This window comes from Mobula hypostoma, chromosome 6 (assembly GCF_963921235.1).
Source record: "Mobula hypostoma chromosome 6, sMobHyp1.1, whole genome shotgun sequence".
NCBI lineage: Eukaryota > Metazoa > Chordata > Chondrichthyes > Myliobatiformes > Myliobatidae > Mobula > Mobula hypostoma.
The window spans coordinates 179,519,827-179,808,184 of record NC_086102.1 but is presented as its reverse complement, the minus strand read 5'-3'; the positions used below and the strand labels follow the sequence as shown (position 1 = coordinate 179,808,184).

Below are 288,358 nucleotides of genomic sequence, written 5' to 3'. Positions count from 1 at the left end.
GGAGCAGACTCAATGGGCCAAATAGCCTAATTCTGCTTCTATATCTTATAGCTGGAGAGGAGGGAATCTAGTAGGAAAGGCGAGTGGAGCACAGGAGACAAGGAAGGAGGAGGGGACCCAACAGGAATAGATAGACAGGTGAGAAAATGCATGAGGCCTGAGTGAAGAATAGAAGAAGAGGGGAGGCGGAGGGAATTTTTGTTCTTACCAGAAGGAGAAATTGATATTTATGCCATCAGGTTGGAGGCTACCCAGATGGAATATAAGGTGTTACTCCTCCACCCTGAGGATGGCCTCGTCGTGGCACAAGAGGAACCCATGGACCAACATGTCGGCATGGGTTTGGGAATCAGAATTAAAATGATTGGCCACTGGGAAGTTCCGCTTTTGGTGGATGAAGCAGAAGTGTCTGATGAAGCGGTCCTCCAATTTATGATGAGTTTCCTTAATGTAGAGGGAAAAAGGGAAGTACGTGCCTGGATATTTGTTTTCAATATAATGTCGCATGTACTGGGAGAGAAGATTGGAATAACATGATGCTCCAATATTAGGTCTGTAATTCAACTGTTGTTATTTGAGTCTCTGTCAAAAGCTAAAATGAAGTTGATGGCCTAATCTTGTTGGTAAATGGAAGAAATTTTGGATCTTACACAAATTCATGGGCAAGTGAAAAGGTCTTAAATTTAGTGAGCATTGCATTTGTCACTTTGCTCTGCTGCCGGACATCAAAAGGTGTTCATCGGTGAAACTCCAGCTAGCTGATATTTACTGACATATGTATTCAAAGATTCAAAGTACATTTAATATCCAAGTACATAAGCAGTATACAACCCTGAGATTTGTCGTTCCACAGATAGCCACAAAACAAAGACACACCACGGAACACATTTAAGAAATGTTCGATTTATGTAAGCTCGCTCTTAAAAAATAAAAAAAAAAGTGCAAATGACTTCAGTTCAGCAATACACAAAAAACACTGGAGGAACTCGGCAGGTCAGGTAGCATCCATGGAGGGAAATGAATAGTTGATGTCTTGGACTGGAAATAAAAAGGGCAGAGGCCAAAATAAGGGTGGGTAGGGGGAGGAGCATGATCTGGTGGGTGATGGATGAATCTAGGTGAAAGAGGATGATTTCTGGAACTGTGAGGTGATAGGTGGAAGAGGCAAAGGGCTGAAAGAAGATAGAATCTGATAGGAACGAACAATAGACTATTGGATAAAGGGTAGAAGGTGTGGGTGATGGGCCGGTTGTGAGGGTGGGGAAGGGAAGGAGAAGAGTAAGAAAAAACAAAGGAGGGGTAAGGAATGACAGAAGGGAATGGTTACCAGAAATTAGAGAAGTCAATGTTGATGCCAACTAGTTGGAGACTACCAAGATGGAACATGTGGTCTTGCTCCTGCAATCTGCATCTATCCTAAACATGGCAGTAAAGAAAGCCATGGACATGATTTCACTTTAGTGTTTAATTATTTATTAGCATTCTAAGTGTTTACAATCATTTTCTTTATTAAAGTCTGCAACTTAAAATAAATATAGTGACTTTATTTTAGTAGCCTTTGTTTATAATATCACATATTAACCATATTATTATTAAGACTTTTTTCTTTTAAGGAACATTACAGGAGTTTAATTACTTATAACACTTCAAGATGCAGAAAAATTAATAGATGCTTTTGTTTTAGTCGATTAGACTACTGTAATGCACTCTTTTGAGGTCTGCCTAAGAAAGATATAAATCAGATGCAGCTTGTTCAAAATGCAGCAGCGAGAATCTTAACCTAAAAAAGAAAATCTGAGCACACTTCACCGGTTTTGGCATCATTACACAGGCTGCCTGTGTCCTTTAGGATCAATCTTAAAACACCTTTAATTGTACGTAAGGATCGGAATAATCTATCTCCTCTACATACTTTGGAGTGGTAACCCCCGAAAGTCCCTAATTGATATCCAAATACTGGTTTTCTTAGCGTTCTCAGAGCCAAGCAAAGAACTGGCCTTTTGCTCTCATGCACCAAAAATCTGGAATACTGTACCGACTGAAATACAGCAGGTTAGTTCTGTGAAACATTTCAAAACACTTCTAAAAACATACTTTTGAAATTTGGCTTATTTATTGGATTACTTAATGCCTGTTGATGTTGATTAAATTATCACTTGGTATATTTGATTACATTTTATTCTATATAATGTTTGGCCTTACCTCTGATTTTTAATTTTGTCTCATATTTTTATGACTATGTTGATTTATCTTTATGATCTCTGCAAAGCACTTTGAACCAGCATCTTAATATATGAAAGGTGCTATATAAATAAAATTATTATTATTAAAGAGACTTAAAAACCATCTAAGATTCTTCACAGATCCGCTGTCTATGATGAATTGGTCCAGCAAGCTAGGCCCTCTTTGGCTGAGGGCACAGGGAAACTGCTTTTGATGTTACTGGGTTTTGTTCTATTATTTTTTTTATAATTATATATTGTTTACAACTAAATTGGGATCAGGTAACGACATTTTGTATCAAAGTGTTTTTTTAAATGACACAAACAAACCGTTTATTATTGTACCAAAGCTTCTAATGATGATTTTTAATTACTGTAATTTAGACCATAAGACCATAAAACTGTAAAACAGTAAGACAAAGGAGCAGAATTAGGCCATTCGGCCTGCCAAGTCTGCTCCGCCATTTCAGAATCAGAATCAGAATCAGGTTTATTATCACTGGCATGTGACGTGAAATTTGTTAACTTAGCGGCAGCAGTACGATGCAATACATAATCTAGCAAGAGAGAGAGAAAAAAAAGTAATAAATAAAATAAAACATAATAAATAAACAAGTAAATCAATTACATATATTGAATAGATTTTTTAAAAAGTACAAAAACAGAATTACTGTATATTAAAAAAGTGAGGTAGTGTCCAAAGCTTCAATGTCCATTTAGGAATTGGATGGCAGATGGGAAGAAGCTGTTCCTGAATCGCTGAGTGTGTGCCTTCAGGCTTCTGTATCTCCTACCTGATGGTAACAGTGAGAAAAGGGCATGCTCTGGGTGCTGGAGGTCCTTAATAATGGACACTGCCTTTCTGAGACACCGCTCCCTAAAGATGTCCTGGGTACTTTGTAAGCTAGTACCCAAGATGGAGCTGACCAGATTTACAATTTCTTTCAGTCCTGTGCAGTAGCCCCTCCATACCAGACAGTGATGCAGCCTGTCAGAATGCTCTCCATGGTACAGCTATAGAAGTTTTTGAGTGTATTTGTTGACATGCCAAATCTCTTCAAACTCCTAATGAAGTATAGTTACTATCTTGCCTTCTTTATAACTACATCGATATGTTGGGACCAGGTTAGATCCTCAGAGACCTTGACACCCAGGGACTTGAAGCTGCTCACTCTCTCCACTTCTGATCCCTCTATGAGGATTGGTATGTGTTCCTTTGTCTTACCCTTCCTGAAGTCCACAATCAGCTCTTTCGTCTTACTAATGTTGAGTGTCAGGTTGTTGCTGTGGCACCATTCCACTAGTTGTCGTATCTCACTCCTGTATGCCCTTTCATCACCACCTGAGATTCTACCAACAATGGTTGTATTGTCAGCAAATTTATAGATGGTATTTGAGCTATGCCTAGCCACACAGTTATGTGTATACAGAGAGTAGAGCAGTGGGCTAAGCACACACCCCTGAGGTGCGCCATTTGATAGCTCATCCATTTTCCCTCTCAGTCCCAATCTCCTGCCTTCTCCTCGCATCCCTTAATTTCCTGACTAATCAAGAATCTATCAACCTCCACCTTAAATATACCCAATGACTTAGCCTCCACAGACGTTTGTGGCAATGAATTCCACAGATTCACCACTCTCTGATGAAAGAAATTCTTCCTCATCTCCATTCTAAATGGACATCCCTCTATCCTGAGATTGTATCCTCTGGTCCAAGACTCCCTCACTACTGGAAACATCCTCTCTACATCCATTCTATCTAAAATTGAATAAGTTTCAATGAGATCCCCCCTCATTCTTCTAAATTCCAGTGAACACAGGCCCAGAGCCATCAAATGCTCATCATAAGATAAGCTTTCTTTCCTGGCATCATTCTCCTGAATCTCCTTTGAACCTTCTCCAATTTCAGCACATCCTTTCTTAGACAAGGGGCCCAAACCTGCTCACAATACTCCAAATGAGGCCTCAACAGTGCCTTATAAAGCATCTCCATTACATTCTTGTTTTAATTTAGGTATCAGGCACCTAAATTAAAATAATTAATTTAACGCAGGAAAGGTATAGAACAATATAGGCCAAAGAGATTAGATGGAGAACCTTGGTTACCATGGACAGCTGAGCCTTATGACCTTATGACTTATGGAATCAGTAATGGCTTCAGGCAGATGGAGCTCATCAGTCATGGTTGGCAGCTCATCTAGAAGGAAAATTCTGATCTCAAACCTCAGCTGCCTTGCAGCTCTACCCAATCATGGGGGAAGGCTTCAGGATTAAACCCTGAGAGAAAATTCCAAATTGGGAGTCCCTAAGACAGTCCTACATTGAGTTCAATGCTGACTGGCAACTCCTGCGATGTTGCGGTTGCCAAACTGTATTGGTCTCTGCCGTTCATTTCAGTTCATCAGATACGTGGAGAAGGGGAGCTTGCTACATTGGCAACGGCTTGTTCTCCATATCGTACTGTCCTGCCTTTGCATATCGAGTCAGCCAGGAAGCAACATCCATGTCGACCCTGACCAACAGAGGCCTCAGAACGGTCTCGAGGCAACTAAAACATTTGTTCCTTATTTGGTCTGAATCAATACCACACTTTTGCCAATAGTTTTTATCAAGTTTCAGTTCCTGACTGCTGGAATGATGTGAATTGTGCGGGTATCTTGACAGTAGAGCAGGTGAGTTTGCAGCAGAAAGGACTTCATTAAAATCATCCTGTAAACAACTTGCACTAATGAAATCAGAAATTTGAGATTTGGGCCAACCAAATGACAAAAGTCATGCAATGCCAAAGCAGCATCAAATGTACATGCCAAAGGAAAGAAAAATGGGTGATGCTTCCTGGAACAAAATTACTTAACACTGTCTTTTTTGCTGTTGACTGGTGGACATCTTGGGCCTTCTTCACGAAGATTCTATACAAGTTAACATTAGCGATTCAGTAGTCAAGTATAGGAATCCAACCCGATTTATAGGCCTATATGTGTGATTGCATGTGATATAAAATAATTTTCTAACTGACTTTAACAACTACTGATTCGGCATGTTAGTACTTGATACAAATTCATTTGAGCTGAGCATTGGGTAGTAGTTATCATATTTAAATGGAAGTATAGCCAATACAAAATATGTAAATTATAGTAATTATACATCACAATGAATTTGTGCTACATAGTCTGAAAATGGCAGGAATTCAAAGTAGTTAATGGTTGGAGTGCACTAACAATTTTAGTGTGACTGAGCGAAGCTGATAGCAAGCGCACTCTTGTGAGGTTAAGTACTGCTATGTGATTATTCAGAATTTTGTTCATACCCCTGACTATCCAGTTATGGAAATAAGTATGTCCTCATCTAAGAACTTAAGTACCATATGCAGCATTTAAAAAAAAAGAAAAGATGATAATTTTTTTACATTAACCATTTTACTGAAAAAAAGAAAATGAAAATAATAATTGCTTTGTGTAATTTAGATTATTCATTCCCTAAACAGGCTTCCCATAAGTAATCCATTTACAGCTTGAGACATATTCTATTGCTCTGCAACAATATTATGTTCTGAAAATGTAAATAACCAATAAAATGAGAAGGGACAAAACCTGCCAGATAAACAGGTACTGCGGTGCTGTGCTCAGAATACCCCACGCAGTCCTCACCAAAATATGTTCAAAGTTCAAAGTACATTTATTATCAAAGTATGTATACTTTATACAACCTTGTGGTTCGTCTCCTTACAGGCAGTCACAAAACAAAGAAACCCAGTTGAACCCATTAAAACAAAAGAAGTCCACCGAACACCAATGAACAGAGAGTTTAAAAAAAAAACAACTAATCGTGCAAACAGTAAAAGTCAGCAAATAGCATTCAGAACTGAAGTTCACAAAAGTGAGTCCATAGCTTGGCATCACGGCAGGCAATTCAGAAACCCACTAGTTGCAGGCCACAGCCTCAGTTCAGTTGAGAGACGAATCTCTTTGATTTCTCAGCCATTTCTTTCTCTCGGTTTTCTCTACTGTCAGTCATGCAAGTCAAATCAAATCAAATGAAGTTACATTATTATTCAAACCATACATAGATACAGCTGAACGAGACATCATTCCTCTGGGGCCAAGATGTGAAACATTCAAAATAGCAAGCTAACATTCAAAAATCGCGGGTAACATAATTCAAAATAGTGAGCCAAGAAGCATATTCACTCAAAAAAGCATATATATGGTCCAAGACCCTGAGAGAAAACATCACAGTTTCCCAGCACTGTACAGTCATATGCAATCCAGCCTGTCATTCCAGTGCTTGAACACAGGAGGGAAACACCGACAGGAGAGGCCAGGCCCCAGCTGAGCTTAGACACCATGCTGTAAATGCTTCCACGTCTCTCATCCAGTCTGAATCAGCAGACAGGCCCAAGGCTTGAGGCCTAGTTCTCGCTATAGCGAAGGCTACACAGTTCTCACGTCATCTGTACCTCCGCCAGATAAGGTTAACACAGGCCTGCTGCAACTTGCGTTATCACTGTCGAACAGAGTCTTACGATCGCAAATGAAATGTCCAAGAAATATCCTGCGGTTATACTTCGATGCTTCCAAGCAGCTGGCAGCCACATGGTCTGCAGCCAGGTCAGCCCCTCTGAAGCCAAGCTGACCCCTCTGACACATTGGCTGGCTCCCCTGATACCCTGATGGGCTCCACTGATATCCTGATGGGATCCTCCGATACCCTGACTGGCTCCTTTGACACCTCAGCCGACACCAGTCCAGCTACTCCAATCAACGACCAGCACATTGATGGGTAGCACTGCAGCACCCGGTGTTCTTGATTTGTCTTTGGATCCTAAAAAAACAAACTTTACATAGAACAAAGCACCTTTATTGGCTCCCGAGAGGCCACTGTTTTGCATGTGCCACCATCTTACTGAAAGTCCTGGGTGGAGACTCAGGAATACTGTCACACTCAGATGTAGAAGGATTCTTCATTGCTGTTTCTGTAGCAGTTTTGTTTTACCAGTCAGGGTTGTTAGCCCTGAGCTGATCCCCCGAACCTGAAGTACCGCTCTTATTCTGGCCTCTATCCTTTGACCTGTTTGGCATGGGTGACCCTACCAAGAGCCAAAGCATTATGCCCTGACATTGAGCCATGCAAATCTCCAAGCCACAACGAGGCTGTGGCCCTCTTGGAGATCTTATTGTGAATGGGAACAGGAAATGCCAGTTGGGATAGGTGAGTGGCTAGTCTATGACCACATATAAAACTGTGAGAAAGAGAGGTTAACCTCTCAGGCCTAAAACAAGATCATGACTGGTTTAGTTTTGACTTCACCATCCCATTTCTGGAATCTTTGTGCCATCCTGAATGCTCCATCTTGTATGGCATTAGCCAAAATTTCCCAAGAATCATTAAGGAAGTTTCTTCTTCTTTTTCCCTAAAGAGTCTTCAGGAACATCCTTGATATATTGCCCTCTGTACACCTGACAATCTTCTCTAATGGCAAAGTTTAGAACAGACTGTCTATTTTAGGGATTGACATGGTCTGCCCAGTGGAGCCAGCTAAGTATAATTAGAGTGCCTCAATGCTGAGAGTGTTGGCTTGGAAAAGGAAGCTGAAGTTGGTCTGTTTACCCTACCAATGGCATGGGAGGATTTTGCTGGGATACTATTGTTGATATCTGTCCAGTATGTTAAAGTACTTGCAGTATGTTGTTCAAGTCTCAGCACACATATGCATCCATACGATGCACACTGCTCAGTTACATACATATTTTATTCATTTACAGGATGTGGGCATCGCCAGCTATGCCAACATTTATTGCCCATCCCTAGCTGCCCTTGAGAAAGTGGTAATGAACTGCCTTCTTCAACCGCTGCAGTCCCTGAAGTGTAGGTACACCCACAGTGCTGTTAGGGAGGGAATTCCATGACTTTGACCCAGTGACAATGAAGGAATGGGGTATGTTCCCAAGTCAGGATGGTGAGCGACTTGGAGGTGGATTTCTAAGCGGTGGTGTTCCCAGCTATCTGCTGTTCTCGTCCTTCTAGATGGTAGTGATCATGGGTCTGGAAGGCGCTGCCTTAGGAACTTTGATGTGTTGTTGCAGTGCATCTTATAGATAGTCTACACTGCTGCAACTGTTCATCGATGGTGGAGGGATTGGATGCTTGTGAAAGGGGACAATCAAGTGGGCTGCCTTGTACTGGATGGTGTCGAGCTTCTTGAGTGTTGATGGAGCTGTGTTCATCCAGGCGAGTGGCGAGTATTCCATTACACTCCTGACCTGAGCCTTGTAGATGGTGGACAGGCTGTGGAGAGTCAGGAGGTGAGTTACATGCTACAGGATTCCTAGCCTTTGACCTGCTCTAGTAGCCATGGTGTTTATATGGCTAGACCAGTTCAGTTTCCTGTCGATGGTATCTCCCAGGATGCTGATAGTAGGGGATTCAGTGATGGTGATACCACTGAATATCAAGGGACAATATACACAAATGCCTTTTATGGTATGAGCTTTTACTGATCTCATGTTGTAACTTCCACAAACAATGCAAAGAAATCCAAGAAACTATTATTTTTCTGAGCTCCTAGTGAGTCTTCTCACAGAGGGTGGTGAACTTATAGCATTCTGTATCCCGGAGGACTGTAGATCACTAGAGGTGTTCAAAGAGGAGGTAGATAAATTTGTTTGGGAAATTGAATTCTATGACAAAATAGTACAGATGTCCAGTTATCCCTACATCAATCTACATCTCAACCCAGGTGGACATGAATCCTGCACTCAACAAACTAAACTCCTTGGTCAACAGTCTGGAAATGGGATACTCTGAGATCCAGAGAACCTCTGGTGACTTAAACCACGCAAACTTCAAGAGTGTGCAACCAAAATACAACCAGCATGTCACTTGTCCAGACACCCTTGATCATTGCTACACATCCATCAAAGTCACCTGCCCAGCAAATTGAAACCCCCAAAGCAACACACACAAAATGCTACAGGAACTTAGCAGGTCAGGCAGTATCTATGACAGAGGTTCCCAACCATTTTTATGTCACGGATTCATACCATTACCTGAGGAGTCTGTAGACTCCATGTTGGGAACCCCTGATCTATGGAAATGAGTAAACAGTCAATGTTTCAGGCTGAGACCTTTCTTCAGGACTCAAACCCCGCCCCCCCATACCCACCCACACTTTGGTAAGACAGGCCACTAGGTTGAGCTTCTTCTCTCTGCATAAAAACAAAAACTTAATTGTGAGGATTTGCCACAGGAAGTTGTATAGTGCTGGTCTGAGGAAATAGATGAGCTATCATGTGACTTCCCTGAGTCAGTAGACAGGTCCATACTCAAAGGCTCAGCAGCCAAATTAGATGAGTATATCACCACTGTCACGGACTTTACTAGAAAAGATGAATAAGGATGTACAGCAATCCTATCAGATTCCTCCTTCTTCAGCCCTTCACCCCTTCCACCTATCACGTCACAGCTTCTTGCATCACCCAGCCAACCTCCCTCTCAGCTGGTCTCACCTATCTCCTACCAGCTTGTACTCCTTCCTCTCTCTCTACCTTCTTGTTCTGGCCTCTGCCCCCTTCTGTTACATTCCTCATGAATGGCTTTGACACAACCAGGAGATCCGCTCCTTGCCGAAGTCTAGTTCTGAAGTATTCAAATCGGGCAACCCTGACCTATGCAAGAAATCGAGATATGACCTTTGTTAGATAATAGTCATGATAATAATCAATGCCAAGAGACAATACCATTCCAGAATTGAGTGCTAGACTAGCCACAGAGCTTACATGTTACAATGGGCTACAGAAATCAAGAAGCATCACTAAAAATAGCCCATCCTTTTCTGATGAGCTTTACACATTCAATGCATGTTCTGAACAGAAGAGGAATGGACAGCCACCACTCACACTGATCATTTTCAATGTACTATACCTGATCACACTGTCACTATTGCAGACATACACTGAGTGGCCACTTTCCTAGGTGCAGGAGTGGAACCCGGTGTGGTCTTCTGCTGCTCCAGCCCATCCACTGCAAGGCTCAACGTGTTGTGCATTCAGAGATGCTCTATTGCACACCACCATTGTAACACATAGTTACTTGTGTTACCGCCGCCTTCCTGTCAGCTTGAACCAGCCTAGCCATTCTCTCTGACCTTTCTCATTAACAAGGTGATTTCGCTCACAGAACTGGATGTTTTTTTTTTGCTCCTCACACCATTCTCTGTGAACTCTAGAGACTGTTGTGCATGAAAATCCCAGGAGATTAGCAGTTTCTGAGAAACTCAAACCAGCTCACCCAGCACCAGCAATCATTCCACAGTCAGTCACTTAAAACACATTTCTTCCTCATTCTGCTGTCTGGTCTGAACAACAACAGAACCTCTTGACTATATCTGCATTATTTAATGCATTAAATTGCTGCCACATGATTGGCCGATTAGACATTTGCATTAACAAGCAGGTGTACCTAATATAGTCGCTACTGAGTGTATACCAACTGCCCCATCCTGTGAGCTTGCTGCTGGTATGTCATAGGGTCATAGAAAAGTACAGCACACTAACAGGCCCTTCAGCCTATCTAATCCATGCTGAACCTTTTAAACAGTCTGTGTTTGACCTCATGGAGTCCAGTTGTCAGAGATTATTGGTCCCAGACCGAGGTCAACTGTGCAGGGTTTCCACAGAGCAATGTCTCACACACACAATCATTTGAACTATTTCATTAATGGCCCTTCCATCACAAGGCAGAAGTGAGGATATTTACTGAAGACCACATTATACTTAATTTGCTCAGGAAATGTAGCGGCCGATACTTGAATACAACAATACAGGCGTTGACATGAAGCAATAAGTAACCGCAAGATGGTGCCAGCAACCAACACGACTATCAGCAATGTCCTGCAGACAGTTCACAAAACTGTTTCTTTTTCTCTTTAGAGTTGTAGAGCCATTGAAAAGTAGAGCACAGGAACAGGCCCTTTGGCTCGAACTGAACTGAACTATTTGAACTGTCTACACCCATGTACCTATCCAAGCTTCTCTTAAACGTTGAAATCGAGCTCGCATGCACCGCTTGCGCTAGCAGCTCATCCCACACTCTCACCACCCTCTGAGTGACTGGCGAACTCCGGAAGTAGTTGACAGCTCTGTGAAAAGAACAAAATAGGATTAGTGGAAATGTGTGCTTGTTGGTTAGTGCAGACTTGGTTAGGCAAAGGACCATTTTCCATGCTGTCTGTATGATTCTATTGATCTTCAAAGATAAATTTTGTTTGATGGTGCAAATTTTTCATTGCTTTTAGTTCATCTTTTTAAAATGTTTAATAGTTTGTAAATCAGCAGTTTTCATACGTTTCTAAATATATTTAAGTTCTGAAACTGAAATCCCAGACATCTTTCAGAGCTATCTACGCTGGGAGCTTCTCCATCATGCTGTAAGAGAACAATTTGAAATGCAGCCAATTACTCTTAATCAAATGCACAGAGAAGCAAATACAATGTCCGGTATTGTTGTAATATTGATGCAGATCTCATCACCTTCTGCTACATATATCAATTCCCGTCTCCAACCCAGCTTTCCCCATTGATGAAAGAATAAACCCATGGTTTACCTGTCTCACATACGGACTGATCTTAAAATCTGCAAATGGTGGATTATCACTCTGTGCAGCTTTGAGGAGCTTTGAGCAGCTGACTGACAGGATGGATCATACCAACAGACCTAGCTAACAGGCTGTAGTAATCACTCTGCCTGACCATGCTGACTTACAGTTCCAGACGCACCATACCGACAAACATTGGTAAAGCTCTTCCAACCATTGAGCACATCTATCTAGAACGCTGTTGTAGGGAAGCAGCATCCATCATCAGAGATCCCCACCACCCAGACCATGCTGCCATCAGGAAAAAGGTATAAGAGCTTCAAGACCAGTTATCACCCCTCGACCATCAGGCTCTTGAACAAAAGGGAATAAATACACACACTTGCCCATCCATTGAGATGCTCCACGAACAATGATCTCTCTTTAAAGGCTGTTTATCTCTTTATCTCATGTTCTCACTATTTACTGCTATTTATTTATATTTGCATTTGCATAGTTTGTTGTCTTCTGCACTCTGGTTGATCTTTCATTCATCCTGTTACAGTTACTATTCTATAGATTATGCCCACAGGAAAATGAATCTCAGGGATGTATATGGCAACATATATGTACTTTGAACTTTGAACCTCACCATTGTGTCAAACCGAATGATGGAGCATGCAACAAACAGACCACACAACAGACCATAGTGAGCAACAGGCCAACCCTCAGTAGACAAAAGGAACAGAGCAAAATGAATGGCAACCACAGGAAGTTATCCAAATGACAGACAGGTACCATCAACTATGGCTCATGTCGCTCTGCACTAATCTTAACCTCACCGTCAATCCCGCAGATAAGGGGGGTGCTGACAGCTTATCTACTGATGTCTATTATAAGCCCACTGATTCCTCTCACAGCTACCTGCACTATACCTCTTCCCACCCTGTTTCCTGTAAAAATACCATCCCCTTCTCTCAATTCCTCATCTCCAATCCCACAAGCCTCCGTGTCCAGCATATAACTCTCTGTAACTACCACCATCTCCAACAGAATCCCACCACCAAGCACATCTTTCCCTCCCCTCCACTTTCTGCTTTCCACAGAGATCACTCCCTACGTGACTCCCTTGTCCATTCGTCCCTCCCCACTGATCTCCCTCCTGGCACTTATCCTTGCAGGCGGAGCAAGTGCTACACCTGTCCCTACACCTCCTCCCTCACTTAGCACCCCAAACAGTCTTTCCAGGTGAGGCGGCACTTCACCTGTGCGTCTGTTGGGGTCATCTATTGTATTCAGTAAACCTGTTGTGGCCTCCCGTATATTGGTGAGACCTGACGTAGATTGGGAGACCACTTTGCCAAGCACCTACACTCCTTCTGTTAGAAAAAGCGGCATCTTCCAGTGGCCACCCATTTTAATTCCACTTCCCATTCCCATTCTGATATGTCAGTCCCTGGCCTCCTCCACTGTCACAATACAGCCACGCTCAGGTTGGTGTGATATTCCGTTTGGGTAACCTCCCACCTGATGGCATGAGCATCAATATCTTGAACTTCCAGTAATGCCCCCAGCCCCTTCTCTATTCCCCATCCCTTTTCCCTTTCTCCTTTCTCAACTTATCGCATTGCCTGCCCATCACCTCCTTCTGATGCCCTCCTCCTCTTCATGGCTTTCTGTCCTCTCCAGTTAGATTCTCCCTTCTGCAGCCCTGTATTTCTTTCTCCAATCAACTTCCCAGCTCTTCACTTTACCTTCAGCCTCCCCTCCCGGTTTCACCTATCACCTTGTGTTTCTTTCTTCCCTTCCCCCTTCATCTAACTTTGACACCTCATCTTTTTTTTTCTCCAGTCCTGCTGAAGGGTCTCGGCCTGAAACGTTGACTGTTTACTCTTTTCCATAGATGCTGCCTGACCTGCTGTGTTCTTCCAGCATTTTGTGTGTGTTACTTAGGTTTCCAGCATCTGCAGATTTACTCTTGTTTCTGATTCTGATTCTAACCCTTTTCCCAAATACTTATTCTTGCTGGATGTCATCTTGTTGTACAGAATTCTACGGGAGTTTTCAAACCCTCCTTGCAAGTCCTGTACAAACTAGAACAAGTTGCCAGCATCAGAATCAGTTTATTATCACCGGCATGTGTCGTGAAATTTGTTAACTTAGCAGCAGCAGTTCAATACAATACATATTATTGTATTATGTGGCCTATGTTTAGAGATCTCTTGCAGGATGTTAGGGATAAATTTGTCCCAGTGAGGAAGATAAAGAATGGGAGGGTGAAGGAACCATGTGTCACAAGTGAGGTGGAAAATCTAATCAGGTGGAAGAAGGCAGCATACATGAGGTTTAGGAAGCAAGGATCAGATGGGTCTATTGAGGAATATAGGGAAGCAAGAAAGGAGCTTAAGAAGGGGCTGAGGAGAGTAAGAAGGGGGCATGAGAAGGCCTTGGTGAGTAGAGTAAAGGAAAACCCCAAGGTATTCTTCAATTATGTGAAGAACAAAAGGATGACAGGAGTGAAGGTAGGACCGATTAGAGATAAAGGTGGGAAGATGTGCCTGGAGGCTGTGGAAGTGAGCGAGGTCCTCAATGAATACTTCTCTTCAGTATTCACCAATGAGAGGGAACTTGATGGTGGTGAGGACAATATGAGTGAGCTTCATGTTCTGGAGCATGTTGATATTAAGGCAGAACAGGTGTTGGAGTTGTTAAAAACATTAGGACTGATAAGTCCCCGGGGCCTGATGGACTATTCCCTAGGCTGCTCCATGAGGTGAGGGAAGAGATTGCTGAGCCTCTGGCTAGGATCTTTATGTCCTCATTGTCCACGGGAATGGTACCGGAGGATTGGAGGGAGGCAAATGTTGTCCCCTTGTTCAAAAAAGGTAGTAGGGATAGTCCGGGTAATTATAGACCAGTGAGCCTTACGTCTGTGGTGGGAAAGCTGTTGCAAAAGATTCTTAGAGATAGGATCTCTGGGCATTTAGAGAATTATGGTCTGATCAGGGACAGTCAGCATGGCTTTGTGAAGGGCAGATCGTGTCTAACAAGCCTGATAGAGTTTTGAGGAGGTGACCAGGCATATAGATGAGGGTAGTGCAGTGGATGTGATCTATATGAATTTTAGTAAGGCATTTGACAAGGTTCCACACAGTAGGCTTATTCAGAACGTCAGAAGGCATGGGATCCAGGGAAGTTTGGCCAGGTGAATTCAGAATTGGCTTGCCTGCAGAAGGCAGAGGGTCGTGGTGGAGGGAGTACATTTGGATTGGAGGGTTGTGACTAGTGGTGTCCCACAAGGATCGGTTCTGTGACCTCTACTTTTCATGATTTTTATTAATGACCTGGATGTGGGGTAGAAGGGTGGGTTGGAAAGTTTGCAGACGACACAAAGGTTGGTGGTGTTGTAGATAGTGTAGATTGTCGAAGATTGCAGAGAGACATTTATAGGTTGCAGAAGTGGGCTGAGAAGTGGCAGATGGAGTTCAACCCAGAGAAGTGTGAGGTGGTACACTTTGGAAGGACAAACTCCAAGGCAGAGTACAAAGTAAATGGCAGGATACTTGTTAGTGTGGAGGAGCAGAGGGATCTGGGGGTACCGGTCCACAGATCTCTGAAATTTGCCTCATAGGTTGATAGGGTAGTTAAGGAAGCTTATGGGGCGTTAGCTTTCATAAGTCAAGGGATAGAGTTTAAGAGTCGCAAGGTAATGATGCAGCTCTATAAAACTCTGGTTAGGCCACACTTGGAATACTGTGTCCAGTTCTGGTCGCCTCACTATAGGAAGGATGTGGAAGCATTGGAAAGGGTACAGAGGAGGTTTACCAGGATGCTGTCTGGTTTAGAGAGTATGGATAATGATCAGAGATTAAGGGAGCTAGGGCTTTACTCTTTGGAGAGAAGGAGGATGAGAGGAGACATGATAGAGGTGTACAAGATATTAAGAGGAATAGATAGAGTGGATAGCCAGCGCCTCTTCCCCAGGGCACCACTGCTCAATACAAGAGGACATGGCTTTAAGGTAAGGGGTGGGAAGTTCAAGTGGGATATTAGAGGAAGGTTTTTTACTCAGAGAGTGGTTGGTGCGTGGGATACACTGCCTGAGTCAGTGGTGGAGGCAGATACACTAGTGAAATTTAGGAGACTACTAGACAGATATATGGAGGAATTTAAGGCGGGGGGTTATATGGGAGGCAGGGTTTGAGGGTCGGCACAACGTTGTGGGCTGAAGAGCCTGTACTGTGCTGTACTATTCTATGTTCTATGTTCTATAATATAGATGAAAGAGAAAAAAAATAACAAATAAATAAGTAAATGAATTACAGTATATGTATAATTGAATAGATTAAAAATCATGCAAAAAACAGAAATAATATATATTAAAAAAGTGAGGTGGTGTTCAATGGTTCAATGTCCATTTAGGAATCGGATGGCAGAGGGGAAGAAGCTGTTCCTGAATCGCTGAGTGTGTGCCTTCAGGCTTCTATATCTCCTACCTGATGTTAACAGTGAGAAAAGGGCATGCCCTGGGTGCTGGAGGTCCTTAATAATGGACACTGCTCCTTGATGATGTCCTGGGTACTTTGTAGGCTAGTACCCAAGATGGACCCAACTAAATTTACAACCCTCTGCAGCTTCTTTCGATCCTGTGTAGTAACGCCCCCACCCCCATACCAAATAGTGATGCAGCCTGTCAGAATGCTCTCCATGGCACATCTATAGAAGTTTTGAGTGTATTTTTTGACATACTAAATCTCTTCAAACTCCTAATAAGGTATAGTGGCTGTCTTGCCTTCTTTATAACCGCATCGATATGTTGGGACCAGGTTAGATCCTCAGAGATCTTGACACCCAGGAACTTGAAGCTGCTCACTCTCTCCACTTCTGATCCCTCTCTGAGGATTGGTATGTGTTCTTTCATCTAACCCTTCCTGAAGTCCATAATTAGCTCTTTCGTCTTACTGACGTTGTGTTTTGCACTTTAATGGTGTATCATACAGTTATTTAAGTATCACAAGAAAGAAAAGAAAGAATGCATTGTATTAATATAACACTGACAATGCATCAGGTCATTCTAAAATGATTTTTTTTGCCTATGAAGTACCTTTGTAATGTAGGAACTATGAAAGTCAGTAAATTCCTGTAAATGGCAATGAAATAATGACCAAGTAATCTCTCTTGATATTAATTACTGGGTGTTGGGGGAGGGGAGGTAAACATTGCTTAGGACTCTCAAGATAATTGAAAGTAAATAAAAAAAGTAACTGCAGATGTTGTAAATTTGAAATAAAACGGAATATGCCTGATAGGTTCTCTGATTCAAGCTTCATCTGTGGAAAGGGAAACAGAGTTGGTGTTTCAGAATTGCTTCAGAATTCCCTGCTTTTCAACTTTGTGCCATGCAGCAGAAAGTATCATCTGGAATTTGAATTGGAATTTGACACTTACTATGATGCAGAATTCTGTCAGTGGGGCTGTGAATCTGAAGTTCAAAGTTCAAAGTAAAAGTAAGTTTTATTATCAAAGTACATTTCTGTCACCACATACAACCCTTAGATTCATTTTCCTGTGGACATACTCAATAAATGCATAATAGAATAATGACCATAACTGAATCAATGAAAGACTGCACCAACTTGAGCATTCAGCCAGTGAGTAAAATACAACAAAGTATGCAGATACTAAAAGAAAGAAATAATAACAAATAAATCAATAAGCAATAAGTATCAAGAACATGAGATGAAGACTCCTCGAAAGGAGTTCATTGGTTGTGGGAACAGTTCAGTGATAGGGCAAGTGAAGTTGAGTGACGCCTAGTGGTGGAAGGGCTTCAGCTGTGATGAACTGGGTTGTATGCACCACTTTTTTAAAATCAGATTTTCCATTCAAGGGAATTGGTGTTTCCATACCAGGCTGTGATGTAGCCTGTCAGTATACTTACCACTACACGTCTATGGAAGTTTGTCAAAGTTTTAGATGTCATGCCAAATCTTCACAAACTCCTAAGGGAATAGAGGAACTACCATGGTTTCTTCACAATTGTACTTACGTGCTTGGCCCAGAACAGGTCAAGGAACTTAAAGTTGCTGACCCTCTCCTCCTCTGATCCTCCAATGAGGACTGGATCATAGACCTCTGGTTTCCTTCTCCTGATCTCAATAATCAGCTCCTCGGTCTTGCTGACATTGAGTGGGAGGCTGTTGTTGTGGCACCACTCAGCCAGATTTTCAATCTCCGTCCTATTTGTTTGGATTGGACCCAGAGTCCGCAATGCAATGTTGAATAATGAAGTTGTTTGACCAGGTTAATGATGAGGCAGTTCTTCAATGCTCTTCTGGCCAAAAGATATTCATTGTTTTCTAGGAGTTATGCATCTTTAATTCTAGTAGTTTCCATACATTTACCATAAGTCAAAGTAATCACTTGACCGTATCATTATGTTGTTACTTGTGCTCTGTAAGAGTTTCCCAAACTGGGGTCCACAGCCCCTCAGTTAATCATCTGGCTCCATGGCATAAAAAAGGTTGGGAATGCCTGCTTTAAATGGAAACTGTACTGTAGAAGTCATCCTATCTGGATGCATCATGGTTTAGTGTAGAACTGCTCTCCCTGTGACTGCAAGATACTGCAGAAAATTGTGGACCAAGCTCAGCACATCACGGAAACCAGCCTTCCCTCCTTAACTCTTGTCTATATTTCTCATTTGTTCAATAAAACAGCCAGCACAGTCAAAGACCTCATCCACCCCTGGGCAAGTCTCTTTGCCCCCCTCCCATCCAGCAGAAGATGCAAAAGCTTGAAGGCACATACCATTAGGATCCCATGATCCTCTCGTATCCCCTTTTGCCAATCACCTGTCCAGCTCTCGGCTCTATCCCTCCCCCTCCTGTCTTCTCCTATCATTTTGCATCTCCCCCTCCCCCTCCAGCTTTCAAATCCCTTACTCACTCTTCCTTCAGTTAGTCCTGACGAAGGGTCTCGGCCTGAAACGTCGACTGCGCCTCTTCCTATAGATGCTGCTTGGCCTGCTGCGTTCACCAGCAACTTTGATGTATGTTGCTTGAATTTCCAGCATCTGCAGAATTCCTGTTGTTTCCATTAGGCTCAGGGACAGCTTCTAGCCCACTTTTACACCACACTATTGTATGGACACAAGCATGAAAAGATGGGTTCCTGAGCTCGCAGTCTACCTCATTATGTTCTTGTACCTTATTGTTTACCTACACTGCGCTTTCTCTGTAGTTGTTACACTTTATTCTGCATTCTGTTATTGTTATACTTTGTACCACACTGTCTAATAATTTAATCTATATGAACTGCTGCCTGTAAGGAGTTTGTACGTTCTCCCCGTGACAGTGTGCGTTTCCTCTGGGTGCTCGGGTTTCCTCCCACAGTCCAAAGATGCACTGGTTGGAAGGTTAATTAATCATTGTAAGTTGTCCCATGATTAGGCTAGGAGTAAATTGGGGGATTGCCGGGCAGCATGGCTCAGAAGGGCAGAAGGGCCTGTTCTGTGCTGTATCTCAATAAATAAATAAACAACAGTATGTAAGACAAGCTTTTCACTGTAACTTGGTACATGTGGCAATAATGAACCAGGCTCTGATCATCTCACTTTTGCTCTGGAGTTCCCTGGCCCTGATCGGCTCATTTTCACTCTGGATGTCCAGTCTCTACACACCTCCATTCCCCATCAGGAAGGCCTTACAGCCCTCCGCTTCTTTCTTGACAACAGACCCATCCAGTTCCCCTCCACCACCACTCTCCTCCATCTGGTGGAATTGGTCCTCACCCTCAATAATTTCTCCTTTGGATCCTCCCACTTCCTTCAAACCGAAGGTGCACCCATGGGCACTCGCATGGGTCCCAGATGTGCATCCTTTTTGTTGGCTACATGTCGCATGCGTAGACTGGTATCGCTCCCCAAATCTTTCTACGCAATTGTTAATGCATCGATGATTGCATTGGTGCTGCTTTCTGTATCCATGCTGAACTCGTTGACTTCATCAACTTTGCCTCCAACATCTACCCTGTACTGAATTTACCTGCTCCATTTCTGACAGCTCCCTCCCCTTTCTCGATCTCTCTGTCTCTATCTCTGAAGAGATTCTGTCCATCAATATTTTTTATAAACATAGAAATTCCCACAGCTACCTAGACTATCCCTCTTCCCACCCTGTCACTTGTAAAAATGCCGTCTCCTTCTCTCAATTCCCCCATCTCCCCCACATCTTCTCTCAGGATGAGGCTTTTAATTCCAGAACTAATGAGATGTTCTCCTTCTTCAAAGAAAGGGACTTTCCTTCCTCCACAATAAACCCTGCCCTCACCCACATCTCTTCCATTTCACGCACGTCTTCCCTCACATCATCCTCCCGCCATGAAAACAGGGATAGGGATCCTTCTGTCCTCCCTACACCCCATGGGCCTCTGTGTCCAGCACACAGCTCTCCTTAGTTTCCATCATCTCCAACGGGATCCCACCACCAAGCACATTTTTCCCTCCTCTCCACTTCCTGCTTTCTGCAGGGATCGCTCCCTATGTGAATCTCTTGTCCATTCATCCCTCCTCACTGATTTCCCTCCTAGTACTTATCCTTGCAAGCAGAACAAGTGCCACACCTTCCCCTATACTTCCTCCCTCGCTACCATTCAGGGCCCCAAATAGTCCTTCCAGGTGAGGCGACACCACCTGTGAGTCTGTTGAGGTCATCTACAGTATCTGGTGCTCCTGGTATGACCTCCTGTACATCAGTGAGACCCGACATAGATTAATGCCCCTCCCCCTCTCCTTCTCCATTCCACATTCTTGTTTCCCTGTCTCATCTTATCTCCTTACCAGCCTATCATTTCCCACTTGTGATCCTCTCCTTTCCCTCTTTTTCAATGGTCTTTTGTCCTCTTCTATCAGATCCCTCCTTCTTCAGACCTTTATTTCTTTCACCATTCAACTACCCAGCTCTTCACTTCACTCCCTCCCCCTCTCCTGGTTTCACCTATCACCTACCACCTTGTACTTCTTCCTCCCCTCCCCCCACCTTCTTACTCTGTCCTCGTCTTTTATCCAGTTTTGATGAAGGGTTTAGGCCCAAAACATCGACTGTTTAGTCTTTTCCATAGATGCTGCCTGGTCTGCTGAGTTCCTCTGGCATTTTGTGTGTGAAACCAAAATAAATGTATTATTTAATGATATAGTGCTGTCGGAGGATGGTGCCAAAGTTTGGGTCTTGGACAAGGTTTAACCAACGTGGTTTGTGAATTGGACTCCTTAGTTCATGTTATTATGTGTTTCTGGGTTCTGCTCACACATTTTTTTTGCTACTTTGGATGATTTAGATTGAGGTGGTCTGTAGATAATGAACTGAGCTGATACTGAATATAATATGCTTGGACTCTTCGATTTTGTGTTTCTTGTTCATTTTTTGTTGCTGTTTGCATGACTTTTTTGTGTGTGGGAGTGGGTTGATGTTTTTCTTTGTTTCATGGCTGTTTGTGGGGAAGACAAATCTTTGGGTTGTGTACTGCATGCACATTTTGATAATAAATGTACTTTGAATCTTTGAATCAGGCTACTTACCCAATAAAGTTCTGAACCATGTTTATATAGCAGAATAATAAGCACAACTTTGTCCCAAACATAAATAATGTCAACATAATGCTATTCTAAGTTTTACTTCAAAGAAAAATGAATACAGCAAAAATTAATCTGCATTGCTGTCTACATAATTTCTGATGCAAAGTTAAATGCTTGTTCAATAAAGGAATTTCTATAAGTTAACAAAAAGACAGTTACACATCATGAAGCATACTCTGCCTCATTATTCAAGAAGCTGATGCTCTATTCTGGTATCAAATTCATAAGAAATTTTCATCTGCATATAAGTGACAGACCTCTTAAGAAAATCTGTATTTCTCAAACATGGTGCATTGATAGATGTGCTGACAATTAGATGAAATAATTCAGAATTTCCATTTGCACTACATTGTAACACATTGAGTGCATAGCCCCTCTGGTTTATTTTCATTTCCCGTTCAGTTTTTTTTCTAAAAATGTCTCATCAAGCCATTGAAGGAATTCAAGTGTACATTTCCATGCATTAATGAAAACCACATACATGACTATTACTTCATTTGAGAATGGATATGGTCCGCAATTCTACTTCAACAATTACTGTGCACTAAAATGCATCAATTATATATATTTTTTACTGAATTGCTCTTGCATGTGTTTAAAAAACACAGTATTTTGTAATAAACCTATTTTCTGCATATATAATAAAATGCACAATTAGATTATTTCTCACAGTGAGAAGTATACATTGACTATTGATGAACCAGTTTTAAAATTTTAAAAGATGTATAACATTTTTTGCTGAAAATGTAAGATTTAATTATATTTCATTCAGATCTTATAAAATTGTACAGATTTTAGATAATAGATCAGAAAGAATGGAAGGCATTTTAATTTGAAAGAAGTTCTGGTTGCAATGGACAAGGCAGATGACATAATAAAGATGATCTTTTAAGGGAGAGAATTGCCTCTTATAAAACTATTTATACCTTCTGATAAAATTTCTCCGATATTGGAATGTCAAAAATCGTAGTAATTGGATCTATTCTCTGATTTTGTGTAAGCTTAATTATTTAAGAAATACATGCAGACCAGTTGTTAGGTTCTCTGTTGCGTCAAGCAACATTATTAAATGCAGATCACACTGTATGTTTTGCTACAGGTTATTATTGAGAGATTGCCTACATGCAGATGGTGGTAGAAATTTTAAATTCTCTTTCATGACTGTTTGGCTAATAATCTTAGTGTCTTGTTTGATAGATTTTTGCTAGACAATGGATTTCTGAGTGATGGGGAAAATATGGATTATATCGGGAAGTCACAGATCAGTTATAATCTGAGTGGGAAAAAGAATTTCAAGAGGCCAGAAATCCCCAATTTGTTCCTATATTTCTAATGAATACAAAATAATGATATGGAACTACGGTGTCAAAGATGATAACTTCTAGCAGAGACAGGAAGTTGACCATCTGCTCTCCCAGGTGGAGCCTGGCACCATTGTAAAGAATCGGCAGTTATGTCTGCTGTCCAGGCAAATTGATTTATTTATTTTATGAGATTCAGCGTGGAATAGGCCTTTCCAGCCCCTAGATCTGAACCACCCAGCAATCCCTCAATTTAGCACTAGCCTCATCACGGGACCAATTAACCCACCAGCTGGAGTGTGGGAGGAAACCAGAGCACCCGGAGGAAACCCATGCGGTCATGGGGAGAACATACAAATACCTTACAGGCTGCAGCAGGAATAGAACCCGGGTTGCTGGTGTTGTAAAACGTTGTGCTAACCAGTTTGCTACTGTACCACCCCACGTGTAAAATAAATATTCCTCTCTCTACCTTAGTAGTCCCCAACCTTTGGGCCACGGACCGATACCGGGCCGTGAGGAATACAGTGGTGCAGCGGTAGTCAGAACACACCCAGCACATCTTTAAGAAAAAAGCCGAAATTAACAAGCTAATTAATTAGGTGCCACCTGGCACGTAAATGTCGGCCCAGATCAGAGGTGACGCAATCTTCGCGGCAATGTACCAGTCCGTGGCCCGGAGGTTGGGGACCACTGCTCTACTTGGCCTAAACCTGACGTTCTATTCAGTATCTTTTTGCGGATAGTGTAAATTTACGGTGCCATGTTTCCTACAGTATAATGTTACTTGTTTTCAGAATGGTTTCATTGGCTGCACTGGGTTTTGGGTGTCCAACATTGCTATTATAAAGCAATTACAGAATAGAGTTTAAGATAAGTGAAGAAGTTGTGCTTTGAGATCTACTTTGCAATTATTGGAATTGATGGCCTTCTCAGCGTTTTTTTTCTACAATGATGAGGACAAGTGGCTGCCAATCATTTGGTGTATGGAACACTGCAAGCATTGGCTCAGGGTTGAGCTGCAGTGGAAGTTCAGAGGTGGGCAACACTTACAGTACGCTGGAGGAACTCAGCAGGTCGGGCAGCATCAGTGGAAACGATAAGTCAATGTTTCGGGCCAGAACCCTTCGTCAGGACTGAAGAATGAAGGAGGGGGAAGGATCTGAAGAATGCTTGTAGGTTCAGTTGAAAGACCAGTAATTTGAAAGGCAAAGGGGTGGGGGAAGAGAAGCAGGGACGTCATAGGCAGGAAAACAATGGGTAGTAGAAGAAGGAGGCGGAACCATGAGGGAGGTGATAGGCAGCTGGGGGAGGGGCAGAGTGAAATAGGGATAGAGGAAGGGAGGGTGAGGGAATTACCGGAAGTTGGAGAATACTATGTTCATACCAAGGGGCTGGAGACTACCTAGACGGTATATGAGGTGTTGCTCCTCCAACCTGAGTTTAGCCTCATCATGGCAGTAGAGGAGGCCATGTATGGACATATCTGAATGGGAATGGGAAGCAGAGTTGAAGTGGGTGGCTACTGGGAGATCCTGTCTGTTGTGGCGGACGGAGTGGAGGTACTCGACAAAGCGGTCCCCCAGTCTGCGTCGGGTTTCACCGATGTAGAGGAGGCCACTCCGGGAGCACCGGATGCAATAGATGACCCCAACAGACTCACAAGTGAAGTGTTGCCTCACCTGGAGGGACTGTTTGGGGCCCTGAATGGTGGCAAGAGAGGAGGTGTAGGGACAAGTGTAGCACTTACGCTTACAGGGCTAAGCGCCGGGTGGGAGATCCGTGGGGATGGACTTGCGGATAAGGGAGTCACGGAGGGACCGATCCCTGCGGAAAGCGGAGGGGTTGGAGAGGACTGTGGCAGTCTAGTTTTATTGCTGAATGTGGAAAGGATTCATTCAATTTAGAGCTGTTGTCTGTGGCAAATAGTGAGCACTCTTCAGTGTCCTTTCCATGTTTTCGGGTTTGTGGAGCTTCTCTTGTCAATCTGACTTTTAGATGTTGGTACGGTATTGCAAGATAAAAAGTTAAATCCATTGCATGGGCAAATGCATCCTTGGACATGGCCTCAAAGCCTCAACAATTAATGACCTGGCCTACATCAGTTTCTGATCAATTGGGATTTCTGGGAAGTTTCCACAAGGGAAATGATCTACCTTCTCTCCAGTAGAAGTGCTCAATGCCAGCCACAATATAACAAAGTAGTAACCATTATCTTATGGTGATGTTTTTCTGCCATACTCTTTGAACTCTAAGCCTGTAGTGTGGTGGATTTCAGAGGGTTTTTTCTTCATGTTTACCTGTCACCTAGTCTTTCTTCTCCACTCCTTCCTCATTTACTTCCTGATGCTATTGTGGACAGTGCTCTGTTTATATTATATGGAGATTGAGTACAATGCAGCAGATGGTGCAAGAACATCTCCAGAGGGGACCACAGAAAACCAAAATCAATCCTGATTGTGCTCATAATCTCGAATTATGGCAGTAATTGCACTTCCTGTTATCTCCAGAGGCTCACAATGAAGTGAGGAGCTGTGGATAGAGAGTATCTGGGACTGTCTTTGTCTCTCAAGAGTCACCCATCTATGTACCACCTTAATACTGAGGGCACATCCAACTGCCTTTGGGCGAGTGGGTCCTGTATTTTGTGTTGACCATAAAGATCATTTGCTGGTGTTCCCTTTTCTAACTTTATGTTCATGGATTGAGTTGTCTTTCTGGCTAACCAGGAGCTTCTGGTTGAGGTGTAGAGCCCAATAGGCTGTATAGGCACATTATATCTGTCCATTGGACTTTGTAATTCCTGTGCTGTCTGGGGAAAAAGGAGATGGATTTCCCTCTCCCTGAGTTGGAAGTATCTGTTACATCCCAAATGTAGTAGTGAGCTAGATACTGCTACATGCATCCAATCTCATCTGCTCCTGCCTGGAATAAACCAAAAGCCGAAATGTTCAGGGCAACCGTGACTTTCAAATCTATGGGAAGGCTATTGTAGACACAGATTCATGGTTGAAACTCTACACACAGAAGGTAACATTTCTCTACTATCTGGGAAAACCTTAGCTTCTGTGTACAATATTTCATGGGCAGCTGCCAGCAGAAGTATGGCTACTGGAAATCTCTTGAGGGGATAGGTTTACCTGGCCACATCTCACATACATCTCAGGGAGGCTGTGTTTGCCTTTTGCACCCCTCTTTATGCTCCTGGTGTTACTGAGAGACCATGACTTAACCAGCCATGATGATGTAACAACTAGAGGATTTTCAAGTCAGAAATGGTTTGACTGTGTTGGTTTTCCTGTTGTTGTTTTGTTGCGTGTCGTGTTTTGATGTGATCTGCATTGTTCTGCCAAGCATTGTGGGCAAGTTATGTTGGCACTGGAATGTGTGGTCACATGCGTGGATTGCTCACAGCACACCTGAAAATATGTTGGTTGGTAATGAAAACCATAAATTTCACTGTATGCTTTGATGTACACATGATAAATAAGCTTGAATCTTGGTCATAATAATCCTAAAAGTTTGCACAGCTGATACCAATGAGCTAATGGGCTCTACAACAAACTTTTAAGTTATTAGTGATTTCTTTTGACTGTGCAGTTGGAAGGATAGTTTCTGCTCTTCAAGCCAGACTTCCTATGTAAGTTGAAACCGTATGGCAATTGCCCATACAATCAATTTTAGAGGAGATGCCAATCATACATTTTATGAGGAATTTTGTTACCCCCACATGGTTTCACTTCTTTGTGGGTGTGTGTACGACACACATAGAACCATGCAACTGAATATTACATGAGATGCAAAGTATTACAAGTTGCTAATTGTATTCTATTATTGATTTTATGCTGCAAAACATATTCCGTAGCACTTAAAAAGGACGTGCTATCTGATTAAATTTCTAGGTCCTTCTGATTCTACTAATTATGCAGAAGTGGCATAAACAGAACGGTTAATCTGTGGATTTGTGGATTACCAAATGAATTGTATTTATGATAAATCCATTAATAATTCACTCTTGAAACTGTCACAGATCAGCAATTACATATGCATGTTTCTAAGATACAGCATCTCAATTGTTGAAATTGTTGTTACATTTACTGTATAATCAAGCATATTATAATCACAGCAATGCATGCTTCTTAATTGCCAATAGCCTTTGGTTTATGTAAAAATATTTAACCAGGTTATATTCTAATTAATGCATAATTTCAATTAAAATGCACACTACACACTCTCTGTCTCTTTCACACACACACACAAACACACAAGCACAAAGATCTTACATATGTAGGAGTATAGAATTTAAAATTCTGCTAAACCAAAATGAAGCCACAACTTCATATGAATTAACTTAAAATTCATACTTCATTGGAAAATACCAACCGATCAAAATGCTGGAGGAGCTCAGCAGGTCAGGCAGCATCTCTGGAAATGAGTAGTCAATGTTTTGGGCGGAGGCTAGCTGGAAGGGTGGTGGGTAGGAAAGGTCAAGAGCTGGAGAAGAAGGAATCTGATAGGAGAGGAGAGTGGGCCATAGGAGAAAGGGAAGGAGGAGGGGGCCCAGGGGAAGAAATAGCTAGGTGAAAAGAGGTAACAAGTCAGAGTGGGGTATAGAGGAAGAGGGAGAGGTGGTGAATTGTTTACCAGAAGGAGAAAACAATATTCATACCATTAGGTTGGCGGGTACCCAGATGGAATATAAGGTGTTGTATGGAACCATAGGAACCAGAGGAAATAGCAGTATATCATTAAGTATAATGAAGTATATTCATTATACTTAATGAATACTTTACTTCAGTTTTCACTGTGGAAAGGGATCTTGATGATTGTAGTGATGACTTGCAGCAGACTGAAAAGCTTGAGCATGTGGATATTAAGAAAGAGGATGTGCTGGAGCTTTTGGAAAGCATCAAGTTGGACAAGTCGCCGGGACCGGATAAGATGTACCTCAGGCTACTGTGGGAGGCGAAGGAGGAGATTGCTGAGCCTCTGGCGATGATCTTTGCATCATCAATGGGGACAGGAGAGGTTCTGGAGGATTGGAGGGTTGCGGATGTTGTTCCTTTATTCAAGAAAGGGAGTAGAGATAGCCTAGGAAATTATCGACCAATAAGTCTTACCTCAGTGGTTGGTAAGCTGATGGAGAAGATCCTGATAGTCAGGATTTATGAACATTTGGAGAGGTATAATATGATTAGGAATAGTCAGCATGGCTTTGTCAAGGGCAGGTCATGCCTTACAAGCCTGATTGAATTTTTTGAGATGTGACTAAACACATTGATGAAGGAAGAACAGTGGATGTAGTGTATATGGATTTCAGCAAGGCATTTGATAAAGTACCCCATGCCAGGCTTATTGAGAAAGTAAGGAGGCATGGGATCCAAGGGGACACTGCTTTGTGGATCCAGAACTAGCTTGCCCACAGAAGACAAAGAGTGGTTGTAGACGGGTCATATTCTGCATGGAGGCTGGTCACCAGTGGAGTGTCTCAGGGATCTGTTCTGGGACCCTTACTCTTTGTGATTTTTATAAATGAGCCGGATGAGGAAATGGAGACATGGGTTAGTAAATTTGCTGATGACACAAAGGTTGGAGGTGTTTTGGATAGTGTGGAGGGCTGTCAGAGGTTACAGCGGGACATTGATAGGATGCAAGACTGGGCTGAGAGGTGGCAGATGGAGTTCAACCCAGGTAATTGTGAAGTGGTTCATTTTGGTAGGTCAAATATGATGGCAGAATATAGTATTAATGGTAAGACTCTTGGCAGTGTGGAGGATCAGAGAGATCTTGGGGTCCGAGTCCATAGGATGCTCAAAGCAGCTGCGCAGGTTGACTATGTGGTTAAGAAGGTGTACGGTGTATTGGCCTTCATCAATCATGAAATTGAATTTAGGAGCCGAGAGGTAATATTGCAGCTATATAGGACCCTGGTCAGACCCCACTTGGAGTACTGTGCTCAGTTCTGGTCGCCTCACTACAGGAAGGATGTGGAAGCCATAGAAAGGGTGCAGAGGAGATTTACAAGGATGTTGCCTGGATTGGGGAACATGCCTTATGAAAACATGTTGAGTGAACTTGGTCTTTTCTCCGTGGAGTGACGGAGGATGAGAGGTGACCTGATAGAGGTGTATAAGATGATGAGAGGCATTGATCGTGTGGATAGTCAGAGGTTTTTTCCCAGGGCTGAAATGGTTGCCACAAGAGGACACAGGTTTAAGATGCTTGGAAGTAGGTACAGAGGAGATGTCAGGGGTAAGTTTTTTACTCAGAGAGTGGTGAGTGCGTGGAATGGGCTGCTGGCCACAGTGGTGGAAGCAGATACGATAGGATCTTTTAAGAGACTTTTGGATAGGTACATGGAGCTTCGAAAAATAGAGGGCTCTGGGTCAGCCTAGTAATTTCCAACGTAGGGACATGTTCGGCACAACTTTGTGGGCCGAAGGGCCTGTATTGTGCTGTAGGTTTTCTACGTTTCTACGTTTCTGCACCCTGAATGTGGCCTCATCTTGGCACAAGAGGAGGCTGTGGATAAACATGTTGGAACGGGACTAGGAATCCGAATTAAAATGTTTGGCCACCAGGAATTCCCGCTTGCGGCAGATGGTGTGGAGGTGCTCGATGAAGCGGTTCCCCAATTTACAACAGGTCTCGCTAATGTAGAGCAGTCTGCAACGGAAGCACCGGACACAATAGACGACCCCAGCAGATTGGCAGGTGAAGTGTTGCCTCACCTGGAAGTACCGCCTAGGAACCTGAATAGGGTGAGGGAGGAGGAGTATGAGCAGGTGTAGGACTTAGGCCACTTGCAATGATAAGTTCCAGGAGGGATATTAGTGGGGAGGGGTGAATGGACAAGGAAATCATGGAGGAAGCAACCCCTGTGGAACGTGGGGGGAGGAGGTGAAGTGGTAAGATCCCGTTGTAGATGGTGGACGTTGCGGAGGATAATATGTTGGATTCAGAGGTTGATGGGGTGGTAGGTAAGGACATGAGGAACAGAATCACTAGTCAATGTACAGTCAACACAAAACACTAACCAGTAGCAATGGCATGGCAGCAACTATTGCATTCAGACTCTTTAGGATACATTTTCAACACAGTCTTCAGTTAAACAGATACACAGATTGCTCACCTGTCATACATACTGTCTTATATTAATATTCTTTGGTCTAAACTACAATACTAATTGTATGCCAGGACCATAGCCAAAACAGCCTGCACATATCATTGTTACAGAAAATCAAAAGAATGCACTGAAACAATTAAAATTCTGTCAATGACAGAAGGAGGATCAAGGATGTTGCTGCTTCAGGCAGAATTTAAAACAGAAACCCAAGAATCTGAAACTTCTAAACACTCTCTTGGTTATGTCAGAGATCATGGAGTCATAGAAAAGTATAGCCAGAAAGAGACCCTTTTCCCCATCTTGTCCATGTCGAACCATTTAAACTGCCTTCTCCTATTGACCTGCAGCAGGACCATAGCCCTCCATACCCCTACCATCCAGGTATCTCACAAACATCTCTTAAACATTGAAATTAAGCTCACGTGCACAACATGTGTTGGATGCTCATTCCACACTCTCACAATCCTCTGAGTGAAGAAGTTTCTCCTCCTGTTCCCCTTAAATGTTTCACCTTTCATCCTTAACCCATGACCTCTGGTTGTGGTCATACTCAACCTCAGTGGAAAAAGCCTACTTGCACTCACCCTCAAATCCTGATCTCTATCAAATCTCCTCTCAATCTCTTATGTTCCAAGGAATACAGTCCTAATCTATTCAATCTTTCCCAATAACCCAGCAACATCCTTTTCTCTGTACTCTTTCAACCTTATTTACATCCTTCCTGTAGGTAGGTGACCAAAACTGCACACAATACTCCAGATTGGGTCTCACCAAAAGATTCTTCCAAGGAATGTGTGTAAAAGCTAAAGTTCTACACCATACCTTTTCTAAGCTGAGGTTCAATTCCATGTAACGTATACTGAATAGAGACTCCATTTCAATGAAGCAGCTCAGGGTGCTGTAATATTGGGTTGCTTGTGCATTGTATCTGCCCTCAGTTAGGTCCTGAGAACAGGGGGAACAAAATGAACGGGGGGGGGGGGCTGTCATTCTCTATTAAACATATTTATTTACAGTAGGTTTGCCAGTCAGAACCCATCATTGGCCAACCCTAGTGAATGTCATCCAAATCATCTGGGCAACTCACAGAGGATGTGCTTAGCATTCATTTGAAGAAGTTTCCTAGTCAGCTTTACTCTCCTGGGAAAGGGAATAACTCATTTCAATAAGTATACCTTTCTTCAGAAAATGGAGAGAAGCAAAGGCTCATACGTTCACTGCTGATGAAGCTTCTCTGGCTGTGCATCATGCCCCAATCATTTTCCCTCCCATTTTTAACCTCTGATCCTTGCCTGCCCCTGTCATCTCTTGCTTCCCCACTGCCCTCCGTTTCCTGCCTCTCATTATTTTCTACATGATTCTAGGTATGACACCTAGATGTTGGTAGATGTTAATGAGGCCATTCAGCAGAAGAGCATGTTCAGTGCTGAACGATGGCTGCTTAAAGAAAGCCTGGGCCATTTGTGACTCTATCCATGCAGCTGGTGGAACACATGGACTGAATACCTACTCCAGCTCAAATTGCTGTTTACCTTATTTAGTAACACAGCCAGAAGAAAGCCTTTCTGGCCCTTTGAGCCACACCACCACCATGACCCCACAACCCCAGTTAAGCCTAACCTTATGATGGGACCATTTACGATGATTAATTAACCTACCTGGTCCGGCTTTGGACTTGAGGGAGGAAACTGGATAATCGGGAAAACTCACACATTCTACAGGGAGGATGTATAGAGTCTCCCTATAGAACGGTGCCAGAATTGAACCCTAAATTCTGGAATGCCGTGAGCTGTGATAGCACTGCTCTGGCCACTACTCTAACGAGTTAATTTGGATGGTCAGTGCATTGCATCTACTATTAGCATGGAGGATCAAGTGGAGAGAGCTAAGTCTGTTCTTACTGTGATCTGCTCTTCCACAAAACAAGGAAGATGGAAATCATTTTGAGTCTACTGTTTGAGCAGCCAACACAGGTTCTCCACCTATGTGTCCTAGAAAATTGCAATTTTTTTGTAAGATCCTCAAAGTCCAAAGTAATTTATTATCAAAGTACATATGTACTTTGTACATATGTACAAAGTACACAACCCTGAGATTCATTTACTTGAAGGCATACTCAATAAATCCATAACAACCATAATAGAATCAATGAAAGACCGACCAACTTGGGTATTTAACCACTGTGCAAAAGACAACAAATTGTGCAATACAAAAATAAGTAAATAAACATTGAATCAGAGGGGTGATCGAACTGCCCGGGGGTGGGGTTGGGGGGGGGGGACATCATCTAAAACTGGCAATGACTAGTTCACTAGAGATATTAGCATGATTAACCCACCAATCTCATGAAGAGTTCACTATATTATAATTGCAGGCATTGTGTTTCAGTTTTTAATTACTGCCCATTAGCATTTATTTCATTTTATTAAAATCAGACTCTTATGCCACAATGTTATTCATAAATAACATAGTTACACTTTCTACTGAAGGGCCTCAGACCTAAATTGGTAACTGTTTCACTTTCCACAAATGCTGCCTAATCCTATGAGAGTATGCATCCTTTTCTGTTTTCATTTTGGAATTTCAGCTTCTGCAGTTCTTTGATATCCTTGCTTGTTGCTTATCTGTTCTTTGGTCCCTTATTACTAGCTATTGTCTCTTTCCGCACACAGCCTAAAGTTAATTGATCTTTTAAACACTGCTAATTTTAAAAAGTCTCAACATGAAAAAGTCAGCAAATGCTAGAAATCCAAAGCAACCCACACAAAATGCTGGAGGAATACAGCAGGTCAGCCAGCATAGATGGAAATTAATTAACAGTTGACATTTCGGGCTGAGACCCTTCTTCAGGACTGGAAATGAAGGGGGAATGTGCCAGAAATGAAAGGTTGAGGGAGGGGAAGGAGGATAGCTAGAAGGTGAAGCCAGGTGGGAGGGAAAGATAAAAGGCTGGGAAGGAAGAGATCTGATAGGATAGGAGAGTAGACTGCAGGAGAAAGGGAAGGAGATCTCTTCTTCTCCAGCTCTCTATTTTTCCCACCCTTCCCTTCCCCCAACCTTTTTATTCTGGCATCTTCTCCCTTCCTTTTCAATTCCAAAGAAGGGTCTTGGCCTGAAAAGTCATCTCCATAGAAGCTGCCTGACCAGCACAGTTCCTCCAGCATTTTGTGTGTATGTTGCTTTTAAAAACTTCATTACCACGTTTTGGCAAGTCTTGCTTATCATGTTGCCTTAAGATTCCTTAAAAGTTTCCTTCATTGTTCAAGACAACTGGTAAAATAGCAGTTAATAAAGATTAGCTTGGATAATACTGTTTACATTTTTTTGTGTTTCAAATCGAATCAAATTCAAGGTTAAATAATTATTCAACAATACATGAATACATCCAAACAAAACAGCATTCCTCTGAGGCCAAGATACAAAACATACACAGCACATTCAAAATAGCAAGCAAAATAAAAACATAATCATGCAAAGAAAAACCCATGTAGTGCAAGACCCTGAGCAACATGTCCTGCAAATTGATTGTACAGATTACCAGTGCTGCACTGCCATTACAATCCAGCTTGTAATTCCACACTGGAGGGCAGCACTGGCTGGAGAGGCCAGTCCCCAACTGAGCACGGACACCAGGCTACACTGCCTCTGGCGTCTCTGTCCTGGACTGCAGTAGCAGGCAAGCCCACAGCTTGAGGCCTGGAACTCGCTACAACTGAGGACATGCAGCTCCCTCGCACCATCAAACAGGGGAAACAGACCTGAGGCATCATACATTTAAAGGTACTGTGCTTTTCAATGATCAAATAAACCTTAATGGATAATCCATTTTATCCATTAAGGTTTTTTTATCCATTAATGTTTATTTGATCATTGATTAGCATTGTACCTTTAAATGCTATAATAAAATGAACAAGAGCCCCCTTTTCCTTGTTCTTCAATGATGACATTCTGTTAACCTAGTCAAGCCTTTGCAATCTATTATGAGAGTGCTGCTCATGTGTAAAGCAAATGTAGGGATTTCTAAATGCTTTTATGTTTTAATATGAAACACACTCACATATAACCCACACTTAACCACAAATTAGCCCTTCTCTTTACAAGGCTCTGCAGTATTTAAAGAGAATTTCAGGATACAACACTTGGAATGAATGATGTCCTTTCACCATAATCTATCCATAACCTATGCACAACTGATCAATTAAAATCATCTTCTTTGCTGGCTAAAATGAAATGAGTTAGGACATTTTTGTTCATGACACAAACGTTGTTAAGCCTTTGTTCTCAGGATTTCTCCAGATCAGTCACTGAAGGACAACCGTCACAAAAAAGTACTTCTATTGTGTCTTTCTTCATCGATTCAGGTACATTAACAGTTAGACGTAGATAGATATTGAACTAGAATTTGTACAAAATCATAGGTTAACCTCAACATTACATATCTAGTTGGTATTCAAATTGCCAGCAGTTCCAGAGATTAAGAGTCATGCAAATGGTGTGAATCTCCACAATTCCCCAGCCTTGGCCTTCAGATTTAAAAATTTTTTAAAAATGTGTTGAATTTATGCATCAATTATCCATTAAACATGCCAGAGATATTAAGTCTAACTGTGAATGTGATTACTTTTTTAACATAGTTAATGACTGACACTCCCTTTTAAGCTCTGAAACTTCTTTCCTTTGGGTAATTTTGTTCTTGATAATTGCTGAAGATTCTAGAGATGTACTAATATTTTAAAATTTAGTTCTTTACTTTCTTCTCTTTATCCAATCAATAGTGAACTCCCGCCATCTCCAAAGGCATCCCACCACAAAACATATCTTTACCTCCCCCCCACCTTTGCTTTCCTCTGCGATTCCCTTATCCATTCCTCCCCCCCCCCCACTAATTTCCCACCCGGTATTTACCCCTGCAAGTGACCTGAATGCTACACTTGCTCCTATAGCTCCTCCCTTAATTCCATTCAGGGCACCAAACACTCCTTCAAGATGAGGCAACTCTTCACCTGCAAATCTACTGGAGTTATCTATTGTGTCCGGTTCTCCCGATATGGCCTCCTCTACATTGGTGAGACGTAGTGAACTGGTGGACCGCTTTGTTGAGCACCTCCGTACCATTCCCCCATAAGCAGGACTTCCCAGTGGCCGAACATTTTAATTCTGACTCCCATTCCCATTCTAACACGTCGGTCTATGGCTGCCTCTTGTGCCAAGATGAGGCCATGCTCAGGGTGGAGGAGCAACACCTTATATTCCATCTGGATGCATAGATACCAATTTCTCCTTCTGGTATTATGGAAAGTTTTAGGGAAACTTACGTACACTGGGAGAGTGTTGCAAAATCAGTCAGGAACTTGCAGCCAAGTATGTACAACCTTGAGATTCGTATCTTTACAGGCAGACACAAAACAAGAAACCCATTTTAAAAAGTCTAACAAACACCCATTTTGCAGAGAGAGAAACAAAACACAAATCGTGCAAACAATAAAAGCAAAAGCAACAGCATTTTGAGGTAAAGTGAATCCATAGATCCGAAGCCCAGAGCAGCCCCATAGCCTCAGCCTCAGTGTCTGAAAAGGTGGAAGAGGCTGTGATGGTCATTGTGTTATTATTTGTGTACACAGTAAAGAACTTCAGTTCCCAGTCAGTACATTGAAAAAGTTCCCTGAAGATCTGTGCCTTGTAGGGCAACGGTGGTGGTGCTGAAGACGGTATGGTCTCAGTGAGCAAAGATCCTTGCGCTGAATGGCCTCATCCTGAATTATAAATTTCCTTTGATTCTATGATCCTATCTTTCAAAATGTTCATTTACGCTGAGCAGCAACACTCTCTCTCTCTCCTATTTCCTTTTCCTGTAACATCTATACTTCTCTCTTGCAGACTCACCATTCTCCCATTACACCTCGAGGCAGATCAAGAGTCCTGTCGCTGTAGAAGGACCATACACCTGTGTGTAATATGTGCATGCATGTACAGCTGATGGAATGATGTCATTTTTCGTACTGTGTAAGCATACTTGGTGGAAGGAAGTGCAGAATAAACCATTCTATACTTTTATTTATTTATTGAGATGCAGTGCTGAATGGCCTTTCTGGCCCTTCGAGCCACGCCACCCTGCAACCCCTGACTTAACCCTAGCCTAATCATGGGACAATCTACAATGACTGATTAACCTCACAACCAGTACGTCTTTTAACTATGAAAGGAGACCAGGGCATCCAGAAGAAGCCCACGAGGTAACGGAGAGAACATGCAAAGTTCTTACAGATAGTGGCAGGAATTGAGCCCAGGTCACTGGGACTGTAAAGAGTTGTGCTAACCGCTATGCTACCATCCCTGGGAAATCCTGATGTTTCCTGGAGATTTTTATAGGCAGCAAAGCTTTACAATTGTTCACTGTCCATGGCGCTACATACTAGAGCTGATGATGAGAATGGTTAAAACCATCAACATGCATTTCACTCTGGGGAAAATACGCTTTAAGGAAATTCTTTGATGCACCTTCTGAGCATTGATGGCTATTGGCATTAGGATTTCAAAACTCGGGGAGTAGTGGGGGGAATTGAAGGTTTCATGGAGCAGATCTAGTCAGTAAACGGAATCTAATGCTCCAGCATTGGCAAATTAAAAGACAGTTGTAGCTAATCAAGCTGCAACAGAGAGATGTTGTTCAAAAGGAGAGTTAAAAACATGTGAGGGTTGAGTACGTGCGGGGAAGCCTTCAGTTCAACAGCATCTCTATTTAAGCAGCAAGCATACCTAAATAATGGTTCAAAATTGATAAGAATGTATAGGCAGCCATAGAGTACAATCAAAGTTTCTGTAAGTATGTGACAGTTAATACAAAAGGACAGTATGGATAGAACTGAGTCTCTTGACCATGTCTGCATGCTTTTATACATTGAATTCCTGCCATTTAATTGGTTGAATAGATGTTTGCATTAATGAGCAGGTGTACAGGTGTACCTAATACAGTGGCCACTGAGTTTGTGTAGTGATGTACATTTTCATAATAATCTACAGTTCATGGGCCATATTGAAAATTGCCGAAAGAATATGCACAAGGTTATTCTGTTGATGGAGACTGATGTGGAAATTTCTCATATGGTTACTAATCTGGTAGTCCCTGTGACTCGGTAAACGCACTCCTTACACATACATTTACAGCAGCAGGTGCATAAAGAAGGCCTGGAAAATCATTGGGGACACCAGTCACCCCAACCATAAACTGCTTCAGGGGCTTCTGTCTGGCAAACGGTGTCACGGCGTTAAAGCCAGGACTAACAGGTTAAGGCACAGCTTCTCACAACAAGTCATTAGACCTATAAATTCAAACATCTGTATTTTGTGATGGAGTCATAACACAAAGATTTTTACTCCCTCATGTTGTGGGATGGATGTAAGATTTAATTCAATTTAATCTATCTTCAATAACTGGGTCCTGGGGATAATGGCTCTCGTTAATTGCTAATATTTAAGAATCCTTGAAGTCCATACTGAAACAGAAGTCTTGGAACTGAAGCAGTGGGGATGAACAGTAAAGTAATTTTTGGATACTCCATCCACATGTCAAAAGTAAAGCACCAGGGCTGACTTTTCAGAGTTCGTTTCTGTGCTAGTTCTAAGTATATACATATGGTTCTTATTGGATATATTCCAAAGGAGAAGAAATTTTCAAAGGGAAGACGGACACTACCGTGGCTGACAAGTGAAGTCAGAGCCAAAGTAAAAGCAAAAGAGAGGGCATACAGGAAGCCAAAGCTAGTGGGAAGATAGAGGTTTGAGGAGCTTTTTAAAACTTGCAGAAGGAAATGAAGAAGGTCATTAGGAAGGATTTGGACTACGATATTAATGGATTTGTGGCTAAATTTGCCGATGATACAAAGATAAATGGAGGAACATGTAGAGTTGGGGAAACAGAGACTGCAGAGAAACTTAGATAGTTTCAGGGAATGGGCAAAGAAGTGGCAAATGAAATACCATGTTGGAAAGTGTATGGTCATGCACTTTGGTGGAAGAATTAAACGGGCAGACTTTTATTTAGATGGAGAGAGAATTCAAAATGCAGAGATGCAAAGGGACTTGGGAGTCCTTGTGCAAGTTACTCTAAAGGTTAACCTCCAGTTTGAGTTGGTTGTGAAGAAGGCAAATGCAATGTTGGCATTCATTTCTAGAGGTATAGAATATAAGAGCAGGAATGTGATGTTGAAGCTCTATAAGGCACTTGAAAGACCAAATACTTGAAAGACCAAATACTTGAAAGAGTATTGTGTGCAGTTTTGGGCTCCTAATTTTTGAAAGAATATACTGACATTGGAGAGGGTTCAGAGAAGATTCATGAGAATGATTCCAGAAATGAAAGGGTTACTGTATAAGAATTGTCTGGCAGCTCTTGGGCTGTATTCCCTGGGGTTCAGGAGAATGAGGGGGGATCTCATAGGAACATTCTGAATGTTAAAAGGTCTGAACAGATTAGATATGGCAAAGTTATTTCCCATGGTAGGGGATTCTAGGGCAAGAGGGCACAACTTCAGGATTGAAGGACGTCCTTTTAGAACTGACATGCGGAGAAATTACTTTAGTCAGAGGGTGGTAGATCTGTGGAATTTGTTGCCACGAGCTGCTGTGGAGGCCAAGTCATTGAGTGTATTTAAGGGAGAGATAGATAGGGTCTTGATTAGCCAGGGCATCAAAGGGTATGGGGTGAATGCTGGGGAGTGGGGATGACTGGAAGAATTGGATCAGCCCATGATTGAATGATGGAGCAGACTCGACGGGCCAAATGGCCTACTTCTGCTCCTATGTCTTGTGTTCTTGTGGTCTTACGGTCTTATGGATCAAGAGCTATTGTCAGTTCAAAAAACATTTAACATAGCATAACTGTGTTCAGAGATGGTTGACAGGCCTCATCAACATCCTGGAAGTACCAACACATTAACTTGGACTCGAGCACTTAAATTTGAGAAAAATATTACAGGGAGAAGCCATTACTCCTACTGAGAGAAAGCCCTGAAGAACAGGCAGTTTAGAAAAATACAATGCATGAATTATCCAATCAATTAACAAGTAGTTATTCCTTGGTGCAACATTCCAAAAGAATATATTTAAACGCTCTGAGTGAACACACTTCAATGTCTGGTATATTCTCAGAATGGGCCCTAAACCAAGCTGATACTCTCAGGTCAACTTTATGGTGCCTTTCCTGCCATACGAGGCACAATACTTCATTTCTTTAATAATGGGGATGTGTAAACGTGTATATACTGTTTGTACTTTGTAATATGATTGTCACTACATTGTGGTGCATCATATTCTAATTCATGTGTAGTCTTTTGTTGGTAATTAAAGATGGTACGTTCTAGTGCCTGGGGAAGAAAAGGAGCTTTTTGCTCTTAGTATGAGAGAGAGAGATCGGAAGTGCCTAAGTTCATACTGGGAAAAGTATGGAGATTTTACTGTATTTTCTGGTAGATATCTTTTTATAAATATTGGCTGTTATCACTTTTCTCGCTAATTTTTCTAAGTCTGATTTTTGACGCATCTAATAAACACCCTTGCATTAAAGTGCTAAGTGACTCCAGCCATTTTCCTTTGATCATAACCCACGAATCTAACAGTCCCACAGGAAACCCTTCACAGAAGTCATACTGAAATTGTACAGTTACTTCAATTTGAACCATTTTAAGTAGCAGATTGTTACAAATTTGCATAAGTAATCAAAGAGCAGGAGAAACAGCAGAATAGGATTTGTCCAGACATTGCAACTTTGGTGAATTCCTTAACCATGCTTTGCTCATTAGGTTTGTTTGTGGTTTAAATTCATTTTTGGGGTGCCATGGTAACATAGTAGTTAGTGTGATGCTTTTACAGCTAACGGTATTCCAGAGCTCAGAGTTCAATTCCGGTGCCGCTTTCTAAGGTACGTCCTCCCCATGGAATGCATAGGTTTCCCTCAAATGCTCCAGTTTCCTCCCACAGTCCAAAGATGTACCGGAGGTTATTTGGTCATTGTAAATTGTGCCATGTAAGGGTTAATTTGGATTGTTGAGTTGCTGCTGCAGCATGGCTTGAAGGATACTCTACACCGGGGCGGCCAACCCTTTACATTCCATGCGTCAATTTTTTCACGCACGAGTTCAGATGCGCCATACAACTCTTGTACCCCATACAATTCTTGTAAAAATATCTTAGTATAGACATATTTAGCATTTTTACATGATATATTGATTTAATATAAAAACAAGATAAACATTACTTACCTTTTAAAAGGCATCCGTTAGTCTTGTGAGACCATGGATCTGCACCTGGAAGGTCTTCACTCTCCAGGGTGCAGGCCTGGGCAAGGTTGTATGGAAGACGGGCAGTTGCCCATGCTGCAAGTCTCCCCTCTCCACGACACCGATGTTGTCCAAGGGAAGGGCAAGGGCCGATATAGCTTGGCACCAGTGTCGTTGCAGAGCACTGTGTGGTTAAGTGCCTTGCTCAAGGCCACAACACGCTGCCTCGGCTGGGGATCGAACTCACGACCTTCAGATCGCTAATTGAATGCCTTAACCACTTGGCCATGTGCCCATTTACCTTAATGAGACTTTTAACAAATATATTTTGTCGTCTCTTGATTTCTTCCTTTTTCTTAATCACATATTCTTTCCCTAACTCAGACCCAAGCACTAGCTTCAGTTTTCCTCCTATTTCAGTCTGATGTTGTGTTTTATAGTGTCTGTTAAGATCATGTCTTCTATTATGTGAGAAAGCACTTTCACAAACAATGCACAATGGTTTTCCTGACGGACCCGCTATAAATAAGAACTCATTTTCCCACTGTTCATTGAATTCATGCTTACTATCACCTCCTGCTTTTCTCTTGCTCATTTTCTTTTGCACTGTGATGGGTAACTGAATGTAAGAACAAGGCTTAATTCTTGAAAAAGTACAAAACTGCAAATGTTCACAAAGGACGAACAAAGCACAACTCCGTAGCGCACGAGTGTCAATTGTAAATTGACTGGCAAAAACCTGCGATGCACCGCTGGTGCAGACGCCTGGCGCCTCAGGATCAAACAAGTATCAAACCTATATTGAACAGTTATGGAACGACTGCAGAACAAAAGTCCTTCTTTCCTAGTTTGACTCATTGAACATTTCTAAAAATTGAAAACAGATTAATGTGAAAGAAGATAACAATTTGCCAAAAGATGTGCACGAAATAATAAAATCGCTAAAAAATAATTGCTAAGTTTTAGATTTATTCTCAGTAAAACCCATTTCTAGCTCTAAACTACTTGAATTCCTGTTATAGATTTTTTTTCTACAAACCGGTTTTTGGTTAATACTTTTTGCATGAGTAGGCTTACTTCTTTATTATTATCACTGGGGTGTAATACACCACTTCTAATCAACCAATGAGCCACTTTTGACGCATGTGCCATAGGTTGCCCATCCCTGCTCTACACTGTATCACTAAATAAATACATACAAAAATAGATTCAATACTAATCGTTAAGTATGCTTTCGCACATTGACCTGGCTTGCAAAGGTAGCATCCTCAATGAAGTAACAACAAAAATGCCAAGGATTTTCATTCATCACCAGTCTGTGTCCTTACTTCCTGCACAGGTCAGCTGGTGGGGTATTTCCAGCTGTATTTAGCTGTTCCTGCTTCAATCTAAGGTTTCCACCTGCTTTAAGAAGGCCACTTTCATCCTGGTATCCAAGAAAAATAAGGTAGTAGTCCTTAATGACTACCAGTCGGTGGCTCTGACATCCACCATTATGAAGTTCTTCAAGAAGCATTAACTTCAGCCTCCCAGACAAACATGACCCATTGCAATTCACCTACCATTGAAACAGGTCTATGGTAGATGACTCCATTTTATTGGCCTCTGGGTCTCTGGAGCATCTGGACAGTAAAGACACCTATGTTAGACTATTGTTTATTGACCACAGCTCCACGTTCAATTGACCAATTGAACTTGTTTGACCAAACTCCTGTCTAAACATCTAAATCTGGGACTCAACACCTTCCTTTGCAATTGGATTATTGACTTCTTGACTAACAGACCACAGTCAGTAAAGACAGGCAGCAACACCTCTGCCATGATTATTCTCAACACGGGCGCCCACAAGGTTGCATCACCCACCCCTATTCTACTCCCTATACAGTCATGACTGTGTACCCAGATTCTGACCTAACTCCATCTGCAAGTTTGCAGATGATGCCACTGTAGTGGGCTATATTTGGTAGAGTAGTGGTTGGTACAACACTTTACAGTACCAGTGAAATGGGTTCAGTTCCCACTGCTGTCTGTTAGGAGTTTGTACGCTCTCACCATGATCGTGTGAGTTTCTTCCAGGTGCTTCGGATTTCTTCCAGAGTACAGAGATGTACAAAGTACTTGTTGGTAGGTTATTTGGTCTTTGTAATTTGTTCTGTAATTAGGCTAGGGTTAAATCGGGGGTTGCTGGGTGGTGCGGGTTGAAAGGCCAGAAGGCCCTACTCTGCACTGTATCTCAATAAATAAATATTTCAAATAATGATTTGTCAGAGCACAGTAAGGAGAAATACATAGCCTAGTGACATGGTCATGATAGCAACCTTTCCCTCAATGTCGGCAGAACAAAAGAGTTGCTGATTGACTTCAGGAAGGGCCAGTGCATGTGCTCCTGTTTATGTCAAAGGTGCTGAGGTTGAGATGATTGAAAGTTTCAAGATCCTCACAGTGAACATCTCCAGTCCATGTTGATGGCATAACCAGGAAAGCTTACCTGCATCTTTACCAAAGAATTTCAGCATGTTCACTTTGACCAATGCACCTTAGAAATCATCCAGTTCGGATGCATCATACTTGGTATGGAACTGCCTGGCCTGTGACCACAGGAAACTGCAGAAAGTTGTGGACACAGCTCAGCATATGACGCAAACCAGCCTCCCCTCGATTAATCGCAAACAACAGGAATTCTGCAGATGCTGGAAACGCAAGCAACACACATCAAAGTTGCTGGTGAACGCAGCAGGCCAGGCAGCATCTGTAGGAAGAGGTGCAGTCGACGTTTCAGGCCGAGACCCTTCGTCAGGACTAACTGAAGGAAGAGTGAGTAAGGGATTTGAAAGTTGACGGGGAGGGGGAGATCCAAAATGATAGGAGAAGATAGGAGGGGGAAGGATAGAGCCAAGAGCTGGACAGGTGATAGGCAAAAGGGATACGAGAAGATCATGGGACAGGAGGTCCGGGAAGAAAGACAAGGGGGGGGGACCCAGAGGATGGGCAAGAGGTATATTCAGAGGGACAGAGGGAGAAAAAGGAGATTGAGAGAAAGAATGTGTGTATAAAAATAAGTAACAGATGGGGTACGAGGGGGAGGTGGGGCCTTAGCGGAAGTTAGAGAAGTCGATGTTCATGCCATCAGGTTGGAGGCTACCCAGACGGAATATAAGGTGTTGTTCCTCCAACCTGAGTGTGGCTTCATCTTTACAGTAGAGGAGGCTGTGGATAGACATGTCAGAATGGGAATGGGATGTGGAATTAAAATGTGTGGCCACTGGGAGATCCTGCTTTCTCTGGCGGACAGAGCGTAGATGTTCAGCAAAGCGGTCTCCCAGTCTGCGTTGGGTCTCGCCAATATATAAAAGGCCACATCGGGAGCACCGGACGCAGTATATCACCCCAGTCGACTCACAGGTGAAGTGTTGCCTCACCTGGAAGGACTGTTTGGGGCCCGGAATGGTGGTAAGGGAGGAAGTGTAAGGGCATGTGTAGCACTTGTTCCGCTTACAAGGATAAGTGCCAGGAGGGAGATCAGTGGGGAGGGATGGGGGGGACGAATGGACAAGGGAGTTGCGTAGGGAGCGATCACTGCGGAATGCAGGGGGGGGGGAGGGAAAGATGTGCTTAGTGGTGGGATCCCGTTGGAGGTGGCGGAAGTTACGGAGAATAATATGTTGGACCCGGAGGCTGGTGCACCAGGCCATTGTCTCCCACACCATCACCGACTTTATCCGCCCAGGGGATCTCCCATCCACTGCTACCAACCTTATAGTTCCCACACCCCGCACTTCCCGTTTCTACCTCCTACCCAAGATCCACAAACCTGCTTGTCCTGGCTGACCTATTTTCTCAGCTTGCTCCTGCCCCACCAAACTCGTTTCTGCATACCTCGACACGGTTTTATCACCCCGTGTTCTAATCCCTTCCGACCTATGTTCGTGACACTTCTCACGCTCTTAAACTTTTCGATGATTTTAAGTTCCCTGGCCCCCACTGCTTTAGTTGCACCTTGGATGTCCAGTCCTTATATACTTCCAACCCCCATCAATTGGTCTCAAAGCTCTACGCTTCTTTTTGGATTCCAGACCTAATCAGTTCCCCTCTACCACCACTCTGCTCCGTCTAGCGGAATTAGTCCTTACTCTTAATAATTTCTCCTTTGGCTCCTCCCACTTCCTCCAAACTAAAGGTGTAGCTATGGGCACCCGTATTGGTCCTAGCTATGCCTGCCTTTTTGTTGGGTTTGTGGAACAATCTATGTTCCGTGCCTATTCTGGTATCTGTCCCCCACTTTTCCTTCGCTACATCGACGACTGCATTGGTGCTGCTTCCTGCACGCATGCAGAACTCGTTGACTTTATTAACTTTGCCTCCAACTTTCATCCTGCCCTCAAGTTTACCTGGTCCATTTCCGACACCTCCCTCCCCTTTCTAGATCTTTCTGTCTCTGTCTCTGGAGACAGCTTATCCACTGATGTCTACTATAAGCCTACTGACTCTCACAGCTATCTGGACTATTCCTCTTCTCACCCTGTCTCTTGCAAAAACACCATCCCCTTCTCGCAATTCCTCCGTCTCCGCCACATCTGCTCTCAGGATGAGGCTTTTCATTCTAGGACGAGGGAGATGTCTTCCTTTTTTAAAGAAAGGGGCTTCCCTTCCTCCACTATCAACTCTGCTCTTAAACGCATCTCTCCCATTTCACGTACATCTGCTCTCACTCCATCCTCCCGCCACCCCACTAGGAATAGGGTTCCCCTGGTCCTCACCTACCACCCCACCAGCCTCCGGGTCCAACATATTATTCTCCGTAACTTCCGCCACCTCCAACAGGATCCCACCACTAAGCACATCTTTCCCTCCCCGCCTCTCTCTGCATTCCGCAGGGATCGCTCCCTACGCGACTCCCTTGTCCATACGTCCCCCCATCCCTCCCCACTGATCTCCTTCCTGGCACTTATCCATGTAAGCAGAACAAGTGCTACACATGCCCTTACACTTCCTCCCTTACCACCATTCAGGGCCCCAAACAGTCCTTCCAGGGGAGGCAACACTTCACCTGTGAGTCGACTGGGGTGATATACTGCGTCAGGTGCTCCCGATGTGGCCTTTTATATATTGGCGAGACCCGACGCAGACTGGGAGACCGCTTTGCTGAACATCTACGCTCTGTCCGCCAGAGAAAGCAGAATCTCCCAGTGACCACACATTTTAATTCCACATCCCATTCCCATTCTGACATGTCTATCCACGGCCTCCTCTACTGTAAAGATGAAGCCACACTCAGGTTGGAGGAACAACACCTTATATTCTGTCTGGGTAGCCTCCAACCTGATGGCATGAACATCGACTTCTCTAACTTTTGCTAATGCCCCACCTCCCCCTCGTACCCCATCTGGTACTTATTTTTATACACACATTCTTTCTCTCAATCTCCTTTTTCTCCCTCTGTCCCTCTGAATATACCTCTTGCCCATCCTCTGGGTCCCCCCCGCCTTGTCTTTCTTCCCGGACCTCCAGTCCCATGATCCTCTCGTATCCCTTTTGCCTATCACCTGTCCAGCATTTGGCTCCATCCCTCCCCTTCCTGTCTTCTCCTATCATTTTGGATCTCCCCCTCCCCCTCCAACTTTCAAATCCCTTACTCACTCTTCCTTCAGTTAGTCCTGACGAAGGGTCTCGGCCTGAAACGTCGACTGCACCTCTTCCTAGAGATGCTGCCTGGCCTGCTGCATTCACCAGCAACTTTGATGTGTGTCCCTTCGATTAATTCTGTCTATGCTTCCTCACTGACTCGGTAAAACTGCCAGCATAATCAAAGTTCCCACCCAGCCTGGGTATTCTCTCTTCTCCCCACTCCCATTGGACAGCAGTTACAAAATGCCTGAAAGTGTGTATGCAGAAGAGGTTTGCCAGGATGTTGCCTGGTTTTGAGGGCATGTGCTACCATGAGAGACTGGATAAACTTGGGTTGTTTTCTCTGGAATTTGGCAAAGGCTGAGGAGATCTGATGGAGGTTTACAAGATTGAGAGGCATAGATAGAATATCTGTTTCCCAGGGTTGAAATGTCTAATACCAGGGGGCATGCATTGAAAGGGAGAGAGGGTAGGTTCAAAGGGGATGTGAGGGTTAAGTTTTTTACTCAGAGTGTGGTGGATACCTGGACTGCACAGCCAGGTATAGTGGTAGAGGCAAGTACACTAGACGCTTTTGAGAAACGTTCAGATAGCACATGGATGTAAGGAAGATGGAGGGATATGGACATTGTGTAAGTAGGAGGGATTAAAGTTTGGGTGTTTTTAATTTGCTTTTAAGCTAGTTTGGTACAACATTGTGGGTCAGTGGGCCCATTCCTGTGCTGCAATCTTCTACAAACGATTCCTGGTATGATAAGATAGACATTTAACCCTCATAATCTATGTTGCTGGCATCTTGCACCTTACTGTTTATTTGCACTGCTCTCTCTGTGTTCTGTAACACTTTATTCTGCACTCTGCTATTGTTTTATCTCACATTACCTCAACGCAGTGTTGTAATGAATTAATCTGTATGGCTGGTATACAAGACAAGCTTTTCAGTGTACCTCAGTATATGTGATAATAAACCAATTTATCAATTTACCAAACACAATGGTAGCATATTGTCAGAAGACAGCAATGAAAGCTTCATTCGTGAAACAAGGTCAGTTTCAAATAATTGCGTAAGGTTGAATTCATGTTGCAAATGCATGAAGTCTTGTACTGTGAATTTTTTCTTTCAAGGTAACAACGAGCTAGATAAATTAGTGACATTAAACATAAAACTACTGTGTTCTTTTAAAAACCCTTGTTTCACTAACATCCTTCAGGGAAGGAACTCTGCCCTCTTTACCTGGACTAATCGATTTGTGACTCCATATCTACAAATGTGGTAATTGTAAACTGCATCCTCCGTTCAAGCAGAATTAGGAATGGACAAACTAAGCCAATAGAGACAGAGAAATCATGCTCAAAATAGGAGCTTCTGGATTAGTGCAGTAGGCCAGCCAACATCTTTGGAGGGACATGGACAATCAACGTTTCGGGCCAAGATCCTTCAGTTGGACTGAGAGTAGAGAGACGACAGCTAGTATAAAGAGGTAAGAGCGAGGGGTGGGGCATGTGATAGGCGGATCTGGGTGTGGAAGGGTTGAACTGGTAAGGAAGGGAAAACAGGGATAGCCATAGAGGCTGGGAGATGATAGGTGGAGGACCTCTACAGATGCTGCCTGACCTGCTGAGTTCCTTCAGCACAAACAAGAGAAAATTTGCAGCTGCTGGAAATCCAAGCAACACACACACAAACACACACACACACACACACACACACACACACACACACACACACACACACACACACAATGCTGGAGGAACTCAGCAGGCCAGGCAGCGTCTACGGGGAAAAAAGTACAGTCGACGCTTTGGGCGGAAACCTTTTGTTTCTTCAGCAGTTAGTTTCTTGCTTCAGGTTCCAGAATCTGCAGTCTCCTGTGTCTCTAGAGCAGCAGTTCTCAACCTGCGGTCCACAGACCCTTCGGATAATGGTAAGGGACCATGGCATATAAAAAGGCGGGAACCTCTGCTCCAGAGAAATCAAGATACCTGAATTAGTTGAATTCAATATGGAGTCCAGATGACTGAAGTATGCTCAGGCAGACTGCTTTGCAGAACGCCTGTGTTCAGTTCTCAAGGTGACTTTGAGTTCACCATTGCCTGCCTCTTTATCTTTCCATCCCACTCCCACTTTGACCAAATGATTTCCTGCATCGTTACGATTAGGCCCAATGGAAGCTTAAAGAACAATACCTCATCTGTCTGGGCATAAATCAACCTTTTAGATTCTTACTGAAATTGGTCAGGTACTAGGTATCAGTGGGTGCACAAGGGAATTGAATATGTGGCAGGAAGGATTCAGGATGTTGGGTAAGGGAAATCTAGCTGGTGTTGGATGCTGGGTGAGGGAAATCTAGCTGGTGTTGGATGCTGGGTGAGGGAAATCTAGCTGGTGAGGAGCAGAAAGAACTGGAATTGGTATATTATTGTCACATGGACCAAAATACAGTGAAAAACATCTTTTGTTTGCGGGTCAGATTGTTACCATCAGGAAGGCAGACACTCAGTGATTCAGGAACAGCTTCTTCCTCTCTGCCATCCGATTTCTAAATGGACATTGAGCCCATGAACACTACCCCACTACTTTTTTAAAATTTCTGTTATTTTAACTGTTTAATATCCATATGCTTACTGTAATTAATTTTTTTTACTATATTCATCATGTATTGCATTGCACTGCTGCCCCAAAGTTAACAAATTTCACAAAATATGCCAGTGATAGGCCTGATTCTGATTTAGATAAATTGCTCTGTACATATAGAATTCAAGGTGTTAAAAAGGAAAATCAGCATGCAGAATGTGACATTTCAGTTATAGAGAAAGTGCAGAGCAGGAGGACAAATAAAGGGCAAGATGTACGCTGAGGAAAACTGGGAGATCTTCATCTTTTAGCATTTAAGAGTTCTGCTCAGGAGTATCACAAGGGTCCTTGAGATTTGCGGCATGTGATGTCAAGCTTTTATAGTTCCCGCCAGTTGGGAGGTGGGGGAGAGGGAGAGAATGACTGGAGTGAGAGGGTCCTTGATTGTGTTAGCTGCTTTACAGATGTGCGCCTCTCAAAGTCCAAACCTACATCCCCATCATAATAAGTGGAAACGGGTAAGGCCGGCCAACAGGGCTCTGGTGAAGCTGTAGCGGTGAGTCCGCTGTACAGTGGATGTAATAGATTGCAGAAGCATCGATGAACTCCAACCATTCCATCGACTTCAGAGGACGATGGAGATGGGAGGTCATTGATGGCCTGTGGCCCGCTTAGGAGCTAAGGGGCCAAGTAGGAAAGTAAGTTTACAGAAGACCAAGCAAAATCAATGGAAGGGAGGCTGGATTGGTTTGTTGGGTGTGGGAGAAGGAAACGGAAAGGGTCAGGCAAGGACTAGGTATTGGAAAGAGAAGATTTGGCTGGTATTGCATAAGGGTTGTGGCTCAGAGTGGTAGTGGGATTTGGCCGGTGCAGATATAAAATTGTGATATGACACTAAGGGAAGTGAGGGGCCATGTGACTGGTGTGTGCAGCTTGTTTTTCCTGGTGAGGAGGGAAGGATTGGAGAGGGTATATGTTGGGTAAATGGGATATGATATGATGAATTTGCAAGGAGGGATAAGAAACCAAATGATTTGGGAAGTGGAATACCATACTGGATAAGATATAGGAATGGACTTAAGCCATTTGGCCCATCGAGTTGGCTCTGCCATTTCATCATGGCTAATCCATTTTCCCTCTCAGCCCCAATCTCCTGTTTTCTCCCCATATCCCTTCATGCCCCAGCTAATCAAAAACCTATCATCCTCTGCCTTAAGTATACCCAATGACTTGGCCTCCACAGCCACCTGTGGTAATGAATTCCACAGATTCACCACTCTTTGGCTAAAGAAATTCCTCCTATCTCCATTCTAAAAGGACACCCCTCTAATCCGAGGCTGTGTTCTCTGGTCTTCCCCACCATCAAACACCCTTCATATGACAAGCCTTTCAATCCCAGAATCATTTTCATGAACCTCCTTTGAATAAGATTTGGTTCATAGAATCATAGGAAAATATACTTTATACTTTATTATTGCCAAACAATTGATACTAGAGCATACAATCTTCACAGTGATATTTGATCCTGCGCTTCCCGCTCCCTGGATTACAAATCGATAGTGAATATTAAAAATTTAAATTATAAATCATAAATAGAAAATTAAAAAATGGAAAGTAAGATAGTGCAAAAAAACCGAGATGCAGGTCCGGATATTTGGAGGGTACGGCCCAGATCCGGGTCAGGATCCGTTCAGCAGTCTTATCACAGTTGGAAAGAAGCTGTTCCCAAATCTGGCCATATGAGTCATCAAGCTCCTGAGCCTTCTCCTGGAGGGAAGAGGGATGAAAAGTGTGTTGGCTGGGTGGGTTGTGTCCTTGATTATCCTGGCAGCACTGCTCCGACAGCGTGCAGTGTAAAGTGAATCCAAGGACAGAAGATTAGTTTGTGTGATGTGCTGCGCCGTGTTCACGATCTTCTGCAGCTTCTTCCAGTCTTGGACAGGACAACTTCTGTAACAAGTTGTGATGCACCCTAGAAGAATGCTTTCTATGGTGCATTTATAAAAGTTAGTGAGGGTTTTAGGGGACAGGCCAAATTTCTTTAGTATAGTACAGAAACAGCTCTTTTGGCCTGTTGAGTAGATACTGACTATCAACTACCTATTTTATACCAATCTTGCATCAATCCCATTTTATTCTCCCCGCATACTACGAGCAGGATGGGATTTTTGGGCTATGTACATTGAATGGGGAACAGATGTCAGGATTTAGAGAAACATTTCACTTCCCTAGTACTTCACAGAGCAGTAATGTGGTAGTAACATTTATGTGTCAGAACAGCCTAAAGATTTTGTTTAACAGGGACTGATGTCCTCCTATGTCACCCCAGTGTCACCCCATCCAGCCTGAAGGTTGTTTTGAACAAGAAACTCAGTGTCTGCTGGAGGATTTAGACAGATCAGAAGAATGGGCAAAGAAGTGGCAGATAGAATACAGTACAATGATGGGAAGTGTATGGTCATGCACTTTGGTAGAAGAAGTAAAAGTGTAGACTATTTTCTAAATGGAGAGAGAATTCAAAATCTGAGGGGCAAAGGGACTTGGGAGTCCCTGTGCCAGATTCCCTAAATATTAATTTGCAGGGCGAGTCAGTGGCGAGGAAGGAAAATGCGATGTTAGCACTCATTTCAAGAGGATCAGAATATACAAGCAAGGATGTAATGTTAAGGCTTTATAAAGCACTGGGGAGGCCTGAGCTGGAGTATTTTGAGTAGTTTTGGGTCACTTGTCTGAGGAAGGATGTGCTGATATTGGAGAGGGTTCAAAGGAAGTTCACGAAAATGATTCCAGGATTTTATCATATGAAGAATGTTTGATGGCTCTGGGCTTCTACTCACTGGAATTCAGAAGAATGAAGAGTGACCTAATTGAAGCCTGTCAAATATTAAAAGGCTTTGATAGAGTGGATATGGAGAGGTTGTTTCCTATGGCAGGGGCGTCTAAGACCAGAGGATACAGCCTTGGAATAGAGTAGTCTTTTAGAACAGTGATGAAGAGGAATTTCTTTCACTAGAGAGTGGTGAATCTGTGGAATTCGTTGCCACAGGTGGCTGTGGAAATCAAGTCATTGGGTGTATTTAAAGCAGAGGTTGGTGGATTCTTGAGTGGTTAGGACATGACGGAATATGGGGAGAAGGCAGGAGAATGAGGCTGAGAGAGAAAATGGATCAGCCATGATAAAATGGCGGAGCAGACTCAATTGGCCAAAGGGTCTAATTCTGCTCCTATATCTTATGGTCCTATGGTCTTACGATGTCAGCCATGCAGACCCAGGACAGCCTGAAGGTTGTGTTTGACAAGGACCCTATCATCCCATGCGGCTCCAATGAATTTTTCAAGTGACACAAAGCCCAGAAATGCTCATTACTGGGCTTACTCATAGATCTTCAAATGCATAATCCTGAATAAAACAGTAGCATGCAATTGAATTTCTAAGCAAACACCATTTAAAATAGCAGTATCACTAAGCAAAGTTTCCCAGCAGCTTAGAACTCTCAATACATCTAAGTTTTAAAGCCAGCACTGCTACTTGGCTTCCTATCTTCTGATAACTTCTTTTCATCACAGTGGCTCTTAGTAATTTATGACTGTCAGCATTCATGTCTGTGTAACGACAAGAGTTGAATGCCAGCAGGGAACTTCACTTGCCAGCTGTGCATGTGGGGAAACTCTCTGGCATAAAGCCCATAATTAGTGCATATGAACTGCCAATATGCAACTCCCACTGGTGCAGATACTTGAATAACACATCTCCATTAATTCTACATTCCGATATTTAAGAAAGGCTGAAACCTTCAAACAAGAGTAATGAAATAACACAAAACAAGTACAGCTTATCACCACATTCTTGGTGTTATGCAGAATGTTTGGTTTCTTTTGGTTAAGTTTCAGGTCTGATACATATTTATGAACTTGCATAATTACCGGTGTGTTGAGATGAACAGAAAGCACACTCTAGAAGTTTTCTTTAAAGTTGGAGTATCTCATTATAAAGCAAGAATGGAAAGCTACGCCCACAAAATGCTGGAGGAACTGAGCAGATCAGGCAGCAGCATGGAAATGAAAAGATAGTCGCAGTTTCTGGCCAAGACTCTTCTTCAGGACTGAGAAGTAAAGGGATAAAAAGATGTGGGGGAGGGGAAAGAGGCTAGCTGGAAGGTGATAGGTGAAGCCAGGTGGATGGGAAAGGTCAACGGCAGAAGAAAGAATCTGATACGCAAGGAGAGTGGACTGCAGGGGAAAAGAAGAGGAGAGGACTCAAGGGGAAGTTGCAGGCAGATGAGAAGTAAAAAGTCAGAGTGGGCAGTAAAAGGGGAAGGGGGAGTTCACCAGAAGGGGAAATCAATACTCATGCCATCAGGTTGGAGGGTACCCAGACAGAATATAAGGTGTTGGTCCTCCACCCTGAGGGTGGCCACCATCTTGGCACAAGATGTCAGAACAGGAAGAAGAATTTGAATTAAAATGTTTGGGCACCAGGACGTCCCACTTGAGGGTGGATGGTGCAGAGGTGCTCAGCAAAGCGGTCCCCCAATTGAAAGCTATTAATGATGGGGACAATTGGCTTCTGTACAGAAGCATCACTTTCAAAACACAAATGATAGTGGATTCCATTTTGGAAACGGGATGAGCATGCACACAATTGCAGACAGCAAATTGATAATTATAGCATTCAGCATACAACACTGACTTTATAGCAAGCGGCTAATGCTATTGCTTTTTGCACTGCTATTTTGAAGCTTAAAGCTCAAGACAATGCCCTCTCATAACCTTGCACAGCAAACACTAGGTAAGCAGCACGAGAGGATCATCTGTCTGCCCATACCAATAGGATCTTCTATTCTCAGGATTATTCCTGATCTATTTCTTTTGAAGTTTGTTTTCAAAAAAAAATCAGTACAATTTCAATGCTTTGCAAAGTGAGTCGTCTGGCATATTCAATTCATGGCTCCTGCATAAAATTTCCTCCTGGCAGACTAGAGTGCTACATTAGATATTCTTTTTGGAGTTCAATGTAACAGTGAGAATGAACAAAGGCATTGCAAATGAGGAGAACCTGCTAGAAGAAGGGTACCGTCCTTGCTCACTCTGTTAGTTTCCTCAGTAGAGATTCAGCTATCACCAAACTTTTGATATCAGCAATTCACTAAGTATCACTGAATCCTGCTAACTACTGCAGGCACAACTGCAACCTCAGAAGAGATTCAGACTGCATTCTGAAGGTGACTATGAGGGTGTGTGGGCTGTAAACTATTAAGTGTCTATCTATATTCTGGACGGTGTTGGAGATATTAGCAATATATCACAGTTTATGATGTTCTCTGACATAAGGAAGGTCACTCCTGCTCTCTGTTCATGGGAAGCTAACTGCATAACATTTCTGCTTCAAAGTTCAAAGTAAATTTTATTATCAAAGTACAGATATGTCACCATACACAACCCTGAGATTTATATATATAGAGATGTGTGTGTGTGTGTGTGTGTGTGTGTGTGTGTGTGTGTGTGTGTGTGTGTGTAGTTAGTAATGCAAAGTGAGGAAAAAAATAGTAGTGGGTTAGTGTTCATGGGTTCAATGTCCATGCAGAGAGGAAGAAGCTGTTCCTGAAACATTAAGCGTGTGCCTGCAGGCTGCTGTACCTCCTCCCTCATGGTAACACAATGAAGATGTTCTGGATGCTGGGGAGACTAGTGCCCATGATGGAGCTGACTAAGTTCACACTCTCTGCAGCTTATTTTGATCCTGTGCAGTGGCGCAACACCCCCCATATCAGACGGTGATGCAGTCTGTCTAAGGAATACAAATGGCATACTGTACTGACCAATACACAGCACATATCCAATTTATAAATGCAATCGTTCCATGCCCCATACAAGAATCAACTAATTGCTTTTCTGCAATTTCATACTGCCCACGTTTTACGTAACCTTGCTGCTAAACAGTGTCTCTCTGTGGAAGATAACAGGTCCATGCCTCATGAATCTATTCCCAATCCCTTGGGGTGATGTCTCAGCAGTCCAATGATCAGTTGGAGGAAGGACCGCTATGTTGTCCCAGGGACCCCTTAGCAAATTGATACACATAGCAGTGATGGAGGAACTCAGCAGGCCAGACAGCATCTGTGGAAAAAAGTACAGTTGATGTTTCTGGCCAAAACTCTTTGGCAGGACTGGAGAAAAAAAGCTGAGTAGATTTGAAAGGTGGAGGAGGAGAAAGAGAAATACGAGGTGATAGGTGAAACTTGGGGGGGGAGGGATGAAGCAAAGAGCTAGGAAGTTGATTGGTGAACGAGACAGAAGGCCATGGAAGAAAGAAGGTGGGTGGACACCAGAGGGAGGTGTTGAGTGGCAAGGAGACGACATAAGAGAGAGACAAGGGGATAGGAAATGTTGAAGGGTGGAGGGGTGGAGCATTACTGGAAGCTTGAGGAATCAATGTTCATGCCAGCAAAAGTGTGGCCTTATCCTGACAGTGGAGGAGGCCATGGATGGACATGGGAATGGGAAGTGAAATTAAAATGGGTACCCACTGGGAGATCCTGCTTGTTCTGGCAGATGGAGTACAGATGCTCAGCAAAGTGACCTCCCAATCTATGTCCAGTCTCACCGATATACAAGAGGCCACACCGGGAGTACCAAACATAGTAAATGACCACAACAGACTCACAGGTGATGTGTCCCCTCACCTGGAAGAACTGTTTGTGGCCCTGAATGGTAGTGAGGGAGGAAGTGTAGGGGCAGGTGAAGCACTTGTTCTGCTTGCCAGGATAAGTGCCAGGAGGGAGATCAGTGGGGAGGGATGAATGGACAAAGGAGTTGTGTAGGGAGCGATCCCTGTGGAAAGCAGAAAGTGGGGGTAGGGAAAGATGTGTTTGGTGATGGGATCCAGTTGGAGGTGCTGGACGTTTTGGAGAATTATGTGCTGGGCACTGAGGCTGGTGGTGTGGTAGATGAGGACAAGAGGAACCCTGTCCTTAGTAGGGTGGTGGGTGGATGGGGTGAAGGCAGACATTCGTGAAATGGAAGAGATGCGGTTGAGGGCGGCATTGATGGTGGAGGAAGGGAAGCCTCTTTCTTTGAAAAAGGAGGACATCTCCTTCGTTCTAGAATGAAAAGCCTCATCTTGAGAGCAGATGTGGCAGAGACGGAGGAATTGACAGAAGGGGATGGTGTTTTTACAAGTAGCAGGGTGGGATGAGGTAGCTGTGAGAGTCTGTCGGTTTATAATAGACATCGGTGGATAAGCTATCTCCAGAGATAGAGAGTAAGATCGAGGAAGGGAAGTGTCGGAAATGGACCAGGTGAATTTGAGGGCCAGGTGGAAGTTGGAGGCAAAGTAGATGAAATTGATGAGTTCAGCATGGGTGCAGGAAGCAGCACCAATGCAGTTGTCGATGTAGCGTAGGAAAAGTGCGGGATGGTCACCAGCATAGGCTTGGATCATAGCCAACGGACAGGCAGGCATAGCTGGGACCCATGCAAGTGCCCATGGCTACCATTTTCGTTTGAAGGAAGTGGGAGGGCCCAAAGTAGAAATTATTTAGAGTGAGGACAAGTTCTGATAGGTGGAGGAGAGTGGCAATGGAGGGGAACTGGTTGGGTTTGGTGTCCAGAAAGAAATGGAGAGCTCTGAGGCCTTCCTGGTGGGGATGGAGGTGTACAGGGACTGGACATCCATAGTAAAAATAAGATGATGGGGGCCAGGGAACCTGAAATCCTTGAAAAGATCCAGAGCGGGTAAGGTGTCATGGATGTAGGTGGGAAGGGCCTCTTCCAGTGATGGAAGAAGTCTGAGCTTCCATTGTAATGTGCTGATATTGAGGAGGCTTGGGGACAGCTGCTATGCTTCAGGAATATCTGAGACATCACACATCACGAGCTGCATCATGATAAAACCTCCACATACCTGCGGGTAGAGCCTCTGCCTCTCTATCCTAGAGACTTGGCTTTAATCCTGACTTTAAGAATTGTCTATATGAAGTTCACATATTCTCTCTTTGACTGTGTAGGTCTCCTCTGGATGTTCCAGTGTCCTCTGGATGTTCCTGTTTCCTCCCACTTCCCATACACCTGCAGATCGGTAAGCTAATTGGCCAATAAATTGCCCTGTACTTACATTGGATGTTAGAATCTGGAAGCAACTGACTGGTAGATGGATTTTCAGGATGCTGCACAGTTGCAGGCATCTTCTGCAACCCGGGAGCTTGATTCATGATTCATACCTTGGGGAGGAGCTGTAATTAACAGTAAACTTTATTTGGGAGGTGAAGGCTGAGCTCCTAGGAAGTGAGAAGGTCAATGAGTGTAGTTGTTGGATATTGATTCTGGTGAGAAGATGTGGACGGCTGCTGTGGGAATTGTAATCTTAGGTAGTATGAAGGTGGAGAAAGGATTACAGGGACAGGTGCATTTAGCACTACTGAAGTGCATGGCCTTACACTTGCTAACATTGTATTCTATCTGCCACTTTTTTGCCCATTCTCCTAATATGTCTAAGTCCTTCTGTAACCTCTCTACTTCCTCTAAGCTACCTGACCCTCCTCCTATCTTCATACCATCTCAAACATTGCAACAAAGCCATCAATTCCATCATCCAAATAATTGACATAGAACCAAAAAAGAATCTGTCCCAACACAGACCCCTGTGGAACAGCACTAGTCACTGGCAGCCAGGCCTTTATTCCCATTCTATGCATCCTGTCAAACAGCCACTGCTTTATCCATGTTAGAATCTTTCCTGTAATACTATGGGCTCATAGTTTGTTAAGCAGCCTCATGTGTGGTACCTTGTCAAAGGCCTTCTGAAAACCTAAATACACAACATCCACCAATTCCCCTTTGTCTATCCTGCTGTTATTTCTTCAAAGAATTCCAAATATTTTGTCAGGCAAGATTTTCCATTGAGGAAACCATGCTGACTATGGCCTATTTTATCAAAAGCCTGCAAGTACACCAAAACCACATCCTTAACAATTGACTCCAACATCTTCCGAATCACTGAGGTCAGACGAACTGGCCTATGATTTCCTCTCTTCTGCCTCCCTCCCGTCTTGAAGCGTGGGGTGACATTTGCAATTTTCCAGTCTCCTGGAATCACTTCAGCATCTAGTGATGCTTGAAGGATCATTACTAATACCTCCACAATCTCTTCAGCCATCTCTTTCAGAACCCTGGGTTGTAGACCATCTGGTCCAGATGATTTATCTACCTTCAGATCTTTGTTTCCCAAGCATCTTCTCCATAGTAATGGCAACTTTGCTCACTTTTGCCCCATGACACAATCATGGAGGGGTAGGTAGTGCTGAGGAGGCAATGTGATTGAAGCAGGACTTGGGACAATTTGGAAAAATGGGCAAAAAAGTGGCAGATGGAATACAGTGTTGGGAAATGTATGATAATGCATTTTGGTAAAAGGAACAATAGTGCAGACTATTATCTAAATGGGGAGAAAATTCAAACATCAGAAGTGCAAAGGACTTGGGAGTCTTTGTGCAAGACTCCCAGAGGGTTAATTTACAGGTTAAGTCTGTGGTAAAGAAGGCAAATGCAATGTTGGCATTTATGTAAAGTGGAATTGAATATAAAAACAAGGAGAGAATGCTGAAGTTTTATAAGACACTAGTCAGGCCGCAATTGGAGTATTGTCAACAGTTTTGGGCCCCATATCTCAGAAAGGATGTGTTGTCATTGGAGAGAGTCCACAGGAGGTTATGATTTGGGGAATGAAGGGGTTAAAATATGAGAAGAGCTTGGCAGCTTTGGGCCTGTACTGACTGGAATTTAGAAGAATGTTGGAGGGGGGGAGAATCTCATTGAAAGCTACCGAATGTTGAAAGGACTAGATAAGGTGGATGTGGAGACGATGTTTCCTCTGGGGGTATCCAGCACTAGAGGGCACAGCCTCAAAATTGAGTGAACCTGTGGAATGCTCTGCCACAGACTGTGGTGGAGACCAAGTCCATAAAGTATATTCAGAGCGGAAGTTGACAGATTCCTGATTGGTCTGCGCACCAAGAGATATGGCGAGAGGGTTGTACAGGGTTTAATGGGATCCAGAGTCAGCCATGATGAAATGGCAGAGCGGACTTGATGGGCTGAATGGCCTAATTCTGCTCCTATGTCTCATGGTTTCATGGGTCTTCTCCTGAAAATCACCCAGTTACCTGTCTCCTGCAATCCATTGGTAACCATCTCCCTGTAGCTCCTGTCTGTTACCACCTCATTCTCCCATATGAACCAAAGGTCATCAAGCTGCAGCTCCATTTCCTTAATACATTCTCTGAGGAGCGGCAGCTCAGTGCCCCTGTTGCAGATGTGTTTATTTGGGAGACTGGGCTTCCCAGTCTTCCCACATCCCACACACAGCACAAGCACTTCCCCTGGAGACATTCTCCCTAACTGATAAGGTTGAACAACTAAGAACAGAAAGGGAGAAACTACCAAATACTTAACCTCACCCAAGCCTGACGAGCCAAAGCCACCCTAAACACTGGCACACACAAAAGAATGGCCGTTCTGCCTGCACTTGTGCTACTTCTATTGGCTCTTTCTCATGAATTCCCCTCGCTGATAAAGTCATGATCTTAAGCAAAACAAATAGACCACAAATCTCCTGCAGTACGTCAACCTGCCACACTCACACTCAATATTATCAACAATTGAGCGGCAAAGATCTCCTAAATACATGAATATGTTCAATATCTTGGGAGCCATGTATCAAGCAAGAGAAATTTTGAAGATGAAACTTACCAGAACCCCTGTCCACCAATAGTCTTCAGATGACTAAAGAAAGGTATACTTCAAGACCAATTTCTCAAACTCTACTCCAAGGAAGTAAGTGAACTTCTTAGCCAGTTTCTGAAGATCACTCTGGATTCCTGTGTTGTGGGGTGAGTTAACCAATGTGGGAACTACAGACTCTTCCATAGATGGGGCAGGAGGTGGCTGATGGGCAGGCCAAGGGCTGGGATTAGAACAGTTTATGGGGTGGCACTGAATTCCAGGACTGTAGCATTCAATTTGGGTCCAAAATTGAGTCCCAGACCAACAATCTGTTGTGGAGGCCTTACATGCCATAACAAGCTATCCCTCTACCATCAGGCAGGCGTTACCATAGCATTAGGACAAGAACTGTTAAGATGGGAAACATCTTCTGCCTCTAGGCCATAAGATTAATAAACTCCCTGTCATCACCTAGGTCTCATCATGCATCAAGTTCCAGTAATGCTATACTGTTTACTTTTTAACTTCTGTCATAAGTGCACTTCATTATTTGTTAAATTACTTGTGGTAATATCAATTTGTGTTTTATGTGTGAGTGATACGTACTGTGTTGTGCACCTTGGTCCAGAGGAATGTTGTTTCGTTTGATGGTTAAATGACAATAAACTGAAGTTGAACATGAGACAGTTGGGCAACATTACCCACAACAGGGCATCCTTTCCTGATGAGCTCAATGCATTCTATTCATGCTTTGATCAGAAGGGGAATGGAATGGCACCACTTGCTCCAACAGCCTTCAATGCACTTGTATCCACAGCCAATGCTGCAGACATCAGAACTGTCTTCCAGAGAGTGAACCCACAGAAAGCATCTGGCCCAAATGTTTTGCCTTGTCTTTAAATCCTGTGCAGATCAGCCGGTGGGGGTGCTTGCAGATATTTTAACCTCTTTCCTTCAATCTGAGGCTCCCACTTGCTTTAAGAAGACTACTATCATTCTAGTACCTGAGAAAGAAAATGTGCTTTAGTAATTGTAGTTCAGAAGCTCTAACATCTATGATCATGAAGTGCTTCAGAAGGCTGGTCATGACAGGCATTAAGTCTAGCTTCTTTGATCACCTCGACCTACTGCAATTCACCTACAATTGATTAAGGACCACGGCAGATGCCATCCCCCTGGTCCTACGCTCATCTCCGGAGCATCTGGACAGTAAAGGCATCTTCGTATGTTAGTATATTGTTTATTGATTATATCTCTGCTTTCGATACTATAATTACAAGCAAGCTATTCTCCAAACTCCTGGAACCTGGGTCTCAACATCACTCTTTTTAACCTGATCCCTGACTTCCTGACCAACAGGTTGTCATCAGTAAAGATAGGCAGCAGCACCTCCAACGTAATTATCCTCACACTGGTGCCCGAGAAAGCTATGACCTCAGCCCATTACTCCCTATTCACTCTTAACTGCACCGCCTGATTCTGCTCTCATTCAGAATCAAAATCAGGTTCACTACCACTGACATATGTCACTGAACTTGTTATTTCTCAGCAGAATTACAAGACATAGAAATTAACATGTTACCCCCTCGCAATGGGCAGAAGATACAAAAGCCTAAAAGCACATACCGTCAGGCTTAAGGATACCTCTGTCTCACTGTGATGAGGGTATTCAATGGATCTCTTGTATGAGGAGATGGACCCTTCACCTCATGATGGCTTTGCACCTTATTATAGGCATGCATTGCACTTTCTCTGGAACTGTAACACTTTATTCTGCATTCTATTAATGTTTTCCCCTGTACTACCTTGAGGTACTGATGTGCTGAAATTATCTATATGGATGGCATGCAAAACCAAGATTTTCACTACATCTCAATAGATTTTACATTAATAGTCCAATTTACTAATTTACCAATTTCCCCTTCTGCTCAATACTATATGAAGTGTTCTTCACAGCAGTGATCAGCACTCTTCTGTATGTTTTGGAGCCTATCCTAGACATTTCAAAACATTGGAGAAACAGCAAGCAGCCCTCCTAGACCAGTATTCCCTCTTTTGAGACTCTGGTCATAGTTAATTAGCTCTAGATGGTAGGTTCACAATTTTTGCCTGCCAGATTCCAGATACAGACACATCTAAGGAAATGCATAAGCAGTCGATATTTCAGGCTTAAAGCTTCTCTGGAAAAAGTGTGATGTCTTTGCAGAATCATGGGAATCCCCTGACCTAAGTTGCTCAAAATAGAGGTGGAGCATCTGGGAAGGAACTTGGATAGCTTGGGTGTTTACAAAAGGAATAAATAGACACCATGGTCAAACTGCCCCAGAAGGAATTGCACATCATCCCAAACTGTCCACCTGTCAATCATTCCTGTCATGTTCACCTGATCCACTTTAGGCAGAGTCTAAATTCGACATCCGACCTTCCAGCCACCTCAAAGCCCACTGAATTCAATTGTTTGTTTTTGAACCCAGGGAACCGTTTGAAAAAAAGAATTACCATATACGATATGAAATACTCATTTAGAGTACCATATAGATATATCATATTAGCATGCAGATATTGACTGCAAAGAAAGAAATATAGTGCAAATTGGGTTTGTAGATAATGGAAAAGAATGAAAAGTACAGACTATTAACACAGGCAAACCTGGCACTTGAGAGAATGTGAATAATTGCAAGTGACGACGTAGACTTCAGTCCTTTTAGTTATACTGGAATCTGAAAATTAAAGGTGCAGTTTATCTAGCCCACACCCTGAACCTAGATATAGAGCTGGCACAGTTAAAATTAAATTGAACATATAAATTATCTGTCTTAATCTGAAACAATGTTGGGTTTCAATTCATAAAAACTCAAACTGGCTTGAAGTAAAATTGTAATCCACTTTGCTCAAAGCAAGTTCCCAACGATATATACAATTTATCGCATATAATGAAAACAATACAGCCAGCAATATGAACCTCGGACTGAAAAATAGCAGGGAATAATAAGGAAACAGCTTGAAATAAAAGAAATAAATGCTATTGGTGGAGCAGTCCAAGGACTATGATCTAAGCTTCACGACTTTTAAAAGATCTATGGTTTAGCAGCATAGATCACAGGGGTGAGACTGGTCTTCCACAGTAGCATAAAATGAACAATAATGAATTTTACATCCCACCAAATTTTCTTTTTGATTGAATTCAATGCGCCTTCTCCAGTTGGTGTCTCCTTACCAGTATCAAAATTATAAAGATTTTTCCCCTGGTAGAAGCGATCGTAGTCAGTGCTTTATAATAGAATGATTTGCAGAAAGCTTTATCTGTCCCCTGTGGTGCCCTGGAAGGATCATGCAGCATAGAAGCCTAATGGCACTATGACCTCCAGCCACATAAAGAGGCGCTTTGGTCCTTAAAGTTGTCTGTAGGTCAGCTTACAGCAGATGGCATCGCTCGATCCCTGCCTCTGTAGAGAAATAGAGCAGTGATGGCAGGTCTCGTCTGGCATGGTCTATAAATATGAGTCCTTGGGTATTGATGAGAAGAAAAACACTGCCCGAGGTCTCAGTAAAACTGAAGATTTTGACCCCTCATGTTCTCTAATTTATGAAGAAGATCTGAAGGGAATCCCATTCTCCCAAAAATTGTTGCTGAAATTTCAAATGCAAAAGGCAATCGAAACAACTGCAGCAAATTGGAAGTTAAAATAAAATGAGCAAAAGGCTATGTGAAAGATCTAAGAGTTGTTTTTTCATATTCTGGCTATATATTCCTTTTAAAGAGCAGATGCAGCAACTGTTAATCTTCAGACGACTGAAGCATTCTTCGATTGTTGTACATTTATATTATATTCAGTATCAGAGTATCAGCAAAGTACTCACAAAATTGGTGGCTAGTGATGCAGAATTTTCCCTGCTTTAAGCAGCAATTAAAGGGTTAAGTACAGCGAAGGCTGGAAAAGGGATGCAAAGCTGATAGTAACGCAGTACCAGAGCATGATGACAGCAAGTAACAGATCGTTCTTATGAATTGTTTTTCAGTGTTGTATATTATGTAAATAATTTGTTAGCTACACTTTAAAATATTGATCCTTTTGTATGTCTGATCTATATAAACAAATGTTTACATTCATAACATGCATCAATATTGTTAGCTGTCATATTTTGTTAGTGAATGCAGAACTATACTATTGAACTGTAAAGGTTAGTTAGATTATATCTTGTAACATTACAGATTTCACCAAAAGGTCATGTTACAGATGGTCCCTACGTCCTTGGAAGATGGAATTTAAATATTTATAGTTTAATAGATTACAGTGTTGAAGTGACTTCTTGTGCCCTCTCCTGGCAAAATTCTGAAAGATGACTGTTGTTCCAAACTTCCATTGTATCTGATAGCAGAGAGTACCTTGTATCGATGTGGATTGTTTTGTTCTGTGTATTCTACTTCAATTTCAAAAAATATAATTTCACTTTTTTATATATAGAACAGAAATTCTATCTACAATTTTCACTGCATTTATTAAGGAAAGTTTAATGCTGTGGCTCAGATCACAAGCAACTGCTAAAAGTAAGCTCTGTTTATCTGCGTATTTTTGCTTTATGCGTGTATCATTTCTAATGCCTTACTACATAGTGATATTTACAGTATATCTGATTGCAAATCTCAATTTAGTTCACATTTTGATAAGATAATTGTTTTATGACCTTCCACTGTCCTGCTCCAGATAACTGGATTATATCACATAGAGTGCAAGGCAGCTATCAATGTATTTATACACAGGGTTTTCTTTTTAACTGTACTTTGACCCTCATTTTTCTTGACTAGATACTGCTTAAAACAAGATAGTATTTTGGAAAGTACAGTTGCATGGGATGATGCTCATTAATTATATTGGACAGCAGGTAATTTATGCAGATTTTGAATTAGTAAGCTATAACTAATTTAAATACGCAAACAACAGGAACTCTGCAGATGCTGGAAATTCAAGCAACACACATCAAAGTTGCTGGTGAACGCAGCAGGCCAAGCAGCATCTATAGGAAGAGGTGCAGTCGACGTTTCAGGCCGAGACCCTTCGTCAGGACTAACTGAAGGAAGAGTGAGTAAGGGATTTGAAAGTTGGAGGGGGAGGGGGAGATCCAAAATGATAGGAGAAGACAGGAAGGGGAGGGATGGAGCCAAGAGCTGGACAGGTGATAGGCAAAAGGGATACGAGAGGATCATGGGACTGGAGGTCCGGGAAGAAAGACAAGGCGGGGGGGACCCAGAGGATGGGCAAGAGGTATATTCAGAGGGACAGAGGGAGAAAAAGGAGATTGAGAGAAAGAATGTGTGTATAAAAATAAGTACCAGATGGGGTACGAGGTTGAGGTGGGGCATTAGCAAAAGTTAGAGAAGTCGATGTTCATGCCATCAGGTTGGAGGCTACCCAGACAGAATATAAGGTGTTGTTCCTCCAACCTGAGTGTGGCTTCATCTTTACAGTAGAGGAGGCCGTGGATAGACATGTCAGAATGGGAATGGGATGTGGAATTAAAATGTGTGGCCTCTGGGAGATCCTGCTTTCACTGGCAGACAGAGCGTAGGTGTTCAGCAAAGCGGTCTCCCAGTCTGTATCGGGTCTCGCCAATATATAAATACCTGGTCCATTTCCGACACCTCCCTCCCCTTTCTAGATCTTTCTGTCTCTGTCTCTGGAGACAGCTTATCCACTGATGTCTACTATAAGCCTACTGACTCTCACAGCTATCTGGACTATTCCTCTTCTCACCCTGTCTCTTGCAAAAACACCATCCCCTTCTCGCAATTCCTCCGTCTCCGCCGCATCTGCTCTCAGGATGAGGCTTTTTATTCTAGGACGAGGGAGATGTCTTCCTTTTTTAAAGAAAGGGGCTTCCCTTCCTCCACTATCAACTCTGCTCTTAAACGCATCTCTCCCATTTCACGTACATCTGCTCTCACTCCATCCTCCCACCACCCCACTAGGAATAGGGTTCCCCTGGTCCTCACCTACCACCCCACCAGCCTCCGGGTCCAACATATTATTCTCCGTAACTTCCGCCACCTCCAACGGGATCCCACAACTAAGCACATCTTTCCCTCCCCCCCTCTCTCTGCATTCCGCAGGGATCGCTCCCTATGCCACTCCCTTGTCCATTCGTCCCCCCCATCCCTCCCCACTGATCTCCCTCCTGGCACTTATCCGTGTAAGCGGAACAAGTACTACACATGCCCTTACACTTCCTCCCTTACCACCATTCAGGGCCCCAAACAGTCCTTCCAGGTGAGGCAACACTTCACCTGTGAGTTGGCTGGAGTGATATACTGCGTCCGGTGCTCCCGATGTGGCCTTTTATATATTGGCGAGACCCAACGCAGACTGGGAGACCGCTTTGCTGAATCCCTACGCTCTGTCCGCCAGAGAAAGCAGGATCTCCCAGTGGCCACACATTTTAATTCCACATCCCATTCCCATTCTGACATGTCTATCCACGGCCTCCTCTACTGTAAAGCTGAAGCCACACTCAGGTTGGAGGAACAACACCTTATATTCCGTCTGGGTAGCCTCCAACCTGATGGCATGAATATCGACTTCTCTAACTTCCGCTAATGCCCCACCTCCCCCTCGTACCCCATCTGTTACTTATTTTTATACACACATTCTTTCTCTCACTCTCCTTTTTCTCCCTCTGTCCCTCTGAATATACCCCTTGCCCATCCTCTGGGTCCCCCCCCTTGTCTTTCTTCCCGGACCTCCTGTCCCATGATCCTCTCGTATCCCTTTTGCCTATCACCTGTCCAGCTCTTGACTCCATCCCTCCCCCTCCTGTCTTCTCCTATCATTTTGGATCTCCCCCTCCCCCTCTCAAATCTCTTACTAACTCTTCCTTCAGTTATTCCTGACGAAGGGTCTCGGCCTGAAACGTCAACTGCGCCTCTTCCTAGAGATGCTGCCTGGCCTGCTGCGTTCACCAGTAACTTTTAAGTGTGTTGCACTAATTTAAATACTGTACTTTGTGAACATTATGCATTTGTATAGATGTAAACTGGGAGCAAGGTTGGATCCATCCAAGCACCGGGCCAATTTGGAAAGGTCAAGTATGGGCCAGAACATGGGGCGCAGACCCCAGCAGCAGGGCCCGAGTCCAAGTGCGGGGGCGACCCATTGTTTGGACAGTTTATACGCAATGCCAGATGGACTAAAACTGCAGGGATTGGGACCAGAGGTGAGGGTTAGGGGTGGTTCTGCTCCACAACATTTACTCTGGGCTTCGTGTCTGCGAACTTTCTGGCGATTTGTCCAGCTACTTCGGCTGCTCTGGGCTTCCGGTTTGTGGACTCGATTTCGTTCTGAATACTGTTGCTTGCTTTATTGTTTGCATGATTTGTTTTTTCTCTCTCTCTCTCTGCACATGGGAGTTGGTCTTTGTTTTTAATTGGGTTCTTTCTGGTTTCTTGTTCTGTGGCTGTCTGTAAGCAGGCTAATTTCAAGGTTGTATAATGACCTGGCTGGTGGTGTAGTGTCATCAGTGTCGGACTTTGGGACGAAAGGTCCCGGGTTTGAATCCAGCCTGCCAGCTCCCCTGCACGCTTTCCATCCGTGCTGGGTTACAAGCTGGTGATCTCTTTGGAAACTCACCCGGCAGAAGGCAATGGCAAACCACTGCTGTCACTTGCCTCGTATGCGATTCCCCACTACGTCAGAGAGGCGTGGAGGGAAATCGTCCGCTGACCGGAGAAACTCTGGATGCGACGTACCTTTCTTTTTATAATGTATACATTAAGTATAAAATATTGTTTGATGACAATGAAGTATAAAGTACTTTGATAAAAAATGTAATTTTGAACTTCCGTATTATGCACATAGATTTATAATCTATACTAATTAGCATACAGTATTGATGAATTGAAATTGTTTAATTTTCTCAATAAAAGTATATGGAAGAGTTTGGATTTGATTATACAAATCAATTGATCATTTAATTTATTAGTAGATTTTTCATGGTATTGCTCATAGTGAGTAGGAGGTTAAACTGTTAGTCCTGGGAGGGGAGATGGGGAAAATTATATAAGACAATTGAACTATTTGGAGAGCAGTTTGTGAGAGATGTGTGCAAAGGCAGAATCTCATTAATACTTGTGTCAGATGAATAATCCTTAAGAAATTCAATCATCTGTGTGAATATGGAAAACTTTGTTCTCTGCATACATCATAGTGACATAAATAGATCTCTGTCCATGATGTGAATAAGATGGTGACTCAGGCAAGTAAAAGGACAGATGAGGAAAAAGAGAGAGGCAGATCAGGAACATATGGGTGTGTAATTCTTTTGTTCAGTAAAGTGACAGAAAGATTGAGAGAAAGTAATAGTGTTCAATTGCTAATCAGGTTTACAAAGAGTGCAAGAATCCCATAGGCTTCAGGCATCTCAACACTAAAACCAAAACAATGCTCTTCACAGAGGATTAGGAAAATAACTATGGAATTAGAAGTCTATCTCTGAAATTGTAAATAAACATTATTTTTGCAATCTATATTTACAGCAGACATTCAACTGCCAGGAAGGAGGTAGAGCAATGTTCTGTGGAGAGTGAAGGGCATGACAAGGGACAGAAGATGTCATGGTCATCCACTGCAACCAAGGAAGACCCCAGTTTGTGACACTAGATCGTAGCACTGGATCCAGGCTTTTCAGGTTGAGAGAGTGGAACTGCCCATGTGGAACATCTTTTCCACTTTAAAATCTCACCCAGACATGTTTCCTCTCTTCGTCAGACAAGACGGACAACCCTCATTTACAGCAGGACAAACAAACAACGTGCATCACACATCGAAGTTGCTGGTGAATGCAGCAGGCCAGGCAGCATCTCTAGGAAGAGGTGCAGTCGACGTTTCAGGCCGAGACCCTTCGTCAGGACTAACTGAAGGAAGAGTGAGTAAGGGATTTGAAAGTTGGAGGGGGAGGGGGAGATCCAAAATGATAGGAGAAGACAGGAGGGGGAGGGATGGAGCCAAGAGCTGGACAGGTGATAGGCAAAAGGAGATACGAGAGGATCATGGGACAGGAGGTCCGGGAAGAAAGACAGGCGGGAGGGACCCAGAGGATGGGCAAGAGGTATATTCAGAGGGACAGAGGGAGAAAAAGGAGAGTGAGAGAAAGAATGTGTGCATAAAAATAAGTAACAGATGGGGTACGAGGGGGAGGTGGGGCCTTAGCAGAAGTTAGAGAAGTCGATGTTCATGCCATCAGGTTGGAGGCTACCCAGACGGAATATAAGGTGTTCCTCCAACCTGAGTGTGGCTTCATCTTTACAGTAGAGGAGGCCGTGGATAGACATGTCAGAATGGGAATGGGATGTGGAATTAAAATGTGTGGCCACTGGGAGATCCTGCTTTCTCTGGCGGACAGAGCGTAGATGTTCAGCAAAGCGGTCTCCCAGTCTGCGTCCGGTCTCGCCAATATATAAAAGGCCACATCGGGAGCACCGGACGCAGTATATCACCCCAGTCGACTCACAGGTGAAGTGTTGCCTCACCTCACCTCAACAACGTGCATATAATGATTCATATACATGTTCATAAGAAATAACCTCAGGTAGAATTCAAATGCTTGTGACTTATATGGGATTGGTGTCTATATGACTGCACGAACAAAATTTTCCTTGGAATATTTCTGGCTTCCCCATTACAGCTTTCTCAGAAGCAAAACTGAAAATCCATTTACACATTATCAATCCTCTCCATTCGCAGCATTCCAAAAGGCTAGTTGCCTTGGTGACTTCCTGTTTCAATCATCCACCTTCGCTGATGATCTTTCTCCTTCTTACAGAAATTTTCCATACAATCTCAGGAGGTGCAACATCTGCCCATTCACCTCCACCTCTCATCATCCAGGAACTTTGTCATATAGGAAGCGTTTGATGGCTCTGGGCCTGAACTGACTGGAATTCAGAAGAATGATGGGTGACCACATTGAAGGATATTGGATGTTGAAAGGCCTCTACAGAGTGGGTGTAGAGAGGATGGTTCCTATGGTGTGGGGAGTCTAAGACCAGAGGACACAGCATGAGAATTGACGGGTGCCCTTTCAAAACGGAGATGAAGAGTAATATCTTCAGTCAGAGAGTGGTGAATCTGTGGAATTTGTTACCGCAGGCAATTATGGAAGTCAAATCATTGGGAATATTTATGAGTGAGATTGATTAGTCAGGCCATGAACGGATATGGGGAGAAGGCATATTAGAGAGGGTCCAGAGGATGTTTATGAGAGTGAAAGTGTTCAACATATGAAGAACATTTAAATGGTCTGGGCCTGTAATCACTGGAGTTTAGATGAATGGGAGGGGGCTCTCTTTGAAACCTATCAAATATTGTAAGGTCTAGATAGAGTAGGATGTGGAGAGAATGGTTCCTATAGTTGGGGAGTCTAGGACCAAATGGCACAGCCTCAGAATAGAGTTTCATCCATTTAGAACAGAGATGTGGAAAAATTTCTTTAAGCAGAGGTGGAGAATTTGTGGAATTCATTACCACAGTCATTGGGTATACTTAAGGTGGAGATTGATAGATTCTTGATTATTCTGGGCACAAAGGCTACAGGGAGAAGGTGGGAGAATGGGGTTGAGAGGAATAATAAATCAGCCATAATGGAATGGTGGAGTAGACTTGATGAGCCAAATAGCATTTTTTTTTTTGGCTCCTATGTCTTAAGGTCTTATGATCTTATGGTCTATCCATGTACCTGTTCAAATATCTATGAATGTCTTCTACATTGCAGATTAGGAGACCACTTTAAAGAACACCTCCACTCACTCCACAAGGGAACTCAGAGCATCTCTTACCTGTCACATTAATTCTCTTTCCCACTCCCAGTCCGACTTCCCTGCCTTGTTCAAAAGCAGTCCATGGTAAACTAAAGAAACAGAAACCTCATTTTCTGCTTTGGCATCTACTATGGCCTTTCATTACCAATTGTGATAAAAGTTCATAAAAAATAAATACATGAGAAGATCCAATAGATGCTTAGATTGATGCTTCTGATGGCTGCTGAATGATTGTCCTGAATTATAAACTCAATTTCTCTCTCCACAGGTGCAGTCTGACTAGCACTTCCACTATTCTCTTTTATTTCAGATTTCCAGCAACTGCTGGGTCCGGTCCCTCCCAATTTCATCATTATCTTTTCTTTCTCTCTGGCCCAAATCTTCCTTTGCATTTCCTCCAGACATATCATTTGTAGTTAACAAGGCTTCATCTCTCTCTCTACCCTAGCAGTACCACCATTTATCAGTGTCTTGGTCTACACCCTGTTACAATGTTCCCTTTGGTTTGTCTATACCCCACCCCCCACACCTTCTCTGCCACTTAAAAAAGGTATATTTTCTAACTTTGCCTCTTTCAAATAGAAAGTGATTGACCTGAAATATCTCCACACTTGCCTGACTTCCTGATATCTGCAACATTTTCTGATTTTAAACTTGAGTTCTTCAGTTTCTAATACTGCCTCAGTATTCTGCTGCTGCAGCCTATGTTTCAATAGCAAACAACGGACAGTCAACAAAACAGGAAGCTTCCAGAGTCCTTTAAAAATCACCATGAAACGGTAAATGAAAGAAAGCATAGATCATTTGTTCACTCAGCATGTGCCATGTCATATGACGTGGGGTTTTGTGGTCTTTCTGTTACCATGACGGTTCTTAGCAAATTTTTCTGCAGAAGTGGTTTGCCATTGCCGCCTTCTGGGCAGTGGCTTTACAATGGGTGATCCCAGCCATTATCAATACTCTTCAGAGCCTGGTGTCAGTAGTTGCATAACAAGGACTTGTAATATGCACCAGCTGGTCCTATGACCATCCACCACCTGCTCCACGGCTTCACATGACCCTGATCGAGGCGGGGGGCAAAGGGGGGCTAACTGGGTGTCCTGCAGGCTAGCGGAGTGAAGGAAAGCCTTACTCTCCATTGATAAAGATGCATCTCCACCTCACTACTCCAAAGTATAGACCAGTTCTCCTAAATGATTGCCATCTCTTTCCCCAAGTCTTCTGTAATTTAAGTTCTAAACATGTTCTGTAATTGAGATGAAAATTCATAGAGAATATTCTCATTTCATAATATTTGTCTTCAAAAGTTCAGGAAATCCATGTGTTAAACTGAAACTAAAGCTTTAGTTCTAGTTCTACAGGCCAATTATTAAAGAACATTGATGCTACATATGTGACAATGGCTAGAAATAAAATGAAAACTCTTCTAGTTCTGGATAGTTTACCATTATGATGGGAAAAGATTGATGTTCATTGTTGTCCCATTGATCAGCCACTTCAAACCCTGCGATATTGGGTTTTAATGTGCAGCTTTTGTCAAGGATGTGTCACCCATGTCAAAACCAACAGATGTAAAGACTGATCCAATCTTACATGCCTCAGTATTTCAAATGGTTCCAGCTTAACCTTACAACTTTGGTATAGTATTACTTAATGGTCCATTTTACCCATGATTTGAGAGAGGATAAGGGTTAATTCAGAAAATACCAGTTACTTGTCAGTTTGCCTTCTCTTTCCCTACATACCCCCTCTTAATTGCTTCCTTTATTGACCCCTTCTGATTCAGATTCAAAACAAGGAAAGTCCATAGTTCTTTTGTTAATTGCTAAACTATGCTTAGTTTTAAGCACCCGACCATACTGGCCTTGGAATGAGTAGAGAACAACTTGCCAAAAATGATAGCCAGGTTCAAATTGTTAAATTAATGGACTAATTTATATGAAGGTGTTGCAGCATCTAAAGTGCGATGGTCTTTATAGTGGCCTTCCACCCTGCCTGAATCGAGTCATAGAGATATAGTGGGAGACACCAGAGAAACAGGTAGTTTGCCTCACCAAGTTCTCACTGATAATAAGACACCCATCCTTTTATATGAACACATATTTTACCCCACATTACCATCAACTCTCTTAAGGGAATACCATTGTGCAAAAGTCTTAGGCACGTAAATATAGTAAGGGTGCCTTAGACTTCTGCACAGTACTGTAGTCATTTTATGCATTGCACTGTACTGCTGCCACAAAAAAAACAAATTTCATGACAAATGTGAGTTATGATAAACCTGATTCTGATATGGGTCTCTAATGTGGACTGAGAGCGGGAAGGGGACATGGAGAGGAGAATCACAGTTGGGGAGAAAGGGAAGAGAGTAGTAAGCACCAGAGACACGAGAAAATCTGTAGATGCTGGAATTTCAAGCAACACATGTCAAAGTTGCTGGTGAACGTTACGGGCTGCGACCCTTAGTCAGGACTAACTGAAAGAAGAGCTAGTAAGAGATTTGCACCAGAGACCCACTCTGTAATGATCTATAAACCAACTGTTTGGAATCAAATGACCTTGCCTGGTGTTGCAGGACTGGGTGTGGCTGTACCGATGCCATCACCCTCCCCACCTTTGGCACTCCTTCTCTGTGGTTGTCCCACACCCCTCCCGCGGCACGCCGCCCTTGGCATTTCCAGCATCCTTTGCTCCCGCCAGTTTATAAACTCGCTCTCTGCTCCACGTAGACAAATACAGTACTGTGGAAAAGGTTTAGACACCCTGAATAAGATTTTCACACAGTACTGTATAAATTGGGCTAATTTACTCATGAGGGGCAATTTTCATTGAACAACTAACCTACAGAGCTACATATTTTGTGGGATGTGGAAGGAAGCCAGAGCACCTAAAGAAAGCACGTACACAGGAGAGCATACTGACTCGACATGGCAGCACCACAGATCCACATTCACCTGTGCTGCTGAACGGTTGTGCTACTGGTTTGACAATCTGGTGGGATTCAGAGACCAATTTTGGGAGGGAGTAGAAGATGTGATTCAACTGAAATACTACCAATTCAATATGCTAAGTAATGCTAAGATACATCCTAGGATGCTCTGGGACACGTCATCATTGATCTAACCTGGGATCATTGGGTGCTTCGGGTGGGCCAGCCAGGGTTGGTCAGGCCCCGGCATGTGTCCCGACAGCATTGGTCCACAGGTCACATCTCTTGATCCGCAACCATCTGGAGGTCCAAGCATCAGCCTCTGTGACGGTCCTGATGGCTCTTTTCTTTGCAGTCCCTGTAATGCCAAGGAGAGAGTAGGTTCTGCACGGCAAGCAGCCAGCAAAACCTCTACACCACACCTATACAGGCTCACATTGTGCCCTCCACCCTGTCTTGGACACTGTTCTACCAGCTCCTGGTATTTGGCTTTCTTTTGCTCAAACATCTCCTCAATCAGGTCTGCCCAAGGAACTATCTGCTCTAACATGACCACTTGCTTTGAGATTTCTGACAGAATAACCATGGCAGGCCTCAGGGTTGATGATGCGATGAAGTCAGAGAACTTTAATTGCTTGCCAAGATTGACTTTCAGTTGCCAGTCAGGCATGTAACGAGCAAGCCTGCTAGTAATCTGGGCTGAGGCTGCGGTTGGTCTCCAGCTTTGACAAAGGCTATGGGCTTTCTGGATTGGCTGAGGAGATACTTTCTACCACTGCCCTCAGTACCTGGTCATGGTGTCAGCAGTATTGGCCTTCTCCCAGGGCTTCTGGGCAGCTGCTAAAGATACATTCAAGGGACCCTCTGCCAGAGCAGACAGGAGACGCAGATACCTCACTCTTGCCCCAAACAAAATGGTAAAATACGTAGCATTACAACGAAACTTCTAGTTCTTATTTCCTCTCTGTAAATTTCTGTTTTGACTGAATTTTTAAATTCTCATTTACGTTTCAAAGACAGTAATTGCATCTGGGAAAAAAAACATTATGCAAAATGGCGTAGCCAATGGAAATTGTACGTATGAGCACAAATCAGATCTTTGCATTTTAATCTCCATTAGCACTAAGATATACCATAATTGATGCAATTTTTCTAAGCTGGTAGAACTGATGAAATGGACACTAAAAATTAGTTCTCTGCCAGTTTTCTGGCATTAAAATGATGTTGGCATTCTCCCTAAGGATGAATTAAAAATCTCTTAAAAAATTATGAACTTCATATTTCCTACAATGTGCAAAACTATTTTAATGAGCTTCCTTGTACAGCTCTTCTTGTTTCAGGAATAGTGGGTGTTACGAGTCAAATTTCCTCTGAGCTCTGATCTCAGGAAATAGCTTTTAAAGTGTTTTGCCACATTGGCGTTAGCAATCTTCTGACTGGGGTTTATTGGCAAGGAATCTATGTATGCCACAAGGGAAGAAAGATTGCAGGATCTTCCTGTGAGCTAGAGGAACCTTCATGACATTCCAAACTATAATCGCAGGAGCCAGCCTCCTTGTGCATAAGACAGGAAATTTCCAGGGAGGTGCCTATAAGCATGTCAGTGCCCACTTTTGGTAGCCAAAGACTGAAGGAAATACTCTTCTAGGTGTGAATTTAAAAGTTATTTGTCTCAAAACACATTTGTATTAGTTTTGATTCTTCAATGCAGCACTAAGCAGCAAAACGATGAACATAGCATATAGAATCTTAGAGTCATAGAAAAAATCAGCACAGAAACAGGCCCTTCAGCCCAACTAATCCATGTGAAACCATTTAAACTGCCTACTCCCACCGACCTGCACGGGGACCATAGCCCTCCATACCCCTACCATCCATGTACCTATCCAAAATTCTCTTAAACATTGAAATTGAGCTAGCGTGCACCACTTGCACTGACAGCTCATTCCACACTCTCCCGACCTCCTGAGTGAAGATGCTTCCCTTCATTTTCCCCTTAAACCTTCACCTTTCACCCTTAACTCATGACCTCTAGTTATAGTCCCAGTGAAAAAAGCCTGCTTGCATTTACCCTGTCTATATCTCAGCAATGACGACCTGCAAAGTTTCGAAGGGTGTGGGTGACCCTAACTTCCATTGCAGGAGTAGTGATGGACCTGTATAATGAAGTATATATATCTCAAGTAAAAAGCAAACCTCAAGTTGACTGATCCAAATGGGATCCCAGTTAACATTCAGTGTTACCTGCCAGTTAAACTTATAATTAAGTGACAAAATGTCCAGAAGTCCAACAGAAATGGTTCCATCTTTATCAGATCAGAAACGGGTAAAACGTGATCTGACAAAATAAAGTTGGGGGTAAATGGCCTCCACCAGATTTCAAATAGAGCTACCCTCCAGAAATATTTACAACCGACTGGGTTGAGATTTGTTTTGTTAATTGAGGAACATGTGTGTCCTTATTCAGGTGGTGGGGTGGAGATGCATCTCTACCAAAGGAGATATAAAGCACTTCTTCCCTCCGCTAGCCTGCATGTCACCCTTGGGTAGGTGTAGCACCTCCTTCGACCCCCCTCCCCCTCCACAATCAGGGTCACTTGAAGTCACGGGAGCAGGTGGTGGATGGTCATATGAGCAGCTGATGCATATCACAAGTCCTGGTTATGCAACCACTGATGCCAGGCAGACAATCTCTGAAGGATTTTGCTAATGGCTAGGGTCACCCATCTAGTAAAGACACTGCCCAGAAGAAGGCAATGGCAAACTACTTCAGTAGAAAAAAAATGCCAAGAACATTCATGGAAATGGATACAATCATGATTGTCCAAGTCATATGACACAGCACACAATGATGATGATGTGTGTTCTCATACAGGTATTTGAACTACCCACCCCTTTGACGCTGGAAAGCACGTTCTGCATGTTCTCAAATTCCAAGTCACAGTACCTTGACCTCCCGGAAACCTTGCTTCAGTGTCTTTGCAGGCTGTGGTTGCTAATGATACTGCTGTAATAAGATGGTGCTGATGTCAAAATCAAAGTCTACTGGCAAAGCGGAGAACTTTCCATTTTTGATAAATGTTGTTTTCACATTCTTACCTAAAATAAGCATGTGATTGTCTCACAGGGCTCCCTAAAAGATACCCATTCACAGAGGATACATAGTTGTTCAGACATCCCCCTGGCACCTTGCTGCCATTAGTATCCTCTGCAAAGGGAGTGGTCTGCTGCTTGAAATGTTGTTCAGAATTCTGTGTGGTTTCCTCCATTCCCTTGGGAGAACACAGGCCACCCATCCATCATTCCAGCATGAACTCATCCCTTGGAAAATTTCCCCAACAGATGAAAGAGGATAGCCTCTGTAGTGGTGGAGGTCAGAGATGTGAGGCAAGATGTATAAAGCTTTTGAAGCCACCTCTTTTGTCAGATGTGTTTCTCTTCCCTCTCTCTCTCTCTCTCACTTAGACTGTATATGAGTGAGTGTTTATAACCATCTCTTTTATTATAGAATTTCTAGCAACCAAATTTTGAGGGGAGTATGCTGAAACCACTTGGGGAGGGGTTGGAGGGTGAGGGTAGAGAGTGGAATCTCGTTTTGTCATTTTACTTGAGGTGTGCTTTGCAAAGATTTGTACAGCAATCTCCCAGTGACTGCAGGAAAGGTGTTCCTGACATTCAATTTGAGTGATTCGTCAGTAAGAAAATAGCATCTGTCTCAATGTGATTGAAAATCTTGCCAGAAACGAATTTCGGCGTTGATGTCACTCTGGTGAACTAGGTGCTGGGAAAATTAACTGCACTGGATTCATGAAATTATCCACAAATAAGTACAGTACATCCTTATTAACAATGGAATTTGACTCACTCAAAATTCTCTTAAAAACTGGTAAAAACTGCTGACATAATTTATTTCTGTATAATGTCAGTTTTTGGGCTTTGCACAGACAAAATTGTAAGCTTAAGTCTATTTATGTGGGGATTACTGTTAATTGAACAGTCTATTCTCAGTCTTCAGCAAAGTGATGGGAGCTATTGTCAACAGTGATACCAAATGGCACTTACCAATAATGTACTCACCATTACCTACTTTGGACCGCTCTGCTCTTGACCTTATCACAACCTGGTCCAAAGATCTGAATTTCAGAGATGAGGAGAGAATGAGTGCCCTTGACACCAAGTAGCTTTTGACCAAATTTTGCATAAAGGTGCATGGTAAAAATGAAGTTCCTGGGCGTCAGAGGGAAAACACCATGATAGCTGACATCATATCTTTCACAAAGGTGGATGGTAATAATTATACTATGCAAATCATCCCACCTCCAGGATATCACTACTATAGTTTCTCAGAGTAGCATCCATGCCTTAACATCTGAACACAAAATACTCTGCAGATGCTGGGGTCAAAGCAACACTCACAACACTCTGGAGGAACTCAGCAGGTTGGGCAGCATCCGTGGAAACGATCAGTCAATGTTTCGGGCCGGAACCCTTCGTCAGGATGCTTTAACATCTTCAGTTGCTTCATTAATAACCTTCTTTCCATTATGAGCACCATCGAGCTGCATATGACCGATCACTCTCTTGCTCCCTCGCGCTCTCACTCTCACTTACTGCTGCTGGAGGATGGTGCTGAAGTCCTGGGACTTTAATCAAAATGGTTTGTGGATTGGACTCTGAAGTTCATACGATGTGTCTTTCTGGTTTCTGGGTACTCCGTTTATACTGCCATTTTGTGTGATTTTGATCAGGACAGACTGGCTCCATGGCCTGCGGTCAATGAAAAATTGAACTGAACTTGACTGAACTTTCCTAGACTGTTTCAAGGACCGTGGTTTGATCAGAAACAGCTTTACTGTCACCGGCATATGTTGTGAAATCTGTTAACTTAGTGGCAACAGTACAATGCAATACATGATAATATAGGAGAAAGATAAATAAATAAATCACATTATTTATATATATATGCATATTAAATAGTTAAATTAAAAATGGTGCAAAAACAGAAATAATAAAAGTGAGGTAGTGTTCATGGGTTCAATGTCCATTTAGGAATTGGATGGCAGAAGGGAAGAAGGTGTTTCTGAATCGCTTAGTGTGTGCCTTCGGCTTCTATAACTCCTTCCTGATGGTAACAATGAGAAGAGGGCATGTCGTGGGTAATGGGGTCCTTAATGATGGATGCCACCTTTCTGAGGCACCGTTCTTTAAAGATAGCTTGGACTCTACAGAGGTTAGTACCCAAGATGGAGCGTCTTTCTGTAGCTTCTTTCAATTACGTGTACTACTCCCCCCCACCCCATACCAGACATTGATGCACTCTGTTGGAATACTCTCCTCGGTACATCTTTTGAAGTTTTCAAGTGTCTTAGGTGACAAGCCAAATCTCCTTAAACTCCTGATGAAATATAGCTGCTGCAGAGTCAACAATCTATCTCTGAATGTGAATAAAACAAAAGAGATGGTTGTTGACTTCAGGAGGACACGGAGCGACCACTCTCTGCTGAACATCGACGACTCCTCCATAGAGATCGTTAAGAGCACCAAATTTCTTGGTGTTCACCTGGCAGGGAATCTCACCTGGTCCCTCAACACCAGCTCCATAACAAAGAAAGCCCAGCAGCATCTCTACTTTCTGCGAAGGCTGAGAACAGTCCATCTCCCACTCCCCCCATCCTCACCACATTCTACAGAGGTTGGACTGAGAGCATCCTGAGCAGCTGCATCACTACCTGGTTCGGAAATTGCACCATCTCAGATCACAAGACCCTGCAGTGGATAGTGAGGTCAGCTGAGAAGATCATTGGGGTCTCTCTTCCTGCCATTACAGACATTTACACCACACGCTGCATCCGCAAAGCAAACAGCATTATGAAGGATCCCATGCACCTCTCATACAAACTCTTCTCCCTCCTGCCATCTTGCAAAAGGCACTGAAGTATTCGGGGTCTCACGACCAGACTATGTAACAGTTTCTTCCCCCAAGCCATCAGACTCAATACCCAGAGCCTGGACTGACACCAACCTACTGCCCTCTACTGTGCCTATTGTCTTGTTTATTATTTATTGTAATGCCTGCACTGTTTTGTACATTTTATGCAGTCCTTGGTAGGTCTGTAGTCTAGTGTAGTTTTATGTTGTTTTACGTAGTTCAGTGTAGTTTTTGCATTGTTCATGTAGCACCATGGTCCTGAAAAAGTCTCATTTTTACTGTGTACTGTACCAGCAGTTATGGGAGAAATACAATAAAAAGTGACTTGACTTGACTTGACTTAATAGCTGCATCAATATGTTGGGACCAAGATAAATTCTTAGAGATCTTGACACCCAGGAACTTGAAATTGCTCACTCTCTCCACTTCTGATCCCTCTGAGGATTGGTTCATGATTCTCATACTACCCTTCCTGAAGTCCACAATCAGCTCTTCGGTCTTACTGATGTTGAGTGCAGGGTTGTTGCTGCGATATTATTCCAGAAGCTAGAATACCTCGCTCCTGTATGCTCTCTCGTCTCTAACTGAGATTCTGTCAACAACAGTTGTATCATCAGCAAGGCGTTTGAGCTATGCCTAGCCACAGTGGCAACAGACAAATTACAGTGTGTCTACGTTCTTGCTGAGGCAGGAGTTGATTCTGGCCATGACCAACCTCTCAAAGCATTTCGTCACTGTAGATATGGGGGCTACTGAATGATAGTCACTAAGGCAACTCACACCACTCTTCTTGGGCACTGGTATAATTGTTGCCCTTTTGACTTCTGACCGTAGCAATGAGAGGTTGAAAATGTGCTTGAATACATCCACCAGGTGGTTGGCTTACATTTTTAGAGCCTCACCAGGTACTCCATTGGGGCCTGCCACCTTGTGAGGGTTCACACTCCTGAAAGACAGCCTGATATCGGCCTCTGAGACAGAGGTCACGGGGTCACTGGGTGCAGCAGAGATTTTCACAGCTGTAGCTATCCCCACCTTTCAAAGTGGGTATAAAAAGCATTGAGCTTGTCTGGTAGTGAAGCATCGCTGTCATTCATGTCATTGGGTTTTGTTTTGTAGGAAGTAATGGCCTACAATCCTTGCCAGAGTTGACATGTATCCAATGTCACCTCGAACCATGCTTGGAAATGTTTCTTCGCTCTTGAAACAGCTCTCCACATGTCATACCTGGTCTTCTTGTGCAGGCCTGGGTTGCCAGGTGTAAATGCCACAGATCTAACCCTCAGCGGAGAACGAACCTCCCGGCTCATCCATGGATTTTGATTTGGGAATGTACAGCAAGTTTTCGTAGGCACACACTCATCCACATAGGTTTTAATTATTGGTAACAACTGCAGCATAATCATCCAGATTTGAAGTTTTACATTCTGTGTGTTTTTTGCTCACTTTTTGCCATTTGCATGATTTGTTCTTTTTTTTGCATGTTGGCTGTTTGATGTTTTCTCTGAATGGGTTCCATGGTGTTTCTTTGTTTCGTGGCTGTCTGATGGGAAAAAGAATCTCAGGGTTGTATAATACTTTGATAATAAATGCACTTTGAACTTTGAACTTTGAGATCAAAACTGGGGTTTGGTGATGATTGTTCAACATTTAATTCTATTACTCACAATTCTGCAGCTAATGATACAAACCTTGCTGGCATGCAATAAGTCCGAGTCTACTTTCAGGCATGGGCTGATAAATTGCAAGTAGCATCTATGCCAGGAAAGCAATATTTGCAATACTTGCACATATTGTTGTCTTCTGCACACTGGTTGAACAGCCAAGTTGGTGCAGTTTTCATTGATTCGGTTATGGTTATTATTCTATTATGAACTTATTAAGGATGCCCACATGTAAATGAATGTCAGGGTTGTATATGGTGAATTATATGTACTTTAATAATAAATTTACTGGAACTTTGAACCTGAAACAATGTCTTGGGACAGCAGTCTGCCTACCCTTTACATTCAATCCCATTGCTACCACTGAGTCTCCCATCAAGTCACCTTTGAACACAATGGACCATTCACCTGGTTACAGGGACAGGCAAGTGATTCACCTCCAGGCACACTCCAGAATCGTTAACCAGCTACAAGGCATGGATCATAAGCATGATGGGACATGCTTCATTTGCTTGAACGTATGTCACTCCAACAAACTTCAAGAAGCTTCACAGCTCCATGGCAAAGCAGGGTTAAGTTATAAGGAGAGATTGGATAGGCAGGTCTGCTTTCCCTGGAGAACAGGAAGTTGGAAGATAACATGATAGAGGTGCATATATAAAAGCATATGAGGCAGAGATAAACCATAAGACCCCTTTTCCCTCTCACCTTATCTCCTTACCTGCCCATCACCTCCCTCTGGTGCTCCTCCCCTTTCCTTTCTTCCACGGCCTTAGAAAGATTCAAAACCTACAGCACAACACAGGCCCTTCGGCCCACAAAACTGTGCTGAACATGTCCTTTCCTTAGAACTATCTAGGCTTACCCACAGCCCTCTATTTTTCTAAGCTCCATGTATCCATCCAGGAGTCTTTTAAAAGACACTGTCACTTCCGCCTCCACCACTGCCGCCAGCAGCCCATTCCACGCACTCACCATTCTCTGAGTAAACAAAACTTGCCCCTGACATCTCCTCTGTATCTACTTCCAAGCACCTTAAAACTATGCCCTCTCATGCTAGCCATTCAGCCCTGGGGAAAAAGTCTTTGACTGTCCACATGATCAATGCCTCTCATTATCTTGTACACCTCTATCAGGTCACGTCTTATCCTCTGTCGCTCCAAGGAGAAAAGGCCGAGTTCACTCAACCTATTCTCATAAGGCATGCTCCCCAATCCAGGCAAACATCCTTGTAAATCTCCTCTGCACCTTTTCTATGGTTTTCATGTCCTTCCTGTAGTGAGGTGACCAGGATTGAGCACAGTACTCCAAGTGGGGTCTGACCAGGGTCCTATATAGCTGGAACATTACCTCTTAGCTCTTAAGCTTAGTCACACGATTGATGAAGGCCAATGCACCATATGCTGCCTTCACAAACAGAGTCAACCTGCACAGCAGCTTTGAGTGTCCTATGGACTCAGACCCCAAGATCTCTCTGATCCTCCACACTGCCAAGAATCTTACCATTAATGCTATATTCTGCTATATTCAAATATAATGTTATATTCGAAGTTCTCTCCTCTCCTATTAAATTCGCCCTTCTCCAGCCCTTTATCTCTTTCACCAATCGACTTTCCAACTCTTTACTTCACACCTCCCCCCCCCCCCAGTTTCACCTATCACCTATCACTCTGACTCTTCATCTTTTTTTCTCTGGTCCTGATGAAGGGCCTCAGTCTGAAATATTGACTGAATTTTCCACAGATACTGCCTGGCTTGCTGAGTTTCTCCAGCATTTTGCGTGTATCGCTTGGATGTCTAGCACCTGCAGATTTTCTCTTGTTGTGGTAAGACCGTAAGACATAGCAGCAGAACTGGGCCATTTGGCCCATCAAGTCTGCTCCACCATTTCATCATGGCTGATCCATTTTCCTTTCAGCTCCAGGCTCCTGCCTTCTTCCTGTATCCATTCGTATCCCGACTAAGCAAGAATCCATCAATCTCTGTCTTAAATATACTAAATAACGTGGTCTCCAGAGTGGCCTGTGGCAATGTATTCCACAGGCAGGGCAGATAGCCAGAATCTGTTTCGCATGGAAGTAGGACTGTCAAAAATTAGGTTTAATGAGAGAGAAGGGAAGTTTAAAGGGATTTGAGAAAAAGATTTTCACACAATATGCAATTGGCATTTAGAATGAGCTGCCAGAGGAGGTATTGGAAACAGGAACAGTAACAACTTTTAACATTGAACAGGTACTTGAATGAATATTGGGTTATGGAATTAATAGAGACCGGTGGGAATAGTATAGATGGGCAAAATGGCCTACATTGATGTCAATGTGCGAAGAGCCTGTTTCAATGGCCACCTATGCCCACCAACCACACTAAACCTTCATTCTTTCCATTACCACTCTCCAGTAGCTGCAGTACTAACCACAGGTAATAATAATTTAGACAGCTAAGCTACTTTAATAGCATCTCCCAAAGCCACTGCCGCTATCAGTAAGTACAAGTGTGGGAGGTACATGGAGACTTTACCATCTGCAGTTCGTTTGCTCTCTAAGTCACACATTTTTACTTGGACATATATTGCTGATCTTTCACTATCACTGGGTTGGCAAACTGGAATTCCCTCTCCAATAGCGCAGGGGGAACATCTTCACCTTCCGTGGTTTAAGAAGACAGCTTGCCACCATCTTCGCAAGAACAATCAGTTGTGGGACAAAAAAGACTGCTGGCCTTCTTTGTGGCATTCAGACCCTGAAAACAGATTTTAAAACATATGCATATCACTGAGGAATTAATTCACCAACAGCATACATATAGAAAACTATAAAATATTTTACCCATACATTGGAATTTGAATAATTGAGAAGAAACTATAATTATTTTCAACAGTCTGTATTTGCAATTAAGCACAGTTTCAAATAACTATATAGATCAGTGTATTCACTGTATTAATTGATCTGAAGGAATGGAAATGTGCAATAGCTCAGCACATTTTTGAAAGTTGAAGGGTAAGTATTCAAAATCTAGTCAAACACTAATAGGGAATTTAGCAGCATACTTTGTAAGCTTATGAGTTCAGGCACTTTTTATGCTCTAAATTGTACCACTGCCTGAAAATATTAAATTGATCTTTCAATATTGTGAGTAAATATTAGCTGCTTGAGCTCACTGCACAGAGGATGAATGTTGGTTCATAGCAAATAAACCACCACACAGGAACAACAGCACATGACAACAGCCACATAATTCAAGTGAATTATGTTAGCTGTGATACGATTGGTTTATAGGTTCAGTACCTGAATTCTGAAATAAGAAAAGATCATACTGGACATGCTATGGAGTCGATGAAGGAGCTGTATTTCACAGAATTACAGAACAGTTATTGCATAGGGATATGCCATTCATCCTGTCAGGTCTATCCCAGCTTGTTGTAAGAGTAATCCTTCTGGTCTCTCTCCTCTGACACCACCCATAATGCTGCAAATTCTTTCCTTTTTGAATGCTACAATCGAACCAGCCTCCACTGCTGTCCCTAATAGCCCATTCTATTATCATTCATATTGTAAAAAAATATTTCTGTATGTCACTTGGCTTTTTTTCCATTCTATGTTCCCAGCTTCTTGACCCTTCAGTCAATAGAAATTTCCCACTATCAAGTCTGTATATCATCTTCATTATTAAATACCTTTTTCCTGGCAATCTCCTCTGTTCCAAAGAGAACAACACGAGAGTCTTCAATCTGTCTACTACATACTGTATGTAAAGCCATTCATCTCTTGAGTCAATTTAGTAAATCTCTTCTGAACCTCTCCAAAGACCTCACACATATACTAAAACATGGCATCCAGGAATAATATTTCATTTGTGGTTGAACCAGTGTTTATCAAGGTTCATCATGACGTTCTTCCTTTTGTACTCTTTGCTTCTATAAATAGAATCCCCTATGCTTTCTCAACCAGCCCCTGATCCTTTCAATAAACTATGCACACACTGCTCAGTATATGCAAGCTCACTATATAAGGGGGCTGAAGAATATCATAGAGCTGGCATGGCAGCAGTAGCAATTAGTACAATAGTTTAAATTACTGGCAATCAGCAGTCAGTGTTCAATTCCTGCTGTTGTCTGGAAAGAGTTTGTATTGGGGGTAAGGTATTGGTGTGGGTGGAGAATTGGTTAGCAGACAGGAAGCAAAGAGTGGGAATAAACGGGACCTTTTCAGAATGGCAGGCGGTGACTAGTGGGGTACCGCAAGGCTCATTGCTGGGACCCCAGTTGTTTACAATATATATTAATGACTTGGATGAGGGAATTGAATGCAGCATCTCCAAGTTTGCGGATGACACGAAGCTGGGCTTCAGTGTTAGCAGTGAGGAGGATGCTAAGAGGATGCAGGGTGACTTGGATAGGTTGGGTGAGTGGGCAAATTCATGGCAGATGCAATTTAATGTGGATAAATGTGAAGTTATCCACTTTGGTGGCAAAAATAGGAAAATAGATTATTATCTGAATGGTGGCCGATTAGGAAAAGGGGGGGTGCAACGAGACCTGGGTGTCATTATACACCAGTCATTGAAAGTGGGCATGCAGGTACAGCAGGTGGTGAAAAAGGCGAATGGTATGCTGGCATTTATAGCGAGAGGATTTGAGTACAGGAGCAGGGAGGTACTACTGCAGTTGTACAAGGCCTTGGTGAGACCACACCTGGAGTATTGTGTGCAGTTTTGGTCCCCTAATCTGAGGAAAGACATCTTTGCCATAGAGGGAGTACAAAGAAGGTTCACCAGATTGATTCCTGGGATGGCAGGACTTTCATATGAAGAAAGACTGGATGAACTGGGCTTGTACTCGTTGGAATTTAGAAGATTGAGGGGGGATCTGATTGAAACGTATAAGATCCTAAAGGGATTGGACAGGCTAGATGCAGGAAGATTGTTCCCGATGTTGGGGAAGTCCAGAACGAGGGGTCACAGTTTGAGGATAGAGGGGAAGCCTTTTAGGACCGAGATTAGGAAAAACTTCTTCACACAGAGAGTGGTGAATCTGTGGAATTCTCTGCCACAGGAAACAGTTGAGGCCAGTTCATTGGCTATATTTAAGAGGGAGTTAGATATGGCCCTTGTGGCTACGGGGGTCAGGGGGTATGGAGGGAAGGCTGGTGCAGGGTTCTGAGTTGGAGGATCAGCCATGATCATAATAAATGGTGGTGCAGGCTCGAAGGGCCGAATGGCCTACTCCTGCACCTATTTTCTATGTTTCTATGTTTCTATTCTCCCAATCACCAAAGAGCTCTAATTCCCTCCCACATTCCAAAGATGCACAGGTTAAAGTTTGTAAGTTGTTGGTACTGGAAGAATAACAACACTTGTGGGCTGCCCAGCACAAGCTTCACTGATTTGATTCGAAGCAAAATGATGTATTTCACTATAAGCTTTGATGACAAATAAAGCTAATATTTACAAGGTGAATAAAGTCCAAATACATTTAAATCAATTGGGGCAAAAATACTGCCAAGGACTGGTGGATTGTTTTACATTTCAGGTGAACAGAGAGTACTTCTAGAGCAGGGGTCCCCAACCTTTTTTATGCCATGGATACCACCATTAACCGAGGTGTCTGTGGAGCCCAGGCTGGGAATGCCTGTTCTAGAGGCAGTAATAGACAGATAGTACTGAAGGAGGAATATCAATGGTGACCGTCATACCTTGCCTTGACCAGGGTCTGCATCATTACAACAGTCATTGGTCAGTGGAGTTATAAATAAAATTCAGTAGAATGGTGACAATTTGATTTGGTCTATCAGAAACTGTTGTCTTTTAGAAGACCAGCAAATATCATTTCTCTAAATTTCTTCCTCAGAGGCACCACAGGGATGGATAGGGGGCAGCTCCTTCCCCTGACTCTTTATAACATGAAGAGACACCCAGAATTTTGCATCTGAGCAACTAAATATCAATTTGAATAAAAGCACGCATGCAGGAGATGGTTTTTACTGGTGTATTCACATTGAAATAAGAGAGAGAGAGAGAGAGATGCGTAAACAACAGATCAATGCGCATAGGTAGGTTATCAGTCCATACATAGTGTTAAGGGGAGTCACTGCTCTTTAAGAAATAGATCCATACATTACACTTCCTCCCCTTTTAGATTAATGTAACATAAGGTTGTACAAAACATCCAATTTCCCTTTCACAAGCCATATTGAAATAAACATACTTTCACATTAACAGTCCATAACTAACTTCACAAACCTAAAGGTTCAGTTTTTCGGGTGGCGTTCTGTTTCTTTCAGGATAGTGTCTCTGAACCTGTGGAGCAGTATCAGGGTTGGCAGATGTCTTGTCAAAGACGATGGACTTGGTTGTCAGTGTCACATTGTTGACAGTGACATCATCACTGAGAGTTAAGTCCGGTGACTATAACGTGTCTGTCTCATTGGATACAGTCCACTCAGGTGGGTTCTTCGGTTGACCATCCAGTATCTTTTGCAAATGACGTCTCCATATCTGATCTCCAACATCCACTGTGTACATCAGTGGTCTAGTTCTTGCAGCCATCCCACCGGGTGTCCACTTGTCTTCTCGGTAGTCACGTGTTAGGATTTCCTGTCCAATCTTGAAGCTCCTTGTTGATTCACGTGGCAACTGGCTCAGTTGTTTATTCTGCACTTCCCTCTGTAGATCTGGTTTAAGCAGGCCTATGCCAGATCTCAGGTTCCCGCTTGGCTCCGCAATCTCCATTTGCAGATAGGCTAGTAACAAGTCAATCTTTGAAAACCTCTCACGCCTGCCAATGACGCAAAGATGTCTTCTATTCATGGCAGGGGATACTGCACAGTACACAGCGCCAGGTTGATGCTCCTCTTGAGATCCCCACATATGCCAACGGCTCTGGCCTTTCCTTTCTTGATTACCAGGACAATAGGCATGGCCCAAATGCTCCACTAAACGTTGGAGAGAATTCCAGATGCATTCAAGCTCTGCAGTTCAGCACCCACTTTAGGACGCTGTGTGTTCTATGGAATCTTGGTGTTGCTGCTTCACTCAGTTCAATTCCGGCCTTCATGCCTTTAAGTTTACCAATCCCCTGCTCAAACACCTTCTCATTAGCATTAAGCAGCTGTGACAGTCTCTGGTCAGTTCTACTATTCGGGTTGCAGTTAAATAGAATATAGAAATCGGCGGCACATTACAGGCGCTTTGGCCCACAGTGTTGTGCCAACCATGTAACCTACTCAATAAACTGCCTAGAATTTCCCTACCATATAGCCCTGTATTTTTCTATGCTCCATGTACTCTTCCAACGGTCTGTTGAAAGACCCTATTGTATCTGCCTCTACCACCATCGCCGGCAGTGCATTCCACGCACCCACTATTCTCTATGTGAAAAACTAACCTTTGACATCCCCCTTGTACCTACTCCCAAGCACCTTAAAACTATGCCCCCTCATGTTAGCCACTTGGACCCTGGGGAAAAGCCTCTAGCTATTCACACGATCAATGCCTCTCATCATCTTATACACCTCTATCAGGTCACCTCTCATTCTCCGTCGCTACAAGGAGAAAAGGCCAAGTTCACTCAACCTAGCCTCATAAGGCGTGCTCTCCAATCCAGGCAACATCCTTGTAAATCTCCTCTGCACTCTCTCTATAGTAACCACATCCTTCCTGTAGTGAGGTGACCGGGAATGAACGCAGTACAAGCGGGGTCTAACTAAGGTCTTATATAGTTCACGGCTCTTGAACTCAATCTCATGGTTGATGAAAGCCAACACACCACAGCTGTCTTAACAACACTGTCAACCCCCGCAACAGCTTTGAGTGTCCTTAGGACACAGGCCCCAAGATCTCACTGATCCTCCACACTGCCAAGAGTCTTACCATTAATATTATATTCTGTCTTCAAATTTGACCTACCAAAATGAACTACTTCACACTTACCTGGGTTGAACATCATCTGCCACATCTCAGTCCAGTTCTGCATCCTATTGATGTTGCGCTGTAACCTCTGTAGAAGCCCACAACACCCCCAACTTTTGTGTCATCAGCAAACTTACTAACCCACCCTTGTACTTCCTCATCCAGGTCTTTTATAAAAATCACAAAGAGGAGGGGGTCCCAGAACAGATCCCTGTGGAACACCACTGGTCACCGACCTCCATGCAGAATATGAACCACCTACAACCACCCTTTGCCTTCTGTGGACAAGATAATTCTGGATCCACAAAGCAAGGTCTCCTTGGTAAACACAAAATAATCTGCAGATGCTGGGGTCAAAGCAACACTCATGAAGGGTTCCGGCCCGAAACGTCGACCGATCTTTTCCACTGATGCTGCCTGACCTGCTGAGTTCCTCCAGCGTGTTGTGAGTGTCTCCTTGGATCCCATGCATCATTACTTTCTGAACAAGCTTCGCATGGGGAACCTTATCAAATGCCTTGCTGAAATCCATAGACACTACATCCACTGCTCTACCTTCATCCACGTATTTTGTTAACATCCTCAAAGAATAAAATCAGGTTTGTAAGGCATGACCTGCACTTGACAAAGCCATGCTGACTAATCGGATTATGTCTCTCCAAATGCTCATAAATTCTGCCTCTCAGGATCTTCTCCAACAACTTGCCCAGCACTGAAGTAAGACTCACTGGTTTATAATTTCCTGGGTTATCTCTACTCCCTTTCTTGAACAAGGGAACTACACTTGCAAACTTCCAATCCTCTGGTACCTCTCCCGTCCCCATCGATAATGCAAAGATCATTGCCAGAGGCTGAGCAATCTCCTCCCCTCATTTCCCAGAGTAGCCTGGGGTAGATCTCAACCAGCCCCGGCAACTTATCTAACTTAATACCTTTCAAAAGCTCCAGCACATCCTCTTTCTTAATGTCTATACACTCAAGCATTTCAGTCCGCTGTAATTCATCCCCACAATTGCCAAGGTCCTTTTCGCTGGTGAATACTGAAGCAAAGTATTCATTAAGTACCTCTGCTACTTCCTCTGGCTCCATGCACATGTTTCCACTCTCACTCCTGACTGGTCCTATTCTCATATGGCTCATCTTCTTGGTCTTCACATTCTTGGTCTTATAGAATGCCTTGGATTTTCCCGTAATATTGCTCACCAAGGCCTTCTCATGGCCTCTTCTCGCTCTCCTAATTTCACTTTTGAGCTCCTTCCTGGCATCCTTGTAATTTTCTAGAGCTCTAACGGTATCTAGTTTCTTGAACCTTTTGTAAGCTTTTCTTTTCTTCTTAACTAGATTTTCGACATCCTTTGTACACCATGGGTCTTTAATCCTACCATCCTTTTGTTGCCTCAATGGAACATACCTATTCAAAACGCCATGCAAATGTTCTCTGAACATTTGCCACATTTCTGCGGTGCATTTCCCTGAGAACATCTGCTCCCAAGTTCCTGCCTAGTCACATCATATTTCCCACTACCCCATTTAAATGTTTTCCCAAATTGTCTGCTCCTATCTGTCCCCAGCGCTATGGTGGAGGATCAAGTACTGCCTCTCCTCTAGTTGGCTTACCTACACGTTGCATCAGGAAACCTTCCTGAACACAACTAACAAACTCCACCCAATCTAAACCCCTTGCTCTAAGGAGATGCCAGTAAATATTAGGAAAGTTAAAATCACCCATCACAACCGTCCAGAATCTGCCTCCCTATCTGCTCCTCGATGTCTCTGTTACTATTGGGGGGTCTATAAAAAACACCCAGTAGAGTTATTGCCCCTTCCTGTTTCTGACTTCCACCCACAATGACTCAGCAGACAATTCCTCCATGACTTCCTCCTTTTCTGCAGCCGTGATACTATCCCTGAGTAGCAGTGCCACTCCCTCACCTATTTTGCCTCCCTCCCTGTCCTTTTTGAAACACCTAAAGCCCAACACCCTCAGCAGCCATTTCTGCCACTGAGACATTCAATTCTCTGTAATGGCCCCAACGTCGTCATAGTTCCATGTGGTTACAGTGCTTCTTACACCCTAGACAGTTGAGGAAGTTTGGTTTGGGCCCCTAAATCCTGAGAACTTTCTACAGGGGCACAATTGGGAGCATCCTGACTGGCTGCATCACTGCCTGCTATGGGAACTGTACTTCCCTCAATCGCAGGACTCTGCAGAGAGTGGTGCGGACAGCCCAGCGCATCTGTAGATGTGAACTTCCCACTACTCAGGACATTTACAAAGACAGGTGTGTAAAAAAAGGCCCGAAGGATCTTTGGAGACCCGAATCACCCCAACCACGAACTGTTCCAGCTGCAACCATCCGGGAAATGGTACCGCAGCATAAAAGCCAGGACCACCAGGCTCCGGGACAGCTTCTTCCACCAGAGCATCAGACCGATTAATTCATGCGGACACAACTGTATTTCTATGTTATATTGACTATCCCGTTGTGCATACTATTTATTATAAATTACTATAAATTACACATTTCAGATTTAGACAGAGACGTAACCTAAAGATTTTTACTCCTCATGTACATGAAGGACGTAAATAATAAAGCAAATTCAATTCAACATATTGATCCATGCTTAAGTTCATCTGCCTTGCTTACAATATTCCTTGCATTAAAATAGACACATCTCAAACCATCTGGCTGAGTGCTTCTTTGCTCTATCATCTGCCTATCCTTCTTCATAAACTCCCTACAAGCTGTCACCACTCGTGCACCACTGCCCCATCCCCTGCCTCCTCACTTCAGTTCCCACCCCCCTGCAAATCTTGTCGTTGAAATCCTCCACAATAACACTAGCAAACCTCCCTCGCAGGATATTGGTTTCCCCTCCAGTTCAGCTGCAACCCATCCCACTTGCCTGTTAATGACACATTGAGAGCTTTGATTGAGTGCCAGTCTAGTTGGCTTTTTCTCAACCATTCACATCTGAAAAGTGCTGGCACTCCACTTTTCAACACGTAAAGCTGTAATTGCTGTGATAGGCCTCCATACATCACATTCACTTTCAGTTTGCCTTTGGGAGACATTTTTTCATCTGTGTAGGTCTTTAGCATCACTGGGGCCTTCTCCAATGGTAGCTTAGAAAACAGTGTGTTGTAGTCAGCCTCTGAAATTATGGACAAGCTGACCCCATGTCCAGCTTCATTCTCAGTTTTGCACCAGATGCATCTATTGTGATCCATATAACTTTGTGATCTGCTTCAGTTATACTATGCAGTTCCAGGCATGATTGCACACCTTTGTCAGACTCTGTGTTGTCTGATTCTGTTTCACATTCGGTCACTTTATTGTTATACACATCTTTTGCTATTAGCACTCAAAGGGATTTAAATTCTGCACAAAATATTGTCACCACCTACCTCACTGGCATGTTAAGTATATTTCATGATCAGACACAATCACATTTCCTTTTCTGGTTTCTGATGCAGACGGTGTTGACAACGTAGAGTTTGCGATGATTTGTTTGCAGTTTTAGAACTGGTTTATTTGTACTGTTTTTGTTGAAGAAATTATTCAGTGTGCACATATTGTTGTCACTGCACAAAAAAAATTGCATAGTGCGAGATTTTTGCACACAATGGTCATTACAAATTGCTGTATTTGTCAACGTGGAGCAGAGAGTGAGTTTGTAAATGTGGCGGGGCAAAGAATGTTAGGAATATTGAAATTGGAGTGCCACAGGAGGGGTGTGGGACAGGTGGCTGAGGAGCGCCAGGGATGGGGGCTGGCACATCCACTCCTGAGACACCAGGCAAGGTCATTTGATTCCAAACAATTGGACAATTGGGTTATTGATCATTACAGAACGTCTCTCTGGAGCTTCACCCTCCCTCCCCTTTCCCTTCCCCTTTCCCCAACTATGATTCTCCTCTCCCTGTCCCTGCAGACTCTCAGCTTACAAACTCCCAATTCTGCCCTAGACAACTTGAGGTAACTTTAAAATTCAGGCAGAATGCAGAAGTTAGGAAGTTGCAGTCAGAGTTTCACTGTTAGCTATTAAATGCTGGGCACAGAAGGTCCATGGTTTAACTGCCAGAAAAAGTTGGTTTCATTAAACTCAAACAATTGCACAGCTAGAAATCTGTAATAAAAACAGAAAATGGTGAACACAACAGTTCAGGTAATACTTGTGGAGAGCAAAATAGAGTCAATGCTTCAGCCTATAGATGAAATTCTGATAAAGGCTCTTTGATCTGAATTATTAACTCCGTTTCTCTATTTCCACAGATTCTATTTACATTTTGAAGGTTTCCAGGACTTCCTGTGTTTATTTTAAAGTTTCTTTCACCGCTCCTGTTTGATTGTGTATGTGTGTGGGGAGGGAGGGGGAATGGAAGTGGGGTGGTAGGAGAAAAGTAAATGATTTGCATCACACATTGTGATTGCTTCACTTTGCCGAAGGCCAATAAGATAGGCAGGCCTTTACTGCAAATGTTCTAACCAGCTTTCCACTGCAAATTGTGGTTGCCTAGATCACTCTGACCAAGTACATTTTTTTTTCCAGGAGTCGGTGGCCAAGACTGTTTGTCTTCATGGAATTTCCTTGTTTGTACAGAATGTCATGGGAAAGATTGAAGGGAAGAAAGCAAGAGGAAGACAAAGACAAATGATGATGGAGACAGCAGCCAGAGAGTTGGAAATGAATACCAATGAATTGATCCACTTGACCCGAAACAGGAGTGTGTGGGCCTTGGCAGTCAAAGCTCAAACTGGGCACAGCACCTGATGATAATTATGATGACAGAATGTTATGGTCACCTCGGTTTGAAAATTTCCATAATGCATAGAAGGGGACCACTTTTGGCATTCTGTGTGTAGTGGCTCACTAAACAATCCAATTCCCCCTCCCCTCTTAACATTAAACGCAGAAACATAGAAAACCTACAGCACAATACAGGTCCTTCGTCCCACAAGGTTGTGCCGAACATGTCCCTACCTTAGAAATTACTAGGGTTACCCATAGCCCTCTACATTTCTCTACATTTCAATCTCTTCTTCCCACATCCCATCAATATGCCCAGATCCTACCACTCACCTACACAGCAGAAGCGATTCACTCTGGCCAGTTAACTTACCAACATTCTTTTAGGATGGGGAAAGAAACCAGAGGACTCAAAAAGAGTCCATGTGTTTACAGATAGAATGCGCTCATCACATGCAGGCAACACCTGAGGTTCAAATCAAACCCAACTCACTTGAGCAGCTCTTCTAGTTGTGCAACTGTTCTATCCACATGGGTTACTTTGAATAGAAAATCCTACAAAAAATAATCGGAACGGCCCAGTCCATCATAGATAAAGCCCTCCCAACAACTGAGCACATCTACATGCAACTCTGTTGCAGGAAAGTAGCACTGATCATCAGGGATGCTCTCTTCTGGCTGCTACCACTTGGAACGAAGGTGGAAGAGCCTCAAGACTCATACCACCAGCTTTATGAACGGTTATTACTCTTCAGTCATCAGGCTCTTGAACCAAAGGGGATAACTTCACACAATTTCACTTGCCCCATCATTGAAATGTTCCCACAGCCAATGGATTCACTTTCTTCTCATATTCTGGATGGTCATTATTTATTTATTTATTATTATTGTTTCTTCTTTTTGTATTTGCAGTTTGTTGTCTTCTGCACTCTGTTTGAATGTCTCAGCTGGGCGGTCTTTCACTGATTCTATTACGGTTATTCTATAAATTTATTGAGTGTGCCCACAAGAAAATGAATCTCAGTGTTCTATACGGTGACATATATGTACTTTGATAATAAAATTTACTTTGAACTTTAAATAATACTTTTTCTAAATCAGAGTTCTTATTATTGCGATATTTTAAACTAATCATATGTTTATTTTTTTTTAAACGGCTTCCCCCCATTGTAATCATGATATTTTGAATGCCACAGTGATCGGTCACTGAATACTTGACTTCTTGGCAGACCATCCTAGAGCTATCTCTCATTTAGGCAGTTGTGTCAATTCCTGGCTGGATGATGAGAACTATTTTATGGAAGAGAGAGATAGTTTATCTCAAGCATGTCATGAAGCTTGACTTAATGCGCAAATTGTGCCTCCTATTGGGTAGACTTGGAGCATCACTGACTGATTAAATATATAAAAAGAGCCTTGGCCTAGTTAATGTTTAAATGGTTAGCACAGCGTTAAGCTCTCTCACAAAGGACAAAATGATGCAGGGAGAAATAGATTCATATTGCATTTAAAATTACTGCAGGCATTATGCTAATGGAATCAAGAAATTTGCAAGGAACTGATTCAACACAAGTGCTAAAATATATGTTCTACAGATATTAAAAATTAATGCATTTGATAAGACACTGCATAAACTTACCTATGTAAATAGGCCTATCCACAATCATGTATTCAGCTGGAAACCATTCTAAATGATCAGATGCAGCAAGGTAGCCAGTCATAGATATTAAAATGAATTATATCTAATCTGAATTTTAGTCACGCTACATTAACTAATAGAAAGTTATTAACATTTCAAAAGAAAAAAAAGCTTTTGCCTGCAAAATTAACAGTGGCTGAGATGTGACCTGTGAGCCATGCAGACTGATCACTGTAATGACAGCGTAATGGCATATTTACATTAAAATCTCTGCAGCTAATATGTGATTCAGAATTGGACACTAAGTCTGGGGATTATTTAGTCTGACCTTTTGGCCTCTCTGAATAGTTTTGCTTTTATACAAATCAGAAACTTTTCATTTCAGTATTGCTTGTGGACAATATCTATCTGTCTTTCCTCACTTTTCAGTCCTTTTTATGTATGTTCCATATGTGTGAGAGCTATTGCTCCTACCTTCACTAGACTTTTCTCTTACTTTGCTTTTTCTCTTGTTTACAGAACTGTGCAAGGGTCTCAGGCACATATACACATAGCTAGGGGTGCCTAAGACGTTTGCACAGTACTGTAGTAATGTTGTATATTGTACTGTACTGCTGTCACAAAAAAAAAACAAATCCTGTGACATATGTGAGTGATGATCAACCTGATTCTGATATGGGTCTCTATTGTGGACTGAGAGTGGGAAAGGGGCAGGGAGAGGGGAACTATGGTTGGGAAAAGGGGAAAGCACCAGAAAGACATTCTGTAATGATCAATAAACCAATTGTTTGGAACCAAATGACCTTGCCTGGTGTTTCAGGGCTGGGTGTTCTTGCACCCACCCCGGTACTCCTCTGCCACTTCTCCTATGCCCCTCCCAAGTAGCTCCTCCCTCACCATTCCTAACTTTCATTTTTCCCACCAGATTCACAAACTCGCTATCTGCTCCGCGTTGACAAATATAGTACTATGTTTCTTTGTTTCGTGGCTATCTGTAAAAGACAAATTTAAGAGTTGTATATGGATATATGCTTTGCTAATAAATGAACCTTTGAACCTTTGAAAGAAGCAGTCAAGCAAACTAAGTGAAATGAACAAATATTATAGCACTGTGCAAAAGCCTTAGGCACGTATATATAGCTCTGGTATATTATAGCTTTTGCACAGTGCTATAATATTTGTTCATTTCACTTAGTTTGCTTGACTGCTTCTTTCAAAGGTTCAAAGGTTCATTTATTAGCAAAGCATATATCCATATACAACTCTTAAATTTGTCTTTTACAGATAGCCACAAAACAAAGAAAGAACGTAAAAGTCATTCAGAGGGAAACATCAGATCAATCCCTTCCCCGGACAAAAAAAAAACGGAATTCCAAAACCCCACTCCCCCCACATAAAATAGAACAGGAACATCGACACCGCCCCCCCCCCCGCAAGAGATGACCTCTCCCCACACAAAAATACAGAACATCAACCACCAAACACCCTCCCCTCGCATAGCAAAATGGAAAAGGAACGGGTGATAAAAAACACAATATAAAAACCATAGGTTTCATTTCTTAATTTCTCTTACTCATTCTCTCACTCATTTAATTTTATGAACATTTGGATCAGTGGGTGGTGGTGTGTTTCTGAAGCAGAGATATTGCTCTGGAGATATGACTTGTCCATAGGGGTAGTTTATCCCCTCACTCTTAGTTAAGACCTCATATCTGCCAAGTTTAAAATAGTGGAGGCTTCTGAGGTCAGACCTCACTATCAAGAAGGACATGTGCATATGGTAGAAGAGGTCCAGCTTTTTATTATTGAGGTGATGTAAACAATAAAACCAATTAAATATACAACATGCATGGGGCCTGAGGAGAACGGAAACAAAAAATGATGCACATATTCCACAGAGACGGCACTGTCTGGACCCAAAGTGGATTAGTTTTATCTGGAGGATTCAGTGGAATGCAAGATGATCTTCCGTGAGAGAACAGTCAGGTAAAAGATGATGTTGGTAGAGGGGGAATGGTCAGGCATCCTTCCAAGGAGAAGACTTTGGCCCCTTGGTCTACCACGTTGAGGAATGTTGTTAAGAAAGATCAGGCATCCTAGTTTTTACTTAGTAGTGCTGATTATAAACTCCAGCATCCTCTATGGTTTATTAATTCTTTGTTACCCTTCTGACCACATTTATAGAATGGTGCACAAGTAACCCAGGTGTCATTTTCCTTGTGGCATGATGGCATAGTGGTTAGTACAACCCTTTCCAGTACAGGCCACACAGGTTCAATTGCTGCCGTTGTCTGTAAGGAGTTTGTACTTTCTTCCCGTGACCGTGTGGTTTTCCTGCTGGTGCTCTGGTTTCCTTCCACAGTCCAAAGGCCAATTGGTAGGTTAATTGGTCATTGTAAATTGTCCCATGATTAGGTGCAGGTTAAATTGGGGGCGGCTGTCAGCGTGGCTCAAAGTAATAAAAAAAATCTGATAAAATAGTAGCTTTTAACTGGTTGCTAGGGTCCAGGATGTATTGGAGAAGCTGCAGGATATTCTCAAGGGGGAAGGTGAACAGACAGAGGTTCCTATTGTGCATATTGATACCAATGACACGCTGGAGGAACTCAGCAGATCGGGCAGCATCCGTGGAAAAGATCGGTCGACGTTTCGGGCCGGAACCCTTCGTCAGGACTGTAGAGGGAAGGGACAGAGGCCCTATAAAGAAAGTGGGGGGAGGCTAGGAAGGAGAAGGCTGGTAGGTTCCTTCCCAGCCTCCCCCCACCTTCTTTATAGGGCCTCTGCCCCTTCCCTCTACAGTCCTGAACAGGAGGGGAACCAATATCCTGGCCGGGAGGTTTGCTAACGCTACTTGGGAGAGGTAAACTAGTTTTGAAGTGTGCTGGGAACTGAAGCACCAGGCCAGTAAATGAAGGATTGGACTGAAAGGTTTTTGTCAGGGTAAGTATTGAAAGGCAAAATTGAAATAACAAGTTTGATGGGTGGGATAGTTTGAATTGTGTATCTTTTAATGCTAGGTGTATTATGGGTAAGGGTGATGAATTTAAGATCATGATCAGTACATGGAACTACGATGTTATGGCCACTACTGAAGCTTGGTTGAGAGAGGGGCAGGAATGGGTGATTAACGTACCAGGTTTTCAAAGTTTTAGAAAAGATAGAGGAGGAGGTAAAAGGGGACGGTGGGGAGGTGGGGGTTGCACTACTAATCAGGAACAATATCACAGCTGGACTCAGGAGAGATCTAATAGAGGGGTCCATTTGAGTAGAACTCAGGAATAGGAAGGGTGCAATCACACAGATGGGATTGTACTACAGACCCCCTAATAGCCACCAGGACTTTGATGAACAGATATGTAATTAGATTAAGGAAATGAGTAATGATAATAGGGTTGTTGTGATGGCGGGGGGGTGGGGGGGAGGGTTCAACATCCCCAATATAAACTGGGACCTTCTTAGTGCAATGGGTTTAGATGGAAAGAAATTATTAAGTGTATCCAGGAGGGTTTCTAAAATCAGTATGTGGATGGCCCAATGAGAGGAGGGGCTGTACTGGACCTGGTGTTGGTTAATGAGCCTGGCCAGGTCACTGACCTTTCAGTGGATGAGCAGTTAGGGAACAGTGACCACAACTTCTTAACCTTCAAGATAGCTATAGATGAGGATAGGTTTGGTCCTTGCGGGAGAGCTTTAAATTAGCGTAAGGCAAAATTATGAGGGAATTAGGCAAGAACTAAGAAAGGTTACACCGTTTTTTTCTGGCAAGTCGACGTCTGACATGGGGGGGGCGGTGTTTAAAGATCAATTTCACAGAGTAGAGGCATAGTATGTTCCTGTTAGAAGGAAAGACAGGGGTGGAAAAATAAGAGAACTTTGGATGTCCACAGAGGTGCTGCATTTAGTCAAGAAGAAAAAGGAAAGGTATGTAAAGCTTTGGAAATTAGGATCAAGCGGAGCATATGAGGATTAGAAAGAAGTCAGAAAGGAACTAAAGAAGGGAACTAGGAAAGCCAAGAGGGGCCAAAAAGTCTTTGGCAAGTAGTATTATGATGAATCCCAAGGTACTCTATACATACATCAAGAGCAAGAGGATAACTAGATAGGTAGGACTACTCAAGGATAAATGGGAGAATGTGGGTGAGGTACTTAATGAACATTTTGCTTCAGTATTTACCAAGGAAAAGGGCACGGAGGACCAGGCAATCAGTGCTGAGTGTATAAATATGTTACGGCATTTAGAGGTCAAGGACGGGGAAGTGTTGGGTCTCCTAATGAATATTAAGGTGGATAAGCCCCCAGGGTATGATGGGATTTAACCCAGGTTATTGAAGGAGGCAAGAGACTAGATTTCTGGGGCAATGATCAGTGTCTCTGTGTCCTCTCTAGGCCAGGTGAGGTACCGGAGGACTGGTGAGTGGCTAATGTTGTACCTCTATTTAAGAAGATCCTGAGAGCTATAGACCAGTGAGTCTCACATCAGTTGTAGGGAAATTGCTGGAGAAAATTCTCAGGAACAGGTTTTTTTTGATAAGGTGACAAGAGAGACTGATGAAGGTAGGGCAGTAAATATTGTCTACAAGGATTTTGGTAAGGCATTTGACAATACCCCTCAGGGGAGGCTAATCCAGAGGATTAAGATGCATGGGGTCTGCAGCAAATTGGCTGTTTGGATTCAGAACTAGAAGACAGAGGGTAGTGGTTGAAGAGACTTATTTGAGCTGGAGGTCTGTAATTAGTGGAGTTTTGCAGGGATCTGTGCTGGGACCACTGCTGTTTGTGATGCATATAAATGACCTGGAGGAAAGTGTAGATGGGTCGGTTGGAAAGTTTGCAGATGATACCAAGATTGGGGAAGTTGTGGATAGCATAGAAAACTGGCAAAGAATACAGCACAATATAGATCAGTTGCAGATAGGAACAGAAAAATGGCAGACGGAGTTCAACCCAGATAGAAGTGAGGTTTTGCACCTTGGGAGGGCAAATGCAAGGAGACAGTACACTGTACAACATTGTGGGCTGAAAGGCCTGATCTTCTGCTGTACTGTTCTATGTTCTAAATTAAACACAAGAATTTACAGGAAAGAACACAATTAGAACAAATACACACAAAGTCTATTTTGGTGTACAATTCTCTCACTTCTTTCAGCTACACAATAGGAGTAATTTACAATAACCAAATAAAAGCACATCAGAATCAAAATCAGGTTTATTATCACTGTCTCATATGAAGTGAAATTAATTGTTTTGCAGCAGCAGTACTAACTAAATTAATAGATAAACAAACCCTCATGAGTTCCTGGACAATCCAGAAGTCTGGTGGCTGAGGAGGAAAGGCTGTTCCTCAATTTTTGCATGTGGGTTTTCAGGCCCCTGTACCTCCTCATTGATGGTTGTCATGAGAAGAGAGCACGTCCTGAATGGTGAATGGTCTTAACGATGGATGCTGCCTTCCTGAGGCACTGCCTCTTGAGGATCTTCCTGATGGTGGGGAATTCTGTGCCATGATGGAACCCGTTAAATCTACAACCACCTGCAACTTCTTGTGATCTGGTTCCCTATCAGTCAGAATTTTCTCCACCATACGTCTTTAGAAACTCTATCAGAGTCTTTTATCACATACCAAATTTCCTCAAACCCTTCACCAAGTAGAGCCACTGGTGTGCCTTCTTCATGATTGCATCAATGGCCTAGGATAGACCCTCTGAGCTATGGGCACCCAGGAACTTAAAGCTGCTTACCCTTTTCATTACTGACTCTTCAAGCAGGACCAGTGTGCATTCTCCTTCCTGAAGTCCACAAACAATTCCTTGATCTTGCTGATGTTGGTGTAAGGTTGCTGCTGTGACATCATCTACCATTCAATCCATCCTCATCACCGTCCGAGATTTTAACAACATTTTGTGTCATCTGCAAAATTTGTAGGTGGTGTCTGAGCTGTGCCTCGCCACACAGTCGTGAGTGTGGAGAGAGTAGGGCTGTGGGCCGTGCACACATCCTTGAGTTGTGCCTGTGTTTATCGTCAGGGAGGAGGAGATGTTGCTATAGGTCTGCACTGACTGTGGTCTCCTAAGGTAGAAGTTGAGGATCCAGTTGCAGAGAGGGTACAGAGGTCCAGGTTTAGAAACTTGGTGATTAATACTGTGATGGTATTGAATTGTAATAGATAAATATTGACCTGATGTATGTTTTGCTGTTGTCTACGTGCTCCAAAACACCTGTTGTGCTTTGCAGCTGAGATTACATCTGTTGTGGCAGTAGGATCACGGGTACTTTCTCAGTCAGGAGTTAATTCTGGTCATAACCAGCCTCTCAAAGCACTTCATTATGGTGGATATGGGTACTGCCATTAAGACAGCTCTTCTTGGGCACTGGTGAATGGTCTTGAAGCAGGCAGGCACCTCATACCACAACATTGAGAGTTTGAAGATGTCCTAGAACACTCCAGCGATTGGTTGGCAGAGATTCTCAGCATCCTGCCAGGTACACTGTTGTATTCTAATGTCTTGCAAAAGTTCACTCTCTTGAAGAATATTCTGACATTGGACACAGAGATCACAGGATCACAGTATGATGTGGGGATTTGCAAGTGCAGTGCTATTCTCCCTTTCATTAAAGGGATTGAGATCACTGGGGAATGAAGCATCACTGCCATTTGTATGTTGTTAGGTTTCACCATAAAGGAAATAACAACATTACTTGTAACAGGATGTGGGAGGAAGCCAGAGCCCATGGAGGAAACCCATGAGGTACCTAGATCACATACTGTGATGGATATTCACTGTCCAGGGACTGGTGGGGGGGGCCGAGGGCTATTTGCCAAACTCAGTTTTCTAACACAGCAGCTGACACTTCCAGGGGCCAAAGAGTTGTTTTAGAGTAAGTTAAACTTACAACCAATATTCCTTACTCAACCTTCAGTCATAAATAAGAGAATAATGGTGTCCTCGTTAGCCTATTACCTAATCAAGAGAAAACAATGGGGTCCACTACAGCCTAATTAAACAATGAATTCACCTGTCCTGATGAATGTAACTGAAAAACAGCACAGGTATGTCATTTTTAAAAACGCAAACAGGAATTCTGCAGATGCTGGAAATTCAAGCAACACACATCAAAGTTGCTGGTGAACGCAGCAGGCCAGGCAGCATCTCCAGGAAGAGGTACAGTCGACGTCGACTGTACCTCCTCCTGGAGATGCTGCCTGGCCTGCTGCGTTCACCAGCAACTTTGATGTGTATTACAGGTATGTCATTTTAGGTTATAGGAATTGTATGTGTGTATTGGAAATCTTTTGTGTTTTAGAAATTGCTTGTCATTTGCAAACATTTTATCACATAGAATTCATCTTGAGTTTTAAATGTCTTTTAAGAATTTTATCTAAATTTAAATGTGTATTACTAAAAATAGATGAATTGATTTTAAACTACTTTGTTAGCTGGAAGTATCTCCAGCTTGGTAGGGAGACGTGACTCACCACTCAATTAGTGGGTATTGACAGTTAAACTTGCTGTGGAAGATAAACGGGGAAGTGATCTAGTCTTTGAAGAGGAGGTGGCTACAGTATAACCTCCCTCTAGTGAGGGTACCTGCAGCTACCCTATCTATATTGGATAGGGCTTAAGATCTTCATTTGAATTCAGAACTTTGTTCATAATAAACCGAATACAATCAGAATGTAGACTCCACACAGACAGCACAGGAAGTCAGAAATGAACCAGGGTTGCTGAATCTGTGAGACTACAGCATGAACTGTCTAATAGTTGTATCACTGTGCCCACACACATAGTAGTTCTTCAGATATATTTACATGATCTTATTGAGACTGTATCTTCCACTTCAAAATTGAATCCTGGATCAAGTCAATGACAAATATCAAAAATGCAGGTCTACTTTTGAACCATGTATATTTCCATGGTTATTTTCATTTCTTTTTTTTGGTATTGGATGATAAACTCATCTTCCAGTAAGATTGTGACATACTCAAACACAACAGACTCTCTAGGGCCAACCTATGGTGTTTTTGTCTTTTTTACAACATTATAAGCGTAATGAAACAATTGTAATAGGAGACTTCAATATGCAAGGGGATTGGGAAAATCATGTTAGTGCTGGATTTCAAGAAAGGGAATTTGTTGAATGCCTACAAGATGACTTTTTAGAGGAGTTTGTGCTTGAGCCTACTCTGGGAAAAGCCATCTTAGATTAGGTTTTGTGTAATAATCCAGATTTCATTAGGGAGCTTAAGGTAAAGGAACCCTTAGGAGACAGTAATCATAATATTATTGAATTCATTCTGCAATTTGAGAGGGAGAAGCAGAAGTCAGATGTATCAGTATCACAACAGAATAAAGGAAATTATGGAGGCATGAGAGAAGAACTTGCCTAAGTGGATTGGAGGAGGATACTGGTGGGGATGATGGCAGAGAAGAGGTGGCTGAAGTTTCTGGGAATAGTTCATAATGTGCAGGATAGCTATGTCCCACAGAAGATGAAGTTCTCAAATGGCAAACTTAGGCAACCGTGCCTGATGAGGAAAGTTAAGGACTGCATAAAAGCCAAGTAAAGGGCATATAATGTAGCAAAAGTGAGTGGGAAGTTGGATGATTGGGAAGTTTTTAAAATCCAACAAAAGGCAACAAAAAAAGTCATAAGAAGGGAAAAGATGAAATATGAGGGCAAATTAGTCAACAGTATAAAGCAGGATACTAAATGTCTTTTCAGTTATATAAAGAGTAAAGGGGAGGTGAGAGTTGATATTGGACCATTGGAAAATGATGCTCGCGAAGTAGTAATGAGGGACAAAGAAATAGCGGATGAACTTAGTAAGTACTTTGCATCAGTCTTCATTGTGGAAGACACTAGCAGAGTGCCAGAGGTCCATGAGCGACAGGGAGCAGCAGTGAGTACCATTGCTACTTCAAACAAAAAAGTGTTAGGCAAACTGAAATGTCTTAAGATTGATGTCATCTAGACCAGATGGACTACATCCCAGATTTCTGAAAGAGGTTTCTGAAGATACAGCAGATGCAGTGGTTATGATCTTTGAAGAATCAGTTGATTCTGGCATGGTTCTGGAGCACTGGAAAATTGCAAATATCACTCCACTCTGTAAGAAGGGAGGAAGGCAAAAGAAAGGAAATTATAGGCCAGTAAGCCTAACCTTAATGGTTGGGAAACTGTTGAAGTCCATTATTAAGGATGAGGTTCGGGGTACTTGGAGTCTAATAATAAAATAAGTCAAAGTCAGCATGATTTCTGTAAAGGGAAATCTTGCCTGACAAATCTGTTAGAGTTCTTCGAGGAAGTAACAAGCAGGGTGGAAAAAGGAGAAGCAGTGGATCATTTACTTGGATTTTCAGAAGGCATTTTTGATAAGGTGCCACACATGAGGCTGCTTAACAAGATAAAATCCCATGGTATTACAGGAAAGGTACTGGCATGGATAGAGGAATGGCTGACAGGCAGGAGGCAGCGAGTGGGAATAAAAGTGGTCTTTTCTGGTTGACTGCCAGCGACTAGTGGTGTTCCTCATGGGTCAGTCTTGCAACTGTTACTTTCCACATTGTTTGTCAATGATTTAGATTTGTGGCAAAGTTTGCAAATGATATGAAGATAGGTGGAGTGGTAGGTAGTACTTGGAAGCAATGTGATTGCAGAAGGACTTAGACAAACAGAAAGAATGGGCAAAAAAGTGGCAGAGTGAATACAGTGTTGGGAAATGTACCATAATGCATTTTGGTAAAAGGAACGATAGTGCAGACTATTATCTAAATGGGAAGAAAGTTCAAACTTCAGAGATGTGAAGAAACTTAGGAGTCCTCATGTAAGACTCCCAGAAGGTTAATTTACAGGTTGAGTCTGTGGTAAAGAAGGCAAATGCAACGTTGGAATTTATTTCAAGGGGAACTGAATATAAAAGCAAGAAGATAAAGCTGAGGCACTTGGCGTATTGTCAACAGTTTTGGGCCTCATATCTCAGAAAAGATGAGTTGTCATTGGAGAGAGTCCAGAGTATGTTCACGAAGATGATTCCAGGAATGAAGGGGTTAATATATGAGGAACATTTGGCAGCTTTGGGCCTGTACTCTCTGGAATTTAGAAGAATGCCAGGGGGAGGGAGGGAAGAGGATCTCATTGAAACCTACTGAATGTTGAAAGGACTAGAAAAGGTGGATGTGGAGAGGATGTTTCCTTTGGTGGGGGTGTCCAGAGCTGAAGGCCATGGGCTCAAAATTGAGCGGCGATCCTGTAGATCAGAGGTAAGCAGCAAATTTTTTAGCCAGAGAGTAGTGAGACTGTGGAATGCTCTGCTATAGAGAGCTGTGGAGGCCAAGACCGTGGATATATTTAAAGCAAAAATTGATTGTTTCCTGATTGGTCAGGGCATCAATGGTTATGGCGAGAAGGCGGGTGAATGGGGTTGAGTGGGATCCGGGATGAGCCATGATGCAATGGTGGAGCAGACTTGATGGGCTGAATGGCCCAATTCTGTTCCTATATCTTATGGTCTTACATGCCCTTTGAGTTGTAGCAGGGATACCGGAGCCACTTGTCATAAGTCATAATGCCAGCATTATTAGGCAACATCAACAAGCATTTCATAACAGCTGCAGCTGATGATACACCTCAGATTCCCACATACCTATTCAGAAGATTGAATTCAAATCCATAATTTGTATACGAGCAGAGCCAGCATGCAATCTCTCCATTAGACTTGAGTCCATTGTCCATGTCCTAGCTCATCTGCAATTGCACAGAGTGATACAAGTTCAGATTCTTTGAACTTACCCGCTACTGTAAATAAGGAGCCAAAAAAAAAGACAATCCTCACAAGGGCCTTAAGGATTCATCACAAATGGAGTCTGAACACTGCACAGGCAGAAGATTGGCTGATAAACATATCAGTATGGAGGAACAGATGTGACTAAAAATATAGTTTATTGAGGGTAACCAAGAGATGAAAAAAACAGTCTTCCCATCAAAATAACTGTAAATCGATCAAGCAAATGAGCCCAGTGCAGTAGTTAAACCAGCTAATTTTAAATATCATAAACTGCTGTTTATTGTCACTTCAGAATAGCAAAACCCATAACAATAATTATAATCCTTGCAATTTTATAGTTCCCAATCACATTAAGATGCTTCAAAGCTCCTCACGCAATTAATTACTTCAGAAGTGGTGCAATTGCTATGTTTAAACCATAAAATACAACAGAGCTACCGGACACACCAACTGAAATTCCAGCAACAACTACAATAACACAAGTTTATTCAGAGTTCTGATCCATTTCAACTACTTCCACAGTTCTGTCAGGTAAGGAATTCCAGTATTTTGGCCAAATGACAAAGACAAGTCCGAGAAGCCTGTGAGGAAACTTCTGGATGGTGATATTCTTTCATGACAGTTGTCCTGTCAAGATAATCGAGTTTCCAGGTTTGTGAGCAAACTTACTGAGTTTCAATGGTAAACATTTTCCTCCACCCCTTCCTCTGTTCCTCAATCTGACCTCTTACTTCTTTTTGACTGCCTATTAATTACTTTCCCCAGGTCCCTTTCTCTTTCCCTTTCTCCTAAGGTCCACTCTCCTCTCTTATCTGATTCTTTCTTCCCCAGCCCTTGATCTTTCCCATCCACCTGTCTTTGTCTTTCACCTTCCAGCTAGTCTCTTTCCCCTTCCCCCCCCCCCAATATTTTTATTCTGGCGTCTTCCTCCTTCCTTCTCAGTGCTGAAGAAGGGTCTCTGGCCAAAAAAACGTAGACTATTCAGTTTTTTCCATAAATGCTGCCTGACCACTTGAGTTCCTCTAGCATTTTGTGTGTGTTGCTCTCAGTGGTATATTTTGTACATGGTACACATTGCAACTCTAACGCTTGAGTAGGAATGGTAGGAATTGATTTGTGAGATTTGTTAAAGAGGATGGGTCAATAAAGCAGCTTGGACGATATTGGTAATAGTTTATTATTGTTGTGTGTAATGAGATACATTGAAAAGGTTTTGACTGTGTGCCAGTTAGACAGATCATGCCATACATTGTGGTACTAAAATGATAAACAAGATTCAGTAGATCCTGCTGCAGTTAGAGAGGAAATGCGGTGCAAGTAGACTGATAGGCTCCAAGGGTTATGATGAGGTACATTGCGAGATAATTATTCAACTTCTCCATTTTTGAAAATATGAAAATCCAGAGAATAGAGAACACTCCATCACACCTAAGCTTTGACATCTACAAGTATTCTTTGACCAGCAAGTCTCGGAGGGAACATATTTTCTGGAATTTTGAAATTGTCCACCAGCAGCTGATGAGTGTATCCCCTGAGTTCTTGCCTGTTGACCCTCTTTCCTGAGCATTGCTACTCATAAGCTGCATCTCTCTGTTCGTCACTCTCCTTTTGCTAAACTTTTTACTTGTCTTACCTCTCACTATAACCCCTCCGAAGTGATCTCCTTACCATTCCGTAAGATCATAAGATGTAGGAGCAGAATTAGACCTTTAGCCCATTGAGTCTGGTCCATCATTCCATCATGTCCAATCTATTTTCCCTCTCGGCCCCAATCTCCTGCATTCTTCCCATACCCCTAATCAAGAATCTATCAACCTCTGCCTTAGATATACCCAATGATTTGGCCTTCTCAGTTGCCGGTGGCAACAAATTCCACAGATTTACCACTCTCTGGCAAAAGAAATTCCTCCTCACCTCCGTCCTTAAACAATGTCCCTCCCTTCTGAGTCTGCATCCCCTGATCTTAGACTCTCCCGTTTACCTCTCTGCTGCTCACTTGTTTGGTGGTAACTCCTCTGCAGGTTCAAGCCCGTACCGGTCACCCCTCCTCTATTCTGTCAGTGGTAAGCACTTACTGGTCTGTGAGCAGTAAGCTGCCTATATTGTTGATTTTGCTTTGGCTGGACATCACGGTCCACTTCTGCAATTCAGTCAAAGGCAGTATAAAATGATACGAGAAAACATTGCACCAGCCAAAGGAGAAAAAAAAAATGTTTCAGCAAACTGTTTCTCAATAGTAGGAAAGAAAATAGTTGTGAGAGTGAAAGCATATTACTACAATTCCTAAAGAAAGATGCAGGCAATTTTGAGTACCATATTCTAAAATGACCATCTAGACTTGAATAGAGTGTGAAGAAATGATGTACTGGAATGCTTTCAGGAGTACCGAGCCTAAGGGAGCGTAGGAGTTTACATCCCACTTCTAAGTATTACTAGTTCTGATGGAAGATTACCGTTCAAAGTTTAAAGTACATTTATGATCAAAATATGGATACATTATACATCCTTGAGATTTGTCTCCTTAAAGGCAGCTACAAAACAAGGAAACCCAAAAGAGCCCATTAGAAAAAAGTGCAGAGAAAAAAAACATCATGCAAACAATAAAGGAATGCAAATAGCATTCAGAACAAACACAAAGCCAGGCATCAATGTAGCCAGAGAAGGCCGCAGCCTCAGTTCAGCGCAAAACCGAGTAAACCTGACAGAGCAGTGAGCAGAACCGAGCAGGACATGGGAAATCCGGCCCATCCCTTTCCTTTGGGTTCCAACACACTGACCTTTACAATCTGGCTCAGCACTTAAGTCGACCAGACATCAGGTCATTCATCATTTTTGGTCTGCTCTGGGACCTTGAACCCACTGCCACAATTTGACCCATACCAGCCTTTCTAATTCAGCCCAGTGCCTAAATTGATCAAACGTTGGGTCCTTCCCCACTCTTGAAGATGCCTTGATTCTGTCTCACACCCGCTCGCCTTGGCTCTTCTCACCTCTCCATTGTTAGTGGTGGTTGTTATTAATAAAATGTTATGCATGAAGTATTTAGTAGTTTTCTTTGTTTTGTTTGCCACTAATAAGTAATCACTGGGCTTCACCAGTGCCAACTTAAATCTAAAATATTAACATTAACTGTTTCTCTCTCCATAACTGCTGCCTGATCTGCTGACTATTTACAGTATTTTCTGTTTTACTTCAGATTTCTGGCAGGTGCACCATAATTCTTGAGTGTATGAAGAAAATGACTGCTTTCTTTTAATGAATGATATTGAAGGACACGGGGGTATGGTTGGAACAAGGTCGCAGATCAGCTATGAACTCACTGTGTGGCAGAATAGAGTCAATGGGCTAAAATTGCCTACTGTTGTCTTAAGTATCCATAGAGATACTGAAATTCATGCAGGAGAATGATTGGATTGAGTTGCTCACTGATCTAGGCAATCCATGTACAAACATTTCGTCACCATACAAAGAGACATCATCAGTGCACTGTTCAGTTGTGAAGTGTCCTCCAAATACTTGATCTTTATATACTTAAGAATCAACTGATGGTCGTCATTACGGAAACTCAGTTGTGATGTAGGGAGGAGGTCTCATCGCTGATTAGTTGTGTGGGGAATGCTGTGCGTTATGCTCTGGAATTTTGCCCACATTGGCTTATAAGTAAGATTGAGGCCCACATGCTTCTAGGAATTCTCTTGCATGCTGTGTGTTTGCTTGCACTATGACTTTCACTGATGCCCAGTCAAACTTGTGCCCCTCTTGATCTACATGGGTAGAGACCAGGGAAAGTTGGTCATGTGCTTTACAGGCCAGTTGATGTTCATGGATCCTTGGGGAGAGTTTTCTCACATTTTGGTGGGCGTAATATTTCCTGCAGTCCCCACATTGGACGTTGTAGACCACATTGCTCTTGTTCAATAGGCTGGTTTGTTTTTTGGTCTACAGTGTACTCTGCTCAATGATGCTGTTGGCATATGTGTGACTGAAATACTCTGTTCTTGAAGCAGCTGGGCTGTCACTTCCCAGATATTTCAAACGTATGTAAGGGAAACCTGGTTGGTCACTGCTTGGTTGGTACATTGTCGACCTTGTAGGCATCTTTGTATGAAGTTATGCAGATATCCGTTTCATGCTAATACCTTAAAGAGATGTTTCTCCCCTTTACCCTTTAGTTCCACCATGCTGCTGTTCGAAACAAAATTTTGATTCAGCTCTTCATGTGTGCAATTGGAGATATGGAGGATGAATCAGGAAAAACAATTCCCAGTTGCAGGCGAAATAGAAATCAGAAATAGAGGCAAAAGAAGGGTAAATAAATGTGATGAGGTGGAATCATAGTTTAAAACAATGGTGAGTATTTTAAAATCTCAGCATTGTCAAGCAGTAACCAGCAGAAACTGAGATGATACATGAGATTGGAATTTAATAGTTACAATAAGGCAGCCATCAGGTTATGGATGATAATCAGAATCAGGTTTATTATCACCGGCATATGACGTGAAATTTGTTAACTTAGTAGCAGCAGTTCAATGCAATACATAACATAGAAGAAAAAAATATGTAAAACTTATTCAGTATTCAGTATACCTTATACAGTATATGTATATTGAATAGATTAAAAATCGTGCAAAAAACAGAAATACTATATATTAAATAAAAAGTGAGGTAGTGTCCAAGGGTTCAATGTCCATTTAGGAATTGGATGGCAGAGGGGAAGAAGCTGTTCCTGAATCGCTGAGTGTGTGCCTTCAGGCTTCTGTACCTCCTACCTGATGATAACAGTGAGAAAAGGGCATGCCCTGGGTGCTGGAGGTCCTTAATAATGAACAACGCCTTTCTGAGATACCGATCCTTGAAGATGTCCTGGGTACTTTGTAGGCTAGTACCCAAGATGTAGCCGACTAAATTTACAACTCTCTGCAGCTTCTTTCAGTCCTGTGTAGTAGCATCCCCCCCACCGCCACCACCAGACAGTGATGCAGCCTGTCAGAATGCTCGCCACGGTACATCTGTAGAAGTTTTTGAGTGTATTTGTTGACAAACTCCTCAAACTCCTAATGAAGTATAGCTGCTGTCTTCCCTTCTTTATAACTGCATCAATACGTTGGGACCAGGTTAGATCCTCAGAGATCTTGACACCCAGAAACTTGAAGCTGCTCACTCTCTCCACTTCTGATCCCTCTATGAGGATTAGTATGTATTCCTCTGTCTTACCCTTCCTGAAGTCCACAATCAGCTCTTTCATCTTACTGATGTTGAGTGCCAGGTTGTTGCTGTGGCACCATTCCACTAGTTAGCATATCTCACTCCTGTATGCCCTCTCGTCACCACCTGAGATTCTACCAACAATGGTTGTATTGTCAGCAAATTTATAGATAGTATTTGAGCTATGCCTAGCCACACAGTCATGGGTATAGAGAGAGTAGAACAGTGGGCTAAGCACACACCCCTGAGGTGCCCCAGTGTTGATCGTCAGCAAGGAGGAGACATTATCACCAATCTGCACAGATTGTGGTCTTCTGGTTAGGAAGTCGAGGATCCAACTGCAGGGGGAGGGCCAGGTTCTGCAACTTCTCAATCAGAATTGGGGGAATGTTGGTATTGAATGCTGAGCTATAGTCGATGAACAGCATCCTGACGTAGGTGTTTGTGTTGTCCAGGTGGTCTAAAGCTGCATGGAGAGCCATTGAGATTGCATCTGCCATTGATCTATTGTGATGATAGGCAAATTGCAACGGGTCCAGGAAACTGGAGAGAACCAAAAGCTCCTGCTGGGCTGGGATGTGAAGTGGCAGGTAGGAGTGGAGGTGGGAGAGTGGAGAATGCTTTTTTGGAAGAACGAAACTTTGCATCATACCTTACTGAAAAAACAATCTTGACTGCGATCCCACCTCAAAGACCAAGAGGAATTCAACAGCTGTTTATAGGAGGCTCCTCATCAGTTCCAGTGATGGGGTTGAAGCCTCAAAATGACTCTGGTCTTTTGATTGAATCTGATAGACAGCCCATGGTTCTGTTGGACAAGAAACAGAAATTTTTAAAACTATCCCTTATTTATATTCTGATAAAGAAGACAAAAATAAAAACTAAAGCATTTTTATCTTGCTGGCCGAGCCTCAAATTAAATCCAAATTCTCTGTGATGCATTGGTATTAGCTAGTTTGACAAAATCCCATTCTCCTTTTCAGTGCAACAAAGAGTGATCATTAAATGTAATGTGAATTTTAAATGTGTGCCTGCTTTTTGAGGGCATACGAGGTGAACTTACCAATTAGGAAACCATGCATGAAGAGTCAGAAGGTGAATTTGTTATTTCTTGCTGTTTTTTTCCTGACATTAGTGTGTACCCCTGAGTGTTCCCACTCATTTCTGTGTTGTATCATCATGATCTCTAATTTTAGTTAAAAGTTTTGAATTATTTGCATCAAAATAAAACTCCGTCCATGTATAATTTGTTTCTACATTCCAGTTTACTGTTTCACTTCACAACAATGAACTGCCATGTAAACTTTAATTGGTTACTAATCTTAAATCAGAGGGATATGATCACAGACTGTTGCAGACTGTATGTTGCAAGTTGTTGCATCACGTGTTCAGTGATATTACTGAGCTGAGAGACCAACTCCAGCACCCGTTCATTACCAAATTGTATTGGATTTTGTGCTGAACTTTTGTTAACAATAGGAAATATATGCTGGGGTCCCATCTGCCACATGCCACACGTGAAATTTTCCCAACACTGGCTGTGCTGGTAACATCCATAACACTTCACTCTGAAGCACACTCTTGAACAGTTAAAGCCAGCTAACATGAGTTAAAGATAATCTGCCACTTCCTGATGTACCTCTGGAGTTCTTTCTTGATAGAGAAGCTATGGTGAGAGGGTAGGTGTATGGGGTTGAATGGGATCTGGGATCAGCCATGATGAAATGACAGAGTGGAATCAAATGGGCTGAATGGCCTAATTCTGCTCCTATGTCTTATGGTCTTGTAGTCTTGTGGTGATCCTCCAGACGTGTTGAAATGATTGAATCAGCAGGGCTCCAACCTAGTTGACTCTTCTCCTCTAACTAACTCTATTACTTCTGCCTTTTCTCTTTTCCACTTACTGAGAAGTCCCACCTAGCAGGGTAGTAAATGAAAAGCCCAAATAACTTCATGCAACACTGGAATACTTCTTACATGGAAGTACTGGCCAACGTTTCAACACTTTATTGAGATACAGAGTGGAACAGGACCTTCCAACCCTTCGAGCTGCGACACCCAACAACCCCAATTTAACTCTAGCCTAATTACAGGGCAAATTACAATGACCAATTAGCCTACCAACCGGTATATCTTTGGACTCTGGGAGAAAACTGGAGTATCCGGAGGAAACCCATACGGTCTCGGGAAGAATGTATAAACTCCTTACAGACAGCAGCGGGAACTAAACCCGGAACGTTGGGAGTGTAAAGTGTTGTGCTAATCTCTACACTACCGCGTTGCCCCAAAATTCACTGATCTCTCTATAATGTTGCTCTTATATTTGGTTTGTTAGTTTGGTGTTGATTTTTAATTTACCATTTTGGTTAGATGGTTTGATGGCCACAGCAGCTGTTGAATAAGAAATCGGTTTTGTGTCATTGAAAGTGCACTCTGATATCTCTGACTGGCTGCTCAAAAAGAGCTTCCATTTTCCTCATTCATCTTTTCGCCTTCCTCCAGCTCTAGGCTTTCCTGAGTTTAGAGACCACCTTGAATTTCATTGCGTACTTTACAACGTAGGATAAGCTCCTTCCCGAGTGGTCCAGACAGCAGAATTGATGATTGAGCTTACGAATGGTCTGCATAATGTGGTTTAAGAAGGGAGCATAATTTCTGTTCCACATGTGTTTTCTGCTGTATGTGGATTGCACACTGAAGTCGAGGGGGCACGTGGTTAGGTGTCTGCCCATGTCTCCAGCCGCCACTATTTTGTTTAGAACAGTGGTTCAGGTATGGAGAGGCACACCATACACATTCAAAATTAAACACTGTTTCCGCTTGCTGGGTACATTTGCCCATCAGTGGTACTGCAGGGTGGGAGAAAAAGCCTTCTCAAATCAAGTCGTTTCAGGATTCATACTTGTGATGCGTTCAACGTATGAATGCAGTCAACGGCAACATGCACCAATGGGCTATATGTGCATTCTTTACAAAGCTGTATGCTGCTGTCTGCCAAGGGAACAGGTAATGAATTCCGGTCTCCTGCAACTGTGTGTTGCGGGCTGGAAAATAATGCAGCTGTCTTCTGCTCTCGTTTGCAAAAAGCTAAGAGTGTATAAAATAATGATCAGCGTGACCTTACGGGCACCAGCAATACGGTATGTGCCCTGTAGTTGGATTACATGTTTGGCATAATGGTTAAGTTACTGGATTCGTAAATATAGAGGCATAAGTTGCAGCAGGGAAAGTGGTCTGGTGGCAAATTCCTATACACTTGGAATGGGTGTCCCCAACATTACCTCTATAGTCCATGAACTTTCCAGGCATTAGATCAGATACAGGTAAGGACGTTTCTTGCTGAGTATCACCTATCATTGTCCCTCAGCTGATGAATCGGTGCTTCTTCATGTTGAATGACACTTGGATGATCCATTGAAAGTAGCAAGAACACAGAAAGTCCTTCACCATGAGTGGCTCGGTAACACCATACTGACTAACCTGGTTAGATACTGAGGGACATAGCTGTCAAACTGAAGCTACAGTAAGTGGGGAGTAAATCAGTCTAGATTTGTCCCCATAAATCTATTTGATGCAGCTGGGATAGTGGGGTGGTGATACTGATACCTCTCTACCAAAGGAGGTGTAAGGCACTCCTTCCCTCGGTTAGCCTGCAAGTCACCCCTGGACAATGTGTAGCACCTGCTTAGCGGGGGGCCCCCCCCCCCCCCCGATCAGGGACATGTGAAGTCATGGGAGCAGGTGGTGCATATCACAAGTCCTGGTTATGCAACCACTGATGCCAGGCAGACAATCTCTGAAGAGTATTGATAATGGCTAGGGTCACCCATCTTGTAAAGACACTATACAGAAGAAAGCAATGACAAACCACTTCTACAGAATTTGCCAAGAACAGTCATGGTCATGGACCATGATTGCCCACATCCTATGACACGGCAGAAAATGATAAGGACAGCTGAATCTGTCCATAATTACACTGCCAGGAGTGTCTGTCCTACATGTCCTTATGAAGGCAGTTCTCCACCTTCACAATGGGAGCATCTTCTATCATGTTCTGTGGCTCTATCATAGTGCTAAGTGGTATTGGCTAAAAGATCTGGCAACTCAAAACCATGTATCTATAAGCTGTTGTGATCCATCACAGCAAAAGAAGTGTATACAGTAACTCATGGTATCCTTCATTATTAATCTAGTGTTCAAGTTAACATTTTATCTGTTACATATATCGTTTTATTGGAAAACATCTTATGAAAATTAGTAATTCTATGATAATCATTTTTTAATCACTTTTTTTAATCAAAGGGCAAGATTTCATGACTAAGAGTTATCTTTGTTGAATGGTGTAGAAAGTGATTTTGGTCGTCAGTAGGAGTAGGAACGGGCAATTCAGCTTCTCGGTCCTGCTCTATTATATACTACTCCAGATTCTATAGAATTCTGGTTGAACATTTACAGACCCCATGTTGCCATTTTCCAAATCTCCGATTTGTGGGATCTACTAGTTTTCAAGCTCACTAACTTCTCAAGAGGCAGACTTTTATTCACTCTAATCTCCTTTAACTCCTCAACTGCACTGGACTCCTGGTTTTCCAGTAGCTCTGGGAGTTTTTCTGTCTTCTTCTTTGAAGAGAGATAAAATATATTTGTTTAATTTCTCTTGTGTTTTTTAGTTCCCCTTTATGAATTCTTCTGTCTTTGTCTAAAGGGGCATACAATCGCTTTTGCTAGTAGGCTTTTCTTTTCTACATTCCTTTTGAAACCAGACTCCAGCAATTTTTTTACAGAGGTATGGTGGAGAGAATTCTAACTGGTCGCATCACCTCCTGGTATGGAAGCTCCAATGCACAGGATCAGAAGAGGCTGCAGAGGGTTGTAGAACTCAGCCAGCTCCATCACGGGCACAACCCTCCCCACCATCGAGGACATCTTCAAAAGGCAGTGATTCGAGAAAGCGGCATCCATCATCGAGGACCCTCACTACCTGGGACGTGCCCTCTTCTCATTACTACCATCAGGGAGAAGGTACAGGAGCATGAAGATCCCACTCTCAGTGACTGAGAAACAGCTTCTTCTCCTCTGCTGTCCGTGCTCTGAATGGTCCATGGACCCACGAATACTACCTCGCTATTCTATGTTTGCATTATTTATTTATTTATTTTCTATTGTAACATTAACCTTGCATTGTACAGTTGCCACAAAGCAACACATTTCTCAACCTGTGTCAGTGATAATAAAATTTATTCTGATTCTGATGCCTCAGGTTTAGACCTCTATTTAAATTCTACTCTAATCAACTGGTGAGTCATCTTTATAGAGCCATGGTCATAGAGCAGTACAACACAGGAACAGGCCCTTTGGCCCATCCAGTCTGTGTTGAACCATTATTCTGTCTAATCCCATCGATTCGCACATGGACCACAGCCTTTCATACCCATCTAATGCTCATACCTATCCCAATTTCCCTGGAATGGTGGAATCAAACGTGCATCCACCACTTCTGCTGGCAGCTCATTCCACTCTCTCTCTCTCTCTCCACTCTCTGTGTGAAAAAGATCTCTCTCAGGTTCCTCTTAATATTTCACCTTTCACCCTTTAACCTATGACCTAGACTTACCCAACTTCAGTGGAAAAAACCTTGCTTGCATTTATCCTATCTATACACACTTTCCCCAATAATTTTGTATAGCTCTATCAAATCTTCCCTTGAGAAATTCATGCCTCAGGAGAGTTCAGAATGAGAATTAGAATCAGGTTTAATGTCACTGGCATATGTCATGAAATTTGTTGCTAGGTCGCAGCAGTACATTGCAATATATAATAATAATAACTGCAAATTACAGTAAGAAGTATGTATTTTTTCAAGTTAAATTAAATAAGTAATGCAAACATAGAAAAAAAAAGTAGTGAGGTAGTGTTCATAAGTTCAACGTCCATTCAGAAATCTGATGGCAGAGGGGAAAAAGCTGTTCCTGAATTGTTGAGTGTATGCATTCAGGCTCCTGTACCTCCTCCCTGGTGGTAGCAATGTGAAGAGGGCATGTTCTGGGAGATGGGGGTCTTTAATGTTGGGTGCCGCCTTTTTGAGGCATCACTCCTTGAAGGTGACTAAGTTTACAACTCTCTGCAGCTTACCTTGATCCTGTGTAGTGCCTCCCCCCCATACAAGACGAACATGCAGCCAGTTAGAGTGCTCGCCACAGGACATCTGCAGTTGTGCCTTAAACAAATCGTAAGTCATAGAATAAATCCGAGGATACAGAACCTTCAGTTCAATGAGACCATAAGACAATAAGACATAGGAGCAGAATTAGGCCATTCAGCCTATCAAGTTGCTCAGCCATTCTATCATGGCTGATTTATTATCCCTCTCATCTGCTTTCTCCTGCCTTCTCTCTGATGCCCTGACTAATCAAGAACCTATCAACCTCCACTTTAGATATAGCCAATGATTTGGCCTCCACAGCCATCTGCGGCAATGAATTCCACAGATTCGCCACCCTCTAGCTAAAAACAAATTCCTCCTCACCTCAGTTCTAAATGGACGTCCTTCTATTCTGATGCTCTACCCTCGTGTCCTAGACTTCTCCATTATAGGAAACATTCTCAGCCCATCCACTCTCTCTAGGCCTTCCTATATTCAACCGGTTTTAATGAGATTCCCCCCTCATTCTTCTAAACTCCAATGACCACAGAACCAGAGCCATCAAGTGCTCCTCATGTTAACCCTTTCATTCCCCAGATCATTCTCATGAATCTTCTCAGGACCTTCTCCAATGCCAGCACATCCTTCCTTAGATGAAGGACCCAAATCTGCTCACAATACTCCAAATATAGTCTGACAAATGCCTTATAAAGCCTAGGCATTACATCCTTGCTTTTATATTCTAGTCCTCTTGATGTGAATGCTAACATTGCATTTACCTTCTTTACCACCATCTCAACCTGAAAGTTAAGCTTATGAAATCCTGCACGAGGACTCCCAAGTCTCTTTGCATCTCTGAATTCTGAATTTTCTCCCCACTTAGGGACTTATCTAAACCTTTATTCCTTCTACCAAAGTCCATGACCGTGCACTTGCTAACACTACATCCCATCTTCTATTTCTTTGCTCATTCTCCTAATCTGTCCAAGATCTTCTGGAGATTTCCTACATACTCAACCCTGAGTCCATGCTAGGGGTAGTAGGGGTGGTAGGGATATGGAAGGCTATGGTCCTGGTTCAGATCGATGGGAGAAGGCAGCTTAAATAGTTCAGCAGGGACTAGTTGGGCCAAAGGGCCTGTTTCTGGCTGAATTTTTCTATGACATCATGCCTCTAAGGCTCCTGTACCTCCTTCCCAGCGGCAGCAGTGAGAAGAGAGCTTGCCTGGATGGTGGGGGTTCTTGATGATAGAAGCTGCTTTTCTGCGATACCAGTCCTTGTAAATGTGCTCAATGGTGGTAAATGGTTTTCCTGTGATGGACTGGATTGTAATCACTATTTTGTAGCTTTCCTGTTCTTGGGCATGTATGTTTCCACACCCAGCAAAGATTCGATCAGTCAGGATACTCTCCATGGTGCATCTATAGAAGTTTGTCAAAGATAAAAATAACATGCTGAATATGTGCAAATTTCTAAGAAAATATTGCCGTGCCTTCTTTGTAATGATACTTACGTACTGGTCCCAGGACAGATCCTTTGATATAATAACACCAAGGAATTTAAAGTTACTTATTCTCTCTGGCTCCGGTCTCTTAATGAGGATTGGTTCATGGGCCACTTATAAGGTATGGGGGCGATTGGCTCGAGAAGATTGGGCAATTCCAAGATCTAGCTTCCAAGGCCTAGGCCTGGATACAACTTGATTTGGTCAACAATAGTGGTGTCATCAGTAAACTTAAATATGGGATTGGAGCTGTGCTTAATCTTATAGTCCTAAGTATAGAGTGAGTAGAGCAGGGGGCTAAGCACACAGCCTTATTTATGGTGCACCTGTACTGATGGAGATTGTGGAGGAGATGTTTATTTATTTATTAATTAGATACAGTGTGGAATAGGCTTTTCCGAGTTTCCAAAACTCAATGCCCCTCAACCCCTGATTTAACCCTAGCCTAATCACGGGATGATTTACAATTACCTATTAACCTACCAACTGGTATGTCTTTGGGCTGTGGGAGGAAACTGGAGTACCCGGAGGAAACCCACACGTTCCACAGGGAAGGCGTACAAACTCCTTACAGTATTGAACCCGGGCTGCTGGTACGGTAAAGTGTGCCAACAACTCCGCTACCATGTCGCCTGTTGTTGCCAATTCATACTGACTGGGGTCTGCAAGTGAGGAAGAAGGTATCCAGTTGTGCAAGAAGGTATCCAGGGCTAGGTTTTGGAATCTAGATCTTGGAGTTCCCCAATCTAGTCTGCCCAATTTGCCCCTCACATCTTATAAGGGGGCCATTGAGCAAACAAACCCTGCCATCCATTCTGAGAAGTCCACTATGCATAGCTAAGAAGAACCTGGGGTAATGGCATTTGTACACAAACCTTGCAGCAATATGTCAGTGGTCTAAAGAAATATTGCAGTGCCTGACGTTGACTGTCACCTTTATGCATTACTTTGCTGGTACTCACGTTTCAGATTGTGTCACTTGCTCTTTTTACAAAAGCCACTGTGTCATTAAAATAATCATATTATACAATTTTTGTCAGTTTGATGAGCCAACTTGGAGAGAATGGAGAAAAATAATAGATCTAGTTTCCTTTTTTTCTGGCACATCAGTATAGTACACAGCATACTGTATATTGAAATGTAATGTATTCTATCACAACAAAGTTTATTGTATATTTAATTACAACCCAGCACAGAATAGGCCCTTCCAACCCTTCAAGCTGCACCACCCAGCAACACACGTCAAAGTTGCTGGTGAACGCAGCAGGCCAGGCAGCGTCTCTAGGAAGAGGTACAGTCGACGTTTCGGGCCGAGACCCTTCGTCAGGACTCAGCAATCCCCAGATTTAGCTCTAGCGTAATCACGGGACAACTTACAATGACTGACTAACCTAACAACTGGTACGTCTTTGGACTGTGGGAGGAAACCGGAGCACCTGGAGGAAACCTACGTGGTCACGGGGAGAACGTGCAAACTCCTTACAGACAGTGGTGGGAATTGAACTCTGGTTGCTTGTACTGTAAAATGTGCTAACCACTACGTTACTCTATATTAGTCTTGCACATACACAAGCAATCCTTAAGAGTATAAAAAAGTAAATTATTCTAAAAATTGCAGACCATATAATAGTACAAAAATATCATATAAATGGCAATATTGAATTAATTTTCAAAAATGCAGATCTAGCATTCCAGGTTCAAACAATTATTTATTATTATCTAATGCACTTGTATTTTTAGGGACACTAACTATAGTATTTCAAGAGATTGGTATCTCATTCAGGCCTCTTCCTGAGCTTTCTTTTTTTTTTGTTGGATAACAGCAAGGATCTGCATGAGTTTTGTCATTATGTTATCATGCATCATGTAAAATACCAGTTATTCAGGTTGAGCTATATAATTTTCCCTTTGTGATTATATACTTCAGCAGCAAGCCTTCTGTTACAAAAAGAGAATAAGTTATATACAGATGAATGAATGGAGTTGTAAGCGAAATCAATATAGTCTATTAATACCATATTTCACAGAGAAGAATGTAGCGGCCGTAGCATCCTGAGCTTTATGTATACAGATGTGTATCCAGACAGAACATCTGCTGTTTATGTGATGCAACAGTAAGTTGCAGACTGGGGGGGGAGAAACCTGCAGATGATGCCCAGAAGGTGTAGATTTTAGTGCACTGCTCATCAAGTTGTTGCTTTTTAGCTGTGGATCTGATCCCAGGAGATAGCACAGTTGATTGATTATGTCACTGGTGAAGAACAGATTCCACGCATTCTGTTCCCTACTGAGGTTCTTGTAGCTGACAGAACTCGCACTATATTGAATGGTAGTAACTTCAGATGTTTGCCTCCCAAGCTTCTCAAAACTCCCAGGCTGTACTTTAATACATCTTCCGCCCCTCCTCCATACTCCTCCAAAGTCGAACTTGATACAGGAACCATGTTTCTGTGTAGTGAGATCTTACTCCTTTGATGCATTGAATTTGATATCTCCCGTCCCAATCACTCCTTGAACTCTGCAGACACTCTGATGCATTAATTGAGGCTATTAAACAACGTTGCTTGAAACTACAAATATGAGATTCTGCACTATCCCTTTTCACTGGCCATAAACAAGGACTTAAAAAGCAAATAAAATCTGTAAGAGCAGGCAGTTGCCTCTCTAAATCTAAAGTGAAATATTCTGGATACTGGAAGTTTGAAATGGAAACAAAAAAAATCTAAAAATTGTCAACATGCCAGGTCACATCATATAGCCGAACATTAATATACAAATAATTTCAAATCACCAGCATTTTATATTACCAACTGATAATTATCTTTGTGTTTGCAAACACAAAGAAAACATTGTCAGTCTCTTAAACACTGAAGGTACCTTTAAATAAACTTGATACACAACTCATATTGAACTTGGATATAGCCTGTTTGAACTACTTAATTCAGACTGGTTTAGTTCTTTCAATAACGTATTATACCTAGTCTGCATCTGAAAGAAAGATCTATTTAACTAAGCATTACTTGCAATTCTTCTTTCATTGATAAAAAGCCTTTCCATTAGTTAGTTTCAGATTTTGTTTGATTATTTAAATTTGAATCTGTTTCGATTTCCCATATTGTGCAGTGTGTTTGGTTTTTATACACGCATGTTCTTTCATGTAGACGTGGTAAAGAAACATTCGTGTTGTGGTCATTAAGCACTGTTTTACAATGTTTGAGCATGGCAGTGAGCCACACAGCATTGGCAGGTGGTGCAGTTGTTGCACAGCATCGTATCTCACAGGAGATCTAATGCTATCAAATTTCTTGACTCTGAAAGACTTTAGAAGCAATGATTATGTGCGTGCAATAGAATGGAAGCTGATTTCACTTTCCTCTGGAGCGGCTGAGTTTTTGTCATTTTACAAATGGAATCACCTTGAAAATTTAGAGAATTAATATCATTATGAAGAAGTGAGTGCCCCATTAGCCGAATCTAATATTGCTCCAGAGAGTAGTGATGGATGTCCAGTTGTTACAAGCCCCTATTTTCAGAGTCACCTCTGCAGTTGCCATTATTAGGAAGACATCTAAGGCAGGAGATCACGGCTGCTGTGAGATGTGATTCACTTTGACTGGTTTCCAGGGAGGTAGAGAAACAACCCCAACCATACTTGTCACGATAGCTCACAGTACTTGCTAAATGTCTTTAGATACAGGAATAATTTTCATTCATTCAAGAACAGGCTAGTGCCTAATAAATATGATAAAATGTGGCAGTTTTGAATGATTGCAAAGAAAATTATAAAACGTTGTTCAAGATTTGCATAATAAAATAAAACACTGTATTTTACATGGACTTCGGTGCTTACTGCTCAGTAAGTGAGCAGTCAGATCAGCTCAGTCCATCCAGCGTTTGGCAAACAGGAGGCAGCAGTTTGCAAGGAGCAGCATTTTAATGTGATTGGACTATAACAGACAATCTATTTACAGTGTGCTCCAGGGAGCTTATAAACAAATGCTGAGTAATTTCAGCCAGCAGTAATTACCCTTGCAGCTGACAAGGATAGCGTGATACTTTCTCCTTCACCTCAAGCCCAGTCCTGATAGCACCGTATGGAATTACAGGTCCTCTAATTATTTTTGCATTTCTATGGCTAAGGACTACAAGTATATGTCAATTTAAATGTCCTTCAATCAAGACTCCTTAAAGCATATTGATTGGAATAATTCCATTTAAAGGCAACAGTTATTCAAAAAATAATTGTGTGTTTTCTTCTGCAAGACTGCCAACATCATCTGAATGGCAATGGGACAAATCTTTCCTGGAAGAATAAAGCGAAAGCCAAAATTCTGGAACTTTTCTTTGAAGAAAAAAAACCATGCAGGGAAACTGGGATTTGGCCATTGTGAAACAAAAATGTCAAAATGCAGAAAATAGACTGTTGACAAACTATATGCTCAGTGACAATGTAGCACTTGCTTGTGAACATCTCATATTATGTTGAGGTAGGTCATAAGCCAGTGGTAAAAACACAGAATTTTCCCATTTCTGGCAACCCACACCCAAGGGGTTTTCAAATCACACACACACCTGTCCACCTAGTTTTATTCTCCCTTTGTTCATCCCTCCCTTCCTCTCCCCCAGTATGATTCCATCTGCCCATAGTCCCCTCCCCATCTTGTTCCACCTGTCACATAGCAGCTTCTATCCCAACACCCCTCACACTGCCACAGCAAGCTTTCCTCCTCCCTCTCAGTCATGATGCAGGGTCTCAATGTGAAACCTCGACTTACAGGTCTTGCCTCTGCAGTTGCTGCTTGTTTTACTGAGTTATTCCAGTGTTCTGGCATTTCATTAAAGGCAGTTGTTCTCTGAAGTTCTTCAATTTATACTAAAATTACAAATAAATGAATCGAGGTGCAAGGTATAAACATGAGATCAAATTGAAAGTGGTTGACATTGAAATGTTCACTGCTGTGCCTGAAAAATATGCCTTTAATGGAAAGGATAAGAAAAATCTTTTCTTTACCAAATTAGTGAAGGGATTCTGCATTTATCAATTTCAGGACTGCTTTCCATTTCATTGCCATGGAGTCTTTACCATGGAGTTCATTATAGGCATGTGTCTGCACAAAGACAAAGAACAAGCAAGATAATAGTATTCCAACAGTAGCAAGGGAAAAGATATCCTTCCCTCAGTCCCATAGATCACACACAAAATGCCAGACGAACTCAGTCCTGCTGAAGAGTCTCTGCCCGAAATGTTGACTGTACTCTTTTCCATAGATGCTGCCTGGCCTGCTGAGTTCCTCCAGCATTTTGTGTGTGTTGCTCAGATTTCCAGCATCTGCAAATTTTCCCTTTGTTTGTGATTGGGTCATACAGCTTGTTCGGTTTTGTCTCATTGGTTTACTTAAAAAGGGAACAGTTCAGGAATGTGAAGAAAATGGTATTTTCATCCTCTTTTGGCAAACTGGCTTGAAAGCATCCTATTGAACAGCAGAGTGTAATTTTAAACACAAGAGATTCTGCACAATGCTGGAAAACCAGAGCAACACACACAAAATGCTCAGCAGGTCAGGCAGCATCCATAGGAAGGACATTTCGGGCCAGGAACCTTTTTCAGGACTAGAAAGGAAGGGGAAAGATGCCAGAAAAAAAAGGAGGGGGGAGAGATAGAAGGACTAGCTAGAAGGTGATTGATGAAGCCACGTGGGTGGGAAAGGTAAAGGGCTGGAGAAGAAGCAATCTGACGGGAGAGGGGAGTAGAGAAAGCGAGGAAGAAGGGGAACCATGATGATAGGCAGGACCCCAGCATCTACAGAGTATTTTGTGTTTATGATGATAGGTAGGTGTGCAGAAGAATTAAAAGGCCAGAGTGGTGAATGGAGGAAAAGGGAAGGGGAAAAAGATTACTGAAAGGAGATATTGATGTTCATGCCATCACGTTGGAGGCTCCCTACATGGAATATGTCGTTGCTCCATGGTGGTGGTGCTCCTCCAGCCTGAGGGTGGTCTCATCATAGCAAAAGAGGAGGCATTGACTGACCTGTCTCAACAGAAATTGGGATAGGAATTAAAATTGTTGCCCTTTGGGAAATTCTGCTTTCGGCAGATGAAGTGGAGGTGCCCTCAATTTGTGTCACGTCTCACCAATGTAGAGGAAGTCACTTCAGGGGCATTGGATACAATAAACGATCCAACAGATTCATAGGCGAGGTGTTGCTTAACCTGTAAGGACTGTTTGGGGGCCTGAATGGAGGTGAATGGGCAAGTGTAGCATTTCTGTTGCTTGTAGGGGTATATGCCAGTAGAGAGGTTAATGGGGAGGGATGAATGGACAAGGGAATCATGGGAGGAGCCATCTTGGCTAAAGAGGTGTTGTTGAGGGACCAGATGAGATCATACACAACGTGTACTCCAAGAAACTCGGCGACTCCATGGAGGCGCTGCTTGACATGCTGAAGGGAGTGGTCAGCCTGCACCTTACTGAACTCCACAATCATTTCTTGAGTCTCCATGTTGAGACTCAAGCTGCTGTGCTTGCACCAGTCCACAAGGCAGCCTGCCTCCTCTCTCTATGTCAACTCATCACTGTTGCTGATGAGGCCAGCCAAAAGGTATGCAGCAGAGTAGAAAAGGTAAACTAGACTAGCGGTATCATCTCAAAGACATTTGGGGGTAGGAAATAAATGCCGGCATTACTAACAACATTCATATTGCAACCAATGAATATTCTCCTCCTATTCTTCTAAATTTGCTTCATCTGCAAGTTAGTTATGACTCTGGCATAACATGTATTTAGCATTGATAGTGATGGTTTTCCCCACCTAATGAGCTAAGATCTATCCAACCCACTTCTCAACCTAATCTTGTAAAGCTGAAATCCTCAAAGATTGATGGAAAAACTGCTCCTTCACCAGCACTTCAAACCAATCATTAGTGATGGGGAGCTGAGACAGCAACAGTGAGATTTATTAACAGGGACAAGGACAGGGTTGGACACCTCCCTGAACTGCTGGCTGAACTTGCCTCTGTAACACTGATTAGATTCCTGAGCCCCTGTAAACCAGTTTAACAGAAGGGAAGTTTGGAGCCAGGTTTAAAACAAGCTAAAAGTCCCTTTTAACAACTGCCAAGGACATTAATTGTGTCATTATGTACCCAGCTGCATCCAATTAGGAAGTTCCGGAATTCGTCAAGCAATTTACTCACTGCCAGAAAAAAAGGCACCTCCATCCCACCCACAATTGGAGAACACAAGGATCAGCAGGCCTGCAGGCATCTGAAGCCTCCTCCACCATTCAGCATGGTCATGGATCACTTGATGTCTTGACTCTTCTCCCCACAACCCACAATCCCACACTCTATCCCACGCTCTTACAAATATTTATTTATCTCCATTTAATTAATTCATTCATTTAGAGATTACAGAATGGAACAGGCCCTTCTGATCCAACAAGACACCTATTTAACATTAGCCTAAGCACAGGACAATTTACAATGATTAATTAACCTACCAACTGCCACGTCTTTAGACTGTGGGAGGAAAGCAACACACTCAGAGGAAACTCACACAGTCACAAGAATACACAGATGGCGCCGGAATTGAACTCTGAACTTCGACACCCTGAGCTGTAACAGAATCACACGCTAACCACTACGCTACTGTGGCATCCCATCTGAAACGTATCTAACAATCTGGCTTCCACAACCTCAGAGGGAGAGAATTTAAGAGATTCACTGCCTTCAAGAAATGTACTTGAAGCTGGATTGTGCTCTCATCCTAAAACTTTAAGGAATTATTACTTAATGCGTACTCCAATTCCACCCATTCTTGGAAGGGTACGGGGTGTGTGAATGAGGGGATCGTAGCATTCCCACTTTATCATTTAAGAGAAGGGCGTACTTGATAATAAAAATTGAAGTGATTATAATAATTGATACCAGAGTTAAATGTTATCTCTAGAGAGGCATACGTTTCTATTTACACATTTCAATGACAAGCCAGTAATATGAATGGATATACATTGAATCTACGGTTCCTTTCCACATCCATATACTGATACGTGTGCACTTAAAAGTTCTCTGTACTGCTATCTTATCTCAAAATATAATTAAAGTTCAACAATATTTTAGCTGCAACGGTATTCCTTGAATAACTTTGCTTTTCTCCTCATTTATGAAGGGCACCCTCTCCTGTATAATCTTATCATTTTATCCTCTAATCTAAAAATACATTAATAAAACCTTACAAGGATGTTGGGATTTTTATACCACAGATCAGGTTGCCTAGTATTAATTTCTTCTTTTGTTAGTATTTCTGAAAACCGTCACCCTGAGGCTTCAGACACTTATCTTTTGCTAAAGGCAAGCTTTTCACTCAACGTCTTGCCTTATGTTGTGGTTCTCCATGACAACAGTTTCTCATTTATCTTGTTAACTACAACCACATTTCCAAAAGTTGAAAATATGCCCTTCTATGCTCTTGGTCAATATCAGATCCTTCCTTATGGTCACTTTCACCACTTAACACTTAGATAGAATTACAGAGAAATTATAAGCACAGAAAATGAGCTTTTGGCCCGAGTTATCTTCACCAGCCCTTCTCCATATTATGGTCAAATCTCTACTTCGTTCCATAAGTCTGTAAATTGATACTACGGATTGATTGGGGAACATGTTGAATTTGCATTATAGATAAAGGAATACGTTTGCAGCTGACCTTTTCCCGAAACCCAGCAGAATCTTTGAATAAAAGTATTTGTTGAATCACAGGATCAAAGAAAATTCAAGACACAGAAGGAGGACATATGGCTCATCATGTTTTTGCTGGTTGATAAAAAGCTATCGGGCATTAACTTACCTTCCAGCACTGCGTCTGTGGTCCTGCAGGTCGCGGCCCTCAAGTACATATCAGGGCACATTTCCAATGGCGTGAGGGTTTTTGCCTTTACCGTCCTTTCAGGCAGTAGGTCCCGGGCCGTTACCACCATCTGGGGAAAGATATCATTCTTCGTCTTCCATCAGTCGTTCCAGCAACTGCTTTAAGTCTTTGCCCTTCATATTGAATCTCCTCTGATAAATAAACATATTATTCCTATTTATTATATTCAGTACTCTCTCCACCTTAATTTTATATACTTTAATGAAGAATGCCCTCAACCTTCTCTGTTCTGAATTAAAAAACACATTGTATCATGCAATTTTCTTTATAGCTATAATTTTCCAGTCCTGGCAATATCTTTGCAGATCTGCTCTGCATCCCCTCCAGTGCAATCAAACTTTTCCCTGTAATGCAGTCACCATAACAGGACTCCATACACAAAATGCAGTCTAAACACTGTTTTACACAGTTCCAGTATTAGACCATAAGACCACAACGCATAGAATTAGAATTTGGCCATTTGGCCCATCAAATCTGCTCTGCTATTCCATCATAGTTGATTTATACCCCACCCAACCCCATTCTCCCACCTTCTCCCTGTAACCTGACTAATCAAGAGCCTTTCAACCTCCAAGTTAAATATATTCAATGACCTGGTCTCCATAGCTGTCTGTGAATTCCCCAGATTCACTATCTTCTGGCTAAAGAAAGTCCTCCTCATCTATTTTATAAATGGATGTCCCTCTATTCTGAGTCTGTGCCCTCTGGTCCTAGACTCACCCACTATAGGAAACATCCTCTGCATATCTCCTCGATCTAGGCCTTTCAATATTCAATAGGTTTTAATGAGTTTGCCTCTCATTCTTCTAAACTGCAGCAAGTATGTTCTCAGAGCTACCAAATACTCCTCATATGTTAACCCTTACGTTCCTGGAATCATTCTTCTAAACCGCCTCTGGACCCTCTACAATGGCAGCATATCTTTTCTCAGATAAGGGATCCAGATGTGCTTACAATACTCCAGGTTCATTCTGACCAATGTCTTATAGAGCCTCAACAGTACATTCTTGCTCTTATATTCTAGTCCTCTCGAAATGGATGCAGTCATTGCAATTGCCTCCTTGCCATAGACTCAACCTGTAAGATAACCTTTAGGAAATCTTGCACAAGGCCTCCCAAATCCCTTTGCACCTCTGATTTTTGAATTTTTTCCCCCATTTAGAAAGTATTTTACACCTTTATTCCTTTTACCAAAATGCATGACCATACACTTCCCTTCACTATATTCCATCTGCCTCTTCTTTGTCTGTGGTCCCAATCTAAGTCCTTCTGCAGACTCCCTGCTCCCTCTACATTACTTGCCCCTCCACCTATCTTTGCACGGTCTTCAAACTTGACCACAAAGCTATCAATTCAATCAACCAAATCATTGACATATAACACGAAAGGAAGCCGTCCCAAAACCAGCCCCTTCAGAACTCCACTAAACACCAGCAACCAACCAGAAAAAGCCCCTTTTATTCCCACTCTTTGTCTCCTGCCAGTCAGCCAATCTTCTATCCATGTTAGTATCTTTCCTGTAATACCATGGGTTCATATCTTGTTAAGCAGCTTCATGTGTGGTACCTTGTCATTGGTCTTATGAAAATCCAAATACACAACATCCACTGACTCTCCTTTCTCTATCCAGCCTGCTGTTTTCTCAAAGAAATCCAACAGATTTGTCAGGCGAGATTTCGTATTAAAGAAACCATACTGACTTTGGCTTATTTTATCATATTCCTCAAGTACCTTGCAACATTATCCTTTCCGACCACTGAAGTCAGGTAATATCCTTTCTTCTGCCTCCTTCCCTTCTTAAAGAGTGGTGTGACATTTGCAAATTTCTAATCCTCCAAAACCATTTCAGAACCTAGTGATTCTTGAAAGATCATTACTAATGCCTCCAAAATCTTTAAGGCCACTGTACCTCTTTCAGAACCCTGGGGTATAGTTCACCTGGTTCAGATGATCCAGAAATCAGTAAAAAAAAACAGCCCTCTGCACCAATTCCTCAGCCATGCATTCATCAGCTAAATCACCCTATTCTTACTCTCACTGGTGCATAGTACAGGCAGCAATCCAGTGATTACTTGCCCTGGGGGTCCTGTTTTTCAGCTTTTTCTTTAACTCCCTATATTCTCTCTTCAGAACCTTCTCCATTTTCCTACCTAAGTCTTTGCTAGCCAACATGTACCATGACTTCTGGCTGCTTACTATCCCTGTTTAGAATGCTGTAGAGCTGATTTGAGTCATCCTTGACCCTGGCACCTGGGAAGCAACATACCATTCAGGTGTGTCTTTCATGTCCACTTCTCCAACTATGGAATCCCCTATCATTGCTGCACTCCTCTTCACCCCCACCACCGCCCCCGCCATTCGTTTGTGAGCCACAGAGCCAAACTCAGTGCCAGGGAGCCAGAAGCCAAGGCTTCCCCCGGTAGGTCATCCTTCCCCAACAGTATCCAAAATGGTATACATGCTTTTGAGGGGAAGAACAGCCGCAAGGTTCCTCTGCACTGGCTGTATACTCCTTTCTCCTCTCCTGACAGTCACCCAGGTCCCAGGTCTTGCAACTTAGGGGTGACTACCTCCTTAATTACTCTTATAACCATATAACAATTACAGCACGGAAACAGGCCATCTCAGCCCTTCTAGTCTGTGCTGAACTCTTACTCTCACCTAGTCCCACCGACCTGCACTCAGCCCATAACCCTCCATTCCTTTCCTGTCCATATATCTATCCAATTTAACTTTAAATGACAACATCGAACCTGCCTCAACCACTTCTGCTGGAAGCTCGTTCCACACAGCTACCACTCTCTGAGTAAGGAAATTCCCCCTCATGTTTCCCCTAAACTTTTGCCCTTTAACTCTCAACTCATGTCCTCTTGTTTGAATCTCCCCCACTCTATTATGTATTACAATATACTGCTGCCTACAACAAATTTCACCACATCTGCCAGTGATATTAAACCTGAACGCAAAATACTCTGAGATGCTGGGGTCAAAGCAACACTCGCAACACGCTGGAAGAACTCAGCAGGTCGGGCAGCATCCGTGGAAACGATCAGTCAATGTTTCATGCCGGAACCCCTCGTCAGGACGTGGGTATTAAACCTGATTCTGAATCTGATTCTATAGCTCCTCTCTATCAACTCCTCATTCTCCTGTATGAGATGAAGGAACTCAAGCTGCGGCTCCAGTTCCTTAACGTGGTCTCTAAGGATCTGCCCTCAATGCACTTCATGCAGGTGTAGTTATCAGGGAAACTGGAGATCTCATCTCACATAAAGAACGTACCACTAACTCTGGACCAATTCTCAGAGCACTAGACATATACAAATAGACAAAGAAAGAAACGAACTTACCTGAAACTTCCTCAGATCTCCCACCTGTTCTCGCCCAAGCTTGTTGGGGCAAATCCTGATCACTCTAATACTATCCACTCCAACAATGGCCTCTGCTTACACCTCACTTCCTTTCATTGGCCTATACCAAATGCCAGAGAGATAGTTATGATTGCAGCCTGCCCAAAACCTGGAAACACGACAGACTGCAGGTGCTGGAATCTTTGGCAAAAAAAAAACTCTGGTGGAACTCAGCAGGTCAGGCAGCATCGGTGGAGAGAAGTGAGCAGTTGCTGTCTTGTGTCATTCCTTTTACAGATACTGCCTGACCCACTGAGATTGTCCTGCAGTTTGTGTTTGCTCCTACTTTTCTGTCCTGTGCCTCAGCGAATGAAGCAATCCATCTGTCCTGTTAACGGACTTGTGCACTGTCCTGCTACCTTTATGAATCTATGGATTAACATTCCCTTTGTTCCTTCACATAATTCACGATTCACTCATTTGTTATGTATTTCCTTACCTTGTCACAAGCCTTCAATTGAACAATCCCTGCCTCTCTGGAGTTACCTTTGCCACCTATCAACACCAAACTTCTCACTTCATCCCCCTCCCCCAACCACCTACTTTCCCCCTTCACCTATTTCTTTCTAGATTGTTCTCCTTCCCCTCCCCTTGCCCCACCTTCTTATTCTGGCTTCGCCCCCTTCCTATCCAGCCCTGATCAAGGGTCTCGTGCCAAAATGTCAACTATTTATTCCCTTCCGTAGATACTGCCTGACCTGCTGAGTTCCTCCAGCATCTTGTGTGTGTTACTTCTTTGGAATTTATTCTATTATGTGCAAGAATAAAAAAAAATGCACCATCTCTTTGAGTATTTTCACAGATGACAACGTTATTTTAGATCTGATCTGGAGAATTAGATAAATTGAGAAAGGTGACAAATTGGCACTCCCAACTTTCAAACTGTAATGACAAATAATATGACTCATTATCATGTTCAGTGTTCAAATGAATAATATGATTTGGATTAAAGTTGGCTTGTTGTTGTGTGGCAGGTTGCCAATATCACTAAGCTTCCTTTTGTTCACCTAATAAAATTATAACATTGATTATCAGAAATTGAACGTCTGACCCCGGATGAAAAACTGCAATCTTTCCTCAACATTCTGCCCTTACAGTGAAGCTCCAGTAATTGAAGGCCAGCATTTTTTTTCCTGCAGTTCATTTTTGGCAATTTCCTCTAGTAAGATCTATTCAACCCTTTTACCTTGGACTTTTAATTAAAACAAGAACTTCCTGGGTATGTAAAATATGGATGGTCCGGAGCAATAGATTGCTGATCCTTTAGTGATCTGGCAAGTAATTTTTTACACTTCCGTTTCAATGATATCAGCAAGAAAATGAAGTTCTTTGGACCCACGAACACCTTTCAGGTCAAATTGAACATGAATATTACATTTCGTCATCCAGTTGGGTTTGCATGTATCTGGAATTTTTTCCTACTTGAATTGGAAGAAACTTAAGTCTCAGCAACCTTTGATATTCCACAAATTCTCAGGAGCTCTAACTTCCACATCACTGCAATGCTTTTGAAACATTCCATCAATAAACCATTGTAACCTAACATTGCTCAGAAAATTAGAGGTTCTTTTGACAAATAAACTCTTTATGATTTTCTTTACATATTTCTTTCATCCAGATAATTCTGATCAGTAAACAAAAACTCTCCATATTCTAGTTATTTGGAATGTCAGACAAAATTATTTGGATATTGGTTTTAACTCTATTGCATTGACTTAATCTAATATATATTCACATACCAAGCTCTGTCAAGGAAGAGTATATTGTTAAATTTAGATATCAACTGTGGCCAATTGTCTTCCAATTACTTGAATTCACTCAAGGTACAGTGGCATGCAAAAGTTTGGGCACCCTGCGTCAAAATTTCTGTTACCGTGAATAGCTAAACGAATAAAAGATGACCTGATTTCCAAAAGGCATAAGGTTAAAGATGACACATTTCTTTAATATTTTAAGCAAGAAAACTTTTTTATTTCCATCTTTTTTTTTAATCCCCCCAACAAGAATGGAAAGACTCTTAGTTGGTTACAAAAAACGTATACAAGCTGTGATACTTGTCAAAGGGGGTGTTACTAAGTACTGACCATGCAGGGTGCCCAAACTTTTGCTTCGGGCCCTTTTCCTTTTTTGTTATTTTGAAATTGTAAAAGATGGAAATAAAAAGGTTTTCTTACTTAAAATATTAAAGAAATGTGTCATCTTTAACTTTATGCCTTTTGGAAATTAGGTCATCTTTTACTCGTTTAGCTTTTCACAGTAACAGAAATTTTGACGCAGGGTGCCCAAACTTTTGCATGTCACTGTAATCTTCTGTTGGTCATGATACCACTGGACTTAAATCTTTGCTCTGCAAATGACAAGAAGATATATTTCTGATAAACTGATTCTTCATGTCAGATTTTATTCTGGACAATCCCTAATTCATTATTTCATTAATTTACAGAATGTTTCTATATACCTATGTTATCCTTTCTGATTCAGCTTGTTTCATTTTCTATTGAATAATTTAGATGCCCAACTATTAATGTAGCTCTCTATGTGCTCTGTCTTGGGCATCCAAAATTTTAGATCTTCATCTCAATATGCAGGAAAAAGCACCTTCTCCCTACATTGACGCTGGATTACTGATGCATTATTTAAGGAATTCTGTGAAATACAATATAGCCAAAAGGTATACATAAGATTCATTTGAAGATTGTCTATCAGATGCTATCAGAAATACATTTTGTAGTTTGTGAAAATGAAACTCATAACTAGGTATAAGGGAATGTTTAAGCTGCTGTCCAAATCCCTGAATTACCAGTATTCTGATGGTTTAACAATTAAACAGTCTAATTTGATAATCGATTAATTTCAATGCAAATGCTTCTATCTAGTATTTTGGAATTATCCTGCAAAGAAGTAAATAACCAGAAAATATATGTTTTAAACAGAAATGCATGATCTCGTACCTAGGTACTTAATGGCAACATTTATTTGTATGGTATCATTAACCAGTTATTTTCAGTGGGAAAATAAGTTAATAATTTTTGGAAGCCAATAAGCAAAAGTTAGCCTCTCCATTCTACTACTAGCATTTACCTGCATCTCTAACTTGTTTATATAGGAAGATGGTAAGGTCTCACAGCAGTCTATCTCCATTGTGTTCAGAGTCCACTTGTGGCATTTCTTTGCTATGTAAACATCACACTGTCAGATCACATGGTTTAGGCTAAAGCAATGATTAGATTTAAAACAGGAAAGAAATTCACACAAGAGCACATGTGAATATAGCAGAAAACGACTAAATGACAACCCACATAATCTTTAATCTAAATCAATCTGTAATAATTTATGTAGCTGCATGCATCTATGCTCCTAGAATCCTACATCACCGGTATGATGGAATTAAGGTTTACCTTAATGAAATAAATATCCCAGTCTTATTTCCCAGCTCAGATCCTTTTAAATGGACATCAATTTCTCTGAAAAAGATTCCAACTAATTTTCAAACCTCAATTTTAATCATTATTCTTTACATACTATTAGATTATACTATTATTAACTGGAGAAACTAGGCCAGCCTAAAGTAGCGCATTTGGAAATTTTCATCTGGTATGACTCATATTAAACTATTGGGTAATCAATGACAATAATAAGGTCCACTGCCCCTCGCAGTGGCAACCTACCATATTAATTATTCATTTATCTAAGACAGAGATAGGATATCTTTGACCTGATTAGGTTTGATTTATTGGCAATAACATTAATGGAGCCAGGCCACAAGTTGAAACCGATTTCTAAATTTTTTGCATGTTGCTTGCATCTAAGCCATTTTAACCAGGAGACAAAATTGAATTTACCATAGTCTGCTTTAGCAATTTTGCACATAACTGTACTAGCACTGAAAATTAGGTGTCACATCAGCTGTATCTTTATTTCAAAGTTCATGTCCATTGCCATATACAGACAGGCATATACTAAATGTGCCTAGTCTGCTCTCTTGAAGCATTTGAAGATTGACATCTAACCTAATCATGTTTCCGCAAGTTTTAGGAACCTAAGGCAGAATTCAGCTGCAAATGAACATTCATGTTACATAAATTCAACCTTTTTTTACCTCTGTCTAAGTGTATTCGGCAGTCCTTAAAATGACACTGGAGGATGCTTGTTGAAAGGCTGCATTACTTTGTAAAATTCATAATTTTGTTCATGTCCCTTCTGTCTTCATAAATACCCAATGGACTTCTGCCAACCTCCCACAATCTTCTCCTTCCTTTACTTCAGCTTAGCTTCCCCTCATGACCAACTTGCACTGGAATTTAAATACCAAAAGCGTATTACTGCTATTCAAACGAAAGCGGATGACAATTTTGGCTCTGGCATCAATCCAGCAGTGTTGCATCATCAAGACTCTTTTAGGACAAAGCTTATTCACCCTTCAATAATGGTTCAATAACCACCCTCTCAAGTGCAATTAGATTGCTCAATAAACGCTGATATTTCCTGTAACACTCATATCCCAGAAAATGAATGGGAAAAAAATTGCACTTCATTTCCCGATTCATTAAAATTTCCATAATATTTTCCCCTTATATTTACCATCTGAAAGCAATAGCAAAGTTCAAAGTAAATTTATTATCAAAGTACATATATGTCACTATTTGAACCCTGAGATGCAATTTCTTGCATACTCAAAAAATCTATAATAGAATAATAATTGTAACAGTATTAATGAAACACACCAACTTAGGCATTTAATTAATGTGCAAACGCCAACAAACTGTGCAAATGCAAAAAGAAACAAATAATAATGATAAATAAGCAATATATATTGAGAACATGAGATGAAGAGTCCTTGAAAGGAGTCCATTAGCTGTGGGAAAATTTCAATGATTGAGCAAGTGAAGTTGAGTGAAGCATCGATTATGTCCCTTTGGTTCAAGACCCTGATGGTTGAGGGGTAGTAACTTTTCCTGAACCTGGTGGTGTGAGTGCTGAGGCTCCTGTACCTTCTTCCTGATGGCAACAGTGAGAAGAAAGCATGTCCTAAGTGGTGGGGGTCCCTGATGATGGATGCAGCTTTCCTGTGACAGCATTTCACGTAGATGTGCTCAGTGGTGGGGTGGTCTTTACCAGTGATGGACTGGATCATATCCACTACTATTAATATCAACAACTTGAATTTATATAGCACCCTTAACAAAGCAAAATAATCTAGGTTGCTCAAAGGAAATACTTTGATTGTTCTCGTAATGGAAGATAGAGAGGGGGTGGGATTTATGGAGTAGATTCCAGAACTTAGGACATAGGGGCGTCCTTTTAGAATGGAGAGGAGGAAGAATTTTTTCAGTCAGAGAGCAGTGAATCAGTGGAATTCATTGCCACAGGAGGCTGTGGAGGCCAAGTCATTGGGTATATTTAAGGCAGAGATTGATAGATTCTTTATCAGTCAGGGCATGAAGGAACATGGGGAGAAGGCAGGAATTTGGGGCTGAGAGGGCAAATGGATCAGCCATGATGAAATGGTGGAGCAGACTCGATGGGCCAGATAGCCTAATTCTGCTCCTATACCTTATGGTCTTATGGAAAGCACTACCTCCAGTGAAATGTAAAAGAAGAGGTGAATTCACAAAATCTGAAAATTATAGGAAAGAAATATTTTTGGTCCATTGTGGAAGAAGGAAGAAGTTACAGAGATGGAGCAATGGAGGTTTTGAAAACCAGTTTTTAAATCGATTGGTACTGCAGAGCATAGAAAATACATGGTACCATGCGGGTTAAATATTCTTTATTGTTAAACAGAATTAAATCATAAAATGAGATTCATCTTATCCTATGCTCTGTGTAGCTGACTGAAAACCACATTGAGAATTGGAACTCAAATCTAAATAACTGAGATTACAAACAAATTCAGTTGATAATAATTATATCACTTTACGCCATGGTGATTGGGTGAGAGGAAACATGGATATGTTGATAATGATTATTTGTTACCAACCAAGATTTAAACAGAAAAAAAATTGTCTTTTTCATTAATGGGCAAGAAAAAATTTCCTAGATAAGTATGTATGATACTCATGTTTGAGTTTTAAAATACGGAGCATTAATTTTTTTTCAATGTATTGTTTTGTTAAAAAGTGTCTGTGCTCTTACAATATTTGTTAAATGGTGCACACGTATAAATCATGTACTCTACACACAAAAGAAATCATCTTTTTTTCTTCAACTTCTTGATCCCGAATGGGAATACTATTTTCTGCCTGATTCTCCTCAGGAGTCAAAGGGTCATATAGTCAGACCTGACTTGCTAGTAGAAAACAGCTCAGCTTTCTACCTCTTCACCAACTAAAGATATTTTTGTTCAAGCACACGTACAACACTGGATAATAGGATTTTCTACTTCAGGTAAAATTCCAGTTGGACATATAAATACATATCAAAATGTGTTTAATAGTATCAGTAAGTAATAAAGCAGTGTATCGTCTCCTCAGCAAAACAGTTTCAAAAACACTTATCACCCTATTATTAGATACAAATTCAAATTAGCATTATTTTTAGTCAGTGCTTAATTATAAGCTATAAGCAGATGTAAGAGTAGAAATTTAACTTTGGAAAGCAGGATCCATCTTCTGGGACCTCCACCATCCCGGATATGCTCCCTCGCTGCTGCCATCAGGAAAGAGGTGCAGGAGCCTCAGGACTCAAATCACCTAGTTCAAGAACAGATTTTTAAAATCTATCTATTTATGTACTCATTGAGATACAGTGTGCAGTAGGCCCTTCTGGTCCTTCAAGCCACGCTGCACAGAAAGCCACCAATTTAACCCTAACCTAATCATGGGACAATTTACAATGACCAATTAACCTACCAACCAGTACGCCTTTGGACTGTGGGAGGAAACTGGAGCACCTGGAGGAAACCCAGCTGGTCACGGGGAGAATGTACAAACTATTACAGGCAGTGGTAAGAATTGAACCCGGATCGCCTGTACAGTAAAGCATTGTGCTAACCACTAGGCTACCGTAATCACGAGGAATTCTGCAGATGCTGGAAATTCAAGCAACACACATCAAAGTTGCTGGTGAACGCAGCAGGCCAGGCAGCATCTCTAGGAAGAGGTACAGTCGACGTTTCGGGCCGAAACCCTTTGTCAGGAGGGTCTGTCCTGACGAAGGGTCTCGGTCTGAAACGTCGACTGTACCTCTTCCTAGAGGTGCTGCCTGGCCTGCTGCGTTCACCAGCAACTTTGATGTGTGAGGCTACCGTATTGCCCAGTTATTACCCCTCAACTATCAATCACTTGAAACAGAGGCAATAACTTCACTCGCCCCAACACTGAACTGTTCCCACAATCTATGGACTCACCTTCAAGGACTCTTCATCTCATCTTCTCGATGTTTATTGCTTATACAATATTTATTAATATTATTTTGATTGTTTTTTTTTGTTTTGTATTTGCACAGTTTGTTGTCTTTTGCACATTGATCGTTAATCCGTCTTGTGTGTGGTTGCTCTTTGATTCTACTGTGTTTCTTTGTAGTCGGTATGAATGCCTGCAAGAAAATGAATCTCAGGGTTATATATGGTGACATTTATGTGCTTCGATAATAAATTTACTTTGAACTTGGAACTAGCACTGAACTGAGACTAGACATTGTCCACACATTGTAGACTGCACTCAGCATTCAGTTCCTTAGGGCCATTCTTGGCATTAAGAACAATAACATGCTGGGAACACTCAGCAGGTCAGGCAGCACCTGTGGACACAGAATGAGAGTTAGCATTTCAGTCAATTATTTACCTGGCCCACTGGTGTTTCCTGAATATCCTGTTACTATTTCTGGTTTGTGGTATCTGTGTTTTCCTACTTTCATTCCAGCCACTAATTGGGATAGAGTCATAGAACAGTACAGCATAGAAACAGGCCATTCGGCCCAGCTAGTCCATGCCGAACCATTTAAATTGCCTCCCATCAACCTGCACCGGGACCATAGTCCTCCATACCCCAACCATCCTTGTACCTATCCAACCTTCTCACAAATGGTGAAATTGAGCTCATATGCACCACTTGTGCTGGCAGCTCATTCCACACTCTCACGATTCTCTGGGTGAAGAAGTTTCCCCTCATGTTCCCCTTAAACTTTTCATTGTTCAAAGGGATTGGTATCTGTTCTTCAGCACCTGCCCAGCATCAGAGCCAAAAGGCTAGACCCTTCCATTGCTTGCTTATTTCTTCATATATTGTTCTTGTTTACAGTGTGTTAATATTTAACCAATATAATGTCTTTAGCATAATAAAAATTTAAAGATTCAAAATACATTTATTATCAAAGTACGTATGCAAGATAAAGCCCTGAGGATTGTTTCTCCACTGGCAGCCACAAAACAAAGAAACAACATGGAATCTGTTCAAAGAAAACATCAAACACCCAACACACAAAAAAAAGAACAAATTGCACAAATGGCAATAATTGACCGAATATCACACAGAATATTAAACATCAAACTGCTGATTCCTAGAGACTGTCGAGGAGTGTTCAGTTTAGTTCAGTTCAGTTCAATTTAGCAGTGCATTGTTCATTGACTGCAGGTTGTAGAATCAGCTCACTTCGAAGTGCCCCGATCAAAATCTCGCAAAATAGAAATTTTTAACAAGATGTAACCAGAAACCAGAAACACACATAACATGAACTATAGAGTGCAAGTACCCATTGGAATAGGTGACAAAAAGATTAATCAAATTAAATTCAAAGTAAGTTTATTATCAGAGTATGTATAAGCTACCATATACTACCCTGAGACTCAATATCTTGCAGGCATTCAGAGTAGAACAAAGGAATACAATAGAATCAATGAAAAACAACACACAAAAGACTGACAACCACTGTGCAAAAGAATACAAACTGTGCAAACAATAAATAAATAAATAGATGGATACTGAGATAAATAAATAAACTAACAGAGTCCTTGAAAGTGAGCCCCTAGGTTCTGGAGTCAGTTTAGTGTTGAGGTGAGTGAAGTTATCCACACTGGTTCAGGAGCCTGATAGTTATAGGGTAATAACTGTTCCTGAACCTGGTGGTGTGGGGCTTGAAGCTCATGTACCTCCTTCCCGACGGCAGCAGTGATGAGGAGAGTATGGCCTGGATGGTGTTTACATTTCATGGATGGTCTTAAGGAAGGAACAAGTGATGGATTGGCATAGAGATTTAGAAAAGAAATTAATGAGCTGAGGGCATTTACAGCTATAAATTGCCAATGCCAGAACAAGTACAAGAACAGTAAAGAGCAGGAAGGTTTGGAGGAATCCAAAAATCCTGGAGGACTCAGGCAGTGGGATCACACAGCCAGGAAATGGTGAGGCCATGGTTGACTTGGAATCAAGATAAAATTGATGCGTCCATAAACTGGGAATCAAAATGGGCCACTGGACCATAGGATATAGGATACAGGAGCAGAATTAGGCCATTTCACCCATCCAGTCCGCTCCGCTATTTCATCATGGCTGATCCATTTTCCCTCTCAGCCCCAATCTCCTGCCTTCTCCCCATATCCCTTCATACCCTGACTAAACAAGAATTTATCAACCTCTGCTTTAATTATACCCAATGACTTGGTCTCCCTAGCTGCCTGAGGCAACGAATTCCACAGATTTAAAACTCCCTTGCTAAAGAAATACCACCCCATCTCTGTTCTAAAAGGACAAACCTTTATTCTAAGGCAGTGTCTTCCGGTCTTAGACTCCTCCCACCATAGGAAACATCCCCTCCACATCCACTCTCTCGAGGCCCTTCTACATTCGATAGGTTTCAGTGAATTCCAGTGAGTAGAAGCACTGTACAGGTGGAGGATGCGGTGAGTGATGTTCAGTAAGCTGACTGCTGCCATCAGCTTTGTGCAGACCAGAAGAACCATTGTATACCAAAAACAATCTTCCAGATTTCTACAGATACACATTCTGACCACTTGTATCACATCCTGATAGAGAGTGTTCGATGCACAGCAAAGAATTGTAGACCCTGCATCACAGGCACAACCCTCCCCACCGTAGAAGACATCTTCAAGAGGGGTGATGCCTCAAGAAGGTGGGATCTATCATTAAGGACTCTCAGCATCCAAGACATGTTGTCTTCTCATTACCACCATCAGGAGCCTGTAGACACAACTCAGCGATTTAGGGACAGCATCTTCCCCTCCACCATGAGATTTCTAAATGGCCCATGATCGCTACCCTGTTATGTCTTTTCTTTGCACCGTTTATTCAGTCTTGTAAGTTATAAATGTTTGTCTTTGCACTGTGCTGTTGCCACAAAACAACAAATTGCATGTTATATGTCAGTGATAATAAAACCTAATTCTGAAATCTGGTTCTGACTTAATTCTGAAAAACTATATTCCAGCATTTATTTCATCCTCAGTTTTAGCTGTTAGCATTGTAAATTTGTAAACTGGCTTATTATTGTCACATGTACTAAGCAAGACACAGTGAAAATCCTAGTTTTGCACCCTGTCCATGCAGATCATTTCATCACAAATACACATTAGGTAGTACAAAGGAAAGGCAATAACAGAATTCAGAATAAAGTGTTACAATTGCAGAGAAAGTGCAGTGCAGGCAGACAATAAGGTACTAGAAAACCGTTCAATAGCCTTTTAACAGCAGGATGGAAACCATAGTCTTGCTAACAGAATGGTCTGTGTTCAAACCCGTTTCTAGAAACTTCAAGGTAAATATAAACTCACAGTCAGACATACTTCCTGTATCGAATAAAGTGGCCATTGAGTGTATGTTCTTGCTTTTCTGCTACTGTAGCCCATCCACTTCAAGCTTCAATGTGATATGCATTCAGAGATGTTCTTCTGCACACCACTGTTGTAACATGTGGTTATTTGAATTACTGTCACATTCTTGTCAGCTTGAATAAGACTGGCCACTCTCCTCTGACATCTCTCATTAAGAAGGTGTTTTTGCCCACAGAACCTTTGCTCACCAGATGTAATTTTTTTTGTTTTTCACACCATTCTCTGTAAACTCTAGAGACTGATGTATATGAAAATCATGGGAGATCGACAGTTTCTGAGATACTCAAACCACCCCATCTGGCACCAACAATCCTTCCATGGTCAAAGTCACTGAGATCACATTTCTTCCCTCTTCTGATGTTTGGTCTGAACAACAAATGAACCTCTGGATCATGTCAACATGCTTTTATGCATTGAGCAGCTGCCACATGATTGGCTGATCAGATATTTGAAATAACAAACAGGTGTACAGGTCTACCTAGTAAATTGTCCTCTGAGTGTACAGCTTGGAATCAGGTCATTAGGCTCACTGAAACTGCTTCTATTGACATCCATCTCATTTTCCGTTCCACCTCCACCAGGATCTCTCCTCACTTACTCATTAGAAGCAAAAGACAACAGCCAATTAATCTGATTGGTTCTGATGACTGTTAACTGTTTATCCCTTTCCATAGATGCTGCCTAGCCTGCTGAATTCCTCCAGCAATTTTTATGCATTACTCTGGATCTCCAGCATCAGCAGATTATGTTTATCGAACTAATCTATTGACATGCCCATCTTTGGGGTGTGGGAGGGAATCTGATCGTTTAGAAGAAAGCAAAACAACCATCCAGAGAACGTGCAAACTCCACACAGACGACATTGCAGGTCAAACTGTATTTGGCTTGTGGGTAGCATGAGGCAACAGTTCTACTAATTGAAATGTCTGTGTGTTATTCTGGGAGAGCTGTACTTTTAGAAAACTTGTCTTTCAGATGAGATGTTGAATTCAATAGTGAACCACTACTCCTGTTCAGCTCCTTAGATGACTGGAACAGACATCCTTGCTTTTAACTGATCAGAGTTTTTACTTTGACTTGGTCAAACAAAGGAGAGAAATGGAAGCATTTTGTTATGTTTTGTAACTTCAAACATTAAATTAATTCAAAGGAAGACACAGGAGTCTGAAATGTGTGTCTAAGTTCGAGTTTACATTAAGCGAAGTACGCAAGTATCATATAGCAGCGTGATGAAATATGCAATTAATGTATTTATACAGATAGCCCATAATTATTTAAACTAACAAGAATGCTTAATCAACATATATTATACCTATACATAATCTTGAGTGAGTGTGTGTGTGTGTATATATACACATACATACACATGATTACTCAAATATTATTGAAATGTTAAATACACAACACTCTTTCCTGCTAAGCTATAAACTTCATCTCAATAGAGAACACATTTCATAAAATATCTTCATCCTCACCAGAAAAAAAAACTGAGATAATGAAGAACAGAAATATTGCTATCTGCTGAAGTTTGACGATGTCTTTTTCTATACCAGGTTCCTACCTTTGATGTGTTGCATTCCAGGTTTTCCCCTATAATTAGTGCCTGACATGGCCCACTTATAATGAATAAAGCTTTATTGATTATTAAATATCCCACCTTTTCCTGTCAGGGTATTCAAACAAATAGGTTCTCCAAAATGCCAATTTATCAGCCTTGCTAGAGTTATGAGTTATTATTTTTAACCATACCTCTCAGAAGTTAAATCATAAAGATCTGAAGTTTCACCATGTCTATTAAAACTATTTGATTCACTTTTCTGTTAAATGTGCCCTGAGCAAGTTTATATAGATATTTGACCATGTTTATTCCAGTAATTAAGACAGTAGTTGTAAAATACTCTTGTTAATTCCTAAACTGGCCCTGAATAGACCATTTTCAGTATATCCCACGTTACTTCTAAGAATATCCAACAAATATTTTAACACTTACATTAAATATAAGATCAATTTATCCAACAGTGATCTATAAATCCTGACACTAATTGTACGGTATAGTTTTCATGATCAGATTGACATATTAGGATGTAGCTATGAGCAGCGGCTTGAAGTTGTAGGGAATGATGAAGCATTCGCTTATCCTTGCTCCCAAACTGACAGATGTCACTTTGTTCAGCCTGGGACATGAGTGGCAGATACTTTGCAGCTGATGAAATGAGAATGCAGAAACCCAAGAGGACCCTTGAGAATTCATTGGTCAGTTTTGGACAGCATAAGGGCAAGAGATGCTGTAGCACAGCACCAGTTACCAGAACTGCAGAGTACTGCAGTATAAACCTTTTTTGTAAGCTCAGATCCATACAATGGCACTGTAATATATTCTTGTGAACATAGTTTTAAAATATTCCTGTAAATCTATTTTGAACATTCATTCCCTTTACTTTATTAAACACTTTAGTATTCTGCTTTTTTAGCAGTTTAGATGTTAAAAGAATAGCATGCCTTTGATTATTTGTAAGTGATTGAGATAAGAGAAAAGTATGCTTAGTATAGGATCATTGACATCGAGGTGCAAAAGCTATTCGCTTGCAATTAATTGTGAGTGAGGGGGATTTGATTATGTAGCCTTGTAAAACTTCTCCCACGTGGCTGAACCTACGGTCATAAGACGTTAGGCAACATTAACTGTCTGTGCATTTCAGCAGGACTCTGGAGAAGCTGTGTTGGCATGAGGGCTCCATTTCCTGGCACTGAGGGACACAAAGCATCACTCTGTTCCTTTCATCTTTACTGAGATTTGGAAAAGGTTCAGACCACAGAGGCTCCTTAATTCTCACTAATTCATTTGCGTTCCTGATTCATTTGCCATGGAGTAACCCGAGAATGATAATGAAGCTGTGAAGGTAGCACTTGGTCCCCTGCCTTTGAATGTGCTCTGAATGTATTGAGAGCGCTCTGAAAATTCTACTCGAAGAAGGGCATCTTATTAGCACAAATCATCAGATGCAGCTTCCTTGCAATAGATTTTTGATGTCTAATTATATTTATAGATCAGAAGTGATGTACATCTGTAAATAAAAACACTCTGATTTGTTAAGTGACAAGAGTATTAAATATTTCCAAAAATATATTTGTGTATTTCAATTTTAAAAACAGAACAGGCAATGCAATATAAAAATAATTGATTCTATTTTAGTAAACAATTCGGTAGTTAATTCGTCATTTATTCTCACAGTGGATGGTGTGTTTACATGCAAATACTCATGCTACATCCACAATATATATCTGGGTTTTCCATAGTCATTTATCGATCCCTTTCAGAAGCATTTTATATCTGTATTTGCGTGCCTAGAAATTGCATGAAAAAGATTAACAATTATATTGATGCCAGGTTTTATCTATCTCAAGTGTTTCAGTGCTGTCAATACCTTAAAATATCCTACTGCTTTGAAAGATCCTACAACATTCAGATTCTGCAATGCATATTAATAATACCGGTAATATCAAGGGAACAGATTTAGCATCTTTAATATAAATTATTATTTCTTATAAACACCATCCCAGCTTACATATCCAGAAATATATATATTAATAAATGTATTATAAATGTCGTATGTTGTTTTACTTTAGAATGAGACAGAGAACTAATTAAATATAACTAGCTCTAAGATGTCTATCCCAGCTTAAATACTAAGAGCTATTTATTATAGAACATCTATTGATATGATTTAGATATTCTTTAACCACATGTATTTAGTATTTTCAGAAATTATTTAAATCTTCAAAACACTTCTGAAAAGATGGGTTTCATTAAATACCAATTCTGTTCTATTTTAATGTAATATTTTGTTATAATTACACTGCTGATCTTTACTTTCTTTGTGCTGCTTTATTAAAACCAAATGCTGCACAGTAAAATATGGAAGTCAAGTTGTCCACACATTTCATTATACGATACTCCATTATGAAATCAAATTTTTTAAAGTCTTACATTTCAATTTTATGATACTTAATTTTGATTAACAATAGAATCTGCTAATTTACCTAGAAACTACTGGTATTAAATCTGCACACTTGTTAGAGATTTTTAATCAAGCATAAAATGATTTTAATGCTTTAGATGTCTTTCTCATAACTCACATGATAAGCTTAGAAATTTATGAATAAACATTAATACATTGGCAAATCTATTAAAGCTTATTCATAAATATTGCAAATAAATACAGCCATTGTATGAAAGAATTAAGTTGACGTTGACCATCATCCTAGCTAAAAAGAAATCAGATGCCCGCATAATATAGCTTCATGCCATTTTTATTTAATGGAAAATGTTTAAATGTATCGGTTTGTACAAGGGGTTTCTGTTTTTCCACTTTCTACACTGAATGTCATTCAAAGCTTTTAATAATATGTGGGTGAAGATCTCTCCTTTATATGAATAAAACATTAAACAATAGATTCCTACACATTTATATATGATATATAGGAACATACTTATTAACAGGATGGTACTATTCTCTTATTTCTATGTTTATGGAATATTAATGGTAAAAGAGAAAATACTTAAATATTCCCACATTCCTGGAGTGCATCCTTATATCAAACATTACGGACATATTAGAGAGACAAATTCCAAATGTACAGTACTGTTGAAAAGTCTTGGGCACATAAATGTAGCTAGGGTGCCTAAGAATTTAGCACAGCACTGTAATTGTCAACATGGAACAGAAAGCCAGTTTGTAAATCTGGCAGGAGGAAAGGGTGTTGGGAATGGTGAGGGGTAGACCACCGTGGGAGGGTTGTGGGACAGGTGGCAGAGAAGGAGTGCCAAGGGCAGGGGATAGCACAGGTACAGATACACCCAGCCCTGAGACACCAGGCAAGATAATTTGATTCAAAACAATTATTAAGCATTACAGATTGTTTCTCTGGTGCTTCCCGCTCCTTCCCCTTTTCCCGACCATGATTCCCCCTTTCAAACCCCTTCCTACTGTTAGTCCACAACAAAGACCCATATTAGAATCACGTTTATCATCACTCACATATTTTATGATTTTTTGCAGCAGCAGTAGTACAGTGCAATACATAAAATTATTACAGTACTATGCAAAAGTCTTTGGCACCCTAATTATATATATATATGTGTCTAAGACTTTTACACAGTACTGTACCAAAATGACTCAAGTAAAGTGTTAATATATTAAGGATGCAGTGATGCACCAAAAGCACCACTGGTAATGAATTGCAAGCTTCCATCAAATGCTTAATAACACCACCAGCACAATAGATAATTGTGCTCTCTTAACAATATCAGACAATTTAACAACAAGCAAGATAATTAAATCTTTGCCCATCAAAACGCATTCACTATGCATCTGAAAAATAACACCAGCATATCCTCATTCTTTCCAGTATTAATACTCCAAACAAGATTCTGGCTTGTGTGAACAGATTATCTTCCTGATGGCAACGCCTGATGGTAAATTATCGATATCATCACTTCACTGTTAGAGGGAATAAGCTACCTGCTGGACATCAGCTCATACATAGAGGCTTAGAAACTTGATTGTACTTAATAAAGCAGAAAGTAGCCATAACGACCATATACAATTAGTGTTGGCAGATCATTATTGTCATTGCTTCTTGAGATTGCAATCTGATATGGTTGATTGGAAAGCAAACCTAAGCAGTGTCCCTGAAAAGGAAATGCAACGCTCCCACAGCAAAGAAATGCGAGAGTCATGGAGTCATTGGGTAGTACAGCATGAAAACAGGTCCTTCGGCCTAGATCATCCATAATCCACCAAGCCATCCCAAGTGTCTTATTTGGCCCATATCCCTCTGATCCAACTTTCTTTGATTATGTGGAAAAGCTAGATTTGCAAAAGATCCAGATTTGTCAGCCGGCTTCTGTGAAGAAGCATTGGAGTCAAAAGTGCGGATAGCAAAACTGACAAAATGTTGGTCTTACATTTGCAAATCCAGTCAAATGGTCTGTTATGCATCCATCGTTGTGTTTACACAGAAGTAAGTTATACATTTGAGGTCAGCGGATCATGGGGGCCACTTACACCAAAGGGAGCCTGAGGTGCTGAGTTTAGATTATGAAGACACACAGTCCTCTTTTATTGTCATTTAGTAATGCATGCATTAAGAAATGATACAATATTTCCTCCGGTGTGATATCACAAGACACAGGACAGACCAAGACTGAAAAAACTGACAAAACCACATAATTATAACATATAGTTACAACAGTGCAACAATACCATAACTTGATGAAGAAGTCCATGAGCACAGTAAAAAGTTCAAAGTCTCTCAAATGTCCCACATCTCACGCAGACGGGAGAAGGAAGCAAAACTCTCCCTGCCATGCTGACCACAGTCCGACTCTGAGTCATCCGAAAAACTTTGAGCCTCCGATCAGCTCTCCGACACCGAGTACTAAGCGCCATCTCTATCCAAACGATTCGACCTCAATCTCGGTCACCAACAGCAGGCAAAGCCGGGGATTTTGAGGCCTTCTCTCCAGAAGATTCCCGATCGCGCAGTAACAACAGCAGCGAACTGGCGTTTCAGAAATTTCTGCAGATGTTCCTCTGTGCTTTCACGTCGGTCTCCATCAAATCAGAATTGTCCACGGCCCCTAATTGACGGATACGATGTCATTTTTCACCGTAGGGCTGCTCACGCATGGCACTCTGCTTTCTCTCCTCCCGCAGACTTTTGTTGTACTTTTGTTCGGCATTAGTTAAATGTCAGAGGTTAGGGAGTAAGGCCTCCATTGCTTTCCAGACACAAATCACCTTACTGCTCACTCATAAATCTCCCTTTGCTGCTTACAGTGCATCACAGGGACCACCTTTTCATCTGTCCTGCCTAACACCCACACCTGATCCCAGCCTAATCAAGTGTCTGAGATTCCCAGCACCTAGTGCTTGTCCGCTGAACTGTCTGGGCTCCATCCTAATTAACTGTCTGACAACTCCCACTCCTCAACAATGCCCATTCCCTTGCCTACGACACCGTAATTTGTGGTAGGAATTCAAGCAGCTGATAAGAGTGGCCGACTGCAGATTTTCACATCCCTTCTTTGATCCTACATTCCAAGATGTGCATGTGCCAATCCCATATCATCTTTATCCTTTCCACTGTGACCAAACACCCTGAGTCCAGGCCTGATTCAAATATGAGACTGGTGGAGGAAAGGCTTTTTCCCCCCATGAAGTCCATAAGATAGTTTCAGTGCCATAGAACTTCACATCATGAGCCCCCCATAGTGGTCACTTTAACTTGCCGTTCCTGGGGCAGAAGATGTCTAGCCTATAAGGTTTGCTCTTGCAGGCATTGAAGCCACTCAAACACCAGGACTGAGTTACAAACACAGAAGGTTAATAGAAATCAAATGCACGCAACAGTTCTGCTGATTCTGCAGCTTTTCTTTTATGTGTATTGGCAGATCCAATTAGACTCTCATAATACAAGGTGAATTCGAAGCTGTACTCAAAGGCAAAAGGAAATTCCTCAAACGTATACATCTGCTTCGATGGAAGATAACGACCAACTCATGTAGGTTAAAATCTTTATTTCTGGGGACTTTCTGGCATAGACAGAATCCGTCATTAGGACCTTTATGGGAAAGTGATCTATCCGATGAAGCTACAGAGCAATTGAAAGGGGACATTTTGTGGAAGGATTCATTCCTGAGTAATAGGAAACACAGAGAAATAACAGAGCACCTTGATTTGCTTACCCTTCAACTACAAAATCTTGGCCATTATGTCATCCCCAAAAGCACTTAAATGAGCCACAACATGGAGGGCCCTATGTGAACCCATTATGACTTGTGCCAATAACGTGGCTCATTGAGTCGCAGATATCAGCTGGTGGAAAAGTGGAAAGTTCTACCACTGTAGTGGGATGTTGAGTTGAGGAGACAGAGGTGGGATGACCTGGAGGTGGTGACAGAGAAAAGAATGGCATTGAGTGCAGGTCATAAAAATGGCTGGTGTGAGGTTGAGGTGGCCTAGGAAAGATTAGAGAGAAAGGGAATGCAAGATTTTAAATTTTTCCTTTATGGTATGCACTTGGTCCACACGTAGCCCGGTTTTGTCTGACTTCAGTCACTTTAACATTGGTGCCAACTGCTATAGGCAAACTTGTTCTGTAGACACAGCATTTAAGATTTACTTTAATGGCAACTTGTGTGACATTTTTGCCTTTCCCAATGTTGCTACTGCCCATTATGCAGCTGGTGTGCAGGGCAGCAACGAAGGCCCTCCATTTCTGGTAGTGTTCAGGGATTCCTTCATCATGTCAGTAGCTTCCTCATGGTTTTCACTACTGCCAGTCATGCAAGTTCCGGGTGGAGACTCAAGAATGCCAGCGCACTCAGATGTAGAAAGATTCTTCGTTGCTGTTTCTGTAATAATATTGTTTTACCAGACAGGGTTGCTAGCCCTGAGCTGAACCTCCAAACTTGGGGGATCAGTGGACCAATCTTAGTCCTGCCTCTACCCTTTGACGTATTTGGCATGGGTGACCCTACCAAGAGCCAAAGCATAAAGCACTGACTCCAGCCAACATAGCTCACCAGGTCATTAAGGCACGCAGGCCTCCAAGGTTGTGGTCATCTTGGAGGCTTTATCAGTAGGGAACATCAAATTTATACTAATTTTGCTTTTCATAGCCATATTTTGGAGGTTTGGTGCTTGCACAATGCCCCCTTTTAATGTTGGTCTTGTTTGATGCCTACGCTTGGTTACCTGCTACTACATGTATAAGCATCTAAGGGAGTAACACTGTCTTGAGAGATAAGACCTTATAGTTGCAACACAAACCTTAAACTTGCCATGTCATTAGTTCTGGGAAGGCTACTTCTTACAGAAACATCTGCATGATGCTACTCATATGATACCAATCTTATTGTGATGACCTGAAAGATATATTTCCTAGTTTTATTTCCAATCCAGAGAAGGGCGATAGAGATAGTCCTTTGTGACATTCAAGGCATTCATGCCGGCAGCCTCAGTTTCAATATGGGAAGCTATAATTCCTACGTTTTGTAAGCAGTGCATTACAGAGTTGGCGTGGCTCTTTCTAAACTTGTCAGTAATTCATCAGGCTACCACAAGTGTCATTACTTGACTGTTCCAATTCAGTTACCACCTGCAGAACATCAAGGACATCGTCCCCAGTGTCCGTACATATGTTTGATAATTTATGATGTCCTTATTTTAAATACAGAATTCCTGAAATATGGGTCCTAATGCTGCGAAGGGAAGGCCATATGTCTCCTGACCCTACGGTCAACTGTCATTACCTCCTCATGTTCCATCCAGCTGCTCCAGGTCATTTACACTCTATACTTGATTTTGCTCTTCTAACCTCAGGAAGTGAATACTTGCCGTAGAAAGGGCAAATGCAGCACAGTAATGATGGACCTGAAAGTGTTAAATTATAAATACCGGTTCCATTAAGTCAAGTTCTACTCCATGAGTTTAGAAAGGCTGAAGGTTATCTTTACATGGTTTTTCATATGATCAAGGGTTTCAATAGAAATAAATTGTGAGGCAGGTACATTCTTAAAATTAGAGCTGGAAATTCAGGTCAGGAATTTAAACCTGATTCAGAATCAGGTTTAATATCACCGATGTATGTCATGAAATTTGTTGTCTTTGTGGCAGCAGTACAATGCAATACACATAAGAGGAAAAAAAAAACAACCGTCAATTACAGTAAGTATATATCTATTAAATAGCTAAATTAGTGCAAAAACTGAAATAAAAAAGAAATAACGTAGTGTTCATGGATTCAGCGTCTATTCAGAAATCGGATGGCAGAGGGGAAGAAGCTGTTCCTGAATCATTGAGTGTGTGCCTTCAAACCTTGGCACCTCCTTCCTGACAGGAAGCATGAGAAGAGGGCATGTCCTGGGGAATGAGGATCCTTAAAGATGGATCTGCCTGGCCTGCTGCGTTCACCAGCGTTTTCTGTGTGCATTGCATCTGCAGATTTCGTCACGTTTGCGGCCTTAAAGATGGATGCTGCCTTTTTGAGGCATCGCTCCTTGAAGGTGTCCTGGATACTACGGAGGCTAGTGTCCATGATGGAGCTGACTAAGTTTACAACTGGAAGCACCTATTCCAATAGAAGGCAACAGAAATATGAAAACCAGTCCCCCTAAGGACCATGAAATACTATATCAAATAAAAATTTCAGGACTGAGATTGATGGATATTTACCAAGAGAAAGAGTATCAAACTTTAGTATTGTGAGGGTGTTAAAGGACATTAACCAAAGACGTGTCCATGGAATGCAGGGAGAACTGAGTTATAGTATTCATTCTGGTGGTGTGATTTTAGGCCGATCGGGTGATCAGGCGCTTTGCTGCCTCGGAGAGGGTACCACGAGACTGTGACCAAACCGTGTGGCATGGAGATGGAGAATGCAGGAGATGGACTGGGGCCCATCGTCAACTCCATCTCTCACTGACCTCACCGATTAAAGCACCGAGGAGGATTGAAGTCATCGAGGCGGGTGTGGAATGCCAAGCGAATGCTCAGCTCTGTCCATCAGCCTCTCACTGGCAGCTGCTGGAGGAAAGTCCTTGTTTCTGAGTGGTCTTTCTCTCCCTTCGTGCTGTCAGCAGAAGGGGCCAGACCAAGGTTTAATTGATGTGAATTGTAGATTTGGACTCTCAGGTTTATGACTTGTTGCAGCTCTGGTCACTTTTTTTTAAGTTATTACTTTTGGGCAACATTTGAATTGGAATGGTCAGCAGATAAAGAACACTGAGCTGAACTGAACTGAAATATGCCTTTTGATTTTGTGTTTTACACAGTGTTTTGCTCATATTTTTGCTGCTCTTTGTGCATTTTTCGAGTGTGGGGGGAGGGGAGTTTGATGGGTTTTTTTCGGAATGGATTGGTTCCATGGTTCCTCTTTGTTTTGTGGCTGTCTGTGATGAAGACAAATTTCTGAGTTGTATACTGCATACATAATTTGTGCTTTGAACCTTTGAATAATTAAAAGGCAGAAAAAGTTTGAAGGGATAGCCATAGAGAACTATATGCCCTCATATACTTCATTCTCCCTGCATTGATATTTACAGCTGGCGTTAAAGATGAAGTCATAATTGATGAAGTGGGGTTTGGTAACCGTGAAGCAGTGGGACAAAGGTTCGTTTTGCTTTTCCTTTTTCTATAACACGTAAGGGCAAAAACAGCAATAAGGAAGAAAGGGAAGAAAGTAATGATGGTTACAGTACATTCAGTACATTGTATTACAATGGCAAATTGAGGTTTTCTCCTGGTTCTGACAAGGGGAATATTAGCACTAACCTGCAGCTGGTATTTCCTCCCATTCATCCCAATGTTTCAGTGCTTTTTCGATATGCCCACTCAGAGATTCCACGACTCTCATGAGATGTGGCAAGTCAGAAGCAAGGTACCAATGCCCGAGGCTACTCTCCAGTATCCAACATGTGTCACTTCCTTTATTATAAGGCAAATACAAAGTGTGCATGCTTTCTATATGGAGTGGATTCCAAGAGTCAGCAAGGAATTCTTCGTATGGCTGACAATAAGTTCAAGAGAGGAGCAAATAAATATAACATGAGAAGGCCTTTATTGTTTCCTGTCATGTTAGGTTCTGAGAGGGAAACTCTTCTAGTGGATGGAAGAGGATATAAAGAGTCTTACAGGAATTTGTAACCCTAAACCTGAAGAAATATGATGGGTCACAATGACAGGCTCCGAGAAATGTCTGCCAGTGCACCAAAAAATCAAACCCAGCGATGTTTTCTGCTAAGTAATTTGTCCCAACCTTTTGTGGTTTCCTTCTTATACCTCAGCCAAAAGCTTATGAATTCAAATCCCTTTCCAGAAAGGCCAACATATAATCTAAGTTTATAATATTAAAAGTGCTGCTACCTTTAAGGCGAGACTTTAAATTTCTCTGTTGGCCGTCTCAGGTGAAAGCACGAGACCCTCAGGTACCATTTGAAGAAGAGGAGCTGCCTTGAACTTTTTTCCTCAAGATTAAATATTTCAAAATAAAACATGTTTAAATCCATCTCATCATTTTGCATACACATATAATTACCTGCTTCCTGCCCTTAACATTATAAAAACAGGTACATTTGAAAGTTGTCTGATTTGTAAAGCAATTAACTTTGAATCAAACAACTTCAGAGAACTTTTTTTCCTGCTGCCGCATTCTCCATCCACCCAGTTTTGATTGTGAACATTTTACATGTGCACTGTTCCCCGTCTGTAACGCCTTCCTCTGCTCCCTCCAGCTGTATCACCACCAGCTAAAAAAAAAATAATGGTCGAAGTCCCTTCAGGCCTTCGGGATATCTTGAGGTCATGAAGTACAGCACGCACAGAAAAGCCTTTTCATTATTGACACAGGCAAAATTGAGAAGTAATGACATGAGATGTATTGAGACATAATTCCGTTATTGGAACATTGGTCTGCTTCTGCTCAGTGGCACAATTCTGATTTGGTGTCTTCTATGCTCACTATTGTGAATCTGATGATACTAGACCACTATTTAAGTATCTAAACTTTTCTAATTTGCTCAGAGAGCTGCTCTTCACTGTTCTGGGTCAGCCTTAAAAACATGCCAACTAGTTAATATTGTTTTTATGTCTTTTAGTGCTGGTAGATACTCGAGGAAAGAGTTATTTTTAGCACTTGAGCAGAAGCAAACTTATTGAACAGATATGCCTGCAGAAATCAATGCGAGGAGGAATTGCTTCATGGACAATATGGTGTATAAGGACAATACAGAAAGCAGGGAGCTGGTAACAGTGGTAATCGCAACTTGTTACCACTGTGCTTGACCTGTGCTTGAGATCAGAGAAAAAAGGTTGAATGACCTCACAAGGTGGCCAAAGGTAAGTTAGGACACCAGTGTCGCACTAATTGAGATGTTACTCACCTCCTGAGCTCTTGGTCTTTTTCTCTCAACAACTGTGTGAGGGGTGAAAAGGGGTGGAAGCGGGTGGGGGCCTGGACATAGTGAGATCATTGGTTGTGTGAACATCTCAATGGATGGGCAAGTGAATGAGGTTATCCACTTCTAATCAAGACCCTGATAGCTGAGGGGCAGCAACTGTTCTTGAACTTCCATCTCCAATCTCAAAAACAATGCTCCACCATCATACTATGCTTTTCAAGCCAATTTTGGATCCAGTTTGGTAACTTGCCCTGTATAATATCTGCTGTAACTTCTCCAATGGCACCAACCAACAGCCTTTTACTGCAATCTGCAGAAATCAGTTTCTAACAAGTCACCACATTTCAGCAACATCTCAGACTACATCAGCAATACCGTCCTAATCAACACATTCAAAAATTTCAATCAGATTGGTCAGACAGGACCTCCCTTTAATAAAACCATGCTGAATATCTTTGATTAATCCCTGCCCTTCCAAGTGAATATTATTAATTGTGACTCTCAGAAGTTTCCAATAAAATCTAGCTGGAGTACCATAACATAATGCAAGGTTAGAACTATGCTGAGAGTGTAAAACATGCTCACACACACACAAACACACCCATCGGTATTGGTATGCAGCAGACTAACCCCATTTATTAATAAGGCTGCAGGCAGCTCCAGAAATAACCAGAGTGGTTCTACTGAAACATGTGTACCTCAAAGAAGCAGAAATGACCAATGACTGCTCCGATACATCCACCTCACTCCCATGCCAGCAGCCATCTCATTAGCCACTCTCCTTGAGGCAATGCACACAAATCTTGTCTGCAAAGTAGTCACTGAATTTATTTGCTCATCACTACTTGCGTAAGTTGTCCAAATAAGCCAAAGAAAAAATTATTTTGGTCTCACACTGGTGCCACCTAGTGGGCAGTGGAATTGTATTCTACCACCCCTGGCCAGGCATTTGTTACCTGTAAACACCACTGTGCTTTTTGCCCACTGAAAGAAAGAGTAGCTGACAACCAATGTCAGAGAAGCATGTCTGTGCAAGTACTACAGAATGTAAGAGGCTGAGGGATGATGAAGGGTATGGATAGGGAAAATAGAGGATTTTTTGACAAGAGGGGTTTCTAAAACTAGAGGGAACACACGGAAAATGCTGGAGGAACTCAGCAGGTCAGGCAACATGAATGTTTCAGGCCAAGATCCTTCTTCAGAATGGGAAAGGGGGAAAACACCAGAATAAAAAGGTGGGGAAGGGAGAAGAACGATAGCGAGAAGGTGATTGGTGAAGCCAGGTGGGTGGGAAAGGTAAAGGGCTGGAGAGGAAGGTATCTGATAGGAGAAGAGAGTGGACCATAGGAGAAAGGGAAGGAGGAGGGGACCCAAGGGAGAAGTGATAGGCAGGTGAGAAAAGGTAGGAGGCCAGAGAGGAGGATAGAAGAAGAGGGTTCTTGACCCTTCATGTCAACTATTTATTTCCATAGATGCTGCCTGACCTGCTGAGTTCCTCCAGCATTTCGTGTGGGTGCTTAAGGTTGTTATAGCCAGGTGTGGTTAATGGTAAAAGGTAGCTCCCACTACCTATTAAGAGGTCCCAATGGCATGTGCCTCAAGAGGCTTCTGACAACCAAGTCCAGATCCTGGCTTTCACGTGTGGCTTAGCTACTAAGCCCAATGGAACTGTTTCTACTAACAAGAGAAGGGGTAAAGGTGGGTTACTGCTGCCTTAAAACCAGTTGCTTTGGGCAGATGGGGCTCATCAGCCGGGGTTGGCAGCTCATCCAGGAGAAGGAAAACTCTGATATCAAGTCTCTGCTGCTTTGTGGCTCTACCTTCTCATGGGGAAGGCTTTGGGAGTAAACCCTGAGGCAAAGATCCAGAGCCAGAGTCCATAAGGCAGTCCTATGTTAAGTTCAATGTCATCTGGCAACTCCTGCGATTCTGCTGGTACCAAACTGTATCGATCTCTGCCGTTCATTTGGGTTCATCAGATGCATGGAGAGGAGGAGCCTGCCACATGGACAACAGCCCATACTGCCCAGGCTTGCATATCTAGCTAGGACGCAACGTCCATGGCCGACCCTGACCGACCGAGGCCTCAGTAGTGTGTGTTGCTTTGGATTTCATGCATCTGCAGACTTCTTTGTGTTTATAAAACTAGAGGGCGTAGATTTAAAGTGAGAGGGGAGAAACACACCAACCAAACCAAGTGTGGTGGTTGGGCGGATATAATTACACCATTAAAAAGGCATCTGGACAAATACTTGATTAGGAAAGGATGGAAATGGGCCTATTGTGGGCAAATAGGATTGGCATAAATGGGTATCAAACTCAGAGTGGATGAGTTGGACTAGAGGGCTACTTCTGCGCTGTATGATCCAAAGCTATCACTCTAAGATACAAGTTTTGGAACAAAAGGTAACATGGCAACTAAGGGCAAGACTATATTAAGCAAAACTCCTGAGCCCTACATCAAACTTCAAAGTACATTTTATTACCAAAGTACACATTTTTCACCATATACAACCCTGAGATTCATTTTCTTGTGGGCATACTCAGCAAATCTATAGAATAGCAACTATAACAGAATGAATGAACAACCACCAGACTAGGACTTTCAACCAAAATGCAGAAGACAACAAACCATGCAAGTGCAAAAAATATATATATATATAAATAAATAAGCAATAAATATTGAGACTATGAGATGAAGGGTCCTTGAAAGTGAGTCCATTGTTTGTGGGAAAATTTCACTGATGGGGCAAGTTGAGTGACATTATGCCCTTTGGTTCAAGAGCTTGATGGTTGAGGGGTAGTAGCTGTTTCTGAAGATGATGGTGAAAGTTCTGAAGCTCTTGTACCTTCTCTTGATGGCAGCAGTGAGAAGAGAGCGTGTCCTGGGTGGTGGGGGTCCCTGATGATGGATGCTGCTTTCTTGCGACAGCATTTCATGCAGATGTGCTCAATGGTGGGGAGAGCTTTACCTGTGATGGACTGGGCCATATCCACTACTTTTTGAAAGATTTTCCATTCAGGGACATTGGGGTGTGTTCATACATGGTTTTTCAGAAGTTTGCATAGAAGGCTTTCACCACATTTGAAGTATCTTTAATAAGAAACTGATGCTCAGCAGAACACTTGCATAGAAATAATTGTCAATATTCTAAGATGTAAGCCAATCCTATTTTTTCCCTCCATCTTAACATCTTACTGAAGCAAGCACCAGTACGAAGATGGAGGAGCTCTGGTTGCCTTACGTGTTCTGGGGACTCTCAACAATATTCCACAAAGGTAACTCTTCATTAGGGTCACACTGCATGTTGCACAGCTTTGCTTGACTGACATGTCTGCTCTTGTGGGAACCAAAGCACCAAGTAACTACTCTCGTTAGTCATGGAAAAGAAGGAAAGGAGGGATGAGGGTCAGATTAACAGCATAGAGAAAGAGGTATGAAGAATGAATCAAAAACTCTGTGATTCTGATGAGGTTTATTACCTTTTCAATTTTCTTCATTAGTTTCTCAAAAAGAGACAATCCATCCCAAGAAGGTCCCCTTACTCTTCTACTCCCAATAACTCAGCAAAGCTACAGAGAGGCAACAATCCCTCCTGGGGTCCTGGCAACATTCATAGCTCTTAGCTAGACCCTTCTGGACACTTGAATTTGAATGTTTCAACTACACACTGCTGTTTTATTCTGGCCCAGCTGCCTTGCTGACATCAAAGTACAGTAACACACATCAAAGTTGCTGGTGAACGCAGCAGGCCAGGCGGCATCTCTAGGAAGAGGTACAGTCGACGTTTCGGGCTGAGACCCTTCGTCAGGACTAACTGAAGGAAGAGTTAGTAAGAGATTTGAAAGTGGGAGGGGGAGAGGGAGATCAAAGTACAGTAGGAAGTGGTTCAGGGTCAATTGAGGATGGCCAGTAAATTTTGGCCTTAAATGAATAAAAGGGGAAGGGTGAAGAGAAGCAGACAAGCTGAACTCCCTGCATATCAAAGTGTGACCCGAAACTACCATGCAGCCCATCTCATCCACCGCTTAACAGAAAAGCAGACTGCAAAATGGGAACTCATCTTCAAAAGTCCTCAAGATCAGGTTAAATACTACAGGGATCTGTTAACCTAGCGGCCGCAGAGTAATGCAATACATAATGATAGAGAAAAAACTGTAAATTACAGTATGTACTGTATATGTATTAAATAAGTCGTGCAAAAATAGAAATAAAAAAAGTTGTGGAGTAGTGTTCATGGGTTCAATGTTTATGATAGAGCTGATCAATTTTACAGTTCTCTGCAGCTTTCTTCAGTCCTGTGCAATCGCATCCCCCCATCCCCATACCAAACGGTGATGCAGCCAATTAGAATGCTCACTACAGTACATCTGTAGTAATTTGTGAGTGTTTCTGATGTCATGCCAAATCTCCTCCAACTCCTAATGAAATAAAGCTGCTGTCGTGCCTTCTTTGTAGCTGCATCACCATGTTGGGTCCAGGGTTGCCTTTTCCCTTCTGGTTCTCCACGCTGGATCACAGATTTTGGCCAGAACAACAGCCTTCATATACCTACCAAAAGCCACCATTATACAGATTCCTCCAGTTAATGGCCAACAGCAGCACACCGGGAGCTAACCCCTACTCCAGGCTAGCCCAGATGTCCGGACATCAGATAAGATAGCAATATGCAGGCTGGAGTCAGATTCTTGCCTGATGTAACTGCAAGGTGAGGCATTGTCTAAGTTTTTGATGCTCTATTTTCTTTTTGGTACAGTTGCTGCCCTCTCATTAGATATTTCATGGTCATTCCCTGCATCCGTAAACTGCCGCTACTCATTATGTTGGTTGATCCATCAGCTGCCTCACTCTCCAACATGTGCAGAGGTCCTACGCTTGAATTGGTGATTGCCAGGGATACAATGAATGCACCAACAGAATTAGTCAGGAGAATTACAGTTCTTTTAAGTATCTTCTTTTGCAGGCATGTCTTTTTTATCAAAACAAATTTTCATGTTTCTTGCCAGTTTATGGCAGGGTCAGGTGCATTCAATAAAGGACTTTATTCCTTGGAACATAAAAGATTGAGGGGAGATTTGATAGAAGTACACAAAATTATGAGGGGGTATGGATAGGGTAAACGTAAGCAGTCTTTTCCCACTGAGGCTGGGTGGGACTACAACTAGAGGTTATGGGTTAAGGGTGAAAGGTTAAACAGAAAAGTTTAGGGGAACATGAGGGGGAACTTCTTCTCTCAGATGGTTGTGAGAGTGTGGAATGAGCTGCCAGTGCAAGTGGTGCATGCAAGTTCAATTTCAATGTTTATTTAGGTACATGGATGGTAGGGGAATGGAGGACTATGGTCCCAGTGCAGGTCGATGGGTCAAGGCATGTGTAACACCCTGAGAAAGGTTTCACCGCTAATGTAATGGTTTCTCTGTAGCAGCAATGTTTGGGTTATGACCAGAGATAACGGAGGCTTTGGAATGTGCGGCGTCCAATGAGGGAGGTTTTTCTTTCTTGTGCTTGAGTGCGAGGGATTCGCGGGCTTTTGTTCAGTAGAAGTTGGAGAGAAAAGATACCAGAACAGAAAGGTCATAGACTACAGAACGGAGTGGACTTAGAATGGGGTCGGAAGTCAATGACGCCCGGGGGAAATTGAAGGAGAACGAATGGACGGGAAAATTGTGAGCTCCAACATGCGCATTAGACCGTTTCCTTAAAATGGGCCTTTTTTCTTTTTGGTTCCTTTACTAACCTTATAGTCAAATTACGAATTATAAAGCTCAATCGTTTAATTGCATATGGAGTACTGTTTGTTATTTAGTGGTACTGATTTGTAACAGGGGAAAACATCATGCAGCATCCACACAAACGAGATTTCACCAGTCTGGCAGGGGCGGTGACCGTCTTCCCCTAGACTAACGCAGCCCGCCGAACCTGCCCGTTACACATTTAAATGGTTCAGCATGGACTAGATGGGGCCAAAAGCCTGTTTCAGTGCTATACTTTTGTATGACTATGATTTTATGACTCTAAAACTTGGTCCATGTGGAAGCCAACAAATGATACCTATTAAATAATACTGAAGTTGTTACCAATAGGATAAGTTGGTTAGGGTATTTTTTACTTGACGTGCACATAGAAGAGGCATCAGTTTTTTTGGCTCTATAGACTAGTGCTGGCTTTGTGATAGTTTATATTTCTTCACGTACACTCTCGTCCCTCCCCCCACCATCATAACTCTTTCCTAATTAATATTTGTTTCTTTTGCTCCTTCCACTCCTTGTTGGCCCTCTCCTGCTTCAAAACCTCTTCCCACCCCCACCCTGCTCAGTCACAACCATCCCTTATTCAATTGCCATTTCTAGGCATCCGCCCCTCTGAGTGCCCCACTCATCCATTGCCCACCTCAGCGTCATTGCTAGCAACAGTGAAGCAAAACTGTAATCTTTACCGGTAAACTGTTAAAGAATATCTAGCAGATGGCCTGAGATCCAATACTGGGTGAAGCTAAGATCTGTGCATTCTGATGAAAGGATTGTTCTTGGTCTCTATTCTTTCATTTAACTCATGAATATGTAGTAAAATGCAAAGTCCTTGTACAGATCCCTGAAGATCTATACTCTTCCACTGCTTTCCATTCATCCCTCCATTCTATTTCTTCTCATTCCAGTAATTATCAATCCATATCTCAGGTTTACATCCAGCTCTGTATGCTGTCATCCCTACTAACTGTTTACTGTGTAAAACATTAATAAAAGCCTTTTGAAATTCCATATAGACAACACTCATAGACTTTCTTCTGTTCACCACACTAGATATCATCAAAAGATTCAACAGATTAGTAAGACTGAGGCTAACCTTCATAAATCCACGCTAACACCCTTTGATCAGCTCATACTTGTCCCAGTGCTTAGTTGTCTCTCTGAAGATGGATTCCACTACCTTCCCTACAATAGTTGGTATATTAATTGCTTTGTAGTTACAGACTTTCTTTCTACCTTCTTTCATAACTAATGTAGCAAAATTTCAGTTCAAAGGTACAATATTTGAATTTGAATAGCTCTGCAAAATTATGACTCATACGTATTTTGCTTTATTTTTCTCTCAATGTGCCACGTCACAATAAATATCATTGGACTCCTAAGCTCCCTGCTTTATGAACCTGCCCACTTTAGAATCAAAAGGTAATTAAAATATACAATATAAAAAAAAATCAGTCTATCATATACATGCCAGTCAGACAGAGCTTTTCAATCTCTCTCTTTTTCTATCCATCCTTTCTCCATTAGGACAGTAACCACAAAAGGTTACAGTTCTTGCTTTTCTCAGTACTATGCAAAAGTCTTAGGCACATATGTACGTTTCTATATATACTGTATCTAGGGTGCCAAATTTCATGACATATGTGAGTGATGATAAACCTGATTCGGATATAGGTCTCTATTTTGGACTGAGAGTAGGAAATGGGCAAGGAGAGGGGAATCATGGTTGGGAAGAACACTGAGGCTGTCTACAAGAAGGGTCAGAGCCGTCTCTATTTCCTGAGGAGACTGAGGTCCTTTAACATCTGCCGGACGATGCTGAGGATGTTCTACGAGTCTGTGGTGGCCAGTGCTATCACGTTTGCTGTTGTGTGCTGGGGCAGCAGGCTGAGGGTAGCAGACACCAACAGAATCGACAAACTCATTCGTAAGGCCAGTGATGTTGTGGGGATGGAACTGGACTCTCTCACGGTGGTGTCTGAAAAGAGGATGCTGTCTAAGTTGCATGCCATCTTGGTCAATGTCTCCCATCCACTACATAATGTACTGGGTGGAGTACAGGAGTACATTCAGCCAGAGACTCATTCCTCCGAGATGCAGCACAGAGCGTCATAGGAAGTCATTCCTGCCTGTGGCCATCAAACTTTACAACTCCTCCCTTGGAGGGTCAGACACCCTGAGCCGATAGGCTGGTTCTGGACTTATTTCATAATTTACTGGCATAATTTACATATTACTATTTAACTATTTATGGTTCTATTACTAGTTATTATTTATGGTGCAACTGTAACGATAACCAATTTTCCCCGGAATCAATAAAGTATGACTATGACTATGACTAGGAAAAGGGGAAGGGAGAGGGGAGGGAGCAGGAAGCACCAGAGAGACATTCTGTAATGATCAATAAACCAATTGTCTGGAATCAAATACCTTGCCTGGAGTCTGAGGGCTGGGTGAGTCTGAAACTACCCCACCCCCTGGCCCTGGCATTCCTTCTCTGCCACTTGTCCCACACCCCTTCCACAGCCGTTCACCCTCTCCACTCTCAACAGCCTTTGCTCCGGCCAGACTTACAACCTTGCTCTGCGCTCCAAGTTGACAAATAGAGTACTGTGCAAAAGTTTTAAGCACTCTAATAGTTACATATACAAGGGGTGATTAACAAGTTCATGACCTAAGGTAGAAGAAGTCAATTTTAAAAAACCTAGGACATTTATTTTTCAACATAGTCCAGCGGTCATGGAGCATACAGATCTTGGACCTCCAGAAAGTGTCCACAGTAGGGGTGATTGATAAGTTCGTGGCCTAAGTTAGAAGGAAGTGAGTTGTACAGCTCTTGTAACATGCACATGCAGGTCAACTCTGTGAGTGATTATGCAGAAAGTTTGAGGTTCATAACTCATCAGTTAATAACTCATCAGGGGTAATTGATAAGTTCGTGGCCTAAGGTGGAAGGAGATGGGTTATTAACTTCAAACTTTCTGCATAATCACTCAAAGAGTTGAACTGTATGTGCATATAATGAGAGGTGTAAAACTCACCTCCTTCTACCTTAGTCCATGAACTTATCAATCGCCCCTGCTGTGGACACTTTCTGGAGGTCCAAGATCCATATACTCCACGATCGCTGAACTAAGTGCGTAAACGTAGGAGGAGACTATGTCGAAAAGCGAATGTGCTAGGTTTTCTAAAATTGACTCCTTCTCCTTAGGCCACAAACTTATCAATCAACCCTTGTATGTGCTCAAGGCTTTTGCACTGTACTGTATACTGAAGGCTTCTGCTGCTATCACTCTTTTCAGGCTGGGTGTTCTAAACTTCTTTGTACTCTGGTTTAAAGCTTTCCTTATTCCACCAAAACCCTTACTGCTACTAGCATTCCCTGCCAATTTCTACTGAACTGTGTACATACATCTATCGATGCTTCTGGACACATCTTCAGTGATGTTCCTGGAATCATCGGGTGTTTTGGGTCTTTCAACATCATACAGCTTCCTCCAGGTGACCCAGTCGGGGCTGATCAGACCCCAGCTTGTGTCTAGATGGCTAGCTACTTATGACTCCATGGCTCCCCTCTTTTGAGCCACAGCCATCTTGAGGCCCTCTCTGCCGCATCGGTGGTACTGTGGATGGCTCTCCTGAAATTCAAAAATACTGCTGGTGTTTGAAATAAGAATAGAAAAATTCTGGAAACATTTAGAAAACAAAAAACAGATAATATTTCAGATTGATGATCCTTTGCAAACCAAGAGTGTATGCTTCATTTCTCCTTCCACAGGTGCTGCCTTACCTGCTGAGTGTCTGCCTTTCTGATATTGCTTGCTGTTCCCAATCAACAAACAGTGTCTAATTTTACTTATTGTTACTATTTAACAAAGTCTTGTTTTCTGTCATAATGGATAAGCTAGACCATTTATTATGAAGAGCAATCATCATGTCAGTGATCCCCAGGGATACCATTGTCTCTACTGCCCGCCCCCCCATCTAAAATGTACACAGTGTAGAATAGGCCCTTCTGGCCTTTTGAGCTGCACCGCCTAGCAATTTAATTTTATCCTAACATAATCACAGGACAATTAGCAATGACCAATTAACCTACTAACGTCTTTGGAATGTGGGAGAAGCTGGGGCATCCGAAGGAAACCCACGCAGTCACGGGGAAAACGTACGAACTCCTTACAGGCAATGGCAGGAATTGAACCCTGGTTGCCTGTATTGTAAAGCGCTGTGCTGACCACCGTGCTACCATGCTGCCCCGGTGAAACTCTGTTTTTATAGCCAAGGTTCCACTCAAGCTTCCACGCTTTCAGTTATAGTTTAGTTTAACTGCATTAGCAAAGACATATTGAGTCTCTTACAAAATGCATTAAAAACAGATACAGAGCATCTGTTGTATTCCTTTATCAGTTTTTTTTCCATTATTTCCTCAAAGAGAATTTATATTTTCAGATTCAGCTTCTCATTTTAGTCCTTTTCTGTCTCTCCTTAATTTATCAATTTCCTTTTTAGCAAGCATTATTTTTCCCCATGTTATAATTGCTAGAAGCTTGCCTATTCCTGAAATTAATCTCTCACATTTATGATACCCTCTTTATTCATCACTCCTCTTGAATCATATTGACAACTCTTCAGCATAATTTCCCGTGCTTCTTCCATTACCCCAGTACCTCATTAGAGCACCACCTCTTCACACCCCCATTAGCTCTGTAATCATGTTCAGTCCTATAAACCCACAGACATCAGCACTCCTTTACTTCTGTCTATGAATCACCCTGAATTTAATTGCTTCGTAACTGGCCACTTTTCCGTCAGCTGTCAAGCCCGTAAGCATTGTATTTCCCTCCTTAAGCCTCTTTTTCCTCCATTAATAATTTCCTTAAAGCCCATCTCTCTGTTTCCCACTACCTGTTAAATGTGCCCGATGGGGTATGTCTTACACAGCCTCTGAAAACCAAGTCCAGCTCCTGGCCTTCACGTGTTGCTTAGTTACTAAGCCCTGTGGAACTGCTTCTACTGACAGGAGAAGGGGGCAAAGGTGGTTTAGTGCCACCTTAAAACCAGTCACTTTGGGCAGATGCCAAACTATACTCTGTCGTTGCTTAGGATTCATTAGCGCTGTGGACGGGGGAGGCTACTACAAGGACAATAACTGGTTGTCCATATCGTACTGCCCTTGCTCACATATCATGTAGACAGCTGGGATGTAATATCCAAGGACAATCCCGGTCGACAGACGGCCTCACGATTGTAACTGTAGATTTTCAAGCACCCTATTTTTAATTTAAGTTCATCTACCATCTTCCTCTTCAGTAGGACTGACTTGGAGCAACCAAGCATCCTTCTGGAGGAACTCAGCAGGTCAAGCGTCATCCATGGGAGGAAAGAACTTGTCAGTTTCCAGTTGAAGCCCTGCATCAGACATGATCACCTAAACCACTTTTGTGAAGAGTAATCATTGTTACATCGCCTGCAATACCCCATTCTATAAAACTGCTGGGCTTAGACCAATTTGTATAGTTAACTTTCTACACAAGCTTCAACATTGTCAGTCAGAGTTAACACAATGTCATGTTTAAATGCAGATATACAGCATCTGCTGTTTTTCCTTCACCAGTAAACTCAATTTCTCTAATTCGATAATTAGTACACAGGTAACTGGGTGACCGGCAGGAGGGGGAAAGGAGATAGGCCGCCAGTGCAGAGTACCCTATGGCCGTTATCCTCTCATTTCAATGACTCTGCTAGATCACATTGTTTGGAGGGGCGGGGGACGGGCGGGACGCGAAGATAATCTAGCAGAGCAAAGCCACAGCATCAGGTCTGGCTTGGTGGCTCAGAAAGGAAGGGGAAGAAGAGAAGTGCAGTAGTAATAGGGGATTTCATAGTTAGAGGAGCAGACAGGAGATTCTGTGGAGGTGATAGCGACACCCAGATGGTAAATTGCCTCCCAGGCGCAGGGTCAGAGATGACTCAGATTGGATCCACATCATTCTAAAGGGGAAGGGTAAAGCCGCAGTGCATACTGGTACCGAGGACATAGGTAGGAAAATGGAGGAAGTCCTGAAGAGAGTATATAGGGAGATAGACAGAAAGCTGAAAAGCTGGAACTCCAAGGTAGTAATCTCCAGACTGCTGTCTGTGCTACATGCTACAGAGGGCAAGAATAGGATGAATTTGCAGATGGAGGTTTGGCTGAGGAATTGGTGAAGGGGGCAGGGTTTCAGATTTCTAGATCACTGGGATCTCTTCTGGGGAAGTTATGAGCTGTACAAAATGAATGGGTTACACCTGAATCTGAGGAAGACTTGCAGGAAGATTTGCTCAAGCTTTTGAAGAGCGTTTAGCTAATGTGGCAGAGGATAGGGCAGTTGGTATACAAGTCAATGCAGTGTAGTGAGACTATGAGGAGGGACAGACAGATGATAGCGGGACGATTTGAAGTGTAATAGGGATCAAAATCGAAAGGGGTAATGAATATTGTTGTAGTTTAACACATGTAATATACAAAACAAGGTAGCGTATTTAGAGATTGGCAGGTATGACGCTTTGGACATCACTAAGTCATGGCTGAAAGATAGTTGGGAGCTTAAGACCAGACATAGGATAAGAATTAGGCCATTCAGCCCATCGAGTCTGCTTCACCATTCCATCATGGCTAATTTATTATCCCTCTCAACCCCATTCCCCTGCCTTCTCCCCATAACCTTTGACTTCCTGACTAATCGAGAACCTATCAACCTCCACTTTAAATGTACCCAATAACTTGGCCTTGACGGACTTCCGTGGCAATGAATTCCACAGATTCACTACCCTCTGACCGACAAAATTCCTCCTCCTCACTGCTCCAAATTCTCTCTTTTCTGAGGCCGTGCATTCTAGTCCTAGACTCACCAAGTATATGATATATCCTCTGCACATCTACTCTATTTGGCCTTCCAAAATTCAATAGCTTTCAATGAGATCCCGCCCCTCATTCTTCTAAACTTCATGGAGTACAGGCCAACAGCCATCAAACACTTCTTGATGCCACAGCTACCTACTGAGGCTGTGATGTTTTCAACACCTACTTAGCCCCCACGATCAGGGTCATGTCAAGCCATGGGAACAGGTGAAAGGAAGAGAGAAGATGCCAGAATAAAAAGGTTGGGGAAGGGGAAGAGGGATAGCTAGAAGGTGATAGGTGAAGCCAGGTGGGTGGGAAAGGTGAGGGCCGGAGAGGGAGAGGAAGGAATCTGATAGGAGAGGAGAATGGACAATAGGAGAAAGGGAAGGGGGAGGGAAACCAGGCAGAGGTGATAGACAGGTGAGATGTAAGAGGCCAGAGTGGGGAATAGGATCCTCTCCCGAGGAAGGGTCTCAGCCCAAAACATCAACCGCTTATTCAATTCCCTAGATGCTGTCTGACTTGCTGAGTTCCTCCAGCAACTTGTCTGTGTTGCTTTGGGTTTCCAGCATCTGCAGACTCTCTCATGTTTATAATTTGAAGCTTTTACTTGTGCAGTTTTTCCATGAGGTAGGCTTCACTGCCAACAGCAGAATTTGTTGCCTATTTTAATTACCCTTGAAAAAGTATTTGCTAGCCACACTCTTGAACAGCACTGTCCTCAGCAACACCGGTGGAATCACTATATGTTTCCAACATTGTCAATATAGCCATTGACTAGATATGTTGAACACTCCGACTCTGTGGGCTGCCCGGCACAATCTTTGTTGATGCATTTTGCCGTATATTTCAATGTACATGTGACAAATAAAACTAATCTTCTCTTTAATATATTCTATTTTGATAAATAAGACCATAAGATATAGGAGCAGAAGTTAGGCCATTTGGCCCATCAAGTCTGCTCCGCCATTCAATCATGGGCTGATCCAATTCTTCCCAGTCATCCCGACTCCCCTGCTTTCACCCCATACCCTTTGATGCCCTGGAATATGAATTCCAAAATTAATATTAATTGTAACATTAAATCAAGCCTGTTTTTGTCCTGTTACTTGGAGAGCAAATTTATATGTATAATATTGGACAAAACGCGGACATTTAAATTGAACCTTTAGAAGTACATTACGAAAGATATCTTCAGTGAGCTGTAACCTGTGGAGGCGAAAACTATTGATCAGAATCTAAACAGAAATGAGCATCAAGATTCTCCCACTTTACATGTTAAATGTTAAGACATAATTTTATCACCTCTGTGGATAGCCTGTGACTGAAAAGACTATCCTTACGATTACAGAATAGTTTTTGTCCAGATTGCTGATGCCTGTCAGCAACTGAAACCTCTTAATAGGAATGCCGCAGGGTACAGGTTGTTAATTGTACCTGCAGGCAGGAACTTCTCAGCTCTGCTGGTACGGTTTATTGCGGTGCCTCAGAATTTGTGATGCAGCAAACTAGAAAGGTATATTGTTATCATAGTATTCAGGTCTTGTTCCAAGTTCAAACTCACCATTATAAATGATGTAAATTTGAGCATTTTTTTCCCTGTGCTGCAATAGGAACGTTAAGTTCAGTCCAATATATCATTTTTATAGTATTCCTTTTAGTTAATGTTACAATAGTTAACATGATAGATGCAACATTTAATGATTAACTGATTTATCAATTAAAGTGTAGTTAGATACACCATCAGAAATAAGCTGACCATGTTTTTGTGGTCTCTCCACACAGGTAAAATACTCAGAATATTTTTCTCCTATTTTAATTATTTTAATTTTCAATTTTTTTCTGTAATTCAATAATTTTAATTTGCTAGTTAACACTCTTCTAGCTACACGATTTTAACATAGTTCTTAGCCTGTTGAAGATAAATAGGACGATGGAGATATTGAAGATTAGAATGAAAAACTGCACAGCAGAAATTTAATCATTTCAAATACTATTTATTTATTATTGAGATGCAGCGCGGAACATCCCCTTCCAGCCCTTTGAGCCGTGCTGTCCAGCAAACCCTGATTTAACCTTAGCCTAATTACAGGACAACTTACAATGACAAAATTAATCTAGCAACCACTATGTCTTTGGACTGTGGGAGGAAACTGGAGCAACTAGAGGAAACCCATGCCGTCACAGGGAGAATGTTAAAAACTCCTGACAGGCAGTGGCGGGAAAATACTACTGTCATCATTGCTGGACATTTTTAATTCTGAAAGCCTTTCTATATTTCTATCAATTTGTAACCGCTTGATTAAATTCAAGACAGAATTTAAAACAAGTGGGTAAAGCAATAATCGTGATACAAGCATTATGGTTAAGGTAACCAACATTCTGGGTTTCATATTAGCAAGCCAGTCTGAACTTTTAAAGAGCATAATTGGACACTATTCACTGAATGATTCTGAGGTGAATTTGGCACTGGAGAGAACTAATGCAAGATTACACTGTCACTGCTGTATCTGAAAGCCTCACTCTACATGACAGAACAATTTAATATTTTGACAAGAAAAAAGCATAAAGCAACATTTTATTCTGTTGAGAATTTGTTTGACACAGGTGTGGAACTGTCTGTGATCAATAAATTTAGTGGCAGAGGGTGGTTTATTTACAACTGTGGATTATGTAGAAAGAGAACTCAGATATTGCCATAGGGTTTCTTGTGATAATGGGTCTTTCGCAGTGCTTTCATGCAGGAGTTAGATTGTCATGGTTGTGGTAGCAGTATTCTGTGTTATCGGATCAGCCTCAAAGACACCAGAACTAGGCAGATGATTAGTTACCTTAAACGGCCCTCATAATGCAGAAATTGATGATTTAATATACTGCATGACAGATGATTACATTTATGCTAGATAAAGTGTCTGTGGTTTGTATCAATCATAATAGAGTTATTATTGGGCATATAGGGAAGCATGTTTAATATCATTAATTCCAGATATGTCGGCTTCCACATCTGGCATTCGTCTATACAGCCGAAACACTTGAGGCTACCTTTTGTGCTAGCTTACTGACATCTCCAATGTTTTTGTAATTTCAAAATGTTTTCAGCACCTCAAGGTAGGCACAATAACGGTTTAAAAATTGCCTTTGTCATCCCATTTTGACAAACTTCTCCATCTGATCTGACCTTCGTCTACAGCCATCTGCTTCTTTTTTTTTAAACTAAAGCTTTAAACTCAGCATACTTTTGACATCAACAGCAAATTGGAAGCACAGCTAATAGCATTTGTAACAAACAGTCATGAGAATTATATTATCATCGTGCAAACTTACCATTTGATGGTTGGTTAATAATTATCTGTGTGTGTATTCCAATATGAATTCTTTCCATTCCTGTCATTATCCTCACATTTTTAAAACTGAGCATTATAAATACATTGCACATAATAGTTTCAGCTCAAAATCTTATCAATTACATCAATTTAAGTCAGTAGCTGAAAAAAAGCAGTTGACCTCACTTTTTTTTCCCTGATGGAAACCTTTCTTGGATTAATTGTCCTGTGCACTTTCCTTTTTCACAATGAGCAAATTTTGCTTAAAATCAATTGGAATGTTAAGCATTTTTGTTACAATACTGTCAGCTGGTTAGCATTTAAACACTATTAAGTGAATGTGATCTTGACATATCACCTACAGAATCTCTGTTCATACAAACCATATGGAAATGTCATTTGCAAAACGGATGAACTATGCAATATTTTATTTCTTATTTGAAATAAAGATAATTTCACATGTCCACCAATCAATGCTGTTCTGGAACAACCCTTGAATCTCTAGCAGGCTCTCAGTCACAAAGCCGAAATTCAGTATCCAGAAGCTAGAGGTGTCAAGCGTGACATTTGCAGTTTACAGAGTACTTTATAGAAATATTCTGTATGTTCTTTTTCTAAACACTTCCTTTGTAACATTTTGAATTCAATAAGGCTTGATCCAGTGAATGAATTGTAATTGGCTGAAAAGGTGTTCTCAGATTCTAATTGACCTACAGTGTGGAATACAGTGATGTCACAGACTGAATCCAGATACAGTCTTCGTAAGAGCTTTGGGAAATAACTCTTTGGTGACCAGTCTGATAATTTATTTCTAAAGTAGTAAAAACTAAATCAGAAAACTATCTTCAATCAGATGAAAGATCAATCTGCTTATATAAGTATAGCTCATACACTCAGTGGCCACTTTATTGGGTACAGCTGTTCATTACTACAAATATCTAATCAGCCAATCATGGGGCATCAATTAAGTGCTTAAAGGCATGCAGACATGGTCCAGAGATTCAGTTGTTGTTCAGACCAAACATCAGAATGGGGAAGAAAGGTGTTCGAAGTAACATGACCGTGGAATGATTGTTGGTGCCAGACAGGGTGGTTTGAGTATCTCAGAGACCACTGATTTCCTGGGATTTTCATGGACAATAGTCTCTAGACTTTACAGAGAATGGCGTGAAAAACAAAATGACATTCAGTGAGTAGCAGTTCTGTAGGCGAAAACACCTCGTTAATGAGAGAGGTCAGAGGAGAATGGCCAGATTGGTTCAAGCTGACAGTAAGGTGACAGTAACTCAGAAAACCATGCATTACAACAGTGGTGTGCAGAAGAGCATCTCTGAATGCACAACGTATCAAACCCTGAAGTGGATGGGCTACAGCAGCAGAAGACCTCAAACATGCACTTATTTACTATTAGGTGTAGGAGTACCTAATAAAGTAGCTGCTGAGTGTATATAGTTATAAAATCTGCAGGAAAGAAATTAACGGTCTGGTTGTTCAGAGGATTCGGAAGTCACTGGGATAGTTTTAAATTCTAAAACTGTTACAAAGCCTTCACAAGAGACAAATTCTCATTAAATGCACCATGAGTGGGAGATCAACTTGTTTACCTCTCCTACCTGGCCCAGATAAGTTGATGTGGACTATAAATTGGGTGGCAGGAAGCATCAGCTTCAATTTGATCCAAAGCAACAGACACAAAATGTTGGAGGAACTCAGCAAGTCAGGCATCATCTTTGGAAATGAATCAGTAGGCGACGTTTCAGGCCGAGACCCTTCTTCAGGACTGGAAAGGAAGGAGGAAGATGCCAGAATAAAAGAAGATGGAGGGAAGGATAAGAAGATAGGTAGAAGGTGATAGGAGAAGCCAGGTGAGTGCGGAAGATAAAGGGTTAGAGATGAAAAAATCTGATAGGACAGGAGAGTGGACCTTTGGAGAAGGGGATCCAGGGGAGGAGATAGGTAGGTGAGAAGAGGTAAGAGAAGGAGGAGAGGATCCAGGCGAGGAGATAGGTAGGTGAGAAGAGGTAAGAGAAGGAGGAGAGGATCCGGGGGAGGAGATAGGCAGGCGAGAAGAAGTAAGAGGCTAGAGTGGGGAATAGAAGAAGAGAGGAGGGGGAGGGAATGAGTTTTGATTCATTGGCTTTGACTCACAATATAATTACTTATTCCATTTGAAGTTTTCCTGGTTGGTTTGTGAATTTGGGGCAAGTACATGTCTGGTTAGTTTAGTAATTTGACCAAATGCTACTGTACCTTTAAAATGACATTTTATGTATTCTTTACTGTAGATGCACAAAACTATGAATGCCAAGAACCTGAAGTGAAAACAGAATACAACAAAATTCTCAATCGATCCAGAAGCATGGAAAGTAAATTGCTCAGACTTGCCATGTGGCCATAAGACATGGGAACAGAATGAGGCCATTTGGATCATTGAGTCACCTCTGCCATTCAATCCTGGCTGATTTAGTTTCCCTTTCAAACCCATTTTCCTGCTTTCTCCCCATAATCTTTGACACCCTGACTAATTGTGAGAGTGAAATGAGCTGCCAGCACAAATAGTGCATGAGAGCTCAATTTCAATGTTTAAGAGAAGTCTGGACTAGGTACATGGATAGTAGGAGTTTGGAGGGCTATGGTCCAGGTGCAGGTTGATGGCGGTAGGCAGTTTAAATGGTTCTGCACAGACTAGATGTGGGTCTGTTTCTGTGCTGCACTTCTCAAAGACTCTTAAAGTAAATGGGTTACTGATCACTCTACAATGCAGCACTCAGAATGATCTCGAGATAAAATAATGACCTGAAGAGATAATGTGATTTTAATATATACATTGAGGCCACTTTATTAGGAACCTCCGATACCTAGTAAAGTGGTCACAGAGTGTTTTTGTGGTCTTCCACTGCTGCAGCCCAACCAGTCAAGGTTCAGTGTGTTGTGTGTTCAGAAATGTTCTCCTGTACAGCACTGTTATAACGTGTGGTTATTTAAGTTACTGTCACCTCCCTGTCTGTGAGCTCAAACCAGTCTGGCCATTCTCCTCTGACCTCTCATATTAACAAGGCTTTTCTCACACTGAACTGCTACTCACTAGGTGATTTCTTTTTTGTTTCTCGCACCATTCTCTGTAAATACTAGGGATTGTTGTGGATGAAAACGTGCACCATGGCAGCACAGCGGTTAGCGTGATGCTACTACAGCTCAGGGCACCAGCATTCAGAATTCAACTCTGGAATCCTCTGTAAGGAGTCTCTGTACATCCTCCCTGCGGAACATGTGGGTTTTCGGGTGCTCCAAGTTTCTTCCTACAGTCCAAAGATGTAATGGCTAGAGTTGGTCATTGAAAATTGTCCCTTGATTAGGATAGGGTTGAAATTGGGGTTGTTGGGTCTTGCTGAGGAGGTGCTGCCCGTAGGGCTGGAAGGGCCTACACACACTGCATCTGTAAATAAATAGAATCCCAGGAGACCAGCAATTTCTGAGATACTCAAACCACCCCATCTGGCACCAACAATCATTCCACAGTCAAAGTCACCTAGATCACATTTCTTCCCCATTCTGATGTTTGACCTGAACAACAACTAAACCTCTCGACCACGTATACATGCATTTATGCATTGAGTTGCTGCCACATGATTTGCTAGTTAGATATTTACATTAACAAGCAGGTGTACCTAATAAAAATGGCCACTGAGTGCACATTTAACATGTCCTTAGACAAAAAATTACCCTGCTCTGACTTAAAGGCACCCAGAAAAAAGCAGAAAGACTCATTGATCCTATGTGGTGCTAAAGCCTTGTGTTATGTAATTACCTTGTGAGCAACCCAGAACAAGACAGCACATGAAACCACTGAGGAAAATATTGGCAGGCAGTAAAGCTACTCCCCCATGATCACGGTTATTGTTCATTCAGTTGTTATAATGACAATTAAAAAATCTTAAATCGTAACAAATATTAACCATTTTAAATTAAAAATCACCTAAATACTTTTATCCAATTAAAAATCATAGCATCTTATTCTCACCTCTGTTCCATTCTCCATTCAAATAAAAGAGCTCTTGGATCTCATGCCAGGATCCACAAGCAGATCCCTTACCTTAAATCCCAGAGAACCCCAGCAAATTAGGTTGAATACAGGTTCACCAAGAAGTATCACTATATAAAATTCCAAATTTCTATATTTAGATCTGCAGGCCCCTAAAATTGCTAGCATTTATTTGGGTAAATCAGGCCAGAAGCCACAGGAGCACAATTAGGCCATCAAGTCTGCTCTATCATTTCATCACGGATGATCATTTTCCTCTCAGCCCCAATTTCCTGCCTTCTCCCTGTAGCCCTTCAAGCCCTGACTAATCAAGAATCTATCAATCTCAGCCTTAAATATACCCAATGACTTGGCCTCCACAGCCGCCTGTGGCAAGGAATTGCACAGATTCACCACTCTCTGGCTAAAGAGATTCCTCCTCATCTCCATTCTAAAAGGATACCTGTGCATTCTAAATGATAGCAGTTCACTGAGAAAGTGAAAACCCAGCAAAGTCCAGAACAGTGTTACATGCGAATGACCCTTCAAAATATGCTCTGATAAATTATTGACCATAAAAATTAACTTTTTCCTTCACAGGTGGCTGCATCGATCTACTAAATAGTTGCATCATTTCACTTATTTTAGTTTCTCTAAATAGTTAATTACTTGCAATATTAGTTGAAGGCTTGCCTCACTGTTTATAATGTTCTTTCAATTTATTCCAATACAGTGAACAACCAAGAAATGAAAAATTAAAATCCTTCAGATGAGTTAACAACTGGTCATTATTTGAATGTTTAAATTATTAGTAGAACACTGGCACATCTATCAGTATTCGAGAAGGCTGACCTCATTGTAATTGTGACAAGCTATTTCACTATTATACACAAAATGCCTTATCCTCCATGAATACATCTACTTCAGATGAAGAAATTCTGACTACAATAGAAGATCTGAAGGTATTGCTAGAAGACTACAAATCCTTTAGAAAAACACTGAAATTTAATTTTACCCTTGAACCTGATGGCATGAATATCAACTTCTTCCGGTAAACAAACTTCCACTCCCACCCACCCCATTCCTCACTATGACCTATGACCTTTTATTTCTTCTCACCTGCTAATTACTCTCCCCCTGGGTCCCCTCCTCCTTCCCTTTCTCCTATGGTCCACTCTCCTAACCTATTAGGTTCTATTTTTCTCCATCCCCTTGACCTTTTCCATCCACCTGACTTCACTGATCACTTCCTCCTCCTTCCACCCCCCTTCTTCTTATTCTGGCACTTTCTCCCTTCCTTCTCAGTCCTGAAGAAGGGTCTTGGTCCGAAACGTTGACAGTTTTTTTCCTCTCCATAGATGCTGCCTGACTGCTGAGTTCCTCCAGCGTTTTGTGTGTGTTAATTTAATTTTTCATTTATCATTCCACCTCTACATTTAATTTGATGGACTTTTGTTATAAAGTGGTGAGGAAGATCAATTTTAATACATCCTTTTACACAAAGACGAATAAAAGAATCATCTTGACTTAATGAGTAAGACCACATAGAGGAAACTTTGCTCTGGCTTAACCAAAACAGATGCTAATATTAATCATATGCATGCCACAGTGACTCTTTCCTGATAACCAAAACATTTTCATTTGGCTATAAATGAACATCTGGACTTTGGAACTTTTTAATAGAACTAAATTGGCAGGGACTGCAAAATCCATCACTGGTTTCCAGAATCTTTTCTTGCAGGTTCGGTGAGAATAACAATGAGAAAATCTAAAGCTTTTAGAATGAGATTCAGGACAGATCATTGTACACAGAATTACAATGGGCTCAAGGTTGTTATATGTTCACTTTGTTCAATCAACCTCTTAATGCAAGTGTTCAAAATTTTATATCTGACGGAAATACACACATACTGGACAAAAATACTATCATTGAACTGTTCACGGACACAACTTTACAAGCAGTAAGAAAGAATATGCTTTTACTGAAATGTTACTAGAGTGAGTTGGGTAATAGCAATAGGTGCCTAAAGGACTGTGAGTTGCTGAGAGAGATTAATAATTTACACATGTTGTGTTTCCTCACAAGCAGGATACAGCTGCTGGGCATTAACCCTCCTATGGGGCATGTAAAACAATAATCAATGAGAAGGGGTTAATATGACAAGTATTTGAAAACACAAAAATGTGATGTTATAAAATCAAATGTTTAAAAATGCAATTTTATATTAAACATTGCAGTGAGAATCTGTTAAATTAATATTACTCAACAATGAGCAGAACATGAATATATTTGTCTTTTTCCCCAAACATCAATCCCCAAATATCAATCATCCAAAAAACAAGATTTATAATCACAGATCTAATCCATTATCTTATTCGTAAAATGAGTTTGGAGAATGCAAGGTCTATAAAAGTTAGTAATATTTCACACAAATGTTCAAAAGTTGTTCCAAGTTCTTTAATATTCCTATGAACTTGCTAAGTACTTAATTCTTAAAATTGCTAACAGAACTTACTTCTAATTTTAATGTTTAAAGGGACATTTTATGTGATAATTATACCAGCAGCTGCTGCCTGTGCAGGAGCGCAGTTATAGAACTTTATTGTGTCCTAGTTAATGATTTGTGGTGTGGTTGCAGGGCACTGGTATGTGAAATGTTGAATCTTCCAGGAATGGCCACTCATGGCATTGGTAAAGCTTTCCTTGTATACTATCTACAGATGCTTTTTATCATCAGAACATTTTTCTGAATGGTTCTTTTTAAGGGTTCATCTACATCACCAAGCCTAAAGCCTTGCAATGATTATTTTATCAAAAATACAGCCACGGCACAAAAATAAATAAATCACTATTTTCACAATACAACTGCTGTAACATAATAAGAAATAAAGTAGTTTATTTTTTTTCCAAGGCAGCTAAATAACTCTTTTACACAAATGTTATGGTTTAAAACAATATAATTATGTTTGCAATTTTTATCAATGCTACATCCTTTCAGGAATATTTGTGAGTTGTTAGGCATCTCATTTAATTAGATACATATCATCCTTTAAATTTTTAGTTATTAACCAACCTTTGTAATTACTTCAGCAACCCTTTGCAGCTCAGTACACCAGGGAACTATCTCCACACATCTCTAAATGCTGAGATATAACAGTCGTCCAATTATCTTCCCTTTGATTTTCATTTCTCTCTCTTCACTGAGGTAAAATGCTTTCTATCACTTGGTGTTCAGCCAGTGATGAAATTGTCCAAATTGAGACTTCAAGGAATTAATTTGTAATGTTCAATGGCAAAACACTTTAATTTGCTAAACTGAAGTAACCTTGCCATATTTTGGAGCTCTCTTATTCATATTCAAATAGTCTCCCTTACAATTCAAATTGATCCACTTTTGTAGAGTTGGGCAGTTCCACAAAGCAAAATCAGGAAACAATATTTTCTAAACTTGTGATTTTTTTTCTTGCTGTTATCCAAAACCTTTTACAGTTTCAAAAAAGGCTAAAAGTAGTATTTAGTGACTGCTGATAGCAGTTTGACTTTTATAACTGGTATAAAGATAAGATTTTTTGCAAGCATTGTTCAAATTATTGAAAGCAACTTGTCTGCTATTATTATGCTGGATATTAGATCGTATTATTCAACATTTTTTGTTTGTTTTACAATTGTTTTCAGCAGTTAAATAATTAATCAGCTATCAATGGTGATGAACAGTAAAAGGAGGAAAATATTTTATTGGGGTAATTAAGACCTGCCGATACTTGAGCAATTCCTCCCCCCCCCCGAAAAAATGAAATAGTGCCAAATCCTACCGTTTATTTGCCAAATCTACGTATGCTCGGAAACTCCTCACCTTCAGGAAGTATAAGAACGTAAGAAATAGGAGCAGGAGTAGGCCATCTGGCCCGCCGAGGCCGTTCCGCCATTCAGTAGGATCATGGATGATCTGACCATGGATTACTTGCCTTTTCCCCATAACCCTCAATTCCCCTACTATGCAAAAATCTATCCAACCTTGTCTTAAATATATTTACTGAGGTAGCCTCCACTGCTTCATTGGGCAGAGAATTCCTCAGATTCACCACTCTCTGGAAAAAGTAGTTCCTCCTCATCTCCGTCCTAAATTTACTCCTCCGAATCTTGAGGCCACGTCCCCTAGGTTCTCATCTCACCTACCAGTGGAAGCAACTTTCCTGCCTCTATCTTATCTATCCCTTTCATAATTTTATATGTTTCCATAAGATCTCCTCCCATTCTTCAGAATTCCAGCGAGTACAGTCCCAGGCAACTCAATCTCTCTTCATAGTCTAACCCCCTCATCTCTGGAATCAACCTGGTGAACTTCCTCTGCACTGCCTCCAAAGCCAGTATATCCTTCCTCAAGTATGGAGACCAGAACTGCACACAGTACTCCAGGTGCGGCCTCACCAGTACCCTGTACAATTGCCGCATAACATCTCTGCTCTTGAATTCAATCCCTCTAGTAATGAAGGCCGGTGTTCCATTTGCCTTCTTGATAGCCTGCTGCACCTGCAAACCAACCTTTTGTGATTCATGTACAAGCACTCCTAAAGTCCTTCTGCACAGCAGCATGCTGCAATCGTTTACCATTTAAATATTTATGTGATCTTCCATTTTTCCTTCCAAAGTGGACGACCTCGCATGTACCAACATTATACTCCAGCTGCCTAAGCCTTGCCCACTCAGTAACCTATCTATATCTGTCTGCAGACACTCTGTATCCTCTGCACAATTTGATTTTCCACTCAATTAAGTGTCATCAGCAAACTTAGATACACCAGAATCAGTCCTCTTTTCCAGATCATTAAAGTATATGGAGAACAGTTGTGGGCCCAGCACCGACCCCTGCGGCACATCGCTCATCACTGATTGCCAACCAGAGAAACACTCATGGATCCCAATTCTCTGCTTTCTGCTGGTTAACCAATCCTCTATCCATACTAATACATCACCCCCAACTCTATGTATCCTTATCTTATAGACAAGTCTTTTACATGGCACCTTATCGAATGCCTTCTAGAAATCCAAGTAAATATCATCTACCTGTTCCTCTCTATCCACTGCACTTGTTATATCCTCAAAGAACTCCAGTAACTTTGTCAAACAGAACCTGTCTTTGCTGAATCCATGCTGTACCCGCCTGATGGATTCATTTCTTTCCAGATGCCTTGTCATTTCTTCTTTAGTGATAGCTTCAAGCATTTTCCCAACTACAGATGTTAAACTAACTGGCCTATAGTTACCTGCCTTTTGCTTACATCCTTTTTTTGAACAGTAGCATGACATTCGCCTTCTTCCAATCCACTGGGACCCGCCCAGACTCCAGAGAATTCTGGTAAATTATCACCAAAGCCTCTACTATAACCTCTGTCATTTCTTTCAGTACCCTGGCATGCATTCCATCAGGAAAGTAAGCTGTTGTTACTTAGATTTCAAATATATATTCAGAATCTTTAATTCCAATTATTTATATATTTATTGAGATACATTGCAGAGTAAGACCTTCCAATCCTTTGAGCTATGCTGCCCAGAAATCCCTCAATTTAATCCTGGCCTAATTATGGGACTATTTACAATACCCAATTAACCTACCAAACGGTACCTCTTTTGGAGTGTGAGAGAGAGGGGGGGTGGGAGAGAGAGGGGGGAGAGAGGGGGGAGAGAGGGGGAGAGAGGGGGGAGAGAGGGGGAGAGAGGGGGAGAGAGGGGGAGAGAGGGGGGAGAGAGGGGGAGAGAGAGGGGGAGAGAGAGGGGCGAGAGAGAGGGGCGAGAGAAAGGGGCGAGAGGGGGGGAGAGAGGGGGGGAGAGAGGGGGGGGAGAGAGGGGGGAGAGAGAGGGGCGAGAGAGAGGGGAGAGAGAAAGGGGAGAGAGGGGGGGAGAGAGGGGGGGAGAGAGGGGGGGGAGAGAGGGAAAAGATTTCTGGCATGGTCATATTTATCTAGGAAATGAACAAAGTTCATCAGACTCCCAATACTCTTCGCTCCACTCACAAGGCTGCTGCAATTTCATGCTTCTGGCTACATACATGACCCATAGGATCCTTAGTGGTTAGTGACACTGGTGTTAAATTTAACAATGTAGGGAGACATGCTGGGTTCTCAGCTTCAAATATGGCTAGATGTGTGGAACCCTGAAAGTGCATGCACAGATCAACATCAAGATCACTCCTAAAGTGTCACAAGAATCTATCACTAACTATATGGTTGCATTCACCTCTTTGTTCCCATCGCAGCCACTACTAATTGTGCACAAAAAAACGGCCATCCAGAATGTTTTTCTTTCTCAGACACATGACACCTTGATATGTAAATTGGGCTTCCTGGATATGGTGTGGATCCCAAGGCAATTTTTATAACCATCATCAGGGACCCCCACCACCCAGGTCCTGTTCTCTTCTTGCTGCTGCCATCAGGAAAGTGGTACAGAAACATCAGGACTCACACCACCATGCTCAGGAACACTTATTACCCCTCAACCATTAGGATCTTCAACCAAAGGGGATAACTTCACTCAACTTTACTTGCCCCATCACTGAAGTGTTCCCACAAACTATAGACTCACTTTCAAGGACTCTTTAGCTTATGTTTTTGTTATTTATTGCTTACTTATTTATTACTTATTATTATTTTTTATTTGCACAGTTTATTGCCTTTTGTACACTGGTTGAACACCAAACTTGGGTACGGCCTTTCATTGATTCTATTATGGTTATTATTCTATTACAGATTTATTGAGTATGCCAACAAGAAAATGAACCTCAGAGTTGTATATGGTGACAAATATGTACTTTGATAATAAATTTGCTTTGAACAATAATGGGAACAAGGTGATTGACCATCTTTACTCCTGGGTCCACTGGTTCCTTCCCGCAGTCGAATGATGTACCAAGTAGGCAAATTGGTCAATGTAAATTGTCCTGTGATTACGTTGGGGTTAATCGGGTTTGTTGGGGTTGCTAGGCGGCGTAGCTGGAAGGGGCTACTCCACACCCGTATCGCCAAATAAATACTGTACTTGGTGTAATTAGTTCAATGGGCAGATACCAAAACTATTTCAATTATATATTCATAGTCATAAGATCATAAATATAACTACACAATTTTACTTATTTAATCAAAATAAATAGACAAAAAGAGAAAGACTTCATGAGGCTATTTGCAAGGATACAACCTCCCTTTGCAGTCCTGTCTACCAGCTACAAACTATCATCCCTCTACAAAACGAGTAATTGGACAAAACTCACATTCGAAAGTTGGGTTTGCATCTATTAAATGGGAACTCATTATGGTGGAAGGGTTAATGGATGTAAAGGAGGATAGAGAATACTGTATTTATTTATTTAGTAACTCATTCATTCAAAGATACAACATGCTTACAGGCCCTTTATACCAAAATGCCCACACAACCCATTTGCACCCATTGACCAATTAGCCTACTAACATTGACCTGTAAGTCTTTGGAATGTGGGAAGGAACTACAGCACACAGAGGAAAATCATAGTTTAGGGGGAGAGAACATACAAAGTTCCTTATGTCAGTGGTGGAATTGAACCTGGTCATTGATGCTGTAACAGTGACTTGGGCATGTGTAGCTACCCTTGAAAAGTGCCCAAATTCAGCAAACTTTTATGTTCCTGTAAGGCCATAAGATATAGGAGCAGAATTAGGCCATCTGGCCCATCAACTCTGCTCTGTTTCATCATGGCTGATCCATTTTCCTCTCAGGTCCAATCTCCTGACTAATCAAGTTACTCAAGTTGACAGGTACCTGGGGACAATTGAGAATTCTAGAGAACTCCTTGAAGAGGTATGCATATGTAAACCCATTTTCACAATTAGACAAAGGTAGTATCATTTTCTTACATAATCTCAGAGAGCCATTTCTCACAGACTATGCCTTCCATGTTAAAATCTGTCCTAATATTTTGAAACATCTCTTGCTCATCTGGTCAGTACATTACCTATCATTCTTTTACCAAGAGAAAGGGTAGGTGATTTGCTGCCAAAGCTCCGCCTGTGTTGATCTGTAAGTCTAAAGAGTCCTCCAGGAGGTGTATGAATGTGCCCTGAGGGAATCTGCGACCTGATAGACCTTTTCTTCTCCAATCTTTTCTTGACAGCTTGCCTGTGGCCAGGGATTCAAAACAAGAGAAATTGTTTCTGAACCAACCTGTACCTCACTATTTTGGTGCAGATTATTCGCAGTATTCGCTGCTTAAAAGTTTGTTTTTCCTTTTAAAAAAAGTGCCAATAAATGCTACTGATGTGTAAAGCAGGTTTTGTAAATCCCTGGCAGACACACATTCTGGAACTGATCAATATAAAGACTTGCAGGGTACCTCGAGCTGGATTTTATAGAATGCAAAAAAAATTTAAGCAGCATTGAATATACTTAACCTCTTTTAACTGAATGGCCGCAGTCGAAACCCTTTCCCCAATCTCTGAGCTGTTCCCCCAGTCCATTCTAAATTGTATTTCTGTGTGTTCATTGTTTCAGTTCATACCTTAGTGGTTGCAATGCCGGGCATCCTTTTCTCTACCAAATGCCTTTCACTGACGAATAAACTCTTGTCCCAGAAGGAGTTTATTCTTCATTTACACCAGATCCTTTTTCACCTTTCATTGGCTCATCTTCTGGTTTCACTTTCGGTTTCTGTTCTCCAGCTTTCCCCTTCACTGGCCTCTTCACAGTTGCTGTGCACTTGTGTGTTTCGTACCACACCCAGAAATCTTGTTTCAGACCTCCCAGTCTCACACTAATTCTTCCTTACTTTTTCCTTGAAGCCCAGGCACTCCAGTGATGACCTTTACACCCAAATGCACGCCATGCTCATTTCTAATGTCATTGCTGTAGTAAAGTCTTCAAGGGGTGCTAAAGGCATCTCTCCATGATTAAAACTCGGAAGAGCACATAAGTCTTCCTCACAGCTAATTAACGCTAACTGATTAGAAGTGCTAAATATTTGATCTGCATCTGAGAAGACTTTACTTGTATTAACACAGTAATTTGAGCAGCGATGTAGTTATCGTGTGAGAAGACAGGCAGATAATTTGATCTTAAATGGCCATCGAATAAAATTATACTACAAAATATTTTCCTTGGATGAGAATCTTTTAAAATAAACCTTATTTAATAATTGGTGTTTAGTTTACAACCAAAGCCCTCAAGATCACCATCGGTAAGATCACCTAGTAAGATCATGATAATCTTTTTCAAGAACAAAATGTGAATATCATATAATTTGATGTATCCCTCTATTTGCAAAATGAAAATTCAGATAAATTGTCATGAACTTAAAAATTAATTCTACATTTTTCCATAATATAGAAAATTGTCATTTGAAAAAAATGAGGTTCGATTCAGCCCACTATAGAATCTCAATTGAAATTATATTGTATCAAAACCAGTTTCATGACAGGCAAATCTAGCATATTTAAAGTAGAAAATGTAGAATGCTTTTTATTATAAATTTAACAGACTTTTCTCATATCTAAGAGGTGTGTTTTACTTACTGATACTAGAGTCTAAAACACATGATTTTAATCGTTGACATACATAATAGGATTTTAAACTCACTTTTTAAGTTTTGAATAATTTTTAAAATGTACTGCCCACTAAAAGATAAAAATCAAAATAACACTATTATGTTTTGCCAAACACGGTAAATGTTGGACCACAAATCTGCCTGATCAGTAGTCAGAAGGAAAAGATTAACAATATTTTATTTCAAAACTAACTGTTATTTCTCTTCAAGTATTTCTATTTAAAATCCTATAGTCTAAAATAACACCAACAGTTCAGTTGCAGCCACATTAATAATACAAGATGTAACGACTGTGATATTGTTGCTCCTACTGGGACAATCCAAAGAGAGATAACTTATCATAATTAACACATGCTAATTGAGGTTATGTTTATTAGTAATTATATTTTGGGAGCAATTTTAATTCCTGTTTATCTTGACCATATAGGCCTTTGACCTCAGCAAACAAATGCAGAAATTCTTATTCTGTAGAATAGCCTCTCGGTCAAGCATCCCCATCACCAATTTTCTCTCCTCTATCGGCTGCTGCGGTGGTTGCTGAGTGCAGAAGGAGAAAAAAAAAGCTCTAGTTTGTAGAAGTCTTTAATGTAAGGGAACCTTTGCTCTAATGAGTGGTTTCTCTAGTGTTCTTAACCTTATCAGCAGCCCCCGAAGTGATAAAGGCCTCACCATTATGTGCTGAAAGATGTTGATAATTCTCAATCTGGATGGAGGAAAAAGGGCTTTTTGTCACGATTCAGAATACAGAGTTAAACGAAACAAGACATGCTCACAATTACCGTGCCAGTTTCTGCTCTATGAAGTGGACAACCGCAGGCAATACAGAGAAGTAGGCAGGCTCAGGCCTCTCTTGTCATGGCAAGAATTATTGTCTGGTGCTTAATAGAATAAGGGCCACTTACAGTGTCATGACTTCTGTCCTGAAAAATGGAAAAATCTGAGAATCGACAGAAGAGAAAGAAATGACTCGTCTGATGTCTCAGAGCTAATAATGACTACAGGAAGTAGACCTACATGTTGGAATGTGAAGTGCGAGTGAGGGTGCATCGCGTCCCAAAGTAGAAAATAAATGGCAGGGTATTCAGCGAGTCCTGACTGCTGGCTGCAGCTGATGATGGAGTGAGGGAACACTGGATGTTGTTGCCTATGTCTACCACAAGCAGATCCAAAGGCAATAGAAAATGATCAGCTGAATGGTTAAAGATGGCTGAATGTTTGAAGAGATGAAGATGTAATTTTGTCCCAGTTCCCAGAGGATCTGAATTAAATATGACTACAGGGCTTAATCAAATAGCTAGCACCAAACAACAGCCGAGGCTGCATTTTTTTTAAAATTCGGAGCATGTTTCCCCGCCAGTTTTATTACTTATGCAGAGGTTTGTCAGCAGTGTGCATTATTAGCGCTTTAGAAATAAAACTTTAAGTGTGCTCCCAATTAGCACAACAGTGACCATGTACATTGCCGGTGCTTAATGTCTGCTCTCAGAGAAAGGTAGTTATGAAGGTCTCAGAAAATGAAACAGCTTAGGCATTCATTTTGAGTGGAGAGACAGCTTCTATTAACATTTAACTGCATTTGTGCAACTCTGCGCCGAGGTTATGATGCAAATGAGGAAGAATTAAAAGTGGCCAGGGGTTTGTCATTGATGGATTGCAGTTTGACGGTGTTCACACTTCTGTTGTGTCCATCATAAGCGATTACTGTGTAATTAAACCTTATTTCTCTACTCTCCAGTGCATAATTACTTTGTGAATATAACCATCATCTAAAAGCTACCAAAATGCTTTAGCATTTAGTCTTGCAGTCATTTCTACCCAGTGTCAGATATAGCCATCAGACAGTGCAAAGGAACTGTCACTTTTAATAAGAGGCAAAAAATTAAATGAAACAGTATGCTTATTACAGAAAAATTAGGCTTTCAAGTGGTAGAGTCCTTTTGTAATTTGCATAATTTATTCTTTTTTTACAGCAGCAAGCTTCGGGCAATTTTCCTCACATTTAAATAGATCGCACATTTAAGGCTACTTAAGTAAAATTATCACTTTGCATATTTTAATTGTTGAGAAGAAAGTGAATAGAAAGGTCCACGGCACGGACTTGAGTCGGTCAGATGAACGACTGTCTGATTTCTGAGCTCGGCGCTGTTCCACCACAGATAACCCTGCAGTTCACAGACATCCACACGCATTTCATCAGCATGCAAATACTGCTTGAAGGAGTGTAACAAGTGGATCTTTGATATTTACAAACTAGCCACTAATAACCAGAATGTAATTTGCCTGACACAAGCATGGATTCTGTTATCTCAGCTCTGGGTGCCCTATAGGTGCTTTTGTTTTTAGATTGCACCTTATGAAGGCTGTGCTTGACTGAAAGTACTACTGTGCGTGCGTGCGTGTGTGTATACATTTTACGAGAATTCCTTGCAGCTGAATATACTGCTTGTGAGCATGGCCTGAAGGCTAGGAATTCCAGGCCACTGAGGCCGATGGCAGCTCTGTGTTCAGTTTGGACTACTAATACTAAGCAGGAAGCGTTGAGGTTCTAGAAAGGGTGCAGAGGAAAAATCCGTGGCTTCTCATCAGCAAGACAGGAAAAGCAATACAGATGTCTCTGATTGTGATGATAACAACGTTGTGAACCGAGAAGCCGGGGGGGGGGGGGGCTGCGATGGCTAACTTTGACTGAGATTGCTCGCCAAATTAAATTGGACCAATTAATGCTGGAAGATGCACAGTTTTTCTTTGGCGAGACGCACTGTTGGGCAGCAGATTTTTTTTCGTGAAACAATACAATCAGCAGCAAAATCATTAATTAATTACACTTTAATGAACCTGAAGCGGCCACTACAGGAACTGTCAGAAGTTTATCAGAAATGAACGGCGACACAATGGAAATGTCTCAGCACAAAGTAGAGACACAACCCTGCTTTCAGGCCGGCATGTTTCCTCACAACAGATACTAATCGTCCCAGGACGCAACCAAATTTACGCGTGACAATGCTCATTATTATAAACAGAATGTCTTTTTTTTAAAAAAAAACAACTTTTCTCCCCCCATTTCTCAGCAGCAAATCTGCTTCATCAAGATTTAGATCGAACTACACTTGGAAGTGAGCAAGTGCATGTCAAGTATTCTGAGACATATATTCAGATTTGTGAAGAATTTGACTCGGTAATACGGAAATAACACAAAATGCAGATATTTGTAAAGTCTATTCAGTGGTCAGCAAAGCCGTCTGCCTGAGCCGCTAGGGAATACAGACACATACTCACCTCTACACTGGCAGGGATCAGATGCAGGCACGTCCCCTCCCCCAGGCTGATCAGCATTCCAATGTCACCAGGGAACATGGATGCAAGCTTACCACTAGATTTCCAGGGACTGAATGAACACTCGATGTCATGGGAAAACTTGCGTGTTTTTTTTTTGCCCCTGTATGTTTAAGTATTAAATGTCCTTTTACGCACATTGCTCTAGAAAACAGTAATGGTTCAGAATGAAATATTGCGACCAATTATCTAACTAGGTTAAATAAAATGTTATTAATAGTCAAACAGCTTACAAATGCAAACAATAAGATCTACCTTTGCAGCACTGGTTCAAGGCACGAATAGCAGATGTTCATCCATCACCTGTCCTGATAAGTGGAAATCTAGTGCTTTGACATACAGAAAAATTTCCATCTGTATATGTTCCATACCATTTATTAAAGGGACAAACCAGCCAAATCCAAATTAACTCAGCATATGGGCCACTGAAATGACTAAATTTGACTCAGTTTTCATCCATGTAAAGGAACATAGACTTTCATAGCCCGATTTTCATAGTGATTGAATTATCTGGAACTGATTTTCCCTTGATAAGTAATTATTAGGTGGCAGACTGCGATGTATCCTTCTCTTTGAACCATCAGGAAGGAAGTACAGAAGCATGAAGGCACACACTCACTGATTCAGGAACAGCTTCTTCTCCTCTGCCATCCGATTTCTGAATGGCCATTGAACTCACGAACACTACCTCACTGCATTTTAAAAAAAAATCTATTTTTGCACTGCTTATTTAATTTAACAGTTAACCAGAAGAAAACCTACAGATGCTGGAAATCAAAAGTAACACACACAAAATGCTGCAGGAACTCAGCAGGTCAGGCAGCATCTATGGAAAAGAGTAAACAGTTGACTTTTCAGGCAAGACCCTTCTTCAGGACTGAGAGGGAAGGGGTGAGATTAAAAAGGTGCAGAGAGGCACTTCACCCCTTCCCTCTCATTGTACTGCTGCCGTAAAGTTAACAAATTTCACATCGTATGCTGATGGTATTAATCCTGATACTTATGGCCAGAATACTTTGAATCTTCATTATTTTTGCTTCTGGTAAGAAGATAATTTGCACCTTCTCCATTGCTTCGTGCATCACTCAGCCTTGCACTTCCGTGAAGGAAAAATAAATCCACAATCTTTCATATTCAGAATTTTATTTGAGGTATGCTTGTTCTTTTCTGTTTCCATATTTAGTAGCATAGCCATATACAACAAATTGTACAATAGAGAAAACTTTTCATAAAAATATCTGCCTTGAACCACAAATTTTCTTTTAATGGTCACTACTTAAACTAGTTATTCTATATGAAAATTTACTCCAATAATTTCCCTGTGGTAGCAAGTAATTATGAAAAGAAAGATTCTATGTGGCTAGATAATATAATAGGATTCAGCACTGAATTTTCAGTCTACAGTGCCTCACTACTTCCTACGACTGAGATGCAGAAGTTTACAATGATACTGCACCAATGAGGACAAAATGCATTGCAACGATTTCAGGAACTCAGTCGAGATCACCAATTTTAATTGTAAAGCAGTTTCCTATGCACATACATTCAACCATATAATGATCCCATTACATCAGCAACTGAAACAAAAGTTTAAACCAGAAATGTTTCATTTACACAAATAATATTCACAAATGTGAATTAATTGACTTTATATAAAAAAACAATGATATTGTGCAGCCTAAATGATAGAAGAGAGTCTTTACACCATGAGGGAAAGACTTAATTTGGTTTCAGCAGATACAAAATAATATGTACATATTTTAAAACCTGCTGAAAATATTTATAATTTATGACACTGTATATTGAAGGATTTCCTTTTTTAAAAAAAAATTACTTTAGGGATCAAGTGTTTTTTAAAATTTTTGTCACAATCCTCAATTGTTTGATTGGCCAGAATTAAATATGACACACAAATTATTTGTAGCGTGTGCGGCTACATAAAAAGGTGTATACAGTAACAAACATCCTACAGAAATAGTCTGGTCATCAGTAACATTTTCCAGTCCAACAATACCACCAGTAGGTGTGCATTATCTACACGGCCACACTTTTCTAATGCTTCCTATCATTTAGGTTGATAATACTGTTCAGTGTAATGACAGTCTTTCTGAGGTAGACTGTTCCAAGTTCAAGGACAAGTCTTATTTTACAAATGCATGACATTCAAAAAGGACATAAAATAATAAATACTACATGTACAATATGTAGCAATGAGGTAGAAATGGTTACAAAGAATGCAACAATGTTTGAATTTACAACAGATGTAGGCTAAAAGAAAATTCTGAGTGGCTAAAATCGCAAATAATTTTTTTTAAGCTCTTTCACAATAGTAGCTTTATGATGAATGATTGTGCTCAAAACACTTCAGTAGGACTATTTTAAATACTGAACATTCAGTTGTATCGTTTCATTTTTCCTCAGTCCCGCAGCATGACTGACCCAAACCGCCTGCATTGTAGCTATCATAAGGACTCAGATGTGCCATCCTTCCATTTTAAATTGAACTGCCTTTAACAATGCTGTGTATTGTGCTACAATACTAGTGTTACGTTTAAGAACGGAGAAGAATTTAAAATGACAGGCAAGGACTGTGTGCTGATACAGGAACAACTGTTTAGGGCTGGGGGTGGGGTGGGGAGAAGGAGGTAGAATGTACCATTGTAATTAAATGCTGCCTATCTCTGTGCTATTAGCTGTTTGTGTAAAATTTAACAATGACTCAAAAAACATAATACAGACTTTCATTGCCTGACACACTCCAGCATCTCTGACTGAATGACCTCCAGCACAACATTAAACCTATTTACACTTCAAGAGCATGAGTGCTGACTAAAGAGCTTTCACAAATAAAACTAATTTCACATTCTGCTAATTAGTTTAGACGGCCAGAATTTAAATTACTGTTAGAAATACCAGGCTGTTAAGAAAATTCTGGAACAAATAAATTCTAAACATGTAAGCTGGTCTTTTACCTCTTTTTTTTAAATTCAATATGAATTTGGAAAAGTTTTTATTAAAAAAAGATAAAATATGAAATTTTAATTTGGGACAAAATTTATATTTTCCACCACGTTTTGGTTTCCACTTTACATTCACAAGACTATATATGAATAAAAAAAAACACATGTGGACAGCCCATGCTAATTTTAATAGCTGTGGTCCGGTGGCATGCATTGGTTGAAATTGTATGAAATGTTTGATTTTAAAGCTTGTTTGGATATATAATGGCTGCACAATGTCACATTTAAGTGGCACATTAAGGTGGAATGGCCCACAGCACTGATGTCCATAATTACACTTCCATCTTACTCCAAAAGAACCCAAGCTAAAGACAATATTAAAACCCATTATTAGTTCTTCCAATTGGAGGGTGAGCCGGAATTATTGAATTAAGTTTCACTTCATCATTTCCAATAAATGCATCAAGATTGAAATAAAAATCTACTTTGAAAGCAGACACCAAAAGTAATGGCTAACCTAAACACAACAAAAATAAAAGGGTCAGCACAGTGCATTGGCAAACTTTTAAGAGAAATATTGATTTTAGACTCTAGCTGTTCATTTAAAAAAATTGTGAGAATGATGCTCTGAAATTCTAATTAAATGAGCCTTTTTTCCCCACAAAATTAATACATGGGGCAAAACCTAACATCCTTATCTTCTAGTTTGGCATTTTCAGTGCAGATTAAAAAAAATGCTTTTAAACTTACATTATTTAATGGCAACACAAAGTACCAGTGCTTTGCAACAGTTCTTTAACTGTATAAAATAAAGAATTGGAAAAAAAAACATTACATTCAGCAGCGAGCGAGACTGTTCTCCTCATGCAGTCACAAGCTTTGGGGCAGCTGCAACCTAAGCTACTCCTGTTCAGAGACATTACCCAACATCAATCAGCTGTCAAAAACAAAAAAAAAGTTGCACATAAAGCATTAAAGGATAAAAAGAAAGACAACACAGGAGGGGTGATAAAAATGCCACACATGCCAGCTAATAGTTGTTCCAGAAAGAACACTCCGCAGAATGTGCGGCTGAAGAAGGGAGAAACGTGAAGCTCACTTGAGGGAAAGTTAGCAGCTCACAGAAACTTGTTCTGCAGGTTAGCATACCAAAGTGTAATCTGACTTCCAAAAAAACCCTCTAATAATCTGCTTTCAGAGAGAAGATAACAAAACTGAGGTAGAACAGAAAGCAGGACATAGTTCCTCCTTGGGTTTCAGCACATCTATGAGGAATGGTGGTTAAATTAATCCAAAGCTGAGTACAGATGATTAGTTTTCCTTAGAGCAGACTGAAAATCTTGCACACATTTTCGTGGTTAGCTACTGCTTATCCTGCAGCCAGCCAACTGCCTGCCACATGTAGCTCTGTGACCCATGACCTTCCAACTTTGACACAAGGAACCCTTCCCAACCCCCATCTCAATAACCTAGAAGCTACAACTGTAACCAGTCGTCAAGAGGCTTGAAGGTCAACAGTCATAGTTCACAACTAAGTGTGCCTTTCACATAGTAATGAATCACCAAATAAAGAACATGAAAAATTATTTCCCCAAATACTTAATTATTAAAGTGGCTTTCAATTGACATGTGCACCTCCTGACTGGGTACTGCAGCTACTGTAAGATTACAAACATTGTCAGTTGCTAAAGTTCACTAAGATAAAGAGGAGCTTGGGCTGAATTTACCCCCAAGTTGGAAAGCAATCACTTTCACAATAAGGATTCATCCTTCTGTTCGGCTTGAAAGAGCTGAACGGTGTAAAAGGTTCTGACAGACCACTTCAGAATAAACCTGGATACATTCAAAGTCATCTCCTCGCTATTCATTTCTTTGAGGTAAACATACAGTAATATTAGTAATGAGAAACCCAGCCTATGACTCTCAGCAATACATAGTGCTTTCAACACATTCCTTTGAGGTACAAATTACAATCACTTTCCTGAGTATTTGCGGACAGAACATTAAAAGAACTGAACTGCTAAAATTAAGGTCCAGATTATCAATACCCTGCTATAACTGTTCTCAGGTGATACTGCAGAACAGACAGGTTTGAGGAATACTGTTGTCCTTAAGAATGGCAAAAGCTGGCTAGCAACCTCCTATAACAACCTTTCATTTCTCAATAAACATCTTGTTCAAAATTGTTTAAAAGTTACAGCTCTTGTATTAGCACATGCCACCAACTGAATTGTGAGGCAACAAAAAAAAATAAAGCACCACTTCAGGCACTTGACAGCAACTGAATCTCAAGAACAGCAGAATGGAATCAACACAGAGGGCTCCTGTCCTTTGAAAGCAACCCACTTTTCTCTGCACCTTGGTGAGCGTCGTCTTCTTTGAGCAGAACTGAATATCAACATAAGCTCTTCCGTATGCAGCTTACACTTGAGTAGCTCTGACTTTGCGCTCTTCCTTCAAGTTTACCCTGACTTTCAGTCATTTTGCCAAGGTCACTGTTATCTCCTCAGTACCTTTTTCAACTGTAATACTACTGAAAAAGGGGTTTCATATCCCTACGTAGCACATCACTGTGACCAATGATCACTGAATATGCACAGGATTATCACTGACTGCAGCCAAACATTTTGTTCCATTCAACATACACGTCCAATTCCTTCTGGGAAATGCTTGGCTGGATCTTGCAAAAAGCATTATCGAAGTCCTGGTAAGTGATTGGCCTCAATTGATTAGGCATGATGGCTGAAAGGTCCGTCCCCTGTATGGCGTGGAGAGGGCCTACCATTGCCTCCTGACACAGTCGAGCCACATCCAAGCCAGAGAAGCTCTCTGTACGCTGCACCATCAGTGTGATCTCCTTGTCACTGAGGCAGTAGTTGTGTTGTGAGAGCAAGTGTATTACCATCTGGTGCCTTGCTGTACTGTCAGGTAATGGGATTAAAAGTCGTTTCATAAAGTATCTGCGAGCAGTTTCATCTATTTCTTCGGGTTTACTGGTTGCACAAATTACCACAACTTGATCCTCCACAGAGGTCACTGAAGTGTCCAGTTGCATGAGAAGCTCTGTTTTAATACGGCTGATGGGACTGGGCTCTTCATTCACTTGGGACGAGAGAAGCAAATCAACTTCGCTGATGAAAATGACAGAGGGCTGACGACAGCGTGCTACAAGGAAAGAAGCTTGAATGATTTTGTCCCCTTCCCCCAGCCACTTGGAAATAAGTGCTGAGCCATTGACTTTAAAGAAGGTGGCACCTAGTTGACTAGCTATGCACCTACCCAATAACGTCTTGCCTGTTCCTTGAGGACCAAAGAAAAGGATGCTTCTAGGTGGAGCACTGAGTCCGGTGAAAACGTCAGGCCTCAGTATAGGCCATAACACTTCCTCCTTTATAGCCGCCTTGGCCATTTCAAGTCCCGCAATGTCACTCCAGTCCAGTGGAGGACCCTGGCTTATAATTTCATTGGTAACAAGTTCAATGAGGTTTGAGTCAGTGTTCTTTAACTGTTCATCAGCTGGCCGGTTAGATGAGGTAGCTGCACGAATGCCTGGGCCCTGTAGTGGGTGTGGGAGGAGCTGCCTGTGCTCATCACTGCGTTCGCTCATTACTGGCGAGGTGAATTTTCCGAAGGAGTCGCTCGATCTCGACGGTCCTAAGGAATTTTTACCAGCACTGTACGAAGGTGGCGTGAGCGCCCTGTTGGACTGGCTGCTGAATTTTCTTTGTTGATCACTGACTATCAGCTGTTTTGTTGGTTTAAACGCTAGAGGTGCTGACTCTGCGCTCCTGTCAAAGCCATTTCCCCGGCTCGCGTTTGAAACGCTGTTATCTGGCATTCTGTACATGGGGCTCTGAGCAGTCCGCTGTTGTCCGTAATTGTAATTTCCATAGCTGGGGTCCATTTCTCCTTGCCCTGCCATGTAGAAAGCTTTTCTTTTCAGGGAGTTGGCTGAACTGTTACTGAGCGGAGATGGAGCAATCGGCGGCAAGCCATGGCCCTGGTAACTGTAACCCGGTACTGTGGTGGGAGGGAGGGGTGTTGGGGCAGCAATACCTGATGGCAGGTAAGCAGAGGGAGGCGGGGCTGCACCAGGACTGTATCCGGGGCCAACAGGAGTCTGTGGGGGGTAGCTAGCTGCAGGATAATTATACACAGTGCCGGAGGAACCTGTACTGTAGCCAGGGACTAGGGAAGGGGGAGGGGGAGGGGGCGGTGGGGGAGGGGGTGGCTGTAGAAGCCCGGAGCTGTGCAAAGGAGACGGATGAGGTGATGGAAGTGCTGGGGCTGACTGGCTGCTGTAACTCGAATGCAAGTAAGAACCATTGTAAGCCGTGGCATATTCCTGAGATGCACCAACCGGTGGGAGCCCAGAATGGAGACTGCTGCAGGTACTGCTGGAATAGCTCGGCTCTGGCAGGTTGCTGGCCACACCAGGGGAGCTCCCAATGTTTCCGGAAGCATCCGTCGGTGGAAGGGCAGTGGTCACTCCCGTTTTGCCGGCACTTATGACATCCGGGACACAACTCATGGGATACACGCCCTCCGAGTTCACTGAAGGCTGCCAAGCCTCGCCTTCGGTCTTCCGCCCATTAACCAGTCCTGGTGGCCCCTCCGAATAGCTACTCAAGATAGATCGTTCATTGGGGCCTTCTAAAATGCCAGAATATTTCTCTGCATATTTCTTCAGCAGGTTTGAGGCAGTCAGTGCAGAGATATCGTCATTGGCCCAGGCGTACTGATAGGTGCGTTGCAGGTGGCCTCTGAACACGTCTGCTTTATGGGCTGGAGATCGTGTGGTGGAGGAGATGTCAAAGTGCTGTTCCGGCCACTGGCTCAGAGGCTGGGCATGCTCCGGGGTCCACTGCATCTTCAAGCCTGCAAAAGACAACAGTTCACTCAATTAAAAATCAATGCTTGGAATCAAAAGTACAGATGCTGGAAATCTTGAGCAACACACATACACACACACAAATGCTAGAGGGACTCAGCAAGTCAGGCAGCATCTATGGAGGGGAATGTTACTGAAGTGGTTAGCACAGTGCAGGCGACCCAGGTTCAATTCCTGCTGTTGTCGGTAAGGAATTTATAGTTCACCCTGTGACCATGTGGGGTTTCCTCCTGGTGCTTCTGTTACCTCCCACAGTCCAAAGGTGTGCGAGCTAGTAGCTTAATCTGTCATTGTGAACTGTCCCGTGATTAGACGAGAATAAAATTGGGGGAGGGGGTTGCTGGGCAGCGTAGCTCGAAGGGCCGGAAGGGCCTACTCCATGCTGAATCTTAATAAATAAATAAATAAACAAACAAACAAACGAACAGTTGATGTCTCAGTCCAAGACCCTTCATCAGGACATTTCAGGCTGAGATCCCGATGAAGGGACTCACCCTGGATATCGACTGTTTATTCCCCTCCACAGATGCTGCCCGACTTGCTGAGTTCCTCCAGCATTCTGCTCGATGCTTGGGCTCCTGACTGACGTGCAGTAGCATTAAGTGCTTACGCAGGTTTATACCGCATCTCAATACCAATGAGACCGCAGTGCTTTCACCGCTAATAATATCAGTTTAAGGGTTCTTCAATGTATTAGCTTAAGAATTCCTCTACAACCTTCCTAGAGAGTTGATGTTTTCTAAACACTACCCACTCCGCAAGTATATAACTCTTTGTAACAGAGGCTGAAGTCTACTGAATCCGGTGAAGCCACAGGCTTCCAGTGCTCAGCACGGGCGTGATGATTGGCAGGTACTTGGAGATGACGGTCAGCAGCACAAGTGCACAATGTATGTGACCAAAACCCCACTCCTGGTTGGAAAACAAGTTACATCTCCTCAGGAGAGATTTAACAAACGAATATAATATTTTTATGGCAACCTTTTTCAACTTGTGTCTTCAACCACTGGGAACAATGTGTTTTAAAATTACATCCAACTTTAAATTACTCCGTGCTTGCACACCCATTGTAGTGTTTAAATTACATCTAACCTTATAAATTATTCCGTGCTTGCATAACCATTTTAGTGGGTTTTTGTAGTGAATTTATTTTAAGAAACTGTGGTATAAACATCAGAAATAAAAACGGTCAACAATTCTCATTCTCTCATGTTTATTATATATAAATGTATTGCAAAATGATTCATGGTGATTTTCTAGTATGAAGTAATGTTACATTTGCCATTTTAATTTACAAAAACTACACTAATGATCCTATCTCACAGCAGAGCCTGTTACTGAAAAAGCAATCAAAGGCAAGAGAGTTGCTGGTCACTTCTTAATGCAGTTTCCGTTTTCTTTCTAATATAAAACATGAGACACAGCTGACATATCTCTGCTAGGATACCTTTCTGATTTTATACCGAACATCTAGTTAGCGTGGTATAATACACCCTGTGCAGAACAATATGACACAGACATTTCAGGTCATTCTCTAATCCAACTCTCATCTGAGTGGTCTGAGACAGTTTCAAATCTGCTTCACAGAGTGTAGCAAAGCAATCTTCCAGGCAGCGCTCCATCGCTTTCATCACACAAAGCCTACAACTCGGCATGAATTACAACTGGCCCTTTTTGCTTCTTAGTCCTGTTGTCGATGCTCTGAAAAAGCAAGTGTCACTTGTCTGCCAGTCCTCTTTCTTTAGCAGCCTTCAGGGTACAAAAGGCACCGGGCAGCATAATCCTGCCATTTTCACACAAACTCAAGCACTGTGAAGCTGAGCAGAGATATTTAAGGTTGCACGAGATCCACGGCGCAATGTGCAATAATGCCTCGCTTCATTCCCATAAATCCCTAGATACACAGACTCACCCCCAAAGTGTCATCTAACTCTCTGCTAAGTCTTACCTGTGCATGGCACACGTTACTGTTTGCTGCAGCTGTATCAACAGGCTCCTTTAATCTCGATCATATTACCAAAAGTGTTTTTTCCACAAACAGTCCATTGCCCTCTGGCACAGATTCTGTGATAAGGGAAAGGCCCAGTTGAATCGAAGCATCTGTGGCACTGCTCCACTCTGAATTATTACTGCCTTTTCTTTACAGCTCCCACCCCCTCTTCTTCTCCTCCTCCTTCTCTTTAGCTGTTCACAGCCTGGATGAGGCATCAGATGCGGCTGCTGGAGCTGTACTCTACTAAACAAATGCAACATACTGTTTGCCTGGTAACAGAACAGCATGTCGATTCCCATCTGACACCCTCCCCGGCATTAGCAAACCACTGCACCAGACTCTGGGAGCTAATTAACAGGATGATGCTTTGTTAATTGTGTTAATTTACTGGGTTTAATTCAAAGAAAACCACAATATAGTTGGCACCCTTGTTACGCTTCTAACTTAGCACTGAAGCAATGTATGAAAATGAGAAGACAGAATATGCGCGCTGGCTGAAAAATGCAGGGATGAGTAGGGAGAATATTTCATTGCAGCAAGGTCAAGACAATATCATCAGCACCCACTGAAGTTAAAAACAAATAACAAAAATAAATATTCTATAATTGAACTTACACATACACTGCATGAACATAACCGTTGATTCGGTGATTATTTGTGAAGCTTGGGAATTAGTTAAAAATTATTTGATTATCAGCTCATCAAGAACTTGACACAATAACCAGCTTAAATGTCAGTGATTTTACACTAAAATAATTAATCAGTATTACTCTTTGGACCTTAATGTGCAACTGCCATGAGAGGCAGCTTTTCTTGCACGTTATGAATAAACAGAGGATACTGAACTTCAGCTTCAATTCTGTCAAAATCCCTTGCACTTTCTCTGCAATTAGTGCTTGTAATTAAATAATTAGAAACAGCCACAGTTCACTATTAGTCATGTTGCCCAACAAAATTTACTTGTGATTCTTAAGGGCCATGGCTCCAAATTGATTGTTATTTTATTTCTTGGACTAATAGGCTTCTTTAAGATTAATTATAAATATTTAGCAGAATGGTGATTACTCACTTGGTTGTGTGCTTGGAGTTTATTTTACACAAACTACAGGAATTAATGGTGTTAATGTAGTTGGCTAATAACATTAGAATTAAATACCAAGACACCCCGCCCACTTCATCCGTGATGTTAACGAAGAATAATGTAGCTGAGGAACTTGCTCTCTAAGGCTAATAGATTTCAATTTAAATTCAGGCAGAAGAGCATTTCTTTCAAATCACACTTTCACACCTTGCATTTGCAGATTATGTTACATCTTGGGGCAAATTACTTAATTTTATTTTGATTTTATTTGCATAGGAGGCACCGACGACAATCTCATAAGGCTTTTCTCTAGACAGTGTGTGTCTACAGCAGGTACCGATGCAATCCCGCAACATCAGATGTTAAATAAAATAGAAACAGAAAATTAAAATGAACTACAATGACTGACTTGAAGCCATTCAGCCATAGCTTGAACTGTGGCTGAAAGGCTCGGCCCATTCTCTGTGGATATGGTTAAAACAGAACTGTTTGCAAGTCTAGCTTCACTGCAAACATTTCAAGTTACGGACACAAGTATTACCCATGTGCAAAATTCTCTCCTCCACATCAGCGCTACCATAAACACTTAAACAAATAAAAAAGTAGACAAGTGATCCATAGTGGGGGGGGGGGGGGGTGGCTGGTAGATTATTAATTTAGTGTTGGCTGTATTCCCGTCCTGTGCATACTCCCAAATCATCCCAAGACGGTCAACTGTTGAGAAATTGATTTCGGAGCTTCTGGCAGCATTAAAGCAGCCTTGCAGCTCGTGTAAAAGAAGCCAGAAACTAACCACTCATGCTTTGCTGCCTTCTGTGCAGGAAGACCAAAGTTCATTCTGCGTCAGGGCAGGCAGAGGCTCATTGTCAGCAAAGGAACCCTGGTTATCAGTTGGTGGGGGAAGATGGCATTGGATTGGGGTTGCAAATGCAGCCTGAATGTAATATCCAATCTTCAATTTGACAGTGGGGGGAAAAAACTGTCACCTCCGTGTGCACCAGTCAACAGTTGTTCATCCTTATTGACTTAAATCACTGAGATCCCGTCTGTAGTTTATATCAAACACATTTGAATGCAACAAGGGGGGGGGGGGAAAATCACACTTAGGTTGTTAGTTTAGAAGGAAACTGGATGGAATGTCTACAGCATCATTTTTGCCCCAGTTTGATTACACAACATACCAATAATGAAATAGTTTCTGACTGGCTCGAGGGCCTCGGCTCACATTCCACTGATTAGCACCTCAAAAGACTCACAAAGAATGCACTTTTGTATAATTTAACAGCGCTTGGTGGTCGAACCTTCTTCTCAATGATAAAAAACCTACAAGATTTTACAGTACATTCTTTATGCTTTGTAAATGTCAATCTCCAGCAAAGCACACAAAAAATTGCTGCATGAAGTTTGCTTCTTTTTTTTAAATGGATAGTTTATAAGATTTTCCTGTATTCTGGTAAGCAATGTTCAGAATCATTTTTACAGGATTAACAAGTCTTTTTTTTTGAAAACACAAAGTAATATTTTCACCACCCAGACTTGGTGAGCAAACAGCACAAAGCTGACCTTATTTAGTACTATTAATCTCTGTATTCTTTGCCATTTTTAAGCAAACATGACTGCGTCTCCAGTATGTCCATCCAATTTCCCACCACGTAAATTGGACTGCCGTTTGCACAATTCACTATTCATTATAGAACAGCTGAAAGAAAACACAGAGGGGCTGTTCTCATGATGCCTTGTAGCTGGATTCCACCATCATCAAAAAAGAATTTTATGCTGGGAGAGCACTGTAATTGAAATTCATGCTCATCAGACTCATTACTGTTTTCATCGATTTACAATACTAAAGATGCTTATTAAGTAACTATGTTCAATAAACCAGCATGTTAAAAAAAAACCTGTAACAAGTTCACCACGATTATAAATGTTAAGCTGTTTTGTAACCAGTAGCTTGCAAAATAGTCCTGACATCAAACTAAAGTTTCATTGTCTAGGGCCAGATTCTAATGTTCTAAGTTGTTCAATGCGGAAAATTCACTTTTTTTTGTATAAAATTGAGTTAATCGACAATACTGAAATCAAGTATTTTACAAAATAATTAGACAGAATTCAATGCAATTATTGCTGTTAAGTGCATACCAAAAATACAATAAGCTGCTGTGTGAAACTAGTAGCCAATTGAATGTGCAAACATTGCAACTGACCATCAACTTGCAAATGTTATAAAGCAGACAAAAACTGATCCTTGTGTTTCATTAATTATTTACAGCCTTTTAAAAAAAACTATACTCTTCCTTCAGGTGTACCAGTCAGCTTCCAGCCTCTTTGCACTGGTTGGGGTGGTTGCATTTTACACGGTGGGGCTTCTCAGTGAAGTCTCTTGGAAGTGAAGGACAGATTGACAGTGCTCCTGGTTCAGCTATTAAACTAATATTACAGAATACTTTAACATGTAATATCAAAACCACACAGAATTAGCTTAACAAACATCAAGCCCACTATTTAGACATGTTATTCTCTTTCAGCATAGTTAATAAATGTGCAGAAAAGTGATAAAATATCAAAACTAGTGACTGGCAAGTTTAAGGAGGAAATTGCTCGATTCGATTCTCAGTTAGTTCCCTTGCAAAAAGCAACACTTAGAAAGCGCTGCACTCAGTGAGATTTTGTGTCAGGTGTAAACTCTCCAAATAGAGGTCAAGATCCATAATCACAAGCATTTCTGCTGTGTGCATTGTTTGGCGAGATTGCGATGCCCCAAAATGTGTAGCCTTCTTGTACGCTAAAACTGTGAATACATCATAAGGGGGCCAGTAAGTAATCAAACCAAAACCACAGAACTAAAGAAAAAAATTTAAACAAGGTAAATCCGATTCCATGGTTACACAACGCAATATTAATATCACATAAAGTCTAGCACATTGCTGGTGTATTGTGGATTCCTATTCACACGAAGAACTCGAGCAGATACAGCTCACCATAGGTGCTACTAATAAATCCTCCATCACAGGCAGCAGTCTGATGACCTCACGTTATCACGTTGGCATCTCATGCTGCCTTGAAACATGCAGTATAGATCAAAGGAAGGTTGTGTTGTGAAGCATTGACATTGCAAGTTGCAATACAGTAAAGAATCAGTGGTTACTAATACAATTAGGAAATTAGCTAGTTGTTTGCAGAGAGCCAGGAAAAAAAAAGTAATTAAATTCTTCAGCATAACGAAACTTAAAAAATGTTTTTGTTATTTCTGGAAGTTAGAAATTCTTACTGTTCTATGGATGTTGGTAGCTTTACCCAAACAGTTACTGTTGATGCAGAAGCACTTATAGAAAATGTCACAAGCTATTCATAGAAGGTACCACAACTAAAACAAAATCCCTTCTTTTTACACTTTACAACGCTCTTCAGTAACTATTACATTGGGGTTAGCTTACTTGTCGGTTGAAAGCCTCTTCCATCGTGCCGGTCATCGCGTGGCCTGTTTGAAGGACGCAGCAGCTCTTTCCCATTCGTTGGCTTGTGTGCCACTGCACCAGTTTCTGGTTTCACATGTCTCGGGTATAAGAATAGCACATGCAGGAGCTTGGCTGCTCTTTCCTTTTGTTCCCAGGCCACGCTTCACACTGAAGTCATGACTAATGCTGAAGAACTACAGGGAAGGTACAATCCAGACTTAGAAGGCCCATGTGCACTCTTTGCTAAGCATCTGTTGAATATTTAGTTTTGTAGTTTGTGTAACTCAGGGAATTAGATGTTTGGACGAATCTTTTACTGTTCGTAAATAAATGATTAATACGCTTACTCGTAATCGGTGTTTTTTGTCTCACTCACTGAGTCCGTGAACCTGCTTCCACATTACAGTAACCATCTGGAATGCTGGCTGAATTTCTTTCCAAATCCAAGGCATTAAGTATACAAATGGAAATGTAGGTGGATCGGCCATACCTTGAGGAAGCCAACCAACATTAAAATGGAATCCCCAAGGGAAGAGGAAAAAGAGACATGCAAAGAGCACATGAAGATGAGACATCAAGGCCAAAATTATACGACAGGGACACTCCTGGTCCACCCTCAAGAAACTGGCTCAGAACAGAGGAGGATGGAGACGGGAGGTCATCGATGGCCTATGCTCCACTGGGACCTAAGGGCTTAAGAAGAATTCACTACTGACAGGTCAGTTCATGCAGTACGAATCATGCAAATATTAGGACGAGTTACCAAGATTTGGTAAACTAAAGGAGGCTTGAGGAAAGCAGGAGATGGGGCGGCGGGGTGGAGGTGGGTTATGGAAAGAAATCTAAAATTAACTTGTTCAGGTCACTTCTGTAAATAGTGGGGCAATTGTATGATTGTGTTTTTTTCTCCTTTCTCTGTGCAGTGGTTTTGGTCTTTTTTTTGTAAATTGGGTTCCTTGGGTTTCTTGCTTTGTGGATGTCTGTAAGCAGACAAATCTCAAGGTTACATGATATATATGTTCTTTGATAACAACTGTACTTCAGATCTTTGAATGAGAGAGGGATGAACATATTGCCAGTCACAAAATAAGTCTTTATGTAGATTGCTTGGCTGAAGGTTGGGGAAATCCAAAAGGAGCAAGGTCATTGAAGAATTCAAAATGGATGAGACTTCATATTTGACATTCAGCATGGCCTGTATCCAAAACCACTCTGCATGCCTGAGAGTTACGAGCAAGTGGGGATGGAACAAGCACTGCTGAGAACTAAAGCTTAGGAAGGTCTGTGAACAGGATCCAACCGGGAAAGCAGTGGAGAGACAGAAGAGGGTCAGAAGGGGGCTGGAGAAGGGTTAGAGTTGATGTCTGTAGGATATGAATGTATACAATTTTAACATCGAGGTCAAACAAATTTTGCCCAAGTTAATAATCAGAGAATAATTGGACAATTGGCAGGAGTAAGGAAATGTGTATCCCAATGACGACGGTTTAATTTTCTCCAAAGTTTAGCTGGAGGAAACTAAAGCACATATAATACTGTACAAAATTCTTAGGCACACAAATATAGTTAGGGTGGCTAAGACTTTTGCACAGTGCTGTAGTAATTTCATGTATTGCAATGTACTCCTATTGCAAAAAAAAAGTAATTCATGATATATGTGAGTGATGATAAACCTGATTCTGATATGAGTTCCATTGTGGACTGAGAGTGGGAAGGGAGGGGGGGGGGATTGGGAAGCACCAGAGACTTTCTTTAATGATCAATAAATCAAATTGTTTGGAATCCAATTACCTTGCCTGGTGTCTGTACCTACGCCACCTAACCCAGACCCCTCCCGTAGTTCTCCACCCCCACCATTCCCAACATCCTTTGCTCCCATCAGATTTATAAACTCACTGTCCGCTCCACATGGACAAATACAGTACAGCATAACAAGCAAGCAATCTAATGACATTGAGTCAAGGGAGAAGAACAAGCAAACAAATGCAATCAAGAGAGGTGGAATTGAACTTGTGCCCAAAGGGGACAAGCTCAGAGGACAGGATTACATACAGATCCCTGGGAGAAAATTAATTGTACAGATACTCTCATGTCAATCAAACAAAGATAGGCAGTGTCAATAAACTGGACACGCAAAAGAAAATTTTGAGGTGTACTGAATTGTGTCAAAGACCTAGAGAGTGTGAGAGAAACAAGGAGAGTTAATAGACCATGGCCACAGTCACATAGAAGGTTGTTTGTGATTTAAATTAGAGACACATTTGCTTTGCAAGAGAGACCGAAGGTTATTTGGAGGCACTTAGAAGAATTCACATGACACTTGAAACCTATTTTACTAAATGTTATGAAAGGCCAATGACCTGAAAGGCCAATTCTGCTTCTCTCTGCTGTCTGTCCTACTGAGTATTTCTGGAAATTTTGTTTTAAGTTAACAAAATGTTGAAAGACTGTTGATAGGAAGAGAGAGTATTATTAATTTCTTGGGACTTGGTCATTGAGTTAGAAACATGCCAATAAGCCCATGTAGTGCATGTCAAACTACTTAAGCTGCCTACTCCCATTGGCCTGTCCCTGGACCGTGGCCCTCCATACCCCTACTATCTACGTATCTATCCAAAGTTCTCTTAAACATTGAAATCGAGCTTGCATACACCGCTTCTGCTAGCAGCTCATTCCACACTCTCCTGATATTGAGTGAAGTAGTATCTCTTGTTACTTAAATATTTTATCTTTTACACTTAACCCATGACCTCTAGTTGTAATTCCACCCAACCTCCATGGAAAAAGCCTGCTTGCATTTACCCCATCTATACCCCTCATATACCTCTACCAAATTTCCCCTCAATCTTCTACGTTCTGAGGAATGAAGCTCTAAACTATTCAATCTTTCCTTATAACTCAGGTCATAAACGGGAAAAGTGTTGATGCTATGAAGCAATCTTACTGGACCCAGCCTGCACTAAAACAGGATATGCTACAGATCTGTTGATTGGAACCATGGCTTGCGTACCATATAATGCAGCAGATGCAAAACAGACAAACTTCTTTGTGTGGACAAAATTTAAGAAAGATTTACCACAGGTGCTCTCATTGATGGAGTTAAAGGCACTTATGAATTCAAGAAAAGGCACTTATAGTGGTTGAAGCTGCTCCCTATATTTCTTTTGCTGCATAATGAGTATCATGTAGACTCCAACTCTAGTTGTCATGCATTCACAATTTGATTCGAGAAGCAGCACGTTGGCCACTTGGAGGAGATGGTTGAGTAGACCCTCTACAGTGGCATCTCAAGATAGAAAACAGGAACTGGAGCTAATCAAAATGACAAAAGAGAATTATTTTCAGTCTACTTGGCTTCCACCCCACCTGATTCATTGAACAGCACATAGACCACATTTATGCATATGCACATTTGGTGACTAAGCTTGAAATCTTGATTGACTGTTTAACTGAAGTGCTTTGGAGAATGGGCCATTAGACTCAAGTCTTGCAAAGCACATGTCCTATCAACTTGACCCCATGCGCACTTTACCATTACTTTCTATTTCCTTGAGATGAAATACACCACTGCCTCCAGTTTGCAAGCAAAACATTTTGCTGTATGAAGATCAATTCCTAAAAAAAGGTGATCAATCAGGTACAAGTAAGCTGCATCCTCTAGATTTAGATTATCAAAAGCATACATCTCTAAGCACCAGAAAAGCACATTGTTCATGCCAACTCTCCAAATCCAATGAAGGATAAGTAAACCAATGTTAATATTCCTTCCCTTGCCGTAACTGTGGCCCTATTTAAATTCAGCTGGCTCCGATGGGCAGGCCATGGTGCTCTAATGCCCAACTCGGGACTCTTGAAACAGACCTTATCTGAGCTTTAGTAATGACAAGGAATTAACAGGATGGCACAGGGATGCATTCAAAGCCTCCCTGGAGAAAATTCAATATGCCTAACAACTTGTGGCAACTGCTTGCCTGTAACTGCTCAAAATAGAGACGCAGGCTGGCATTGAGGCACTTGAAATATATTTGAAAGCTCAGTGAGTAGAGGTGAAAGTACACCAACTCCCACAGTGCACATCCACCTACCAATCAAACACCTCTACTCAACTTTCAGTAGAGTCTACTGATTCTACATTGGACTCATGAGACATTTAGACCCTCAGACACAAGTCTCCTAGTCTGCAGGGGAGGAGGACGATAAAGGCAACACAGCATTCATTAGCAATGGAGCCCCAGCACTTAGACTGGTGTTCATTTTGTAAACCATATAGGTTTCATTACAACTAGTCACCTTCCTTAACCATTTAATGGCTTGGTAATAGCCAATGAGTAATCAGGTTTAGTGAATTTGATTTTGCCATTTGGCATAGTGCGACTTTACTCTGGGATCTGTGGGCTTCTATTCCAGTACCTTGTCACATGACTGATGTGATTCGTTAGACACGGGTACAAGGTTTGGAAGGACAGAGCTCAAGGGTGCATATTTGAAAAGACAGATATGATGACAGCAGTTCTGAGAAAAAAAAGATTATGCCTATAGGGATGGAGCGACTTACAGTATCCACTAGCAAGAAGACAAAAAAAAAGGAAGATTCAAAGGTAGGGGGGGTGTGTGTGTATACATATATACACACACACACACACATATATACACACACACACATATATACACACACACACATATACACACACACATATATATATACACACACACATATATATATATACACACACACACATACACACACACACACACACATATATACACACACATACACACACACATATATATATATACACACACACACAGTGGCATGCAAGGGTTTGGGCATTCCTGGTCAAAATTTCTGTTACTGTGAATAGTTAAGTGAGTAGAAGACGAACTGACCTCTAAAAGTCATAAAGTTAAAGATGAAACATTCTTTTCAACATTTTAAGATTAGTGTATTATTTTTGTTTTGTACAATTTTAGAGAGGATGGCTTCTACAACAGGATAATGATCCTAAACACACCTCAAAATGCACAATGGACTACCTCGAGGCGTAAGCTGAAGGTTTTGCCATAGCCCTCAGAGTCCCCCAACCTAAACATCATCGAAAATCTGTGGATAGACTTCAAAAGAGCAGTGCATGCAAGACAGCCCAAGAATCTCACAGAACTAGAAGCCTTTTGCAAGGAAGAATGGGCAAAAATCCCCCAAACAAGAATTGAAAGACTCTTAGCTGACTACAGAAAGTGTTTACAAGCTGTGATACTTGCCAAAGGGGGTGTTACTAAGTACTGATCATGCAGGGTGCCCAAACTTTTGCTTCCAGCCCTTTTCCTTTTTTGTTATTTTGAAACTGTAAAAGATGGAAATAAAAAAGTAATCTTGCTTAAAATATTAAAGAAATGTGTCATCTTTAACTTTATGCCTTTCGGAAATCAGGTCATTTTTTACTCGCTTAGCTATTCACAGTAACAGAAATTTTGACCGGGGTGCCCAAACTTTTGCATGCCACTGTGTATATAGAGTTAGGGTGCCTAAGACTTTTGCACAGAACTGTAGTAATTTTATGTATTGCACTGTACTGCTGCTCCAAAAAAAAACAAATTTCATGACATGCGAGTGATGATAAAACTGATTCTGATATGGGTATCTATTGTGGACTGAGAGTGGGAAGGGGACAGAGAGAGGGGAGTCATCATTGGGAAAAGGGGAAGTGAGAGTAGAGGGAGCAGGAAGCACCAGACAGACATTCTGTAATGACCAATAAACCAATTTTTTGGAATCAAATGTCCTTGTTTGCTGTCTCAGGGCTGGGGCTCAGGCACCAATGCTACCCCCCTGCCCCAGCACCACTCTTTCTTTCTTTCTTTTTGCCACCTGTCTCACACCCCTCCCCAATGCTCCACCATCACCATTGCCAACATCCTTTGCTCCAGCAAGATTTACAAACTCGCTCTCCGTTCCATGTTGACAAATACAGTTCTGTGCAAAAGTCTTAGGCACTCTAGTCACATATAGTTGTAAGAAAAAGTTTGTGAACCCTTTGCAATTACCTGGTTTTCTGCATCAATTACCCATAAAATGTGGTCTGATCTTCATCCAAATCACAATAATACACACACAACCCGTATAAACTAATAACATACAAACAACTGTACTTTTCATGTCTTTATTGAACACACTGTTTAATCATTCAAAGTCCAGATTGGAAAAAGCATGTGAACTCTTGTATTTAAAACTGATAGAACCTACTTTAACAACATTAACCTCCACCAAATCTTTCCTGTAGCTGCTGATCAGACTAGCACAATGGTGAGGAAGAATTTTAGACCATTCCTCCATACAAAACTGTTTCAGTTCCTCAATATTTATGAGCTACCTTGCATGAATAACTCTCACTATGATGCTCCTTCCATCATGCTTTGTAGTTGGGATGAGGTTTTGGTGTTGGTGTGCAGTGCCCTTTTTCCTCCAAACATAGAGGTGTGCAATACTGACAAAAAAAATTTAACTACCGTCTCATCTGTGCACAGAACATTATCCCAGAAGCATTGGTGGTCTTTTGCAAACTTGAGACTTGCAGCAATGGTTTTTTTTTGAGAGCAGTGTTTTACTCCGTGGTGTCCTTCCAAGAACACTATTCTTCTTCGGTGTTTTTCTTGCAGAGGACACATGAACAGAGACTTCAGCAAATTCTAGAAATTTCTGCAGGTCTTTTGCTATTACCCTTGGTTTCCTGTTCACCTCCTTCAGCACTGCACATTATGTTCTTGGTGTGATCTTTCCAGGATGCCCACTCCTCGGGACAGTAGCAACAGTGCAGAGTTTCTTCCAATTGTAGACAATTTCTCTTACTGTGGACTGATGAACACTCAGGTCTTTAGAAATTCTCTTGTAGACTTTTGCAGCTTCATGCATCTCTACAATTCTTCTGAGGTCCTCTGAAAGCCGTTTTGATCGAGGTATGGGGCGCATAAACAGATCTTTCTTGAGTAGAGCAGGTTGTGTCAGTAACATGACTTTGTGTCTTTTTTATAGGGCAGGGCACATTTACAATCCGCACCTCCAATCTCATCTCAGTGACTGAGACACCTGACTCCTAATAGCTGTTGTAAAAGGCATTAACCTAGAGGTTCACATACTTTTTTGACCTAGACTGTGATTGTTTAAATGGTGTACCTTGTTTTGACAACAAATAGTGCAATTGTGTTTTAATGGTTTAGGCAGAATATGTTTGTGTATTATTGTGACTTAGATGAAGATCAGACTACATTTAATAAGTAATTAATGCAGAAAACCAGGTAATTGCAAAAGGTTCACAAGCTTTTTCTTGCAACTGTATATGTGCCAAGGACTTTTGCACAGTACTGTGCAACAGATTATCTGGTCATTATTATCTTGCTGTTGATGGGAAATCACAGCTCATAAATTGGCTACCAATCTTCAAAATGTGGCAACAAGTATTGTGCTTCAAACACATTCATTGGTGTGAGGCACTTTGGGACATTCTGAAAGAGGTGTGAAAAATGCTGTATTAACACAGCTCTTCCAATGAACAGTGGCTAGAACCAACTAAATGCAATAATCATTGTAATTAGCAAGCTGTACAATTGTATTTTACTGCCCAACCTTAACTAATAGAACACCACAGATTTACTAACTCACTCTCTGCTCCACGTTGACAAATACAGTACTGTGCAAATGTTTTAGCACCCTAGCAATATAAATGTGCCCAAGACATTTGCCTAGGATTGCATCTGCATGGAAGCAAAATGAAGACATTTGCTGGAACACCTTCAATCATGTTATTTCTAAGAAACATTTTCATGGTCGTCTCTAAGCAAAATAATTTACTCATTCAAATTTCATTTTATTTGCCTTAAACTGTAGTCATCATAAGTACAGTTCTCATTTTTCCCCATCATACATCAGCAAGTGCATATTTTATGCAACCAGTTACAAATAAAATGAAATAGATTATACTAAACTGATCGATGGGTGTGGAAGTTGCATTGAATTAAACTACACACTTCAAGTGCAGATAAATTCCACTGAAGAATACTTCATTAGAGAAGGAGAAAAAGGGTATTAACAGAAGATCTCTTTAAAAATATATAAAGAAACAAAAATATTGTTGTCAGTTTAAGGGTGTCTGCTTCAATTAATCAGTAGATACTTAGTCTGCAATAAAATAATAGTAGTGGAAAAAAAGCAATGTAAAAATCTAAAATTCTTAGAATTTTGATTTCTATAAGAAGCTTAACTTTAAAAAAAAATGAATAGTCCACAATATTCAGCTGTAGAAGTATGTTACTTGAACACTAAAACAACTTCACACATTTGCCTCCTAGTAAATGCTCCACGCTTTACTGTACAAGTGACCTTGGTTCAATTCCCGTCACTGCCTGTAAGGCGTTTGTACATTCTCCCCGTGATCGTGCGGGTTTCCTCCAGGTGCTCCGGTTGGTAGGTTAATTGGACATTGTAAATTGTCCTGTGATTAGGCTAGGGTTAAATGGGGGGGATTGCTGGGCTGTGCAGCTCGAAGGGCCAATTCTGCACTGTATCTCAATCAATGAACAAACAAATGTATTAATCCCCTTTGCAAAGGCTTTCTATAATAAATAACCATCTATCTGGTTTCTAGTATTGCAGTATGATCTGAATCACAGACTCTAAAACTGAGTCATGGGAATATAATAGACAAATATCCATACTTTACTCAGAATTGAAGTTGGATGTTTTAGAAATGGCAATAACTCCTCAAATTTCCACCCTAGATTTTGTTTAAAAAGTGCATCTTATTAGTTCCATGTTTATCAGGTTGAGCAAGTGAATAAAAACCATGACAAATATACTTTACATAAACTGGTCAAACTTGCATAGCATTGCACATAACAAGTCAAAATTAAGCATAGGTGAATCAGATTTGAGACCCTGGATAACTCTATTAGGGCAATAAACAATTCTTATTTTAAAATCATACAATCTGTCCTGTAAAATCTACTCAGTCCTAGATTTATAATCCTAGATTGGGTGGGACTACAACTAGAGGTCATGTGTTAAGGGGGAATGATGAAAAGTTTAAGGGGAACGTGAGGGGGAGCTTCTTCACTCAGAGGGTTGTGAGTGTGTGGAACGAGTTGCCAGTGCAAATGGTGGATGAGAGCTCAATTTCAACATTTAAGAGAAGTTTTGATAGGAGGGTTATAGAGAGCTATGGTTCCAGTGTAGGTCAATGATGGTATATGACTTGGAACAGACTAGATGGGCTGAAGGGCCCATTTGCAGTACTTTTCTATCACTCTGTGACTCTATAATAAAAGCTCATTCTATATACAACACATGCCATATGCAGGCATGAAATACAAATCCATTTAGAATGAGGGAAGTGGCCAATCAGCCTTTCTCTCTGTTTCTTCTCATCTCCCTGCCTTTCCCCTTTGCCTCTTTAGTATTAGGTGAGTTATGAATTCTCACAGTTACATAGAACTAGCATCCAGAGATGAGGAGGAATTTCTTTAGCCAGAGAGTGGTGAATCTGGAAAATTTGTTGCCACAGGGGGCTGTGGATGCTAGGTCATCCGGTGTATTTAAGGCGGAGGTTGATAGTGTGTAAAAGGTTATGGGGAGAAGGCAGGAGGATGGGGTTGAGAGGGAAATGGATCAGCCATGATAAAATGGTGGAGCAGACTCGATGGGCTGAATAGGCTAACTCTGCTCCTATCTCTAAATACAGGTAAATATATGCCTTCTGAATTCTTTCAAGACTAAAATAAGATTAAATGAAGATTGATAAGGTTTCATCTCATTTCCTTTTCTCACCCTGCTTTATGACCATGATTCTTTTTCACAGTTCTAAAGTTCTGAGAAAAAAGGCTATGATAGTCGTGTAACCAGACACCATCGTTGTTCTCACTGTATCATACCTACAAGCTCAAGCTGTCAATTAGTTTAGCTTGAAGACACCTTTACTCATGTGGGATTGAGTAGTAACCACCTTCTTTGGCAGTTCAGCGAATAGAAGGTTTCAAGTCATCGGGAAAAAGCACTAAGCTCACGGGAACTAGCCAGGTACATTTTATTTATTTACTTGCTGGCATAAAATGCTCCTTCCAGAGACTGCCACCCGGCAATCTCCCAATTCAATCTTAGCATGATCACCGGACAATTTACAGTGGCCAACTAACCTACCAATCGGTATGCCTTTGGACTGTGGGAAGAAACCAGAGCACTCAGGGTGAACCCATGTGATCACATGAATGTACAAACTCCTTACAGACAGTGGCAGGAATTAGATTATGAAGACATGCAGTCCTCTTTTATTGTCATTTAGTAATGCATGCATTAAGAAATGATACACTAATTCCTCCGGTGTGATATCACAAAACACAGGACAGACCAATACTGAAAAAACTGACAAAACCACATAATTATAACATATAGTTACAACAGTGCAACAATACCATAACTTGATGAAGAAGTCCATGAGCACAGTAAAGTTCAAAGTTTCTCAAATGTCCCACATCTCACGCAGACGGGAGAAGGAAGAAAAACTCTCCCTGCCATGCCGACCACAATCCGACTCTGAGTCATCCGAAAACTTCGAGCTCTGATCAGCTCTCCGACACCGAGTACTGAGCGCCATCTCTGTCCGAACGATTCGACCTCCTTCTTGGTCGCCAAAAGCAGGCAAGGCCGGGGATTTTGAGGCCTACCCTTCGAAAGATTCCTGACCACACAGTAACGACAGCAGCGAACGGGCATTTCAGAAATTTCTCCAGATGTTCCTCTGCTTTCACGTCCATTCTCAATCAAATTAGAATTGCCCACGGCCCCTATTTAACAGATACGATATCATTTTTCACCGGAGGGCTGCGCACACGCAGGCGCGCCGCCATCTTCTGAACCTGGAATTGAACCTGGGTCACCTGTACCGTAAAGCATTGTGCTCACCACTACACCGCCATATATACTTAATACAACCTTGAGATTTGCCTCCTTACAGGCAGCCACAAAACACAGGAAACCCAATCGAACCCATTAAATATAAAAGGTATCAAACACCCAATGTGCAGAAAAAACAATTTGTGCAAACAACAAAAGCAAGGAAACAGGTACGAGTCAACATCATGAAGCCAGCCATCACTGCAGCGAATCTAGTAGCCCGTTTGTTGCAGGCCACAGCCTCAGTTCAGCACAGACTCGAGTAAACCCCATGGAATAGCAAGCTGAAAACCAGCCCATTCCACACTTCCAGCCCCGACACGCTGACCTTTTTAATCAAGCCCAGCGCAAATTGTCCAAGACTCAGGTTGCTTAGAATTCGCTGCAGTAGATTTTTTAAAAATCTTATTTCTAATAGTTATGCACCAACCCCACCCCCTCAATACTTTCTAATAAGCAAACCCTTTCAGCTTTAAAGTGTTGGAAGAGTGAACCGACAGTAGGGCATCTGGGACCTTAGTGAACAACAGCATTAACAGTTTATCTTGTTAATCAATTAATGACTGCAGAAGAAACTGAGGCAGGATGGGGTAGGAAATAGAGCCAGGTACAGACAGATAAATAAAGAGGGGGTAGATGGTTTGAACTAAGAAAGAGAGATAAAAGAGATAGGACCAAAAATAAAATAAATGAAATGCAAATCTCTCAGAACAGGAATAAAACTGCACATACATTTCTTTCTTTTCCGAGTTGGAGGTTGATTGGGAATGGAGAAACACAAATCTCCTGATTAAACGAGCACTTAAAGTTGATAAATACCAGTCCTGTTTTTTTGGGCAAGTTTTGTGCAAATACAGTAATTTATTTTAAATACTCAATGAGGTTTAGGGCAAGCTGCTGTCTCAGAGAGACTAACAGAAGAGGACTTCAACTCCTCCAGTAATTTGTAATAACTCACAACTCAGGAGTATGGGGTATGTCTCCCTCAACACAAATTACGACTTAATTTCCATATTAATAATGGGAAGCCATATTAAACTCATCATTTTCCCAGTAAATTCTGTCCCGTTTTGATAACCAGTCCTTAATCATGTAATATAAATTCAGAATACCTCTCGGATTTGAGACTGCAGTCTCTACACTATCATACGCTAATATTAACCAACATCAAGAGAGCAACTCTACTCTTCAAAACTGAAAACTGCCATCAAATGTTGATACAAACAGAGCATGAAAGGAGGTGGAATAAAATTCTGCGTTTTTTCTCTATTAGGACTATCCTGCAATCCTTTTGCATTGGAAGGCCATGGCTGGGAAAGACCCTGTAACTTTCAAATGAAAGAGAATTGGTAGTTCTGGTTAGCTGCTTGTTTGTAGGATTGTTTGTCGAGCCTGGAGGTTAGATCGCAAATGATTCATCACCAGTCAGGGTGACATCACCAGTGCGCAATTGAGTATTAGTTTGCACTGGGCAGAACAATCAGAATGAGTCGGACCAATAGAAACACAAACCCTCGGCAGAAACAACACCAAGACTGAAGGGACTTAGAATGGCAGAGGCTCATCGTTGCTTTCTAAGATACAAGCAAGTGTATTGTCCCCCACCCACATACATCACCACAGCATTCTTATCTCCAGCCTCCAACCTGTTCAATTTGTATGATCTTTCACTAATAATAACCGTCAGCTTTGCTGAAACTTCAGTGTATTCAGAGTTAGGGCAGCCAGAAGCACAGATAGGCTGGAGGTATTCCAAGGGGAGAGAGGGAAGTGAGAGTGAGAGTGAGAGAGACTGTGTAAGACCGTGTGTGTGTGTGTGTGTGTGTCTGTGTCTGTGTGTACACCAAGTCCATACAGCAGAGCCTTGTTCCTGTTTGCTTGGACATCCATGCAACTGGACCAGGAGTTTTCCTTCAAAAATCCTGGTTTGTGGTTTGCAATGGTCACTCCATGTTGAGAGAAATCAAGAGCTGGCATTTTCCAGTTCCCAAATGAGTTAAGAAGCTGGAAACACAAAGCATCATGGACAACCTTAACAGCATAGGCCTGAATGTTGTTCTACTAACTTAGCCTGGGGACTCAAACGATTCAACACCTATATTGTCTACCTTGAGCTAGCATGAGAGATCTGAAAGTCAAAATCAGGAACATAGCAGGAGGTACACCCTCTGCTAAAAGAGCAAACCTGAAGAGCAATGTCAACTCCATGGATAGGGAACGTCCAAGTGTTTTTTCTGTGGGATATGGAACATCTCTTCACCCTCCAGCTCCATGAGATGGAATCAGTATGCTCCAATCACCATAGTCTCAACCCTGGACCGACCTTGAGCCATTCCCAATTTGGATCCCAAAGCAGACAAGCTAATCTTTCTTGATGACACCAACATCAGAGGTGGAAAGGAAACTAGCCTAATGAAAGGATAAACTGGCAAAAAAAGAGCAAGTTACCTCCATTGGAGCCTTTCTCAAGACAAAACACTTGGAGCAAAGCTTTGTCGCAACCAAGAAATCATGGCACTGACTCCTGTTATATTGCATCATCAGCCAAGGTGAGATGTTTACATCAGTCGTGCCATGACAGGTGCTGACAACTGCTAGACTGATCACCACATAATCCAGCCTGTCATCTCTATCAACCTTGCCCCTACATGGCAATGCCAACTAAATGCTGCCGCAGGAAAATCAGTATTAGAGACCCCGCACAGGATTCTATTCAAGACTTCCAAACAACAGAACTGTGAGTGTCCATGGTGCCTGATCTAGCTTGCAAACCATCAGAATTATAGCCACAATCTCTGTTCTACGAGAATGGCACGGAAACCTCCTGGACTTAATTAACCCTAAAAGCAATTATTTCTTGAATTGATAAGAAAAAGATTCACCCAGAGTTGAAAGCCAGGGATCAAACACAAACACATGGCCTGATGTGCAGATGGCGAATGGAAAAACCAGGAACAACCACGAGCCAGATGGATTTTTCCATGAGTCAAGGAAATTTATAGCTCAACACTCACCCTACTGAGAGCCAAGAAGGGAGGAAAGAATTAAAGAAATAGGAGCAGGAGATGGTCATCTGGCCCATTGTGCCTGGTCCACCATTCAATAAGATCAATCTGGCCATGGACTCAGCTCCACTAATCTGCCTTTTCCCCATAGCCCTTAATTCTCCTGTCATGCGTTAATCTGTGCGTTAAATATATTTAATGAAGTAGCCTCTATTACTTCCCTGGCAGAGAATTTCACAGATTCACTACTCCTTGGAAAAATCAGTTTCCCTTCATCTTTGTCCTAAATGTATTCCCCCGAATCCTGAGCCTGTGGGCCCTAGGATGGCATAGCAGTCAGCACGTCGTTTTATAGCGCCTGCGATCACTGATTGGGGTTCAATGCCAGCTGCTAGCTGTAGGGAGTTTGTACGTTTCCCCTTAAACACGTGGGTTTCCCTCAGGTGCTCGAGTTTCCAGTCACATTCCAAAGTTTTACAATCACGGTTAGTGAGTTGTGGGCATGGGAAGCATGACAATAGTTACAGAATGCCCAGCACAATCCGTGCTGGTTTGATGCAAACAATGCATTTCACTCTATGTTGTTTCAATATGCAGGTGACAAATAACACTAATCTCTATCTTTAATCTCATTTACCAGCGGAAACAACTTTCCTGCCTCTATCTTATCTACCCTGTTCATATCAAGGACAGAGAATCTTATCAGAAAAAGAACACTACAGGGCCTTCGGCCTATGATGTTGTGCCAACCTTTTAAACTACTATAAGATTAATCTAACTCTTTCCTTCTACACAGCCCTCCATTTTTTTTATTTCATCCATGTACCCATTATGAGTCTCTTAAATGTCCCTAACACAAGGGTCCTCAACCATTTTTATGCCATGGAGCTGAGGGGTCTGTGGACTCCAGGTTGGGAACCCCTACTCCAATGTATCTGCCTGGACCACTATTCCAGGCAGCGTGTTCCATGCACCCTCCACTCTGTGCAGAAAACCTACTGCTGACATCCCCCTAAACTCTCCTCCAATCAATTTAAATTTACAGCCCCTTGTCTTAGTCATTTCCGCCATGGAATAAAAGTCCTTGGCTGTCCACATAATCCAAGCCTCATCATCTTACACACCTCTATCAAGCCACTTCTCATTTTCCTTTACTCCAAAAAGTCCTAGTTTGCTAAACCTATCCTCATAAAACACGTTCCCCAATCCAAGCAGTATCCTGGTAATGCTGCTCTGCACCCCCTCTTAAAGTTTCCACATGCTTCATATAATGCGGCCACCAGAATGGAACATAATGCTTCAAGTGTTGTCTAACTAGAGTTTTATAGGGCTGCAACATTACCTTGCAGCCCTTGAACTCAACCCCTGACTAATGAAAGCCAACAATCCATAAGGCTTCTTAAGCACCTTATCAACTTGTGCAGCAACTTTGAGGGATCTATGGACTTGGGCCCCAGGATCTCGCTGGTCTCCAACACCTAAAAATCCTGCCATTAACCTTGCCTTCAAGTTTGACCTCCTAAAGTGGATCACTTCACACTTTTCCAGATTGAACTCCATCTGCCACTTCTCAGCCCAGCTCTGCATCCTATCGATGTCCTGTTATAATCTACAACACCTTCAACCTTCATGTTCAACTGTGAACCTACTAACCTACCATCCACTTCCTCATCCAAGTTATTTACAAATATCACACAGAGTAGGGATCCCAGAACAAATCCCTGCAAAACACCACTGATCACTGACCTCCTGGCAGAATACACTCCATCTATACCACCCTCTGCCCTCTGTGGGCAAACCAATTTTTGAAACAAGGCAGCCAAAATTCCCTGGATCCCATGTCTCCAAACTTTCTGAACCATGGTTAACCTTGTCAAATGCCCTACTAAAATCCTTATAAACCATATCCACTACTTCACCAAAAAGTTTTTTCACTTCCTCAAAGAATTGAATCAAATTCACGAGGACTGACCTGCCCCTCACAAAGCCATGCTAATTATCCCTAATCAGGCTTTGATTTTTCCATGATTGTGAATCCTGTCTGTAAAAATCCTCTACAATAATTTGCCAACCAGTGATATAAAACTCAATTCCCAGGGTTATCCCTTCTATCTTTCTTGAACAAAGGAACAGCATTTGCTACCCTACAATATTCTGCTCCAGTCCACCCAACTGAGAATGGGTACCGGCAAATGCTGGGGGTGGGGGTTAACCACGTGATAGACTGGCATCCTATCTGGGGGGGGGGGGGGGAGTCTTGCACTCTCAGCTGCTTCATGCCACAGAAACCAGCATAAGAAGACAGCTGAAACGTCTCAACCGAAGCAAGGCTGCAGGACTGGATGGTGTCAGTACCAGGGTGCTCAAAGCCTGTGCCCCTCAGCTAGGTGGAGTACTTCGCCATGTATTCAACCTGAGCCTGAGGCTCCGGAGGGTTCCTGTACTGTGGAAAACATCCTGCCTCGTCCCTGTGCCGAAGACGCCGCGCCCTAGCGGCCTCAATGACTACAGACTGGTGGCATTGACCTCCCACATCATGAAGACCCTGGACAGACTTGTTCTGGAGCTGCTCCGGCCTATGGTCAGGCCACACTTAGATCCCCTCCAGTTCGCCTACCAGCCCCAACTAGGAGTTGAGGATGCCATCGTCTACCTGCTGAACCGTGTCTACACCCACCTGGACAAGCCAGCGAGCACTGTGAGGGTCATGTTTTTTGACTTCTCCAGTGCGTTCAACACCATCCGCCCTGCTCTGCTGGGGGAGAAGCTGACAGCGATGCAGGTGGATGCTTTCCTGGTATCATGGATTCTTGATTACCTGACTGGCAGACCACAGTACGTGTGCTTGCAATACTGTGTGTCCGACAGAGTATCAGCAGCACTGGGGCTCCACAGGGGACTGTCTTGTCTCCCTTTCTCTTCACCATTTACACCTCGGACTTCAACTACTGCACAGAGTCTTGTCATCTTCAGAAGTTTTCGGATGACTCTGGCATAGTTGGATGCATCAGCAAGGGAGATGAAGTTGAGTACAGGTCTACGGTAGGAAACTTGGTCACATGGTGTGAGCAGAATTATCTGCAGCTTAATGTGAAAAAGACTAAGGAGCTGGTGGTAGACCTGAGAAGAGCTAAGGTACCAGTGACCCCTGTTTCCATCCGGGGGTCAGGGTGGACATGGTGGAGGATTACAAATACCTGGAGATACGAATTGACAATAAACTGGACTGGTCTAAGAACACTGAGGCTGTCTACAAGAAGGGTCAGAGCCATCTCTATTTCCTGAGGAGACTGAGGTCCTTTAACATCTGCCGGACGATGCTGAGCATGTTCTACAAGTCTGTGGTGGCCAGTGCTATCCTGTTTGCTGTTGTATGCTGGGGCAGCAGGCTGAGGGTAGCAGACACCAACAGAATCAACAAACTTATTCGTAAGGCCAGTGATGTTGTAGGGATGGAACTGGACTCTGTCACGGTGGTGTCTGAAAAGAGGATGCTGTCTAAGTTGCATGCCATCTTGGTCAATGTCTCCCATCCACTACATAATGTACTGGGTGGGCACAGGAGTACATTCAGCCAGAGACTCATTCCTCCGAGATGCAGCACAGAGCGTCATAGGAAGTCATTCCTGCCTGTGACCATCAAACTTTACAACTCCTCCCTTGGAGGGTCAACACCCTGAGCCAATAGGCTGGTCCTGGACTTATTTCATAAATTACTGGCATAATTTACATATTACTATTTAACTATTTATGGTTCTATTACTATTATTTATGGTGCAACTGTAACAAAAACCAATTTCCCCCGGGATCAATAAAGTATGACTATGACTATGACTCTAAGCACCGGCCTGATGGGCCACAAGGCTCGGGACAGACTTTGACTTTAATATTCTGCTATATCCCTGTGGCCTGTGAGGATGTAAAGATCATGGTCAAAGGTGCAGCAATCTCATAGAATCCTGGGCCCAGGGACTTAACTCTCCTAGTGTTTTTCCAAAAGTTCCAGCACATCCACTTTCTTAACTTTGCCATGTTCCAGCATATCATCCTGTTTTACAATACCTTCACATTCATCAAGATTCCCCTCACTGGTGAATACTGAAGCAAAGTATTCACTAAGGACTTACCCAACTCCTCAAACTCCAGGCGCATTTCCTTTCTTATCCCTGATCTGTCCTATCCTCAACCTGATCATCTTCCTGTTCTTCATGTGTATAGAATGCATATGGGCTTCGGCCCAAAACGTTCACTGTATTCTTTTCCATAGATGCTGCCTGGCCTGCTGAGTTCCTCCAGCATTTTGTGTGTGTTGCTCAGAACTTAATACAAATGCTCGCTACCCAATATCCACATTTCCATTATGCATTTCCCTGACTATATCTGTTCCCAATTTCTACTCCCAAGTTGCTGCCTAATAACATAATAATTCACCCTCCCCCAATTACATACTTTCCCATACAGTCTAGTCCTATGGTAAAGGCCGAAATGCTCACCTGACCAGGTTCATTGCCTAGCACTAGATCAAGGGTGGGCTCTCCTCTAGTTGGCCTGTCTATATATTGTGACAGGAATCCATCCTGGACACACGTAACAAATTTTGCCCTATCTACATCTTTTGCACTAAGGAGGTGCCAATCAATACTAGGGAAGATGAAGTCACCCATGACAACAATCCTGTTACTTTTGCATCCTATCAAAATTTGCCACCCAATTTGTTCCTCAGCAATACCACAGCTATGGGGGTAGCGGGGTGTCTATTTCCAATGGAGTAGTAGCTCTCCAATCCCTCCGCAGCATCCTCCCATTCCGCAGCTGTGATACTATCCCTGATTAGCAATGCCCCTCCCCACCCCTTTCGATTCACTTCCTGACCCCTTTGAAACACCTAAACCTCAGGAAATCCAACAGCCATTCCAGTCCTTGTGACAGCCAAGTCTCTGTAACGGCCACAATGTTATAATTCCATGTACTGAACTACGCTCAACTTCATCACCTTTGATCCTGATACTTCTTGCATTAAACAGGCATATTTCCACCCATCCAACTGAATGTTATTGTGCCCTTTCCACAATATCCTTCCCCATTGTCTCCACATGCAGCCCACTGCAACTGCACCACCCTCTGGCCGATCACTCTGGCTCCCATCCACTTGCCAAGCTAGTTTAAAACTTCCCCAAAAGCTCTAGGAAACCTACCTACAAGGATATTTGTCCCACTTGAGTTATGTGTAACCTTCCCTTTTTGTACAGGTCATGCATTCCCTAGAAGAGATACCAATGCTCCAGAAATCTGAACCACTGTACTCTGCACCAATTCTTCAGCCACATTCAAGAGCCATATCATCATATTCTTACTCTCACTGGCACATGGCACAAGCAGCGATCAACCAAGGACTATTATCCTGGAGGTGTGGCTTATCAGCTTTCTAACTAACTCCCTAAAATTTTCTCTTCAGGGACTCATCCCTTATCCATAAGGCCCTAAGATATTGGAGCAGAATTGGCCCATTGAGTCTGCTCCACCATTTCATCACGGCAGATCCCTTTTCCCTCTCAACCCCAATCAAATGCCTTCTCCCTGTAGCCCTTCATGTCCTGACCAATCAAGGATCTATCAACCTCTGCCTTAAATATATGTGAAGACTTGGCCTCCACAGATTCACCACTCTCTGGCTAAAGAAATTCCTCTTCATCTCCATTCTAAAAGGACTCCCCTCTATTCTGAGGCTGTTCCCTCTGGTCTTAGACTCTCCCGCCATAGGAAACATCCACTTTATCAAGGCCCTTCACCATTCGATAGGTTTCAATGAGGTCACCCCTCATTCTTCTGAATTCAAACACTATTCACATGACAAGCCATTCATCCTGGAATCATTTTCATTACCTCCTTTTAACCCTCTCCAGTTTCAGCACATCCTTTCCAAAATAAGGGGCCAAAACAAGCTCCTCATGAGGCCTCACCAGTGCTTACCATCCTTGCTTTTATATTCTAGTCCTTTTGTAATGAATGCTAACATTACATTTGCCTTCCCTTCCACAAACTCAACCTGCAAGTTAACCTTCAGGGAATCCTACACAAGGACTCCCAAGTCACTTTGCATCTCAGATTTTTGAATTTTCATTCCATTTAGAAAATAGTCTACCATTTTATTTCTTCTACCAAAGTGCATGACCACACACTTCCCGACATAGCATCCATCTGCCAATTCTTTGTACATTCTCCTAATCTGCCCAACTCCTTCTTTAGTATTTCTACTTCCACAAAACTACTTGCTCCCCACTCACCTTCGCATCGTCTGCAAACTTTTCAACAAACCATCAATTCCATCATCCAAATCATAGGCCTGTAACGTAGAAAGAAATCGGTCCCAACACAGATCCCTGTGGAATACCACTAGTCACTGGCAGCCAATCATTGTCACTCGTTGCCTCCTGCCAGTCAGACATTGCTTTATCCATGCTGGAATCTTTCCTGTAATACCATGGGCTCTTAGCTTGGTAAGCACCGTCACGTGTGGCACCTTGTCAAAGGCCTTCTGAAAATCCAAGTACACAACATCAACCGATTCTCCTTCGTCTATCCTGCTTGCTATTTCTTCAACGAATTCCAAGAGATTTGTCAGGCAAGATTTTCCATGCTGACTATGGCCTATTTCATCAGAAGCCTACAAGTACACCAAAACCACATCCTTAACAATCGACTCCAACATCTTCCACGACTCCACTGAGGTCAGATTAAAGAGATTATAATTTCCTTTCTTCTGCCTCTCTCCCTTCTTGAAGAGCTGAGTGACATTTGCAAATGTACAGCCTTCTGGAACCATGCCAGAAACTAGTGATTCTTGAAAGATCATTACTAATGCCTCCACAATCTCTTTAGCCATCTCTTTCAGAACCCTGGGTGACTTATCTAACTTCAGACCTTTCAATTTCTTAGGAACTTTCTCTCTAGTAATGATAACTTCATACACTTGATGAAGCCCTGACACCTGGAACTTTCACCATACTTGCAGTGCTGATAGCAAGTTTTTCAACCCTATAGAACGTTCTCTATTTCTGCACAAATATGACCTAAAATGTGATCAGATCTTCACACGTCCTAAAACTAGATAAACAAAACTGAATTAAATAAATAACACAAAACATTATGCTTATTTACTTGTTGATAAGAATAATCTAATATTACATGTATTTGTGGGAAAAAGTTTGTGAGTCTTTGCTTTCAGTAACTGGTGCGACCCCCTTGTACAGTAATAACTTCAACCAAACGTTTCCAATAACTGTTTCTGGTCCTGCACATCGGCTTTGAGGAATTTTAGGCCATTCCTCCTTACAAAACTGCTTCATCTCTGGGATGTTGGTGGGCTTCCTTGCATGAACTGCTTGCTTCAGGTCCTTCCACAACATTTCTATAGGATCAAGGTCAGAACTTTGACTCAGCCATTCCAAAACACAAATTTTCCTCTTTTTAAACCATTTTGTTGTTGATTTACTCTTGTCTCTTAGATCATTGTCATGTTGCATTATCCAACTTCTATTAAGCTTCAGGTGATGGACTGCTACCCTGACATTCTCCTGTAAAATGTCTTGATACAATTTTGAATTCCCTCAACGATTGCAAGCTGTCCAGGCCCTGAGGCAGCAAAGCAGCCCCAAACCATGATGCTCCTCCCACCGTGCTTCACAGTTGGGATGAGGTTTTGGTGTTGCTGTGCAGGGCCCTTTTTCCTCCAAACATAGCAAGGTGCACTTCTGCCAAAAATTTCAACTTTTGTCTCATCTGTCCACAAAACACTGTCCCAGAAGCATTGTGGAACATCCAGGTGGTATTTTGCATACTTAAGAAGTGCAGCAATGTTTTTTTTTGGAGAGCAGTCCTTCCACAAACACCATTCTTATTCAGCGTTTTTCTTGTAGTGGACACATGAACAGAGACTTTAGCAAGTTCTAGAGATTTCTACAGGTCTTTTGCTGTTACCCCTGGGTCTTTTTCACCTCCTTCAGCATTGCACGCTGTGCTTTTGGTGTGATCTTTGCAGGATGCCTACTCCTAGGGACAGAAGCAACAGTACTGAGTTTCCTCCATTTGTAGGCAATTTCTCTTGGTGGACCGATGACAACTCAGGTCTTTAGAAATGTTTTTGTAGTCTTTTCCAGCTTAATGCTTCTCTACACTTCTTATAAGGTCCTCTGAAAGCAGTTTTGATCAAAGCATGGTGCACATAAACAGATCTTTCCTGAGAAGAGCAGGGTCTGTCAGTAACCTGACTTTGTGTGTCTATTTTATAAGGCAGGGCACCTCTACAACCCACACCTCCAATCTCATCTCATTGATTGGAACACATGACTTCAAATAGCTTTTGTAGAAGGCATTAGCCCAGTGGTTCACCTACTTTTTCCAAAAAACACATGTAATATTTGATCATTTTTCTCAACAAATAAATGAAGTATAATATTTTTGTGTAATTTATTTAACTGGGTTCTCATTACCTAGTTTTATGACTTGCATGAAGATCTGATCACATTTTAGATCATATTTATGCAGATATAGAGAATGTTCTACAGGGTTCACAATCTTTCTAGCACCACTGCATTCAATTCATCTGCCATTTCTTTGTCCCCCATTACTACATCTCTAACATTGTTTTCCAGCTGTCCAATATCCACTCTCACCTCTCTTTTGCACTTTATCTGAAGAAACTTTTGGTATCCTCTAATATTATTGGCTAGCTTAATTTCATATTCCACCTTTAGCTTCTTAATGAATTTCTTTAGATGTCTTTTGTTATTTAAAAGCTTCCCAATCTTCTAACTTCCCACTAATTTTTGCTCTGTTATATGCCCTCTCTTTGGCTTTCATGTTGGTTTTGACTTCCTTTGTTAGCCACGGTTGTGTCATCTTTCCTTTAGAATACTTTTTCCTCCTTGGTATATATCCCATGCCTTCTGAATTGCTTCCAGAAATTCCAGCCATTGCTGCTCTGCTATCATCCCTGCCAGTATTCTTTTCCAATTAATTCTGGCCGACTCCTCTCTTAGGCTTCTATAATTTCCTTTACTCCACTGTAACACTGATACATCTGACTTTAGCTCCTTCTCAAATTTCGGGGTGAATTCGATCATATTATGATCACTTTCTACGGATTATTTTACCTTAAGCTCCCTAATCAGTTCTGGTTCATTTCACAACACCCAATCCAATTTCCTCCCTATGTTGTTGGTACCTTTGTATACCACAACTTCTGACCGCTCACCCTCATGCTGTGGACCTGATCTGAGACAACCCTGACCCTGGCACCAAGGAGACAACATACCACTCCATCCCCTTCACGTATGCAGAATCTCCTGCACGTTCCCCTAACTACTGAATCCTCTATTACCACTGCTCTTCTCTTTTCCCCTGCTACTCCTCTGAACCACAAAGTCAGACTCAGTGCCAGAGTCATTGCAGCTTTCCCCGGTAGGTCATTATATCCCAACAGCATCCAAAGCGGGTAAACTTGTTACTGAGTGGACAAACCACATGGGTACTCTGCACTGTCTGTTGACAGCCACCCAGCTACATGCTCCTGTGCCTACCTCCCTATAGCTCAAGGACAGAAGATACTATCTAGAATCCACTGCAAGGGAAGAGGGATATGGAGGCTGATGATCATGCTGCCGTTCTTTTTTTGGTTTTGTGGCTGTCTGGAGAAGAAGAATTTCAGAGTTATATACTTTGATAATAAATTAACCTTTGAAGAGTCCAGCAGTCCTCGGAGATGACATTCTCAAGGTTAAAGGATATCCTCTAACTCGAAGGACAGAGGATATCAAAGACAGTGACGCAGCCATGAGCATTTTTAAAAATCTTTCAGTCAAACTAGATAGGTTTAAAGCAGACTGGCAGGGGAATGGTGGTGGCGGGGGAGGGTGGGGGGGTGGGAGAAAATCAGATGTAGAAAGTTTGATGCTCTTAAGTGTCAATATCTCTATCCTGGAGCCAAAAAAAATTGATGCAAAGAAGGCACGAGAGTGGCTACGTTTCATTCGGAGTTTGAGGAGAATTGTATGTCACCAAAGACACTTTCAAGTTTCTATAGATGTACCGTGCAGAGCTTTCTAACTGGTTGCGTCACGGTCTGGTTTGGAGGGGCCACTGCACAGGATCGGAAAAGCAGCAGAAAGTTGTAAACTCAGCCAGCTCCATCATGGGCTCCAGCCCCCCCAGCATCCAGGACACCTTCGAAGGGTGATGCCTCAATTTAAAAAAAAGATGGCATCTATCATGAAGGACTATAATCACTTAGGACATGCCCTCTTCTCATTGCTACCATCAGGAGGAGGTACAAGAGCCTGAAGACACACACCCAATGTTTCATTCCCTTCTGCAATCCGATTTATGAGTAAACAATGAACCCATGAACACTGCCTCAGTAATTAGCCCCTTCTCTGTTTTTGCACTACTTTTTTAATATATAATTTATTTTGTAATTTATAGTTTTTATGATGTATTGCAATGCACTGCTGCAGCAAAACAACAAATTTCACAACATATACCAGTGGTATTAAACTCGATTCTGATTTTGACGCTGAGCAGCTGCAAGTCATGCGATAAAGCAGAGAAAATCCAGTCATCGGAATCAGGTTTACTGTCACTGACCCAGGCCATAAAATCAGTTGCTTTGTGATCAGAGTAAAGTGCAACACATTAAAAAATACGACAAGTTACAATAAGAAATTTATAAGTCACAAGTAAAAATAGTGCAAAAAGAGGATAAAGTAGTGAGGCAGTGTTCATGGTCCGTTCAGAAATCTGACGGTGGAGGGGAAGAAGCTGTTCATGAAGTACCAAGTTGTGCATCCTCAGACTCCTGCACCTCCTCCAGCATGGTAGTAATGAGTAGAGGGCATGCCCTGGATAGTGAGCGTCTTTAATGGTGGATCAGAATCAGAAATAGAATCAGGTTTGATATCACCGGCACATGTTGTGAAATTTAATGTCTTTGCAGCAGCAGTACACTTCAATTAAATAAATAAAGGAAAAATAAAAATTAAAAAAAAGCAGTGAGGTGGTGTTCATGGGTTCAATGTCCATTCAGAAATCTGATGGCAGAGAGGAAGAAGCTGTTCCTGAATCATTGAGTGTGTGCTTTCAGGCTCCTGTACCTCCTCCCTGATGGTAGCAATGCGAAAAGGGCAAGTCCTGGGTGATGTTGCCTTCTGGGGATATCCAAGGATATGGTAAAAGCAAGGACAGGAGTACACTTTTAAACTGAGTTTATTTTAATTGGTTTCAACAGGAAAGGGCAATAATCTCAGAGAATGGATTGGTTCTGAGGACTGAGATGTTATAGCCATAACAGAAACATAGCTGAAGGAAAACAATACTGGCAGCTCAGTATCCCAGGAGATAGGTACCAAAGGCTGAACCAGAAGGGAATGTCAACTGGAAGGATGTAACAGCAGTCCTTAGAAGTGACATTCCTGGGGCAATCACCCACTGACACCATCTGGGTAAAAAAATTGAAACAAGGGGAGGGAGGGTCACTCTAGTGGAGCTGTATTATGAAGTCCCCAAGAGTCAGTGGGAAATTGAGGGACAGATATGCACAGAAAATACTCAATAGTTGTAGGAGTAGCAGTGTTATATTAGTGGGAGATTTTAATTGTCACAGTATTGACTAGACCACCTGCAGTGCTAAGGGGGTGGATGGGTGGAATTTGTGAACTTCATCTGGGAAAGCTTCCTGAGTCAATATATAGAGGGACCCACTTAGGTGAGTGCAATACTGGACCATCTCTTAGCCAACGAGGCAGGGAAGGCAACTGAAGAAGCAGCCAGGAAATGCTTTGGCTCTAATGACGATAGTATAATTAGCTCTAAGATAGATGGAAAAGGTCCATAGTTTAGGGTCCTAAACTGGAGCAGGGTTAATTTTGGGGGAATTAAGACAGGATCCAGCATAGGTCAATAGAGTGAGCCTCTTTGAAAGGAAAGAAATGAATGTCAAGTGGGAGGTAAAGGTCCAACAGCCACATGTTCCTATTAAGAGTGACAAGTAAACCTGTCATGTTTAGCTATTTACAGAAGTTTGTTACCATTCTTATCCGCAATATGATGACGCGCGAGCTGTGATCGTATTCATCATTCCTAGGCACATTCTCCAGTCCCAGTGTTGAACCCAACCAATCATTGCTCCAAACAACTTCTCCATCTTTCCTGCTGAGATTCTGCTCTCCCTTCCAAACATTCCCATTGGAGCAGAGTTGATAGAAAGGATGAGTAGGAACTGTTCAGATTCTAATAATCCTCTCTGGAGACAACAGTCATTGTTACAATGTACAGATGAAACCTTTGCATATGCACTTCCAGAGACCAAGCTCCAGGTTATTGTTGATTCCTTGATGAAAAGATGGGACTAAAATCCTGGAATACTGAAGGAGCTCTACCAGTTCACATCTATCAGCAACCCCTTCACCCACAAAACACTGCAACCTGACAATCAAGCATCATACTAGCTAACATCCAGGCCATTGAGAACAAAGTTGATGAACTAGGAGCGAGACTGGCCTACTAAAGCAGGGGTTCCAAGGTCGATGGTAGGGATCCATGGCATAAAAAAATTTGGAAACCCCTTGTACATGCCATGCGCCGGTCGTGCATGCAGTCTGGTACAGCCGTTCCGATCAGTATCCTAAACTTTCTTCTTCTTACTTTTTAACTTGCGTTATTTTTTGTATATTTTTTCACAGTAACACGTCGAAGCTGCACCCTAACACGCTGGTAGAGAGAGTTTTATTTGGGTTTTTAGCGCTGGAAATAGTTACATCCCGACACGCGGGACAGAAGCATGGTCGCATTGTGTATTACAGGGAGCAGCTGATTGCGCTAATGCCGGCCGGTTTAGCGAGCAGAGCGGCGGACACCCCTGCTGAAATCTGGAGGAAAACACACAGAGGGTGTAGAGTGGGATCACAAAGTCGAGGAAAGAGGACAGGGTCGAGACAACAGAGACTTATGGAGAAGAGGAGTTCGGTGGGCAATAAAATGGACAAGTTCACGGCGCTAACCAGGTGTCAGAGAACATTTCGGGAGTGCAGTGTTATGTGTTTCACTGGAACGGGGCTGCACAAGGACATATCCAATCAAAACTTCTCCATGGACGGCTTCCAGACAGTTCCGGCTGACCGGAAGTGCACTGAGAGCGGTAAGCGTAAAGGAGTTGGGTGCTTACTGTTCTGGCTAACAGCAGATGGTGCAATTCGGGTCATATTACGATCGAGGAACGTGTTTGTAGACCAGATATTGAACTTTTTACTGTTGGACTTCGGCCACATTCCACCGAGATACAACACTGGGTGGCACTGGAGGCCGTTCCTGCCTGTGGCCATCGAACTTGCCGCTCCTCCCGTGCAGGGTCAGACACCCTGAGCCAATAGACTGGTCCTGGACTTATTTCCATCTGGCATAGTTTGCATTTTGTTGTTTGATTGTTTGTGGTTTTTGTATTGCTATATTTACGCTTTATTCTTGGTTGGTGCAGCTGTAATGAAACCCAATTTCCCTCGGGATCAATAAAGTATGTCTATCTATCTATCTAAAGAGTACTGAAGGGCTGCTGCATGCTGTGTCTTACTGACTCATGACTTACACCTGCCTCACATAGCTGTGCTATAAAACCCAAGGGCTTTTCAATTCACCAGGTAAACTAATATGGTCTTGCTGGATGCAGACCCCTCCACCTCTAACTTTGCCCAAGTCTACACCTAATGGCGTTTGGACTTGAAGGTCGTGCTCATCCAGTTGGAATTTGTAACAATGTAGTCGTGTCACCCGTACTAATTGCCACAGAATTCACTTCACTGCTGTCTACATCTCACCCAGTCAGATGTGAATCTGCACTCAATGAACTATAGTTCTTGGTCATCAGCCTTGAATTGGGGTACCCTGAGGCTCGCATCATCATTGCTAGAGACTTGAATCAGGCCAACTTCAGGAGTATGCTACCAAAATACTACCAGCGTGTCTCCTGCCCCACCAGAGGCCAAACACACTTGATAATTGCTATACAATCAACAAAGATGCCAAATATGCCACCCACATAATCCACACTTTGGCAAATCAGACCATCCTTCGGCCTGCATACAAACAGCAGCTGAAACATTGTGTACAAAAAAGTCATACAATGCTGGTCTGTCAAAATACTGTAGATGAGCTTTTACTGTGTGTGATTGGTTTGAGTCAGCAGACTGGTCTAAGGTCAAAAACTCAGCATTCACCCTAGAGTATGTCACCACTGTCACAAATTTTATCATTAAGTACATTGAAAATTGTGTACCAAAGAGGACAAATCTGGGTGTTCCCAAATCAGAAACCATGGATGAACTAGGAGTTCTACTCCCAGATGAAGTGGAAGACTGCAGCATTCAAATCAGGTGACCCTGACCTTTACAAGAAATTGCTATATGATCTCCGTAAAGGTATCAAGGATGCCAAGCCACAAAACCAGTCCAAAAGCAAGCCCCAGACTACAGGCTAAATGACAAAGTCAGGCAGCATTGCCAACAATTGTGCATCTGTTCTCGATGAGCTTAATATATTCCATGCATATTTTGAACAAAATGGAATCGGAATGTCACTACCCACCCCATTGGGATGCATGGGGTTTCCAGGGAGGGGTAGCACCTCTGTGAAAGGATTTGTTGTGTCCATTTCACAGCAGCTCGCTCACCTTTGGTCCCCACCAGATACTCAGCTCTCACCTGTGGCTCCAAGTAGCTGTTTGCATGAGACAGCGGCCACACACTGGTACACTACTTTGACAGTCGGGGTAAACCAGTTGAGAGTAGCTGACAGCCTCTTACCCCGGTGACATATTGGTCTGGCCTGTCAGCTCCGGCATACCAGGCAGATGAGATCTACAGGAAGATCCAATGGCCAGGAAAGTGGTTCTGCAATATTTCATGGAGACTTTAGAGAGTGAACGTGCCCCAATGCTAAGGGTTTTTCACTTGAAAAGCTCTCCCGCACAGATTTCCTGTCATCATCGGACAAGGACAACCACCACCCACCCTGATAGACCCCAATGTACTTGTACCCAGAGTCACAATTAGTGACACAATATTGGTCTTCTGCCATCCTGCCCAGATGGTGTCCCTGGATGTGCAGATCAGTTGGCAGAGGTATTTGTAGACATCTTTGACCTCTCCCTGCTTCAATTTGAGGCTCCTACTCACTTTAAGACAACAATCATTTGGCTACCTAAGAAAAGTAAGGTAACTTGTCTTAAAGCCCAGTAGTTCAGAGGTTCAGACATCCACCAACACGAAGTGCTTTGAGAGCCTGGTTCATGGCATGCATTCACCTCAACCTCCTAGCCAACCTCAACTGTCTGCAATTTACCTACTACCAAAAAAAGTCTACAGCAGACACCATCTCGTCCGCCCTTTCTCATCACTTGAGCAACTGTACAGTAAAGACACCCACGTTAGACTATTAATTATTGACTACAGCTCTGCCTTTAACACTTTGAAATCATCGATTGACTCTATTATGATTATTATTCTATTATGGATTTATTGAGTATGCCCACACAAAAATGAATCCCGGGGTTGTATATGGTGACATATATGTACTTTGATAATAAATTTACTTTGAATTTTAGTTGCAAACACACTTTTCTCTGAACTCCTACACCTGTGACTCAGCACTTCACTTTGCAACTGGATCTTTGAGTTCCTGACAAACAGACCACCATTAGTAAGGATAGGTAGCAACAACTCCACCATGATTATTCTCAACACTGGTGCCCAACAAGGCTGCCTCCTCGGACTCCCTATACAGTCAGAACTGCATGGCTAGATTCTACTCTATCTACAAGTTTATAGATGGTACCACAATAATAGGCCATATCTCAAATAACAAAGACAGGGTATAGCAGAAAGACAGAGAGCCTAGTGCCATGATGTCATGACAACAACTTTTCCCTCAATGTCAGCAAAACAAAAGAGCTGGTTATTAACTTCAGGAAGTGCAGTGGTGGAAACCATTTTAATTCCTATCCCCATTCCCATTCCAGTACGTTGGTCCACACCATCATTTTCTACCATGGCGAGGCCACTCCACTCTCAAGTTGGAGGAGTGACACCTCATATTCCATCTAGGCAGCCTCCAACTTGATGGCATGAACATCAATTTCTCCTTCCAGAAATTTTATCCCTCCCTCCCTCTTTCCTCATCTTCTATTCACCATTCTGGCCTCTTACCTCTGCTTCTCACCTGCCTATCACATCCATCCAGTACCCCTCCTTCAACCCTTTCTCCAATGGTCCACTTTCCTCTCCCAGCAGATTGCCTCTTCCCAAGTCCTTGACCTTTCTCACCCACCTGGCTTCACCTATCACCTACTAGCTTGTCTTCCTTTGCCTCTCTCCATCTTTTTATTCTGGCAACTTCCCCCTTCCTTTCCAGTCCTGATGAAGGGTATTGGCCTGAAACATAAAAGCAAGGATGAAATGATGAGGATTTACAAAGTATTGGTCAGACTGCATTTGGACTATGGAGGAGTTTTTGGCCCCTTATGTATGAAAGGATTTACTGGCATTGGAGGGGGTCCATAATGAAAGGGCTAACAAATGATGAGCATTTAATGGCTCTGGGCCTGCACTCACTGGAATTTAGAAGAATGAGGGGTGATTTCATTGAAACCTATTGAATTATTGGAAGGCCTTTATAGAATAGACTTTCAGAAGATATTTCCAATAGTGGGTGAGTCTAGGATCGGACGGTACGGAATACAGGGATGTCCCTTTAGAATAAAGATGAAGAGAAATTTCTTTGGCCTGAGGGTAGTGAATCTGTGGAATTCATCGCCACAGATGGCCATACAGGCCAAGACTTTGGATATATTTAAAACAGAGATAGATAAGCAAGGGCATTAAAGGTAATTGCAAGGCGGCAGGAGAAAGGGCTTGAGTTGGATAATGAATCAGCAATGATGAAATGGCAGAGAGGACTCGAGGAGCCAAATGACTTAATCCTGCTATGTCTTATGGTGCACATGTTCCTATTTATATCAAAGGTGCTGAGGCCAAGAGGGTTGAGAGCTTCAAGTTCCAAGGAGTGAACTTCACCAAGTCACAAGTGTCACAAACTCACCAGTATCACAAACACAAGAAATCACAGAGGGGAAGCAGTCCTGATGAAGGGTCTTGGCTTGATATGTTAACTGTTTACCCATTTCCATAGATGCTGCCTAGCCTGCTGAGATCCTACAGTATTTTGTGTGTAAAGCTCACCAGTACCTCTGGAGACCAAGGAAATTTGGCAAGTCCTCCTTAACCCTCATCAATGCACCATAGAAGGCATCCTATCCAAATGCATCACAGCTTATTGTGCCTACTGCTCTGCTCCAGACCGCAAGAGAGTGGTGGACACAGCTTAATACATTACAGAAAACAGCTTCCCCTCCAAAGTCTGTGTACATCTTACTGCCTCGGCAATGCAATCTAAATCAAAGTCCCTACCAACCTCAGACATTCTTTCTTCACCTTCCTTCCATGGGGCAGAAGATGAAAAAAAAGCTTGAAAGCAAGTATCATCAAGTTAAAGGACAGCTTCTATCTACCGCTAGAAGATTATTGAATGGTTCCCTAGTACAATAAGATGGACCTAACAATTGACCTTGTTATACCTTATTATCTACCTGCACTGCACTTTCTCTGTTAATTGTAACACTTTATTCTGCATCTGTTATATTTTACCTTGTCCTATCTCAATGCAGGATTGTAATGCATTGATCTGCATGCATGATATGCAAAGTAAGATTTTCATGGTACCTCTGTATATGTGACAATAATAAACCAATTTGCCAAGATCCATGATAAGGGCCTAGAAAAGACCACTTTCCATGTCTGAAGCCCTACTTCAGTCCCCTGAACCTTCTGTTGCTCTTTGCCTGGCAATCTCTCACCGTAAGTGTGGTACAGTGTGTCTGTTTTGGAGGTCCATGCAAATAATGTAGCCTGGCTAAAGGACCTGACTGCATGTGACGAGCAGGAGAAGTTGGCCTGGAAGGGAACACTGACAGGCTGGTGGGAACGAGGCTCATACAAACCCTTCAGCAGCATATTCAGAAAGGTTTCCTGGAGGACTTGGAATTGCTTGAAGAACACTCCCAAAGTTCCCTTTAAAAACTGTCAGCATCATTGGCTCATTGGATAATGAGATAATAACAATGGTGTGGCAGTGTAGTGGTTAGCACAATGATTCACAGTACCAGCAACCCAGGTTCAATCCTCCACGCCCCCCCCCACCCCCATGCCTGTGAGGAGTTTGTACGTACTCCCTGTGACCACATGGGTTTCCTCGCGGGTGCTCCAGTTTCTTCCCATAGTCCACGGATGTATCGTCTGGTAGGTTAATTGGCCCGTGATTAGGCTAGGGGACTGCTGGGTGGTGTGGCTCGAAGGGTCAGAAGGGCCTATTCCACACACTGTAGCTCAATAAATTAAATAAAGTAATACAACATAACTAAATTTTGAACTGCTGAAAATGTAGTGTAAACATCTTGTGCATGGAGGCTATGCACAAACAATGGAAAAAGTGCATATTTTCCCAAATGAACCATCACTATCACACAACCAGGCCCCAAAACAGTTATGTTTCTTCTCCTCAGGCACGGTGCACAACCTTGAATCTTTTCTTCTGTCCCACAGATAATCAATACTCTTGAGCTGGAAATCTGGGCTTGTATGCTTGCCCAACCAAGACAGCTATGTTTAACAATGGCTTTAATACTACAGCACATCAGGAGACTTATTTTGGGTTTTAAACATGAGAAAGTCTGCAGATCTTGTCATCCGAAGCAACACACACAAAATGCTGGAGGAACTCAGCAGGTCAAGTAGCATCTATAGAAATAAACAAACAGCCAACATTTCAGGCCGAGACACTTCCTCAGGACTGGAAAGGAAAGGTGAAGACACCAGAATAAAAAGGTTGAAGAAGGATTGCTAGAAGTTGAGAGGTGAAGCCAGGTGGGGGAACAGTAAAGGGCTGGAGAGGAAGGAATCTCTTATCTTGGTTTTTTTAACATCCTCACCTCACTGATCAAGAAGTATGCCTATATGAAAATGAAAACTTCTCTTTTGAAGCTGAGATAGGTAACATGGTGAACAGAATATGCAGCAACTGCCCTGGAGGTACAAGTTGCTTCCACTGAGATTGTTGACTTAATGCAGGCCATTATTATTAGGTAAACACAGAGTCAGTTATGAAGGCTCTCTCAAACTATTAATGAGATGTATCAGCACAGGGAGAAGCACCAAATACTGGAAAATCTCAGCAGGTCAGGCAGCATTTGGAAGAGAGAAACAGATCATTGTTTAAATTCAATGGTCTTTCACCTGAACCATTTCCAGTATTCCTCCAGTTCTGTGTGTGTTACTTTAGATTACCAGCATCTTTGTTTTTATTTCAGATTCCCAGTATTTGCAGTTTTTCTTATCAACTAAGTTCTTGCTTTGACAAATTTTTAGAACCCAAATCCAATTAAAATAGTACATACACAAACAGCCATGTGTCATTCCTGGGGATTTGTCTTCCTGCCATCTTGTGCCACATGGCTTCCAGCTGTTTCCTGGCCTCCAAATTTGGGCCCAACAAGTTTTGACTGCTTCTCCATCTGATTCTAGACATCACCCTCACCACCATGCAGAGATACCTGGAGGGCCTGTCTCTTACTTGCCCACAGCTCCTATTTTCACTCTCCACTGCCTGCCATCACCAACTTCATACAGTTCCTTCTCACCTACATCCATGACACCACATGCACCAAACGCCTGATCAACTTACAATTTCCTCGCCCCCATTTCATAATTTTCACAATGGATGCCCAGCCCCTATTCAGTCTATCCCCTTGACAGGAAGGTCTCTCCCTCTTTCTGAACAACAGACCTAACCAGTTTCCCTCCACCACCACCACCCTCCATCTGACAGAACTGATCCTTACCCTCAAAAATTTCTCTTTTGGCTCCTCCCAGTTTCTCGAAACCTAAGGTGTAAACCATGGGCACTTGCATGGGCCCAACCTATGCCTGCCTTCTTGTTGGTTGCATGGAATAGTCCATGTTCCAATGCTCCCCAGCTCTTCCTGCGCTACACTGGTGACTGCATTGGTGCTACTTCATGTATCCATGCAGAGTTCATCAATTCTATCAACTTTGCCTCTGACTTTTACCCTGCCCTCACATTTACTTGGTCCATCTCTGACACCTCTTTCGCCCTTTCTCGATCTCTTTGTTTCCATCTCTGGGCACAGACTTTCTCATACCTTTTACAGACTTCTAGACTTTCACAGTTACCTTGACTATGGTACATCTCTTTCCACTTTGGCCCTTGTAACAACGCTATTCCCTGCTCTTAGCAACTTTGTTTCCGCTGCATGTGTTCTCAGAATAAGGCTTTCCATTTTGAGATGTCCTCCTTTTTCCAAAGTACAGAGTTTCCCTTCAACCACCATCAATGTTGCCCTCACCCGCAAATCCTGCATATCAGCTCTCTGCCATAACACAGATGGAGCTCCCCAAGTCTTATCTAGCACTGCAGGTGCCTCCATATGCAGAACATCATTCTTCATAACTTCTACCATCTACAATCGGCTCCTACCACTGAGCACATCTTTCCCTCCCCCAAACTCTCTACTTTCCTATAGGGATCACTCTCGACATGAACCCCTTGTCCCCTCATCACTCCCCATTGATCTTCCTCCTGGCACTTATCCCAGCAAACATGACAATGCCACACCTGTCAGTCAGTTGGGGACCTTCTATCCAGTGCTCCTGGTCCGGCCTCCTCCACGTCGGTGTGATCCGACGTAGATTGAAGAACCAGTTCATTGAGCATCCTCACTCCAGAAGGTGGGATTTCCTGGTGCCCACCCATTTCGGTTTGACTTCCATTCTGACATGTTGGTCCACGGCCTCCTCTACCGCCACGAGGCCACACTCAGGTTGGAGGCACAATGCTTTTTACCTCTTCCACCTATCATGTCCCAGCTTCTGACTTCATTACCCTTGCCCCATCCACCTAACTTCCCTCCTCACCTAGCTTCACCTATCACCTACTCCTTCCCCTTCCCCCACCTTCTTACTGATTCCTACCCCCTTCCTTTCCAGTCCAGAGAAGGGATCTCAGTCCAAAACTTCGAATATTTATTCCCCTCCATAGACGTTGCTTGACTTGCTGAGTTCCTCCAGCATTTTGTGTTGTTCAAGATATCCAGCATCTGAAATCTCTTGTGTTTATAAATAGTACATACATTTCTTCCTCTCAAATAATTTAACTACTACATCAAACAGGAAAACTTCAAGTGAATTTTAAGCACAGTGTAGGAGTCATGTATCTGTTTTCTGTCCGTCTGTATTGTATTTTGTGTTTACTATGGGTCTTGGTCTTGTCATGTGGGTTGGGCATGGTAGAAGCAAATATATATTTACGTATTCATGCTTTGTCCTGTCAGTTTAGTTGACAGGAAGACAGTCGGGGTTGATATTTTTTGTTGGCTGCGAATTTGAACACTACTCGTATTTTAAAAATTGCTGGTGAACGCAGCAGGCCGGGCAGCATCTCTAGGAAGAGGTACAGTTGACGTTTCGGGCTGAGACCCTTCATCCTGACGATTCTCCGCCCGAAACGTCGACTGTACCTCTTCCTATAGATGCTGCCTGGCCTGCTGCGTTCACCAGCAACTTGTATGTGTGTTGCTTGAGTTTCCAGCATCTGCAGATTTCTTTGTGTTTGCGTTTTTAAAACTACTCGTATTTTGCTTATTTTGCTAATTTTAGTTATGCTAATTTCTCATATCACTATAGAAGATCATTTGTCTTTGCTAGTTTGGTAATAAAGGGTCAAACGTAGTTTTCTCAACTTGGAACTCAGTTATTTGGATCCACGTCAAACAACATCAATTCCCATACTCAGTCTCTCAGCGGTTTGGCTTGTTTTTTCAAGTAACTGCCACACATAGCAAATTCTTAAATTAGAATCCAGTTGAAGGAAGAGCGAGCAAGAACACAGTGCACTGGAAGCAAAGCTATAACTTCACAAACTTAAGACAGCTGGAGACAATGAAAAGAATAAATAATGTTCTGTACCAATAGGGGCACTAATCTGTTTTCAATTAAAAGCCACTGGATTTAATTTATTTTGGCACCAGTAGACTTTGCAATTTCATAATGAAATTATTAATACAGGATAGGCTTAATTACTTAAAATAAAGAGACAGGTAACCGAATTTCAGAAAGCAGTGTGAATAAAAAAAACTGATTACTGTAAAGACCATGGCAAAAACTATCCAGATTAGAAACAAAGATAATACTGGACAACGAAGATTTAGCTTTCAAATACTTTTGGGTGTATCACAATCTGTGCAAATTGGAAATAGCTTCTCCACCTCGCGGACAATTAACACTGGTGCTCCACAGGGATATATGCTTAGCCCACTGCTCGCTCTATACCCATGACTGTGTGGCTAGGCATAGTTCAAACAGCATCTATAAAGTTGCTGATGATACAACCATTGTTGGCAGAAATTTAGATGGTGACAAAAGGGCATACAGGAGTGAGATATGCCAGCTAGTTGAGTGGTGTCGCAGTAACAACCTTGCACTCAACATCAACAATACTAAAGAGCTGATTGTGGGGGGTGGGGGAGGAGAGGTCAGCTACTGCACAAGATCGAAATAAGTTGCAGAAAGTTGTAAACCTAGCTCCATCATGGGTACCAGCCTCTGTAGTATCCAAGACATCTTCAAAGAGCAGTGCCTTAGGAAGGCACTAGCTTTCATTAAGGATCCTCACCACCGAGAATAGGCCCTCTTCACACTGTTACTGTTACGGAGGAGGTACAATAGGACACGCACATGCACACACAAATTCAAGTCAGAATAACTGATGCCAAGATTAAGGCAGGCATTTTTGTAGGTCCACAAATCAAGCAGGTCATCAATGACAGGTAACTCGAAGAACTTCTACTGGACTGGAAAAACAAAATCGCATGGAAGGCATTCCAGGAGGTTGTTGAAAATTTTCTTGGTAACTACAGAGCACCAAACTATGTACAAAACATGAAGTGCAATATGTCACTGAAGATTCATTTTCTGCATTCCCATTTAGACTTCTTCCCTGCAAATCTTGGTGCTGTCAGTGATGAGCATGGTGAAAGGTTTCACCAGGACATCGTGGTCATGGAGAAAAACAGTATCGGGGCAACTGGAATCCATCAACCCTGGCATTATTGACACTTAAGCGAGAAGCCTCAGACACCAAGCAAGAACAAAAATTATCAACAGAAGATTTTTAGCTTAGTTGAGCTATTGCAAAGCATCAGCACCATTATACAATTAAACACATTATATTCAATGGACATCAAAGTTGCTAGTGAACGCAGCAGGCCAGGCAGCATCTCTAGGAAGAGGTACAGTTGATGTTTCAGGCCCAGACCCTTCATCAGGATGTGTGTTGCTTGAATTTCCAGCATCTGCAGAATTCCTGTTGTTTATATTCAATGGAAGTTAGTTTCTTGTTTCTCCAAATTCCTATGTGATACAAGTAGTCAGAAACTATGTTTGTGTTCAGCTTCAAGTGGTCTATCGTAAACAAAAGTAATTTCTGAAGGAGGAGGACTTTTGAAAAAAATTGTTGTCCAGTGTAATCACAGGATGGGATAAGAAATTATTTGGTAATTACACTTGTTAGTAAGTGGTCATTTCATATTCAAGGGAGATGACAGTCAATTGCCCTGAAAATCAACATTAAAATTGTGGTGCCCAATTAGTTAAGGTTGGGCAGTAAAATACAATTGTACAGCTTGCTAATTACAATGATTATTGCATTTAGTTGGTTCTAGCCACTGTTCATTTGAAAAGCTGTGTTAATACAGCATTTTTCACACCTCTTTCAGAATGTCCCAAAGTGCCTCACACCAGTGAATGTGTTTGAAGCACAATACTTGTTGCTACATTTTGAAGATTTGTAGCCAATTTATGAGCTGTGATTTCCCATCAATGGCAAGATAATGATGACCAGATAATCTGTTGTACAATACTGTGCTAAAGTCCTAGGCACATATCTACAGCTAGGGTACCTAAGACTTTGTACTGTACTGTATACGTCCATGTGAAAAGGAGAATGAGTTTGTAAATCCTATGGGAGCAAGTTTTGTTGGGAATGGCGTGGGAGGGGTGTGGGACAGGTGGCAGTGGAGGGGGGGGGGGTCAAAGTTGCAGACACACCCAGCCCTGAGACATCAAGAAAGGTCATTTAATTCCAAACAATTGCTTTATTATTGATCATTACAGAATGTCTCTCTGGTACTTCCTGCTCCCTCTTCTCCTCCCAGCCATGACTCACCTTCTCCCTGCCCCCTTCCTACTTTCAGTCCACAATAGAGACCCATATTAGAATCAGGTTTATCATTAATATATACAACTCTGCAGGTAAGTACCTTGAGACAAACCACAAAAGTTCAGAACCTACACCAGAAAGTCTGCAGATGCTGGAAAATCCAAGCAACACACACAAAATGCTGGAGGAATTCAGCAGGCCAGGCAGCAACTATGGAAATGAATAAACAGCTGACGTTTCGGGCCAAGCCCCTCCATCAGAACCAGTAGAGGGGCAAGAAGTTTATTGATCTCATAGATGCATTCAAGGATAGCAAACGCATCTTGAACACCATTTACGGACAACTGCACCACTAGCTTCAGGTATTGCTTGATTCACAACCACACTGTTCACCTATTAAATACCTTTGCTAGAATTTGCACTTACCAACACTATCATGTTTGTTTTAAAGCGCATATCACGGCTTGTGCAATTTGCTACCTAGTTTACCAGGAGAGCCAAATGAAGAAATTACATTGAGGCTCATTCAGCAGACTCAGGATCTTGAATTATACTTTCCTGTGACTGTATTTCGCTAATATCTTTTGTGCTTACTGTCTTATATATGCTATAGGTGCCTTGTGGTCTGTGTGACTGTTGGTACTGTGTTTTGCAACTTGGCCCCGGAAAAACGCTGTTTCCTTTGGCCGTATTCATGGGTATTCATGTATGGTTAAATGGCAATTAAACTTCAACAATTCACTTTCCACTCTACTACATCACAACCACACAATAGCAGCTCGAGGGTAAGGTGTACACCACATCCCTAACTGTATGTAGGGAATGATAAAACCCAGCATTCGGAAGCTGCCGTTAAGTGATGGTAAACTACTGAAAGTGGCAATATCCTCACACTTAAATCTTCTTTGTCACATCCCACTTCCCCTCATCCACCAGTTACTAGCAGAGAACTGGATTAGCATTCACCTCCCACTTACCCTAAATCCCTACTCCTGGACAATTACCTTCACCTTGTACTTTTGCTTCTAAAATAGATATTCAAGACCATGACATTCAACTTCATAGAAACACAGAAAACTATAGCACATTACAAGCCCTTTGGCCCACAATGTTGTGCCAACCATGTAACCCATTCTAGAAACTGCCTAAAATTTTCCTACCACGTAGCCCTCTATTTTTCTAAGCTCCATATACCCATCTAACTCTTAAAAGACCATATTTTATTGTCATTCAACATGTATATCACCAAAGAAACAACGTTGCTCCCGACCAAGGTGCACGACACAGTACAATTAACTCACACACATAATACAAAGTAATATTACCACAAATAAATTGACAAATAATAAGGTGCATATAGGATACAAGTTAAAAAGTGAACAGTGTAACATTACTGGTGCTTCATACGTGATGAGATAAGGGTGGTGGCAGGGTGTTCAGTAGTTTCATAGCCTGGGGGAAGAAGCTGTTTCCTCATCCTAACGGATACTGTCCAAATGCTATGGAACCTCCTGCCTCACAGTAGGGGTCGAAGGGATTGTTGGATGGACGGGGTGAACTTGGTCTAAAATATCAACTCTTCATTTCCCTCCACTGACGATGTCTGACCTGCTGAGCTCCTCCAGCATTTTGTGTGTATTGCTCAACCTTTCCAGAATCGCCAGCATCTTGTGAGACTATTTCAATGGGGTGGGTGACAGATGGGCATGCAGAATGAACTTCTTAAATACATTTGGAAATTTGCTATAAAGTCTGCATTCAAGCAGCAAGGAGCCTGGCACCAACTTGACACAAGTTTTTTTTTGTACAAAACTTAAGAGCCCACCTTTTCCATGGAGGAATGTGATCAATCAGGGATTTGAAAAGGGAAGAATAAATTGACGGGTTGTGGGGAAACAACACAGAAATGATACTGGAGAACTTCTTGTACCAGGCAGCAGCATGGTCGATGGACCACTGCTCTCCAGGAATAGTTCTGGAGAATTTACTGTGCTAGTCAGCTATATGGATTCCATGGACCACTGCTCTCCAGGAATGGTTCTGGAGAACTTGCTGTGCTAGTCAGCGATATGGATTCCATGAACCACTGCTCTCCAGGAATGGTTCTGGACAACTTGCTGTGCTAGGGTGCAGTATGGACTCAGTGGGCCACTGCTCTCCATCTGTGCTGAAACTGTTTTACACTTTTATGACGGTCAGTGACAGAAGAAAACTAAAGTATGGATCTATTGGAAAATGGGGATTTCGATGATTGGGAACACATTCACAGATAAGCATCCTTCATTGTCTGCTTACCAAGCAGGGGATGCATACAAATCATGAGGGTTGCTCTATCTTAGACTGCAGGGCCACTCCTGAGATACTGTTGTCTCCACATGCTGATGACCTGCTGGTTTATATGCAGAAGAACTGTTACTGCACAAATTACAAAGGGAAAATGCTAGGGATTATTCAGCAGCTTAGGGAGCATCTATTGAATATCCTCAACTTTTCTTGTTTTTAACTTCAAATTTCCAGAATTTACAACTTTAATGCTCTTCCATTCACTGTATTAATGCTGCCCAAGTATATACAAGTTACACATTGGAATTTTGTAAATGGGTTGCGCTAGGCAACTGGTTTTCCACAGTGGATCTAATGCAGATGGTACAGTGTTCTGCAAAATCACAGTGCATCAGGATACTGCAACTCAACTGCATAATATATTGCCAATAAATGTGCACAAGTTGGATTAGTGTAGATGGGCAGAAAGGTTGGCATGGACGTGGCGGACTGTAGCATTCATTTCTGTGCCGTACAACTAGGAACTCGCAAAGAGCTCAGTGCGTTCCATACTCTTTCCATCAACCATCCAAAGACGAGAGCGCAGCACCGCTTTGTCAGTTGTCCCCACAATACAGGGCATCACTGACCGCACGTACATCATCTTGCGGTTGTCCTACGTTAATGCAGCCTTTTTTTTTTAAACCAGAACTGATTGCGATTCCACCCCCTAACACCAACCTGACGTCTAACTATGGACAACATATGCATGTGAGCAACCAATATCTTAATACAGACACTGTGATTTGCAGTCCACTGCACCATCTGCAATGGATCGACCATGGATAACCGATTAACGAGGCCAACCTTTTGACCACATTGCCTTTGTATACTTGGTACACCTCTTTCTCTTACAGCAAGTTCCAAATTTCAACCACTACGTAAAAAAAAAACTTAAGATTCCTTCCTCTCAACTTGAGCACTGTCCTCCCATTTTTGATACTGCTACCATGGGGGAAAATTATGAATATCCTCTTATGTGCAGATGGAGTTCAACCCAGATAAGTGTGAGGTGGTTCATTTTGGTAGGTCAAATATGATGACAGAATATAGTATTAATGGTAAGACTCTTGGCAGTATGGAGGATCAGAGGGATCTTGGGGTCTGAGTCCATAGGACGCTCAAAGTTATTGGGCAGGTTGACTCTGTGGTTAAGAAAGAATACGGTGCATTGGCCTTCATCAATTGTGGGACTGAATTTAGGAGTCGAGAGGTAATGTAGCAGCTATATAGGACCTCTGATCTGGGCCGACATTTACCTGCCGGGCAGCACCTAATTAATTAGCTTGTTTATTTCGGCTTTTTTCTTAAAGATATGCTGGGTGCATCCCGGCTACCACTGCACCACTGCATGCTTCGTGGCCCGGAGGTTGGGGACCACTGGTGTACAAGATAATGAAAGGCATTGATCGTGTGGATTGTCAAAGGCTTTTTTCCAGGGCTGAAATGGCTAGCACGAGAGGACGCAGTTTAAAGGTGCTTGGAAGTAGGTACAGAGGAGATATCAGGGGTAAGTTGTTGTTGTTGTTGTTTGTTTGTTTTTTTCCCCCCCACAGAGAGTGGTGAGTGCATGGAATGGGCTGCCGGTGATGGTGATGGAGACGGATACGATAGGGTCTTTTAAGAGACTTCCGGACAGGCACATGGAGCTCAGAAAAATAGAGGGCTATCGGTAACCCTAGGTAATTTCTAAGGTATAGCTTTGTGGGCCAAAATTGTGTTGTGCTGTAGGTTTTCTATGTTTCTGTTTCCAGTTTAAAAGATGTCACTTTACCTGCAAGCATTTCCTCCCGAACTATTTTTACCAAGGTATTAAAATAATCCTTCCCCAATTTTAGGACCTTAACTCAAAGACCAACCCTATTGTGGTGTCAGAGCACAGTTGTTCGCTCAAAGTCAACAGAACAAAAGTCTTCAGTAAGAGGAGTGTCGCCAAGCTCCTGTCTACTTCAGTGGCATTGAGATTGAGAGGATTGACAGCCTCAAGTTCTTGGAGTGAACAACATCAACAGCCTGTCCTGGCCCAACCACATAGATGCCACAACCAAGAAATCTCACCTATGCCTCAGGAGGCTAAAGAAATTTGGCATGCCCTTATTGACCCTTGCCAGTTTTTAAATCGATGCATCACAGAAAATGGTGGCCATGCAGAGATACGGCTCAACCAAAGGAGGTGCAAGGTGTTCTCTTCCTCCCATCTCCTGCAGGTCACCCTTGGGCAAGGTGTAGCGCCTGCTTAACCACCCGCCAATCAGGGTTGTATGAAGCCATGGCAGCAGGTGGTGGATGGCTGCATGAGCAGTTGGTGCATATCACAAGTCCTGGTTATGCGACCACCCTGACACCAGGCAGACAAACTTCGAAGAATATTGATAATGGCTGGGGTCACTCATCTTGTACAGACGCTGCTCAGAAGGCAGCAATAGCAAACTGCTTCTGTAGAAAAAATTTCCGAAAACAATCATGGTTATGGATAGACAATCACAACGTCTCAGATTAAAGACAGACGGAAGACGATAATCACACACATCATACAAAGTGGCACAAAATGATAGTGATGACCACCTATCTGGAAAGCATCCTATCTGGATACACTTGCTTGGCACGGCAATTACTGTCCATTACTGAAAGCAACTACAGAGAGTTGGGGGCACAGCTCAGCACATCACAGAAACCAGTCTCCCCTCCATGTCCTTTGTCTACTCAAAGCCTCAGTAAAGCAGAAAGCATATTCAAAGACACCACCCATTCTCTTCTCCTCTCTCCCGTCCTATAAGCACATACCATGGCTCAGTGATAGCTTCTATCCCGCTCTTACATGAGTACCAAGTGATTCCCAACAATCAGATGGACTCTTGACCTCAAAATCTACCTTGCTATGATTTTGCACATTGTTTACCTGCACTATACCTGTTACAATTTTCCTTGTTCTACTTTAATGTTCAAAGTAGTACAAAGTATGTATACTATATACAACACACACACACAAAATGCTGGATTTACTCAGCAGACCAGGCAGCATCTATGGAAAAAAAGTACAGTCAACGCTTTAGGTCCAGACCCATCGTCGACTGTACTTTTTTCCCCCATCGATGCTGCTCGGCCTGTTGAGTACCTCCAACATTTTATGTGTTGTTGGATTTCTAGCATCTGCAGATTTTCTCTTGTTTGCAATTTGAATACTATATACACCCTGAGATTCCTTACAGGCAGTCACAAAGTAAACAAACCCAATAGTGCCCATTAAAAAAGACCATCAAAACACCCGACATGCAGCAATTAAAACTGTGCAACAATAAAAGTAAACAAGTAACATTCAGAACAGAAGTTCACAAAAGTGAGCCCAGAGCCACTTCAGGAGCCCACAGCCTCAGTTCAGCAGAGACGAGTAAAGCGTGTGAGCAGCAAGCTAAATGCCAGCCTGTCCCTCTCCTCTGGCCCTGACACCCTGACCTTTACAAGCAGGCCCAGTGCTTAACTCGGCCAAGTAGCGGGTCGCTCCTTGCTCTCGGATCGGGGCCCTGGCACCTTGATACACTCTCAGGCCTGGAACTTCATCAGTATGAACAATATGCAAGAGAAGTTGTTTATGGTATTTTGCTACATGTGACAATAATGAACCAACTCCAGTCCCAATCCCTTACGATAACTACCTTAAAACATAGAATGACCAGCAACCGATCGACCCAAAGTTTGGACAACTTAAGCGCCACGCCAGATTGAAAAGGTCAGGGTGTTGGGGCCAGAGGCTAGAGACAGGTTGGTTCAGCTCACTGATCAGCGAGGTTTAATCATTTCTGCACAGTACTGAGGCTATGGCCTACAACTAACAGGCTACTGAATTGGCTGCAGTGATGACAAACTTCGTGGTTGTGGTTTCATTTTGTGAACTTCAGTTATATAGAAACATAGAAAACCTACAGCACAATACAGGCCCTTCGGCCCACAATGCTGTACCAAACATGTACTTACTTCAGAAATTACCTAGGGTTACCCATAGTTCTCTATCTTTTTAAGCTCCATGTACCTGTCCAAGAGCCTCTTAAAAGACCCTATTGTATCCACTTCCACCACCGTTGCCAGCACCCATTCCACACACTCACCACTCTCTGCGTGAAAAATGTGCCTATGACATCCCCTCTGTACCTACTTCCAAGCACCTTAAAATTATGCCCTCTCATGTTAGCCATTTCCACCTTGGGAAAAAGCCTCTGACTATCCACACGATCAATGCCTCTCATCATATTATACACCTCTATCAAGTCACATCGCATCCTCCATCTCTCCAAGGAGAAAAGGCCAAGTTCACTCAACCTATTCTCATAAGGCATGCTTTCCAATCCAGGCAACATCCTTTTAAATATCCTCTGCACTCTTTCTATAGTCTCCACATCTTTCCTGTAGAGAGATGACCAGAACTGAGCTCAGTACTCCAAGTGGGGTCTGACCAAGGTCTTATATAGCTGTAACATTACCTGATGACTCTTGAACTCCATCCCATAGTTGATGAATGCCAACACACCATATGCCTTTTTAACAACGCTGTCAATCTGCGCAGCAGCTTTGAATGTCCTATGGACATGAGCCCCAAGATCTCTCTGATCCTCCACACTACCAAGAGTCTTACCATTAATACTATATTCTGTCTTCAAATTTGACCTACTAAAATGAACTACTTCACACATATCTGGGTTGAACTCTAAGTGCCCCATCTCAGCCCGGTTCTGCATCCTATCGATGTCCTACTTTAACTGCTAACAACCCTCAAGACTATCCACAACACCTCCAACCTTTGTGTCATCAGAAAACTTACTTAACCTATCCTTCTACTTCCACATCCAGGTCATTTATAAAAATCACAGTCCTGTTGGGTTTTTGTTTTGTGGCTACCTGTAAGGAGACAAATCTCAAGGCTGTATATAGTACACAGAACATATTTTGATAATAAATATACTTTGAACTCTGAATGTTCCCCAAGTGTACCCGTACCAACACTTCCACCAGCCATTTTATTTTCTAAAATAAGGTTGGGTTTGAATATTGCTGCATTTGTAGCAGGACTCTCTCTCTATATATATTGATTCAAAAAAAAACTCAGTTGGAATCACTTAACCAATTCTGCTCCATCTATATTCCTCACATGAAGGCAATCCAGTCAATAATGAAAGCTAAAATCTGCCACTTCTGTTCTTTGGAATTTGCTTATATCTGTTCCTCTAATCCCCACTATTGGGAAACCTATAGCATAACCCCAGCACAGATATTTCTACCTCTCATGGCTAAATTCTACCCGTGTGACTTCACTGTACAATCCTTTTAGAATATTCTTTAAATTCGGCCATGATGTCGTCCATGATTAGTAGAGAGAATTCCCTCCTCCTCTTTTGCACCTTCCTCTGTCTCCTCTGGAGGGAAACAGTTCTGCAGTGGTTAGCACAATGCTTTACAGTACCAACAATCTAGGTTAATTTCCTGTCGTTGTCTGTTGGAGTTTGTACATTTTCCCTGTGACCCCATGGGTTTCCTCCAGGTTCTCTTGTGATTAGGCTAGGTTAAACTGGGGGTTGCTGGGCAGTGTGGCTCAAGGGGCCAGGAGGGCCTATCTCAATAAATAAACATAGAATTGCCAGTCCCTCCCTTCCCTCAATCATGCTTCTCTGACTGCAGTATAATAATTCCACGCATTGATCCAAGGTGTCACATAATCTGACCTACCACTGAGGTTCCTTGCATAATGCAAGCCTGTAAGTAAATGTAGTTGAGCCTGCCAGCTGTCCCATACTCGATATCTGCTTCTGTCTGCTCTGTCCACTGGTCTTGCTTGACCTACCCACCTGCTATTTTGTTTCTTACCAATCTGGTTTCAACCCTTTCAACTATTGTGAGCAAATTTCCTTGTTATCACATGATATTGGTCCCCTTCTAGCTGAGAAAGAAAAACATTATTGACCTTTCTTACATGACAGGTGAAGGCAATCTACAAGATGTGTGAAATATCCCAAGCTGGAAGAAATCAAGAACAAAAATTAAGTCATCTTACTAGTCATTGACATTGCCTCATCTTGGTGGAGGCATCAAAAGGTCACACCTCACATATTGCTCTGCACTGAGTTAGACTGGAGAGTTGATCCAAGAAAATTCTGGACAGCTATGGCACCCTGCTAAGAGCCTTGATCCCTCTCTCCTTCCACTCTTAGAAGTACTTATCAGTTCTGGTTTACTTCTGCCCAATCTCTTCTCATACCTCATTGCAAAAATGGCTAATAATATATACATATCTGAGTCTAATGCATAGATCAGTTGGTTGAATGGTGCCACAACAACAACCTCACTCTTCTAATTAAGGGGTTCATCAGTGGTAAAAATGAGCAGCTTTCAAGCTCTTGGGGGTCGACATCTCAGATATGATAAAAGCTCACCGGTAACTATTCAGTAAGAGCTTATAGGGATTCGGTTTGTCAAAGACTCTTGCAAATCTCTACAGATGTACGATGGAGAGCACTCTGATTTGTTGCAGCACTGCCTGGTGTGGAGGTGCTAATGTGCAGGCTCGATAAAGGCTGCAGAGGGTTATAGACTTCACCAGCTCCATCAAGGGCATCTTAGAGAGGTGTTACCTTAAGATGGTAGCATTCATCATTAAGAACCCTCGCCATCTGGGACATGCCCCCTTCTTATTACTGCCTCAAGGGAGGCGGTACAGGAGCCTGAAGACCCACAGTCAACCTATTAGAAACAGCATCTTCCCCTCGCCCAAATTTCTGAAGGGTCCATGAACCTGATCACTACCTAAAATTTTTTGTTAGCATTTAGTTTTGTAACTTATAGTAATTGTCATGTCTGCACTGTACTTCTGATGCAAAAATAACAAAATAATAAGCTTGATTCTGACTCTGATACCCAAAGCTTGGATATGGCCATTTGGTAAACATCACTGACCATTTCCCATGGACCTCTGCAACTTCAGCCAGCAAGTGTACACTAAGTTCTTGCATTAAAAGTGAGAAGACAATCAACCAACAACTGAGCAGTAACGGATTAATTATATCTTTACATGTAGTGCCAAAGTGAAGAATGGACTGAGAGGTGGAGGGCCTTCATTGCAAAACATGCTGAACCATGATGGTTTAAGACTGAGGGATAACTGGACTCACTGTATGTTAAGATGATGATGCTGAAGTCAAACTATATTGTGTAATTAGTGGTGTCATGATCTGCCTCGTCATTTCTGCCAGGAATTCAGTAAACATCCACTCATACATTCACCAATGTGGAATCTGGCTCAAAGCATACCCTACAGTCTAGGTGCAACACAGAGGTCATTTGAGATTCTAAGGACTCCTCTAGCTGCATTAAATAGGGTACTACCAAGTCCAATTCTGTTAAATGACCCAATATAGACTGGGAGACCACTTCGCTGAGCACCTTCACTCCATCCGTGACAAAAAAGTGAGATCTCCTGGTGGCCACCCTTTTAAATTCTACTTCCAATTCCCATTCTGACAAGTAAATACAGTACGAGGCCACACTCAGGTTGGAGAAGTAATACCTTATATTCCGTCTGGGTAGCCTTCAACCTGATGGCACGAGCATCAATTTCTCGAACTTCAGATAATGGCATTTTCTCCCCACTTCATCATTCCCCATTCCTGTTTCCTTCTCTGCCCTCCTCACCTGCCCATCACCTCCCTCTGGTGCTCCCCCCTCTCCCCTTTCTTTTGTCTTCTCCAATCAGATTCCCTTTCTCCAATCCTTTATCTATTCCACCAATCTTCCCAGCTCTTTACTTCATCCCATCTCCCGGTTTTGCCTATCACCTGCCACCTTGTACTTCCGCCTCCCCTCACCCCACCTTCTTACTTTGTCTTCTCCCCTTCCTTTCCAGCCCTGAAGAAGGGTCTCGGCCCGAAACAGCGACTGTTTACTCATTTCCATAGATGCTGCCTGGCCTGCTGAGTTCCTCCAGCTTTCTGTGTGTGTTGCTCTGTTAAATGGTGTCCCATCTTGGTCAGAGTAATTCAGTAAGCCCTGGGGCAGCCTAGCCATTTCACTATATAGAAGAGATCATGCATTCTTCTTAACAGCTAATTACAGAGCACTATCAGCTGAAACATTACTGCAAAGGCCTGTGTGTCCTTTCAGTACAGAAATGGGATAACCAGAAAGATGGAGAAAATTTAAAATTAATTAAAGACCATATCTGATTTACAGACTTGGGTCCAATGCCTCATAAAATGCTCAGAACATATCCACAGAACTACACAAGTACGAGTATACATTACATCATTCTAATTGAAAGACAGTGACCATGTACAGTTCTGTTCAGACTCAGCTGACCTTGAATTTTGAAATGTAGCAAAAAGTCAACGAACGCTATCATCTTTCCTGCCTCATGACTGTTTTTAGCATTTGTATCACTCCTTCAGTCTGAGTTAGCCAATGCAGAACGGAAGGAATGCTAAAAGGTGAACAAACAATAGATAATTAAGAGTTTTGGATTCTTGAAATGCAAATTAGATCTGTAAATGGGTCTTTGCCCCCCCTCAACTCTCCTCCCCCAAATATTAATAAGTGCAAACTGGAAATAAGTCACAAATTAGACAAGATAAAAGAATGCTTCAATTAATACATGTTTGGTCAGGAACTGACTGAGTATTAGGTACTTTTCTGAAATGTATCTGTCTACTAATGATTGGTAGGTTATTTCTAAATGAAAATCACCCAACTGCTTGGACACGTTTAATGAGAACATCACCTTCTTCAATCTAAAAATCTACCTGTCAAGGACTGGAACACAGGTTATTCTTAAAGCAATGTTCTGTTTTATTAAACGGTGTATCCCCAGAGGAATGTTGCACCAGACTGGATTAGCTTCTGAGTAAATAATCTTGTGTAAATGCTACCAGAGTTGTAACTAAGGATTCAATAAAATTCATCTCCCTTGGATGCAGCTTGATTTGGAAGTGAGTCATGAACCAGAACCAGCTATGGAAACAGCCGTGACATCAGTTCTGAGCATTAGGACATGCCAATGACTTCTGATCACTTTCTTGTGCTGTATCTCTATACATTTAGCTCCAAGAATGAAGTACTGAACTGAGAGCTGCTTTCTTTAAAAAGAGATCACAGTTTACAAATTGTCAGCAATTACGAAGTGCAGGTGAAGATTACTTCAAATTCCACTAGAGTCACCTTAAATTTTCCAAGCATAACCTATGGATCAGTTTCAAGGACTTTTCATCTCATGTTCTCAACATTTATTGCTTATTTATTTATATATATTGTATTTTATTTTATGTATTTATTTTTTATTTTGCCATAGTTGGATGCATCAGCAAGGGAGCTGAGGTTGAGTACAGGGCTACGGTAGGAAACTTTGTCACATGGTGTGAGCAGAATTATCTTCAGCTTAATGTGAAAAAGGCTAAGGAGCTGGTGGTAGACCTGAGGAGAGCTAAGGTACCGGTGACCTCTGTTTTCATCCAGGGGGTCAGTGTGGACATGGTGGAGGATTACAAATACCTGGGGATACGAACTGACAATAAACTGGACTGGTCAAAGAACACTGAGGCTGTCTACAAGAAGGGTCAGAGCCGTCTCTATTTCCTGAGGAGACTGAGGTCCTTTAACATCTGCAGGACGATGCTGAGGATGTTCTATGAGGCTGTGGTGGCCAGTGCTATCAAGTTTGCTGTTGCGTGCTGGGGCAGCAGGCTGAGGGTAGCAGACACCAACAGAATCAACAAACTCATTCGTAAGGCCAGTGATGTTGTGGGGATGGAACTTGACTCTCTGACGGTGGTGTCTGAAAAGAGGATGCTGTCCAAGCTGCATGCCATCTTGGACAATGTCTCCTATCCACTACCTAATGTACTGGGTGGCCACAGGAGTACATTCAGCCAGAGACTCATTCCACCGAGCTGCAACACAGAGCGTCATAGGAAGTCATTCCTGCCTGTGGCCATCAAACTTTACAACTCCTCCCTTGGAGGGTCAGACACCCTGAGCCAATAGGCTGGTCCTGGACTTATTTCCTGGCAGAATTTACATATTACTATTTAACTATTTATGGTTTTATTACTATTATTTATGGTGCAACTGTAACGAAAACCAATTTCCCCCAGGATCAATAAAGTATGACTATGACTATTTGCAGAGTCTTTTTCACACTAGGTTGAACACCAATGTTAATACGGTCTTTCATCGATTCCATTATGATTACCCTATTATGGATTTCTTGAGTATGCCCACAAGAAAATGAATCTCAGGTTTGTATATGGTGACACAAATGTTTGGATAATACATTGAATTTTAGATATGACGGCCATTCTATGCTGGGTGACTGCTCGCTGCTCACTCTTATACAACCAAGTATGAACGCAGGGGGTAACGCATTATCTGTGTTGCACAAGTGTTAGACCTCTGTCAGGGACAAGTGGTACAGCACATCAAAACAGTGCATTTCCTCCACGTACATCTTGGCTTTAGAAATCCAGTGCTTGGCGGACCTGCCCGCTGCTAAATTCAGATACTAAAATGCACTTTTTCGTAAACAGAACAAAAAAAAACTGTTTCAGTTTCATCCAAAAACAGCTGATTTTCATGAACTTCTTTCATCAATTGCAGGCTGCTTGCTGCTCTACCATGTTTACGCTGCCGTAGCTGTGTCCTGCTACGGTTGCTACGAGCTTCACTACCACTTACCCTGCTGTGTGATGAACTGAGACTGAGGCTGTGGCCTGCTCCAGCTGCTCCGGGTTTCAGGTCTACGCATTAACTTCCGTTCTGAATGCTGTTACTTGCTTTTATCGTTTGCATAAGGTGTCTTATACCCTACACTCTATTTATGCATTGGGTGTTGGTCTTTTTTTAAAACTGGCTTCTTTTGGGTTTCTTGCTTTGTGGCTGCCTGTAAGCAGACGAATCTCAAGGTTGTATAATTTATACATATTTTGATAATAAATTAACTTTGAACTTTACTATAATGTTCTTGTGAAAGTAACTTTCCCTCTGCCCTTCAAATGCCAACTCGCCCATGTTTTTTTTTTAAAACTAGCTATTCAGTTTTTAAATCTTTCAGCAGTAAACCAACGGTGTAAAACTAGAATGACTGGGCACGCCTTCACAGGGTAATCGGAAAACCAATATCCACTGTGAGCTAGTTTTAACTGTAGTGTAGTGTAGGAATCAAGGACCTATAGAGATGGAGAACTAGACCCGCCTCTCCTCTACTCCCCCAACCAGGAAATGTCATATCTGAGAGTCAATAAAACCTGTCACTGTGGCTATTTGAAAATATACATATTATGATTTATTTTACTATAATGCCAAACTGCATACAGTAACCAAAATATCACAAAATAACTTTGGCAGAGCAACATCTAACAATCACTGAACTGCTTTTCAAATGTGCTTAAATATGTGATAATTCATACCTCTATTGTGATTAGATTACACCTCCTAATCGTTCCTAGTTTCCTACAAAAGAAATTGTCAATCAAAATCTATTTGAAGAGACTGACTGCATCAGGAACAAAGTGCGTATATATTAAGATATATAGAATGGTATGCAATTGTGGGTAGTTTAGTGGAGTTGTCAATCAATCAGAATTACAGTGTGACAAGGCATAATCTGCTAATGGTATAAACATAAACTGTATTTGTGTCACTCCACAAATCACTGAATGGAGACACAAGTCTCACACAGTAGGGTTCTAAGCTTAAGTGAGCCTCATTTTTCTGTGTACTACATGGATTTTACTCCTTGCTCTGTCAAATTAGTAATCGATGATGCTTTTGATATAGTTATGGTTTCTACCTTTGTCAGTCAATTACTATATCCTGTGATTTTAAAGGCTCTGTAATTGGGAAATGTTTGTGCTGCAGACACAAAGCATCTTCCCAGGATAAAATACCTCCCTTGCTAAAGAGCTTCTCGGCTCTTAATTATAGACTCCAGACCACAAAGAACTGTGTGACAACAATCGCAGCAGATCAGTACAAAAGTTAATGCCCGAGAAGTAGACCCTGCAATCCAGTTCAAAATGGAGCAGAAATCTGGCCTCCATTGGAAATGCTGATGGTGAATAAAGCAGAAGCTGTGAATTCAATTTCAGAAGTAGAGTTTAATGTACAACTGCTATTATATTGCATATTTACATCAAGTGATTAAACAAATGCTGAGCCCAATGTTTACTGTGGAGGCTTACTGAGGATTTCCTAACTCCAGAGGTTCACTAGTAAGCAAAGCAGCAGCTTCATTCCAGTTGGAGGACAATGTCCTTGGAAAAATATTTCATAACTTCTAAAGTAAAATTAAACTGCTTTGTAAGTAAACTGGGATTTATTTCATTACCGGGAACCAATGATCCAGTGTTCCAATTTTTCAGATCATGAAAACACAATAGGGCGGCGTGGTAGCGTAGTTGTTAGCAGAACGTCTTACAGTACAGGCATCCTGGGTTCAATTCCCACTGCTGCCTACAAGGAGCTTACACGTTCTCCCTGTGACAACGTGGGCTCCTTCTGGCTGCTCCTGTTTCCTTGCATCAGGGTACCAACATTCCCATTGGTAGGGTAACTGGTCATTGTAAATCGTCCCACGATTAGGATAGGATTAAATCAGGGGATTGCAGGGCAGCGCGGATCGAACAGCCAGAACAACCTAGTCCGTGCTGTATCCCAATAAATAAATAATAAAATAAGTAAACCCATAGGAATGATTTTAACTTGTGTCATGATATGGATAGCCAGCCGGTGGTGTAATGGCATCCGCGCCAGACTTTGAGGTGAGTGGTCCTGGGTTCAAATGACATTGTCTCCTTGCACACTTTCTACTGTGCTGGGTTGAGCATCGAGCTAGCAACTCCATCTCATAAAAATAAAACAAACAAATGCTAAAGAAACGGCAAGGTTGCCACTCGATATACCACAAGAAGCGGAGCAACAACACGTGATAAGGGTCTGGATGGAGAAACCTCCTCTGAGACTTTGACTCATAGACTGGGCTGTTGTAAGTACTGGAGCATTGCTTCCTGCCTGAAACAGAAAGATGTATAAGGTGCATGTAGGAGCCATGTATCTATTCCCCATCTGTGTTGCATTGTGTTGTGCGTTTACTACGGTAGTTAGTCACGTTGGTGGGGCCATGGTAGAAGTGAAGCGTTTCAATTACGTGTTCATGTTTTTTTAAAAATGGTCGTTCTGGTTAGTGTAGAACTAGGTCAGGGTGATAACTTTGTGCTGACCATTTAATTGTGTTTAACCATTTGCACTTAACTTTGCTTAATTCTACTTAAGTTTATTTAATTTTGTTAGTTTTAGTTTCATTAATTTTATCGCTTCAAGATTGTGTTGTTTTGCTAGTTTCTTAATAAAGGATCAAATACATTTCTTCAACTTTAAACATTATTCTTGGATGCTATGGAAGATGTGTCAACCAGGATTAACCCCCCCCCCCCACCACTGACCTCAGTTCTATCAATTTCCTTAACCTCCAAAAATCTATCACTGTCTTGAGTACCCTCAGCAACTGAGCCTTTACAAGCCCCGAGAGTGAAAAATCCAAAAGACTCATTAGCTTCAGGGTCAAAATATTTCTTCTCACCTCTATCTTGAATGGCTAACTGCTCACTTTGAAACACCCTAGTCAAAAGTAATATTCTTGCATCTACTGGCAAGCCCCATAAGAATTTTGTACTTTGCAATGAGATCTCCTCTCATTCTTCAAAGATTTACACAGTGCAAACCCAACTTAATTAATCTCTCCTCATAGGACAGCTCCCCATTCCCAGGTATCAACATGGTTAACCTCTGATTCACTCACTCTGAAACAAATATATCCACATACAGAACATAAATGTGAGTAAGTCTGCAGATGCTGGAAATCCAAAGCAACACACACAAAATGCTGGAGGAGCTCAGCAGGTCAGGCAGCATCTATGGAAATGAATCCAGTAGGCAGTTGACATTTCGGACCAAGACCCTTCTTCAGGACTGACAGATCCAATTATAGATCTTAGAACACAGAACAGTACAGTACAGCAACAAGCCCTTCGGCCTACAATGTTGTGCCAAACCAGCTAAAATGCAAGTCAGCAAACACCCAGACCAACACAATGTCAATATCCCTACATTCATGTGCTTATCTAAATGCGTCTTAAAAGTCTCTAATGTATTTGCCTGCACCACCAGACTAGGTAGCACATTCCAGGCATCCACAACTGAGTAAAAAAAAATCTCTCACACCCCCTTTGAACCTACTCCTTCACCTTCAATGCATGCCTTCTGGTATTAAGAGATGTCTACCCTGGGAACAGATAGTCCCTGTCTACTCTATCTATGCCCCTCATAATCTTATAAAACTCTCATCAGATCTCCCCTCATCCTTCCACATTTATTGTGATTGATCTCTGATCTAACTCCAGCATTCCCATTTTCCCTTAAAATGTGCTTAGTTACCACAATTTCAATTAATTGGCCTAGTACCACCTATAAATTTCTGCAGCCCATAGTAAAAATATGATTTTAGTTAATGCTACTCTTGATTTTCCTTGCCCTGGTTACACCAGCCAGTAGAAAGAGTGTGCACGGAGAAAAACTACCTAACTCCCCTGAACCACCTGATTAACTCCATCAAATGAAACCTCAAGCAATTTAAATTCAAGTAAGTACAGCTCAAATTGTAATCTCCATTTATAACTTAACACTTGCTGGTCAGGGTATCATATCCTTCCTAAGATGTGTGTGTCCAAGTAGGTTCACAATACTCTCTGTGGTGAAACCAGCACTTGTATAGCAGTAGCATATATTCTATTCCTAATACCATCAGGACTTCATGGTGGAAAACAAAACTACATTAGCAATTTTAGTATCTTATCAAGGTACCTTTTGATCTGTGTGACTGGACCCTTTATATCTGTGCTTCTAGAAATTCACTATTTAGAAAATACTTAAGTCTGAAGTGGAAGACTTTGCCATTATTGGAAGACTTTGCCATTATTAGAAATCGTTGCCATAGGCTGCTGTGGAGGCCAAATCATTGGGTATATTTAAGGCAGAGGCTGATAGATTCTTGATTAGTCAGGGCATGAAGGGATACAGGTAGAAGGCAGGAAATTGGGGCTGAGGGAGAAAATGGATCAGCCATGATGAAGTGGCAGAGCTAACTCCATGGTTCAAATGGCCTATTCTGCTCCTATATCTTATGGTCTTATTATGCCACCTATTCACTCAACCGACCAGTAGCCCTTTGAAACTTATTTGTAATTACACTACAATAATAGGTAAACCTGTTTCCAGGCCTCTGCAGATCCCACTATCCCATCCTGCCAATTTGGTTGCCTGCCCATTGTCATTTCTCTCTCCTGCTGCTCAGTTAATTTCCTAGTCAGGTCAATAAATTGCCTTCATTTCCATGAGCCTCAACCTTAGCTAACTGTTTCTTATGAGGGATTTTTAGCAAGTACCTTCCAGAAGTCCATATAATTAACTTCCATACCACTGCACTGCCCATGACCTTACTCAGCTCTCCCAATAAATCCAATCAAGTTTGTCAAGCATGATCTAATTTTCAAGGTGCTCAGTCAATCCACGGTTAATTGCAGAGTCCAGCAATTTCCCCAACAGAGGCTTGGCTATCTTTCTGAATTCTCTTTCACACCTATTGTAATTTGCAGAACAGCTCAGACAGACCTCTATTCTGAAAAACACAGCCCAATTTGAGAGAATTTCAAAACATTATACCAAGAAAAACAGGTCACATTTACTTTTAAACGCTGAGACAGATACACAATCTGGTCCTGGAGATTTATTAATCTTTTCACGCATTATTTTGTTGTTGTTGACTTGGAGGAGGAAAGGGGGGGATAAAAGGGAATGGCACCTATTCCTGTTTTATATTAGTTTTCTTAGAATTTCCAAGATGATTATTTTTCCCCCTAGTTGTACTTACTTATGCCCAAAAATACTCAGCGTTTCCATTCTAGTATTCTTGTGTACAGCATCAGCATTTTCCATTTTGCGGGACTTTATTGCTCCTAGGTGTCCTTTTTTTAATCTAATATTATTACACATATGAGCGGCATGGTAGTGTCCTGGCTAGCACAACGTTTTACAGTACCAGTGACCCAGGTTCAATTCCCGCCACTGCCTGTAAGGAATTTGTATGTTCTCCCCATGAACATGTGGGTTTTCTCTGGGTGCTCCAGTTTCCTCCCACAATCAAAGACGTACCAATGGTAGGTTAATTGGCCATTGTAAATTGTCCCATGATTAGGCTCAGATTAAATTGGGGAATTACTAGGCAATGTTGACTTGAAGGGCTGAAAGCACCTATTTCGTGCAGTATCTCAAAGAACTAAATACATTTTTCCTATACTCTCTTTGTCATGTTACTATCTTGTCATGGAAAGGCATGACAATAGTTATATTTCATTAGGAATCGAGGAGATTTGGTATGTCACCAAAGACACTTGCAAATTTCTACGGATGTACTGATCCGACTAATCTACAGATGTACTAGGCCGCCATCCCACTAAACATGTGTTTAAAAAATATCGATGTTGTTTCTATCCCATTTAGTCACCCACGACAAGACTTTTTTTTAAAAAATTGCTTCCTGAGTGTATGAAATAGTTCTGCATCACATTAAATTCTCTCTTGAAAACATCCAATTGTTTTGCTGTGACCTTACTCATTAGTTTTGCCCAGATTACCGATAAGTCTCCTCTCAAAGCCTTTCCCATCTATGCTGCATTTCTCTCTTTCCATTGTCACACTGAACTTCATCATTTTCAGATAAAAACTCAAGTACCATGAGTTTGCAAGGTACACTATGGCTCACTACTCAATGCTGACTATTATGGTCAGTTGTCTTGTTGATCTTTGGACACACCACTGCAGAAAACTATTTTGCATACACTGCAGAAATTTACTAGCTTTTGGATACAGGTAAATTTCCTTATCCCAACTTACTGTAACCACTAAAAGCATCTGCTTTCTGCACTTGTGTTTTCTGCCATTCACAGCAGCTACCAGATACAATGCCTTGAAAAAGTATTCAGCCCCATAACTATTTTTACACTTTACTGTCTCATCTTCTAAATTTAAAATCAAGTGGCACAGTAGCGTAGTGGGTAGCGCAACACTTTACAGTGCAGGTGACCTGGGTTCACTTCCTGCTGCTGACTGTAAGGAGTTTGTACGTTCTCCCCATGACCATGCGGGTTTCCTCCAGAAGCTTCGGTCTCCTCCCACAGTTCAAAGATGCATTGGTTGGGAGAGTAATAGGTCTTTGTAAATAGTTACATGATTAGGAAAGGGTTAAAGCAGGGATTGCTGGGTGGGTATGGCTCAAAGAGCTGGAAAGACCTATTCTGCGCTGTATCTCAATAAATAAATAACTACAGAGATTGAAGTCAGACTTTTTGAGCTAATCTACAAACATTCTGCATCCTGTAAATCAAATGAAAAATTCCAAAAGCTGTCAATTTACTGAACATTAAAAACCAAAATCGTGAGGCTGAAAAAGTATTCGTCACCTTTTTTAATTACTACGTGAACTTCCCTCAGGTGCAATACTGCATACAGGTTTCCCCCGCCATCCGAAGGTAGAGCGTTCCTATGAAACGGTTTGTAAGCCGAAATGTCATAAAGTGAAGAAGCAATTACCATTAATTTATATGGGAAAAATTTGTGAGCGTTCGCAGACCCAAAAATAACCTACCAAATCATGCCAAATAACACATAAAACCTAAAATAACAGTAACATATAGTAAAAGCAGGAATGATATGATAAATACACAGCCTATATAAAGTAGAAATACTTTTCCACAATCATTACCGCACTGTTCTCCGTAGCGAAAATCTCACGCAAGCACCGTCGGCAGAAAATCTCACACAAGCGCTGTTGGCAAAAACACGGCGCAAGCGCTCTCCAGTAACCTTTAAGCTATGAAGCTGCCAAATCATACCAAATAACACGTAAAAATACACAGCCTATATAAAGTAGAGATAAAGTATTACAGTGTAGTATCACTTATGGGAATCGAGAAGACAGCGCAGAGCACACTGATGATGGTGTGTTAGACTGAGTCGTCGGAGTTTGGGTGGTGCAGTGGCCTCCACCCTCCAGGCTGCCGACCGATACATTGCCGTGAAGCATGCAGGGGTACAGCGGTAGCCGGGACGCATCCAGCACATCTTTAAGAAAAAAGCCAAAATAAACATGCTGATTAATTAGGTGCCGCCTGGCACGTAATTGTCGGCCCACATCAGTGCCGATTTCCCATTGCGTCGTCTCTGATCTGGGCTGACAATTACGTGTCGGTGGCACCTAATTAATTAGCATGTTTATTTCGGCTTTTTTCTTAAAGATGTGCTGTGTGCCTCCCAGCTACCGCTGCATTCTCCGCGAATCATGGGGTGGTGGGACACTAAGGTGTCATCTCGTCGTCTGTTTCCATTAGGGCAGGCAGCTCATCTTCTCCTATGACTGCCTGCCTCATTGTTGAAGGTCGAGGTTCGTTGTCTGCTGTGGCTGATATGGAAGGCTTGCTTGACTGCTGAGCCTCATACATTTTTCTATCATACAGTTCTTTGTAAGGACTCAAACCATCCTGCAAATATCCCCTAAACCGCGGTACCCTTTCAAAATTAAAGTCGTACTTTATCACTGCAGCAAAAATCTCACGTAGTTGCTTCACGCTCAGTTCCTGGACGACTTCACTTTCGCTACTGCATTCGGTTTTGATTGTTATCCTTTCCTCTTCCAATTGCATCAGCTCTTCATCTATCAGTTCTTGGTCATGGGATGCCAAAACCTCTTCAACATCATCTTCGTCAGCTTCCACAAGCCAAACTCACTTTGTTCTTGCTTCGTTCACCACAATCGAAAGGCTTAATTATGTCTAGTTTTACTCCAAGTGTAACACCCTTACGAGCTCTTTTAGGCTTTTCCAATACCTTAGAACTCATCTTGCAAACGGCTGCTCACAGGCATGTGTTTAAGCAATGCCGGCGAGAATGCCGTTCCAAATCCAGGGCAGAGCGGCTGCTCTGGGCACGCGCCGCCTTTTATCACGCTGACTTTTTATCGCGCACTGCTTTTTTTTCGTAACAGTGAGAACACCTTCTGAAAGCAAAAACAGGGTACTAACGTAGGTCTTTCATAACAGTGAGGTTTCGTAAAGCGAACGTTCGAAAAGCAGGGGACACCTGTATTACCTTACCGACTCGCTTAATTTGTTTACGTAGAAAATTTGGAGGAGTACCTGAACAAGTACTGCTGGACCTTCCAGAGTGGGGGGTATGGTAGATTTTCGAAAGACCAAACCAAAATGAAGACAAAAGAGCAGTCAATGCAAAACAGTGAAATGATGATAGAGAAGCACAAATCTGGGGAAGGACACAAGACCATCTCAGAGGCACTGAAGATAGCTCAAAGTTCCATCATGAAAAAGTGGGAAAAAATATGAAACCCTAAAAAAAACTGCCTAGGTCCGGTGCCCCTCTAAACTTAGTCATCTGAGAAGAACGACACTTGTAAGACAGGCTACTGTGACACCAACAGTCACTTTGAAGTCAGTGGCTGCAACTAGAGATGATAAGGCAATTGCAATGTCAGCATTCATCTCAAGAGGACTCGAATTAAAAACAGAGGATATAATGTTGAAACTTTATAAAGCACTAGTGAGGCCTCACTTGGGGTATTGTGAGCAGTTTTGGGCCTCTCATCTTAGAAGGGATGTGCTGAAACTGGAGAGGATTCAAAGGAAGTTCATGGAAATGATTCCAGAATTGAATGGCTTGTCATATGAACAGCGTTTGATGGCTCTGCACCTGTATTCACTGGAACTTAGAAGAATGAGGGATGTCCTCATTGAAACCTATCAAATGGTGAAAGTCCTTGATAGAGTGGATGTGGAGAAGATGTTTCCTTTGGTGGGGGTACCTAAGACCAGAGGACACAACCTCAAAATAGAGGGGCAGCCTTTTAGAATAGAGATGATGAGGAATTTCCTTAGCCAGAGTGTGGTGAATCTGTGGAATTCATTGCCACAGGTGGCTGTGGAGGCCAAGTCTTTATGCATATTTAAGGCAGAGGTTGAGAGATTCTTGATTGGTCAGGGCATGAAGGGATACGGAGGGGGAAGGAAAGAGATTGAGGCTGAGAGGAAAACAGATCAGCCATAGCAAAATGGTAGAGCAGACTAGATGGGTCAAAAGGCTTAATTCTGCTCTTTTATCTTATGGTCTTATGAGGTTTATGGCTCTACAATTCCTCAGGGAGTGTACAAAAAAGTATTTATGGAATAGTGGCAAGGAAAAAGCCCTGGCTAAGAAAAACATATCCCTGCCGATAAAGGCTTTGTAAAGTGTCACTTAAAAGATACCGTAAAGATGTGAAAGAAGGTCTTGTGATCAGATGAGACCAAAGTGGAACTTTTTGGCCTCAACACCAAACAGAACGTGTGACATAAATTTAATACTGTGCATCAGCCAGGTAAGACCATTCCTGTTGTAAAGTATGGTGGAGGTAGTATCATGCCATGGGGATACTTTTCAGCAGCAATGACTGGAAATCTAGTCAGGTTTGATGGGAAGATGAATGCTGCTAAATACGGAAAGATCCTGGACAAAAACCTGCTGGCCTCTGCCAGAAAGCTTAAACTGGAAAAGGAATTTGTCTTTCAGCAAGACAACAACCCAAAGCACACAGTCAGGACAACTATGGAGTGGGTTCACATGAAAAAAATTGATGCCCTTGAGTGGTCCAGTCAGAGTCTTGACCTTAACTTGATTGAACATCTCCGACAAGACCTCAAGCCTGCTGTCCACTGCTGCTCCCAACTAACCTGGCACACCTCGAGCAATTTGAAAGGAGGAATGGGCAAATCTTGCTCCATCACATTTTGGATAAGTCTCTATTAACTTTGCACAGAGACTGCTGGCTGTAATAGCTACAAGAGGTAGTTCAACTGAGCAAAAGGGGAATGAATACTTTTGAACTGCAGGTATTTCTGGTTTTGAATTTTTACTTTTTCATGCTTTAAAATTTTCCTTGTGTTTTCAGCGCTATTGTGAAAAAAAGCATGTGATTCACAAATAAAATTGGTCCGTTAAATTGGTCAAATTCCCTGGATGTAATACAAGTGGTGGGGCCTGAATACTTCTACAAGGCACTGTAGTTGAGATTGACAACTCTGAAAAGAAACTATGTCTTAATTTTAATCTGCTAGCCATCTGTTATATGGCCTTTCATCGTGACTTGGTTTCACCTTTAGTTACATTTTCATCTCCTTTGTTTTTCCTGTATTTCTCATAGACCTTGCAGAGGACCAAAGAAATACCCTCTGATACCATTATGCCAAGGTGGAGAGGTTTCCGCTTGTTAACGCTGGTCCTGAATGGGAAAAGTAGTGAACAACTCGGGATCATGCTTGGAAGAACCTGAGCTAAAAGGCGCACTCCACAGAAATGGTCAATTTAAGCACTCAAGCAGAACTGTACTGGCCTACCCAGACAACTGCCAGCTCCTTCTATTTGTTTTGGAACTGCATGGATTATCTGAGTCAGCTAGTTAAAAATTGCCTTGTGATACTGAAAACATTATTGAGTAATGAGTTATGAAAATGTCTGTCTGGAATATGCCCCTGTTCTGTACTTGCCATAGAGGAGCTGAAATGAAGTTGTTTGGGGATGCTCTGGAACTGACAATGCGGCCTCCACAATCTTCTCACCACAAGCACAAAATTGATGAAAAGACAGAAAAGCAAAATGGTATACTACCATTTGCCACCTCAAAATTCCTCAAATGATCTCTGAAGTGTACTCGTTACTATAATACAGATTTTCCATTAGCTTGGTTCCACATCAGCAAATATAATTAAATCACGTTTCTGTGATTCTTAATGGAGGGATAAACATGGACTCCTATCTTCCTTGTTGAAGTAGTGTCCATGAGACCATAAGATAAAGGAGCAGAACTAGCCTCAGAGTCTGCTCCAGCATTTCATCATGGCCGATCCATTTTTTCCTCTCAGTCCCAATCTCCTTCTCATCGTATCCTATCATGCCCTGACCAATTAAGAATCTATCAACCTCTGCCTTGAAAACACGTAAAGACTTGGCCTAGGTGTACAGCAGCCACCTGTGCCAACGAATTCCACAGTTTCACCTCTCATTGACTATGGCTACAGAATTTCCTCCACTGCTCCGTTTTAGCTGTTACCATCCAGGAAATGGTACCGCAGCACAAACAAGCTCTGGGACAGCTTTCTCCACTAGCCCATCAGACTGATTAATTTATGCTGATACAATTGTACTTCTATGTTATATTGACTGTCCTGTTGTACATACTATCTATTATGAATTACTATAAATTGCACATTTAGACCGAGATGTAATGGAAAGATCTTTATTCCTCATGTATATGAAGGATACATTGAACAATTCAGTTCAATTCTAAATGGATGTCTCTCTGTTCTGAGGCTGTGTCCTCGGGTCTTAGACTCTACCACCATAGGGAACATCCTCTCTATATCCACTCTATCGAGCCCTTTCAATTAGGTCACCCCTTATCCTTCTGAATTCCAATGAATACAGACCCAGAGCCATCAAATGCTCTTCATATGACAAGCTGTTCAATCCTGGAATCATTCTTGTGAACCTCCTTTGAACCCTCTCCAGTTTTGGGCCCCTCAACCAAGGAAGGTCAGCACATCCTTCCGCAGATAAGGGGCCTTAAACTGTTTACAATAGTCCAAGTGAGGCCTCACCAGTGCTTTATAAAGCCTCAACATTACATCCTTGCTTTTATATTCTAGTGTTCTAATAATAAGTGCTAACATTGCATTTGCCTTCCTCATTACTGACTCAACAGGCAAATTAACCTTTAGGGAATCCTGCACAGGGGTTCCCAAGTCCCTTTGCAGCTCAGATTTTTTAATTTTCCCTCCAATTAGAAAATAGCCTATGCTTTTATTTCTTCTATCAAAATGCAGGACAACAGACTTCCCAGCACTGTATTTCATCCTGGCATCTTTTACCCCAATGAGAGTGCAGCTATGGAATCAGTTTGAAAGATTAACAAAATGTTTGCACTGCCAACAAAAAGGCACATTGCATTCCTGAGTACTATACACGTGCTTCGTTTGTACTTTTGTGCTCAGGTCCCTGGTGTAAGTCTTAAACCCACAATCTTCTGATTCATAGGTGAGTGCGCTACCAACTGAGTCAGAGCTTAAACTTGTGCTAAAACTTGGTGTTATGCTAAAATAGCTGCATTGTTAATATGGCTCAGTAGTTGTACTCTCGCCTCGGAGTCAGAAAAATCCTGATTGATGCCACGTACAAGGAAGAGTTAATTCGTATTCCAGGCTAGAAGTCCAGTGCAGCATTGTGTGGCATGATATTTCTGCAGTGCTGAATCGCCTTCTGCTGGCACAGTTCAAGGAACAAACGGTCATTTTAACTTTTTAACAAAGCATAAAATGGGCAAGAGTCTTACTGTTAAAGTGCACTTAATATTCGTTTGCAATTGTCAGAGGTTGGTCAACCCAGTAACAAAGATTTAACACTATTACCAACATTTTTGAAATGACACTTAAGGAATTCTTTCTGCCTTGGCCAGTATTCCTTCCTTTGCCAGTTGACCCAAATAAAACAACTAAATATTAACTTCGTGTGAGAACAATAATTATCGCATTTCATTTCAAGCTTCAGAATCAGTATCAAGTTTAATATCAGGAGCATATGTCATGAAATTTGTCACCTTTGCAACAGGGGTACAACGCAATACATAATAGAGAAGAAATGAGAATTACTATATATATGAAATTGTTAAATTAAATAAGTAGACAAAAAATAGAAACTAAAAAGTCGTGAGGTAGTGTCCATGGGTTCAAAGTCCATTCAGAAATCTGATGGCAGAGGGGAAAAAGCTGTTCCTGAATTATTGAGTAGGTGCCTTCAGGCTCCTGTATCCCCTTCCTGATGGTAACGATGAGAACAGCATGTCTTATGTGATGGGGTGATTGCTTTAAGAGATTTATTAAATTGCAGTATGAAGAAAGTCTTCTCTTCCTGCTTAAGTTTGTTAAAGTAAAATAATTCAATCTGTATTTACTTTGCAGTGCTAGTGAAATTCTTGTCTAGCATTCAAAAAGTTTTTAAAATGGTAAATCAAAATATGTCTTATGAATTAAAGTCATGAAGTTATTATAAAATTAAAACCCAAAGCTGAAATTCTAGTTAAATATAGGAAGCACAGGATTCTATTGCTATTCAAGATCTGAAATGACCCCCTAATCATACCAAAATACAATCAATGTCAAGATGTTCTATAGCAACAGACGGCATAGTGTGATTTTAATTCTACTGCATCTTTTCCTCCCTATCAAAACCTCTCCTATCAAATTCCTTCATCTCCAGCCCTTTACTTTTCCCACCCACCTAGCTTCACCTTTCACCTTCTAGCTATCATCCTTCCCCTCCCCCCACCTTTTAATTCTGATGTCTTCCCCCTTCTTTTCCAGAAGGCTCAGAATCAGAAACAGGTTTAACATCACTGGCATACGTTGTGAAATTTGTTGTCTTGTCGGCAGTAGTGCATTGCAATACATAATACAAGAAAACACTTGAATTCCAATATATTTTTTTTTATACATATTATTTTATATATAAAATCTAAACAAGTAGTGAGGTAATTTTCCTGGTTTCGATGCCCATTCAGAAATCGGATGGGAGCGGGGAAGAAGTTGTTCCTGCATCATGCTCCTGCCTTCAAGCTCCTATACCTCCTTCCTGATGGTAGCAATGATGGACGCCGCTTTTTTCAGACACTGTTCCTTAAGAAGTCCTCGATTCTGTGGTGGCTAGCGCCCATGGAGCTGACGAAGTTTACAACTCTCTGCAGCCTAAAACATCGACTGTTTGTTCATTTCTCTGGATGCTTGCCTGACCTGCTGAATTCCACCAGCATTGTGTGTGTGTTGCTTTGGACTTTCAGCATCTGTAGAATTTTTTGTGTTCGTATGTATAAAATCTCTTGTGTAAATATCAAAATAGAAAGTAATTTCTTTACAATCATTAGATTTGAGTGAGCTTTTATTTTTTTCCCCCATTCAGTCAATTAGCAATTGATAAATGAAAGGCTGTACAAACGTACAAGCCCACATCTTTCAGAGTACCACTCATGGTGTATTACTCAGGTTTGCTGGATCTCAACCCCTCTTACCCATCCAATTCTTCAGCACAGTGTGGGTGGCACGGTAGAGTAGCGGTTAGCACAACGCTTTACAGTACAGGAGACCCGGGTTCAATTCCTGCTACTGGCAGCAAGGGGTTTGGATGTTCTCTCTGTGACTGCGTGGGTTTCCTCCAGGTACACCGGTTCTTCCTCCCACAGTCCAAAGGCGTACCAGTTGGTAGATTAATTGGTCATTGTAAATTGTGGCTAGCGTAAAAATCAGGGGATTGCTGGGCTCTGGTGTGGCTCAAAGGGCCTATTCTAAACTGTATCTTGATAAATAAAGAAGCATCTGGTATAGGGTACACTCAGCTGATGACAATCAGCTAAACTGAAATTCCAGTGTTTGCTGTAATTATTTTTTTAAGAAGTTCAATGTGTTTGATGAATTTATTTATTGAGGTACAGCTTTTCCAGCCATATGAGCCACACTGTCTAACAATCCCCCACTTAACCCTACACTAATCATAGATTATTGGCAGCTGGTGGAGGAGTGACATCAGCACCAGACTTTGAGGCAAATGGTCCCAAGTTCAAATCCAGCCGGCTCCTTACACTTTCTATCCGTGCTGGATTGACAGCAACTCAGACTTGTAAATAGCAGTCAAATGCTATGCAAATAGCAAAAAATGCTGCTGGAGCTCTGTCATTAATCACTGGACAATGACCAATTATCTTACCAACTGGTCTGTCTTTGCACTGTGGGAAGCACCCGGAGGAAACCCATGCGGTCATGGGGAGAATGTACAAACTCATTACCAACAGTGGTGGGAATTGAACCTGAGTCGCCAGTACTGTAAAGTGTTGTGCTAACTGCTATGCTACTGTGCTGCCAATTTAAAGCATCAAATTAATCCTCCAAAAGGACCACAACCTCGTCCTAGGGATTGCAAGCTTACACGTCTCAATGACCTGGAGAGTTATGTTGGCTGGAGTCAGGGCTTTATGCTTTAGCTCTTTGTAGGGTCACCCATGCCAAAGGTTAGAGGCCAGAATAAGGGAGGTCCACCAGTCCTCCAAGTTCAGGGCTTCAGCTCAGGGCTAACAAACCAGACAGGTAAAACAAAACTGTTATAGAAAGAGCAGTGAAGAATCCTTCCTCATCTGAGTATGAAAGTATCCCTAAGTCTCCACGTGGGACTTGCATGGCTGACAGAGGTGACAACCGACAGAGAGCGACTGACACAATAAAGGAAGCTCTGAAAACCTCCAGGGATGGAGGACCCCCATTGCTCATCACCCCAAACACCTGTGGCATAATGGGCAGTAAGTAAGTACTAAGTTAATCTGGGCTCCAGTCACACTGATAAATATAATGGAATGGTCCAATCAGAAAGACTTTGCTTTTAATTATAATACTGTGGATTGTACAATAACTCTTTAAATATACAGCACATTTCTAAACCTAACCTTGAAATTCACAGAAGATACATCTGTATGGGACATTTAAACAGTAATGCCTTTCAGCCATTGGTCAATACTATACCTTTATTCACTGCCTCAAATTCCAAAATTTATCAAGTATCTGTAAATGTGTCACTCAGATTTATTATGAACCGAATGAGATTACTGGAAAATAGTGCAGAAAGTTACAAAAGAGTCCACAAGAGAAACACAGAAGCCGTTGTTTAAGTTTGACTTTTTATAGTTTTGACCTATAACCAAATCAATTTAGTAAAAAGAAATGCCATCTTCTTTAATAATAATGTGCTGTCAGTAACTGATTGATTGCAATGCGCTCAGTTCAAAATCAGTTCTGAATCGTTCTCCAGTTTGCTGAGATTCCCCCTGCAACTTTTCATAGTTGATGTGATGTGTGCAGAAATTCTACACAACTGCACTCAAAAAAAAATTTCCCCCACACATCTGCAAGCATTCCTGAATCTTCCTTCTGTTGAACTCGAAGCTCGAGAACAGAGAGGCTTGTTGCAAGAGCTGATTTGTTCATGTGCATTCCACTGCAGTAAATACGATGATGTGGAAATAGCAAGCAAGTCATCTGGTCAATGTTCTGGTTCTCCAGAGATCGCACACAATGATAAGACTTCACCTTTTGGAACTTTCTGCAATTTTCACGTCAAATGTAGATCATTTAAATTGATAGCACTGGAATACAGTTATTAAAGCTAATGGTAAAAGGCAAGTATGTGAGAACTTTGCAGCTGATGACTAAACATGAATAATCAAAACCTTTTCCATCTACTGCAGCGACCAGAAATAAAAAACTTAGTAAAAAATCAAGTACAGTATTTTAAAAATCACCTTGAAACAATGCGACATTATGATTCAGTAACAAAAGTATTTCAAACGGTTTTGCCCTTCAAAACATGCAAATATTAATGACGTCAAACTGAAAGAGCATGAATATACAATCTGATTTTCATTCACAACTGGAATCAGTACAAGTTAACTGAACAATGAATGTTTGTTCCCAGGCTCACATATTGCTTTAAATGTCAGAGCTTTAAATTGATCACTACTGCCATTTTAATCATTTCACAGGAAAGTGATACATAACCGGCACATTGTAACACTGCTGATGTATCCACAGTACCAGCAAAGAATGCGTATAGAATTTGCTTTTTAAAATCAGGATTCCTATCACCACAAAAACAGTGAAAAATGAATAATGATGCAATTTTCATTACAAATTTCATTCAAGTACTTTTCCAGAAAGCAAATTCAAAAAAAAAAAATCACAACATCAACACTTCATTATTTTTCAATAGAATAGTACAGCACAGTACAGGCCCTTCGGCCCACAATGTTCTGCCGACCCTCAAACCCTGCTTCCAATATCAGCCCCCACCTTAAATTCCTCCATATAGCTGTCTAGTAGTCTCTTAAACTTCACTAGTGTATCTGCCTCCACCACTGACTCAGGCAGTGCATTCCACGCACCAGCCACTCTGAGTAAAAAATCTTCCTCTAATATCCCCCTTGAATTTCCCACCCTTTACCTTAAAGCCATGTCCCCTTGTACTGAGCAGAGGTGCCCTACATCCAGGTCGTTAATAAAAATCACGAAAATTAGAGGTCCCAGAACAGATCCTTGTGGGACACCACTAGTCACAATCCTCCAATCTGAATGTACTCCCTCCACCATGACCCTCTGCCTTCTGCAGGCAAGCCAATTCTGAATCCACCTGGCCAAACTTCCCTGGATCCCATGCCTTCTGACTTTCTGAATAAGCCTACCGTGTGGAACCTTGTCAAATGCCTTACTAAAATCCACATAGATCACATCCACTGCACTACCCTCATCTAAATGCCTGGTCACCTCCTCAAAGGACTCTATCAGGCTTATTAGACACGATCTGTCCTTCACAAAGCCATGCTGACTGTCCCTGATCAGACCATGATTCTCTAAATGCCCAGACATCCTATCTCTAAGAATCTTTTCCAACAGCTTTCCCACCACAGACGTAAAGCTCACTGGTCTATAATTACCCGGACTATCCCTCTCGAGTTTTACGGTGTGACATTAATTTCATAATCACAAGAAAGTCTGCAGCCACAGGAAATCCAGAGCAACACAAGGATGAGAGGGAAAATGGATTAGCCTTGAGGAAATGGCGGCGCAGACTCAATGGGCCAAATGGACTAATTCTGCTCCTATATCTTATGGTCTAAGGATGTAATGTTGAGGCTTTATAAAGCACTGGTGAGGTCTCACTTAGGCTACCATGAGCAGTTTTTGTCCCTTTATCTGAGAAAGGATGTGCTAACGTTGGACAGTTCAAAGGAGGCTCACGAAAATGATTCCAAGATTGAAAGGATTGTCATACGAGGAGCATTTGACTGCTCTGAGCCTCTCCTCACTGGAATTCAGAAGAACCTATTGAATGGTAAAAGGCTTTGATAGAGTGGATGTGGAGAGGATTTTTCTTAGGGTGAGACATTCTAAGACCAGAGGGCACAGCCTCAGAATAGAGGTACATCCTTTTAGAATACAGATGAAGAGGAATTTTTCTAGCCAGGGAGTGGTGAGTCTGTGGAATTCTTTGCCACAGGTGGCTGTGGAGGCCAAGTCATTGGGTATATTTAAGGGAGAGATTGATAGATTCCTGATCAGTTAGGGCATGAAAAGATACGGAGCAGAAGATTGGGGCTGAGGGAAAATGGATCAGCCATGATGAAATGGCAGAGCAGACTCAATGGGGAAGTGGCCTAATTCTGCTTACAGTTTAACAGACACAAAGTGCTGGAGGAACTCAACAAGTCAGCCAGCATCTGTGGAAAAGAATCAACAGCAGATGTTTTGTATGTGTAACATTAATTTACTTTACTTCACTGGAAGTCCAAGTAGTCTACAATACAATGATATATTGAGTCTACAGTCTAAAAGTGCCTTCTTTTTCAGGCCTTCACACTTCTGTACCTCCTTCCTGGTGGTAGCAATGAGAACAAGGGATGACCTGGGTGATGGGGGTCCATAATGATGATGCCACCTTATGGAGACATCGCTTCTTAAAAATGTCTTGGGATACTCTCGAGGCTGGTGCCCATGATGGAGCTGACTAAGCTTACAACTCTCTGCAGCTTACTTTGATCCTGTGCAGTAGCCCCCACCATACCAGTCAGTAGGTAGCATTCAACACCAATTCATTTTGATCCACTGATTTTCAGAAGAATTTAGTTTCAAAAACAACTTAAAATTTGAGATCAACTACTCTGCCAAAAAAACTAATTGCATCATTCAAAATTCAAATGCAGCACAAAATTCATATTCTATAAGAGATGGGAAAAAGCACAGCTGGAGTTTGTGAATAACTTGCTTCCCTATTTAATACATTGTGCTCATAATTCGTCTATTGTTAACAGCAAATTCCACAAAGCTGAGCACGTTTCATCCTTTCGAATGGAATTGTTCACTACATGGCTGTGTGTTCTCCTCCACTGAACAATTACCCAGGCCTAACCATGAGACTGAAAATGAATATATTCCTTATTTGAGAAAACAGGACATTCAAAAGATGTCTAGTGTCTTGTTTCTATGTTCCTTGTCATTTTCAAAGACACATCTATTGGTGCTTGACAGAGAAAATGCATTAGTAAAATTTCTTCTGCAGCCTTTTTCAGTGACTGGAACATTTCCCGTCTGTTCTATTCAGGAATGTAGACTATTCTCCTTGTGAAGGAAACATAATTACTTGTAAGAACAGCCTAAGATGTCTACATATGAATAATAATTTATATTGCAGAGCAGATTCGCTTCATTCAAGCACTGCTGTTGACCAGATCAGCAAGACTAAAACGTCTTTAAATTAAGACCTCAGGGAAAAGCCATATAGTTATCTACCTGGGAACACATAATGCACCACCATGATGATAAATAAAGTTTTTTTTGTCAAGTAGAAAATTAACTGAAAATATGTAAGTGATAGTTGACCTGATATTGTGCAGTAAGCTGTCAGTGACGGTTTTAACATTTAGATATCCTTTGGGCCAGTAACTTTAAAGTAAAAATATTATAAAGTATCAGAGGTGATTTTCTGCATTAATACATTTAATATACAAATGTCCAGTGACTTAACTAAAAATAAGCTATTTCAGTATTTTGTGCTTTTAGAATATATCAATATTAACATACTGACTTTATTATTATTAACTAATGGTGAGTGGTAGAATATAAAAACAATGTTTAAGGACGTACATTTCATTAGAAACAAAATGTGGATTTTTAGGTTTTGCAAATTTTGGTATTAAGTTTGCTGATATTGATCTTCTTTATCCAGTTATTTTTTTTATCCATATTAACAGTTAATATTCTGCCTATTAACAAGCATATTATGTGAATGGACATTTTAAATTACGCCAGAAAAAATGTACTATTTACACCAACGTCTCTCCAAAATAGTAACAATTTTATGCAACACAATCCATCCTAAATGTTGAATACAAATACCAAAAAGAACTATTTCAGAAAGGCAAGCCCTTAAAATTGTTGGCATTAGTGTACTTTTATCTCTCGAATCAGCTTTCCAATCATCAAACATAGCAACCTTGTGCATTGTACTCAATTCAAGAGTGACTGAACAAAAATTTGGCAGATCATTTTTTGGTGCTGGGCTGTGGCCTGGAGAGCTGCTGAACAGGAAGGTGCTTTGCTGTCATTTAAATGGATGACAGGGTAGTTTTGTTACTAATGTGGGAGCATCTCATTTGACTATTTTCTCAGGCACTGTGTAAAGGTAAATAAAACAGTGAGCAAATCAAGAAGAGTGAAAGGATGTAAACTGAGGGTGGAGCAAACGGGGTGCAACATTACCTTTCCTTGCTGCAGAGAAATCAAAGGCAACATCTAAAATGCATGACCTGTACTCAGTTTAAAGTAAACAGTGGATAGTGATTCCAATCCCCATGTGTCACTGCAATGATGGCTTGACAGGTTAGACTTTGAGCAGACAGAAATGAAAGCTATCAATTCAAATTTAATTCAGCAAACTTTCAAATTTAAACAGTTTGCCCTATTATTGGAACCCTTTTGAAGATTAAGCAATTGCATGGAATTATTAACCTTAATATTATTTATTTACCGATGTTTAAACCAGAAACACGCTGGCTTCTCGGAGATTATGTGGAAAGTGCCTATTCTCAATAACGCTGAAAAGGGTTTTTAAAAAAAAAGAATCAACTATAGTTAATTACAGGAAGCCTGAAATAGTTGGAAGTATAAATATTAATATTTAATCTTTGATTAGCATTTTTCCTGTGACTTGAAGACTAAATATACACAGAAAGTTTCAAACGTTTGTTGGAAAGCAGTGCAAGACAAATTTTAAGGAAAAGTGCTGGAATAAAGGAAAAACTGATTTATCATTTGGATGTGACAGAATGTTAAGAAATAGCACTACTAAGTGTTTACTGAAAAGAGAAGAAATTGAAATGTTGAAGAGTTTCTTTGCTTTTGCTGGTGATCATAAAAAACTAAATAAATATTATGTCCCTCAAAAACTTAAAAGATGGGATGTACCTCATTTAATGGCATTCAAAACATATCAAGCTCTCTTTCCCCCTTTACCCTCTTTTCGAATGTTATGTCTATTTTAATGAATTGTATCCCCACTTTGAATAAGATTTGACTTGGTTAAGTTTACTGGACATGACGATGGATTTCCCAACCAGCTCTTTGTGTGAACTGGCACTTTTGGACATGCTAACAAGTATCAAATACATAAGAAAAAACAACTTAGGAGTTCTTACAAAAATACATGTAAAGGGTGCTTAGCAAACATACATAAGGTTCATGCAAGACTTTCAAACGTTATATCTGAAGGGCTCAGATCTAATCGAAATAAAGCCTTATTTCCTCCGCACAGAAAATTCCTGAGTCCAACTATGCAGCACTTCAATTTTAAGTTTGATTTCATATGGTATGCATTAAAAGACAGAATATGGAATTATCATCATGTTTTCCATGATGGCACGTTATTATGCAGAGACAAAATACAAGTAAATTGGCCCATGGGTAGTCAAAGCATGGAGCAATGGGTTCATCAAGATAATGAAATAATACTTTGCTCCGCTGATGATCACCCATGAATTTCATATACTTTTACTAATAAAAATGAGTTTTATTAAATATATTAAATTATAAATATAACATGGTTATTCTGGGCCCCACTGTAATTTTAAAATAATGATTAAAACAAGGTATCCAAAAGGGTCAATGGATAACTGTATGACAGAACATTACAGGAGCCTCAGTCAATTACAAAAAGCCCATCAGTTGTTCTGACAATTGAAAATAACAATGGAGACCAATGAAAATTCTTGAATCAAAAAACGCTTTGATACAAATTGAAGAAAGCGATATCTTGTATGAGAGGGTTCACAGTTTTGGAGGTCAGATGGCTGCATCCTAAAAGACAATGCCAATGTTGTGGACAGCAGCAGAATTATGAGACATCTAAAGAATGGATATTGAGCTTTCTTCCCATAGATTAAGGTGCAATGTAAATATGTACTAAGAGAAGACTCAAGGAAAATGTGCACAGCTAATTAAATACAAGAAAAAAAAAGTCCAGAAGCAAAAACTCCAGACCAACACAAAAAATACGATGCCAAAGTTAAAGTTCATTAACTCCCTATCACATCATTAGGGAAAGAATTAAATCTACAGCTGGTAACCTTGATAGAGGGAATGTGCTGGAGAACATTCCAAACAGAAGCAGCGTGGTAGTGTAGTGGTTAGCACAACGCTTTACAGTACCAGTGATCCAGGTTCAATTCCTGCCACTGCCTATAAGGAGTTGGTACGTTCTCCCAGTGATCACATGGGTTTCCCCCGGGTGCTCCGGTTTCCTCCCACAGTCGAAAAGATGTACTGATTAATTGGTCATTGTAAATTGCCCCAATATTGGGCTAGGATTAATTTGGGGGATTGCCTGGTGGCGCAGCTCAACGGGCCAGAAGAGTTTATTCTGTGTTGTATGTCAAAGCATTGATGTGGATTTATCTGTGTGTGATAGGATAAATATAGAATATTCACAATATTGAATTTTCATCCAGGTCCTTAACTTTCTAACTCTACTCTGTTAGTTTTGTTGAATATATTAAGAGCTAAATAAAGACAAAATGTTTTAGATTTCCCAGTAAAGGGATGTGTGTATTTTCTTCTTTTCCAAAACCATCTGTAGTCTATGCCATTTAAAAAAAAATACAAATTGCCATACAAATTTACTTTAATTCACATTATCTCAATGAGATCATTTTGTGTCAAAATATAATGTACAGATTAACAAGAATATATTAATCTAACTAATAATATACTTTTTCCAGCTCTTTCCTCATAAATTACTCCAATTTTTCCTCAAATTTCAGGCACATAAACAAATAATAAATAAAGCAATCAGGAAGGAACACATTTAGAACTTTCTTTCAGTATTGTTCTATAGTTCTCTGCTCAAATGCATGCAAAAATACTTAGGAGACTGCATTAGTTCCTTAAGAAAGATTTTAGCTTCAACTTAATTTCTTCCATTAAACTGAAGATGAAAATCTGATCCAGTACTACACCGCACTATTGAATATCCTTTTCTATGGTTCATCACACTGGTACTTTAGCCAATCGTAACATATTTGCCTTAGCACATGGCTATTCATCTTAATTAATATTCGGTGTTAAAAATTTTAAAGTGAACTTCAAGCATAAAGTATGCAGAGAGACAGCAGGATTCCTTTCTCTTCCATTAATACAAGACGGGCAATTGCTCCCGAATTTATCTTGAATCTCAAAATTATACAGTCTTAAAATATTAACTCTTTCCCAAACTTCTCTGATGATATAAAAATTCACAATGCCGTTCTAGTTATTGATGAACAACATGGTCTTTAATTCACGATAACAATTTTATGCTGCTTAAAATTGTCAATTACATCTGGTAGATTCCTTAAATTTAATTTTATGCAGAGGTAACCTTTATCGGACTGAATAAAAAAATAGATAAACCAAATCTCAAAAGCATGAATATTAAATTATAAAATAGGTGTGGGTAATATAAATCTCATGTGCCCATGGAAATGTATTATCCTTATTGTGGAAATATTAAACATTGAGAATAAATTTGCATCAGAAGTAGTTATGTGACATGTAATAAAGCTACTTTACCCAAGAATAAACTATTCTACTTTCTGGAACTTACTGAATAAAAACACAACAAGCAAATCACAAAATTCTAGTTCAAACAGAAATCAAGACTAATGTTGGCTACTATACATTTCACTGAAGGCTGAAGGCTGAAATGGGGTCCTAAATTAGTCCTCCTAAATTAATAATGCGATTTGACTGCATCTTCTATTGGCAACTGGATGTGATTAATAGTATTGCTTACAACAACAAGAGGGTCAAACCCTAATCCCAAACTCACTATGGTAAAGAGGAAAGCAGATGGGTCACAACTCGACATTTGCACTTGAGTGAATGACAAGTCATAACAGATCAAAATACCCAATTATTCCTTGCCTTTAGCAAATAAAAGTTGCTTTAAAACTCTGCAGTTTATCACAGTGTTAAAAAATTCGACTATCTCGTTCACGAAAGTACAGACAGGTCAAGTTTGCCACAGCCACAATAAGACAGTTCAGCAAAGGGAATCCAAGCAGCTGTATCTGTGAATATAGACTCAACACACTGTGAACAGTGGCTCCTGTGGATAGTGAACTAAATCATTCCAAGTCTCTTGCAACGGTAAATAGGCCAAACATCTTCTATCTACCGTCAGTAACTTAAAATACTTTGCATAGAAAATACACATAGTACCCAGCAACTACACTGTCAATATGGTGCACAGCATTACCCAATGCAAGCAAACACGATTGTAAATATTTAGCTTAAGCTTCAATGACAAATGAAGAATATTTGTTTTCTCACTCATTAGCTTCATTTACATCTACACAAAATAATACAAACATCTAAAAAAGAATTTAATGTTTTTAAACCTTAATCTTTCAAAATTCTCATCTAGCTACAAATGTTATGCTTTGAGAAGTTAACCCATGCCTTTTTATTTGCATGAAAAGGTTTATTTTTCTATTTTATTATAAATATAATTGACTTAGATTTACTCCACCCTCAGAATGAAAAATGTAAATATTAAGCTTACTTTCATTTGTAACAAATAATGAATATTAAAAGCCAAATCATGCAAAACCTGAGAAAAGGGTAAGATTTATTAAATCTAAACAAAGTCCAGTGAACAATGTGCAGTTACTAACCAGTGGTTTTTCAGCTACATTCTGTATCTTATTGCAATATAAAAATTATGCACATCCCCTCATACATTAACCATAAAATATATTAGTGTTAAAATAATTGAAATTCAAAAAAACTATGAGCTTATAAAGAAGATAATGAAATTTATGTAATATATGATTTTTGAGTCAATTGTTACAGAGAATAACAGCTAAAATGCACTTTATACAGCTATTAAAGATATGACCCTATTGCAGCTCTCTTTTGCGGTGCACTTTCTACATCGGCAAGGCCATTAATCAAATGGCAGGTTCAAATTGATGCATTTTATATAGACAGCCCTGACCACACACTTTAATTGCCTAGTATTAAATAGTAATTAAGTTTAAGTTTAATTAAAAAATTAAGTGGATGTTACAGCCATTTATTGGTTTGAAGAAGTCTTTAGCAGTCACAGTCCTCCCAGTCTGAATGGTGAAGATGCTGCAATTTGTTATCGACAGTCACTCAAATATGAGGTCATTTCCCAAGTCTGCTGCGAACAAAGGTGAACTAGGCAACTAATGAATGCTATGACCAAGAAGAACATAGACAATCTGGAGGCAAATGGTAATAAAACTTAGTAAAGAAAAATGTAGCAGTGATTGAGACACACCTTCATAAAGTACTGCCATCAAGCAGTTTTACTGACAATCAGTTTGCTTATCCTTCAGGTACATCATAAGCCACCAGGCAGAGTAATTTCAATTTTAAAATTATCACAAAATTACTTAATTCTATAGTTAAATAGGACTGACCAAAAAACTTACTTTTATTAGAAGCCCAAAATGAACAATTCCACTTTACACCATTATTTAAATGTTATACAATACACATATTATGAAATTATTCATGACTAAATCAGCATGTTCATTTTTTAAATATTTCATATTTAAAATCTGAATGATATTCTGTCAAAGAGAATTACAATTGTTAAATGTATAATTCCAAAAGTACTTATTTCTCATATCTTGCTTATATTAATCCCATTTTTTCACTACCCTTCTGTTCACGCAATTTCTGATATGGAATTTATTATTCTACACTGAATCTTTAACAGCCACATTCATTCAATCACTTCTCATTAAGATTAAACTAGAAGATTTTAAACAGGCTTTCCTGATTGTTCAACAAGCTGATCAAGTGAGCAACAACTAGACAAACCTGAATGGTCCTGGGTTCGATTCCCGTCTGGGCTAAATTAGTCCTCTGCCAAAACACAAGAGTTTGCCACAGCAACTCTGTGTCAGGGAGGAAAGAGAAAGCTACCCAGAGTTCATTATTTTAATCCAATGAATCCTGTAAGAATGTGTGCACATTTAGATTCGAACAGCCTACCAACATTCACTGGCGGGCTTGCATGTAAACAAAAGCAACTTTAAACTGTAGCACGGTGACTGAAGACTATTATCCACAGGTCTAAGCATTTATAAAAGGTGAGAGATGAAGAAGACTATATAAAAGATTAATGCAAGCTTCTACCTGCCACTCTTGAAAAAATTGTCGTGAAATGTTACTATAATTTGATGGTATTATTAAAAGTATTTTTTTTCTTTTAAGAATCTACACTACAGAACAACTTTCATTGAAAGATAATGTTGGATTTGGCAAAGATTATGATAATTTTGGTAAATACAGAAGGAAAAAACCCACTGATTTCAATTTTTCATTATGCATTTGTGAATATGCAAGATTATCAAGCAAAACACGGGAATTATAAAATAAATGCTTTTACAGTCTCAGCTGGTTGGCTCCTGTAACTATGTCTGATTTTGAACAGGACTAATGCACTCCACAAGGCAAAGAATTGTAATTGTGTTTTTCAGTTTCATATTGCAGCAAAGTAAAAAATCAATACCGTTTGTCTAGCCTGCAGTAAAAATGGAATCTCTTATTGAGTAATTAAACACCCATTATTGTCATGGACAGCAAAACAATGAATTTTAAAAGAGAACAAATTTTTATAATGAAATACTGGAGTGACAAATACATTTCTAGAAATAGACGGACAATAAAATTCCTAAATGCTTTTGGTATTGAACAAGGCAAAGAACTGGAAGAGGGAAAAAAGAACAATCATGCAATAACAATGTAACCTTGAACTAAAATCATTTCAGCTGGATATAAAATACAGGCTCCGGCATTTGAACATACTTTGAACTTTTATCTCTGGATCACTGTCAGTATTTGAAAGAAAGTAAGTAATTCTGGCAACAGTGCAGTTAATGTAAATAGATTGGAATTTGCTGCATTCTTATTTTTGGATCTTTTAAATTCACATAATGTTGAGACAGTGCCAACTGTGTCTTAGCATCTGACTATGTAAGTAATTGACCACTCATTTCACCAGATATTTTGATGCACCATATTTATAAAGTTAAGTTTGTCTGCGCATGCAAATAATGACCCTGTTATCAAATCTGTATCAGGCCATTGCAATGAATCGTTAATGCACTGGTCAGCAAGTATGCTTTGCACCCACAGACTTCTGGTCAATACACAGCTATTTCCAGTCCAGGGTGTCTGAGACAGGAGTTTGAAGCTGATTACATAGACATTTTTCCGACATTCCCAAACCCGTATGGCAGTTTACCAACATTTCCATCACATTTTTACAGACCAGACTACTGATATGCTCTCAGGTACCAAGGCTCCTGCAGTCAATGTATGGCATTCTGCCAAGTACGTAGCTACATGGTATTTCAGAGCCTTGTATAAAGCATTCACTGGGCAATAGAAAGAGAACTCTGCAAAATACTGGAATATTACAAACACAATTTGGGAAATGAAAAAAATTGGGATTTGGATTTACGAACTTCAAATCTCGTTTTCCTCTATTTCAATTACTTTATATTCTGAAACTGATTCAATTGTTATTTTGCTCAGAACTTTTCATGGAAATATTAAAAAGTTGTCCCTCCGCTACACTGTAATCATATATAGCAGTTACTAATCTGCTCTATTAAAATGTAAACACTGTAATGAAGACATCAGTTTTTAGGCAAATGTCTTCCTGTGCCACTTGGGATATGATAATTACTTGTGTAAATCTATGGATGCTCATGAATTCTCCACAAGTCCAGATTAAAAGTATTAACATTAAATCTCCCTTCCCCCAATGTTCTCCCCTGAAACCCACTCCCCTCACCATCCCCCTCTTTAGGGACTCCCCTGTCCAATTCCCAATTTGCACACGAATCCAAATACCACTTCTTACCAGCCACTGATCTGCTTTTTAAATTGTAAGGCAAGAGCTAAATTTTGACGCAACATACTGAGTTACAACTACCTTAACTACCTGGAAAGAAACAGCTCTTCTATTTCATTCTCCTGTACCAGAGTGAATATTTCATTGGCGAATGATACTTCCGAAGGGGGCTCGAATGATGCTTCAAACAGAATCACAGAAGGTGCTGAAGGTAAAGGAGAGCCTCAAACTTTTTTTTTTGGCTTTAATTTGTTTGTGCTGCATGCTGTCAGTCAGAACACACAAAAAAATTGACCAAGCAGACAATCTCAGCAGCTGAATGTTGATCATGTCAGGGAAGTGTGTCAAGGATTTGTGGTCCTTCATCTTCAGCAGCAGAGCAAACACATCCCTCAGAGCAGCGACAGACAGCTGGTTTCACTTTGTTATGTAGCCCAACCTAGATCTGTACAAAAAATTGTCAGCACTCACAGAAATAACACAAAGAAAACATATCCAGCTGCTGAAAGGGTGAACATCATGCATATTAGAAATGGGATTTGTTATATTTGCATGATGCTAGCTCCCCTGGGTCTCCTCTTTCTAATCTAAAGCACAAACACAACACTTAACATATTTGCTTACAGCTGACAAGCTGAGGTTGATGGCATTTTACTACAGCAGTCTTATTTACAGATACTGTAAAATGCATTATGCTTTAACCAGAAAAGGACAAAAGTACTGTTTATTACATACTTGCTCAAATATTCATTATTTTTACTGCTTATCTATTAAGCAATGTAACATGCACATTAAAATCATTTTTCTGCAATTTAAAAATAATTATATTTGAAGCCACAGTGGATACAAAAATCAGGCAACCTATTTATTTTGTATAAAGTTATTTTCCATATGTAGACCGATAATTTAACTCTTAAAAGCCAATGCTCTGCTGACACTGACATTGTTGAACAATTTCACAAATGCAAACTTGGGCATTTAGGAATGTCTCTCTACTTGTGCGGATTTTAGCGCTTTTCCGGAAAGTATCATTCTCGAATATTTTGTCTAAGCAAACAGACTCCATTCAAGACAGATCTTTTTTTAAAGTTGCGGTTGCTTGTACATGAGCCACAGTCGGGATGGGGTACACGGGGAGGCATATTGCTTTCGAATGATTACACCACGGCAATTCGCTCACATGCATAATACTTTAGCCAAAGTCCCTGGACCCCCTCCGCATATTAATTCGTATGACAACGTTTGCATGGGGATGCAAGGGGGCCCAAAGTCCTCGAACTGGAAGGGGGACGGATGGGGTAGACATATGTCATCGTCAATATGTGGAAGTACACTTCACGGTGTTTACGTGATGCCACTGAAGGACTGCCATCACTGACCACCTCAGGAAGGCGAAAACAAAATAACCCTCACACGTTGCTTTCACGCGTCCCTGGGCCGGGTGAAATTTCCTAAGTTTGCATTTTATTTCTGCAGAGACTCGCCGAGGCAAAAGTCTTCACATCAAATTTAACTGGTGCCCCTATTGATTAGACAAATCACGAATTCCTGTAAATATCTCATTAAAATAAACTAAGCGTAGAAAATCAGATTCTACTCCAAATATCCAACAGCATAAGGTCTTTATTGCTATCTTCGATTTCGGACTTTAGGACTACATTAATTGGCGGAACATTTTTATTTCCCTTGTCCTTAACTCAAACCACTCTTGGGTTTGTTATGGCTGTGTACACATCTGTATCCATGCAATGTAATTAAATGGCATACACATTTACATATAATTCTCGAAAATAAGCTGCCAAACACCCTCAACCAGGTTTTAAAATCTGTAATTGATTAATGCGTTCAAGTTTTGTTGCCAATAAGATTTTTGAAATAAGTGGCACATCAGTATTTTTTTTAAATCCTAAATCATACGACTGATAATTATAGGTAACCGATGCCTAACCCTAACCTGCTTTCCGCTGGCCGCTCACTGTGAAATTCGCACTAATGAATACCAATTGCAAAAATCGCATTCCCGTCAAATAGCAGTTCTCATCAACTTGTACTGCCCCCGATTTAAAATTTATAAACGCGATAGCCTCTCCACAGCATCCTGAGCGCACCACTACTAAATCCGCTATGAATATATATTACAGCTTTAACGTGAAATCGGAAGACTCCCTGAAGCTCCAAAATTATGAATGGTATATATTAAACATCTTTAAGGAGGGAAAAAAAGCCTTCTGCTCTCAAGAGTCTTTTGCAAATGACAAAATACAACAGCAACAACAAAAAAAAATCATACCATAAACACTCGCGCTACTGATCATTTCTTGCAGCCGCACAATTGAATTCACATTCAGAATTCCAACGGTTGGGTTTTCATTAACCACTTTTTCCCCCTCTCTCTCTCGGCTATCAAATTTCACTGCTGAAAACGTGGAGCCTTTCGTCAGGTATTCATTTAACCTACATGCATATAATTAGGGGGGAAAAGCGACATCAACAAAAAAAAAGGGATCCGAGGGAGACCAGAGGAGGGAGAGAGAGCGCGCGCGCGCGCGCGCACACAGACACACACATACACACACACACACAAACACACACACACACACACACACATAAAATACAACCACATGATCTCGAATCCCAGTCGCTGTCAATTTCACTCACTTCCATGGAAACTAACAAGAAGCTCCGGGGAGGACAGTAATAGGATCGCTTTACTGTATATACCATTAGATTATACATATTCATGGCACAATACGCCCACCATGCTTCCTCCCAAGCCTGAAAATAGATGATGTGGTTATCTCTTCAGACCCGAACAGTTACAGCATAGGCTCAGCCTCGCTTCTGACACTTGAGTGCTGTTTTTTTTTGGAATAAAGAATTCCCCTTGTATACCATGACAAGTAATTGCTTTTATTACACTTTGACCAGAAGTTGTTTCCCTAGCAGATCAAGCTCCGAAGCACTCTCACTTTCTCACCGGCTGCCTGATTCGACAGCAGAATAAGTCTGCCCAGCTCCAATGGGGAACAGAAGATGCACATGGGGGGTGGGGGGGCCGAACTCTCGAAATCTCGCTGCTGCAATTCCCCCGCTCACTTCAATGAAAACTCTGACTCTTCCTTTGTTTTGCAAGAGTCCGCTACAGGCCACGGATAATGCAAGGGGGGTCTCCCGATGAAGATAAACATTGGGCAAGTCAGGCGCGGTTTTTTTTTTCCGCTCCGTGCACATAATCTCTCTCTCCTTGCGCTCGCTTCGGTTTACGGGATTCAAACATAAATGTTGCTGCCATTCGAGGCGGAATAAAAGTCTTACCTGGGATCGCTCAGAGGGCCGCCGCAATTCGAACCATCCACCCCGTGTTTACTGTTGAACGGGAACTCGACGTGAGTGAGAATTGCCAGGGCTTTGAAATCATTCCAAGTTTTCAAACCAGTGCGCTCGGATGCCTGCCATGTTGGAATTCTGACCCAAAACAGCTGCCTGGGCCGAGGCGAGCAGCACGCATGCGTCCGAGCCGGAGAGGCAATTTCAAACCAGCTCTCAGCAATGCAAACTGCAGACACCGAGTGCTTCACTGAGAGAGTCGCCCAGCTTCAGCAAGTTACAACCTCTGTCTTCAATCTCGGGTGCTCTCTTCGTCAAATACTCCTTGCATTCCCCCCCCCCCGCCCCCGAATGAAGTGTCCCGAACCACTTTTAGTTTTTTTAAGCAGCTTTGTTGGCTACTGTTAACTGGTAAAGGAATTTAGCGTTGTTACTAAAATATTAACACACTTCAGGTTTTGGATTAATCAAGATTTTTATGAACAGGTGTATTAAATTATCCCCTTTCCAACGACTGTGAAACATCCGCTCGTCATAACTCAGTTGCACAGAAATGAAGATTAAAGGACGCCATTGTATTGACCGATGGCATGTATATAGAACATAGAACACAGGAACGGGCCCTTCGGCCCACAATGTTATGCCGAACCAGCCAAAAAGGAAATTAAAAAACCAAAACTATTCCCTCCTACGCACACAATGTCCTCCCCCCTCCACCTTCCTCATATTCGTGTGCTTATCCAAACGTCTCTTTTTTGCCTCTACCACCATAACAGACAGCACATTCCAGTCATCTACCACTCTCTGGGTAAAAGCCCTTCACATCCTCTTTAAACCTACCGCCCTCTCACCTTCAATGCATGCCCTCTGGTCTTAGACATTTCTACTTCGAAATGTTGTTTTGAAACGTTCTGTTGTTAAGCACGATACTATTGATTGTCTCTGACGAGCCCAGAAGTATCTCGAGTTATTCTCCGACGGCCCGGAGAAAAGTCTGATAAAATATATCACATCAAATTCAACCTCAGAGTTTTAAAGGAAAAATGTTGTTCTTTGACATCTGAAATACAAACACACATGTACAGCACTGTCTGTGTGTACCTTCAATCAGCGATTTAGAAGAGCTCTAAATGTTATCTTATAAATAACAATACGTTTATAAAGAACCTTATGTTTTAAGTTACAATGATAAAGCGAGCCTCTGCTATAACGGGACATTCACAGAGGGAAATGAAACAGAGGCATAATTCAAAAAAGGAAATGTGTAATAAAGTGTAACTGCACAAGTGTTGGATTAATCTGTAATTATGATTCCTTAGAAGATATCTGTAGCTATTGGCGTGCATGAATAAAAAGGACCAAATAGTGTTCAAGTGGTGCAAATTCATTGGTGCACTCCATTGGGTCGAACTGAAACATCATTTGCAATGTGTTTGTAGTGCAGCTTTGGGGAGAGTTTTATTTCGGTGGAATTGATCAATGTATTCAAACAGTTTTGTACATTTAGGACAAAGATATTTCAAAACGTAATCTGGAAATTTCAAATAAAAGCAGAAAATGTAGTCGTGTGCAGTATATCAAAGATCACCAGTGAAGGGAAAAGGTGACTGATAGCACCCTGGCCGTGTACTCTATATCAGCTGAAAGCAACGGATGAAGAATTATGGAATATCTTGAAATGAAGATAGAAGAGGGGGAGAATGTGAGGAGGAAGGGATTTCTCTCCGCAGATCAAAAAATGTCCGGGAAATAAATGGGAAAAGTTTGAAAACATATCGATCGTTATATTAAAGTACAAACAATATAACAACTTCACAAATTATGGGGCGGGGGTGCAATATTTGGTCGTTAATGTTCGTCAACCCCAGAGGCTCGGATATTAATTTTCCTGAGTACCGAATACTTTTCTAACCCGAATCCTTTCTTTCTCTAGATATATGAAAAGCAAACACCAAATGAAATACTATAAGTGATCGTTGAGCTCAGCTCAGAGATGACCAGAATTTGTTAAGATCAAAGAGTTGTGGAATACGCGGGGAAGGAAGCCATTTTGGTCTTGAATTTTGTTTTGAAGATTATTAGGGAAATGCTCAAGTGGGAATGAAAAGCATCAGAAACAGCATTCAGTGGGCACCCTGCAGTCTTCCTAACATTATTAATGTATCTATACGTTCTCAGTCTACTTTCTGTTGTCTTTCCTATTCCAGAAATGACGGAGAAGGTACAAGGTTTCTACAGATGACTTTAGATGTAAGGTTGAGAGCATTCGGACTTAATGTATCACTAGCTAGTATGGAGGTTTCAATTTGCAAAATCAAACGAAGCTGCAGATTCAGCCAGATCTATCTCATACAAGACCCTCCTCAACACTAAGGACATCTTCAAACAGTAGAGCCCCAAGAAGGGGGCATAATACGTTATGAAGGACCCTTGCCATCTGGAACATGCTCTCTTCTCATTGTTGCCATCAGAGAGGTGGTAAAGGAGGTTTGAAGACCTGCAGTCAACATATTAGGAACAGCTTTTTCCCTTCTGCCATCAAATTTCTGAATGGTCCACGAACCCATGCACACTAACTCCTTACTTCTCTTTTGCAAGACTTAGTTATTTTTTTTTAAATTACAGTAATGTTATGTCTTGCACTGCACTGCTGTAACAAAACAACATAATCCCAGTATATGTCAGTGATAATAATTCTGATTCTGAAAATATACCTGCTAGCAATTCAACAGTGTTAAAAGGAGCTTTGAGTCATTTTCAGGGCCATCCTCATGAAAGGCTGTTGAGTTTTCTTTTTCTGTTGAATGAATATCAGGTTGGACCTCATCAGCTACTGGCTACTGGCACGTTAAGTGGCCTGGACATTTAAATCTCTGAGTAAGTAGTCCACTGGAAATAAAAATGCTGGGAACCTGAAACAAAAACAAAATGCTGAAAAAAACTCAGCATATCAGACAGCATCCATAGAAAGAGAGACACTCAATATTTCAAAGATTCAAAGTACATTTATTGTCAAAGTATGTAGGCAGTATACAACCTTGAGATTGCTTTTCCTGCAGCCAGCCACAAAACAAAGGAGCACCATGGAACCCATTCAAAGAAAATATTAAACACCCGATGCACAAAAAAACAGATCGCGCAAGTGCCAAAAAAGTGAAAAACACACAGAAGATGAAATATCAAACTGTAGAGTCTTTGAAACAGTTAGAAATGTTCAGTTTAGTTCAGTTCAGTTCAATTTGGATCCTTGTGGAAATCCATTTTATCATGTATACAGAAAGACATCACTGTTGTCCTGTCATGGATAATTGGCCAAATATTAGATTAGATTAGATTATGAGGACACTCAGTCCTCATTTATTGTCATTTAGAAATGCATGCATTATTCGAGCCTATATGCATTCTGAATTAATCTTCCTTACCCAGGAAAGGTTATAGGCACCAAAAAAAAAATCCCTGGAAAATTCCATATAAAGTTAATTGGCATTTTTATGGCTCCATTTTAATGGCTCTGTTGTATGTTTCTGATGGGCAGGGTCAT

The 288,358-nt window shown here is 41.6% G+C and overlaps 1 protein-coding gene and 2 long non-coding RNA genes across 5 annotated transcripts; all 3 read right to left on the bottom strand.

Annotated features, from left to right (window-relative positions):
* Positions 1–82,044: 82,044 nt before the first annotated feature.
* Positions 82,045–133,811, bottom strand: LOC134347738 (uncharacterized). The gene is made up of 5 exons (XR_010018243.1): positions 133,726–133,811; positions 127,154–127,365; positions 111,312–111,467; positions 105,314–105,414; positions 82,045–83,114 (listed from the first exon to the last, which is right to left on the bottom strand). It is a non-coding gene; the product is annotated as an uncharacterized LOC134347738 (long non-coding RNA).
* A 2,406-nt stretch (positions 133,812–136,217) lies between these two features.
* Positions 136,218–183,181, bottom strand: LOC134347739 (uncharacterized). The gene is made up of 3 exons (XR_010018244.1): positions 182,895–183,181; positions 137,993–138,180; positions 136,218–137,336 (listed from the first exon to the last, which is right to left on the bottom strand). It is a non-coding gene; the product is annotated as an uncharacterized LOC134347739 (long non-coding RNA).
* Positions 183,182–188,429: 5,248 nt separating this feature from the next.
* On the bottom strand, positions 188,430–284,952 carry fign (fidgetin). 3 transcript variants are annotated; one of them, XM_063052336.1, is made up of 2 exons: positions 284,806–284,952; positions 188,430–195,106 (listed from the first exon to the last, which is right to left on the bottom strand). In XM_063052336.1, exon 2 carries the CDS (start codon positions 195,096–195,098, stop codon positions 192,834–192,836), a length of 2,265 nt encoding a protein of 754 aa, XP_062908406.1. In that variant the 5' UTR covers positions 195,099–195,106; positions 284,806–284,952; the 3' UTR covers positions 188,430–192,833. The 3 variants fall into 3 exon arrangements, with proteins under 3 accessions (XP_062908406.1, XP_062908405.1, XP_062908407.1); XM_063052335.1 differs by lacking the exon at positions 284,806–284,952 and adding an exon at positions 283,781–284,370; XM_063052337.1 differs by lacking the exon at positions 284,806–284,952 and adding an exon at positions 197,068–197,252.
* Between the last annotated feature and the right edge of the window lie 3,406 nt (positions 284,953–288,358).

Excerpts from the sequence above, each read along its gene's own strand:
- fign (XM_063052335.1), bottom strand. The coding sequence starts at position 283,805 with ATGATCAGTAGCGCGAGTGTTTATG. Across the intron at positions 195,107-283,780 it reads CAGTAGCGCGAGTGTTTATG|GCTTGAAGATGCAGTGGACC; the intron begins GTATGATTTTTT and ends TGTCTTTTGCAG.